We start from the raw sequence: 246,731 nt of genomic DNA, 5'->3' as shown, positions 1-246,731 counted from the left end.
TGCATTGGAACTCTACTTTGACGAAAGCGGCACAAAGCATGAGTGTGCTGTATCATTGTAATTGTTTCATACTCTTGAGAAAGGAACAGAGACTGCTTGAATACTTGAAGGTCTTTACAGAGGCCCCGAAGTGGGCCAGGTGACGCCTTGGAGCTTGGGAGAATGAAGTTTCCTGATGGGTCCTGTGGAGGAAAGTAGTGGGAACCCCACTCAGCAGCCCCACACAGCAGCTCAGGAATGAGGAGCTCCATGGCAATGACCACAAGGGGCCCTTTGCTAGAAATAATAAACGGGGCCATTATTTCTTTGGTGAACACACTTCAAGTTGCTCATCAGCAGTGAGTTATCACTGTAAACATACAATGAGCGGCGTTATCCTAAGTGCATTATTTCCCATTTTTCATTATTGCATTTGAGAATGCATTGTTTGAATTGCTCAGCCCATCAAACTGGATTGTAAACGAGGTGTGTGTGTGTGTGTGTGTGTGTGTTTAAGAAAACAATGACAGTAACTCTGACAGTGGTTCAAGCGATCGCTCACCACGATCAAAAGCAAAATATGATGACACCGGAAACATAAAACATGTGAAAACATTACTCTGCTATTGTTACACCTGGTGTCCGATGTTTGATTTCAGCAACACATCATCAGCCCAATTAATTTAATCTGGGTTTTCTTGGTTTCGCGGCCATGTTTCTGTTTTCTTAGATTTGTTTGGGCTCTGTGGTTGGTTTACAGAGCTGGGAGCATGAGGAGTTCTTGCTTAACTTTAGGTTTATACATATTTCAGTAACAATAAGATAAATATAACTTCAGTCAACACTGTGGGTCTGGAAGTTTTCTTGTTTTGCTTTGAGAGGATCCATGTCGTGCTCAAAATTTAACTTCAGTTCTGCTGACAGAATATCTGAGCCGGAAAACACCTTAAAGACCGTACTCACTGGTCTTGGGGTCAGGAGTTCTAGGTTTAAGAATTAGTCATTCTTCCCTTCTGAGATTCGTTTGCCTTATATGCAAAATGGGATAAGATGACTAGTTCATGGGGGAGGTAAAGTCAAAATAAGATAATTGTTGGTGACAGGGCTGTGGAGCCAGCTGCCACATCACAAGAGCATTAGACTGAATATTCATGGAGATGAGGGGTGGGTCCCGGAGGCACCAGCTCTGGTCACTGGCCAGATTTTGCTCCAAGTGCTCCACGTATATCTGAGCCCACGTAATCTTCAGCACACCCTCATCACATCCCCATTTTCCAGGGAAGAAAGCCGAGGCACAGATGAGTGAAGTGACTTTGTTCACCAACTCTCTAGGTATGGCCAGAGCATTGGGGCCTGAAAGCCCTCTTCTCTTTACCTCCTTCTTTCTTGTAACAGATATTTATTAGAACCCTACTATGTGACAGCCCCTCTTCTTCAAGGGGAAGACACCAAGGTAAACAAGTAAGGCAGCTTCATAGCCCTGGAGGAGTCCACAGCCCAGACATTAAACCAAGACACGCCCAGTTAATGATTTCCCGAGGAACGAACAGGGCTCTGAGGGGGAAATGCAGATATAGAGGACCTTGAGCCTGGGGGGAGGAGGAGTTTGCTAGATGGGTAGTGGAAGAGGGACCCAAACAGTCATGTGCAAAAGTCCTGAGGTGGGAAGAAAGGGACCCATGTGTGTGCTGGGAATCTTCGTCATCGTAAAGATGGCAATTTATTCTCCAAACCAACCCCTCGCTCCAAACCAAAGCTCGACAGAGTTTTTGTGCAACTTGATGAGCTGCTCCCGAGGCCAAGGGCCAGATCTAAACCACGACAGTTTTGACAAAGCAGGGAGGGAGGAGTTGAGCACTTGCTCAACCAGATACCATGATGTACCTTGAAGCTCTGACAATGGACGCTGCTATGGGGATGGATTATCAGACCTCAGCCCAGCAAGAGACCCCCTGTATGGAAACTTAGTGTCTGACAGGTGGAACTACAGATCAATGCGGGGGAAGACACAAACTGTTCAGAAAGTGTTGCCGGACTGTACGAATTGAAAACAGGTATGCAGACAAAAATGTGTACGGGAATGTTCACAGGGTCACCGTTTGTAATGACAAAGAAGTGGAAACAACCCAAGTGTCCATCAACTGTTGAATGGATAGGCAAAATGTGACACATTCGTGCAATGGAATATTGGCATAAAAAGGAGTGAAATTCTGATTCGTGTTATAACCTGGATGAACCTGGTGAAATGCTAAGTGAAAAAGCCAGGTGCAAAAGGCTATGTATTGCATAATGCAGTTTGTGTGAAAGGCCACGAACAGGCACATTCATCCAGCTGGAAAGCAGATAAGTGGCTGACATGGAGGGTGGGGGAGGGAAGTGGGATGGACTGTTTAATGGGTACATGGTTTCCTTTTGGGCTCATGAGCAACAACGTGGAACACGACATATTGAATATGCTACGGGCCACTCAGTGGTACACTTACACACAACATAACCATTTTAGATGTAATTTTATGTTATAAGATTAGATTCCTAACACACACACACACACACACACACACACACGCACACACCTCTTTTGGGTAAACCCATCAAGAAACTTCAAAACTTTTAGAGGATAATATCATTACTTTATCATTCATAATCACCTCAGAAAAGTTAAGAGTTTGGGGCCACTGGGTGGTTCAGTCGGTTGAGCGTCCAACTCTTGATATTGGCTCAGGTCATGGTCCCAGGGTCATGAGATCGAGCCCCATGTTGGGCTCCATGCTGAGTATGGAGCCTGGTTAAGATTCTCTCTCCCTCTGCTCTTCTCCCGTACTCTCTCTCTCTCACCCCACCCCTCCCACAAGCGCATGCGCTCTCAAATTTTAAAAAAAGTTAAAGGTTTTTTAAATACACATGCACAGCACTAACCGTCAAGAAAAATATGGATAAATTTGACTACATTAAAATGCAAATCATACAGGAAAGATACCATAACACATTAATGGACAAACCAGAGGTTGGGAGATGTTTACAATCTAGATCACTAACAGAAGGTCGGTACCCAGAATATATAAAGAAGTCTTGCAAATAAACAGGAAAAGACAAATACCCTTCCATCTTCACAGCTGACTCAAGTCCTGCATGAAATGCCAGTGGGTCAGGGTCCCTGTGCGTCTCCTTCACGGCACTTAGCATAAGTGTATGGAATAATCTGTTGTTTAGCAGCATGCCCCGTTAAGTCAACGGCCACATCGACCCTGCCATGGGACATACCCAGCACGTGCCTGGCACACAAGAGACTTGTGAGCAAAATGTATTGACTGGATGGAGAAAGGTGTGCATAGATGGATAAAGAACACGTAATGAGGTTCTAGACGCTGAGCTAGCCTTCACCCTCTCACCTACCCCCGTCTTAACAAGGTCCCTCCTTCCTCAGATTCTCCCTGTCCAAAACCCAGAAGTGAGATGGCCCCAGCAGGCAAGAGTTTGGAATGTGAATCCAGAAGGTTTTTGGCAGAGAAAATTGTCTTGAGGTCTTGGGGGTTGGGGGTAAGTGAAATATCAACAAGGGTGGGTTTCGGAGGAGGAGCAAGGTCCCCAGAGTTTGATGAGCCCTTCCCACAGTGCATAGTCTCACAGAGGACAGGGCAAGCAAGCTCCCCGTGCAGGAGGGCACCAGGCGATCAGCCCTCTGGGGCTGGAGTCAGAGCAGGGAGGCTTGGAGGGGAAGACCAGGATTCCCAGTTTCTCCTTCCCCGAGAAGGAAGCCTTTGGAGGGTCTGCAGGGAGGGAGGGTGGTATGATGGAGATGGTGTTTGAGGGACCACTCCCACCCCCGGCCTTACAGTCACCTCTGAAAAACAAAGTTACCAGGGAAGGATATAGAGAAGGAAGGGAAGAAGGAAAGGAAGGAGAAAGTGAAAGCCAGGAAGGAATGAGGAAGGAAGGGAAGGGAAGGAGGGAGGGAGAAGGGAGGAAGGAAGGGAGGGAGGGAGGGAGAGGAAGAGAGAAAGGAGGAAGGAAGGACTTTCTGACTTGGGACTGGCATCAGATAATTGCTTTCTTCCAGCTTGACGATAAATAAGCTGCAAGGAATTGACAGGCCCAGGAGATGGGAGGCTGAGTTGGCTCCTTAGAGGCCCATCAACCTCGCTGTCCTTATTGAACCAAGGAGATGCTGTTAAAAATCATCATTCCCACCGAGGGATATACCCTGTCTTTTCTCTTGGTTTTGTATTTGGAAGTCATTTGTTTTCCAATGATATTAAATTCTTCCTCTGACATATATGTGTGTGTGTGTGTGTATTTATATATATGTATATGTATGTGTATGTGTATATGTATGTGTATGTGTATATATGTGTGTGTGTGTGTGTGTGTGTATAATTTTAAGAGGCAGAAACAAGGAGAAAGACAACTATTTCAATGCTCTATTTTTTTTTTAACAAAGTACATACATAAAATAAAAACACAACTTAAAATAAACTAGCATACTGGGTCTTCAGGAGTGCAAATGCTATCTTCGGGGCTTTAGAAATCTTTAGAAATCAAATTGCAGTAGAACAAGCCCGGAGTCAGTCGTCAGTCGAGCTCAGGTTCTGTTCCTACAATTCCACAAGCTGTGTGACCTTGAGGGAGAAATATCACTCAAATGGGATACTTATCTCTGTCTCCCAGGGATTTTGTAAAGGTTCAAGATGAGATAACGTGTGTTTTTGCAAAGGGGGCCGTAAGCACAATCAGGCACGCAGTCAATGGGCACTGTTATCGATTATGGGAAGAGATTCTTTGAATTCCTCAGTCACTAACCCCTGCAGGAATGGGTCTCCCTCCCCCTCCCCTCCTCCTCTCCTGTCTGTTCCTCACGGCCTTCTCCTCACCCCGCTGGTCTCTACCCAGCACAACTTGCCTCTCTGACCCCACACCTACCACTCTTCCCTGCACCCATGTTCCAGCCACACTCTCCATCCCTCCAACAGGTCAACCACAATCCGAATCTGGGCCTTTCTTTGGGCTTCCTGTTCCAGAGAACAGGGCGGGGGGGGGGCGGGGGGAGGGGGAAGGGTCCTGGGGTGCTCCCCCACCCCTGCCAAAGTCACTTCTCTACTTACTGTAAACATGTACTTCTTAGATTTTTTTTTTTAAATTAAAAACAAGCAAAAATCCTTCCTAGACTAAGAAGATGTATTAGAATCTGCGGGTCCTGGTTTATGATCTATGAGGCTGTCAAGAAAACATGTGCAGGGAGCCAGTTCTCTTTTTCTGCGTTGGAGAGCTGTTGGGAAGTTCCTGCTCAGAAGCGCTGTGCCTGGGTCCGCACGTCCTCGGTAAGACAGCATCACCTTCCCCCTCCACATCTCCGCTTTCTGTCTTACCAGCTGCGGTGCCCGAGGCTCACATACCTGGCTCCCTGGAGGGGCCCCACCGGAGAGCCCTGTGCTACCCCAATCCTGGGGGCAGAAGTCACGGCGTGGGGGAAGCCAGAGCCGCCAGCGGTAGGTCCGGTAAAGAGGGGAAGTCCTGAATTCCAGCAAAGCTGGGCCCCCGTCTTGGTTTGATGATGACTAGCTGGGGTTTCAGGCAAGACGCTGCCTTTTCCAGAAACTCAGTCTCTCTGTTTGTGTAACAGGGACTCCCTCCTCACAGGATCCGATGAGCTGAGGTGTGCGAGGCGCTTGGCTGTGTGTGATAGCTTTGATGATTATCAGGACAGGGAGGAATGAGCCTCAAAGCGGTAGAAAGTCAGGAATTGGAAGAGGCAATTGGGTAGATGTGGGGTGGAGGGGTGGTGGACGCACATTCTGGGACCATCTCAAATTGTAACTATGGGCACTAACAAACAGGTGGCACCCCAGAATCCAGTCCTGTGTCTCTCTTTGCACAGAAGTGGGGAGGGGCAGCTTCCATTTTGACTACTCCCCGTGGCAGCTGGTCTCTCCTCACACTATACTCGGCACGTGCTGGGGTCCGGGACAAAACTGACTGCTGCCTCGACCACAGATCGTTTCTAAAGCATGTCAACATTTTTGTCCACTTAGAGTTGACTCTGACTTTTTTCTCTCTGTCAAATGGGCACATGTCATTTAAAATACTTACTATGCACCTACTGTATGCCAGCCCCTACACCTGGGATATGGGTTCACACACCTGTGTACGGTGGGTGGGCAATCTGCACGTTGACAGCATTTGACCTCTTTCTGAAGCCTTGGGTTGTCTCCTTTCTGGGACGGCGGGGCACTGCCTGAGCCCCTGCTAGGTCCCCAGCTTTGTGCCATAAGCTCGGCAAGTAGCATTTCATGCATATTTTCTGACTGTCTCCTTCCGTCTTGAAGAGCACTAGTTTGATGGTATATTGGCTTCAGAGCCCTGCCTGGAAGAGATCTTGCTGCCATCTTGCAGCAAGTCCCTTCCTTGGGGCTCTGATGTTCCATCTGTATAGTGACCCAGAAAGTGGCGGGATCTCCCCAGGCCCCCCCTGCTCCAGCTTCCTGCCTACGGGGCATCTATGAGCCTGTGCAATGTCTTCTCTGAGTCTGCCAAGCACCATTACTAGTTACGCGATCTTAAGCCAGTGAGGTATCACCTCTGAATGCCTTTGATGCCACATCTGCAAAATGAGAATGCTACTTTACTGAAGAGTTTAGAAGATATGCGAGCCGAAACCCTCATCATCACCCGCATGACCATAATCATCATTATTATCCGCAGCACCCTCATCAGCACACTGCCACCACCGTCATTGTCATCATTATCCAGCCCCACTGGATAGTGGTCAGCGTGGCTGGGGTGGGGAAAACTGCCCAGAACAGGATAGACAGGCACTTAAATTCAAGTCCCTGCCCCAATCTTTTCTTCCTAAGGTAAGGGGATTGGGCTTAATCGTTGGGGCGAGAGATGCACCCTGTGGCCAAAGACTAGCTCCTCTTCTTGTCCCTCGAGATTTCCCACCAAATTCTTCCAACTTCGGGTTTCAGGAAAGAGTTCATCAGGTCATCGGTGTCTGGCCCCGCCCTCTAAGGCTGTCAGGTTGATCTGAACAACAGAAAAAGGGTTAGAGCAACGCAAACCCAGGCCCACAAGATTTGCAGGTGCGATTTCGTACAAATGTAACAGCATCGTTGGCCTCCCCTTCCCTGAGAAGGGTAGAAGCCAACAGGAGAAGTGGGGGAGGGGGAGGGGGCGGAAGGAAGAGGATGTGGGAGGGGGTGCAGGGAGGGGAGGCCAAGACAAGATCTCTAGAAGCAACGAAGCAACGCCCCTCTGCCAGGTTCACTTACTGAGGAAACAGACTGGGTGTGTGGTCAAGTCTATCTCACTAAAACTGGAAGAAAAAAAACTAAGTGTGTGTCAGGAGAGCAGTTATACGTGTTTTTGATGTGTGTGAGTGTGTGTGTCTGTGTCTTTGTGGCTGTGCGTGTGCTTGAGTGTGTGTCTGTGCGTGTGCAGGTATGTTTGAATGTGGCTGCGTGTCCGTGTATTTGTGCACCCAGACAGTGCTGGTACATATTGGGGTGCAAGTAATATTCGAGGATTGAACGAATATGTACGAGAGAGCATGTGTGCGTTCCTGAGTGAGCACAGTTAAGCACGTTACGTGGCTGCACGTGCGTTCCTGCGTGTCCATCGCAGTGTGTCTATTTGTGCCTTGTGGTGGGAGTGAAGCATAGACGTATACTGGTGTCTGAATGTGTGCTGTCTTCACATATGGGTGTGTAGGTGCGTGTGAAGTGTGAGTGATCAAGGGCGCCTATGTACTCAGTCGGTTAGGTGTCTGACCCTTGACTTCGGCTCAGGTCGTGATCTCACAGGTTCATGCGGCTGTACGACTGAGCATGAGGGAGTGGGTGTTTGTGCGCCTTCGTGAGCCTGTCTGCGAGGGTTCGTGAGCGCGCCTCTTGGTGTGTGCTGTGAGTGCATGCACGTGTGTGTGCTGTGAGAGTGGGCGCCTGGGCACCTGCGCCTGGGTGAGCCTGCTGGTCGGGGTTTCTTGTCCCTTTCCTAAGCCAGGAAATGCCTGTGGTTTTATGATCCATCAGTTCGCCTTTCACACCTGCTGGAGCCAGAAGGGCCCCTGACAGCCTCTCACCCACTCAGTTATTTCTGCTTCCTTTGTGAGAAGCAGAAAGGGCACATTTGCAAGAGTTCAGCCGAAGCTGGTCCCCAGGCCCCAGCACTGAGGGTGTGGAGGAGACACCGCAGCTCTGGGCCCAGGGAGGGAGCCCGTTGTACCCTTCTCTCACGATGCTCTCAGATCCCCGGCTGGATGACAGGGCAAGGCCCCTTCCCGGGCAGGTGAGCCTCAACACGGCAGCGGGAGTGAGCAGGACAGGAGATGAGGAGGCAGACAACCTGGGTTCAAGTCCTGATCCCACCCTCCGGTGAAGTGGGAGGCTTTGGACAAGTAGCTGAAACTCTCTGCGATTTCACTTCCTCGGTGGCAAAATGGGGTGCCTGGTAACAAGGGTGATCCCTGCTGATTTCGGTAGGTCTGAACTGAGACACTGCCGAGGCTGTCCGTGTGCCCTTCACCCCGGCCGGGACACCCATCTCCAGCCCCTGTGAATATTGGCTTCTCAGGTCCCGGGTCCTGGCTTCTCGACCTCAGCCAAGCAGATGTCGTTCGCCTGGGAGGCTGAGTCCCTCCTCCAGAGCGCCCGGCAACCTGTGACTACTGACTCCAATGAGCTCTAGAAAGTTCACCTTCTTGTCTCAAGATGGAGGGAGCTCCATGATATGACCCACACTCTCGAGCTCCCATTGGATGAGGTTAAGCCGATCACCAGCCGAGACCACAGCCTTCCTTAGCTTTCTTTCCTAGCTTCCACCCTGTATCCTGCAGCCCCTTTCCCCCAGAACATACCCCGCCCCCCAAGCTGCTTTCCCAAGGAGTCCCTCCAATGCCCTGCTTCTGGGGAACCTTGTAGAAAGCAGTTTTACCAAATTCATCTTATTTTATACACATGAGAACACCATGAGCTGGGGTATGAGTTAGCTATTATCACCCCGTTTTAAGATAAGACGATGGAAGTTAGTGGAGGGGGAAAAATGAAATATGTGATTTATATATTATAAGTGTTATTATATTATATATAAAAGCAAAATTTTTAGAGTTGAGTTGTCAGCTTGGGCCTCTCAGACAACAGCCAATCGGCTGCTTTATCCCATTTTCCCCATCCTTCTTGCTTCTGGGGATCAAAGGGAACGTGAAAGCTCACCTGGGACACTTAGCCTGTGCCTGACTCCCCCTCCCCCAACACATGTTCTTTTCAGCCAAATGTTCAGCTGCACTTGAATGCTCCTCACTGACAGAGGGCTCACTCCCTCCAAAGTTGTGCCTTCAACTTTTGGACGGTGCAATTGTCCAGTTGCCATTGGGCAAATACTTTTTAAGGGCCTACTGTGTGCCAGGCATGATGCTCGGCACTGAGGATGCAGCAAGCACCTGCCTTCAGGGAGCTTACAGACTATCGGGAGACAGAACCAAGGACGAACAACCACAGAAATAGAAACTACAACCAGGAACGGAGGTGTGGGAGACAGGTCAGGGGGCCCTAGAGGGCTTTGCATGGGGGAAGGCTAGACTCCTGTAGGGAGGCCGGGGGGTGGGAGGGAGGCTTTTCTGAGGGTGTAATCACTACACGGGCTTCTGAAGGATGAGTAAAAGGTAACAAGGGGCTGAGAGAGGGAAGGGTGTTCAAGAAGGAGGGAACAGCATGTGCGAAGCCTTGAGGCGGGCAGGAGAGAAGGGCACACAGCCGGCGCTGAACGCAAGCTGATGAGGCCGGTCAGAAGCAGGCAAGAGGTTGGGATAAGGCTGAGAAGTAGGGTGGGGCTCAAACTCATTGTGTCCCCAAGAGCAGTAGAGGCTGATGGTTTCAGGCAGGGGCCTCCTCCTCTGCATCTTCAGAGTCTTGCTTTCCAACTCGTCTTCTGACAAAGTGACTCGTCTCCAAATGCTTGCAACATCCCTCTCCCACGGGGTTCCTCCGCGTGCTTCGGCAGGCCCCCTGCATGCTCTCCAGTGACTCAGGGTGCAGGCATTTCAGGACCTCAAAGAGGCACACCTAGAAACATCTGCTGTCCCCACAAGTTGCACCAATGGCCAGCGTCTCGTCCACAGCCTGCAGGTGACCAGGGAGGCACCGGGCTGCGGGAACAGAAAGGAGAGTGAGTGGGAGTCAAGAGAACCCACCTCGGCGGCCTGGGGCCCCCTTCTGGGGCAGCTGGCCTGCCTCCCCGCCCCCACCTTCCACATACCCACACTTCCCACCTGGGTTTCAGTTCACCTGCCATGAGTTGGGCCACCCGCCCGGCCCTGCTCTGGGGTGTCTTGTTCTCTGAGCAGGGGGAGGGGGATGGGGCTGTGGAGGCTGCAGGGGAAGGAGGTTTTTTGGAAGCAAATGGGTCTGTGGAGCACCCCCCCCACCCTTGCTTTCTCTTGGTCCCCACTTCCTGCCCTGCCTCTGCCCAGCTGTAGAATGCAGACTCCTGAGCCACAGAGAGTGAGTCCACCTACGTCTGCAGCGGAGGTCTGTCACAGCAAGGTGTGGAAGCAGAATACTGGCTCCCCAAAGCATCCACATCTGAACCACATCCCCCAAACCTGAATATGTTACGTGACGTGGCAGTGGGAAACCAAAGCCGTGGGCGGAATTAAGGTGTCTAGTCAGCTGACCTTAAAAATAAAATGGGGCACCTGGGTGGCTTTGTCGGTTAAGCGTCCAAGTTCAGCTCAGGTCATGCTCTCACAGCATGTCGGTTCAGCTGACAGCTGACAGCCTGGAGCCTGGAACCTGCTTCAGATTCTGTGTCTCCCTCTCTCTCTGCCCCTCCCCTGCTCATGCTCTGTCTCTCAGAAATAAATGAACATTTAAAAAAGTAATAAATAGGGGCGCCTGGGTGGCTTAGTCGGTTGGGCGTCCGACTTTCGCTTGGGTCATGATCTCGCGGTTCGTGGGTTCGGGCCCCGCGTCGGGCTCTGTGCTGACTGCCAGCTCAGAGCCTGGAGCCTGTTTCAGTCTGTGACTCCCTCTCTCTCTGACCCTCCCCTGCTCACGCTGTCTCTCTTTCTCTCTCCTAGAAATAAATAAAAACATTAAAAAAAAATTTTTTTAAGTAATAAATAAATAATAAAATGTGAAGATCTGGGTTATCGGGGCGAGCCCAGGACAAGAGTCTTTAACAGTGAAAGATGGAGGGAGAAGAATCTAGGAAGGAGCTGGAGGCTGGAGGCACATGATGCCAGCACTCAGTCAGGCCCTGACGGCATCGAGGACGATGGCACCACAAACAGCCTCTGGAACCAGAAAAGGCCAGGAAGCAGGAGCTCCTCTGGGAGCCTCCAGAAAGGAACACAGCCCTGCTGACGCCCTGATTTGAGGCCAATGCAACTGCATCAGGCTTCTGACTTCAGAATTATGAGATCATAAAAGCATGTGTTTTAAGTCATGAGGTGTTGGGTGATTGTCACAGCAGCGAGTAGCAAACTACCACACTGGGTCCTGGCAATTCTGGTGCATGGTCTGGAGAGTGGTGGGCTGGGCTGGAGGAATGGGACTCGCTCCAGTCCAGGCAGAGGCCGGCTTGGGGGAAGAGGGCTCCGGTTCTGAAGAGATACCACTCAGGGCGCAGATGGACACGGGCACTTCCCAAGAATACGCACTACCTATTACGTCCACACCAGTTAAAGCTGGGAGGTATCGACCATGGCAGTGCCCTGTAGATTCGTGGGACACAGTGATGAAGAAGCGAGGGACCCAGCTTTTGAGGAACCGATGGGCCGGAGGAGAGACAGATGCGTGACCAAACTGGGAATCGAGAAACCATTAAGACCCAGAATAACGAAGTCCCAATGGCAGAATATCCGGCGGTGGTGTTAGAGGTGCTGTGGTCACGAGGGAGGTCCCTTGAGACAGGACAAGCTGGAGTCGTGGCCTTAAGTGACCCAGACAGACTGCTTCCTTCCCAGGGCTTGGATTCCCCATGTGAAAGTGGACCCCTCCCCCTTCCTGTCCTCTTCCTGGTGCCCTGAATTGCAGAAGGCAGGTGAGACTGAGTTGGTTCATCCGCAAACATGTCTAAGCACCTACGGCATGCTCACCTCCAATTATTCCTCCAGCACCCTAGAGCATTTCTGTGAACTAAGCTAGACACAGCACAAATATCTTGTGATTGCACTTCCGTGAGGAACTCAGAACTGTCAAGTTCAAAGAGACGGAGGGGAGAGTAGTGGGAATTGGGGATGATAGGAGGAGGAAATGGGGAGTGATTACTCAATGGGTACAGAGTGTTGTTTTGTGATGACGAAAATGTTCTGGAGATGGATGGCCAAGATGGTTACACAAGAGTGTGAATGTACATGTAATGCCACAGAAATGTACACAAAAATGGTTATAGTGGTAGATTTTCTGTTATATATATTTTACCACAGTAAACATTAAAACATTTTAATGTTTATTTCTTTTTGAGAGAGACAGAGACAGAGTGTGGGGCCGAGGCAGAGAGAGATGGGGAGACACAATCCAAAGCAGACTCCAGGCTCTGAGTTGTCAGCACAGAGCCTGACGCGGGGCTCGAACCCACAAACTATGAGATCATGACCTGAGCTGAAGTCCAACGCCAAACCGACTGAGCCACCCAGGCGCCCCTCCACAGTAAATATTCCTTAAAACCCTCTAAAGTGTAGATGATTGGTCCCATTTTACAGATGAGGAAACAGGCTCGAAGAGATGAGTTGACTTGCCCAACGTCACGGTGGCCAGAGAAAAGCAGAGTTGGGATTTGAACCCAGGTCTGACTCTAAATCCAGAGCCCTATTCTCCCAGTGTCTTCGCTTCATTCTTTCCAAAGGTCCTTCACGAGCATCTGTTCTGGGGGAGACCTGCTTTTTCTCCACAGAAAAGTGGAGGAATGGCTAGAAAAATGAGGCCGCGGTGGTCTCAGAGGAGCATTTGCAAGGAAATGAGGAACAGGCACTCAGCTCTGAGGTCGGGCAGGGGCCCAAAGAGGGAGGCTGAGGCCTGGCTGTCTTACTCCCACCCCCACAACTTGACTGCTTCTCCGAGTGTCCCTTGACAGTCCTCATTTTCCATGGCAACGGTGGGAGCAGCTGGCCCTGGAGACCAGCGAGCCTGAAGCTATAGACACTCTTCCACCGTTTGCAGCAACGGCCCTGAGAGAGCACTCAGCATCCCCGGGAGACCTACTGCCAGAGGGAGGAGGCAGGACGGGGCTCAAGTGGCCACCCAGAGTTACGGCAAGCCTGCAGAAGGTTCCAGAACCAGCACCCTCCAGGACCCACTTCTCAGCTGGGCTGTCACCCTCCATCCAAGGGAGATGCCCCAGACTCAGAGGATGGCACAGAGACCCTGCCGGATGGACATGTGCCACCCTGCTCCAGAAGAGCCTAGAAAATTGAGGGGCAGGTGGGTGGGGAACAGACCTACCTCCTGCAAGCGGGACAGAAGGCAGAGGAGCCAGGGAGCGTCAGGGCTGGTGCAGGAAGGGGGGCGCCACTGGACTAGTTCTCTCCTGTGGCTTAACAAATTATACCAACACTGAGTGGCTTAAAATAACAAATGTTAATGATCTCCCGGTTTCTGGGCGCGGCTTAGGTGGGGTGCCTCGGGCTCAGCAGTCTCCTGAGGCTGGCATCCAGCTGCAGTTTCCACGGAAGTCTTCCTGGAAGGGGAGGACCCATTTGGAAGCTCACTCAGGTGGTTGGAAAGATTCAGTAGCTCAGGAGCTGTGGACCGAGGGGCTTAGCTCCTCCCTGCTTGTTGCTGGGGGGCTCCCTGAGCTCCCCAGCCTTGTGGGTCCCTCCACGGAGCAACTCCCCATGAGGCAACTGGTTTCCCTTAGCGGAAGAAGGGAGAGAGTGAGGGAGAGCCCTTCAGATGGAAGGCGCAGTTGTTTGGAATCGGACGCACACCATGACAGGGGCCTTGCGCACCTTCAGGGGGACTGGTGCGCCCTCCTCTCCCCGTGCACGGCCATCCCAGGCACGTGGGTCAGTGTGGTCTCTCCTCGCGAGGCAAGCCCAGGACCACCGGGCAGAGAATTCTGGGCTTCCAGGGCGTGGGTCCAGGAAGAGGATGATACAAGCTCTAAGAAGATATGTCCTGTGGGCCCAGGACTCCTCACCGCACGAGAAGACACGGCCGGAGGAAGACCAAGGGTAACTGGGAATGCGCCTGGGGTTCGAGAGCAGCACCACGGGGCTCTCCCACCTTCTCGAAGGGCACTTACAGCAGTCCGTCCACATCACACGCTCCTACTGCCACGACTTCCAAATTCCACACTGCATCCACATTTCCACTTTCCACAGCATTCCCAGCCAGCCCGGCTGCCGCTGTCCCCAAGCCCTGCCCCTCCCCCACCCTCAGAGCTCCGGTTCCTCGACTTCCTGCATCTGCACAAGTGACAGAACGACATTCAAACACCCATGTGATGCCTAGATTGGTGAAAAAGACTGACAGAAGAGGAGGCTCCGGACCACGCTGGCCATACGAGCTTTACTTCTACATTACCGTTGATGTCTGTGCCCAAAAGGAAAGGATTCTGGATAGAAAACAATGATATAACCGTAAGATTACCAAAAAAAAAAAATTTTTTTTAAATAGATACCTTTTCTGTATAATTCTGCATATGTCCTTCCGGTTGTTTGAATTTGTATTGCAGAGTTTACACAGACAAAAATATGTCACGTTATAAAGTCACGAAGCAAACACCTGCACTTCAGCCACCTGTGCCGGACCCCAGGAGTGACCAATGCTGTCAGAGGGCCCGGGGTCCTGCCCCTGGCCTCCCTGCAGCTGTAACCACCACCTAAAATTGTGCTTCCGATTCTCTCACTTTTCAAGAATAGTTTGACCACAGATATATCTGCCCCTAAACAACGTACTCGCTGGTTGTGCTAGATGTTGAAGCTTTCATACCCACAGTATGGTGGTGTCTGCCTTCTGTGATTTGTCTCTTTCCCTCGATACTATGTTTCTAAGGTTCATCCACGTTCTTGTTTCCAGGTGTGATTCCTTCCCATTCACGGCTCATTATGGGAACAGAAACTGGAGACATAAATCGTGATCTATTCTTCTGGATTTTTTTTTCCTTCTTGAAATGTGACTGATAAATCCTCTCTTGGGAAGGGCTGTGAGTAGGTGCTTCCCTCTTTGTTTGGGGTTGAACTTAGGTTGATCCCAGATTTTCTTTTTTAATTTTAATATTAGTGGTTTGTGAGACTCAGAGCCTGGAGTCCACAGGTCTTCAGCATCCCCATCATTTATCCTGTGAGAATAGGTTCTCACTATTTCCTGAAGGGTTCTGGTTCTAGAAAGTTCTTTCTTGGGTTGAAGGAGAATCTGCCTCCCTATGGCTTTCTCCCATTGGTCCTGAATCCTCTCTGCTGCCCCGAGGCTGTGGAATGTCTGCACCTTCTGCACCGGGACAGCCATATAGGAGAGAGCAAAAGTTCTCTCCCACCCCCATCCCCTCTCTCTCCCCAAGCTCCACCAAACCCTACACCCTCTCCTCACACAAGACCGGATTTCCAGTTCTATACCCATCTGATTGCTATCGTACACCCGCTCCAATCTTATTTAGACATAATCCAATGTTCTCAGGTCTGTGGAAATGGATAACGTCCAACTAACAGTTAATCTTCAATGCTGAGAGCTGGAAACCTTCCACCTGCTTACACAGGAATCCCAGCCCCAAAGAGCGTGATAGAATCACCCGTGAGTCAGCTCTGGCTGCTGCTTCCTGTCACGGCCACGGTCAGGGCTCTCGCGGCTAGAAAGTGAGGGATGCTGATGGCGTCACTGCTGCTGACTGAGCAGGAGACGTCTGCCACCGCCGTCCCGCTGCCTCCTGTAACACTGACACTTACGCTCGCAGACCTCGCGGAGCCACCGCGGCTTGTCATGTGACTGCAGGAGAAGGCTCCCTTCTCTCGGGGGCCACGCACTGCCTGGGACCCCCACGGCAAGGCTGTGTTAGAGTTTGGTGAGGGAGGTCCTGTGGCTCCCACGAGGACCTCCAGGCTGAAGGCGGGTCCTGACAGCGGCCACCATGCCCTACGTCCCCCTTCCCGGCCTTGTGGCTGACGGCACTATTCCACACCAAATCCCTTGCCTTCTGGAAGAAACCCTCGAGTGCCTTGCCAGCTGGTCCCTCTCTCCCTCCTCCTCCACCCTACTCTGCCACCACACAACTGTTGGTGTCTGAGCCTTGACCGTGGCCACGAGCCTCCTCCCAGGAGGCCACGGGCCTCAGCCTTCCTGTAAATCAGAGGGTATAAATAGCACGAGGCTGGAGGGAGCACGTGCACAGAGGTGTCAGAAGCTCAGCTTTAATCCACTAGGACCGCTGGGACTCAGGGCTGATGGTGTCGCTGTCCTATCCCCTGCTCGTAACCAGATGAGCCTACATTTTTGGGTAAATGAAGACAAGAGGCGAAAAGACAGTTTTCTGAAAGTTCCGTTTGTTTAATATGAGCCCCTAAGAGTTTTCCATCTGCTTCTGACGAAGAGAGATTAGTATTGACTTGAAAAGAGTCAATCCGAGGGACGCTTGGGTGGCTCAGTCAGTTGAGCGTCCGACTCTTGATTTCAGCTCAGGTCGTGATCTTGAAGTTTGTGAGTCCGAGCCCCACCTCTGCGCTGGTGGTGCAGAGCCTGCTTGGGATTCTCTCCCTCTCTCTCTGCCCCTCCCCCACTCTCTCTGCCTATCTCAAAATAAATAAACTTAAAAAAAATAAAATAAAATCATCAATGCAAGAAGTGAGGGCTATGTACTCGGCCCCGGGTGGGGGAAGTACCGAAGAAATTCATATTCTAGGTGAAGAAATGCAGTGTTTTGCCAGCTCTCTTTTTGTGGTTCTTACAGTCTCTGCCTTGAAGTCCCTTCTTTATGTAAGAGACTTAACTCATATGTACCTATGAGCCCCTGGAAGGCACAATCTGTGTTTGAGTCTCTGTATCTCTTCCAGGATCCAGCCCGGGGCTTGGCTCGTAATAAACACATAATCATAGGAATCAAGAATGTTGGAGAAGGAAAAAACATCTGGGACCCGCTGTGTCACCTGCCTTCAATGGCTCCTCATTAACAGTGGGATAAATTGTAAGCCCTCAGCTAGACGTTCATGACTTTTGGATCCTGGGGTCCCAGCCCACCTCTCTATCTTCACGTTCCATCACACAGCTCCATGGTCCCAGTTCTCCAGTCCCCAGTCGCACAGGAGGAGTCAGGGCATCAACTGGGGTCCATTTGTAGAAACAGAATCACTAGGAGGGATAGAGAATGGGGATGTATGACAGGGAGTGGACTTTATGCAATTATAGGAGCATCACAGCCACAGGAACGGTTTATGCACAGCTGTGGCCTCTGCATCTGGTGCCGGGTCTGAGGCCAGCAGGGCAGGCAATGGAGAAGGAAAATGGCCAGGAGGTGGGGAGAGCCAGGGCACGCTGAAGCCCCTGAGAACAAACTAGAACCCACACTGGTTTCTCACTGCATCCACGTCTCTAGCTTCCATCCTGGGATCGACCTGCTGGAGCAGGTGGAGATTCTGTTGACAAAATGGGCCCAAGAGGTGAAGGAACTGAAGAAGAAGAGCCAGCAAGAGCCAGAGCACACGCAAGCTGTTGCCACGTCTCTCTCCCCTTCCCTCGGCAACCCCCCCAGCCCACCCCCCCGCACAGACACAAGAGCCAGCAGATCTATCCGAACACAGATTAGATGGGCCTCCATTGATGGTCTGAGCATAAACACGATACGGCTGCATTCGCTTCTACTTTCCAAACCTCATGTGGCTTTTTCTCATGGCCAAGCCCAACCCAGAGGAAATTCCAGAAGACGTACTTCCAGCTCAGCTAAATTTGACCAGCCACATACTTTCCCAGTCGGTTTCCTTTGCCTAGAATGTGCTTCCCCATTCTCCTCCTGAATAACTCCTACTCATCCGTCAGGGCTCCGTACAAATAACTCTTCATCCTTCAAGTGTCTCTTATCATCCCCGAGCGGCCACATTCAGCCCCTCCTTGTGCGTCCGCCACCTGTCAGTACCAGCCTCCATTAGACCCTTAACCCATCAGTTACAGAGAGCTGTTCTTGCATGTGAGCCTGGATCTGTGTCATCTCCACGACCCAAGGGACTAGATAATACTAAGGGAACCTCAGTCAATCTTCACACCAATCCTCTGAGGCAAAATGTTTTTATTGTCTCCATGTTACAGCCCCGGAAACAGACTCCAGAAGGAACGGTCGCCTGCTCAGTGCTGCATAGACCACAAGGGGCAGAGGCAGGACTCGATTATCTGACTCCAGAGCCAAAATTCTTAATCACCAAGCAACTATTGAGGTAGAAAACATTACAAGTATGGTGAGAGCGGGGTGACGAACTGCCCCACTTTGCCCGGAACCAAGGTGGGTTTCTGGAGTGCAGGGCTTTCCACTGAAAACCAGGTGGTCGCGGGCAAACAAGGATGAATTGGTCACTCTAGGAGACAGTGCTCTGGCTGTTCAGAGGTGAGAGAGGAAATCCTTGGCGAGGGGGCACCCTGAAGCACTGAGCTTGTGTTACCCCCAAGAGCAGAACAAGCAGGGAGTTTTTGGATTGGCTTTGTTATCCAAATGCTTCCTTTCTCAGGAACTCAGCCCTCTTGGTTGTTTGGAAAGCAATTTCGGGCCTTTATAGTTCTATGTTTGCTGGTTGTGTATGGACTGCAATTGGGAGATGTGGGTAAAGGGTAGCAGGAAATATGTCTCCTTTCCTGCAAAATCCACCAAGAACTCATGAACAGCAAGTCAAAACAGATTCACGGAGTCTGCAGGGCTGGGGGCGGAGGTTACTTCCCTGGACCCTGCCCTCCAGAGATGGCTAAAAAAGAGTCAGCAGCCTCGATGAAGACGAAAGTCCAGCCTCCTAGCCATCAGCATTGGGAGGAATTGCTCAGTCCAACCCACCGGTTCAGCCCTGGGAAGGGATTTATCCGAGGTCACCAAGTTATCAGGAACAGAGCTGGAGCTAAGACTCGGGTTCCCAGGCTTCTCCTCCCAAGTGGGGAGACCACTTGGGCAGGGGACAGTGGCTTGGCACACTGCTAACTTCAGGCAGGTTGCTTCTCTGTCCCTGATGCTCATCTTCCTCATCTGCAAAACGAGGAGAGCTTCCAGGTCAAGTAAGAAGAAACTCACAGCCCTAGAACCATGCAGAGCTCTGAGAAACATCAGTGCCCTTCTCCAGCCACACCCAGGCCATGGCCTCGTGTTCTAGAACCAAAATTCTATGAACTACCAGCTGCTCAATTAAGCAAGTTTTTCCTTCTCCTTAGTGCCAGTTTTCTCCCGCAAGAAAGTGAGGTAGCTATGCGTACTCCCGGTACTAAGAACATGAACAAAGAAAGTTGTTCTGACAGCTGGCACCTCTCGGACCAGTCTTTGTTCCACGTGAAATGCCTTGATAGGCTCCTTGGAGGGACTTGCTGGGCTGGGTGTTGTATGGTGGGCACCTCTTCAGTGCGATGCACAGGCAAGGCTCTGTTGGGAGCAGCGGGCTCTTGAAAGGGAGAACAAGAAATGGGGCAAGAGGTGTGGAAAACAGAATGGAGTTTCCTCAAATTAAAAATAGAAGGGCACCTGGGTGGCTCAGTCGGTTAAGCATCTGACTCTTGGTTTCGGCCCAGGTCACCATCTCACGGTTCATGGATTTGAGGTCTTCATCCTGTTCTGTGCTGACTGCACGGAGCCTACTTGGGATTCTCTGTCTCCCTCTCTCTCTGCCCCTCCCCAGCTCATACACACATGCACTCTCACGCATTCGCTCTCTCAAAAAAACAAACATTAAAAAAACTAAAAATAGAATTACCATATGATCCAGTAATTCCATGACTGGGTATTTACCCAAAGAATACAAAAATGCTGGGGTGTCTGGGTGGCTTAGTCGATTAAGCTTCCAACTTCAGCTCAGGTCATGATATCGTGATTCATGAGTTTAAGCCCTGCTTTGGCCTCTCTGCTGTCAGCACAGAGCCCGATTCGTATCCTCTGTCTTCCTCTCTCTCTGCCCCTCCCCCCACTCACTCTCTCTCTCTCAAAAATAAATAAATAAACTTTAAAAAAAGCATACAAAAACACTAATTCGAAAAGATACATGCACCCCTATGTTTTTTGCAGCATTATTTACAATAGCCAAGCAAGACATGGAAGAAACTCAAGTGTCCATCAATAAATGAATGGATAAAGAAGATGTGAGATACAGATAGATATAGATATAGATGCAGGTATAATTGAATCTTGCCATTTACACAACATGGATGGATCTAGAGGGTATAATGCAAATTGAAATAACTTGGAGAAAGACAAATACCATATGATGTCGCTCATATGTGGAATTTAAGAAACAAAACAAGCGACACAAAGAAAAAAAGAGACAAACAATAAAACGGACTCTTAACTGTAGAGAACAAACTGATGGTTACCAGAGGGGAGGGGGTTGGGGGATGGGTGACGTAGGTGACAGGGACTAAGAGCACACTTACTGTGATGAGCCCGGAGCCGTGTATAGAATTGTTGAATCCCTATATTGTACACCTGAAACTGATATAACACTGTATGTTAATTACACTAGGCTTAAAAATTAATAAAAAAAAAAAGATGGGGTGATAAAGGAAAGGAAGGGGCAGGCAGAAGAGCCAGTATGATGGAGAGAGCCAGCACCGGGGTGGGGTGGGGTGACACCAACTTCCAGAGGGCCACTCTTCCCCAGAATTCCTAACCCTGCACCATCCCCTTCTGCATCTTCAAATCATCAGGAACATCTGCCAGTCCCACAAGTGCTTATACAAATTCTGTGTGTGTGTGTGTGTGTGTGTGTGTGTAAATCAAAGAGAGCCAAGTTTCTTGTCTAAGTCAAGGCAATGAGAAACAGAGGAGACCACACATAAAGAGGACAAAGCCAAGGATCTGAGAAGGCTTGGTTTGGCAGAGACCACCGGCTATACATGCAGAGCCACCCTCACTTCCTGGGCTCACAGCCCCCCTGCATCCCCAGCCGCCCCGCTGTTAGGTGTGGCCAAACTATGGAGCTGGGGCCAGTGCAGAGTATGGAAGGAATTAGTGCCACTTCCAAGCCTGGCCCAGAAACCCTCCCATACCAGCCCCTCCCTGCCTCCTCTTCCTGCCTTCCGGAAGGCCCCCCCCCCCCCCCCCGCCCATGTTGACAATGGCAGATCCGCCCATCAGCCTGGGCCCCACCCCCACCCCACTAACCTGGAACCTCCTAGATTTTATCAGGAGAGAAAAATAAACTTCTATTGTCTTAGGTCATTACATTCTGGGTCTAATCATTAAAGAAATTTAGCTGACACAAAGCAATAAACTCGCAGAAGGCTTCAGGCTTCCAGGGACTACAAATCAGGCTGGAGAGCCAGGGTGGAGCACACAGGACACATTCTGGCAGATCTCTGGGCCAGCCAGTGCCAACTGGTAGGTAGGTTCCGTAGCTGACATGTTTGTTAAGCATTCCACAAGGGACAGCCGTTCCGATCATGATGCTGTTCACTCGAAGAGCTTGTCTATCCCTCAAATAGATCCATCAACCCCACCTCTGGGGGGTGTTTGGGGGGTTGGGGCTTTGGGCTGTGGATGGTGTCACGAGCATGAGGAAACGGTCCAGAGAGAGCGTAACTTGAGTTTTGTTTTCTCGATACTAGGGGAAGAAATCTCCTCCACCGGGATGGGAGGAGCTGGTGTGTGTGGCAGGGAGCACCGACTGCTTGGTTCAGGAAAGAATGAAAGAAGTTGTTGCCCTCTGGGAGGCCTGAGCTGCCTCTCCACCAAGGACAGTAGACAAACCTGGTGCATCTCTAAGGTCTTGGCCTCCTTGAGAAGTCCCGAAGCGCCACAAGAGAGAAAGGAACAGAGCGTGCCCTTAATGTTTCTAGACTGGAGGATAGCACCCTTGAGATGGATAGCACCCTGCCTCTGAGACAGCCCCTGAGGGTCCTCGCGCTGCCCCGCCTGCTGCCCCTGAGGCCTGGTGTGGGGTGGACATCGAGGCTTTGAGGAGCACTGGTGGCTGAGGTTGGCACGGTGGCGATGAAGTTGCACCTCACTTTGGAAGGGTCAGGGTGGCCTGAGCCAGAAACTGGGCGACACGAGTCAGCTACAGCTGACCGACATGGAGGACCAGCACCCAAGCAGCACCATGTAGCAGGGACCACCACACCACTGGTGGCAGAAGCAAGGCACCCAGCTGCACCCCAAAGTCCCCTCCCTAAGAGGGTGGTCCACACTTCCGTTCAGAGGGGGTGCAGCTGAGCTTGAAGAACAGAGATGGGATATGATTTGCTGTCAGAGGTCGAGGAGGCCCTATTTGTCACCAGGACCTAGCAGAAGAGAGGGCCACTGGTCTCTGGTGATGGCTGGGGGACCAGGGGCAGGCTGGCTCCACCGGCCCCAGTCAAGCAGCCTTTCCTCTGTCCGGTTCTGCTCCAAGCTGAGGCTCTCAGCACCTCCTTGTGTCTCAAGGACCTCAGGGTCTGTCTGACTGTTCATGAGCAAAGCAGCCCAGGCCAGCAGGAGCTCAGGGCAGGCCTGAGCCCCCGAAACAAGCATCCTGGGCCCCAGAGCAAGGCCACCGAGCAGGTGACAGGAGCCGGGGCAGGGGAGGCAGAGCAGCAGTGGAAGGACATGAGTTTCTCTGTTCTGTGAAGCCTCAAATGACTTATTAAAGGAATGCCTTGGAATGGGGGAGAGAGGCATGTGTGCAAACAGCATTGCCAAGACAACCCGGGGCTCAAATGTCCACCAGGTCCTCTCTCCTTGCAGATGAGCTCATTTCTCCCCATGAAGGGGACAAGCAGCAGCACAAAAAGATGCTGGGGGAGACCCCCCGAGTGCTGCACAAAGAAGATTAGAATGGAAAACTGGCACCTCCGGGGCTCGGGGTTCTAGGTCTCCCTCCAGGAAGGCACAGCCAACATTCCTGGGAAACTTGGCTCCCAAGCCCCATAGGCCTTCTGCTGTTGGAAGAACACAGGCTCTGGAGTCAGGCCAGCCAGGAGTTGAGGCCCAGCTCGTCCATTTACTAGCATGGCTTGGGCGAAGCACGTCGCCTCTCTGAGTCTCAGTGTCCACGTCTATAAAATGGGGGTTCTAATACTTACCCGGTAAGGCTGTTATGGGGAATCAGCAGAACTAGACTATGAGAGCAATCTGCCATAATCACCCTCACTGTGACTTAAAGAGTGAGCATTTGCTCTGCTCTGGGCCCTTTCCCCGAACTCTCTCATTCCATCCTCTCTGTGACGCCTCCTGACAGATGAGACAGCCAGAGCCCAGAGAGGCCGAGTGATCTTCCCCAGCTTTAAAAAGTTGCTCAGCTTTAATGTGGCTGTGCCTGTCTGACTCCAGCATCCAGGCTCTGGGTGGTCTGTTCCCATACTTCGAACATAAAGCTGGTTGTCATCGGTGCTCAGAGTGAGGCTGAAATCTACAGCAGCAGCGTGAATAAAGGAAGCATCATTCTGAGAAAGATTTTTGGGAGGGGCAGGATGTGAGCTGAAATTTTCTAAGAAAAAGTGGGGTGGGAACAGGAGGAAAGGGGTGGGGAGCAGAGGAGGCAGTGCCAGGCTGCCGCTGCTGGAGCAAAGGTGAGAGAGTAGAGACTCGGGGCAGACGGCGAGGGACAGGCTAGACCATGTGACTGCAGCTGAGGCCTCCAGCCCGAGAACCTAGTGGGGGCGTCACAACTGAAGCCTTTTCCTTACAGAAAGGAGTGGTCGTTTTCCTCTGGGACAAATCCATCAGGCTACAAGCCTCATGAGAACAAGGATTAGGTCAATGGTCTCCCCTGCTACAGCCTCAGTGTCCGGCCTGTTGCCAGGACCATGTGGGCATCACAGAAACATTTGCTGAATGAACTAGAAGGGGAAAGGTACGTATTCTCATCCATCTCTTATTTTAGCAAAACTGCACCTGGGTGGCCTTACGATCCTCTCTCTGCCCCCACCCCCTCCCCACAAAGGAGGTGGACTGTAATGGGGAGGAGAGAGACACGGATGCAACTCAGCCCTGCTGATTAGATTCAAGAGGACAGAAGCCAGGGCCATCTCCTCTTCCCCACCCCTGTTCACCAGGATATTGCCGGGACTCAATTCTCCCGTCTTTCAAGCCTTACAATCAGAGCCCCTGACTGCCTCTTGTTTAGACTCTTTTCCCAAGGAAGTCTGTATATTGAACAGCCTTGGAAGATGGACTTTTCTCTGAATCAAAGGGCAGGCATGCTTACTGCCCTTTACAAAAGTTTCAGTTTCTCCAAGCTCAGGGACTATCTCTTGTATTACCACCCACTGCCTGTGAGGCATCCAGATGGACCCGTCCATGCCATTCCCTGAGTAGAATTGCCTCTTAAAATATAGGACACCCGCTTACATTTGAATGTCAGAAGAACACTGAATACTTTTTAAATATAAGTGTGTCCGTTGCAGTATTTGAGACATACACAGAAAAGCATGCATTGTTTCTCTCTTTTGAAAAAAATTTTAAATGTTTTTATTTATTTCTGAGAGAGAGAGAGACAGCGTGAGCAGGGGAGGGTCAGAGAGAGAGGGAGACACAGAATCTGACACAGGCTCCAGGCTCTGAGCTGGCTGTCAGCACAGAGCCCGACGCGGGGGCTCGAACCCATGAACCATGAGATCATGACCTGAGCCGAAGTCAGACGCTTAACTGACTGAGCCTCCCAGGTGCCTCTCATTGTTTCTCTGAAATTCAACTTTAACTGGGTGCCCTATGTGTTTATTCTCTAAGCTGTGCAACCCTACCCCCCACGGGATTTAGGGGAAAAAGGAACTGGTACAAATATCCTGATGCATGTACTGTGAGTAATGAAGTCCTTCGTCTCTGACCCTAGGAGTCCCGTGTTTTCTGTCAGCATCCAAATTAGGTAGCAAGTAGGGCAAAATGTCACATCCCTTCCCAGCTCTTGATGCGTATCCCCAGGCTAAGCTTAGGATCTGGTATAGAGTTAGCAGCCCAAAATATCTGTGGGATGAATGGTTGTCAATCCTGTAGGAATTGCTACTGAGTACTCAGAATTCCTCAGGGATTCAGAATGGGTTCCTGATGGCTGGTGCATGCTTTACATTTCACTAACTTGTTGTTACCATGGTTACTGTATCCACGTAGGGCTTTGCGCTCCCAGAGAGCATTTTCACGCATTATCTTATTCCATTTTCCAATGACTCGCTGAAATATGCATGATTATTCTTACTTTAGGAACTAGAAAACTGAAGTTTGGGGTCAAGAAGTCTATTGCACAAGTTCACACAGCTAGTAAGCATCATAGCCAGGATCACCCAACCAGAGAGCATGAAGACCTGCTATGTGGCTGGCACGGGGCTAAGCTCATTACATACTTCATCTAGTCTAGGTCTTGTAACTTCCTTATGATGTGGGCTTAGTTAACCCAAAAAATCTTGTAACTCATCCAGATTCACACTCTGGGGAAGGGGCAGATTTAAAAGGGCAGCTACTTCTGCTTAATGCTAAAGCCTGAGCGAAAGGGAGTGTCCCAAAGTGTGTTTCCCGAAACATTACTTTCAACAAAAAAAGAAAAGGAAATCCTATGATGAAAGACATCTGAGAACCAGCCGTAGCTCATTTCTGCCTCTTAGATTTAGTCTTCAGTATGTTAAAGGCTCTGACGAGTCCTATAACAGAAAAACCTGCTACATTTTACTTGACCTGGAATTTTCTGAAAATACCTGATTGCGACATTTCTTTCTCATTTTTAAAGAGTGCCTGAGTGACTCAGTCAATTGAGCATCCGACTTTGGCTCAGGTCATGATCTCACAGTTTGTGGGTCTGAGCCCCACTTCGGGCTCTGTACTGACAGTCAGCTCAGAGCCTGGAGCCTGTTTCAGATTCTATATCTCCCTCTCTCTCTCTGACCCTCCCCTGCTCATGCTGTCTCTCTCTCTCAGAAATAAATAAAACATTAAAAATTAAAAAAAAATTAATTTAGTGGGGGGCACCTTCGAGGCTCAGCTGGTTAAGCATCCGACTCTTGATTTTGGCTCGGATCATGATCTCTTGGTTGGTGAGTCCAAGGCCCACATCTGACTCTGTGCTGACAGTGTTGAGCCTGCTTGGGATTCTCTCTCTCCCTGTCTCCCTGCCCCACCTTCACTTTCACTCTCACTCTCTCTCTCTCTCACTCTATCTCAAAATATTTTTTTAAAAATCCAACTTTAAAATGTACATTAAAAAAAAGACTTTTCGGGAAATGTTGGAATCTCAAGAATTTGGAAGCATAATGTTGCTTAAAATTCACCCTTTGCCTTATTTTCAGCGGAATGAAGCCTTCATTTTTGGCTCATGAAATGGAAAGTGGCAGCATCAGGACCACTCAGCTGCACAATTTCAAGGACTGTACTAGCATGGAGTCTGGGGACGCAGCATTTTTGGTACCTCACAAAGTCTGAGAACAGTGCCTCTTAGAATTGTGTAAGGTAGCAGCCCTGGCAGCATTTCTCATCAAAAAGAGGTGTCCTATTTTTAAAATGTTTATTTATTTACTTTTGAGAGAGAGAGAGAGAAAGAGAGAGAATGAAAATCCCAAGCAAGTTCCACGCTGTCAGCACAAAGCCTGATGCAGTGCTCAATTCCACTAACCGTGAGATCATGACCTGAGCCAAAATCAAGAGTTGGACACATTAACTGACCGAGCCACCCAGGTGTCCCCCAAAGAGGTGTTCTTAGGGGCGCCTGGGTGGCTCAGTTGGTTGGGCGTCCGACTTCAGCTCAGGTCATGATCTCACAGTTTGTGAGTTTAAGCCGCGTGTGAGGCTCTATGCTGACAGCTCGGAGCCTGGAGCCTGCTTTGGATTCTGTGTGTGTGTCTCTCTCTCTGCCCCCCTCCCCTGCTCATGCTCTGTCTGTCCCTTTCTCAAAAATAAATAAACATGAGAGAGAGAGAGAGAGAGAGAGAGAGAGAGAGAGAGAGAGAGAGAGAGGTGTTCTTATAGAGCGTCCTTATCTCCCAGGCCTTTGGTATGGTTCCCATAATGCTGTGCGGGGGGAATTTCTGATTGCAGGGAACCAGAGCACATGCAGCTGAGGCTGAACTCCCCCCCACGCCATGTAAAAGGGGAAGGAGCATCATCTTGCCTCTCCAACCAGAACCAGCCACAGGGAGCAAAAGAAGTGGCATTGACTGACTTCAACGTGCAGGGGACACGCAGGTCCTGATGCTTTACCTCCTCTCTGGGCAGCCCTCCCCGCCTCTGAAGTCCCCATCGCCAGAGTCACCCTTTTGGCCCATGCATGATGGTTTCCAGGACTCAAGCCTCCTAGGAAAATGTAATTACCCCCAAAAGAAAGACCCTCTAGGTCATGTTGTCCCTGAAACCCCAAGGGCAACATTAAGATATGGCCCAAAGAACTAATACACGGGATGTTTACAGATAATGCAAGAAAAAGCCTTTCCATGCTTGCCTAAGTTTGAGCAACTCTGCATCCCACAGATGCTCTGTGGAAAGTCATCGAGCACATGACAGTGCTCAAGTCCTAAGAGAGAGAGAGACTTTGACCAATTTGAACACAAAACAGCTATTTATAGCCACCGAGGATGGGAAATACTGGACATCGGAGATGTGGCCAACAGTCCATTAACAACCAGGCTCACAGGAACAGGCCAGGGGAGCAGGGAGAAAGCTCTGGCAAGTGCATAGCCATGTGCACAGCCATGACTCAGATGTCACACAGCCCCGGGTTCCCGTCTTGCTCCACAACTTAGGACCATGCAGCCTTGGGCAACAACCGAACCTCCCAGGCTGAGTTCATCCGTCAAGTAGGAATGAGAAAACTTCCCACGGCAGATGGTTTTGTAAAGGGGACATGAGATAATGCGCATGGCAAGTGCTTGATGAATGGTTGTGGCCATTATTGTTGTTGCTGTGTTTGTTTTTTAGTGTTTGTGGACATGGAAGGGAGAGGTAGATAACAAGAAGGGGAAGGAATCCTGGAAGGGGAGGAGGGAGAAGGTCAAACACACAGCTCACTGCCTTTGTTATGTGTCTTCCAACAGCGGGGCTGGAAGAGCTTTCTCTTGCTCATAAAATTAAGACAACTCTAGTCCGGAGAGACGAAGAGACTGCCCCCCTCCCCCATCACACCACCAGTTAGTCTCAAGCCAAGAATTCATTCATCCCTCAGCTATTTACTGAGCACCTACTCTATGTGTGGAAGCAATTTGCATAATCCAAGAAACAAATACAGCCCACGCCAGAAATCTCATGCTTGGAATTTCCCTTAAAGAAACTTTTGCCAAATGTTTTGAAGATAAATCTATTTTTTAAAGGAGCATAAGAAAATACACATGCATCTATTCACTAGAGCACAAGAAACACAGTAAGGCTAAACCAGCGCTGATGGGATTGGTTATCTGCAGGTCATAGGTGAGGGCAGGGTGGAAAGAAGAGGGAACGGAAACAGGATGGAAGAGGTAAGGGTGAGTGACATTTCTCTGAGTCTACTTTTGTGCAGTTCTGCCTCGTAGGGCCATGGTAACGTTCCGTGACTCCCCAAACTAAGTGACTAGATAGAAGCAACCAGAATGCAGGGGGAGCCCCCACGTGGTGTGCCAACAGTAACAGCTGAACCTAACAGTAAGACGTGTGAACAACGCCGCCACCCTGGAAGCCACCTGGACGAATAGAATGAACTTCCGCCACTTTGGAAAACAACGATTCTGACCGGATACAGACAAACCGTCTGCGAGATGAAACGCAAAGAACTGTGCATCAAGGTTGTATTTCAGTTAGTAAATCTACTTTTCACAGCAGTGTGGGTTAGCCATTCTGAAACTGCTTTATGAATATACTGGGACTGAGCGAGTGAAGCGATGCCTTGTGGGGCCAGGCTTCACGCTATTGGAGGAAAGAGTTGGAAACACGTAGAGAAGAAAGGTTGGAATGAATTTTGTGGTATTGGGTTGCAATCAGAGGCATCAGTATATATGTGCATATATATATATTTGCATCTTATTAAGGTATCTCCCCACAAGACACTTACTAATAACAAATGATAAATAGTAATTTTATGGAGGAGAAGCATGACAAGACGTCTCCTGACTCAAGTGACCCAAGTTGACATCACCAGTAATAGGGACATGATGAACTTTCTGATATGAGGCACTGAGAAGACCGAGGATCCCTCCCACAATAGTCTCGTCAAAAAAACCCCCACAATTTAATCATGACAGAACATCAGATAAACACACATGGAGGTACGCACTACAAAATCACTGGCTAAACCTCTGCAAAGGTGTCAAGGTCATGAAAGACAAAGACTGAGGTGTTTTCACGGAGTGGAGGAGGCCAAGGAGGCATGACAACTGAATGTCACATGGGATCCTGGGTTGGATCCTATTAGAGAAAGGACATCGACGGGAAAACTGTGGGTTGTATTGCGTGTGTGGTGTTAGTTTCCTAACCCGGGTAATTGGACTATGACCCTGTAAGGGGGCAACATTAGGGGAAGTCGTGAAGAGCGGACTAATTTTTGGCACCTTTTCTGTAAGTCTACACTTAGTTCAGAAGAAACTGTTTTTTGAAAGATCAAGAAGAATGTTCTTTGCAGCCTTAGTTGCAGCAGTGAAAAGCCATAAACGAGAGAGGCCATCAGTAAGCAGTGTTTATCGATGTGCATAAAGTCTCCCCAGCCGCCGCCATCCCCCGGATAGAATCACAAGAAATTAACAATGGAAGAGAAATTGTTGAAGAGAAAGAGACTTGGTCTTCATCCTGCTGCCGTCTGCACTGTTTGCATTTTCTAATCAGAGTTTTTAAATATGATTTCAGCATTGATTGTCTGAAGATAGGATTATAGGCCATGTTAATTTTCTTCTTTATATTTCTTTGTATATTTGCGTTTGTAGATATGCAAGTATATATATTCTTTGTATATATATGGATATACATGACTTCTCTAGTTTTGATGGAGCATTTAATATACTTCTTAGCATCTCAATTATGCTTTAAAACATAATTTCTTCGGCAGCTACGCTAGAGATTGCAACATACATTGACAATTAATCTAAATTGGCTTTCAAATAACACAGGGCGGTGAAGTTACCCTACAATGCTGGAATTCAGAGACACCCCCCCCACCCCCCCGCCTTCCCTGTCTTGTCCACACACCTGAGGAGACAATATTCCTCTGCTTTAATCTTCCCACAGCCAGGTGCCAGGAAATTAGAGGCCACCCCTCTAGCTTGAACCCCCCTCTAATTATTCAAACCAGTCAGTCATAAGCTGTTTGCTCTGGGCCCATGGAACCCCCAATGAAGGCCATGGCCACAGCATGGCTTTAGCTTGCCTTCTTCCTCCTGACCAGCCTGGGGTCCCTCCCAAGGGGACCTGTATGCCATGTGCTCTGTGCCTTCTGTCTCTAGCACCTGAGAGTCTAAAAAACGTTGCTCTTTTGTCTTCTCCTGTGTCTCTTGTGGCCACACCTGGCTGACCCCATAGAAGATGACAGAACACCTTCTCTGACCTTCTGTCTTTATACAGATCCAAGTTCCCGCTTGCATCACTACTCTTCTCTCTGAAGGACTTCCTGTACCATTTCTTGCAAAGCAGCTCTCCTGGCCACAAATTCCCTGGTTTTGCCAGTCTGAGAAAACTTTTGTATCTCTTTCCCTTCCAAAGGATAATTTCGCTGTGGACAGGACTCTAGGTGGGGGGCGGGGGGAGTGTCTGTTTTCTTTCAACATCGTAACTATTTCATGCCCCCTCTTCTCACTTGCATGGTTTCTGACAAGAAGTCTGATGTAATTCCCATCCTTGTCGCCCTGTAGGTAAGGTGTTTTTTGTTCCTGGCCTCTTCCAAGATTTTCCAATATCTTTGGGTTTCTGCTGTCATGTTTTTGTTTATTTGTTTCCTCATTATTGTTGTTGTTAGGTTTTTTGTTGTTGTAGTTTTCTGGGGTTTTTTTTGTTTTTGTTTTGGGGAGTTTTGGAGGCATTTATCTGCTTAATGTTCTCCGAGCTTCCTGGATCTGTGGTTTGGAGTCTGCCATTAACTGAGAAAATTCTCAGCCACTGCTACTTGCGAATTTTCTTCCGTTCCTTCTTCTCTTTTCCTCCTTCTGTGTTCCCAGGACACCTGTGTTACACCTTTTGTAATTGTCCCATAACGTTTGACATCTTCCTGTTCTGTTTCCATTCTCTTTACCTTCTGATTTCAGTTTGGGATGTTTCCACTGACCTGTCTTTGAGCTCACGGATTCTTTCCTTGCCTGTGTCTAGTCTACTACTGAGACCATCAAAGGCATTCTTCCTTTTGGTTACAGTGTTTTTGATTTCTAGCATTTTCTTATGATTCTTCTTTAGAGTTTCTATCTGTGCTGTTGCCCATCTATTTTTGTAGGTTGTACATTTTTTTTCACTAGGGCTCTGAACATCTTATTCATAGTTATTTCACCTTTATTTGATAATTCTAAAATCTGTATTGTATCATCATATCTGAGTGTTCTTCTGATGCTTACTTTTTTTCTTTTTTTTTCCCCCCCTTTCACATGTCTTGTAACTTTTTGTTGAAGGCTGGCTATGATGTAACTGGTACTAGAAACTGAACGAATCAGGCTTTTAGTGTGAAGTTCTATGTCAGGCTGGCTAGGAACAGGGCTGTATTTGATGTTTGTTGAACCTGTAGGTGCCAGAGGCTTTGGGGTTTTTTACTAGCTCCTTGCTCTTTTCTCTCCAGTTGTCTTTGATTTTCTTTAAGAAGACTTTCTTTTTCTTTTCTTTTTTAAAGATTTTATTTTTAAGTAATCTCTACACCCAGTGTGGGGCTCGAACCCACAATTCCAAGATCAAACATCACATGCTCTACTGAGTGAACCAGCCAGGCGTCCCACCTAAGAGAAAAGTCTTTCTTAAATAGCATGTTTGTCTTATAGCTTCCTAAGCTACGATCCACTGGGGCCGTACCTGCTGATGGGTCAGTAAGGTGCTGGGGAGGGGAAGCAGTCTATAGTCTTATAGGATTGAATTGCATTTGCTTTTTGTTTTGCTTTGTTTTGTGTCAGCGGCTCTGAGTTCCTGCTGAGGGACTGTGACCTTCAGATTTCAAGGCTGCCCCTACCCTTCCCGTGTGAGACCGGAAGGGGAAGGCTGGAAGAGGCTGGAGTTGTCTAATTGCCCTTTGCCCAGATCAGATAAGACTCTGGTAAAGCAGTTTTCCTTGGGCGCAGGACTTAGTCACAGACAATCATTTGGATGGATTTCAGAGTGGTTACCCTTCTGCTGCCTCTGCTAGATGCATGAGGGGTTTTCTCCCCAGTCTCCCCTGGAAGCCCCTGGTGGGATCCCGGAGATAAAAGCCACAAATATGTGGGGACTGGAAGACTGGGTCTCAGGACGCCTGGGTGGCTCAGTCAGTTGAGCATCCAACTCGTGCTCTCGGCCCAGGTCATGATCTCACAGTTCATGAGTTCAAGCCCCGTGTCGGGTTCTGTGCTGACAGCACAGAGCCTGCTTGGGATTCTGTTTCTCCCTCTGTCTCTCTGCACCTCCCTCCCAAAATAAATAAATAAACTTAAAAAATATATTTTTAAAAAAGACTGGGCCCCTAGGAGTTTTTAACTTTCCACTTAGTTTACACTGTGCATCTAGCCATCAACCAGTTACCATCAGAAGTATTCCAGCTCTAGCATCCGCAGTGGTTTCTGGTCCCCTAAGAGGCTAATCTGTGTGTGATTATCTGTATGCCTTGTCTCTCCAACCTTCAGGGTTTGCCCTGTGACCTCAGCTCCCTGATGTTTCTGAGATTTGCAGTTTCTTCCAGCTTTTTCTGATTGCGAGGAGGGAAGGGACGCCTTCTGGGCTGTTCACGTGTTGGAATTGGAATGGAAGACTGTGTGTGTGCACATGTAATGGTTTTAAACACTTAGCAAATGTCATCCTAAACATTTCTGGTTATTGCTATTAGCAAGCTGACAGACTCCTGCCCTTGAGGCACTTAAAATTTGGAGAGCGAGGCAGGGAGCCGCTGTCATTAATTTGGGAAGATTCTCAGCCACTATTACCTCCAAAATGTCTTCTGCTCCTTCCGCTGTTTCTCCTCCTTCTGGGATTCACATGACACGGGTGTTGCCACTCAATTGTCCCACTGTTTTTGATATTGTGTTCCCTCTTTTAATTCTTTTTTCTCTCTGCATTTCAGTTTGGGGCGTAAATATCGGCACCAGGAAGTGAACGATCGCAATGGTGAGGAGGGCTGAGTAGCACCCCATGGAGCTCTAGGGGGGACCCTGGCCTAGCCACGCCTGTCCTGCTGCAGGGCCCGTCCAGCCAGGTCTGAAGGGTGTCTGTGCAGGGGAGAGGCAGGAGGGGCGGCCTTGAGGAGGGGGCAGGCCCACTGCCTTGTCCCCCACCCCCACTCATTCTCACCTTCCGCTTGCTTGGTCCGTTCTACCGCATCCACCTGGATTGCTGATTTGGGGGAAGTTTTCCCAGCGGTGCTGCCTTCCATCCGGAGCCTGTGCTGCACTTGGAGAGTGGGGGCTGACAGTGCTCCTCCTCTCTCCTCTGAATAAAGCTGCACTGGGGAGGGTAGATTAGTGATTCCAGGAGAAGAAACCTACCAGGAGAGCTCTGGTCCCTGGTAAGGCAAGAGAAGGTCAGAGCCAGCATCCTGTTTATTGCTGTACGTCCTTGTATGTGTCAGTCACTTTTCCTTGACAACATATCCTGTGAGATAAGCATTATTATTCCCATTTTACAGGCGAGAAAACTGAGGCTCAAAGGGGTGCTTAGTTGCCCAGTCTCCGGGCCACTAGAAAGATGCGGGACTGGGATTCAAACCCAAGTGTCCTGACTTCAGGTCTAAGCTCCCTCCCCTCCACCCCCCACAAAGGCCCAAACATAACCAGTGTGAGAAAGCCGTGCTGTCTGTGGCCTCAGCCGTTGGTATCTGTCCCCAGATATATAGGCAGATGCTGGGGGAGATTTAACAGCTGGCCTCTCGGAAATTTGGCTTGGAGCCTCCATTGTCTCAGCATTTTGTAATCTGGCCTGGGCAGGGGGCTAGGGGTGGAGGCCACTTTTCGTGGGAACTGAGGCGAGCAGGGAGTGTGAGGCAAAGGGCTAGGACCCAGGCCAAGAAAGCAGAAGAAAGCGGAGGCTTGGCCAAGGCTCTGGGCCCTCAGGAGCGCCCAGCTGAATGGGGGCCAGATGCTCCCCGGGAAAGCTGCCGGCCACTCCTTGCCTGCAGAGAGGAAACACAAAGAGCAAACTGAGTGACAATCCAGAGGGCAAAGCGCTGCCATCCAGGGGAACACAGGGACCTCTGGCCACCCAAGAAAGCAGCCCACAATCCCTTATGAAGGAGCCGAGAAGCTCCCTGGAGGAGAGGGCCCCAGGGTGCCGAGACTCACGAGTTGACCACGAGTTGGTCAGGGCGAGAAGGGAGCGTGGCCCTTCTGTGGAGGGAACAGCAGGTAAGAGGAGCCTGTTGGTAAGAACACGTGGGACCCATTGGGGACGTTCACTTTCAAGCAGTTTGGTGTCTCCTGAGTGTCACATGTGACATACAGTGTAGCAAGAAGTAAGGTTGGGGGTATGGAAAGAGCTCACGTATGAAATATTGCATGAGACACACACACACACACACACACACAAATATATGTATAAAACTGTTTATCTGAAAATTCAAAATTTTTAAAAATATTTTAAAATCTATTTATTCTTGAGAAAGAGGCAGAGTGCAAGCAGGGAGGGGCAGAGAGAGAGAGGGAGACACAGAACTGAAGGAGGCTCCAGGCTCTGGGCTGTCAGCACAGAGCCCGACGCAGGGCTTGGACTCGTGAACTGTGAGATCATGACCTGAGCCGAAGTCGGACGCTGAACCAACTGAGCCACCCAGGCGCCCCTGAAAATTCAAATTTAATGGGACATTCTGTATTTTTATTTGCTAAATCTGGCATCTCTGGCCTTGCGGGGGGTGGGGGAAGCATTTGGACTTGATTCCTAGGTGATGGGGAGCCATCAGACGCCCTTGAGGAGGGATGGCGCGATGAGCTTGGCATTCTAACAGGAGGCTGGCAGCATGCGGCCTGAAGGGGACCAGACTGAAGGCGAGGACGCCAGCTAAGAGAGAAGCTGTAGGGAGGAAGAGGGGGTAGGCAGATGGGGATCCATCAGAGGTTAAGTCAGTGGGCCTTGGTGATCAGCCGAGTGTGGAACCTGAGAAAATAGGGCAGTCAAGGTTGACATCCACATTTCAGGGCAACTGGAGAGATGGTGGTGACCTTTCCTGAGCTGGCAGCGTAAACGGAGGGGCACATTTGGGAGGAGCTTTGGACATGCGGGGCCCCGAGTGGCCTGAGGGTCCTTCTAGAAGAAGTGTCCAGGAGATCACTGGAGTTGGGGGTCTGGAATTCAGGTGAGGGGGCCGGAGGTTGGCATAGACCAGCTTTTGGAGTGAAACCAGTGAGGCTATAGGAAGGGAGAAGCATGCTCAGGGAGCCGGTGCAAGGTGGGAAGAGAGGGAGACTGAGGCTGGAACCCTGGGAAATGTAACAGGTCCGAGGACATGGAAGGAAGGGAAGCTGGCAAATTAGACCCAGAGGCCAAGGCCAGGTGAGCGGAGAAACACAGGATGGGTCTTCAGGACACTGTGTGGCCTCGGTGCTAAGGCAGGAGAGAGTCGGAAAGAACCAGCTGGAAAGTGTGACGTGCTTACCGATGCGTCCGGTGTTTGGCTACCAGAGACCTGACGAGCAATATTTCAGCGAGGGGTGTGGGGAGAAGCTCAGTGTGGGGGCTCAGGAGAGAGGGGGAAGCAGAGAACTCTTTCCTGAACTTCGGCTCACAGCCAACTTGGACGTGTGGGTTGGCCGCAGCCATGATGGCCTATCCCCGCTCAGCGCCCCCTAAACCCACAGTGAAGGAACAAAGCGGGTACCACCCGCCCATAATGGCAAAGCAGCCGGGACAGAAGGCGCTAGCAGAGAAAAAGCTTTCAACAACACTTTGGAAGATGGGAGGCTACCCAAGAAGCAGCAAGTGCATTGAGACTATGGTCTAAAGTGCCCGCGTGACAGAGCCAGTGTGTTCCGAACAACCCGAGAGGCCCGGGTCCTGGAGAGACCAGGTGTGGTTGGAAGCTCCGGACACAGAGCCGTTGTTCCCAGGCTTCACGGGTGGCGGTAGCCGTGGGCACAAAAGCATCTGCTCCTCCTTGGGGGATATGAACCATCAAGACTCACAAATATCAGGCACAGCGGAGCATAAGACTGAAAGCAGGGATTAAGGGGTATGCGTCCCGAACAATGAGCCTTCCAGTGCTTTCTTTCCTCCCGCCCTGCTCCCAGAATGCCAAGGACCAGGAGTGTGGCCACCATGCCCTACCCTAAGCAAGAGATTGGAAGACCCGTCTCTTAAGTGACTAAGTCCCCAAACAATGGGCATCTATTCATGACGATGTCTGGACACCAGGATGCCCTCAGGACCAGGCGACGGAGCGCGGGGTCTGAACGCGGGCAGCTGCAGCAGCAAGAGTGGGGGAGCCTGGGGACATCTGGGAAGCACACCCTGCAAGTGGGTAACAGGGGCAGGATGACTTCTAGAGACAGAGAGAGAGAGAGACAGAGGGAGAGACTTCTGAGGACAGAGGGTCCATTTCCCAGCACAGAAAGCATCTTCACAGGCAGGATGCTCGGGGGACAGCCCAAAAAAGAATTCTTCAGAGACGAGGGGTGTGTTCCAACCCTGGGGGCAGAGGTGAGAGCAGAGGATGGAGCTAAGTTGCCCTGAGGGCCCCCAAGGAGAACTGAACTTGGCCGAGAAGCCTGACTCCTGGAGGCTGGCTGAGAGAGGGTGTCCTTCATCTTGGGGAGCCAGCTGGTGGGGGGGGGGTCAGAGCCAGGAGCGGTCGGGGAGACAAGAGGTGGTGACAGGGCAACAGAGAGTAAGGACGGCCATGCCCTCCCAGGGTCATCTCGCAGGACGACTGTGCCTGAATCAGGAAGCCTCTTCTGCTGTAAATGATGCAGAACCCAGAGTGGCCTCAGCAAAACCCGCTCACGTCATGTACATGTGTCATGTACACCTCTGGCCTCGGCATGAGTGGATTCGGGGCTCAAACAATATCCCCAGAGTCGCTGGCCTCCACCTGCTTTACCAGGGTTGGCTCCTTTCTCCAGCTCCCTGAGGCGACCCCTAGCCGCCCCGGTGACCTCAACACCAAGTCCAGCGGGAGGGACGGAGCTCTTCCCCCTTAGCTCAAATCAGAGCCCTGGGATAGAGCCCGGTTGGTCCTGATTGGCCTGACTTAGGTCAAGGGTCCATCCCTGAACTGATCATCGTGGCCGGAATCACCACAGCACTGATGGGTCTAGCCCGGATCATGTGCTCCGCCCCCAAGATGGGAAATGGAGTTTGTTTCTATGAAGCCCATCAGCTGGGGCACAAAGTCCCCCAAAGGCAAATCAGGGATTTCTTGCCCCCAGAAGACAGAGGGCGCTGAGCAGCAAAAGCAACTGATGTTGCTCTGTCACCGGGTCCTCATTCTGGGAACCCCCGATAGAGGCACTCAAGACATGCTTGTGATGAATGGCTGAGTGAATGGATAGACAGACGGATGGACAAAGGCATCTTTCCAGCTTCCAGGGAGAAGAAAGTATTTCCCCGTCTGTACCCCCCTCTCTACTTACCCTTACACTAGCCTGGCACAAAATCATCTTTGTCTTGTGTTCTGCAGTATCCACAGCGTCCAGCGTGGGGCTTGGCATGGAGTAAGGGCTCGGAGCACATTGAGCTCAGAGGAGCCTCGGTTTTCCCATCTGTGGCCAGTGGGTGCAGCTCGGGGCATCCAGTGGCCATGGCAACGGGCACAATGGCTCCATGAACACAAACACTGACTGTGGACGTCTCTAGTCCCAGCAGAAGCAGCCTCCCACATTGGTCACCCTCCCTGCAGGAAGATCCAGGCCTGGCATGGAAGAGGTTAATTGCCCTCCTAAACTAGAGGAAGGCTTTCCAGCTGCACCCCACCCCCTCTCCGGCTTGCCAGATCCAGAATCTAATTTTCCAAAGGCTGGAGGCCTAATCCATTTAGCAGAAGTCATGGGGAAGGGAAGTGAAGGGTTAGCGTTGGCCCCCGGAGATCGGGGTTTGGAATACGTTCAAGTCCTGGCTGGAAAACTACTGGGAGATGAATCCAGCCCTACAGAAAGAAGGGCATTGTCATGGCCGGAGCTTATCAGAGACAGAAGAGGCAGACCTGCCTCGGAGGTGGTGAGCCTTCCATCACTGGAAGCATTCAAGGAGACATAGGTCACACACTTCGAGGGGATGTTTAGGGAGGATTAGAATGAGTACTTACTTCTATTCCCGGATTCTTGGGATTCCAATCCAGGCCACAGTGACAGGACATCTTCTGGGTACTGGCCACCATCCAAGGGGCCGTGTATACACGCTGGCTCCCTTCATTCTCCCAACAACCAACCTCCCAGCAGGGAGGGAGTGATCTACGGCCCCATTTTTCTTTTTCTTATTTTTTAAGTTTATTTTGAGAGAGAGTGAGTTGGGGGGAGGGGCTGGAGAGAGAGAGAGAGGAGAGAATCCCAAACAGACTGCATGGTCAGTGCCGCGCCTAATGTGGGATTCAAACCCACAAACTGTGAGATCACAACCTAAGCTGAAATCAAGAGTTTGACAATCAACCGACTGAGCCACCCAGGCGCCCCACAGCCCCATTTTTCCAAGTTGTTTGCTCCAGGTCACTTCTTGAAAGATGGCCCCAGTGACAGGCAGCATTGACTAGAATGGAAGCCCAGGTGCCAGGCCGAGCCCCTTACTGACACTCATTCACTGAATCGTCACACCGATTGTGTTCTCCATTTTACAGATGAGGAAACTGAGGCATGGAGAGATTAAGTAATTTGCCCCAGGTCAGAAAATCAGCAGGCAGCAACATCTGGAGGCGAGCTCTGGTCTGAGCTCTGACCAACACCGAAGTCCCAGTTGTAAACTCGTTTTCAAATTCTGTCTGTTGTTCTTTCCTTCCCCCGAGGCTCCCTGCTGGGGAAGCGCAGGCTGCTGGCACAGCGCCCTCCCGCTGGCTTCCTCTTCCAGAAGAACCAGGACAGGGGAAGTGGGGCAGCCGTAGCTATTCTTACCATCTCTCCCCACCCCCTGAATTTCACCATGGAAGGAGGGTCTGTCCCGCAGAGAGAGGGGCTCACAACCCCAGGGGACAAATACAGAGTGGCAGCATGGTCCTGGGTTGGTCCTGTAGGGAGCAAAGCTCCCCTTCCTCTGGGACATCATGGAGAAGGAGGGTCTGAATATGTGCTGAGCACCTACTGTGTGCCAGGCCCAGAGCACATTCCATCTATTCTCTCATTCACTTCCGACATGGACTTGAAATACTTACCTGACGAAATTAACCTGGGAGGCCCAAAGATCGCCCCGGCCTGCGGGATGCTGATACTGCCACTTCTCAGTCTCTTGCCCCCAGCCCCTTCCCTCTACAGCCCCCAAGGATTCCACTGTCAATCCAGTCCCTGAGGTTACCCCGCCCTGACCCTGGTATGAAATTTGGGAGCACCCTAGCGCCACCTTCTGGCTAGTTCTGGAAGAACAAGGAGCCAGGCCCAGGCATCCCGCAGCCCCATAGCAGACAGGCGGCGGGCTGGTTGATTTCCTCTCTGTCTTGTTGCAGAAAAGATCTGGGGCAACTTCCAAGGATGCATAATGTGCCACCAGAGCAGAAAATAAGGGTGTGGGAAAAGAAGAAAGAAACAAAGATGGGAACACGGAGGAGGCAGGAATGAAGTTAAAATACAGACCATAAGGATCTCCTGTTCTGGAAACAAGATCACAGGCTCAGAAAATTTGGAAGGTGGCTTTTGTCATCTCCTGAAGGCACAGAGAAATGCAGGAAGCATCCGCGAGCCACTGCTGAGTGGGAACTGACCTTTGTTCTTATCCCATTAGTGTACAAGTTCTTTACACCAGGGTACAGTGTGTGATTTCATGCACAGAACACACACACACACACACACACACACACACACACCTTTCCAGAAATCCTGTTGGGACGCACAGGGGAGAGAGACCCTTATAACGTAGATTTGAAAAGTGATTCGAGTATACATTTTGAAAACAAGGAGAGGTACAGTACACAAAATAAGGTATTCACGTGAAGAAGATCCAGGTACATACTTGAAAAGACAGTATTCTTGACCGAATAACAAAGGGAGAATAGTTTTGAGGGAATACGCATTAAAGATATTTCTGTTCAGTGAGTTTTTATCTTTGGGGAGACATGGCAGGAAGCCCTTTTGCTATGAGAGGGCTGGGTTCCCCCATGCCATACTCACGGTGGCCGCACCATGGCTCTGAGCTTCCTAGCAGGTGACACGAAAGGAAATCGTAGCTGCTTACACAACCCCAAAGCCTATGAATGAAGACAAACCAATTGCTCAGGAGAAGCATGACTTTGGTGCTAAGTGGGAGTGAGTCGCTCTCTGGCTGGGTGAGGGGTTTCAGGGGAAGAAGACTGAGTGAAGTAGAGTGATGTTCTCTGTGATGGCTTTTCCCCAAGCACCACTGGGTGAAACATCATACTCCATCCAGTCCGGGTTTTAATCGTGGCTCTGTACTTATCAGCTGAGGAACATGGGACACTTCGGCTCATCTGTCTGGATCTCAGTGTCCCCCACTGTGGACTGGCGCCGGTGGCAGGGCCAGCCCCCCGGCGGTGCTGCCAGAGCTTTGTGAGATAAGGCACTAAGAATACTCAGCACACGCTACTGTCGAAGACGGTCTGGTAGTTCCTTAAATACCACCATATGACCCAGCGATTCCACTCGTAGGGGGTACCCCAAAGGATACGAATGTTCACAGTAGCATTATTCACAATGAGAAATAACCCAAGGGTCGCCCAGCAGATAGATACATAGACAAAATGTGGGGTGTGCCTCTACAAGGGGGTAATGTTCAGCCTTAATTAAAGTGGAATAAAAATTTGACACGTGACAATATGAATGAACCTTGGAGTCATCATGCTAAGTGCTGTAAACCAGACACAAAAGGATAAAGGCCGTGTGATTCCACGTCTAGGAGGTCCCCAGAATCGGCAAATTCATTGAGACAGAAGGTAGAATAGAGCTTATCAGGGGTGGAGGGGGAGAGAGAAATGGGGAGTTAACATTGCAGGGGTACAGAGTTTCTGTTTGAGATGATGAAAAGCTCTGGAAGTGCATACTGGTGATGGCTCGACAGCATTGTGAGTATACTTAACGCCCCTGAATTGTACACTTAAAAATGACTAAAATGGGGGGCGCCTGGGTGGCTTAGTCAGTTGAGCGTCCGACTTTCGCTTGGGTCATGATCTCGCGGTTCGTGGGTTCGAGCCCCGCGTCGGGCTCTGTGCTGACTGCCAGCTCAGAGCCTGGAGCCTGTTTCAGAGTCTGTGTCTCCCTCTCTCTCTGACCCTCCCCTGCTCACGCTGTCTCTCTCTCTCTCTCTCTCTCTCCTAGAAATAAATGAAACATTTAAAAAAAAATGACTAAAATGGTAAACTTAAAACATGGTTTAAGTGAAAAAAAATATTGTCTTATTTACAAAAAAAAAGAATATTTAGCACAGAGCCTGGCATGTAATAAACCCTCACAACCTGTCTTGATTCCTTATTATTAGACGGGGAGCCAAGTCTCCTTGACCGCTCAGGCCATCTCCCACTAGGGGGAGCATGAGCTCCTTGCAAAGACCTCATGAGGCCCAAAGGGAAGGGTCTAGAATCTGAGGCCTAGCCAACCAGAAAAGTGATGTTTTCAAGATGGGTGGGCTGGAGTGGGAGGTGGAGGGGACAGGAGCCTGACACCGGGGACTAGGTCACCTGGCTTGAAGTCCCAGCGCCGCCACTGCCTTGCAAGCCCCCTCCCCTCTGCAGGCCTCAGTTTCCCTCAGTTACATTGGTAACCTGCATTTTCCTGGTCTATAAAATTGGAGGTGGGGTTCACCAGAGCACGCTTATCAACTTTTAACGTGTGTGTGAATCACCTGGCAATCTTTTTAAAAGGCAGATTCCAAATCACTGAGTCTGGGGTGGGGCCCAGGAAACTGCATTTCTAACAAGCTTGTGGGTGGTGCCCAGGCTGCTGGCTCTTGAATTTATCTCTGAGACCTGTCAACTCTGATGACAGTTTTTTTTTTTTAAGATTTTATTTTTAACTAATCTCTACACCCAACGTGGAGCTCAAACTCACAACCCCAAGACCCAGAGTTGCAAGCTCTTCCATCTGAGCCAGGCACCCTGACTGGTTTGGTTTTTTTGTTTGTTTGTTTTGTTTTTTGAGTTGAGTTGAGCAGGTAAGACTTGCTGGTGTTCCAAACCCTTCTGCAGAAGTGGCTGTTTCTGTGTTCATTCACTCCTTCCCTCCTTCTTTCATTCAGCAAGCACTTTTTGGGCCCAGTCCTGCACTTGAGAAACCCGTGGACACAAGAACGAAATATTACGGCCCCATGTGACCTGTGCTGGGGAGAAGGAAGCCCAGGGTGGGGGTTGTGGGAATATCAGAGAGGCTCCTGGCCACACATGGGTGGGAGCAGAGTGAAGGTTTCCCAAACGAGAAGATTCTTCACCTACTCTTAAAGAACGGACAAGTCAGCTCCAGACAAAGGGGATGGTGGGGGAGGGAAAGGCTGTTCCAGGCAGAAGAAGTGGCATGTGCAAAGGCCCAGAGAAGAGAGAGCCAGGCTTACTGAGGTAATGTGTGCACCGAGGGGCCACACACAGATACACAAAGCAAACACGCAAACACACAACCACGCCAGCCAGTGCACACACTGTAAGGTGTAGATGAGTGTAAAAGGCAGTTACCTAAAAGAGATGAGAATTACTTTTTTTTCAAGTCAGGTCTATACTCAACATGGGGCTTAGACCCCAAGATCAAGGGTTGACAGCCCACCAGGCATCCCGAGATGAGAGCTCTTATTCAGGGAACCTTCATGAGCTCTGAGTGGAGTGGGTTGTTGTGGGATGGTTTCCATGGCAACTCTCCGCTTTCCTCCCCAAGGATGCTTCCAAGGGCTCCTTCGACTCCATGGCCAAGGCTCTCTCAGCTGGAGAGGGAGAGGGAATCTGCTTCACCCACTAGTTCCCACCCTTGCTCTGGATCTTCAGGCCCTGGAGAACCTGACCCCAGTGAGTGTCTGCTCACACACAAGTCCCACTCTTACCCTGAGCTTTTCAGCTCCAGCCCCTGCCTGCTCCCCTTCATCTTTGGGAAGCAGTTCTTGCTCCCCCCCTTTAAAGGTGATTGAAGCTGAGAGAAAGGCAGACATTTCCTGAGGTTTGAATTCTTTCCACCTGGGGGGGGGGTGCGTGTGAAGGGGGGGTGCAGTCTACCAAAGGTCAAGGTCTTGGACACCCCTTGTCGGGCCTCCACCCAAAGGCCAGAGCATTCACTCAACCATCCCATCCACTCATACCAACTGAGCATCCACTCTGTGCTTGGACCCCTGCCAGACACCAGGGATGCAAACCCAGGCCCACAAGCTCACAATTTACTGGGAAGATTGACTTGGAATAAAAAAGTAAGTGAACATCAAGGTCAAAGCTTTGAGTATCATGGGCAAGTGCCCCTCCCCCCCGCCCCCCCCCCAACTTCTGGCTCCACTGGGGAGATGGAGAAGGCTGCGAGTCCTGAGGGAGGAGATCTGAGGACCCAGGCCTGGGAGGGACTGAAAACCCCACTGCTGGGGCACCTGGGTGGCTCAGTCGGTTGACATTCAACTTTGGCTTAGGTCATGATCTCACCGTTTGTGAGTTTGAGCCCCACATTAAGCTTGCCACTGTCAGTGCAGATCCCGCTTTGGATCCTCTGTCCCCCTTTCTCTATGCTCTTTCCCCACTCATGCTTCTCCTCTCTCAAAAATAAACATTTAAAAAATAATAAAAAAAAGAAAACCCCATTGCTCTGGAATAAATGCTTGCGTTCCCCCTTGCTCTCTCTTGGATCAACCCACTCTGGGGAAGCCAGCTCCATACTCAAGCAGCTCTATGGAGAAGCCTGCATGATACTAAACTGAGCCCTCCTGCCAACAGCCTGCACCAACTTAAGTTTTCACTAATTTTTATCTTATTCTATCAATGACTGAAAGAAGGGTTGTGGAGTAAGTGAGCCATCTCAGAAGCAGATGGGCCCCAGACTACTGCCTGGCTGATACTTGATTGCATACTCATGTGAGACCCCAAGCCAGATTTCCAGGCTAAGCTGCTCCCAAATTCCTGACCCACAGGAACCATGGAATCCTGGGTCTTTTGTTGTTTTAAGTCACAAGGTTTTGGGATAATTTGTTACACAGCCACAGCACAGATAGCTAATAGACAGGGATTGACCAAAAACATAAAGAGAAGCAAAGATATTACAAAATAATGGGAGCCAGATTTCTCACCATTGGAAAAAGAAATTTCAAATACAGAAAGGGAGAATTTTGGAATGAACCTTGTGGTGTTGGATAGAAATTAGACCTCTGTGTCGTCCATATCTATACATAGATGTTGGATAGATATAGACATGAGTGTGTGTGTAAGGATGTGCATATATACATGTATAAACACACATAGACTCCCCACTCTGTCCACTCAGAAGACCTCGGAACAGTGACTCTCCAAGGGTGGTGGGCACACTTAGTGGGTTTTTAGATATCGTTCTCCACTAAAAGGAATCAAATTTCCTTAGGAAAATGACTGATTTCAGGGCAGAGAAAATACAAGATGAACTTGAAATATCATATTGCACCCAAAAATAAGCAAGTGCGCAAAGAATGGGGGAGCAAACCAAAAGGAGCACCCCCTGGACACATCTGAAAATATTTGAGCATCAAAATATTGACAGTAATAAACCAATATTGGTCATATTGATAGAAGCCACTGAATAAAGCAGGAATCCATGAGTCTTCACTGATAGCAATAAGTAAGTGAATAAATAGAAGGTTTGATAAAGAGTTGGATATTTATATATTTCAAAGAACTCCCCCACAAAATCCTCAGGAACTTCAAATGGGAAAAGAGTAATTTTACAGTGCAGAAGCCTGGCAGACACCATCCTAACCAAGCTATCAGAAATGAGACAAACAAGAATCCTGAGCCACCTAAAAGAATGCAGTTAATGGAATGCAGCATCACCCTGTGATGTTCCTGTAGGTATTTGAAGTTTTTACTAATTTTTTACCTGCCTGTGCTATCAATTACTGAAAGAGGGGAGGGATTGTGGATTTGTCTACTTCTCCTTTCAGTTTTCTTGAGTTTTGTTTTATATATTTTGAGGCTACTTTATTAGTTGCATACAAGTTTAGAATTTTTCTATCTACTTAATAAATTAGACTTTTTTCCCCATTGTGAATAGCTCTCTTAATCTTTAGCATTGATTTTTTTCACTGTAAACTCTACTTTTGCTGACATTAAGGTAACTACACTAGTTTACTTTTGGTATTTTATGTTACAACTTTTCCCATCCTTTTACTCTCTTCATTTCTGTATTCTTATATTGGACATGTCTATTTTATAAGCAGCTTATGATTGGGCTTTATTCATTTTTTTTATCCAATGTGTTCATGCTTATCTTTCAATTGAAGTATTTAATCTGCTTACATTTAATATAGTTGCTGGCATATTTGGCTTTAGGTCTCCCATCTTCCTGTTTGTTTTCTGTTTGTTCCACTTCTTCTCTGTTATTTTTCCCTTTTTCTTGCTCTCTCTTGCCAACCTGAAACTACATACTCAGCAAAAAATTACCCTTTGAAAATGAAAGCAAGACAGAGGTATTCCAGGCAAATAAAAACTGTAGTAATTCATCGCCAGCTCACCCCATCAAAGGAATTAGGAAAAGATGGCTTTCAGGCAGGAGAAAATGGATCCCAGACGGAAACTTGGAGATGCAGGAAGAAATGAAGGCCAAAGGAGAGAGAAAATATGTGATTAATCTAAACAAATATTGTCTGTATAAAACAATAATAATATCCTCTTGTGGAGTTTGAATATATAAAGAATTAAAATACCAGATGGCACCAGATGACAGTAGCATATAAGTCAGGAGGGGGTAAATGGAGTTTTAAGTGGCCTAAGTTTCCTGCATTTTCCCTCAAGTGGTAAGAGTACTAATTTATACTAGACTTTAATAAGTCAAAGATATGTATTGTCCTCTCTAGGGTAAGCACTAAAAGAATGGAAAGCCAGCAAGCTAATAAAGAGATAACATGTATTAATAAAAAAAATACCAAATCCATCCAGAGTTAGGTGAGAAAGGAGAGAAAGATACATCTTTTTTTAACTGAAAAGTAAAGTAACATAGACAAGAAAATCCAGAGGTAATAAAAATGCTCTTGGATTGGGTGGGGAGCACATCGTGTTCACTTCAACCTGATTCACGTGCTTTACATTTATCAGGTAATTATTGTTTTGTCTCTATGGTTAAGAAAAATAAATTTAAAAAAGCAACTGTCAGAACACTAGGCACATATGATACGATCTCATTTGTACATGTATACACAGAAAAAATAAAAGAAACAGAAAACAAGTAGGACAAACAGAAATCTATACACGTATCTTTTCTGTAGAGGAAAATCTGGAAGCTTATTTGCCAAAATGCAATCAGCGAGTGTCTGTAGGGGTGGGTGCTTGGATGCTGGGAGGAAACTGGAATTTGCACATGTTTTTCTCAGTACGCATATATTACTTAAATAATTACAAACAATCTGAAAATAGATTTCCGTTCTGAAAAATGAATTTTTAAAATGTAACGAGAATAGGACCTGGTGTGCTTTGCAGCCGGGAAAGAACAATTATAATGCCGGTTCCTTCCGACCGGTGGTTGGTACCTGGAGTTGAGTGACCGACCTCCTGTCGTGACCCGCCTCACCCACACGGTGGCGCTGCGGCGCAGGCTCAGCGGCTCCCGGCAGGGGCGGAAGCGGTGATGGGAGGGAGTGGGGTGACATCGCGGTGGGGAGGGGGCGGCGCATCTTCATGAACAGATTTATTTCTTCAGCATCCCGCCGACAGCCTTACCAGGTGGCATCCGGTGCGCTCGCACGCAACAAGTCAATCGCCCCCGTAGGTGGCTCAGGAGCATTCCAGCGCCAGCTGCCAGGCCATTATCCACGCCGCCTTGCCACCCAACCCACCTCGCTGCCTGGTGTTAAAGGCCCTCGTGTATCCCAGTGACCAGATTGGATTCCCAGAGCATGCCTGTGGGGCTCTCACAGGGCTTGTTAAATCATCCTTGGGGCCTATCTCCGACGTAGTGAGTTCTAGGTCCCTGGAGGTGTGCAAGCCCTACTGACCCACGTCACCTGTCAAGGGAGGTTCCAGAGGTGGAGGGGGATCTTGCCTTGGAAGAGATGATCCTGGGTCTCTCTGAGCTCAGACGGGATGTCTCGGATGTCTGTCTCTGAATTCTCCCACATGTAAATCTGAGCATGTCACTGCCTGCTGAAGACACTCCATGGCTCCCCATTGCCCTCAGGAGAAAGCCCCAACTCCTAAGCCTGACTCCTGAGGTTCTTTACCACCACCATATCCCCCAAACCACTGCCACTTGGAGATGCCCCATGTCCACTATGCTGAATTTTTTCATTCCCTCCCCCCACCCCCACCCCCCGCCCCGCATGCTCTCTCACCTCTGAGCCTTCAGTGTGCTGTTCCCATTCACTCAAATACTTTTCCACCCCCATTTTTTCTTGTCTAACTCTGACTCATCATCCTTTGGACCTCCCCCTAGAAGCCCCTCAGATCCCAAATGGCTCAGGTTTCTCTCTCCAAACACTACACTTGACTCTAATTATACGTATTGTTTGCCTTCCCTCCTGGATGGTGGGCCCCTTGAGGGCAGAAGACTGTTTACCTAGGTCGTCGTTGCTCTCCCAAGGTCAGGATGGCATCTGCTAGCTGCCGCCTAAATCACTGTTCCTTGAATGTTCGTGAGCACGCATGGAATGGTGGGGGGCCCTTCCTTTTGAGGTGCCTGACAGTGCTGCAAAGTCACTCTGTGGGCTGTGGGTGGGTCGGAGGTGGGAGGGACGGAGCACAGTTGCAACAGCCCATTTAGAGGAATCGCTGGGCTCCCCTGGGGCTCCTGCTGCCTGGCAGACAAACCGCAGCGGCTGGAGGCTCCCAGGGCCCCTCCCCAGCACGCAGAGGGTTGCTGGACACAGGCTGGCCTCAAGCTGCACCAAAGAAAGAGGTGGGTGAGTGGCTCAGCTCCACCCAGCTCTCCCAGCATCCTCCCTGCACATGCGGTCCCTCCCAGACCCCGATGTCCGGCCCATGCACCACACCGATGTCGGACATCCCCCCTGAACGCCCTCAGCACCCTAAGCTCATCTGAATTCATCACCCTTCTCCAGATCGTTTCTCTGGCTGGTTCCTCACTCCCCAAGCCACGCCCCACCGCTCACCCATCCCGGAAGCCTGGTCTCTAATCAAGGACCCCGCCAGCTGCTTTGCTGATCTCTCCAGGTCTTGCGAGGACAGCACTCCTTCCCCATCTGGCCCTCACCCCTCCCGCACTCTACATTTCAGCCAGACTTTCTTACTTTCAGTTCCCCAAATAAGCTGACTGCTCTCTCCCTTTGACCTTGCGCTGACCCCTCAGCCTAGACACCCCCTTTCTCCCTCGCAAACGTGTCTGTGTCTCTCGGGTTCCTGCTTAGACACCCCTTCCTCCAGGAAGCCCTCCCAGATCCTGTGTCCTTCCTTAGGGCTCCCATGGTTACCTGGGCTTTCCTGTCTCTGCCCGGGTCGCACTGTGTTGCCCCACCTGGTGGTCAGCGCTGTGTCCCCAGCTCACTTGGCTGCTCAGTGCGACGGGACACAGCGGCTCCTCCTTATGGAAATCCCTTCTTCCCTTGGCTCCCGGGTCCCCACTCTGTGGGCCCTCTCTTGCTCGCTGGCTGCTCCTTCTCAGTTCTCTTGACAAGCTCTTCCTCGTCTCCTTGCCTGCTGGTGTTAGCACGTCCAGGACTGGGTGCCCAGCCCCACTCTGTCTCCACCTCCTCTCGCCCTTGATGCTGGCATCCAGGCACGGGGCTTTCAATCCCACCTGTATGCTGACAGCTCCCGAGCGTCTGTCTCCACCCTTGGACCTGCTCCGCGCCTCTCACTAAGCAAGTTCAGTCAAGCTCCCCGTTCACACTCCCTTCCCGCAGCCCACTCCTCTTCTGTAGCCCCACCCCCACCAGGAAGCCCTAAACCTTCCCCGTTCTTACATCCCACATCCTGTCTATCAGGAAGGCTCACAGCCACCTTCCAAACACACCTGAGTCGCCCCCTCTCACTGCCTCCACCCAAACACCTGGTCCAGTATCTCTTGTTGGGTCAAGTTCAGCGGCCTCCTGACCCATCTCCCCGCTTCAGCCCTGGCCCCTTTTGGTCTATTCCCAACCCAGACGCCAACCTGTAAGTCAGGTCGTCCCCTCCCCCACCCCCCAGAGCTTCCCTAGGCCCCTTTCTCACTCAGAGGAACAGTCAAACCCTTCCCTGCCAAGGAGAACTTCGGGAGATGATCTGCTCTCACACCACCTCAGTGCTTTTCCCTGAACACCTCCACCTTTGGGCCTTCACACTGGCTGTTTCCTCTGCCTTTGATACCTGCCCCCCATCCCCTCCCCCACCCCTGCCATTTCTGCACAGCTGCTCCTTCGCTGCTGTCAGATCTCTGCTCAGGGAGCAGACTTGACTCCCAGGAATTCCTAGCGCCTTCACTCTGCCTTGTCACCACTCAACATATCATGTGTTTATTATGTCTCTTCCGCTAGAATGTAAACCGGGGGTGACGGGAATATTTTCTCCTGTGTTCCCTGTTATAGTCTCAGGACCTGTGCAGACACAGGGGACTTCCCTCGAGGTGGCATTCACCTCCACCGTCCGAGTGCTCAAGCCACCGTTAGTGTTCAGCAAACACTGAATGAGTGGATGCGTGGATGGATGGGGGAGGGAAGGACGGAAGGAGGGATGCATAGGTGAATGGGGGGTTGGGGGAGGGAGAGACCAATGGATCAATGGCTGAGTGGATGGGAGGGAGAAGGGACAGATGGACAAGTGAGTGGATGGTTGGGTGGAGGGAGGGAGGGAGGGAGGGAGGGATGGACTGACGGAAGGCTGAGTAGGCGGATGGGTAGAGGAATGGTGGGTGGGTCAATGGAAAGATGGCGGGATAGAAGGATCGGTCGGTGCATGGATGGGTAGGTAGACGGGGGATGGATCAAGGTGTTGACGGGCAGGTGTTGTCCAGGGCCCGACTCTGTGAGAGGCGGCAGGTCTGTCCACCTGGACCCTAGAGTTATTTAGGAGCGCTCGAGATGCCGAGGTTCCGGCCCTGACTGGCCGCTGGAGGACTCCCTAGGCTCCAGAGGATTTGTAACGCTTATTCCCAGCACCCAGGGGTACATGCTCCAGGATGCCACAGTGATCCAGATTTTAAGTTCTCACGCCTTTTGACACAGCACTTCTGCTTCTGAGAACCTCTCCCACAGAAATGCTAGCACTGGTGTACAGAGACGGTGTGTGCCGAGAGGGTGATGGCGGACCGGCCTGCTTGCCCTCCGTGGAGCTGGTGAAGGGTGGCGTGGCCCACCACACCGTGCTCGGTGGCCAGCACCAGAGTCAAAAAGGATGCATCCCTGTGCTGAGAAAGGAAGATTTGGAGTTGAGTTGCTAGGTGACAATGAACAATCACATAAGATGAGCTATGTGTGGTATGAGTAAACACATAGTGTGTGTGTGTGTGTGTGTGTGTGTGTGTGTATACACGCGCTTAGGAGCTTAGGAAAGAGGTTGGGCTCACACTCACCCACCTCCTGACCAAGGTCCCCACTGGGTACCCGGTGGAATCTGAAGGGAAATTTCCTTATTAGTCTCTATACTTAATTAACTTTTCTTTTAACAATAAGCTTGTATTCCATTGGACACACGTTTTTAAAGAAATTGTCCTATTGTGCATTTTAGTACTTGATCTGAACACACATTTTCTAGCTTCTGATCATTTGATGGCAGCTGGGGTGGGTGGGAATGTGGGTGGATGCATTAGGGGTGAGTTCACCCAGGGCAATGGGTGTGGGATCTCTAACCAAGCTATGACCAAACCAACCTCAAAAGCCTTACCCTGGCATTCAAGGCTCACTTCCACCCAACTTTTGAGCATAGTTTCCCAGTATCCTCAAACATATATAGCAGGGGTCAGCAAAATACTGGTTGGCTGGCCAAATCCAGCCCATCACTTGTTTTGGTATAGTCTGTGGGCTAAGAATGCTTTTACATTTTAAAGCTGGGGCCCCTGGCTGGCTCAGTCGGTTAAGTGTCCGACTTCAGCTCAGGTCATCATCTCACAGTTTGTGAGTTCGAGCCCTGCGTCGGGCTCTGTGCTGAAGGCTCAGAGCCTGGAGTCTGCTTCAGATTCTGTGTCTTCCTCTCTGTCTGCCCCTCCCCTGCTCACACTCTCTGTCTCTCTCGCTAAAAAATAAATAAACATTAAAAAACTTTTAAAAAAAAATAAATGTCTGGGAAATAATCAAAAGAAGAATACTATTCCATGACACAAAATTATGTGACATCCAAATTTCATTGTCAACAAAGTGTTGTTGGAACACAGCCACACATACTCATTTATATCTCGTGTATGGCTGCTCTGAGCTCCGACAGGAGGCTGAGAAAATACAACAGAAACTGCCTGGCCTGCAAAACCCCAAATATTTACTATTTGGCCCTTTGCAGAAGAAGTTTGCTGATTCCTGATATCTTCTGTCCCAACCAAATTGGATCCAGCACCTTACACATTCTCTCTCTCTCTGCCACCTCCCCATGGCTAACTAGCCATCCTAAAAGATCATTTCAAACCCACCTGTGACAAGGATCTGCTGCACCCCACTCTGGCTGATGCCCAGATATGCCTCTCCCCTCCCCGCCTACCCACGGGGGTCCTGCTTCATCCCTGGGTCTCCAGCGCTTGACACGGTCTCTGGCTAAAGTTTGCCAACTTGCACGAACTGCCATCAGTGCAGTGTGGGTAAAATGTTTCCAGGCTTCTTGGGTTATTTTCCCCTGACTCACCACAAAACCAGAAAACTACCAGGAAGCATGGGGGTGGGAGTGGGGGATGAGGGTCAGGTGGAGTGCAGAGCTGAGCTCGTGGGGGGGGGGGGTCTGAAGATCACAGGGGCTTCCGCCGGGGCAGAGCCGCTATCCTTGACCATGGAGGGACCACTGTGGAGCAGGAGGGCATAGTATGACTCCATTGAGTGGGCACCTCGCTTTGGAGTCAGAGGGAGTCAATTGCCTGATAGAGAGTGAGTTCCCCATACCGGGAGGTAAGCGAGCCGAGGTTGGATCAAGAATATTATGGAGGAGACTCCTGTCCTCTCAGGGGGCTCTACTGGATCAGCCTCCAACTTGGGGCTCTGGGAGATCTGGGTTCTCTCAGGGCAATGACCAGGCGCTTTGGTGCCAGGCACGGAGCCAGGGTCTGGGGGTCTGGGGAGAAGGCAGAGAGCATGGCCTTGCCGGCTCGCCCCTCGCTTCCTGCTCAACCCCGCTGGCCGCATGCAGCGTGTGCCAACGCCTCCGGCGCGTTCTGCGTGGGGCCTGAGGCAGGGCCCTGGGACCCAGCAGCCAGTGTCCCCAAGCCACCCCACCATTCATCACAACATCAGCGTCACAGAACTTCTGGGACCCTGACCCCCCATCCCCATCCTCTCCGCCCTGGAAGCCCCCCAGCTCTGGGCGTGTGTTTAGAGCCTGCCTTCTTCCGGGAAAGGGCTGAGGTTCTTTAATGAGAATTCAGCCTCACATGTGTGCAGCCTGAAAAACCCACAGCACATTGTGGTCCAGCTTCCAGGGCCACGGAGCCTGCTGTGGCCACCGGGGGCAAGTCACTGAGCCTTCCCATCAGGGCCACAAAGGACTCAGATTTCTAATCCGGCTCCACTTGGGGCCTTGCTCCTTCCACTTCTCAGCTGTGGGAGCTTGGGGAGCCCGAAGTGCTCCCCAGGACGTGGTCAGGGTTCTCTGAGAGCACACGGAAACTCACAAGGGCCCCGTGTACACAGGGAGCCGCTGTCACCAGGAAGAGGCCTGCCCCTCCTTGCCCTGTGGAGCTGATGACAGGGCTGGTCTGTAATGTGCCCTCTTCCCTGCTAGCTGGCTCATGACTCGTGAAAAGATGCCAACCCTCAGTTTTGGGGCCTTTAAATGAGCCACAAAAGCAGAGCCGCCCTTCTCCTTAAGCACTGGAGATAGTCAAGGGCGGTTACTTGGATGTAATGTGGAACCACCAAAGGCTGGCCCCGTCCCATCTCTGAGCCTCCCGGCCACCCCCACCCAGGCACACCCCAGGACGCACCGCCGGGTGCTACAGGGGGGCCGGTGGGGCTTCCTACCAGGCAGACACGCCCTCAGGCCTCTGTTCTGCCTCGGCTCTGAGACTTGGTGTCGCCTCTCAGTGTTCCCATCTGTGAAATGGGGCTCAGAAAACCTTTCTTGGAAAGTTGAGGAGGGAGATGCATAGAGAATGCCAGGTTCACAGTACATGCCCCCCTGTAAAAAACCCTCTTGTTTCCCTCCTGGGGCCCAGCTTTCTAAGGAGAAGGGAGCACCAGTCCAACCAGATAAGCATTAAGGTCCTGGAAGACACACGCAGGAGTCTGGATGTGAGATCCTCTGGCTCTCAGTGAGAGTTCCCTGATTGTTCGCTTCTAAATCAAGACCAGAGACAGTGGCGAAAAATAACAACCATAGCTAATGCTTGGTTCTTCCACAAATATTTCATCCCACGCATATTTATTGGGGGGTCCACTGCACTGGGCACTGTTCCAAGTGCTGGTGGTACAGCGTGGAGTTTGCGTGGAAGCCAGGGCCAGCAGACGATACACAAATAAATACATAACATAATGTCACACGGTATGCTAAGCGCCGGGAAGAAAACTCAGGTGCGGGGGAGGGCAGGGGTGCCTACAGAGTGATGAGGAAGGGGTGCGGCATGATATGTTAGAGAAGGTGGTCAGGGAGACCAGGGACCTTAATGAAGAGGGGGTGAGGCTCTGGGCCAATCTCGGTCCAGGCCTCCTGGTGAGACAGAGCTATGGAGGTCTGTTAGAAAAGCCAGTCCAGTGAGAGAGGGAGGGGGCTGGGAGGAGGGAGGGGAGAGGGAGACGGGGAAGGAGGGGAGAATGAGGAGGGAGAGAGTAGAGGAGGAGGGAAGAGTGTTCCAAGTTCTGTCTGCATTAATTCAGTTCTCCGCCAGCCTTCCAGGGACCTCCTTATCCTACAAAGTCCCCTTCCGATTCTACAAAGTCCCCTCCGGATCCTACAATGTCCCCTCCTGATCCTACAATTACAGATGAGGAAATAGAAGTGCGGAGGAGTGGAGTCACTCGCCGGTAAATGGGGAGCTGGGATTGCAACCCGCTCAGCTTAGCTGTCCTTGCCCTGGAAACCCAGCGAGGATGTTCCAGGGAGGACTCGTCATCACCCACGTCTGTTCGTGGTGTAGAGACGGGCTAAGCAGGGTCAGCTCAGAGACCCAGGAGGAGCTGGACACGGTGAGCTCCCCCCGGACTCCGTTTAGGCTTCGATAGCAGGACTTGGCTGGAAAACCAGAGCTCAGGACCGAAGAGAACCGGAAAGCCCTCTCGATCCAGAATGTTGGACGAGGTACGCAGTCATGTTGCCTGCCCTTCCTCCTTGCATCTGCCTGGCAAACTCCTCTTCATCCCTCACAGTCCAGTTGGGCTGACCCTCCTCTGCAAAAGCTTTCCTGACTCCGCTGACCAGGTGGCTCCCTGTACGTACATTCTTCCAGCTTTCAGATCCCTGGGTTTTAATTCTTCTTTTAGGCTTCTGGCTCCTGGCTCAGTCCAGCCTAGGGCGTGGCCAGGGCAGAGACAGTGAATGGGGCCCATAGCGCATCATCCCCATGCCAGCCTGCTGGCCTCATCCTCTGCAGCAGGAAAGGCAAGGAACCAGCTGGACACCAGGTGCCCACTGCCGGGCTCCCCTTCCTCCTGCCCCTTCTTGCTGACGTCCCTCCATAGAGCCAGAACTCGGGGCCAGCTGCCATCAGGGACTACTTAGTTCCCTTTCGCTATACAGAGCGACAGGTTACATCTGGAGCCAGGCCATGCTGTGTGCTGGTGCACTGGGCTGTGTCCGGAGCTTTAGCTCCCAGGTCTGGCCCGTCTGGCCCCACGCTTCAGCCTGCAGTGGCTCTCACACTCCCCTGGCCACAAGGCCCTCCATGAAGTGGCCTCTATGCCCTTTCTCTCGCCTGGGACCGTTCCCCTGACTGTCCACCCAGACCCAGCCACCCCGGCCATTGCTCTGCCCCTTCAGCTTGCCATGCTTACTCCTATCTCAGGGTCTTTCAGTAGCTTTGCCCCTGCTAGTTGCTTCCCCCCTCCCCACAACATGCTGGCCAGGTCACTGCTCAGAGGAGGCCCCCTCCGAGGGGTCTCCCTGACCACCTGGTTGCAAGTCCCATAGTGTTCTGTTCTGCTCTGTCTCGTGGCCCTGTTTAACTCTCTGATGAGCACTCCTCTCTGACCCCGTATGCATTTCCCCCGGCAGGAATGTAAATGCCACCTGAGCCCCAGCCCCCAACACAGAGCCAGGCACAAAATTGGCCCCCCGGAACTGTTGGGGGACTGAGTCAAAGAACCAGACGGGGCTCGAATGGCCTCTGTCGCCACTTTGGGAATGCGCACATGCTGGCACTTTTCGACCCAGAAATTTCACACCTGGGGCTTTACCCCGGGGAGGTCATGAGACACATGTGCAGAGTATGTTCCAGATTCTCCTCACGGTGTTGTTCGTCACATCCTGAGTGACTGGCAACAGCCTCGGTGTCCGTCAGGAGAGCAATGGCTCAAAGCAGGCACAGCCAGAGGGTGGGACATTGCATGTGGTCCAAACAGGAGGAGGCAGATCTGTCTGCACTGTTGTGTCACCAAGGGAAGGACATGGAGCTCAGAGCTCATGACACGTTTATGGAAAGGAATGCCCGAGCTCAGAGCTCTGGCCGCACTGAAACATCTCTAATTTGTCAACACAGAGAAACGGATTGGAAAGGCGGGAGCCATCAGTCTAAACCCAACCCTCATCTCGACCCATGAGAAAGCACTTGCCAGGGAGGGAAGGGCCTGCCTGGGGCACAGCCAGACCTGAGCCCGGGTCCCCTTCCCACTGAGCCCCACCTTCTGCTCTCAGCGGGTCCTGGGGCACAGCCCGCTGAGGGGCGCAGTCCACCCAGAGACCCTCACGGCAAGGCTCGGCTTTCTTGACTATACAATTGGCTCATGTTCTCCCCCACCCGCTATGGCCCCCATATAGGCTGTCAGAATGATAAAGGTTTGGATAGGAATGTGCCTTACCTGGGGCACCTGGGTGGCTCAGTCGGTTAAGCTGTGGACTTCAGCTTCAGACCTTGCGGTTCGTGAGTTCAAGCCCCCATCAGGCTCTGTGCAAACAGCTCAGAGCTTGGAGCCTGCTTCAGATTCTGTGTCTCCCCCTCTCTCTGCCCCTCCCCTGCTCATGCTCTGTTTCTCAGTTTCTCAAAAATAAATAAATGTTAAAAAAACAAAAAGAAGAAGAAGACTGAGCATCACCCTTTACTGAGTATTTCAGGACTTTAGGACTTCAGTACTCAGTACTTTAGGACAGGCCTGGTCCTGTCCTCAAGCTCAGACCACTGTGTGAGGCAGCGCTATGAGTAACCCCATTCTACCCGTGAGACTGTCATGGGTGCTAGCTCGCATCAGCCAGTTAGTAAGCAGCAGAGTCTGGATATAAGCCCAGGGGTCTACTGCAGCTCCCCCTCGCTCTAGAGAGCAATCACAGATGCATATGTGCAAAAGGGACCCCAGAACCTCCAGAAGCTTCGGGGCCCCAGAGAGCTGACAGGAGAGCTGAACCTGAGCTCACCTGCTGGCTTGTGGTCCCAGGGTCTGGCCCCTTACACCTGGATCCCTCTCCACACCACGGCCCGCCCCCCACACCCTCTGGGTCGGAGAGCCAGGGAGCTGGGTGCCTGCTGCTGCCTGGGTAGGGCTGGGCCTCCCTCTAATTAAGGCAGCGGGAGGTGGGAAGCGGGATCTCTGGCGGCCGAGGGCAGAGGTACAGGGTGACCCCGAGGCTGGGCCGGTGACCATGTCAGCAGCAACTGGCCGCCCTGTGAGTAGCTGGACAGCACGAGGCGGCTGGGGGGACCCAGCCAGTTACCCTCCTCCCTGCCACCCTTGACTGGTCCCTCTGGCCAGCCTCCCAGCTCATCTCCCTGCCCCCTGCCTCCTTCCTCTTGATGTCCCCTCTGCCTCAGGACCAGAGCCATGTCTCTAAAAAGCTAGTCATCAAGGCACGGCTTGTCATGTTCTCACAGTGCTGTGGGCAGAGAGCTTTCCCTTCCTCCCTTCCTTCCTTCCTCCCTTCCTCCCTTCCTTCTTCCCTCCCTCCCTCTCTCTTTGACTTTCCTTTCCTTCCTTCCTTCCTCCCTCCCTCCCCCCTTCCTTCCTTCCTTCCTTCCTTCCATGTATGGTAACATTCTTCTGCTCTAAGTGCAGACCATCATGAAGATTGGGAAGGCACTGCTGGCGGGACTACCCAGCATTCCTCGGAAAGGCGGCCATTCTCTAGAATGCCTTGAGGCTGCCTGATGCCAGCTGAACGGAGCCGAGCCGAGGCTCTGAGGCTGTCATGACCTGTCCTCACTCCAGCCGCCCCAGCCCATCCCCCGACATTCTTTCAGACGCCTCATTCCCATTGCATGCTACCTTCCTGCTTCCATTCCCTCTGCCTGGGATGCCCTCACCTTCCCCTGCACAGCCCCTCTGTCCAGTTCACACACCTCCTCACCCAGGCAGCCTTCTCTGATTGGGCCAAAATGACGCACTTCTCCCGCCAGCCTACGGCCTCGGTCTGCATGCTGGGTCTAAGGCAGATTGAACGAATACTGCACCCTCGTCTTCCCGTGGCCCCCCAGCACCAGGGCTGTAACCTCCCCGGGGTGGTTACTTGCCCCATCTAAGCTGCACTGTCCCGTTTCAGGACAGCCAGAGTGTCTGCCAGGGGGATCGCTGAGCCGTGCGTGAGACGACGTGGGGAAATGCCCGGAACAGAGCCCAGCTCTGGTGGCTGCTGCCAGTGCGGTGCCTGGCGTAGAGCTGGTCCTGCTACAGGGCCTGGAGGCCCTTCTATGGGGCAACCTGGAATGTGGCTCCCACAGACCACCCTCAGGGGCAGGCCTGACCCTCCCCCACTTCCCTCCTCGGCTCCCTCTCTCTGCACTACCTCCCCTCAGCCACTGCTCCAACCACCCGGAACTTACGTGGGGGCACCAAATGCCCCATGAACCCTCTCTGCTCAAGGTTTCTGCACAGGCCACTCTCTCTCTCCACCTGGCATGCGGCTCCCTCCTTCACCTGACTAACTCCTACCATCCTTAGCCACCCATTCCTCCAGGAAGCCTGCCCTGACTACCTCCCACAGGCAGGGGAGGCTTCCCAGCTCCATGTTTTTGCAGCACTTCCCCCACGCACCGCATCGCAATGACCTGCTTACCTGCGAGCTCCGTGAGGTGAGACCCTGCGCCTTGTTTCCCTGCTATAAACCCGGCACCTGGCCTGGTGTCTGGCGTGGAGTAGATGCTCAGAAAAAAGTTAATGACTAACTGAATGGATGGATGAGTCAGTCCCGCACCCCCCACACTGCAGGAAATGTCTGCAGAACAGATTTGAGTGGGAGGTTCCAAGCAGGGCCCAGGAGGGAGCCCCTGGGGTTTGGGCGCTGGGCGGTGCACAGAGCAGACCCACCATCCCCTCCCACGGGTGGGTCAGCCTGACCCCCTCTCCACAGACCCTGGGCCGCCCCCCCCCACCCCTCCAGCCAGCTTCCAGATGCTAAGTCCCAGTTCAGGCTTCCCTCCTAGCTCTTCTGTCTACACAGCCGGGCCAGATCCGCGCAGCCAGCAGCCGGCAGCCAGGCCAGTCTTCCCGGAGTCCTCCTATTTTAGAAATCTCGCAGCCTCGCCTTGGTCCTTCTAATGTTTCCAGCCCGGCTGCGGGGGGAGGAAAAAGAGGTTACTGCTACTTTAAATGTACTGTATGAAGGCGAGGGCTGGAGAGGGGCCTGCTTGCAAGAATACCCAGTCATCTAGTTGGAAAAACCGCCAGATGGAATACAAAAGGAGAAACCCAGACGCTCATGGAGACAGCCTTGGTTCATAAATCAGGTGGGGCCAGGGGCTGGGGGCCCATTCGCCATGGAGCCCGATTCCCTCCTGGACCCAGACGACTCCTACGGTAAGAAGGCTCCGGCCCCTGCAAAGTGGCGGAGTTGGGGATTCAACAGCGCTGCTCGGCACTTTTCTCTGCTCCCTGCGGGAATCCGAGTTGATGGGGGAGGCCGGCGGGCTGCTGGGCACAGTCTGATCTTGGGGCCTGCGGGTGGGCGCGGGTGCCCAGGTTAGGGGGCACGGGGCTGAAGCGTTCCCCAGGGCAGAGCCGTGGGCAGCCCCCTCAGATCCGGACATTAGCAGGCTTTGGGGAGGGACAGGGAGTTTGGGCTGCTTCTGCTGAGCTCTTGGCTAAGAAGGAAAGGGAGGAAGTTCGCAGCCCCCTGCCCGGCTGCCCCGCTCTGGTCCCCAAGCCTGCCGGGTGCTGTGGGGAATTTAATTAGTAAGATCCTGCAGATAAATACAGACGGACCAGGCTTCAGGAACGTACCCTGTAATTAAAGCCGGGCTGAAAGCGCGCCCGGCTTTACAGGGCCCCAGGGGCTACCACCGGGGAGCTGTCCTCACCCCTTACCCCTCACCCCTGCTGCAGCCTCCAGGGTGGATGGAAGCCCTGGGCAGATCGTTGGGGGGCAGCTGGCAGGGACGGAGCCCTTGCTGAGAGCCTCGGAAGGCTTGTGGGACACAGAATGGCTTGGCCGGGACAGGTTCTGAGGCTTGGAGTCCCAGGGGCGCAGGTAACCCAGCCCCCTACTCCCAGCCCCGCCAGGCTGTGGCGCCTTGGCTGGCACGCCAGTGTGCTCTGGCTGTCTCGGGGCGGCGTGCACGTGAGGAAAGCAGCAGGGCAGGGGTGTCTGAGGGGCTGTAGCGGGGGGGGGCAGCAGGTTTTAGGGTTCAGTGGGAGAAGGCCCTGTGGGCTGAGAGGGGTGCAGTTGAGAAGCGGCCTCACTCCAGCTTGGATAAGCCTTTTGGGGGCCCGGGTCCCCCTGGGACCACAGTTCCTGCTAAGAATACTGAGTTCTCCCTCCGGACCCCACTCCCGCCCCCACCCCGGCCGGGCCTGGCCTCCAGTACGCACTCAAGGCCAAATATCCTTCCTCCTGCAGCAGCTCAGCTCTTTCCAGGGAGAGGGGCCTTCTGCCATGTTCGGAGCTGCCATCGTCCAGGGAGCTCGGCGAGGCCCAGCCCCCTGGCACGTTTAGGCAGGCCGGTGGCCAGTGGACGCACACTGAGTGGCCCCAGGGTGCCAAGCTCTGTGTCAGGGTCAGGGATTCAGAAATGAAGAGCTCAAGCTTGAGAAATAGTTTGTGCTTAGTGAATGGAGGGGAGAAAGAGAGAGGGGGGAAGAGGGAGGGAGGAAAGAGAGAAGAGGGAGGGAGGGAGGGAAACAGAGAGGCCTCCGTCCTGGAAAAGCTCCCAGCCTCGAATGGGAGACAGACAAATAAGGCCAGGTTCAGTGATGAGCTCCCCAGGGGAGGCTGGGGGGGCAGACAGTCAGAGACACGTGATAGGCTTACCTGCCCCAGACGTGCTCACCTGAAGCTTGGGCACGCAGCCAGGCCTGGGTGTTACTCCATGGAGAGCACAGATCTCTCTCTGGGGGACCGACCCATGGCCAAGCAAGGCCCCAAATCCCCCAGGACTCCATCTCCCTGCCTGACCCCGATGTGCTGCTTCCTGGGTTTGCTGGCAGCAGCCTCTGGACAGGGCAAGGCTGGCACCCTGGGAACGGAGACTGCTCGTACCCTAATTGAAGGGCCCCAGGCGCAGGCAGCACCTTGTCTTCACCTGCCGTGGGAGCCAGTTGCTGGTCTTCTGGAAGCTGGTCAGGCAGCAAGGTGCCTAGGAGCCCAGAAGAAGAGGAAAAGGGACAGAGGGAGCCTCGGGAAGGGGACAGGCAGGTATGGAGCAGAGCCCAGACTCTCCTGGGGGAGGTGTGGTCCCAGGTCCAGCCGAGAGGGGTCTGGCTCCAGCTTGCCTGGGAGGTCCAGAGCTGAAGGGCTCTCTTGGGCCAGGCCAGCAAAGGAAAACTGCGGCCTCAGAGTCTCTTCCTCTCTGAGCCTCTGCTTCTATGCTCATTCATTTAACAAAAGCTACTTTCAGGTCCTGTACTAAGTTTGGGGGTTGGAAACACAAGTCACACCTTGTCTCTGCTGTCGTGACATTTCCAGGCTAGTCTGGGAGAGAAGAAAGCACTCTGATGGGGGAGGCCAAGGCACATGGGACTCCTAACCCCACACAAGGAGTCCATGGAGGCTTCCTGGAGGAGCTGGCTCCTCCACTAAAGAAGTTGGTGACTCTCTCCTCCATGAAACCTTTCTCTACCTGGCTCCTGGGATAGGCCACTCTCCAGATTTTCTCCCTCCTATGTCTCAGTCTCTTCTTCCGGCTCCTTCTCTTAGATCCTTCCTTATTCCTGCTGCCCACGTGGTCCCTTGACCAAGGTCTGCTGCTTCTGCCTCCCTGCATGGTCTGATGCTTTCTCCCTCACCCACTCACTCTCATACTGATCTGAACTTCCTCACATTCACTGATTAGTTATCAGCCCCAGGGCCTTTGAACATGTTGTTTCCTATGCTCAGAACACTCTTCCTGTCATTCTTCACTAAGCTAACATCTCCCCCTTCTCATGTTCCCAATTGAAAAGCTACCTCCTCAGAGAAGCTTTCCCTTGACCATGTTCCTCTAACCCATCAAATGAGCCCTCTCTTTTCGTTTCTCTTTTCCTTTATAGGGCCTGTTTCTATTTGTACTGTATGTTATTCTGTGTGTGTGTGTGTGTGTGTGTGTGTGTGTGTGTGTGTGTGTAATATTCTAAATCTGACTCTACATGTCCCCCAGTCTCTAAGCCCTGTGACAGCTGTTATCCCCAGAGCATAGCTCTCTGCCTGGCGTGTAGTAAGCATCCAGCCAATACTTGTTGAATGACTGAGTGAACAAATTCAACTGGCCCAGGCCAAGAGGTGAGGAAAGGCATTCCAGGCAGATGGAAGAGCAGATGCAAAGGCATGGAGGCTGGAGAAGCTTCTGAGGTTTCTGCAACATTTCCAATGAGCGCGGAGCTTTGGGTCAGGGTTGACAGGCTGAGCTCCTTAGAGGACTCGGGAATTTCGGTGGGTACAGGGTGGGGAGGGGTGCAGCTGGAAGGGGAGCTCTGGGCCCCCCTCCATGCTTCAAGCCAAGCGAGACTCCCTTCCATCTGGTGGGTATCCCGAGCTTTGATTCCATTCACCTGGTGCTCAAGGGCTGAAAGGCACTTGGCCACATCCCCAACCACTGACACGAGTGATCTGGAGGCCCGAGCCATGCCGAGGGGGTTTTAGCAGACAGGGCTGCACAGTGCCCTACTGGGTGGTCCTGAGGTGAGACACCTTTGGAGCAAGGCCAGTGGGGGCTGACAGAGGAGTGGCAAGGATTTCTTTGCACAGCAGTGAGAAGCAGGAAGGCAAGAAGCAGCCCTTTGTGGATGGGCCTCAGTTTCCCCGTGTGTGAATCAGGGCCAGAGTCCGACAGGATCTGACTGACCCCCACTGGCGTGGGCCCCTCGGCTACATGGAAAGTCCAGCTCAGACAAAAGTCCAGCTTCTTCCCATCTTTCCAATTGCTGAGGAAGGAAACAGGAGGGAGGCCTGACCATGGGCAGAGCAGGAAGCAAGCCTCAGAGTGTAGAACATTCTTTCTTCGGATTCTCACAGAGCTGCCACTGCCCCACTTTGCAGATGTGCGGGTGTGGCCTCCCCACCACGCACTGACACACACCTCGGTGCCTCCCCAGCAAGGGCGTGTTCTTACTGCCCAGTCATGAGCCTGACTCCCATTTAAAACCATTGAGGGCAAGGGCTGTCTCTTTCTTTGCTACTGTATTCACTGTATGAATGAATGAGTGAATGATTGAGTGAATGAATGAATGAACGAACAAGTGAATGAGTGCCTGGCACCAGCTGCACCCTGCCCCTGACTTGCTCTTGACCCCTCCTCCCCATCTCTGGGCTGGTCTCCTTAGCTGTCATTCGCACCCCACACCCCTGAATGTTCTGACCATCTAAGGTTCTAAATCCGACTCAGCACTTGGCGCTCTCCCCACTCCCTGTGGCCTGAGCCTCATCCTGGCCCCCTTTGCCGTCAGGTGGCCTGGACCAGGTCCCTGCTCCTTGCTCAGCCTCAACTTCTTTGTCTGACAAATGGGCACACTCAGCTGTGCCCCGCCCACCTCCTTGGCTGTCTCTGGGCTCCAGAGGAGTGACGAGGTCAAATCTCACAAGACTGGACACCTGTGGGGTGGGGGGTGGTGGTGTCTGTGATTCATAGAGGGAGTTCAGCTTATACGGACAACCCGGATCAATACTCTGGAAGGCACTGGTTGCTTTGGAAATCCTGGAACCTTGTTTCTTCCTGACGATAACCAGCAAGGACATCTTCCCCAGCTGGGGGCCGCCGTAGGGGGTGAATGGAGGTGATTTTATAAACTCCCCAGTGCTGTAGGTACAAAACCCAGTCCTACTGTGTGAGTACCTTGCCCAGATGGTCCTTTATGCACTTTGTCTGCTTGTGTCCTCACAACAAACCCACTGGGTTACTGTTAGCTCCATTTTCCAGATGAGAAAACTGAGGCTCCGGGATGTAAAGTGATGGCCAAGATCATACAGGGAGTCAGTGATTTGAACCCAGGCTACTCCAGAGCCTGGAGCACTCCGAGAGCTGTGTCACTGAGCCAAGACTGCCACCAGGGAGGCCCCTCCGTTCCCCCTGGGGAAAATCCTACGTCCTGGGGGCAGGGTTGCTGAAACAGCTCTGGGGACCAGCCTGAGGTGGCAGGAGCCACGAGGGAAGGTGATGTCAGCTCAGCTGGGAATGGGGAGCAGCAGCAGCTGTGATGGAACAGGGTCAGTCTAAAGAGAGGGCTATTTTGGGCTGGGAGCTGCCAGGGGTCTGATGTCACCACTCCCTGGCCCTTCCCATGAGCAGAGGAACCGGAGGGGACATCAAACAGGTTTGCCTCAGCTGGTGACAAATAGACAATCACCATAAAATAACGGCTCTCTGCCAGGCCATGTGCCTCACATTCATCACCTCGCTTCCCCTATCCACCTCCCTGGGAGGTTGGGGTCATCATTCTCGTGTTAGAGACGAGCAAACAAGTTCAGAGAGGCTGAGTGACTCAGCTGGGGTCACACAGCTAGTGAATGGCAGAGCTGAGAGTCACGTAGCGGGCACGTGTTCTGAACCAGTGCCCACCGGGCCCTTCTCTGAGGCCGTGTCTATGTGGGTGGATCACTGGGGGAAGGGTACCTTTCAGGCCCGGCCTACCTCTCAGGGACAAGAGCCTGGGGCCTCCCCCCTCCCCTGCTCTGCCGCTCAGCTAACTCAGCAGGTCCTGGGCAAAGACCTGGGCCCTTAGCAGGCTTTGGATTCCCTGTCCGTGAAACTGAAGTAATGGTACCAGCCTGGCCTACCTGGGGTGTGGAAAGGGGGCCAAACCCAGATTCCTTCCATCCTGTTCTGGGGCTCTGGCCTGGGCTTGCTGGCAACCTAAGGAACAGAAGCCCCACGCCTACCCAAGGCCTTTTCACAGGCGAAGGAAGGAGGCCAGACAGGCAGTGGGGACCCATTTACTGAGCACTTAGTATGTGCCAGCTGTGTGCTGTTTCCCACATGCAGGCCTTGAGTCCTCGCAGAGGAAGGAACAGCCCCCACTGCTCAGATGAGACAATGGAGGCTTAGAAGGGCCCAAAGCCACAAGTGCTAGTAGGCGCACTCGTAATTCAAACCCAGGATTCCAAGACTATTTTTTTTTTATTTCCTTCTGGGAGAGAGAAAGAGAGAGAAAGAGAAGAGAGAGAGCAAGGAGGGGAGGGGCAGAGACAGAGGGGGACAGAGCATCCGAAGCGGGCTCTGTGCTGATAGCAGAGAGCCCGATGCGGGACTCGAACTCACCAACTGTGGGATAGTGACCTGAGCTGAAGTCAGATGGATGCTTAGCAACTGAGCCACCCAGGCGCCCCCAAGACTACTGTGCTTTTGTCCACCACTCTGGGCTGCTCCCTGGGTACTCTGGCCCCCAATCCAAAACCCTTCCGGGGCCCGGGAAAGTCCCGCTGGCCAGTCATGTCTGGGTATCTGACCTTCCCCAGCTGGGCAGGTGGACAAGGGGTGGAGTGCACGTGCGTGAGCGCGCGCGCACACACACACACACACACATATATGCCTTCTTGTCCCACGGGACTCTGGGGGCATCCATGCCTGAGCAGCCCTACAAGAAGGCCAGGCAGTGGGGCCCAGGGAGGGGACACAGAGGGCAGCCCCTGCGTCTGGATCTGGGCCAGGCAGAGCCAGGAGAAAACTCAAGAGATAGGAGCTGGCGTCCCCCCAGGGAGAGAGGCTCATGGTGGGAGAAGGTGGGAGGCGCTCATTTGGGAGCTCTTACTGTTTAGAAAGCACAGACGTTTTCTGACGTCCTCCCCACCCGCTCCGGGTGGGCTCCCTCCTCAGCTGCCCTCGGCAAGCACAGCACAGACCCAGGCTTCCATCCTGGGCCCCTTGGCTCTCTGAGCCTCGACCTCCTCACCAGAGGGGTGGGGACAGTAGGAGCGAGGACCACGCCAACATGCCATTCCTTCTTACGTTGTCCTGGACCGCCACTACCTCGGGCTTGTGGCTGTGGTGGAATTTCCTTCTGGAGACTCCATGTGCCCGGGCTGCTGACACCACCCCAGGCCTCCAGAAGCTAGGGGTGTGCCCCTCCCAGCTGGGATGCCTCCCAGGAGGTCACTTCCAGAAGCCCAAGGAGGCTGGAGCAAGCAGAAAATGGCCCCAGCTGTGAGGAGACCAGGGGAGAGGACCTTTGGGGGGCCCTCCTGTCCATCCGCCATTCCACAATCAGAAGATGGGGGCCCAAGAGAGAAAGAACCAGAACCACTCGGTCCATTCTACTTCCTCCATGGTCCTGAGACTTGCCTTAGCTCCAGCTCCCAGTCCCTGCCTCAGGCCAGCACCAACCCCCCCCGACTCCTAGAAAGGCTGCCTCACCCCCTCTGGATCTCCCCATCTCAACCCATGCCCCAAACTCATCTTCTAGGTGTAGTCAAGGGGACCACTCACCGGCATCTTAAAGTGCACAGGGCACCCACCACAACAGATAAGGTGTAAACTCCTTCACGCGGCCTCCAGGCAGCCCACAGCCTGACCCCAGGCTGGTGTAACTACCCTCATCTGCAGCCACACCCCTTATTTCTCCCCACCCCATCGGCATGAATTAATCTCCACCCTGAATGTGCTGTTCTTCTCTTCCTCCCTCACTTTGCACTTGCTGTGCCGCCTGCCTGGACCACTCTTCCATCACATGCTCTCCCCACTACTTCTTCCTCAGCCTGACCACTCCTGCTCATCCTGGGTCTCAGCTCTGACGTCACCTCCTCCAGGAAGCCGTCTCTGACTACCTTGTTTGAGCCCATGGGCACCCTGGGCCTCCTGCTATCCCACCACCCACTGATGAGTACAGTCCATTGGCTTCCCTGCCTCTCTCCATCTCTGGACTGTGAGCTGTTCCACAAGCCAGACCGGAAATTCGGAGGCTGAAGGGGGTGGGGTGAAGAAAGAGGTCAGGATAACTTGGCCTCTGGCCTGGGTGGAAGGGACGTTGGTGTCCACACTAAGCGGGGGACATGGGCGGAAGAGCAGATTCTGGGTGGGAGGCAGAGTGATGTCCCGGGCTTGCTGTGTCTAAAAAGCCTACAGGGCCATCGGGGAGTTTTCTAGAGAGGAGTCTATGACAGTTCTTCCAGACCAGAACTGTGGAGGGGCCCCAGCTCCAGGGTGCAGGACAGAAGCATCTAGGGTTTCCCAGCTGTCTAAGTACCACTCCCTTCCCTGGGTTTTTTGAAGCTTTCACTCAACTGCCCAGCCAAGGTCCTGCCACCTCCCCCAGGAAGCCAGCCCTGATCAGCCTGGCTATGGCTGCTCTGATTTCTCCTTGACTCTACCCTCTTGGCCATTACCTCATGTAGTCTTAAAGCATCTCATGAGTATGCCTTGGAAGTCTTTGAGGTGGGGCCACATCCCTCTGTCTCTTGAAGCCTCCACATTGTCCTGAACAAGGACCCCTCCCCTCTGCTCCCCCAACACACACACACACACACACACACACACACACACACGCACACACACACGGAAAATAGCCTTGTAGCCCAGGAATGCTGCCCCTCCCTGGACATAGTTGGTTCCCAGCTCTGGGATTCTAGGGAAAACCAAACAGAAGCCTAGAGCGGCTTTGGGTCAGGCTGACTCAGGCCAGCAGAGGGGAAGTGGCGGGCGGAGGGAGGGGCTCATTTCTGTCCAATCCAGAAGCATGTTCTGGATGGCTGGATCCTCATAACCCCCCGGCCAGAGGCACTCTAGCCAGTGTCCTACATCTTGGCGTGCTTCTGTGTGTGTGCGTGCGTGCGCGCGCATCTGTGAGTAAGACAGAGTACCGTAAGTGGGTCTCCATCTTGGCTGGCATGTCTGTAAAAGCCCACGAGTGAACTTGTGAGCCCGTGAGGGTCCTACATGCCCCCCCACCCGAGTTTCCACTGACTCTGCACCAGAATGAGTGGGTCTGGCCTCCAGAAAAGCCCGCTTAAGGCTCCACAGTTCCGGCAATGGCAGCTGGGGGTGCCTGTCCTCCAGCCCCCACCCCCCTCTCTGCCCCGGACTCTCTCTCTCCCTTGACCCAAATCTCAGATAAAGGGCCTCACTTGCCTTTGCTAATGATGGGGTAGAAGGTGGCTGCTAGGAGCCGTGGTGGGGGTGGGAGGGGAACCGTTACGTGAGGCTGAAACACTAGGTAGACAGAGAGGTCAGCAAGGAGGGTGCGTGGGTGGGCTCTGGCCTCCCAAAGCCGAAGAGGCGGGTTGCATTCAGAGCTTCATTAAGGAGCCCCTGGGAGCTGGCCCAGGCCTGTCCCCGGTTTCCCTCCAGGTAACCTCAAGAGTTGGGGATGGGGACGGGTAGAGAGGTGAGGCCCATCCTTGACCCAATGGACATGCAAACTCCATGGCCCGGGAGGGTGCCTAGAGGCCAGGGTGCCTGGGAGGGTGCCTGCTTGTGAGATCCTTTAACCTTTCCTTTCACCAGCTCTGTGGTGGCAGAGTAGGGGTGGCTGTGTGCTCTCTTTTGGGGCTCTCCTCCAGAATGAGCCTCGGATAGCTTGGAGGGGATGGACAGGGCCTCCCTCAATCTCTCTCTCTTGCTCTGTTTCTCTGTCTCATTCTGTCTCTCGCTGTCTCTTTCCATTTCTCTGTCTCTCACTGTCCCTCTGTCTCTTTCTGTCTCTCTGCCCTTGACAGTGATTCTAAGGTGCAGCCACTGGAATTGGAAGAAGAGGGTGATGGAGACTGGGAGGCCCATGTTTGCTCGCTCTATCTATCTATCTATCTATCTATCTATCTATCTATCTATATCTACCTATCTATCTATCAATCATCTATCTGCCTATCTATCATCTATCTGCCTAATATCTATCTATCATTGCAGTGGAAGTACAATGTTATATCGGTTTCAGGTGTATAACACAGTGATTCAACAATTACATACATTACAAAATGTACTTTTGTAAGTGTCCTTACCATGTGTCACCAAACAAAATAATGACAACATATTGACTGTATCCCCCATGCTGTGCTTTTCAGACCTGTGACTTATTTATTTTATACCTGGAAGTCTGCACCTCTAGATCCCCTTCACCTGTCTGGCCCATCCCTGCCCCCCCACCAACCACCAGTTTGTTCTCTGTGTTTAAGAGTCTGTTTCTGTGCTGTTCTCCCCAGAATCCCTAAGCCCCCTAACCCACACGTCTGCTCAACATAGTGCCCCTCCCCTGCACGAGTTCAGCTAAGCCTGAGTGGTTGCCCACCTGTGGGAGGTCACAGGCCCAGCGGGAGACGCAGAGCCCGGGAAGGGACAGGGAAGCTGAGAGCGGAGGCGAAGGCCAGTCGTGCTCTGGGGCTGGCCACTCACCCAGGCCTGCTCGGCCTCTGGTTTCCAGCTCTGTGGCTTCAGAGGCCTCCGTTCCCCAAAGTCCCCGGCAGCCCCGGGCAAGCTCAGCTGCTAGGGAGAAGCAGGAAGGCAACCAACCCTCCTTCTCTGCGCCCCAAGAGATTGGCCAGGGAGGGCAGCGCATCTTGACGAGATAAACCAGCCAGACAGGGAACAAGGACAGGGACGGGAGGCCGCACAGCACATGGAACTCTCTCTGGAAAACCCGTTTTACGAAGGAGGCAGCTGAGGCACAGAAAAGGTTAGTGATTAATGTCTGGTCAAACTACTTAGGAATTGGCCGAGTCGGGATTCGAACCCTGGTCCACCAACTCCAAAGCCCGCAGGGGTCCCACCGTGTGCCAACACCAAGTGCCCCGTGTGCCCAGCATTCCAGGGAGAGGCAGGAGGGGCTGTCTCCACCTGAGGGTACCAAGCAGTCAGAGGTGGCTTCTGGGAGGGGCGGCTGGCGCTGGCAGCAGGGGAGAGGCCCCCACATGTAGAGGGGGTGGAAAGAAATGAGATTTAGGTAAGTGGAGGGCAGGGGGGGGGTGTCGTGTGCCTCTCAGCAGGAGAAACAGCAGAAGCTAAGGGACTAAGGTGGGAATAAGCTTCTGGAGAGTCTAGCCTGAAGCCTGGGAGTGACTGCCCAGAGGGCTGGCTGGGGAGGGATGTAGACGTGGGGGTGGGGGAGCTTTACCCTCAGGCAGGGCCTCCAACCTTGCCACTATGGACACTGAGGGCCAGATAACTCTGTCCAGCAGGCTGTCCTGCACACTGGAGGGTGTTTAGTAGTGTCCTTGGGCTCTACCCACTAGATGCCCCTCCCCCAGCCCAAGTGGTGACAACCAAAAATGTCCCCAGCCATTGAGAAATGATCCCTGCGGGATAAAATCGCCCCTGCTTAAGAACCAGTGTTCCAGAGGGGCGCCTGGGTGGCTTAGTCAGTTAAGCGTCCGACTTTCGCTTAGGTCATGATCTCACGGTTACTGGGTTCGAGCCCCGCGTCGGGCTCTGTGCTGACTGCCAGCTCAGAGCCTGGAGCCTGTTTCAGTCTGTGACTCCCTCTCTCTCTGACCNTCGAGCCCCGCGTCGGGCTCTGTGCTGACTGCCAGCTCAGAGCCTGGAGCCTGTTTCAGTCTGTGACTCCCTCTCTCTCTGACCCCCCCCTGCTCCGCTGTCTCCCCCTCTCTCCTAGAAAAAAATAAAACAATAAAAAAAAAAAAAAAAAAGAACCAGTGTTCCAGAGTAAGCAGGAGCCCTGGGAGGGGCAGGGTCCAAAATGTAGCCAGCAATTACGGGCACCCCTGGTCCCTGCCCCTCAGTGCCCACCCCACCCCGCATCCTGCAGCTCATCCTGAGGCTGAGTGAGTGTAGACGCTAATGCAGATGCCCAGCTGAGCGGTGGAACAAAAAGGCCTGTGTTTGGGGCTGGAACCTCCCCCTCCCCCACCACAGCACGGGGGCGGGGTGGGGGGGTGGGGGGAGAGCCAAGAGGGGCTGCAAGGCTGGGGCAGGGGCTTGTCAGAGCCCAGCGTTGGGTAGAAAGGACAAGAAGGGGGTGGGCAAGCTAACCTTCTGCTTGACTTCCTGTTCACAAACAGAGGCCCTAAAATCAGAGCATCCCAGCCAATCTGCACGGAGCTTCCAGCTCACTCCGACCCGGTGGCCCTGGGGGTGAAGGGGTCAAGGGCTGCATTCCAGGCTGGGGGCCAGACCAAGGTGGGCAGAGCCGGCAGCCCAAAGGCCCTCTTCCCTTCCCAGCGCGAGCTATGTCTCAGAGGGAAACAGGGCTCCGTGGAGGTGTCAGGGAAGGTGGGGGGGGGAGGGTGACAAGGGGAAGGAAAGCCCCACTTTCACAGTCCTCCCCCTCCCCCAAATGAGTGTGCAGCCAGATAAGCTTCTGAAATGTGCATCTACTCTCCCCATGTTCCTGACTCCCCGCGACCCCCAGGACCAGCCCACAGCCCTTGGACAGCCTGTCAAGGAGGCTTGCCTCATGCCACCCGCCATGCACCCTCCAAGTGTACGCTTCGGCCATGTCGGTGACTGAGACCCCCCCCCCCAGCCTCTCTTCTGAGCCAGGAACGCCCGCCTCCTCCCACCTGCAATGTCCCCGAACTGGGCTAACTCCTACACACGCGTCAGGGCCCTTTGGTGACCAATGCCTCCAGGAGGCCTTCCCAGCTCCCGTGATTGGCAGTGCCGATCACTCCGGGATGCAGCTCTTTGTGTGTAAAGTCTCCATCCTGGGACCGCACCCCCTGCAGCCTCAGGCCCACAACAGAAAGCTGAGCATTTTAGAAGGAAGGAGAAGAGGAGGGATTAAAAAAACAAACAAACATGTTTTTAGAGAAGGGAGAAGACAAGAGAGAGAACACACATAGGAGGAGGCTAGCCTCTCCTTGTGGCCACCAGTTTCCTGTGCCCCCGCGCCTGAACAGGTCGTCCCCCCAGAGGCAGGGCCTTGGGCACAACCTGGCCTTGCTGCCACGCCCCTCCTGGGTTTGGCCCTTGATGCCCCTAACAAGGCAGGACCGGTGCTCAGGGGGTGGGGAGTCCCAGGGAGGGACTCAGCTGACCACCTGCACCGCAGGCACTGCCAGCCATCAGGAGAGCCCAGATTCCTTAATCCTCAGAACCCCAAGAGTCAACAGACTGTCCAGGCCAGTGGTTTTTCAACTGTTGGAAGAGTCCCGGGGGTCCCAAGAAGATGCCAAAAGGTTGTGACGCAAGAGAGACCCCCCTGTGCCCTGAACACGGCTCTGCCCAGAGCAGCTTGCCTTCATCTGATGTAAACACTGGGCTTGCCCGTAATTTTTCATTTGAAACGAGGGTTCTGTAGCTCCATCAGTTTAAAAAGAACTCACCTCCTCAAGTAGATGGGAAGGCCGAGGTCCAGGGAGGAATGGAATGGCACAGCAGGAAGACCTCCTGGCCCTTCCTTTTTAAAAAACTTTTTTTTAATGTTTATTTATTTTTGAGAGAGAGAGAGAGACAGGGTGTAAGCGGGGGAGGGGCAGAGAGACACAGAATCCGAAGCAGGCTCGAGGCTCTGAGCTGTGAGCAAAGAGCCCAATGGGGGCTCAGACCCACGAACCGTGAGATCACGGCCTGGGCCCCAGCAGGCCACATAACTGACCTTGCCCCCCAGGCGCCCCTCCTGCCTCGCCTTCTGGAACACACACCTGCCTGCTGAAAGCATAAATGTGATTAAATGAACAGGAATCTGAATGCAGGTTTTGTCTGGTGACACCGAATGACGGCAAATGACACTTGGTTTCTGGGGTGAGGGGTGTGGATGGGAAAGAGAAACTGTTCCAGAGCCGAAGGGAAGAGCCGCGCTGGGGTTCAGTTACACTTTACCAAAATGTTTCCAAAGCTGTTCAAAGACACTGCCCACACTTCCTGGCTTCAGCCAGAGTATCAGGAGATAGAGGAGAATCAGAACTCCTCCATTTACTCACTTGACCTTGGGCAACTTAGCCTCCTTTTGAGACTCAGTTTCTTCCTCAAGAAAATGGGACTAACAACATTCCCATACCAGAGTTGCTGTGAGGGGTGCATGAGAACACAGGGTGACAGTTCCTGGTGGGCTCAGGATCCTGCCTTGTATATGAACTCCAGGGAGTTCACAATCTAAGGATCAAACCTCAGTGATGCCCCTTACTAATTGTGTGACTTGAGGCAAGTTTCTTAACCTCTCTGCCTCAGCTTTCACATCTGTAAAATGGGGATAATAGCCGCACGCACCTGCCTGATGGGAGGTAATGAGTTAACGTGTACCTAGAACAGGGCCACTTGAGTGTTGGTTATCAATCTTTGATTTCAGATAACAGCAGAGACTAGGCCTTGCAGAGGAGAGAGCCCAGAGTGGGCTAAAACAATGAATGAGGAAATGAACGAATGCGAGAAAAACTAGGGTTCTCCCAGGGACTGCCTTGTGGCGCTCACCTGTGAGAGGTGTCTTCCAGCTAATGCTCTTGGCTGGGACCTCCCTGCCACTCAGCTCCCTGCGGCCCAACCTCTCCCTGCAGTTTTCTGCAAACACAGAAGTAGGATTCCATTTCGCCCCCAGATGACTTGGGGTGATAAGGAAGTAACTTCAGCCTCTTTGAATTGAATCTTCTCTCCAGAACGTGTAACAAACCTCGAAATTGGAATTGCCCTGGAGCTGATTATTCTGGGAGGGCACCTCCTGGCATTAAAACTAAATTAGATCAAGGTACCTCTGTTATTAGCAAAATAATTCCCTGCGATTACAGAACACAGCCATGAATCCTGATGGCAGATGAACTTCAGGTGACTTACTTGAGACAAATAACTGTGCAGAAATCACAGGCTCATCTAATCGCTTCTCTGTAGCGTTGCAGGCAGGTAATTATGCTAATGGTTATAAGAAATCACCTTTTGTGGTCTGGGATTGGGAGGGCTTGAGACAGAATGTGTGTGGCGGATATTACCTGCTTCGAGCGGGAGAGGCCAGGCGCCATGCCTGGTTCTAAAATGGGCCATTTCTGGGGAGCTGGTTTGGTCCCTTGTCAGCTGCGGGGTGAAACCTGTTATGCAGTCACAATGGCAGTGGCTTCATGATTCGTCTCTTCTCGGATCACCTTAATATGGGAATTGAATTTGTCTAAGTTCCACTGTTGAGCATGGCAATTCCAAGAAGCGAATTAAACTATAAGAGCTTAGGATCTATGAGTCAGTTCCATTCAACAGATGTGTATTTGTGCCCACTGGATGCCTGGCACTGATCTGGGCACGCTCGGTGGGGGAGGCTGTGCCCACATTTGAGGCTGTGAATGGTGCTCTCTGAACATGGTCTCTTGTCCCCTTAGCCACTTGACAGAGACGGTGTCATCCCCATTTTAGAGACAAGGAAATGGAGGCTCAGAGATGTGAGATGACTTGCCCAAGGGCTACTGCTACTAATTTGTGGGAGATGATCATTTCCATTCTCCCAGAGAAATCTGGGAGGCCTCCTGGAGGAGTGGACATGGGGAGGGCATTGTAGGGAAGCAGAGGAAATAGTGGGGTGAAAACTCAGAAGCAGGAGATTAAAGGGCAGTGTTTCAAGGATGGAAGATGGGGCTGGAAGAGTGGCTGAGGATCGGACAACAGAGATCTCAAGTGACAATCGAGGGTTCAGATAATGGGAGGGATAGAGTGGAATTTGAGCAGTACCTGGGCTGCAGTTTGGGGGCACCACTAGCAGACTGCTGGCTAGAATAGGGTCAGAAGGTGATGCAGGAAATAATGGATAATTTTTTGGTATAAGTATGTCCCCAATGTTGCATAAGACAGACTTACACTAAAAAATTATTCGTCGTTTATATGAAATTCACACTTAATTGGGCATCTTGGGTTTCATCTGGCAATCATAGCCCAGCTGGGCTCTGGGAGCCAGCTGTTTCCTCCGCCTGATAGGACTTTCCCTTATGGGCACACCTCCCGGCCAACTCCTATCCACTCTTCGAAGCCCCGTATTCCTTACTACTGCTGTGGTAACATTTATCATGCACTATGGTCATTAATTTCTTACGTCATTCTAACATCTAATATCTGTCCCTCCTCTGAGTAGCCAGCGTCACTTGCAGCTGCATAGAAAACAAAAGTTAAGGTCATGCCTCACTCCATTTCCCGACCCCATCCCCACCCCACATTGCCTCCAATTTCTGCTTTGTCTCCAGATGAGCCCACCCTGCCCCTCCTGAGGCCTTGCCTGCTGCCATGAACATTACTCACCTCCCCCGTATCCTGGGTCATTCCCACCAGCAGGACATACAGTGAGTGTCTCCTGTGCTCCCCAGCCCAGGTTGGGTTTTCTGGGACGCAGGCTGCTTATCACGGGCTGTTCCGGGGTTCAGCAACTGTAGACAGTAAGGGCAAAGGAAGTTGAGCTGTTCTGTAGTCATGGCACTGACCTCCGCCCACCCTGCGTGGGGTCCAGGAAGGGCCTGGAGCAGGGACAGCCCTTCAGAGTTGTCCTGAACTCTGATCTGGGTTTCATATGACAGCATCCACCCCTCCCCCACCTCAGAACATTCCTAGCCCCTGGGTGAGGCCTTGAGGTCCCTGCATGCCTCCTTTTCCTACCTCCTCTCTCACAGCTGCTTGCTTGGAATTCCCTGAGCATGCTGGGCAGCCTCACACTGCCATGCTTTTGCCTGGGCTGTTGCCTCTTCGCCTGGCTGATGTCTCCTAAGACACGCTTAGAGGTCATCTGCTTAAAAGCCATTCCTGGGGGCGCCTGGGTGGCTCAGTTGGTTCAGGGCATGCTCTCACAGTTTGCAGGTTCGAGCCCTGCGTCGGGCTCTGTGCTGACAGCTCAGAGCCTGGAGCCTGCTTCAGATTCTGTGTGTCTCTCTCCCTGCCCCTCCCTGGCTTGTGGTCTGTCTCTCAAACATAAATAAAATGTTAAAAGCCTTTCCTAGAGCCACCACCACTCAGGCCCATCAGTCCAGCCCACAGCACCAGGGCCCCCGCGGCCACCCACCCTCCTCCGTCATGGGTGGGCACTCTGGGGGCTCCCCACATGTGGGTCCCCGGGTCCCTGCACAGGGGAGTTGATCTGTGCACAGTGGTGGTGTTGACTTCTCCTGACCCTGACCTGGGCACTTGGGGAATTCATGGAGGGCAGGGTGGAAGGAAAGGTTCCAGGCTGACTAAACTGGGCAGGGCTGTGGCCCTCGGAAGAGGGCCACCCTGGGAACCAGAGCCATCCTCCGCTCTGGCATCGCGGACCGTTTGTTCACTCAGTGCCCGACTCCAGCTGCATTCTCCTGTGGCGGTTAGTTCTCCAACCCACAGAGCTGGAGGTGAGGTTTGCACATCCCTGCTGTGGATCCTCTGTGACCTTCACTGCTCCACACGCACATCCAAGCTTTCCTTTGTTGCCTCCTCTCCCTCCATTCAGGGCATCCCTGCCCCGGGTTCCCGTGGGCCTGGGTCCTCATCATATGATGCCTCCGTTGTTGTTGTTTTGAATCTCACTACCATGATCAGGTGAGATAAAGTCAGAGAAGTGCCCTTCCGTTTCCAACAGGGAGGCCATTGGTGACCTCCCCGAGGAGCACTGGGAGGGCAGACCTTAAGCCGGGCAGCATTCTGCCTTGCGTGGCCATTTGCATAGGACGAAGTGCCAACAGTAGCTACTGCCTGTGTCATCAGGATAATATGACATTGTCCAGTGTGATCTGGATCAAAGAGGATTGGCTCATTAGTTCAGAAAATCTCATCTGAACCCATGAGGCACACAGCGCTGTTCTTTTTCAGTGACCACATAGCCCCGTGGACTCTGTATCTGTTTGCTTGTACAACACATAATGCTGGCCAATTCATCTTCCGGAGTATGGACCATAAGCAATTTGCCATCCTGTATGTCGCCTTGATGGAACCTCCTGACAAGTGGACATATGCGGATTTTGCATATATAGTGCCGATGATGCATTTGGTAAAGCGCCGGAGACGCATCCCTGGGGAGGGTGCCGCGGGCTCTGTCGCCCCTACAGATGGAAGCTGGCAAGGGAAAGACAGGTCCAGATTGAGATCCCTGGGCTATGCGTGAGAACAGATTGGAGGGGGCCAGAGTGGACGTGGGGAGACAGTCGCTGGTTCTGAAATGCCACGCAGCCCCTCACCCAGGGGTATGACAAAGGACAGGAGGAAACAGCGCCAGGAGCACTAACTTGGGGCACACTTCTGACCCTCCCACCTCCTGGGCCAACTTCCAGGTGCTTGCTTTTGTGCAGAGTTGGACGACACTCCCCGGCATTTCCCCCCCGCCCCTACTTTCATGGTAAGCCAACTGGGTCCCTTCCACCTGCCCCCGCAAACATCTTCCACTTGGCCAATATTCATGTAATTGCTACCTGTTCCCAAAATGAGGTCATGCATGTTGCCTCTATTATCTCACCGAATCTTCACGAGAACCCTTCGCAATAAGCCCTAATCACATCCTAGCTGTGCAGACCCAGAAACCGAGACTCAGAGGAGCCTGGATGTGAACCCAGGTGTCTCTGACCCCATCGGTCACATTGCCTTCCAGGAACACTCAGTGAAGACCAAGCAGTCAGTCTGTATAGTGGGATTGCTTTCTTTTTGAGAGTTTGGCATGACCCTTTCTTGTTTCTGAGTATTTGGGTGCACTCACCCCCTTTATTCATTCAGGTGGCCTTTCTGAGGCGAGGTCTTCTGCAGGTGACAAGGTTCGTGACCTGGAGGGGCGCCCAGTCTGCTCAGGGAGGAGACAGATCCATAACCAGGTGCAGCAATCTGCCATATGACAGACCTGGACAGGGGTGGGTGGGTGCTATGAGAACCCCGTGCCTGGGAGAGTGGATGAGGGCCTCCGTGGGGCTTTCCGTGGGCTGAAATGCCAGTGCTGGGCGGTAACAGAGGCGGGGGGCGTGGACACTTTAGGAAGAGTAAACAGTTTATGCAAAGGCGCGAAGGCATGACAGAGGTTGAGGGGCTGGGGGCGCTCCAGTGCGTGGGCTGGGGAAGTGTCGGCTGGCTGGCTGGCTGGGGCCAGGGTTTGAAGCATCCTGGGGGAGTCTGAGGAGCAGGCTAGTCATGTTCTCCAGTTTTACTGAGCACTTCACCATGAGTCATGCTTTGTGCCGAGTGCTTCACAGACATGATGGCCTTATTATTTAAATCAGGAAACTGGAGTTCAGAGCAGGACTGCATTTTATGTGGATTTTATATTTTGTACCACCCTGCTTGCTCTGTACCTTAAAAAAAAAAGGGGGCTATAAAGAGGGGCACCTGAGTGGCTCAGTGGGTTTAGTGTCTGGCTCTTGATCTCAGCTCAGGTCATGATCTCACAGTTTGTGAGATCAAGCCCTGCATCAGGCTCTGCGCTGATGGTGCAGAGCCTGTTTGGGATTCGCTCTCTCTCCGTCTCTCCCTGCCCCTCCCTTGTTCTATCTCTCTCTCTCTCTCCCTCTCAATAAAGAAACTTCAAAAAAATTTTAAAAGGTTAAAAAAAAAAGGTTATGAAGACTAAAACAAACACTTGGGTACCTTGACTCAGGTCAAGAAATAAAACCTCCACCAGTATCGATGAAGCCCCTTTCTGCCATCCTTCACATCTCCCTCTCCCTGCCCTGAGGCAAGCACTTCACTAAATGGTGTATTTATCATTCCTCTGAATCTCTTCACACTTTTACCAAACTTGTGCGTTCCTAGCAATATGTGGTATTGTTTCATTTCTCATGTCTTAAAAATCTCTAGGAATGATGTCATCCGATGGGATCTTCAGCGACATGCTCCCCATCCCCCAACCCAGGATTCGTAAGGAACCTCCATTCGTTTTCGCTACTGTATAGAACGTTACTGACCGGTCCACCCCTTTGTTTATGCCTTCTTCTGCTGATGGACACTGAGGCTACTGCCGATTCTTCATGAGGATTAAACACTGTGGTGATGAGCAAGCCCCCAGGTTTATCCCAGAAGCCAAGTTCTCCGGGTCACTGGGGTATATTAGGCATCTTCCAGATGCTGTCAAATTGTTTTCCAGGGTGGTGCTCCCCATTTCCCGTTCCCCCAGCAGTGTGTGAGAGTTTCCTGCGTGCAACATCTTCATCAGCACTCTCCCTTCCTACCTCTTTGCTTTCTGCGGATCTCAGAGGTGTGCAGTGCCACTCCCCTGGGGTCTTGTTTGGCATTTCCCTGATTAAGAGGGAGGCTCTCTGCAAACGCATATGTTTCCTGGCCACCCATGGGTTCCCTTCTTTGAATCGCCTTTTCCTATGTCTTGCTCCACTTTCTCTTGTTTCTTTTGAGAATTGATTTGTAGAAGATCTTGGTAGGGTTCCGATACTGTGTTCCAAATATCTTCTTTCGATACACAGGAATTTGATACTTTAATCAAGCGTATCAGTCTTTTCCTTGATGGTTTGCGCTTTTGGAGTCTTTAAGAAATCCCTATGGGGCGCCTGGGTGGCTCAGTTGGTTAAGCGTCTGACTTCAGCTCAGGTCACGAACTCACAGTTCATGGGTTCAATCCCCATGTCAGGCTCTGTGCTGACAGCTAGCTCAGAGCCTGGAGCCTGTCTTCAGATTCTGTGACTCCCTCTCTCTCTGACCCTCCCCTGCTCACACTGTCTCTGTCTCTCTCTCAAAAATAAATAAAACATTAAAAATTAAAAAAAAGAAAGAAATCCCTATCTCACAGGTTCTTTGTGTTTAAGTCTTGAATCCACCTGAAATTGGTTTTCTTAACACATGGTGTGAGGTAAGAACTCCACCTCATTTTTCCCCCACATGGGCATCCAATCTCTCTGAAGAGTTCACACTTTTCCCAGGGACCTGTGACACCATTTTTGCCACATATCAAGTGTCCATACATGTGTGGGTCTATTTGTGCAGCTCCATTCTAGTGCACTGGCCTATTCATCTATCCTTGGGCTACTATCCCTTAGCACCTCCTTAGCTCTGAGCACCTCCTCCTTGGAATTAGAAGAGCTAGCGATTTCCTGGGAGCAAATCTACATCTTCCTCTTCTTTGCATTGCTCTATCCCTCATTACATAAACATGCCCATCAGGCCTTTTTTTTTTGCAAAGACTTTCTCACATGCTATCTCCTGGGCTTCTAAGACTCTCTTATGCAGAAAGGAAACTGAGGCAGGAAGGTGAGAAGACTTGCCAAGGTCACACAACCAGAAGATGTTGGATTAGGGGTTTTGTGGGATTTGGAAGCCACCCTGTCCATCCACCCCATATTGCCCAGGTTCAAAAGACTTCTACTTGACCCTCTGGCTCCTCTCAGACAGGATTTTCTTTCTTCCTTCTTTCAACAGGCAGCTCCTGAGTCATGTGAGGGTGCCAGCTTCTGTCGGTGTTGGGGCTCAGATCTCATTTCTGGGGGGTCTTCCCAGTGCTGGAGGGAGTAGGTAGTAGGGTGGGACCCTTCCCATAAAACGTTCATAAAGGTGGACATTTTATGGGAAGTCGGCTGAAGCCTGGGAGGAAGGCCGGTGGAGTTTCAGAGTCAATTTAGAGAGCCCCACGCAGGGCGTGCACTTGGGGCCCAGGGCTGCCTTCAGAGAGACGCCGGCTTCCCGGGGGAACTAGAGGCGTCCCCTCACCCCTCCCGCCCTCCCGCCTCGAGAGGCAGGAATGTGAAGGATCAGCTTTCAGCAGAGCTGCGGCTGCCTTTCCGGGGAGCTCCCCGAGCGGCCGAATTAACTGGTTCTGTCTGTCCAACTGGGAGAACAGCTCCAGCTAAAAATAGCGCCCTGCCCCGCGCTGCTGGCCCGCAGCCGCGACAGTCCAAGGAACCCGGGGAGCCCCGGACGCCGCCCCCCGGGCCTGGCCCAGTCCCACCCCCGAGGCCGCGGCGGAAGCCACGGGCACAGCGCCGCCCCCGCGCGGGCCGCGGAGGGTGGAAGGCCCGCGCGCCGAGGAGCGGCCTTGGCCGTGCGGGATGGGAGCCGGTGGCGGGGCCTCCCGCGCGCTCGCCTGGGCCTCCCTGCCCCTGCTGGGGCCTCAGGCCGGCGCGCTCTGTGAGCACACGCTCTGCTGCCGAGGTAAGGCGGGCGGCCGCGGGCGTGCCCCCGCCCTTCCCGGGCACCGGGCCGGGGCCTCTTCTCCTTCCCCACCCCAGGTCCGCGGCGGGGGTGGGGGGTGGGAGGGGGTGGGGGGGGCGGGCGAGGGAGAACCCGGGCCTCGGCGCCAGGCTCCGGGAGCGAAGCCAGAAGCCAGGCGCTCTCTTGCAAACTCACCTGTAGTTTGAAAAAGTCGCAGACTGGCCACCACGTCTGAGAAGCGTTCCAACGCCTCTTTGGCCTCAGTCTTCCTATTTGGAAAATGGAACAATAAAATCGTCAAGCTTTAGTGTTTGTTGTGACCCCAGTGGAAGTTGGGGAGCCCGTTGCAGTGGATTGTAAGCATTCTGGAGCAGTCTGCCCGAATCCAGATGGGGTTCTCGAGAGTTTATACGGCGGGAGGGCTAGAAGCGTCTTCCCTGTGACGTTCCCTCTCCCTGCCATCCGGCCCCAGAGCTCTGCACTGCGCATCAGCCCGCGAGGCAAGCTCCCCGCGAAGTGTAAGGGGCCAGAGGACGCGCGAAAATCCTTGTGGGAGAGGGGAGTGTTGAGTAGAAGAGGGGTGGGCCAAGCAGAGTCCGGGTGCACTCCTCAGACCCGAACCCCCACAGCCCCCGGGCTGAAGCTGGGATTTTGTCTTTGACATCCTGGGGGCTGGGGAAGGAGCGCAGCCCGGCCGCACCGAGGGCCTGGGCGGGCTGGCCGAGACGGCTCACCCTGGACCGGGCTGGGTCCGGGCAGGGGAGGGGGGCAGGTGGCCCGCCCTGGATCCCGGGTCTGAGAGCGGTCAGGGGGCGTGTGCCGGGAGCCGAGGGGATCGGACTTGCTCAGTCTGGCAGTCCGGCCGGGGCGGGGTGGTAGTAGTGGGGTCGATTGGCCAAACAGGTGCGCCCCCGCCCCGCCCCTCCCCGCCCCCGCTCGGTCCAGGCCTGGCGGGCGGAGCTGCAAGTGGCGGGGCCTGCGATTGGCCGGGGCCGGGCCGGCCGGGTGGCCGGGGGAGCCCGGGAGCCCGAGCACCGCCGCACAGGCGGAGGCGCGGAGCCAGGCGGAGGCGCGGAGCCGGCCGGAGCGCGCTCCTGCTCGGCCCGCCGCCGGCTTGGGCCGCTCCGCCTGGCTGGCGCTACGGAAACTTTCCTCCGGCCTCGCGACCCCGCGACCCCGCCACCTCGTGACCCTGGCCCCGTGCGGCTGCGGCTCCGGAGCCTTTAGGATGGCAGCTCCCAGCGGCCCGGCGGGCGCGTAGAGGTAAGCGCGAGGGCCCCCGCGCGGGTATGAGGGGGACGCGGGGCTTGCAAGCGTCCCAGAGGGACTTGGGGTCGGAGAGGATCTGGGGACCCTAATGGGAAGTATGGGGGGGGCACCAGACTGAAGAGGAGGCTGCGACTTTGCTTTACTTAACCCTCTTCTACCCTATAGTCCTCCTGTGCCGCAAAAGGACTTTGGCGAGGTGCGATGACCCTTTCAACTTCCCTGTGCGCCCTGCCTTGGTCACTGGGTTCTGGGGAGAGACCGCGGGGGGTGTGACACGGATGGCACCCGGCCAGGGGACCTGCAGCCGGCGCGTTTAGGGTGGGGGGGTTGTCCTCCAGCCTCCCAACCCCCAGTGCTTACAGTGGTCTCCCCAGACTTTGGACCCTCCTCAGCTCACCCTGGGGGTTGGTAATTGAACAGCCACTCCTCTCATCCCAGAGCCAGGCACCCCCGGGGCACCCAAGTTTTAGGTGTTGTTTTGTTCAACCGGTAGCCACTCCTCAGCGTTCAGGGGGCGGGGTCATTGAAGAGAGGTCTCTCTCTGGTTTCCTGGGCTGCCCTGAGCGGTGAGCTAGCAGAGTAGGAGCAGGGACCAAACCCGTCTAGGTTCCAGATCCCAGCCTAGTGGGAATGGTTGGGCTTTCTGGTTTCCAGACGCTCCATTCTTTTGAGCTGCCTGGCTTGAGTCATATGGAAACTGAGCCCCTCTCCACCTGCCCCCCTCACCTGCCCCCCCCCCCGCTATTTAGGGGTGAAATTAATTTTGATTTGAATTTAATTTTAATTGAAGGTGGTTGAGTAGGTAGCCTATCACCTATGTGCACCGTCTTCTTTAACATGACTTCCCTCAGAGTCAAAGCTAAGCACCCTTCTGTGTTTTGCTGACCTAAGACAGTACAGCCAAGAGTTAAACACCAAACCAAATACTAGCTCTGAGGCCCAGAGAACTTGGGTGCAAACCCCAGCTGCTCACTAGCTGTGTGTCCTTGGGAAGGTTTCCTAACCTCTCTGAGCGCAGAGATCTCACCCCAGGGGGTATATAGTGAGGCTTTTGAAAGGGAGGGCATGGAAAACATCTGGCTCACAGGACAGCAGCCTTGGGCTCCAGTCTGTATCCTGGAGCTTAGGCCCTCTTGCTGCCTGAGCGACCCAGCCCAGATTCCCAGTTTGCCTCAGTTTCCCCTCCTCTCAAAAGTTGGTGTGAACCAGCCTTTCTTTAACCAGCCCTTTCGAGAAAAGGACACAGATGCACACATCCTCCAAGGCATACAATTGCGGTGTGTTTGTAGGCCTCAGATTTCAGGCAGCCCATCCATCCCCCTCCTTACCATATACTACTCCAAAGGCATCAGCCTTTCTGCCTTCCGTTGACCTCTCCCCATCTCTGTCAGATTTGTGGAGGTCAGGGCTGCACACATCAGGGCCATGCAAACGCACGAATTAACCAGCATTACGGGGAGAGGGACCGGCCCGTAGAAGCTGGCTGGAAGTCACCTTCAAGAACACTAGGCCACGCTCTCTCCTTCATTCCCTGGCGCTGCACCTCCACTTGATAAACCTCTAGCCTTTTTAGCTGGGATCCTCTGGTGACAGCCCATGAGGCAGCTGGTCTCATGATTGGGCAACTGCAGTCTGTTAAAAAACTCTTCCTGTGTGGAGCGGAAGTCTGTGTCCCTGTTACTTTTACCCACTGGTTCTGGTACAACCCTTCGGGCATCTCTTACTGGCTCAGTTATTCACTGCGGTACCCAGGTGCCTGCTGTTCTGTTCTTCCCGTAGGCATTCGACACACTGAGCTGAGTTTGGCAACGACTGTAGCACCATTTAGTGAGTGCTTATGATATGCTGGGTCCTGCGCGGAGGGCTTCACACATATTATTTCCTTGGGACGTATTATTACCCTTAGGACAGTACCCGAGGCTGATTTCTTTTATCTTCATTTCACATGTGAAGAAACAGGTTCAGAGAGGTCTCGAGATTTACCCAAGGTCAGATGACCGCTAAGGAACCCAGCTGCATCCCAAACCCAGCATCTGCCTCTAGAACCCTCACTTCTAATCGTTATTTTTGTCCCATGCTGGCCCATGTCACGTGTGTCCATGAGCATGTACGTCTGTGTGCGTTCACCCGGGTCTCTGATATGTGCTTGATCACAACACCTGGGACACCTGTTAAAATGCAGATTTCTCATCTCTGCTCCACACCTCGGAATGTGTACTTTCAAAAACTCCCCGGGTATGGGGACACCTGCTTGGTTCAGTCAGTTAAGCACCTGACTCGTGATTTCGGCTCAGGTCATGATCTCACGGTTCATGAGATTGAGCTCCATATTGGGCTCAGCTCGGTGTGGAGCCTGCTTGGGATGCTCTCTCTTTCTCTCTCTCTCTCTGTCCCTCCCCGACGTGCCTGCACGGTTTCTCTTTTTCTCTCTCTCAAAATGAATACATAACATTCCGGAAAAAAAAGAACCCCCTGGGGCCCTTCTCATGCACGCCACAGTCTGGGAACCGTAGCTCTAAGGTGTGCTTAGGAACAGAATGTGGGATGTGGGTTCCAGGCGATCTAAGTGCAAGCCTTGGGTCCACTCTCTTCAGCTAGTTAGTTTCCCTTTCTGGGGCTTTCTCTCCATTATAGAGCATGCTGGGTGTTATACCCACTGGGGGGCTGATTGCCATCTGTGGAGGTATCCTGGGTGGATGTGAGGCATTCGGGGGAGGCCCCCGGAAGCCAGAGGTGAGCCTCTGCTGCCACATCTGGACATGTGCGGCAGCAAGCCTGTGGTTCCCAGGAGGCCCTGCGCCCTGTGCCCCCTCCTCTCAAGGCCTGTGACCTCTGCTTTCTAGAAAGATTAGTGTACCTTTGGTGAGGAGGATCTTGTGCTCAGAGTTCTTGGCCGGGACAGAGAGGACCCAGGAGAAGTGAGCAGGGCCCCCCACGCTCCTTCCTCCTCTGTGGCCCCATGATGACCTCCGTCCTTCCAGACAAGGGGTCTCGTGCCTAAACTTCCTGGGGAGGGGAGCGGGTGTGTCTGCTATGTGCGCATCTATGCTGTAAATCCGGTAGAAACCCATCCCTTCCCCCCCGCAGGGCTGTCCTGCAGGCTCCTGGGTACTCTGGGGTAGCATCTGCCTGAAGGCTGGCTGGGCTGGGCTGGCTTCCGGGAGGCGTGAGGGTAAAGGAATCACTTGCCTGGGCCTCCCAGCAGGGTCCCATTCCTGACCTCCTACCTTATTCTGTTTGATCCTGCTGAAAGCACAGAATTATTACACACCCATTTTATGGAGGAGGTCACTGAGTCCAGGAAGCTGCCGTGACATGTCTGAAGCTCTCACGTCTGCGTGCATGGGGAAGATGGCAAGGTCAGAACTCGAACTCATGTCCCTCGACCATAAGCACAGGGCTTTTTTTTTTTTTTGCACTGTATCCAATACCTCCTGCTCTACTGCCCCATCTGGTCGTGGCTTTGCTGCTAGAACCCTCCTGGAAGCTTGAAGACCTGGGTTCCGTCTGGACCGCCACTGGGCTGCGTGATCCTGGGCAGGGCCGCTCACCTCTTATGATTGATTTTCGTGTTCTTGTCTGCAAAGATGGGGGGTGTTTAGTGAGATCTGAGGTTCCTTCCGACCTCCGCATTCACAGGTGACTCTTTGTTTTCTTCGTTTCTAAAGAGGGGGTTCCGTGATGGGCACAGGGCATGGACGAATCGTTGGGGTGGGCTGGAGGGCAATGTGCCGCCCTGACTTGCTGTGGGACCAGTCAGCAGGCCGTGTGGGCTTGTGTCCAGGGGGCTCAGGGAGCTGAGCGGTGCGGACGCGGGCAGCGGGAGGGTGCCCAGGGCAGGGCCAGGTTGCTCCCCTCTGGAATTAGCAATCTGCACTCTGAACACTGCAGGGGGGTGATGGTGGGGTTGGCCGGGCTAGTGGGAGGGAGCCGAGAGGGAGCAGTGGGGGTGGGGGAGTCTGAGACCAACCCAGCGCTATCCCAGCTGAGCCCCGTCTCTGCCCGTGATAGCCTTGGCAGAGAGGCCCCGAGGTCCCTGTCTCCCTCCCGGGCCACCCTATGTCTCTCCCCTGGGCGTCCCCAGCATTCCCTGAGCCCAGCCCCTCCCAGCTGGGGTCTGTGCCAGCTGGGCTATAGCCTCTCCCTGGAGCAGAGCAGCTGGCCAAGGGGGTCCCGTTCCCTGTTCTCCGAGCCCGGGGCAAGCCCCTGGCAGCCCTGCTTCCTAAAAGCTGGGGCTTGTTAACCTCCCTCCACCAGCCTCCTGCCCTCCGCTTCCCTCTGGGGGCGACACACCCACGTCGGGATTGAACCCTCGCTCCCTGCCCCTTATCCTGGTGCTGCTCCTCTGTGTCCCCTCTGCTCTTCAGGCTGCCTGTTTCCCGTCTCTGCCCGTGACTCCTGGATGCCCTTCTCTCTTCGCCACTGCTTCACTGCCCAGATTCTTCCTGCCCCTCTGGGTCCGGCACAAATGTCACCTCCGCTTGGTCTCATCCTTCCACGAAGGGTGAACCGTCCCCTGTGCGGTCCTGGCTTGTAGCTCCTATTGACTGCCTTGCTTTACACTTTGCCATCAGCTTGCCCATCTCCCCAGATGGGCTCTGAGATCCTTGAGAAAAGGCCGGGGCCTTGCTTTTCATCTCTGTGCCCACGGAGCGGGCGGGGCCCGGCAGGGGCCTTCCTTGGGCTGGTAAACGCTCATACAGCCTTGTGGGGTTGGACCTGCTTGTCAGATGATGCGCTTGGTTTTTCTGTTCCTGGCTCAGAGCATTTTGCCGGCACCCCGCTTCCCAGTGCAAACAGCGGGGGGCGGGGAGGGGGTACCCTGTCAATGTGTGTTCCCTGCCTGCAGCCGAGGGTGGACAGAGAGAGGCCTTTGCTTTTTGGAAAGACTTCCCTGACTCCTTTGGATTGGTCTTGATCTGTTTATTTTTTAAAAAGTCTATTCTGCTTTGTGGCATCAAAGACAGAAAAGCCTGGAAGAGGGTCTGAAAAGGGCGCATCATCCCCACCCCCCTCTCGCCCCCATCTGCAGGCTGAACTTCAGATCTCAGATGTACATCGACAAGATGCACCTGACTGGGTAGAATTCCCAAGAGCTTGTAAAGTACTTAGGAAGAGTCTGTGGGGTCACTGGGATTGTGTTGGGGGCTCTCAGACAGAAGCAGAGGCACCCAGGGAGTCACGTGACTTTTCTAGGGCTATACAGCTACTTGGCATCAGAACCTGCAGGGAAACTTGTCTGTCCCTGAGTTCGGGGGTTGCTGGGCCAGGGCAAGGCTGAGTGTACCAAAGGCTCCCCATTTGGAATGAGGCTTTTTTTTCTTTGAACCTCTTGCATTGGGGTCATTTTCTCTGCTGGTGTCCTTTGATGAGAGTGAACTTAGGCAGTGGCAGGTGGCCGAGGTGGGACCTGGGAGAGCAAGCAATGTCCTGATGGACTTAGTCAACAGCCACCCAGGTGGGCCGGTGCCGGGGTCGGAGTTCTGCGTCCTGAAGAGGGAAGCTCCGTCTCCCTGTAGGTCACAGTGGCTGAGAACCTGTTAAAGGACCATTTCGGGGGCGCCTGGGTGGTTTGGCGCGTGAAGCCTCTGACGTTGGCTCGGGTCATGATCTCAGGCTCTGTGAGTTTGAGCACCGCATCAGGCTTATGGCTGACGGTGGGGAGCCCGCTTCAGATTCTTTATCCCCCCTCTCTCTCTGCCCCTCCCTCCCTCAAAAAATAAGTTTACCGGCCTCTGCCCCTGCCTCTGCCCCCAGACTGAGCATCTTAGCGCAGGTTCCTCGAGGCTGACCCCTCTGGGTGACCCTGTCTTGCTGTCACTGGCGGGAGAACATGTGACAATGGAGTCCATCAGGAAATGGCTGTCTGACAGGGATGGCAAGGACCCAGCCAGATGTAATGGAAGGCCACCCTGGCTGGGGAAGGGACCTCAGAGCCTTTCCCGGCAGAGGGAAAGCCATCAGAGCTGGCGCTGTTTCCGGGAGGAGCCGATTCCCAAAAGGCTCTGCCAGCCCCCTGATCGGGATCTGCAGGGTGTGCGAGGGGTTTGTTTTTCGGCCAGGATGTGGGGAGTTAAAAATAGACCTCCTAATCCCTAGGGTTCGTGTCACACTTGAGGCTGTGCAGAGCCCTTTGGCTCCATTATCTCACTTGAGTGGTTCGGCAGCCGTTGACGTAAGTGGAGGTCACGCCGCCCGCGTTGTATATGGGCACGTGGGGGCGTGGGCCCAATGACTCGCGGGAGCCTGGACCCGAAATGTGGTGGCGGAACCCAGGGCTGTTCCCTCCGTCTGCGTCCTTCATTCGTAAGGAGCCCGATTAAAGTCCAAAAGTCAGCAGGCTCCAAAAGGGCAGAGGGGTGGTCAAAACAATAGGTGCAGATTATTAAGGAAAATGGCCAGGGCGGGGAGAAGACGCGGACAGACCAAGGCCCCGAGGGGCAAAGGCTGAAGAGCGGGGGATACAGGATCAGAGGGTGTAAGCAGCTGGGGCAGGGCTGTGGGGGGAGGCGGGGCCGTGATGGGAGTGAAAAAGACCCCTGGGACCTCAGAATGAACACCTTGAATGGCATAATAGGGAGGGTGAATAGGGAGCCATTGAAGCTTCCAGAGCCCGGCAGTTACCCGCCTTATCAACAGTGCAGTGCAGCGGTGTGCCCCTGGCTTTGCTACAGGTCTCATTTGATGGTATGTGGCAGGGCACATTTCACAGAAACCCTGGGGAGACTCCCTGGCTGTCCCCACCTCTCCTGGAACCAGGCATCTCCAGAGAGAGAGACTCCCATTTGCCGCTGCTCGGGTTCTGCGAGGAGCCAGCTCTGGGGCGAAGTCTGGATCTGGGTTTCTCGGCTTTGCCTAGCTCGAATCCAGGTTCTTTCTGATTGTCCTCACCGTGGTGGGAGGAATGAGGAGGAGGAGATGGTGTCTGAAGCCCTGGGATCTGGGAGAAGGCTCTTCGGCTCTCCTGGCCTGATGCGCTGGAAGTGGTTACAGTTTGCCCTGGCTCCTCCGGCGCTGTGTTCCTGGCCCCTGACGAGCTTGCCGACCACAGGATTGGTTTTCCTCTCCTGCCCGCCCCACCCCTCCATTCGGACCCCTCACCCCCACCCCCTAGTCAGGCCCAGCTGCTCCTGGCAGCCTGCGCCATTCACTCCAGCCACAGTGGCCTCTCCTCTCACACACCGTAATGCCCTCTAACCGGAACCTTCGTTAGCTCTTGGCTCCTTCCCCAGCTGGGCCACAGGCCCCTGGCTGGCAGGATGGGAGTTACACCACATCTGAGCTGAACAGATCACTGGAAACCTATAATCTGCCCATTTTAGGGTTGGTCAGACAGAGGCCTGGGTTTGCTTTAAAGGAGTTCATGGCAGGGGTGCCTGGGTGGCTCAGTCGGTTAAGCGTCCAACTTCAGCTCAGGTCATGATCTCAAGGGTTGTGAGTTCGAGGCCCCCCCGCCCCCACCCCAAGACGGGCTTTTTGCTGACAGCTCAGAGCCTGGAGCCTGTTTCAGATTCTGTGTCTCCCTCCTCTCTCTCTGTCCCTCCCCTGCTCATGCTCTGGCTCTCTCTCAAAAACAAATAAACATTAAAAAAAAAAAAAGAAGAAGTTCATGGCTGAGATGTGACTCGAACCCAGATCTCCTGCTCCATCCTGGTCTTTGGCTGCAACACCACCCTGCGTTCCAAAGCCGCTTTGATTTTTCAGCTCCAAGAGCAGGGATTCCCAGCTCTGTGTGAATCCCAGTTTGGAGCCTTGGCTCCTCCCGGGGCTGGGAGGCGGTGGTGCCAAGCCTGCGGGTTCCCAGAGAGGGCTCTTGGCGTTGGTGTTGGCTTAGTCACAGGGATGAGATCACTGCTCACCTCTGGATGGGGGAGGATGCCAAGGTTTGGGAACTTTCACTCTGAGCCACTTGTCAATTGTGTGTGTGTGTGTGTGTGTGTGTGTGTGTGTGTGTGTGTGCGTTACCTCACTTACGTTTCAAAACAACTCAGTGACGTAGGTGTCACTATTATCCTCATTTGACTATCGAGAAAGAGTGTGTTAGTTGGGACTCTGTACCTGGCCTGTGGGCTGCAGACATGGGAAGGCTCCTGGGCCATGAGAGCGCCTGGGCTGGGCCATCTCACATTCCCAAGAGAGTAGCTCTGTGTCAAGAAAGAGCTGGAACCAGGAGCCAGAAGCTGGTGTTAGTGTTTGTTCTGTGCAAGATGCAGGACCTGTCTGGGCTGTAATAATAATTCCCAGCAGCCCACACCGTCTGAGTACTCCCCTGGGCCAGGCACTGGGCTCAGGACTTTCCAATATTATTAGCACACCTGGTTCTCACAACAGACTTATGGGGTCCTGTTATTATTTCCATTTTGCAGATGAGGAAACTGAGGCCCAGAGAGGAGGAGTGACTTGCCGAAGGTCACCTAGCAGGGAAGGGGCAGAACTAGAGTTTGAATGAAAGTCTTTTCTACCCCACACTGTGCTTCTCTGCCCTCCAGCTGCCGTGAAAGTATACATACAGAGAAATTAGGTGTGGTTAAGCTGGCGAGGAGCCGGAAGGGGGTGAATGTGGAGTCCTTCTCTAGTCTGACATCATCCGCCACTAACAGTGGCCTTGAGTAGCCAGAGAGGGAGCAGAGGCGAGCAGGTATGGCTGCATCCAGCTTGGTGAGGGAAAGGTACATTAAAAGCCAGACCACCAGTTGTGGGCTTGTTTCTCTCCACCCCTGTAGCTATTGACTTTTTTGATGTTGATGTTAATTCCTTTCCCCTCCTTCCCCAATTTCCCTTTGAGTGGAGTGACCAATGGGGTGTTGATTTGGATTTGGAACCGGAGTCTGTTGCTGGGTGCTGAGTCCTGGACTTGGGGTGGGAGGCGGGGGGGAGAATTACGCAGCTTGTTCCCGTCCCAGAAGGGCCTGGCATTGCAGAGAGGCCAAGGGTGGGGAGTGGTCGGGGGCCCACGAAACTGGAGTCCTAGCTGGTTCGCCTGCTGGCGGTGTGACGTGGACAAAGTGACCCCTCTTCTCAGATCCTCAGTATTCTCCTCTGTAAATTGGGAACAGCAACAATATCTATCTCCTGGGGTGGTTGTTGGGTTAAAATCAGGCGTGGAGCTGAGAGCACAGTACAGCGTGTGCACATTATACACACTCAATAAATGCTAGTGTTTCGTTATTACGTACATTCTTCACACTCTTTTTACTGAGGGCCTTCTCAGTCTGCTTCATGTTGATCTTGGGATACTCTGACCAATGCTCCTTTCCAGAACTTTCTGCATCTGGTGAAGGCAGTTCTGGGCATATAGAAACCTGAATTAAAGAGACTATATGAATTGCTTGTTTATTTGTCATGTAAAGACACACAGCGACTCAAATTGCCCGAACAAAACGGTTTTCGAATATGGGTTTTTAAGTGAGCTGCATTGATGAATAGAGACAGGGGATAATAGAGGAAAAGATTTCTTTAAGGTGCTTGACGTTTATATTTTGCATTCACATTCCACCAGAGCTTGCTTCTGCTGTTTAAATCACCGGGATGAGGGTTTGCTGAAATAGACCTGCTGGGTGAAGGTGAAGGGGGCTCAAACCAGTGTGAGTTTCTGCTTCTCCGTCCCTCGCGAGAACCTCTGGGGTCCAGTTTTAGGGAGAAAGTGTGCCCCGTCTTTGGAGAAGCCACAGGTGGGTGTGTGGGGAGGGTGAGAAGTCAGGGAGGCTTCCTGGAGGAAGGGAGGCTCGAGGGGGCCCCAGAAGGACCACTACCCAGGCTTCTGCAAACAGGATGCCAAATCTCTTCTCCCAAGCTTGTCTGCTTCTCTGTGGCGGCCCTGCAGCCAGGTCAGCTGGGGCGGGGTGGGGGGAGTGGGAGAGGACAGGCCAGGCAGGCAAGACACTTGGGCGGGAGGGAAGTGTCCACTCCTGCCTTGGTTTCCCCACTTAGACCTGCACATCCCTTTATTTGGGGCATGCCTTTGGAGAGGGAGCAGAGGCCTGGGGATGAAGATGCCGGGTTTGAAATGAGACCTGAGTGTGTCACGTCCACGGCGCGCTCTCAGACGAGTCATTTCCCTGCCTGTGCCTCAGTGTTCTCGATAGTCAAATGAGGATAATAGTGACACCTACGTCACTGAGTTGTTTTGAGGCGTAAGTGAGGTAATGCATGCAAAGTGCTTATCACAGAGCTGGCACGGGGTAAGTGCCTGTCATTATAAACCACTGCCTGCCTCTGCGGTTGTTTTTAGCTCAGGACACACCTCTCCGCCCTCCCCTCTCCCCTCCACCAGAGCTCCTGTTGTTGACATCCTCCTCACCAACTAGTGCAGGGATTTTAAGTATTTATATCCTTGCTGGAATTTCTCTTTGCATTGTCTAGTTAATTACCTAATTGAATGAAGGCAAACAATTTCACTTCCTTTCCCGCGCAAGGGCAGGAAGTGGTCTGGTGCCGTCTTTACTGCGATGGAGATGATTATCGGAATATTTGATGGTAATGATGCCTCCCTCCCTTGAGCGGTGTGCTCCCCCTTAGGATGGCTCCATGGGTCCCATAATCAAGCAGCAGCCACGTGCTTGCGAAACATAAATCTTGGGGAGGACGCGGATGGACTCGGCCACATGTTTCTATCGGGGCCAATTTGTGTTTTGGCACCTTCTTGCCCATTCCCAGAGGGAGGGTTGGAAAAACTCCCTTTCAATATTTAGAGCGAATGACCTCTGTATATATCTGGGGTGTTCCGGCCGGTGGAGTATAAATCAAAAGCCAAGGCATAGGGACAGAACTTCAACATGGCAGGAATAATTGGCTCTTCTCACACCTTGCTGGTGCTGGTGGCATTGGGTTCTGCCCTGTCCCTCACAGTGCAGTGGTCAGGGGCACGAGTTCCGTAACTGATGTGCTGGAGGCTTCAAATCCCCGTCCACTGCTCAGGAGCGACGTGAAGGGGGGTAGCCACTTAACTGGTCCTTGGCTCTGAAGGGAGAGACACACTAGAACCCGCTTCATAGGAGCGTTGTGAGAATTGCACCTCGCACCGTGCCGCACCCGGTAACTGCTCATACGAGCCAGCCACCATTTAGTCAAGGACCTCCAAACACCCTCGCTGTGTTCCTTACCCCAAGACCCTCCCTGCCTCCCCTTTCCAGCTTTCCCTCCTTCTCCCCAGATAACCGTTAAGGCAAATAGCTGGACCCAGCATGCCCAGGGCTCTCCCCATACCCCCGGACTCCTGCTTGGACAGTCTCCTCTACTATGGGATGTCCCCTCCCTGCCTGTGCCCCTCCTTTCTCCTTTAGAATTTATCTTAAGCTCCATGCCTCCATGAATTTTTTTCTATAGTGCCCCCAACTGGTCCCCTTTAAATACCTTATTACACCCACCTTATGTCTGCAGTCACCATTGGCCCCACTGTGTTCCATGGACTATCACTCTGGGGAGGTACTGGGCAGAACGAGTTTTGGGAAAAGCTGCATGCTTTATGAGCATTTGTACAGTACCAATCCACAGTAGCAACTTGGAAGGCTCTGAGAAGGTCTGCAGGGAAGAAACCAGCTGAACTTTGTCTACCCCAGGACTCTCCAAGCCTCTAACCATGAGCATTTTTCTTCTTGGGACACCTATTGATAAGGCTTTGTCTTGGAGATGTGGTGCTGTAGATATCCGTGTGACAATTCGGTGCTATTTTGCGTTCGAGGAAACCAAGTGATGGGTCTCAGAAAAACCTGTTTGCCCCTACATTACCTCCCGGATCAATCAATAGGTCCTTTACGTGGGTATCCAGGGCCAGGTGGCAAGGAGAGGCTGCTAGTGTCAGCAAAGGACTTGCTGTCAAAAAGCCCCTGTTAAGGGGATGAGATGGACACATGACACAGAGGGAGATGAACTGCCAAATCACATATCCCTGGGCTGGTGTATAATGGGACCCCTGGCCCCATCTGTGTCCCGCTCAAGGAAGGCCAGGAAAGTCAAATGTCCTCTGTGGACATAGCACTGTCCCCAGGGCCCGGGACCCTGGAGCTCGCCCACCCACCTCCCATCCAGAGTCCCATGGATTTCTGAAACACTTCATTTGTCCTGCATGGGCGCAGCCGAGGAAGTGGAGAGAAGGCAGAAGGGAAGAGAACAGCCTTCTGTTTGTCAGTGCACAGCCTCCCCTTCCTTTCTGGGGGAACATGCTCTCTTTTTGATTCCTCTTTTATTATCTGAAATTCTCTGGGGAGCAATTACCTGACGGTGGGAATTATCTGCTGTCTTTATTCGAACGCCTGTCTGCCTGAGTTCCTTCTTGGAGTAATTGATTTGGGTAATTCGGAGCTGTTGAATGTTGTTTTAGGGGAGGCTGGTGTAGAGGCAGGGGGATGCCCACGAAGGCATTTTCACAGGCGCTGGTGGCCAGTAGCTGCCGGTGATGGTGACGCTGGGGGTGGGGCAGTGCCTGCAGAGAATGTATTTCCTACCTTTGAATCTGCCCCCTCTGTATTGGAGATGCATGGGCTGCTCGGAGCTCCTCTGACTGTGGGAGGCTGGGGCAGGTTTCTTGCATGGAAACGAGGAGCCCATGGGCAGGTGTCAGGTCTCATGGGTCTGGTCACTGCTCACCACAGGCAGTTCAGTGCTGGGCATTGGCGCTGACCTGGCCCTGACCTTGGCCCTCACCCTCTGGCCTCCTTGAAGGTGAGGGAGGCTGCAGCGACTCCCTCCTGGGAGAGCCTTTAGGGAGGGCAGCTGCTGTGAAGCAGCCTGACCTTTCCCGGGGCAGACAGAGGTGCTGGCTCTGGACCCCTGGGTGCCCGAGGGATGGCAGGCAGGAAGGGAGGGCTTCGGCATGGTGGGGAGCCCCGATGAGATGGGGGATTTACTGCTCAGTGGATAGAAGGTGGTGTGGGGGACTTCCTCCCAGAAGTGCCCCCCCCCCCCTTCCCCTGCAAATGCCCAGAAAAGACCTGGTTTCAAATGAGTGAATGGTCTGGATGCAGGAGGAAAAGCTCAGACCAGAAGGTTCCTTGGGTCCCTCTCATCTGGGGCTTGTATGGAGGAGGCAGCCCCGTGCAGGGGCTTCAAGGGAATCTCTTCTTCTGCCCCACCCCTGTCCCTCCCTCACCCAAGGGGAAGGAAGCTCCAGACCCAGAGGCGGTGGTCATTACCACCACCCTCCCCGGGGAAGGCCTGGACCCTGTTCCCCCTTACCCCGTCTTCAGCCGGCATTTCCACCCCCATTCTGCTGACCCGGAAATCAAGGCCCAGGGTGATCGGTCCAAGTTCCCACGGTGAGTCAGGAGCAGGGCTAGGCCCTGACTCCCAGACCAGGACCTCTGGAGGCTGAAGTGGGGGGTCGGAGCTCATCAGCTACGCAGTGGCAGAGTGGGGAGCCCTCAGTGGGGTGAGGGACCTCTCTGGTTGCGTCACGGCTCTGAGCTGGAGTTAGTGCTGTGCCTGGTTACTTGAGTCAGGCTAACCACTACTGCACTGGGGAGCTCCCGAACGGCAAGACCTGTCTGTCACCTTGGGATCACCCTCAGGGCCCAGCTCCAGGCTCATACAGGGATCAGCCAGGGCTCTTTCAGGTACAAGAAACAAAGTCCCCACCCACCCCCCACAAACTGGCCAAAGTTAGAGGGATTTTGTGAACTTGCATATTTAAGAACTCAAGGAAGCCCAGTGAATCCTTCTTTTTAATTTTTAATGTTTTTTAAATTTATTTCTGAGAGAGAGAGAGAGAGAGACAGTGTGAGCAGGGGAGGGTCAGAGAGAGAGAAACACAGAATCCAAAACAGGCTCCAGGCTCTGAGCTGGCTGTCAGCACAGAACCCAACGCGGGGCTCGAACCCACAAACTGTGAGATCATGACCTGAGCCGAAGCTGGACGTTTAACCGACTGAGCCACCCAGGCGCCCCAAAAGCCCGGTGAATCCTAACTAAATGAATTAGGATATCCTTTCTGTGCTACTTCTCCCCCATTCTCCAGTCCTAAGCTCTGTTTCTCCACTGAATTAGAGTGGGAGGGGGGAATCCCCAAGAAAAATTGGGGTGCCAGCCCTGGAAGAAGCCCTGTTGCAAAAACAACAGAACCATAAATACAATGTACATGTCATGCGTGGTTTGTAAATTCAATGGAGTTTTGTAGACACTTTTTTTTTTCCAGAGAAGGACTTTTCACTGGAGACACAATATCCACGCAGTGTACACATCATCTCCTACAAGCAAAACAATGCAAACCCTGGGCATTGAGAAGATCTGAAGCCACATCCTGGCCTGGCAGGAGAGAGAGTACCTTAATCAGCAAGCGATAGGCACCCAGGTCCTGGGGATGGGGGTGGGCGTGGCACGGGCTGCTGTGCTGCGCGGCCTCTTTGCCATCCCTTGTCTGGTCTGAGTTTTGGTGTTATGGAAGCACTTTCAAGGATTGAAAACAATTGGGTCGAACCTAAATAATTTTGAACGACTCCCCCAAACGTTATAAGGTCAAATTTATGTGCTTAGAAGCCCTTTCTGGCCAGATATAATATTACCCTATAAAACTGACAGATAAATTATAATGGGATTGAACGTGATGAAGTAGTGATTGTTGGGCAGTGCGGCTTCTGACACTGTGAGGCTCCAGGGAGGCCTTCTTGTCCTTGGACTCTGACAATGGTGAGCTATATAGCTCTTGCCTGGAGGGGCACGTATTTATTGAGTGCTTACCATGTGCTGGGTATTGTTTCAGTGCAGGTTGAGAACTGGTATATGATTTTGGGAACTCCTGTCAAACCACTTCTGATGCCTGAAATTCTACCATTAGTGATTGATTCCTTTGGGTTAAACGTTGTACTTTTTAGCTTAGGTGTTAGGTACTAAGGAGATACCAAATAGGGATCTTATTATCGCTATGCCCTTCCTGGGTTAGAAGTTATTATTTGGAAATGTGGAAGCAGAGGAGTTAAACAGGGGATCAGGATACAACATAGGGCTGGGGGCGGAAGTCAAGGTTTGCACATTGTGCATCATCGTGCCTACCCCGCCCTGAGTGCTAAACTTAGCAACAGTCAAAAATTTTAGTCATCAAATCACTTTTAGCGGTCATTGTTTTCTAAGTTTGGATCCTAAGGGCAGAACAAGAACTAAAGGTTCTTCCCAGCTCTGGCCCCTGCTGCAGGCTTCCAGATCCTTCCGCTCAGATGGGCGGCTCCTATTCCCGCCGTCTGGGCCAGCTGCCGGGGGAAGTTGCTAGAGCCACCCTCTCACTCTTCCCAGCTAGAAGTACAGCTGTCTGCTTCTACCTGGTCGCATTCTGGCCTCTAGGAGCCCCTTCCCCCATGAAAATATCCTCCACTGACTGGTCAGCAAACACTGACCCTTCCCCTCCCCCATAGAGGGGTCAAACGGATGTGTGGGCTCTCGAGTCCAGCTGGGTTCAGGACTAGGCTGGGCCAGCTGGGTGACTGAGCCACTCTTTTCTGGCTTTCCCATCTGTAAAATGGGATAACAGCACTAGCTGCAAGGGTTTTGGGAGAGGTCAGTGAGGTCGATGATGCATGTCAGGTCCCAGGTTCAAGGCCTGGCCTGTAAAAAGAACTCAGTACGTGGCATCTTTGATGATGATAATGTCGCTATTGCTCAGAGCCTTCCCAGGGCCGGACCATCTCTCCAGCCACCTGCCTCTCGCCTTCCTGCACGCCACACCCTCTGGGCCCCTCACTGATGCCCTCTGATCCCACCTGGGTGTGCTCCTCTTTTTACCTGCCAGCTCTCATCTGGGACTCTGTTCACCCCCGGGTGTCAATGACTCCTGAACCTGGACTACTCCCATTCGGATTGTAAATCTCTCATAATCCTCTTTCCTGAGTTCCAGATGGAGAAGTGATTCTTACCAGATGCTCTAAAGGCACATCAACCATCCAAGGGGGAAGTCTTTTTTCTTTCTGCCAGAACCACTTCCTCCTGCCCTAACCATGCCTCCACCTCCCGACTTCCCTCTTTCTCAGGTAAGGCTGCACTGGCCAGCCTGAGGCCAAGGAATCCCAGCCTGGTGGTTTCCCTCCCTTCCCTCCTTCCTCCTTCGTGCCAGACTACTAGGTCCCCTTGGCACTGGCTCCTGCCTCTGCTGTCACCGCCCCATCGTCTCCTGGGAATTACCGGGCATGTCTGGTGGCCTGCTTCCCGGCCCCTCCCCGCCCCCCCCGCCACTCCGCCTCCAGGGGAGTTTTCTAAACCCTGGCCTGACCAGTCCCCCCTCTGTTCAGGGGTCTTGAGAGGCTCCCTGTTTTCCCCAAGGTCTGGCCTGGATTTTTGAGGTCGATTTTTTAGGGACCTCCAAACTCTGGTAGGAGCCTCTGTGTCCACAGTGCCTTTCTCTGAACCCCAGAGCCCGGCCAGCTGAACGCTCCACAGTCAGCCACCTGCCCTGTGGCCATGACTGTGTTCTCAAGGTCTCCCTAGCTGGAATGCTGTCCTCAGCCTCGTACCTACCTGTTGAGATCCCGTCTTTGTCTAATCAGATTCACCAAGTCGGAAAGGGATGCAGAGCCCCATGCAGTCCAGCCCCCTGCCTCCGACCGGGCTATCTGTGCTTCTTATTCTCCCTTGGGGGACATCCCGTTCATAGAGTCTATAGTATTTGCAGCTTGATGGATTGGGGCTCAGCCTGGAAATCCCTGGGGTCTGTAAGAGAAGGGCCTGATCTGGCTAGGAGGACCAGCTCTCCAGAGAGACTGGGTGCCTGTGGAAATGCACGGCTCAAAAGGGGCCAGAATGGGGACCCCCCCCCAATACCTAGCACAGACTCAGCTGTCCTTCCTACAATCCAGGATCTGAAAGTTCCCCAGGGTTAGTTAGTTAGATGCCTCGGGCCTAGTGACGGCGAGCCCTGCCCCGGCCTGTGTGAGGGGGTCTCTGCTTCCTCATCTCTGTTGGGAGGAGACATTTCTACTTCTCAGGGCCAGGGCTGCCGGCAGATTGAGCAATGGTGTGGGTGAAAGAAAAACAGAGGTGGGCAAACTAATAATTAACAGATGTCAATTGTTAATAGCTTAAAAACACCCGGGGGGGGGGGGCAGGGAAGGAAAGCACATGGTCACTTGGGCCCTTAGAAGGGATTGATTCACGGCCCGCTGTGACAGGGTTTGGCTGAGAGAATGACAGGTACCATGGGGTGGGTGGGGAGGGGGAGGCGGATATAAGGGCCATTGCAGAGGCTGCTGGACCTTGACTTGCTTTGATCACTGGGAGTTTTCTTGGGGGTGAGGACAGTGTGTCTGCTGAGTTAAAGGGCAAGATCAGAGGGGCACTTGGGGAGCACGTGAGTCTGTACGTGGTCCAGGCTGCTGACCCGACTCCTGCTTGGCTGCTGGGTGCTGCTAACTGGCCTCACTCCTGTTTGCTGTCCTATATTCTGCTCTTTACTCAGTAGCCAACGAGGGTGTGCAGCTTAAGTTTCCTGGCCATTGGTCCATGTTGCTCCCGGTTCCCACTGCTCTTAGAACCTCAGCTAGCCTGGCCTTGGCCCTGAGGTCCTGCCGGGACTGCCCGGCTCCCCTCTGCTCTCGGTCCTTCTTGGTTTTCATCCACACCTGCTCCCCTTGATTCCTTCCACACCTGTGAGTCCCATCCTCCCGTGGACCTTGCCTGGGCTGCTCCTTGGCCTGGACCCCTCTCCTCCCCGGAACGTCCCGGCTTCAGCTCTCACCTTGGGAACATGTGTCTGATAGAGGGAGACCCCTCTTGATTTTTCCTTTATAGCATATGTCACAGGTTTGTTTGTTTTTTTAAGTTTGTTTATTTATTTTGAGAAAGAGAGAGAGTACGAGCAAGACAGGGGCAGAGAGAGAAGGAGAGAGAGAATCCCAAGCAGGGATTCTCCACACCGAGTGTGGAGCCTGATGCAGGGCTCGAACCCACGAACCGTGAGATCATGACCTGAGCCAAAACCAAGAGTCGGATGCTTAATGGACTGAGCCACCCAGGCGCCCCTGCGTGTGTCACAGTTTTATATGTACATGTACGTGTGTGTGTTTATAGTTCTTTAATGACTGTTTTTGTGCATTTTCACGGGACCGAAAGCCATGAGGGCAGAGAGCCTCCCCCGTCTGACTTTTCACCCTTAGCACCTGTCACAGTTTCTGGTTTGTTTCTGGTCATTAGGAAGCATTTGTCAGATAACTGCATGAACGAGTGTGTGAAGGCCCCTAAAAGAGGTCAACCCTCAGCTACCACGGCCAGCTGCCTTGCTTTGCCCAGGGCCGAGGGGGTCCTAGGACATGGGACTTGCGATTTTAAAACGGAGACAGTGGAGCGCCTGGGAGCCTCAGTCAGTTAAGAGTCATGACCTTCAGCTCAGGTCATGACCTCATGGTTCGTGGGTTCCAGCTCCGTGTCGGGCTCTGTGCTGACAGCTTAGGGCCAGGAGCCTGTGTGGGATTCTGTCTTGTCTCTCTCTTGCTCTCTCTCAAAAATAAACATTAGAAAATATTTTTTAAAAAAACAAAAACAAAAATACCCATTGAACCTTGAAAAACCCAGTCCTCCAGGGATGGACAATTGGGCCGGATGCAAGGTGCTCAGCTCATCCCATTTTCTCTGAAACTGTCTTGGTTTTTGTTTTTTTTTTAATTTTTAAAAATGTTTATTTATTTACTTATTTTTTAATTTTTTTAAAAAATATTTTTATTTATTTCTAGGAGAGAGAGAGAGAGAGAGAGACAGCACGAGCAGGGGAGGGTCAAGAGAGAGGGAGATATAGACTCTGAAATAGGCTCCAGGCTCCGAGCTGGCAGTCAGCACAGAGCCCGATGCGGGGCTCGAACCCACGAACTGCGAGATCATGACCTAAGCGAAAGTCGGACGCTCAACCGACTAAGCCACCCAGGCGCCCCTGTTTATTTATTTTTAAGAAAGAGAGAGAGAGGCAAAGAGAGATGGAAAGAGACAGAGACAGAATCCCAAGCTGTCAGCTCAGAGCCCAATGTGGGGCTCGAACCCACGAACCGTGAGATCGTGACCTGAGCCGAAGTCGGACGCTTAACTGATTAAGCCACCCAGGCGCCCCTGGTTCAGATGCCTTTTGATGTTAGAAGGAATCTAGGGCTGGTAGACATGTTCCTGAGGACTGGGGGTGCCCAGGGGTGTGTGCGTGGGTATGTGGGGTTCATGGGTTGCCACCCCCCACCTGGCTGCGTGTGCCCAATCTGAGCCTTGTGCCCTCCCTGTTGGGTGAATGGTCAGCTCTTCTCTCCCCCAGCTGCCGGGTGAGATTGGCTTGCCATGCCCAAGGTCAAGTCCAGATGGTCAAGCCAGGGTCCTTGCTCCGAAGCAGCAGGGCTGGCCCCTGCATACATTAGTTCGCTCGTGCTGCCATAAACATGACCGCAGACTGGGTGGCTTAGACAATGGACATTTATTTTGTCACAGTTCTGGAATCTGGAAGTCCACGATCAAGATGGCCGCAGCGTTGGCTCCAATAAGGCCGCTCTCTTCCGCTTGTAGATGGCCGCCCTCGTTCAGCCTCTCCGCGTGGTTGTCCTCTGTGCACGGGGCACCCTGATGTCCGTTTTGTGAGTCCAGTTTCCTCTTGTAAGGAGACCAGTCAGATGAGACTAAGCCCCCTCCCCCCACCCCATGGCTCTATTGTACCTTAATCACCTCTTTAAAGACCTTGTTTCCAAATAGGTTTCATTGGGAGGTACTGGGGGTTGGAAAGGTCACCATGTGAATTCTAAGGAACACCTTTCAGCCCTAGGCCTGAGTGACACTGCCCTCTCCCCCCCTCTCCCCTCCAGCGATGACACTTGGACAGCGGAGCTTGGCTGGGGGCAAGAGGCCTCTTCTTCTTGGGGGCTGGGGATCCCCAAGTGTAGGCTTTAAGCTTTTGGGGTTTGTATTGTCTTCACCTCCGTTAATGTTTAGCTCCTTCATTTGCTTCTACATTTTCATCTTCCTTCAAGAGAGATGCTAGCCCCCTGTCCCCTCACCTGCCCTGGGCCCAGCCCGGTTGGCTTTGTCTGGACCATAGTCCCCAGCTGCGGCCTGACAGCCTGAGGACGCCTTGGGCTCCCTCCCGGTGCAACCAAACCATGGCTCACCTGTCCCTCTCTAGTCCTCTCGTCACCTCCTGGCCCTGGCTCAGGGGCCCCGTGGTCCCTGACCGGCTCCTCCAGGTGGCGTCCATGGCCCCCTGCCTGTGTGACACAGGTTGTCCAGAGTAGAAGCTGCTCTTGCTCCTGCTAGGCTCCCCCCGCCCCAGGCAAGGTTAGCAGCGGCCCACGGTGGGAATCACAGCAGTTCGTGGAAAGGCGCCTGAGCCGCAGGCTGGGGTGCTGAGAAGAAAGCTGGCGTAGACTGCCTACAGCCAGATCTAGTCTGTACCGCTGACTGGGGGCCTTGAACCAGTCAGGTCACTCCTCTGAGCCTCAGTGTGCTCATCTGTAAAATGGGGAGGTAATAACTACCTTCTGGGACTGCTGAGAAAGTGAAACGACAGGAACTTATTCCAAGCATTTAGCGTGGTGCCAGGTAGGCACTAAGTGCTCTGTAAGTGCTGAGTTCCGTTATTATTGGGTGTGTTCCTTGTGGCAGGACCCGGCCAGGAACTGGGATGGGGATGTGGTGGTTTTAGAGACGAGCATGCATCTATAAAAGGCCTTCCTGGGCAACTCTGAGGCTAATTATCCCCTGCCCCCATCAAGGGCATGGTCAGGGGGCCAAAGGAGCGGGGGACCCTGCTTTGCCACCCAGCCCCTCTGTGATGGGGCTGTGGCCCTCATCTCCTTTAGGCTAGCTATACCTCTTTGTCGTGATAAGGAGGAACCCTTACAGGCTGTGGCCCTTTCCTGGGTCCTCTCCCTCGTGACTGCCCAGCATGCATACAACACCCCTAGGAGACAGGCACTGTCATTATTCTCTGTCCCATTTGCAGAGGAGAAAACAGAGAGGTGAAGTCATTTGCCCGAAGTCACACAGCCGATGGCTGCCTTCAGAATGGCTGGTCTCTGGGTCCCAGGTGGTGCTGAAGTTTGGGGGTGGGCTCTGGGGCTGTTGGGGCTGACGGGATGGCAGGATCAAGGGGAAATTTTTTGCCTTTTTTATTCTCTTTAAATTATGGCTGCTCTGAATTTGCAACTGTTGCTCCCCAAGGCTGCCAGGGGGAGGGAGGCTAGACGGATCCGGGCCAGCAGCCCTGTTTGTTATGACCTGTATGGCATTTGGTTTTAAATGTGAATTCGTTGCCTACATTTAAGTCCGAAGATTTGTTTGTGGTTTTGTTTTTGAGAGAGAGACAGAGACAGAGAGAGAGACAGAGAGAGAGAGCCTGAGCCGAGGAGAGGGGCAGAGGGAGGGAGAGAGAGAGAGAGAGAGAGAGAGAGAGAGAGAGAGGATCTTAAGTGGGCTCCACACTGAGTGTGGAGGCTTGATGTGGGGCTTGATCCCACAACCCTGGGATCATGACCTGATGAAATCAAGAGTCGGATGCTCAACCAACTGAGCCACCCAGGTGCCCCAGATCAGAAGGTTTTTATGTTAAGGGACACCTGGGTGGCTCAGTCGGTTGGGCTACCGACTTCGGCTCAGGTCATGATCTCACGGTTCATGGGTTCGAGCCCCGCATCGGGCTCTGTGCTGACAGCTAGCTCAGAGCCTGGAGCCTGCTGCAGATTCTGTGTCTCCCTCTCTCTCTGACCCTCCCCTGCTGCCTCTCTCTCTCTCTCTCCCTCTCAAAAACAAATAAAACATAAAAAAAAAAAAAAGGTTTTTACGTTAAGATCTCGTAGCTGCTCTTGACACTGGCTCAATGGCCGTCCTGGGCCTCCAACAGCACCCCTGCGGGCTGGGGTGTGCTCACCCCATTTAGCCTGGCTGGGCCTGCTTCACTCCCTGGACTGTGCTGGCATTTGCGTTCCCGATCCCCGGGCTGGGTGAGCCGCAGAGCTGGGGCCCGCACGGGCGAGGGCCCAGGAGCCCCTCTGAAGAGCTCAGTGCTGCTAAGGGCAGGCAGAATCGTCATTCAGGGTAAAATGAGTGGCCTCAGAGAGATGTTTGGACAGAGCGGGGGGCTGTTAGCAACGGTACTGTGTTCAGTAGGGCATCCACGTGCTCGACATACGAGTTCTTGCCCTGTGCCAGGCCCTGGCCAACCCTGGCAGCTCTAAGGAGATATTTAGGGCACAGACTGTCCTCAGAGAGTCTGCATTTCAGGGGGTGAGGGCGCCTGGAGCATGCCGTCAGGGAGGATGATGTTTGAACAGTGAAGGTAGAGACTTTTAGTCAGAGAAGATGGTGTGAGCAGAGGTTTAGGGCTGGGACCTCGAAGGGCTCCCCAGCGTGGCCCCACCTTTCGGCGCCTCCGCATGTGAGAACGGGCTGGGACTTAGGACTTGCCCAAGACTGAGGAAAACGCAGGGAGACTCCCCCAGGAGCCGCACGGACTTTGCGGGGAAAGGTCTGTGTATGTTTCACTTCCAGAGGCTTTCACTCTGTTCTTCTTCCGTTTTTTCAAATGGATTTTGTTTTTTAGAGCCATTTTAGGCTCACAGCAAAACTGAGTGGGAAGGTGCAGAGATTTCCCATAAAGTCTCTGCACCCCGCTGCTCACAGGCTCCTGTACCATCAATATCAACAGCATTATATTTTTAATATATAAAATCAGCATACTCCATGACTTAAAACCAAATCATTAGAGGTTATAAAATGAAAACAATCTCTCCCCTTTCTTGCCCTGCACTCCACAAACACACACGCTCCCTAGTGTAACCACTGTTTATTTTTTTGAAGAATATGCAAGAACCTGTTTCCGTGCATGCTTCCACGAGCCCGTCCGTCCTGGGGACCGCCCCACACGCCCGACATCCTTACCACCAGTACTCACTTCTCGGCCTCATGCTGCCGAATGGCCACACGGGATTCCGTTTTCAGAAGGGACCATAATTTATTCAGCCAGGCCCCCAGTGATGGACATGGATGCTGTAAACAGGGTTTTTTTTTTCCTGCTGCAAACAGGTGCATAAACATTCTTGTACATCTGTTCTTACATGCTTGTGAGCGTTTACCTGAGGGACAGGATGTAGAAGGAGAATATATGAATTTAAAATGGACATTATAGGATCTTCACTTTTGATACGTGTTGCCGAGTTGGCCTCCACAAAGGTTGGGGCGGGCAAAACTGCTGCCTCCCTTGGGTGACAGTGGGTATGCCCATGGTCGTCCTGGGCATCAAGAGCTGGGGGACAGTCTGGGCGTGTGGCTTGGGGCAGGACCCAGCCAGGAGCTGGGATGGGGGCCTTTGGAGGGTGCCTTTCTCAGGCCTCTTTCCTGCTCTCGTGTATACCGACGTATCCATACAACATCTATGATTCTGTTTAACAATTTTTTTTTAATGTTTTATTTATTTCTAGGAGAGAGAGAGAGAGACAGCGTGAGCAGGGGAGGGTCAGAGAGAGAGGGAGTCACAGACTCTGAAATAGGCTCCAGGCTCTGAGCTGGCAGTCAGCACAGAGACTGACGCGGGGCTCGAACCCACGAACCGCTAGATCATGACCCAAGCGAAAGTCAGATGCTTAACCGACTAAGCCACCCAGGTGCCCCTCTGTTTAACAATTTAAAAAAATCACTCATCATTTTGCAACTTGCTTTCTGCACTCAGATGGTTTCGGAAGGTGTTCCTAGTCAGGATGTGGACCTCCGTCCACCTCCCCATCTCCGTCTGCTGCACCGAGCTTTCTGCAGGCTGTGGGGCTCAGGTGCCCGCGTCGCTCTGTCTGGCGGAAGCACGTTTACTAGGGAAGTGCTTATTGTCGGGAACAGTACTGCTCTTATTTCTGTCGTGAGCTTGGAGCAGAAGTCGTGGTTTTTGCCTTGGCTTTGGAAATGGGTCTGGATTCTTCTTGAGCGACCTGTGGGTCCAGTGCATCTGCTGACTTTGTTTCTCCAGCCCAGGGCCCCTCTCTGCTCGGAGTTGCCACAGAGTCAACTCCCAGCACCCCTTAGCCGTCCTGGTTGACTGGTCTGGTGGGCGCCCGTTCCGATGATCCCGAGGAGGCTGCCCCCTGCCTGCCTGTGAACAGACCTGCCTCTGATGGAAGGTTGGCAGGAGCCATGGGCTCGCTCATTCATCTGCCAGCACGATTTTCCTCGTTTGTGCTCTTGGAAGAGCACCTGTGGGGTGTCTGGGTCTGGCTGACAGCATGGTAAGTAGGGGAAATGAAGAAAAAGACTCACTGAGCCCCTTACCCACAGACAGTGCCGGTGGCCATCACTGGCAGCTTCTGCTAAGCACTAGGAGGTACTGGAAGACTTCTGACTCCACAGAGGGTGGGTACTCAGGGAAGGCTTCCTGGAGGAGGTGCGACTGGGACCAATGGGGTTTGGAGACAAGTCTCTGAGGGAGGCCGTGGGCCGGGACAGGAAAGGGAGGGAGGGGGCCTTAAAATCCACCTGTAGAGAGAGGCTCTCTGGCCACCTGTAGTCACAGGAGGGACCAAGCAGGGGATGAAAAGCTGCTAATGGGGAGATTGGGAGCCAGACAGACTGGTCTCAAACCCTGGCTCTGTTGGTGTTCAGCTGTGCCGTCTTGGGCCAGTCACTTAACCTCTCTGAGCCTCAGTTACCATGTCTATGGAATGGGATAATAATAGTATCTTGCTCACAGGGCCGGCTGGAGGATTGCCTGACTTCCTGCCCGGACAGTCGCTGGCACAGCCCTGCATGGCAGGGGCTGCCTCGCAGGTGGCTCGGTCTTCCCGGGTGTGAGCTAACGACTGGCATTGGCAGTGGGGTCTGGGTGAGGCCAGAGACACTTCCCTCGTGGAGTCCACACAACTCAGGGATGGATTTGTGCTTGTGAAGGCCACAGAGGTGACAGGTCGACTCCCTTTCCCTCGGGGGTTCCGCCACCACTGGGGAGCACTATTCGGGGGCCCTGTCTGCAAAAAGCAATCCATTCGTGGACAGTGGATAGGTCAGGGGTCTTTGGGGCCAAGACCCAGGTTAAAAGGCAGCCCTGGGGGGATCCCAGGAGGAGGAGAGCCCTGCCCACTGGTGACAGAGTGTGGGGAGGGTTGACCGTCTGCCCCTGGGCTTGGCGCTACCCTCAGAAAATGTGGCCAGAGATGATTTCTGAGCAGCCTTTGGGCGCGTCCTCACGGCGCCCTTTCTTCCCCGGTAATTAATGGTGCTTTTATCCTCTCTGAGAGGGTGGTGGTGGGGAGTGGGGTGGCTGGGCAGGCGCCGGGCAGGCAGTGTGTGCCCACTCCAGCCTTCCTTGGCGATTTATCGCCTGTCAGCCCTGCTCTTTCGGGACATAAAACAAGTTTCCTGGGAGGCAGCCAGGGGCCTTGAGGCCCTGAGCCGGGCTGTCTGGGGCACAGCATCTCCAAGGGGCCTCCGAGAAGCCGTCCCCACCCAGGCGCTTTGGGATGAGCTCGAACAGCCAGGCTGTGGGCAGCGGCCACATCCCCCGCGATGGCGCCGAGGCAGGTGGGTGGCGATGGAGCTCCGAGAAGCTCAGCGACATGCCAGGCGGCACACAGCTGGACTCTGGGTTCTGGGACGAACCCCAGTGTCTTCCCCTTCCACCCCCACCTCTAAGCCCGACTTCCTTAACCAGGTCCTTAAGCAGGAGTCTCTGGGTGGAACCCAAGAAGGTGGATTGGAAGAAAAAAAATAATCCCACCTTTATTTTCTCTGACCTCTGATTCCAGCTACAGATTCTAATTCTTTCAATTACAGATGTAGGTGAAAAACCCCAGTGACATTGGCTGGTCTATGATCTTGTAGAAATCTTAGAAATCACAGACGTTCTCACATCATAGTATAGCTTTATGGGAGTCTTGAAATAATGCATTTGTTCATGCTCCAAAAGGGCGGTAGTTATTAGAACTGGGTCTTCTTATATAAAGCGTTAATAAAAAAACACATATGTTGTTCTAAATTTTTAAAAATAGTATTCTGATAGCGGTATTTTAGTGTAATTGGTCTCCTTTGTAATCCTTGGTATTTTATTTTATGCATTTGAAAACATTTTTCCAAGGCACCTGGGTGGCTGTCGGCTAAGCATCTGACTTTGGCTCAGGTCACCATCTCCCGGTTTGTGGGTTCGAGCCCTGCGTCGGGCTGTGTGCTGACAGCACAGAGCCCACTTTGGATCTTCTGTCCTCCCCCCCCCACCCCTCCCCTGCTCGCTCTCGCTCTCTCTCTCTCTCAATAAACTTAAGCAAACAAACAAAAAACCCAAGAACATTTTTCTAAGAAGGGAGGCTTAGACGTTGCTAGAGGCCATGGGGTCCATGGCTCCCCGATAAAGGTCAAGGACTTGTGGGCTGGGCACTCAGGCCACTCTTGCCTCCCCTTACTCACAGGGTCAAGGTGTCAAGTAGACTATATCTGCACTGAACCAGCTGTATGCAGGGCTCGAGGGGAGGAGCTTCTAGTGGGAGAAGACCCACCTCCCAGGAGCTCCTAGGTTTGTTGGGGGTTGGGTTGAGGGGACAAGACCCCCCTCCAAAGCGGGGGAGCAGACACTTCTGCTGTAGGGTCCTGATCCTGGGACGGCTTCATGCAGACAGTGGCATTGGACTTGGGCCTTGAGAATTTTGGAGTAAGAGGCAAGGGGAAAGCATGTCAGACAAAGGGAGCAGTGTGAGCGAAGGCATGGGGACCAGAAAGCTGGGGCACAGGTGGTGAGTGTGGAGGAGGTGGAGGGAGAGAGGGCAGAGGGGGGTGGGGGGAGCCCTGAATGCTAGTACAAAGCCTGCACCCTGCGCCATAGGCCAGGGGACCGCGGTGAGTGTTTTGCAGCCAAGTGACGTGACCAGGACCGTCCCTCTGGCTGCCGGGTGGAGGGGAGACTGGAGAGGATGAGGCAGGGGGCGGGGTGGCCATCAAGGAGACTGGGCAGTCTTCCCGTGGGGGACATGGAGGCCTACGCTGAGCCTAAGCAGAGGGACCTCAGGGAGACCCAAAAGGGCACTGTCCCAGCTGTGGACAGGTCGGAGGGGAGGGCCTTCGGGCCTCAGGCACTGGAGTCTGACCACTAGCACTGGAATCCTGCTTCTGTCGGCTGTTGGCTGCGTGGCCCGAGCATGTGGATTACGGCCTCCAGGGTTCACGCCCTCCTCCGAGACACATGATGGTAACGGCGCCCACCGGCAGGGCAGCGTGGGCGTGACGTGGCCCCATGTGTCTCAGGCTCAGCACGGTGCCTGGCACAGAGTAAGTGGGGGACGTGCCGCAGCCGTGACAGGTTTTATCCCTGGTGATGAAACAGATGGTCCTGGGGACCCACTGGCCAGGAGGGGCAGCAGGGAGAAGACAGGGTGGTCTGAGGTCTCAGATCTGCAGTGAGCACCCACCCCGGCTCCTGCCCCGCGCCACCCCCCCCCCCCCCCCCCCCCCCCCCGAACTCCAGTGGCCCTGGGTGCTCTGTCTTCCCCTCATCCCAAGGGCTAGGGCATGGCTGTCTCCTCCCTGAATTCACAGCCCCACCCAGCCTTCCCTGTGCAAGNCCCCCCCCCCCCCCCCCCCCCCCCCCCCCCCCCCGCCATGGGCCCTGGGTGCTCTGTCTTCCCCTCATCCCAAGGGCTAGGGCATGGCTGTCTCCTCCCTGAATTCACAGCCCCACCCAGCCTTCCCTGTGCAAGGCCTCCTCTGGCCCCTGAGTGTAGCCCCAGGAAGGCTTGAGCAAAAACTTGGTCTTCCAACACCTCTGACCATATCTGGCCCAGTTCTTCCCCTCCAGGAGTTCCTAGTGTGGAGAATGAGAGGGGGGCCCAGGGAGGGGGCGTTAGGGGGCTCCTCTTTGATTCCAAGTCCCGGAAAGCGCCTAGACCAGCGTCCTGGGTCCAGGAGCCCTAGCCGAGCAGGAAGCCCGGGACAAGGCGGGCGAGGGCCGATGGCCGGGTCTTCAAAGTGCACCTTCCCGCCCTTGTCCCCGGACCCTCACTGGGCACTCCCCTGCACCATGTGCCTCCCTGCCTCTCCGGGGCGAGGGGCTCCAGCTTTGACTCTGCTGAGTGATTGTGCCGCCCCGGGCAGTGGGAGCCCACTGACGCTGGAGATTAAATTTACCATGTTTTGTAGAGCATGCAGAAGCATATTTGGGGGGTTTAATCTTCTTAATAAATCGCCCTCAGATTGTACACTATTAAACCCCTGGAAAATTCATGAGCACGCTGGGAATAGAGACCTCATCGGGAAGGTTTGACATGAACAACACAATAAACGCAGCTTCTAAATTGGGTCAGGGAAGCCTCCAAGGCCCAGAGAGAGGACATTCCCTCTCGCTTGGCCTTCCCCAGGCCTATAAATTAATCATGCACACAAAGGGGGCCTTGTCCTCTCTCGTCAGAGCCCGGGGTTGTGTCTGTGCCCACTGACCCACCCCTGCTCCCACCTCAGCTGCAAACAGAGCTCCTGGTGAGGCATTTCAGCCCCTGTGCTTTGTTACTCCTGTCTCCAAAGCAAGGTGGGTATACATTTCAGCAAGAGAGATGTAGGTTAGATAGGGGAAGAACTTCCTGGCTGACCGCAGGGTGGTGTGAAATCCCGGAACGGGCTGCTCGGGGAACTCTTTTCTTTAGGGCTTTTAAGATCTGGCAGGCTCTGTCTCCCTTTGGCACTCAGGGGGCCACTGCCCCGTGACGACAGTGACCAGAACAGACATCGCCTTAGGGTCTGGTCTCAGGAGGCCAGGCTGGAAAGTGCCTCTTTCTGGGCCATCTTGGGGGCGTTTATCACCTGCCTGGCCTAAGAGGCCCGGCTGATCGGATACAGAGCCAGCACCCTCCGGGCCCAGACTCGCACCCTGGTCTAACACAGGGCATTTGGGGAACGGAAGTCAAGTTAAATGTCTCTCTGTGGTTTCCAGGCTGCTGTTAAACCTCAGTGGGCCCCCTCCCTTTCCTCCTGTCCTCTGCCTCTTAGAATCTGACTCAAAGGCCTGGCCCAGATGCCACCTCTTCTGTGAAGCCTTCCTTGATCTCCGCCTGCCCTGCCAAGTCAGAATCAGTTCCTTCCTTCCTTATACTGCCTCTGCCTTGGGCCCAATGGGAGTTCATGTATCCAGACTATCAGCTCCCTGAGGACAGGGGCTGTGTGAGCCCTCACAGGACTGTGCTAGCACTTACATGGGTTTTCAAATGCCCGCTTCTGGGAAGTGTCTCTTATGCACCCCAGAGTGGGGGCTGAAAGGCCTGGCCTCCCGATGCTGTGGGAATCCTGGGCCCTTGAACCAGGAGCAGAGTGGGGACGGAAGGGCAGGCACAGGCTGACCCTGCCTTCATCCACGTGGTTGTGACATTTCACAAGTCTTTATTCTTTCTCCTCGGAGTCTGCTTCAAGCCCTCTGATTCCGCAGGTCTTTGGAGGGAAGTGAGATCGGCCCTCCATTGTGCACCACAGCCCCAGATGTCCCCTTGAACATGGAAACCAGCCCTATCCTAGCACAAGCCTGGGCAGGTGCGGCCTCTGTGAGCATTTTGGAAGGGGTGACGTGTAGGTCTGAGGCTTGGCGGGCAGGCGGTGGGGGTGAAGTTCACTGTCGGCACCAGAGAAAGGAGGGCAGCCCTGGTGTGGGGGGAGGGAGAGAAGCCTTTCTCTGGGGAGAGAGCCTTCGGGAGGGGTTCCTGGGCAGCCCACTAGACCTTAAGGGATGGGGGTGTGTCCTGGCAGAATAGGGTAAGGCAGTGGACAGCCCAGTGGGTAGGGGAGCCCTTTCTGGGGCTGCCTCTGACCCCAGTCCCAGCCCCCCAGCCCCGCTAGGCTAGAAAGAAGCTATTTCTCCACCCTGCCCTCGCCTCATGTCCGGGCTGCTGCCTGCTGCCTTGGACCTCAGAGGCACCTTCAGAGCCTCCCTGGCCAACATCAGGCATTGGCTGAGCCTCGGGGCCTCAAGTGCGTCAGGGGCTGTGTGCATGTGTGTGTGTGTGTGTGTGTGTGTGTGTGTGTGTGTGAGTGTCAGGGAAGCTGGTGGCCCCGACTTGGTGTGGAGCTGGCCCCACATGGGCAGTCAGTGCCTCAGGAGGTCAGCAGGTGGAGAAAGAGAATCTGGGATCTGTGAGGTCAAGAAGGCCTTCAGGCTATTCATTGGATGGCGCTAATTCAGTACCTAAAAATAATCCCGGACTCCCCACTGCACTTCAGAATTTTCCAAGCTCTTTCAGACCTGCAAACTCATTTCAGCCTCCACCAGCCTGGGAAGAAGTGAGTGCCATCCTTATATGACCATGGCTGGGTGGTGGGGAGGATAGATTTCTGGAGCAAATTTGGGAAGACCCGGCAGCCAGCTGGTGGTAGGAGCCCCGGGCTCTGTGGCCCCAGGTCCTGTGCGTAGCCTCCTGTGGACCTGCTCGGACACGGAGTGAGGGAGGCATGGCCCAGCCCGCAGGGCAGAGGCCATCGGGACGGAAGGTTGGGTGGTGGAGGAACAGATACAGTGGAGAAGTGAGGAGGTCTGATGGTGGTGGCGGCATCAGCGGGGACTTGGGAAAGGAAGGATTCCCAAAAGCAGAGAGCGTGGGGCATGGGGGTGGACGCCGTCCAAACACAGGGCGCCGGAGGGTGAAGACAGACAGTAGCAAGCAGATTCAGGCCCAGCTGCGTGCCCAGCGCCCCAGCCTGAGCGGCCCCTGAAGGCCCGGCAGGCACTCTGAGCAGGGAGTCACATTCAAAGGAGCTGCTGCAGAGGACGCTGGGGACAGTCCCAGGCCCAGCAGTCTTTGGAGGGGGGGGCAAATGGTGGCTGCACCCCAGCAATCCCTTCTCCGTCTTCATTCTCCTGGCCACACCTCTTGCTGCAACCCACTTTTATCCTCTTTTTAGAATAAAGAAGAGAGAAACTTGCCTCTTAGGATGGCAAGTGACTGAGGATAGGAAAACAACCCGAGAAAGAGAAGTGGTTGCCAGGGAAACTATAAAGTAGAAGCAGAAACTTTCAGGACAGCAGACCTAGTGGCTGAGGGCAGTGGGTGTAGGGGGGACCCAGCCCAGGCCGGTCTGGAATGTTCTCTGTTCGATGCCCCACAGCCAGGTGGTCGGTGCTGGGATCCGTGCGCCCCGGGGTAGGAGGGCCGCCTGGTTGCTCCCAAACCTCGGGGTGAGGTGGCCAGTGCCAGAGTGAGGTAAGCAGCCTATGAGCCGAGGAGGAGCCCGGGTCTTCTGTCCAGATCCCTGCACAGACCGGAGCCACCAGCCACGTTCAGCCTGGAGTCGCACAGAGGCTCCCTGCAGGTCTCTGCATGATGTCTTATTTCACTGTTGTAACGTGCAAACATGACTCGGCCCCAGACCGGACAGTTTACCAGGCGGCTTTCTGCATGTTGCCTCATGCAAGCCCTGTGATCGTCCGGGTAGGGCAGTGTTCACAGTCTGCAGAGTGGGGAGATGAGGCCCAGAGAGGTTAAGGGGTTTGCCCGAAGTCACCCAACTGAGCATTCCCAGGGATGGGAGCACAACCCCTAACGTGCTGAGCTCGCCCTGCATCCCTGCCACTTTTGAGGTGTTTTCTTTTTTTTTTGAGTGTGTAGTTCCGTCTCAGCTGTGTGCTCCCTGTAGCCTCCAGACCTTTCTCATCTCTTACTCTAGTAGCACTTCCTCTGGGGCATTGCTGTTTGCTTCCTGTACAAACCTAGGGGAGTTGCTTCTCCCTGAGGCTTGATCTTCCCATCTGTAAAATGGGCATAATAGTAACGTTGGCCTCTAAAATTTGCTATGAGTGAGACCACCCAAGTCAAGGGCTTGGCGCATTGCCTGGCACAGAGGATACCCTCATAAATCTCTACTGGCTGCACCTGAACCTGGTGAGCACCCAGTGGGGTGAGCAGGGCTGGGGTGCAATTTCCTGTATGTCAGAGAAGTTTCTTCATCTGTGAAACGGGTCTGATGGGTTCCTGCCTTTCTTGGGGAGTTGGAGGGGTAGACGAAGATCATGTTTGGGGGTGGAAACCGTCGAGGCTGGTCAGGGAAAGCACTAGAATCTGCAGCCCAGCCTTAAAACTGGCTGCTAAGGCCCCATTGGCACTGGACACGTGAGCCTATGTGGTCTCGGCCAGGCTTCCCGCAGGGAAGGGGGGAGGGGACTTGGGACCTGCCCAGGTAGTCCTGAGTGCGCCGCTCAGACCTGCTTGAGGTTTGGGTCTGAAAGGAGCTTTTGGACTCCCACGTGGCCTCGCGGGCCTGCTCCCGAGTTGGAGCCGAGCCTCAGATTTCTCTGGGGAGAGGCCAGTGAGCCAAATGTATTATGAACTGGCAGAAAGGCAGCACACTGCGTGTGAAAGATAATGGGGGAAATTTATCGGATGGGCTATAAATCACAGAATGAAAGCACCGAAACCTGTGGGGAAGAAAATTAATAAGTCCTGAGCTATGACTTGTTTGGGGGTGGGGCCCGAGGGCATTTGGCCCCAGGTTGCTTCATGGCGCTCAGAAGCCCAGAGGTCTGGGGACATTCCCCCCGCCCCCCACCCCAGAACTTTTAAGTGGAAGGTGCTTTCCCAAATTGAGGACTGGGACGCCCTGCCCCCTTGATAGGCAGCAGTCACGTGACGGCCCTGGGCTGGGCACTGGGGTTGCGACGTGTCCCCATCCTCCGGGAGGGCCGCGTGCCAGGGGAGGCAAACGTGAGATGAAGCACCGAGAAATAGATGTCACTGCACAGTGAGAAGGGCTCCCTGGAGGCAATGTACAGAGGGCCCGGAGGAGATGGTGCGGGCAGGCCTTTGGGGGGAGGCAGTGAGGCTGGGGGGGCAAGGGGGTGGTTTCTCTGGAAAGGAAGAGCGAGGGGGGTGGGCCAGGTGGCTCAGGAGGGTGCAGGTGGGGAGATAAACTGGAAGGAGTGTCCAAAGGCGAGCCAGGCCGGGGTGGCTGGCACCGGGGGCTGTTGTAAAATGCTCTCTTCGGCGGCTTTGTGGAGAATCGACTTGAGGAGGATTTGGGAGGGCTTGTCAGGGGCTGTGGGCGTCCCCAGAGCTGGAGCTGGTGGTCACCTGGATTTGAGTCACAACAGCGGAGCTGGAGAGAGGTGGACAGACTCAAGCTGGTCTTTGGAGCGAGCAATAGCCTGCTTCGCAGGGGGGCTCAGAGTCTAGGAAGGGTGCCCTGTGTCCTCGGGGTGGAAACGGCGGGAGCAAAGACACGAAGGAGAGAAGGGGTGGGGAGGCGGGCCGCTGGGGACCGACGTGGCCGAGCAGTGGGTACGTGTAGGCTGTGGCAGAGGCGAGATCGGGAACGGGCGCCGCGCCCAGGGACACCACCTTGGCTGGGAGTAGAAGCCAAGTGCCCACCTTCACTGCTCCGTGGCGCCCTTTTGCAATCAAAATTACCCCAGGACACGTGAGGGGAGACCACTTGTGGCAGCAGCCGATCGCCATCAGGAGCGAGGCCATCTGAGACGGAGTCCCGCATCTGCCACCGCCACCTTCCCGCGCCTGTAAAATGGGAGAGGCTGTTGTCACACGGACTCACTGGATTAATGCTACCTGGCAGAGAGTAAGCTCTGCATTGGGGTTACAACTGTGTCCTGGGTGACCTCAGGCAAGGCTCTGCCCTCTCTGGGCCTTGGCTTCTCCTGGCGGGTTCTGCAAACACTTGGGGTGAAGGCTCTCGTTAACCTCTGCGGGGCCGGCAAGTGTCCGGCTCCGGAGGGCGGCCAGAGTGCAGCAGCGAGCCAGCGGAGTCGCCTCGGATGGGCCCGTGGCCCTCCCAGCCCTGTAAAGGGACACCGGGCCTACTGGAGCCGGAAGGGGATATTTTAATCAGCCCAGGCCCTGGCCAGGTCGCAGGGCACACAGACCAGGACAAAGGGGGCCAGTCAGGGCTGCGGCCCGGCCTGAGCTGACCTGCTGGGCCCCAGAATCTAGACAGGCTTTGCGGGGACCTGGGGAGGGAAGCGGAAGCCGGGGGCTTCTCTGAGGGATGAGGACTGTGGGCAAAGCTTGTTGTTCTCCATCCCGAGCCTCAGTTTGCCCGACTGTACCGTACAGTTCCAAGAAAGGGACAGGAGATAGGTTGCAGTTTAGAAAAGGCTTGTGACACTGTGGAGGGCTGGAGTTCTAGAACCCTCCGAGCCGGGGACCTGAGAGAGAGCCGAAGGGGGCCTGTGTGGCCAGGGTGGGCTCACTCCTTGCTTGGCGCAAAATGCAGACTCCTGGGCCCTTCCCAGGCTGGCTACACCACTCGCCCCCGCGGGCCTGGGCAGCTGCGTGTTAACCCGCTCTCCAGCGAATACAGAAGTCCCTCAAATCTGAGACGGGGCCCGTTGGGGAGGGGACATGTGGGCCCAAGTGGGAAGACAGGTCTGCGTGTGCACGGGAGCCTGTGGAAGCGGCTGGTTGGGAGGCAGGGGCGATAGGAGGACACAAGACAGAGGAGGTCCGAGAAAGCAGGTCTAGAAAATTCTGAAGCCACCTTGCCGCTTCCCGGGGCAGAGGCTACGGGGGAAGAGGAGAGGGCTGTGGGTCAGGCAGGCTGGACAGGGGCCCTTGTAACCCAGGCTGCCTGATGCGGTCAGTCCCCCTCCTCCCAGGGCCTTCTGGGCTTTCTAGTAAAGGTCAGCCAGAGGTCAGCGCCCCCCCCCCCCCCCCCCCCCCCCCGCAAACCTAGGCATTTTAGCCAGGAGGGATGTGGGGGTGGGGCTGCTCAAACCCAGCCCTCCTACTAGCTCCTCCTTACTGTGCCTGGAATAGCTTCATCTGCTACTGGGAACTGAGAGAGGACCTGGTAACATCTGAGTGACCTTGGGCAAGTCCCAAACCCTCTGAGCCTTGGGTCAAGGGTGGGCTGACCACTAGATCACTAAAGGCCTTCTACAATTCCTAGCTGTGGGAAGGCGCTGTCACTTTTAGACTTTCTGAGGACAGAGGGCCAATTTGATAGTGAGCTCCCCATTGTCAGAGGTATGCCAGATGAGACTGGGTGAATTTTGCTTCCTTTTAGGCCTTTGCCCGTGCGTGGTCCTGGACCATCCCCCCTTCACACACCATCTGTCTGTCTATGTTAATCATTAGTCACCAGGAGGGCCCCACCTGGTGAGAGGGGCAAGTCCCAGCCAAGGGGACTGCTGATTTCCAGGATGACCCTGAACTTGTTTTCCTTGGCCCCAAACTTTGAGCTACTTCCTGTTTGAGCAGGCACAGAAATTCTAGGGCCCCAGCCCTTCCTCCTCCTCCTGGTGGAATTTCCAGACAAAATGCTGTTCCCAGGGTGGGGGCAGGGCCGGCATTGTCCCCGCTCTCTAGAACTGAGGGGTGCCGGTCACAGAAGCTGCACTTAATTCTCACCTGTGTGGCCTTGAGATGCCAGCTTTGGGCCGGGTGGGATCCCCAGGAAAAGCCAGTAAGCGTGAGAACCGTGGCTCTAGCCCAGCCTGCCCCTCCTCTGACACCTGCTGTGGTTCCCATTTATGTTCCAGAAGGGGCACAGAGACTCTGAGGGTCAGTGCCAAGGGCTCCCCCAGGCCAGCCCCATTTTACAGGAGGGGAAACGAGGTGGGGGGGACTCTAAATGGGAGGGAGCTTGCTCAGAGGCACACAGCAGGGTAAAGGCACCTATTCATCCGTTCGTTTATTCCGTGCAAGCTCCTGGTCAGAGTCAGGACTTAGAGCCTGGCCTTCTGATCAGCTCCAGGCTGCCGCTTAAAAGTAAACTCTGCAGCCTGCTGTCCACATGTCACAAGGAAGAAAGGCAGGCCCAGAGAGGTGAAGTGACTGACCCCTGGTACCACAGCTGCCCTTGTTGAGAAAAGAATGGGGGCTTTGAGCCCGGCTCCCTCTAGTCGCTTCATTCACCGAGTATTTACTGAACACTGTTTTGTGCACTGGAGACGTGGCCATGGCAGGACTAAACAAAGCCCCTGCCCTCATTACAGTTTGGGGGAAGAAAAACAATTAGTGAACAAGCAAATACACAGATAAGATAGTTTTAGGATGCAGTAAGTTGAAGAAAATCAAACAGGACAATAGGAAAGGGTGTAGGAATTGAGACAGAGGCACTTGAGATAAGGCGGCTACATAGGCCTCTGAAGGTGTGATATTTGAGCTGAGGCCTGAATGACAGGAAGGAACTGGCCATCTGAAGTTCTAGGGTTAGTGTGTGAGGCAAAAGGAACAGCACATGCAAAGGCCCTGAGGCAGGACCACATTTGGCATGCTCAGGGATTGGAAAGACACCTAGCCAAGTCTACAACCGTCTTAGCCAGTGGCTCCCCAATAATGCTGTGAGAAAACTCCTTTAAGAATATAGATTCCTTGGCCCTACCACCAAGATGTGGATTCAGTGGTGCTGGGAGTGGGGCCCCCAAATCTGTTTCTGAAGGCTCCAGTGTAGTTCATGGGCATCTAGCCTGTCCCCTCACCTGCAGGCTTGCCTTATAAAGCCAGGCCTTCCCTAAAAGTTGCAGAATGGGGATCAGAGAGGGCTATGACTTATCAAAGTCAGGCAGCCACACAGCGGCAGAGCTAGGCCTAGAGCCCTGATCCTCTGCCTCCCTGATCAAGGTTCTTTCCTTACCATTTCACTTCTCCCCTTACATGGGTGCTGCCTGCACCTCGCTGCCCCTTGGATCTACCTCCATCTCTTCTGCCTGACCCCACCCCTCGCATACCCCATACAGCCTGCTCCTGAGTCCGCACCTCATCCTCTGCTCCAGCCTCACAATTCTACATGATGCCCCCAGCATATGCCTTGCTGGTTTCTACCTCAGGGCCTTTGCTCATGCTGTCTCCCCTTCCAAGAATACAGTCCTCTGCTCTCTACCCAGTCAAATCCCACTCAGCCTTCTGGTTCAATGCCAATGGCTCTTTTTTCAAGCAGTCTTCCAGAACTTCTCCCTCCTCTGATTCCTTAGTGCTGACTGACTCCAAATCAGATGGGGTCACCCATTTTTCCCAAACGCTGCCACCATCTCTCTTAGTAAGCCTTACTGAGAATTTGCTCTGAGCTGGTAACTATGCTGACCAGCTCTGGCTGTCCTGATCTCGAAGAGCCCAGATTTATGAGAAAAGATACAAGCCCGATGGACAGATGTTGACCAGTTTATACACAAGGTTTTCTTCTTTAAAACTAATTTTAAAAAAATGTGTATTTGTATTTGCGGGGGAGGGGCACAGAGAGAGAGAGAGAGAGAGAAAGAGAGAGAGAATCCTAAGCAGGCTCTGTACTCTCAGCGCAGAGCCCAATGTGGGACTTGATCCCACAAACCGTGAGATCATGACCTGAGCTGAAATCAAGAGTTGGATGCTCTGGGGTGCCTGGGTGGCTCAGTGGGTTAAGCGTCCGACTTCGGCTCAGGTCATGATCTCACGGTTTGTGGGTTTGAGACCTGGATTGGGCTCTGTGCTGACAGCTTAGAGCCTGGAGCTGCTTCGGATTCTGTGTCTCCCTCTCTCTGCCCCTCCCCTGCTCGTGCTCTGTCTCTCTCTGTCTCTCAAAATAAAGAAAGAAATGTTAAAGAATATTTGTTTTGAATAATAAAATAAAATATTTTTATCACGGGCGCTTGAGTGGCTCAGTTGGTAAGTGTCCGACTTCAGCTCAGGTCATGATCTCACAGTTCATGGGTTCAAGCCCTGCGTCGGGCTCTGTGCTGCCAGCTTGGAGCCTGGAGCCCACTTCGGATTCTATGTCTCCTTCTCTCTCTGCCCCTCCCCCACTTGCTCTCTCTTTCTCTGTCTCAAGAACAAATAAACAATCATAAATTTAAAAAAATGTTGGATGCTCACCGACCGAGCCACCAGGCGCCCCCCCATACACAAGGTTTTGATTCGTGATGATATTTGACCTCTACAACCTCACAAGCTTAGAAGTATCATTAAGCCCATTCTATAGTCGAGGAACCGAAGGCACTACTCCGGGGTCACACACCCAAGACGTGCTGGTTCCTCACCCCAAATCCCACACTCTCTCAGCACCCCGCCCGGATGGGAGCCTCCTAGAAGCTGGCTACTGGACCAGCTCATCTGTCCTCCTCAGTGGGATCTGTAAGGACTGAGTGAGGCCCCTCCCGGCTGGGACCCAGGCCCGTGCCAGCCGCGACGTGGTTCACAGATGACCAGGCAGGCCTGCCTGGGAAAGGAGAGGGCTCCCCGACCTCACACTGGGACCATATGCCACCCCCTCTGGTCACCCAATGGGCGCGGAGCTGTCCAGGTCCATCAAATGGAAAGGGAGGGAGAAGCCAGGGGCCCACCTGGAGCTTGGCAGCCTTTCTGGGTCAGGGCAGGGAGAGGAAGTACACGGAGAGAGTTGCTCCAGGCCTGGCCATCTGGGTTGAAATGCTGGCTGCTAGGGTGGGGGCGAGGAAGGAGGGCGGGGGCTGGGCCCCGGAGAGTGGATCCCAGCCTTCCCAGCCCGGAGATTGGAGCCCTGAGCTTGGGGGGCAGCCGGTCGGGAGCGGAAGCCCCATACACCTGTGGGCAGGAGGCAGCAGGCATCCTGGGAGGGGCAGCCCGAGGGCCTGGAGGGGAAAGGGGGTCTTGGCAGTTCTGTTTAAGCCCCAAGCGGGCCTTACCCCCCAGCCCCCACGTGTGACATTGGGCAAGTCACAACCTCTCTTGGCCTCCCTTCTCCCTCTGCGGGGAGTGACATTGCCGCACCCTGACTGCTTGATGCTGGCGGGTGAGGGGCAGTCAGACCCGCCACAATTGGGGATTTGATGCCAGATCCCGGCTGGTGATGAACTAGGCCGCGTCCCCTGTGAGGCCTCGGTTTCTCGGGCTCTGTCATCTACTCTGCAGGTCCTTCTAGCTCTGCCATCCCAGGATTTTATGACAGGTTGTTGACACTTACGGAGGAAATATATATCCTCTGGGCCTCTGGAGGGAACACATAGGTGCTGGTTTGAGACTGGAAGAAATCTCTAGATCCTGATGGAATCCTGTGGAGGTGGGCTGGGCTGAGATGTCTGATCGCTAACGCGTGGGAATCCGAGGCCCAGAGATGTCTAGAGGCTTCCTTTGAGTCACACAGCACCCAAAGAAACACAGTGACCCTGCCGACTGGCCTTCTGCCCTGTTAGAGGTCTGGTGTCTCCCAAGGGCTCACCCTCCCTTTATCTAGAAAACGCACTCCCCACGGGTCTGCACCCACATTTGGCCAGTCCCCCAGGGCCACCTGTGTTGAGAGGGGGCAGAGCCATCCATGTCTGGGGTCAGCGGGGTCCTGAATGGGGAACGATGTTACTAGGTTTGTTGGTGGCTTCAGGGAATGTGTCTGGGGGGCTGCGGAGCTGCTGGACACCTGCTGGGCCCCGAGCGTGACCTCACGGGCGTTGTTTCCTCCTTCCACCGCTTGGGGGGACCCCTTGTTCCACAGCGTCCTGATGAAGATCTTACTCCTGGTCCAGCCTGGATGCACAGTAGACGCAGGAGGCAGTCATGGCTTCCCAGACAGGCCACCTTTCCAGCAGAGGCTCATGACCTTAACTGTTAGTGCCCCCTACAGCACCCCCACCCCCACCCCTGCCCGGGGCTTCAGCCCCTCGAAGCCTGAGGCTGGCCCGGAGGCGGATGCATGCGGAGCTGCCTGGCCAGGACTTCCCCTGGTCACTGCTGCCTACCCTCGTCCAGACAGGAAACCTGACAGGTCTGAGCCCCCTAGACACCCATTGTGTGGGCCCTGGCGCGGGCTCCAGTGCTTCCCCTGTCAGGACTTGCAACGGTCTTCGCCTCCTCCCGTTCCTTGTCAAAGTTGGCTTTTATGAAAAGTTCCAGGCCGTTGACCTTCCTCCGTCTCTGGGTTAAGTCCTGCTTGACCTTAAGAACTTTGCTTTTTCCATCTTGCCTCGGTTCCAATCCTGACTCCTTAGCACAAGCTGTGTGACGTCAGGGAACTTACTTACCCTCTCTGTGCCAGCAATATTTTCTGTAAAATGAAGGCGGTAGCCACCTGCCTCAAGATGTTTGTGAAATTTAAGGAGATAATGTGCACGGAATGCCACAGACAGGTTTGACCCACAGTAAATGCTGACTACTGTTTATTAGTATTAAATCTAAACTTCATCCTCAGACAAACCTTTCCAGACCGAACTCGTAACCCTCCTCTGCGGAAAGTCTTGGACTTTTGTGGTCCTCTTCGGGCGTGAGCATCACTCCACCCTGGGTGGAATCTAATGTTAGATGGCTGCTGCTTCTTGCTCTTGTTTTCCTCCTGCACAGAATGGCCCCTCAATAAATGCCAGGCCCTTCTGCCTTATGCTCACCTCTGTCCTAACACTAGAGGAAAATTGTCCTTTATGGGCAGTGTAAGCCTTTTCAGGGGTAATTCTGACAATATGCATTTTTGTTCCTCCTGCGCTGATTTTATTTTTTTATTAAAAAAGTTTTTTTTTAAAAACAATGTTTGTTTGTGAGAGAGAAACAGAGAGGGTGAGCAAGGGAGGGGGAGAGAGAGAGGGAGACACAGAATTCAAAGCGGGCTCCTGACTCTGAGCTGTCAGCCCACACGGGGCTGGAACTCACGAACCGCAAGATCATGACCTGAGCTGAAGTCTGATGCTTAACTGACTGAGCCATCCAGGCGCCCCCTCCCTCACCGACTTGAAACCTAACAGTGGGATGGGGAGACTGCACTGGGCTGGCCCCCTCCCCTGCCTCTGGTGCCTCTCCTGACCTGGCCCCTGCCTGGCCTGTGCTTTACCTGGACTCCTAGTCCAGCTCTATGGTCACCCACTGCCCTGCCTCTTCCCCGCAGGGTGAAATTCTTCTCCTGACACCCAGATGCTGATGGTTCTGTACCCAGAGAGAAATTCTTTGGACCCATCTTTTCCTGATCTTTTCCTGTGTCCTCATTATACAACCCAAGTGATGGGGTGTAGTGGGCGTAGGGAAGGTCTCTTCATTGGGGCTCAGATGGCTTTAATGGGGTGATGTTTGAGCTGGGTCCTAAGGGGTGAGGAAGAGCTCACCAGATGCAGAGGGAAGTGCTTCACTGCAGCTATCTGATCAACAATGCCGAGGGAGGCTGCCAGGAAGCAGCAGGGGTCTTTGGGAAGCAGATAGATAAGAGGCTGGTGTGGTACTAGGGGATGTGGCTGCTTTGCAACTGAGCTCTGTCCTTTTCAGTACTCTGTGAGTTTACCTTTGGAGGCTTTTGAGGACCGGTGAGGGGGATGGGGGGTTGGAGCTGATTTAGCCAGCCCCTGTCCCCCACCCGCCTGCACTTACTAAACATGCGGGTTCCCAGGCCCCATCTAGAACCGCAGAATCAAGTGTTTCGGGGGAACCCAGAAATATACATGTTTGGTGAATTGGGGGTGCTTTGGAAGCTCAGGGGTGTGAAGGCTGCAGCCTTGATCCCGACCCCAAACAGCAGGTTGAGGAGGTGGGAGCTGGGCCTATTCAGGAGGCCTTCTGCGGTCAGGGCAGGGGTGGAGAAGAGACCACTGACAGACTGCAGGCTCTGCGGTGGGGGGGCCCCTGGCTCACCGATCAGCAGGGCCTGGGGAGCCTGTGCCGGCCAGGGCAATCACAGAGGGCTTCCCCTTGGAGGTGAACGTTGCAGGAAATGGTGGTAGGGAGGGCATTTTCAAGTGCCCCTCCTCTTGTCGAGGTGGCCTCCAGAAAGGGGGCTGCTCACATTTAAAGGGAGGAGGCCACAGGGGCAGCGAAAGGGGGTGGGGGGCTTGCTCCACAGCAGGATTGATTCCAGATGCTCTGCTGGGGTGTGCAGGCAGCTGCCTTTTGTCTGCTTGCTGCCCTGGGGGTCCCAGAACAGGAGGGAGGGGCAGGGAGCCCCGGCCCCCCTTGTCTTCAACCTCTTCCCCTGTCCCCTGCCTACTCAGTCCCCCAGCTGGGTCCTACTCCAGACCCTCCTTTGAGCAGAGATGGTCAAAGGCCAGGAACTCAGAAGCTTCTTCCTCTTCTATAGCTGACCCTCTTCCCTCCACAAGGTAGATAGGTGGGGGTGGGGGCCCATAGCTTCTTCCTGCAGGTAGGGAAACTGAGGCACAGGGGACTTGAGAAGCCCAAGTATAAGCAGAGAGACTGTTTACAGATGAGGTCCTGTGCTCTTGGCCACTTTCCCCCTCCCTCTACACACAGACACACACACAGACATACACAGACACACAGACACAGACACACAGACACACACACACAGACACACACACACACACACACACACACACACACACACACACACCTAAATCTGCCGGCTGGGGAGGCCAGGCTAAGACCACTTGCTTCAGCCACTGAGAGTCTACTGGCAGGGAACCTGTCGTCCCCTGATTGATCAGGGCATTCCTGCTTTAGGAAGGAAACCGGGCCAGATGAACTTGAAGCTCTGGGAACAGGGCTGTTGCCCTCACCTTGAGCTGGACTTCCTGGGAGCCCTCCAGCCCCCAAAACTGGAGGGCCTGGCTGCGGAGGTGATTCTTTTGAGTGCCAAGGTGTGGGTAGGTGTCTGTGGGAGCCCCATCTGAGTGGGGAGGCTGGGCCAGAGGAAGATGCATGCTAAGATGGCTCACAGCTTGCCTCTGAACCGAGGGACTGGGTACAGCTTTCCCTGGGGCCTCTGCTCTTGCAGAAGAGGCTCCTGGGACGTGTTCGCTACTGAGAATGAGCTAGACCAGTGCTTAATCCAAAGGACGTTAACGGTATCCTTGCAGGCGCTTCTGGTCCTCCATCTGCCCCAGGGACTGGCCAGCGCTCTGCAGAGAGGGGCCGGAAGGGTTCTACAGGCGACCCAGATGGGGTTTGGAGGGGCAGTACCCCTCCTGCCCCTCCCCCCAGATCCCCGGGATGGCGCCTGGCTTCCAGCTGTGATCCAGGCTCCTCCTGACCTGGGGGCCCTCCCCCTGGCTGAGGGAGCTTGAGAGGGGGCTCCTTTTGCGAGGTGCAAAACCCGGCCTGGATTTCTGCCGAGACTGCCCCGCCCCCTCCAGGGCCACGCCTTTCCAGCTGTTCTGGAGACCGTCTGGCCGGCCTCCCGCACCCGTGTGTGACGCCCTAAGGCTACATGTTGGGGGCCCCGGGCTAAGGCCACTTGCCTCTGCCCCTTTCTGTGCGACGGAGACAAGTCTGCCCTCCCGGGCAGGGACTCAGGTTCCCCTCAAGGGAAGGGAGCTCTGGCAGGTGCTTGAATAATGTACAAGCCAAATCCAGCTCCAGGGACTAGTTAGGGGAGAGACCGAGCCAGCCACGGGGCAGGATGGTCAGGGAAGGCTAGAGAATCTGGGTCCCGGAAGTAGGAAGTAGGGCCTTGGGGCCAGGCAGACCCTTTTGGGAGTAGGGCAAAGAGGAGTGAGGAGGGGGCGTAGGTGAAGCTGGAGAGTGGTTTGTTTCAGGCCAAACGGTTGGAGCTTCAAATACCAAGGAAGGTTGTTTGGACTCGGGGAGCCACGGAAAGTTCTTGAGTTGGGGAGTGACTTGGAGGAGTTTTGCAGCACAAGGCAGTAGCAGAAGCCGGCACCTCTCTCTCCGGGAGCTTCGGGATTCTTCTGCGGGCTTTCCAGAGCTGCTGTGAACGCTCAGCGGGAAGAAGATCTCACAGCGTCTGGGGTGGTGCAATTGGGCGGATGGTCTAGATCACAGGGGGCAAAAATGTTGAGATTTGGCAAAGCCTGCGAGATACACGAGTGTTCGGTATGCGCCCTCTGCTTTTTGTGCGCTTGAGAGCGAGGTACACCACAATTGTAATTATACACAAATAGCATGCGTATCAAACGGGACCATTTTTAAACTGTAAAGAATAGGCAAGTTCTCTGCGTGAAAGCGGTGTCTTTTCAATCCAGCGAGGGCGGGCCTGGAGCTCGCCGCGCGCTGTGTTTGTGGACCCACACTCCCGCCCTGTGAGCTTGGGGCAGAAACGCGCCCTGAAGCCTCAGTCAGTCTCATTAGGACCCTAATCGAAGGTGACCGGTTTCGCCGCGCCGGAGCCTGCCTGGCCGCCCGGCGTGCGTCCTGTCCGGTGTCCGGGAGCGCGCGCACGCGGGTGTGCACCGTCTACACCCGCGGGCGAGCTGGTGCGCCCGGTGCGTCGCGAGGTCCGGCAACTGTTCTCAGGCGCGAGGGGCGCGGGCAGTGACCCTCCAGGGGGCCTGCCTGGGGTCCCGGGGCACTCCGGGCCGCCTCGCCCCACCGATTCCAGGCCGGGATTTCTCCTGCACTGACTTTCCGGGCCGGTGCCAGCCCGGCCTCCCTCCCGGTCCCCGGCCCCCGCCGCGGGGCCGGCTGCTCGGGGAGGGCGGGGGCGGGAGGAGGAGTTTGAGCGACTTTGTGGGGCAGCCGTGGCCTCGGCGGCGCCCGCACCCGCGCGCGGAGAAGGCAGGGACGCCCGCCGGGCGGGCCGGAGCGGGCGATGGGGCCCTGGTGAGCGCGCCCAGGCCCGGCCCGGTGCCCGGCGGGCGGCAGCATGTCCGCGGGCGGCAGCGCCAGGAAGAGCACCGGGAGGCCCTCCTACTACTACCGGCTGCTGCGGCGGCCCCGGCTGCAGCGACAGAGGAGCCGCTCCCGCAGCCGGACCCGGCCCGCCAGGGGTAGGCGCCACCCCGATCCCTGACCCTTGGGTCCCCTCTACCGCCGCTTCACCACCTGCTGCGCGGAATGCCAGGGACCCCGGATCCTCCTTCAGTCTATCCGCCGGGTCCCCCCATCGCCCTTTCTGGCTGCCTCTTACCGTGTCCGCCTGATCCCCACCCCCTCTCCCCTCACCTCAACCCTCTCCCTCATCCGCCACCGTCCTGGGGAATCCGAAGATCCAGCCTCTCCCCTTGCGCCTTGGGGAGAGAAAGGGGAACTTGCAATCCGGGATTCCGTTTCTAAGATTGCACCCCCTGCACCACTGTGCCTCAGTTTACTCAGCAGCCTGGCAATGAAGTAATTTTGAGTGGATCTTGGCTTTTCCTTACCTTGCCTTGAGGACTTCAGCCTCTCAGCCTGGGGCGTGCAGGGCACCCATCTCAGCCCCCCCCCCCATCTCTCTCCGGGGACTTCACGGGCTTCTCGCCCTCTTGGATGGAGGGACCGGTGGCTGGGCTTCAGAGGGTCCTCTCCCAGGAGTCCTTGACGCCAAACGAGCTGGGGCATTTTGATTCCGCCTGGGACCCCTTGGTGGGCCCACCTCCTTGGAAAAGTTTCTCTCTTTCAAGCCGGGAGGAAGGACGGGGGGGGGGGGGGGGGGGGGGGGGGGGGGGGGGGAGGGGGAGGATGGGAACAGCATTTTCTTTTTTCCAGTAACAGGATCCCCAGTTGCAAGCGCCTGTGACCCGGAAGGCTGCCCGGTGGGGGCACAGTTCCCTCCGAGGCTGGGTGCCAGGTTGGGTGCGATGGAGCTTAGGGACGGGACTCCCTGGAAAGAGGAGGACTTCGAAGGAGCCCTGGGGAGGCCAAAGTCCTGGTCAATGGCGAGGGAGAGAGAGAGAGAGAGCGCGAGCGAGCGCAAGTGAGAGAGCAGACAGTTGGTAGCGCCCAGCAGGGACTTGGGTTATCTTGGGAAATGGGAAGACTAGTCTGGAAAGCTGGACCCCTGCTGAGTTTGATCAGGCCTCCTGGGTTTGAGCAAATCCGTGCTTGGAATCCAGCAGACCTGAGGTCAAATCCCCGTGCCCCTGGGTGCTGGCTTGAGTCCTGTAGTGTTGCCGCTGAACCTCAGTTTTACCATCAGCTTGAGGGTAAATCAGGCAGCACATGTTCCTTTGCTCACCCCCCTCCCACCCGCCCCAGAATAGGGAAGACTTTTCCCACAGTCAGGGCTGAATAACAACGTACAAGGCTTCCTCAGGAAGTTGTGAGTTCCTGAAGAGTAGTGAGTAGTGAGTTCCCCATGCGCGGATGGGTTCAAGCTGAGACCGGGAGTGTGCACAGGTGTGTGCTGGGAGTTCGGTCCTCCTGGGCCCCTCGCCTTCCTTGAAGTGGCCTCTGGCTACCCCGCCCCCATCCAGGCTTGGCCTGAGAGACCAGGGATCTGGGTTTAAGCACTGAGACTTTGGGCAAGTCACTTCTCTTTTCTGTGCCTCAGTTTCTTGAGCTGTGAAGAGGGCTGGCAGGACTACAGGGCTCAGTGAGGAAATGGGTTCTTGCGGTGAGAAATGGGCGTGTACGAATGCCCAGTAAGGCTCAGGCCGCCCTGAGGCCTCCCCCCTCCCCTCTCCTTGCAGATGCCCGGGGTGACCTCCTCTGCTCCTCAGTGCCCTTCTGTCCCTGACTGCAGAGGCACAGAGAGAAAGGGAAGTCCCCCTCTGCTCAGCTGACTGGGCAGGAGGCCATGTGCCCAGGGGTCACCTGAGCCCCCGCTTCCAAGCCCCACCTGTGCAGGAGCCCCTGCTTTGTGTCCCAGCCTTGGAGAAGCTCAAAGCCTGCAGGGAGTGGGGTGGAGACTGGATTGAACAGAAATTCCATCTGGGGAAATCAGGGAGCACTTCACAGAGGAAGTGACATTTGGACAGAGTGTCACAAGGTGGATAGAATTTCCCTCAGCAGAGGCCGTGGTGGAGTCAGATGTGTGCTCAAACCCCAGCTCTGCACAAAACTATCCGTTGGCCAGTTACCTCTCTAAGCCTCGGGGGCCCTGTCTGGTAAACAGGTGTAGTGACAGAAGGGTCATTTAAGAATGAGAGCAAATGCACAGGAAGCTAGAAGCCTGTGCTGCCTGCGACTTGGGCGAGTTGGCATTCTTACTCTGGACAGAGAAGCCGCCTAGGCACGATGACAGGGAAGGAAAATGTCTTGGGTTTTGTGGACAGAGTTCGTTCTAGGGTGGGGGAGGGGAGAGTTGGGAGCAGTAGTTTGGGCCAGAGAAAGGGCCTTGAGTGATGGGGAGTCATGGATGGGGATGAGAGCGGGCTGGCAGGGGGAGTTGGAGGCTGGAGGCCCCTTGGCCACCTAAAGCAGCCACTGACCTCGTTCCACTAAATCCCCAGATCCTTGCCTCGGCCCCCAGGGCCACCCCTCCTCCTGAGGCCAGCGCCCAAACTTAGGTGGTAACTCATGTCCGGAGAGCCCCCCGGTGGCCTTGAGCCAGTCCCCCATTTACATGGCACTTGGTCCCATAGTGGGGACATCAGACCCCTGCGGTGGTGTCCAGCGCCCCAGCCCCCATCACCCACACCCGTTGCCCCACACCCATTCTGGCCTCTGCCACTAGCAAGGAAGGACGATGACTGAGAACCCAGGGGGTGTGTGTGTTTGTTCAGAAACAGCCAAGTGCAGGAGAGCGGTGGCTGGCAGCAGGGGTCTGCAGCTGGCCGGGGCTCTGAAAGGGTTGGGGCCAGGTTGCCACCTCTGGGAAGCCCCCTGCCCACAGTCCCCCTGCCTGCTGCAGTGGTGGTGGGGCCTCACTGTGGTCTGGAGAGCAGGACTCTGTCCTTGGCACGGCTGCATGTGTGGGACCGTGTCCACAGCACCCCTGCCCCCCGCTTTGAGCAAAGGGGGCCACTAAGCAGAGCTCTTCCTTCTCTGGACCCTGATTCCCCATCCGAGGAATGGGCAGAGTGAGGCCTGGGGTTGACAATGGCCTGAGGCAGGTGGAAACAGTGCCTTCTGGATGGTAAGGGTCATCTGGCCGTTTTCCACTGTGCTCTGTGACCCTGAGTCCACTCAAAGGCTAAGGTATGGCTCTTGGATATGAGAGGGTCTTGTCCCCAGTGGAGTGTCATCAGCCCGGTGCCTTCCCACCTACCTTCCCCAAGGTCAAGGAAAGTGTTGTCTGTCTGTCTGACTTGTCTCCCCCAAGGCTCTGGGGGGAAATGCAAGCTTCCCTCTCGCTCTGGATAAAGTATGGCCCTTCTGCCCAACTGGCACACATGCCTTGAGCACCTGCTTCCAGCCCGGGCACTGGGGGGCACCTGGGGGTGAATGGCACGTGCTCCCAGCCCTCACCGAGCCCCCAGGTGGTTGAGGAGCCTGGCTTGTTGAGGTGCCCTGGGGCCCAGAGCCCTTTTGAGGGTAGTGGGAGACAGGCTCTATTCCCGGCTCAGCAACAAGCTGGTTGCATGACTCTGGGTACCTCCCAGGGCCTCAGTTTCCCCCTCTGTCAGGTAGGGCTAATCCTGCCCTTGCTGCCTGACACGTCAGGAGACCTGAAATGCCCATACCTGTACTCATGGGAGGTTTCAACACTTTTCTTCATGTTTTTGTCTGAGTTTTTCCCGGGGTCCAGCCACATGCCAGACCCTGCCCAGGCGCTAGGGACTTGGTGGATGTTTTCTCCTGAGCTGGGCAGCCCCTTCCCCACGTCTGCACAAACCCCGTTTGCATGGCCTTGTATCTCGGCTGCTGTGTGATCCCTCCTCGCAGCCTCCTGAGGTGATATCAGCAGCTGATAACCCACCCCCTGGGTTCTGGATGAGGACCCTGAGGCCCAGAGGCACCTTCATAGAACTAGGTGTGGAGCCCAGGGCTGTGGCCCCCAGGAAGATGGTGACATAGTTGAGGAGGGTGCTGGTGTGACACAGCCACCTCCCCGTTGGGAGTGATGGGCTAGGGAAGGGACCACGTGCCACCCCGGGGAAGGGCAGGGGCCGGAACCGCTCCATGGGGCCCCTGGCCTCACTGAGACCTGCCGAGTGCCCCGCGGGCTGGCCAGCTTGGGAACAGCTCTGAGCCTGGGGGCTGGTTGTGTCTTTTGTCCCCTCACTCCTCCATCTTGGCTCCCCAAGGGCCCAAGGCCCAACTCTCTGGCCCAAATGCAACCTCTGTCATTGTACATTTATCCTTTCCTGCCTCCTCTCTTCATTTGTGCCTGCTGAGACATGATCCCTCTTTTGGGGCTTGACCCCAGCTTCTCCAGGCCCTCCTCACCCTTACATACCCCAGGAGCTGGGAGGCTCACTTCATATCACAGCATGTAATAAAGTTAAAACGGCTTTTGTTTATTGCATGCTTTCTTAGTGCCCGGCAGGGATCTTAATTTTGTACTTGCCTTATCTCATTTAACGGTCATAACAACCCTGTGAGACGGATCCTGGCATTATCCTCATACTATGGGGGAGGAGACTGCAGTCCAAAGAGTGGGGAGCCTTGTCCGTCATCACACGGCTCAGGAATGGTGGAGCCCAGCTCTGCAAGACTCCAGATTCCGAGCTTACAAATGCAGCACCTTGCTGTTCTGTGTGCAGGCAGATCTTTCTGAGGTCAGGCCTTGGCTTTGATGAGGCCTCCTTCTTCCATCTGATTTGTACAATGACTCCACCAAGTGTTCTTGGCCATCATCTCCCCAAATCCTGGCCATGACTCTCGAGGGGGGCAAGGGAGTGATCCTGCTGGCATCCGTTGGGGGTCGGTCTTCCTGATTGGCCCCTCCTCCCGCCCACCTGCCTGGGACCACTCAGGTGATCCCCTGGGCCCAGCCTCACCCGCTGCCCCCACCCCTGTATCCTCACTCACATTCTGCCAACCACATGCTTTCCCTTGCAAGGTCACAGGTCAAACAGCCCCAGCCCTGTTTCTTCAGCACATCTCTTTGTGCTAAGGGCCCAGGGTCCCCTTGTGAGACCCCTGAAGATGCCAGGCCCTGTGCCAAGACCTGTGTCTGATCATCTTATATCTTATTTGGACCCCCACCCCCACCCCCACCCCCCTGCTAACCCTCCTAGGAGGTAGGGGACCTTCTTGTCACTTCCCTTTGCCCGGTGAGGGAACTGGGTTGCCATGTGAAGTAAGTGACCATGAGAGGCAAGGTTGGAATAGAGGCCACTAGCCTCCAAAGCCTCTCACGCTCAGGATCGCGCCCAGGAGCCCAGCGCTCTTTCCCGTGGCTGGTGGGATGTGGAGAACATGGGCGTGCTGTCTCCAGCTCAGCGGGTCAGCCTCGTGGCTCTGTCTTTTCTTACTGAAACCTGGTGGTATGAGGGGCCGGAGCCTGCTTTGCTCAGCTGCTGATGGAGGTTGGAGGGCCCCCAGCAGCTCCGGCACCGGGGGACTAACTGTTCCCCTTGATGGCTGGGGAAACCAAGACCCACAGAGCCAAGGCCGCTTGCTCAAGGTTAAGTAAAGAAGTTAATGGGAGATCTGGAATTCTGACCCTTGCGTTCTATTCCTGCGTTGGTTTCGCCTGTTGCTTTTCCTAAGGTTAGCCCAGATAGGGAAACTGAGGCAGCAGGGCTCCTCGTTGGGTCTTCTTAGGGGAGAGGATAGGGGTTGAACTCGTGTGTAACTCGACATAAATGCGCTCACATCTCAGACCACATACATGTTTTGCTTTAGAAATGACATGAAGCCTTTTGACTGTTTTTAAAAGAAAAGCGACGGCTGTGATATTTCCCCTGCACCTTCCTCTGGAGGCCACTTGGTTTAAATGTCAGGAAAGGGAGAGTATTTCCTGGTCAGGAACATTCAGAGCTCACCGGGAGCTCAAGTTTTGTTTTCTGTTGACTGGGAATTCGGGCAGTCTGTCCCCAGCTCCCCACCCCCACCCCACTGTTATTGGGAAGGTTGTAGCTGACAGTTGCTGGGAGGAGGGATTTGAGAATGAGCAGGCGAGATGCCACGCGGAGTGGCAGGGTGGTTATCGCGCGGAGTGGCAGGGTGGCTATTTTTAGCCATCCCGATCCAGCAGAGGCATTTCAGCGTTTGTTCAATATTTAATTATCCATCTGAAATTGGCCCACGTGGCCTTGAGTTTGGAAGCGGCTCTCTGTGCTGTGATTTCCTCTGACTGCATAAATAAGGAAGCGAGGGGAATCTCAATAGCCCTCCAAATAATGATGATTAAAAAAAAAAAAAAAAAAAGCCCAGTAGCCCTGATACTCAGCAAAGACTGGCTCGTTCTGCAGTCTAGACAGACCCACCTGTACGTTAGCAGGAAAGACGAGCCCGCTGAGGACACCCATCTCGCCCTTGGAAATGTAGCCGTGTGGGTCTATCCACCCCAGACTCCACAGCTGCCTGGTTTTTTATTTGGGCTGGGCTTTCCCTCCTTTGCCAGGTTCCTGTGTTGACTTTGACAGCTGCTGGGTGCCCGAGAGGTGGTTTGGGGATTTTGCTTTTAGAAGTCTTGTTAGCTTTTATTTCCCTCCTCTCTTCTCCCTGACAGACAGGAGAGCACTTTCGGCATCTGGGCCGTGTTCTTTCTTTTTTCTTGGCCCTTGGAGGTGATGAGTTGACATGGCTGTGAAATGAAAAAGGCAGAGTGCAGGGACGAAAATGTGGGGGGCTGTGAGAGGCTCCATCCCCTCCCCTAAGCCCCTGGCTGAGGAGGGAAGAGGGAGCGGGCGAGGGAGCAGAGCATGGAAGGGAGAGGACAGAGGAGAGGGAGGGGCCAGAGATGGAGATGGTCTCCTTCTGGGCATCCCTCTTGGAGTGGGGGGTTTGTAGAGCTTGGAAACCAGTAAATTGGTTAGGGATAGTCTGAGGAAAAAGACAGTTTCTTACCCATTTATATTTCTATTCTGGGGACTGAGTTTGGTTTAGGTGTGGGAGCCCTGACTGCATACCACAAATGCTGTGTGACCTCAGACGAGTCACTAAATGTCTCTGGGCACAGAAGCACTCCTAGCAAACAGGCGTGACCTGGCATAGTATGATTATAGGGCGGGTGAATTGTCACGATCTGTTCATCCAAAGCCTGAGGGGTTAATTGCACCTTTATTAGGGCTGATCTAGAAATAAAATGTGATGCCTGTGGGGATTGGAGACATCCAGATGGTTCCTTGGCATCCCTTCCCCCAGAGGCTGCTACAAGTGTCACTTGTACTTGTTCAGAGCAGCAGAGCTTTAGTGAGCCACCTACTGTTTGCAAACCCAGTGCCAGGGGCTGGCGTGGAGGATGCAGCCAGTCCCCACCCTCAGGAAGCTGAGTGTGGGGGAAGGTATTCTGTAGTCAGGTTAGCAGATGACGTGAATGGAAGGATAGGCAGGGCCTTGAATGGTGAGCCAAGAGGTTGCAACTCCCCCTCGCAAGCCACAGAAAATCTAAGGAAAGATTTTAAAAATAATGGTAATTGTAATGCCGATTTCTAGGGTGTCAGGGGCTCCAATAAGTCCTTTAATTGCTTCAATTCATTGAATCCTCATTCTCTCACTTTCTCTGATCTGTTGCCTTTGGCAGATGAGAAAACTGAGGCTATGATTGGGTAGGTTACCTGCTCTGTATGACCTAGCTGCTGAGTAGCAGAGTCCAGAATGTTTAACCCTCACTATACTTCCCAGAACTGTGGTTTAGGAGTATGAGTTTTAGGAGCCAGCAATCGAGATTGGTGTGGGTCAGCGAGAAGGTGCGGAGAGAGTGCGTATCAGTGAACACAGGTGGCCGTGTCAGCTGTCCAGGACCAGGAGGCCATGGATCTGAGCTGGGAGAGGGAGAGAAGGACCAGACCATTTGGGAGAGTTGGGGAGGAGGTCATTCACGCTTCCTTTGGATCCAGAGGGAAGCCAGTGGGTGTGGGGCTCGGGAAGCAGAGGGCAGGTTGAGACAAACTGACAAGGTTGGAGGAGGGGGTACAGGGGATGCCATCCCCATCTGAGGGCTAGTGTTGGGCACATGGGCCACATTTGCTCCCTGAACGACAGCAAAATAAGAAGAGCAAGGCCAGCGCAGTGAGTCTCCCATGGCGTCCATTTCCAGGGAATCCATTTTAGTCACGTTTCTTTATTCTGAGATGATGGGTTTGGGACTCTTTTTGGGGTTAGAAGATCCCTTTTATGAGCGGCAAGATGGTGATAATTTTTTTCAATGTTTTACTTTTGAGAGAGTGCAAGGGGGGAAGGGCAGAGAGAGGGGGACAGAGGATCCAAAGCGGGCTCCTTGCTGACAGTACAGAGCCCGATGTGGGGCTTGAACTCACGAACCGAGAGATGGTGACCTGAGCCAAAGTTGGATGCTCAACCGGCTGAGACACCCAGGCGCCCCAAGATGGTGCTAGTTGTTTGAACATTGTATTTAGCAAGACAAGAGGTTAGAGGTCATGTTGTTGCTGTTCCCTTATTATGCTATGGTGGTGTTTTTATTCATGAAAATTGAACTGGGTCCTGAAATCCCAAATCGATGGGAGCCTGGCACTCAGGAGAGCAAGAAAGTGATGGGAGGAGGCCTTTGGAAAGACCTAGGGGAGTTTGGAGCTCTTGGGGTGGGTTGGGAGCTGGCAGAGCTGTGGGCACAACTGAGAAGCCTACTCTGGCTTTTGATACCCAGACAGAGGGCAGGGAGTAGGGTGCCGAACTGGACCATTGGAGAAGTTCAGTGGCCGCCGAGGTCCAGGAGAAAGGTTGAGTTTCCCGAACTGTCTCTGTGGTCACAGATCTACTGGTGTCTGGGAGCCTGATTGGACTTAAAGATTTAACAGCAAGCAGGTTGGAACCCAAGGTCTTCCCCCCGTGGTTCTCCCAGGATGGAGCCCTGAGCTCCAGAGGATCTAGGCTGTGGCTCCCGGTCCCACCCACACAGACAGCGCTGGTGCTGGGGGCCTGGGCAGCCCCTCCTGGGGACTTACGGACAGTCCCGTGGGGAGACCCTGGGAGCTAACCCTCTCTCCTCTTTTCTGAAAAGTATAATGTTTACGTTGCTGTTTCTCTTTCCCCACTGCAACTCTCAGCATTACAAAAGCTATAAGTAACCATTTTGGATGAGAAGTGACAAAATCCACTTTATTCCCAGCACCCAGTGATAAGCTCTGGGAGCACGTGGGGGTTATTTCCAGATCCCCCCCCCCCCGCCCCGTTCTTGAATTTTTAAAACATTGTAAACTCTTTGAAATTATAGAAAGTATAGAAAACCAAATTGCAGACACCCATGCATTCACTTCTCAGATGTAACAAATGTTAACATTTCCGTATTTGCTTCTCTTTCCTTCTCGTTCCTTTCTCTCTTACCTAGAAATAGAACGATTCAGGTTCAGCGGGGTCAGCACAGTATACAGCCCACAGGCCAAACCCAGCCCGCCACCTGTTTCTGTGTGACCTGTGAGTGAAGAATAGCTTTTACATTTTTTGATGGTTGAAACAAAAATCAAAAGAGGAATAATGTTTTATAATGTGAAAATTATATGAAGTTCAAATTTCTGGGGCGCCTGAGTGGCTTGGTCGGTTAAGCGTCTGACCCTTGATTTCAGCTCAGGTCGTGATCTCACAGTTCATAGGTTTGAGCCCCATGTCTGACAGTGCAGAGCCTCCTTGGGATGCTCTCTCTCCCTCCGCTGCCCCTCCCCCATTTGCATGCTCTTTCTCTCTCTCTCTCAAAATAGATAAACTTTAATTTTTTTAAATTAAAAATATTAAAAAAGAAGAAATTCAAATTTCTGTGTTCATAAGTAAAGTTTATTAGAACACAGCCATGCTTATTATCATTTACATATTGTCTGTGCCTATTTTCTTATTTAAAAAAATTTTTTTTAATGTTTATTTATTTTTGAGAGAGAGACAGACAGACAGAATGGGAGCAGGGTAGGGACTGAGAGAGAGACACACACAGAATCCGGAGCAGGCTCCAGGCTCTGAATTAGCACAGAGCCCGACACAGGGCTCAAACCCACAAATCGTGAGATCGTGACCTGAGCCGAAGTTGGATGCTTAACGACTGAGCCACCCAGGTGCCCCTGTGGCTGTTTTCATGTCACTTTGCAGAGTTGAGTCATTGAGAGAAGTCGTTGCTCTCTGATCCTTTATGGGAAAAATTTCCTGACCTATGGGGTGTGGCTAAAGCGCCCCGTCCTCTCCCCAGGGATGACGAAGGCAGTGTGTGTCTGGCCAACCTGCGCTTTTATGCTTTTACTGCGTATGCAAATGCTTCCGAAGGTGTAATATGGCATTATTTTAAAGAACAAATGTGGAGAAACTGCGACCAGCAGAGACAGCAGACCCGCGTCTGCACCCCGGGACCTCCTTACTTTCCAGGCACAGAAGGTGAGGAGCTCTGCCTGCCCTGGGATAGGCCCCGAGGCTGCAGAGCATCGAGGACATGACTCTGCAGACCGAAGTTCCTCGAAAGCCTCAGAAAGCAAAGGAGGAAAGAGATTCAGGGACAAGACAAACCTTTAGGCAGCTCACGAGTCCTCAGAGTGACCAGGAGCTCCGGAGTTGTCTGGAAGGCTGGGAAATCCTTGAACGTGAGGTGCCTGTTAGGATGCGGAACAGGAAGCATATATACGCTGTCAAAAGCGATTGTTAAGAGACTCGTGTTGAGGGTCCTCAAGAAGAGCTGGTGACAGTGTCTACAAGATGCGGAGAAGTTTGCAGGACTTATCCTGGACCGTCCATGAGGCCGGCCGGGGGGCGGACCCCACACTGTGCTTTCGGAAAGGCCCCTTCATGAGGTCCCAGGATGTAACTGAGAGGAACGCCGTCTCCTTGGCTCTTCCCTCCACCTCATGCGTACCAGCAGCCTGACCCCCCCACGTCCCCTGCGGGGAGCTGCTGGGTGGGGACGGGTACCCTGGACATGCCCCTCTCCCTGCACTCCCACCCCCAGCAACAGTGCGCAACGTTGCCTGACTTTGAGCCACGTCTCGAACTTGAAGACTACTTGAACTCTGATCCCGGTTCCACTGGAGACACAACAGACTGTTACAGTTCCATGGTCTCCAGACTCCTTCCCTTCCCCACACCCACTGTCATGGAAGCAAAATGTGATACGCAGCGAGGCCTCCCTCTTCTCTTTCTGCTTCCTGCTGGGGCTGTGATGGGACCTGGAGATGTAGAGAGAGGCCAAGGGCAGGGAGGAAACTCAGCTTCCTGGCTGATTGAGGCGCGTTGTCCTGTCACTCATCTGTGCTCATGATGGAGGCTCATTTCCCATCGTGCGGCAAAACCCTTAGGTTCAGAGATTATGGGGCCTCAATCCCCGCTTCTGCGTTCCTAGCCATGTGGTCAGGGTTCTGAACCTGTTTCTTCCTGGTAAAGCTGGAGTTGCAGTTTCCTACTCTGGGAATCAGTTTTAGGATAAAAAATAATATATATGGGATAGTCACCATCCCCAGATCTGTTTCTCCACATTTCCTAATGGTCCATTTTTTATTACTACAGATATCCAATTGTTCTAGTGCTATCTGTTGAAAAAAACTATCTTTCACGCCATCAATTTACTTTTGCACTTTTCCCCCCAAAATCAATTGACCATATATGTGTTGTCCTATTTCTGCATGCTCTTCTGTTCCATTGATCTATGTCCTTTTGCTAATACCACGCGGTGTTGATTACTTTAGCTATATTTCAAGACCATAAACTATGTCTTGAAACCAAGTAATAGAAGTCTCCCAGCCTGTTTCTTCTTCTTCTAGATTGTTTGGCTATTCTAGGTCCTTTGCCTTGCCATCTAAATTTAAAATTGAGCTTGTCAGTGTCTTCAGAAAGCCCGCTAGGATTTTAATGGGGATCTCATTGAATCTATAGATCAATTTGGGAGAAATGTCATCTTACCAACACTGAGTCTTCCCTATCGTCAAACATGGTATATCTCTCCATTTATTTAGGTCTTTTTAAAAAAGTCTCCCAGTGATATATTTTTAGTTATTAGTCTTGTACTTCTTTTATTAAATTTATTCCTAAGTATTTTTGATGGTCTTTGTTAATTACCAGGAAGGATGGAGATGTTAGCCTACTTGCACACTAGCAGCTTAGCTTGGTAGTTTCATGGATGCTGGGAGAAGATATGAGACCCATGGGTCAGAGACAAAGGACTCTGTGCATAGCGGGTGGCATGAGCTTCATGTTTACATTGGTCCCCTTTTCCCCCAAGTTCCTAGGGCAGTCACAGATGGCCTGTTCTAGAACATAGGATGATCGCTCTGTTGTTTTTCCAAATTACAGCATCATGTCCCTTACAGGATCTGATATACAATCCAGAGGGTCAGCTGTTGCTCAGGCTAAAAATTATACAAAGAACTGAAATTCAGTTTGCTTTAACATTAAACCATTAAATTAGAAACTTGGAGATAATTTAAAATTTGGATTCCAAGTTGTCATGTACCGAAAGGTAAAGAGAGTTTTAAAGTTATATGTAAAAATCAATATATACACACTTAAAGCTTTATGCCATTTTAATTTGTCAGAATAAGTAAAGGCTGTTATATCTAGAGCTGTGTTCTAATTTAACAATACAATTTTTAAACAAAGGTGTAAAACATTAAGTCCTGAGGTCGAATTTTAGGGAAAAAATACATAGCTTATATTTTCTGGATGAAATGAAAGATAGGATGAATTTAATAATACATCTGAATACTTTAGGTTTAGATAATCATGGTTCCCTCTAGAGTGCTATCATTAAAACGTATATGCCCTCGAGAAGTATGATTGATGTAAATAGTATCAATACTGAGGATAAATACACAGGGTGCTGAGTACAGAAAGATGAAATGTTCTCCAGGCAACGGATGTAAAAACATCTCTAAGTTATATTGCAGAATAACCAGCAAAGGTACCCTACCCCCTTGTGGTTTCCAGGTATATGTGGTTATCATGTAAGTCATTTGATAACAAGTACATGGTGGAGAAAGACACAAGTTTACATCACATACGGTGATGAATATTTCTAGAAGGAAACTTGTCTCCTTTTTTAAAAGCGGCTGTACATTTGAAGAACAAGAGATGAGAGACCTTGAGTGTCCCCTGTCTTAAATCGGCCAGCAATCTGACAGCATTATCCCTCTATCTTTAATGTAATTACAGCAAATTGGGCTCTTCCCAGTGGCTCTGTTGGTTTCCGGTTGCTCCTGTAACAATGACCATAAATTCGGTATCTTAACACAACACAGATTTATTATCTTACGGTTCTGGAGGTCAGAAGTCTGAAACCAGTGTCCCTGGGCTGGAATCGAGGTGGTGGCAGGACACTATTCTTCCTGGAGGCTCTAGGGCAGAGCCAGTCTCCTTGCCTTTTCCAGCTTCTAGAAGCTGCCCGCTGGAAGTCTTTGACCCATCCCCCGCCCGCCAGCCTCTGCTTCCTTTATCGCAGCGCCAGCACTGCCTTCTCTGACCTTCCTATCTTCTTCTTGTTGGGATAACATTGGGCCCTGGAGGTAATCCAAGGTAAACTCTCCATCTCAGGATCCTTGACTTAATCACATCTGCAGAGTCGCTTTGACCACACACGTGACATGTTCACAGATCCTAGGGATCAAGATGTGGGCTCTTAGGGGCCCATTATTCTGTCTACCGCAGGTGGGTAAGGTTTAGCAACCTCTAAGGAACACCTGTCCTTCTCCCAAAGGCAGATGACCAAAGGCTGAAACTGGAAAGAGTGTGCAGTGGGAGGCACTCTTTATTTAGCTGTTAGAAGCAGATAATAATAAGGGACGGATGTTCTTCATTAACACACACAAAGATAGACACAGAGGCATCATAGTTGGACTGCTGTGTCTGGAAAGTTCTAACAATGTGAAGATTCCATGGCCTGTTGCCATGGTGATTTTACCTTTGGCTCTTCCTGCTGTTTACCTGGCCACTCCCGCAGTGGAGGGCGGGGAAGGGGGGTGGGGGCCAGGCTTTGGGCACTCTGGGATGGGGAGCTGTGTGCCCCCACCACTTTTTTCCTAAGTCTGCTTTTTGGACTCTCCTAATCCACTTTCTGTAACTGGTCATTTGGGCTGCCGTTACTGATTTATTTGTTTCCTTTTCTGACTTCGTTTTTCTCTTCCTTTCCTATGTGTTTAGGGGGCACAATTCGTACTGAATCATTATTCCACCCGTGTATATTTTAATTTTACTGTTAGTGTTTGGAAATCTGAATTATTCTTCATTAAGCAAATGGTACGGTCATCTGTTCCTACCCATAGTGCATCCCATTCTTCAGAGAGAACCTCTGATGATAATGTTTTGAGTACTGTTTATGGGTTTTTTTTTCCTATATGAATATATACACACACATACAAAGAGAAGGTAAAACACCGCATTACATTAATCACATAGCAAATGTACTTGCGCCTCCATTGTTGAGGGTAAGCCTTGGCTGTGATTTTTATATTTCTGTGCCTCTTACCTCTACATCACTGGCTACTCTCTACTTAGGTGACACTGGATACCAATATATTTCTGCAGTTAGTTTCTTGAGCTGGAAAATCTCAATTATTTACACACAGCTATGATTCCATATATTTTAAATAGGCTATTTATTAACTTTCCATTTTGAAATGATCACAGCTCTAGAGGCAGTTGTGGAAAGAGTACAGAACGGTTTCTGTGTACCCTTCACCTGGTTTCCCCTGATAGTTACATCTCACATGACTATCATACACTATCCTTTAGCATCAATGCCCTCTAGTCAGAACCCCCCTGGGAGCACACCTCTAGTTAGGCAAGTTGGATTTATTTTTTAACGTGGCAGCGAGGGACAACACGCACCACTGGGACCGACAGGGCGTCTCAGTCCGAATATGGTAGGGAAAAAACCTGCTGTAGGATTTGGGCTTTGATTGGGTGCTTTTGGGGAAGTCTAAGGAAGCGGGGTTCGCTCTAGCACGGCTGCTGCCAGAAAGCGGGGCACTTCTGTGAAAGGTTATCTCAAAATTTATCTTTGGGGGGGGGAAGCAAGCATGACTATAATGAAGCTGTCATTGTAAAGAAGCAGCAGTCCGTCATTTTGGCCGACATAGGAGGGTGTTTGCTGTTTTGCGGGTGGCACGGTGACCCGGCTTTTGTCAGTTGCTTAGACAAAATTATGAAGTGGCCTCGTTTTGTCTCACTTTATCATGGTAACCTTGTCTCAGGCGGGGACCCTGTAAGATTGTTTATGTCCAGAAAGAGAAAAACGCGGCGTAGCTGTGAATGTCAGGTCAGCTTCTGGATGTCAGCAGCTGTTTCCATCCACTCTTTTCCTCCCTTCTGGAACTTGGTACCGTGTGTGTATAATTCTGTGCCATTTTTATCACATGTATGCACATTGGTGTAACCACCACCACAATCAAGACACAAGACTATTCCGTCACCACGAAGATCTCTGGAGCTGCCTTTTATAGCCATACCCATCTGCTCACCCCCCACCGTTCCTAACTACTATTCAACTGTCCATCTCTAGAACTTTGCCACTTTAAGAATGTCGTATAAATGGAATCAGACACTACGTGGCGTTTTGATACTGACTTTCCCCCCAAACATAATGCCCTTGAGATCCACCCGAGTTGTGGAAATCTATCAGTGTGTTCTTTTTTCACTGTTGTGCAATATTTCATGGTATATGTGTTTGTTTCATACTGATGCCACACAGATTACAATTTAGCACTTGGGGTGCCTGGCTGGCTCAGTCAGAAGAGCTCACGACTCTTGATCTCTGGATGGTGAGTTTGAGCTCCATGTTAGGTATAGAGATTACTAAAAAACAAAAACAAAAAAAACTTTAAAAAATTTAGCAGCTTAAACAAACACAGATCTACCATCTTATGGTTCTATAGGTCGGAAGTCTACCATGGGTCCTACAGGACTAAAATCGAGATGTTAGCAGGTTGGGTTCCTTTCAAAAAATCCATTTCCTTGGCTGAATTCAGTTCCATGTGGTTGTAGGACCGAGGTCCCGGGTTTCCTGCCAGCTGACAACAGAAGAGTGTTCCCAGCTGCTAGATATTTCTTGGCTTGTGATTCCTTCTTCCATCGTTCCTCTTGAGCTCAGAATGTCTCTTGCTTCTTCATCATTGCATGTCTCTGACTCATTCTCCTGCCTTCCTCTTCCGCATTTAAGACTGTTTCCCCCTGGCTAATTCATGATAAACTCCCATCTCCTTAACATCAATCACGTCTGCAAAGTCCCCATTTAAGGTAACATACTCCCAGGATCTGGGAATTAGGAAGAAGAGTGGATTTCTTTGGGGAGCCATCATTCAGCCTCATAAATTGTGGATGGACCACAGTTTAACCATTTAGCCTACTGAAGGGTGCTTTGTTGTTTCATTTTTTGGCTATTACAAATGTTATGAACATTCTTGTGAAAAAAACAAAAAAACATGTAAGTGGATTCCATTGTTTCCTTCGGCAACGTACCTTTTTTTCACTCAACGTCATATTTCTGGGCAGGCTTCCTGTTGATCTTACACAACTGGATCCTTTGTAGTGCCATTGTGTGTCCTGTGAACAGGGTCCCTGGATCTGTACCCTTTTCCTTGCTGTATAGTATTCTGCCAAATGATTGCCCCAGGCTGTGGTCATCCATTCCCCTCTTGGGGGACACTTAGGTTGCTCCCAACATTTTGCTACTACAAACAGTGCTGCAGGAGACATCTCCATGCAAATCTCCGTGTGCAAGGATGAAGCATCATTCTAGACTGGACACATAGGGGGGGAATTCTGGTCCTCGGGCGTGCGTGTGTTGGTTTCCATTAGCTCTAATCTAATTGTCCTCCAGACCCTTTCCACTCCACCAACGGTGATGAAGGAGCCCTCCCCATCCCTGTCAACATCGGGTCACTGTTCTTTTTGCCTATCTGAAAGGTGGGGAATGGTATCTGGTAGTTTTAATTTGTATTTTCCCAGCCACTGTTGAGGTCCAGCACACACACGCGCGCACACACACACACACACACACACACACACACACACACCTGTCTTGTCTCCTTTTTCTGTCCTCGCGCTTCTTTTCTCCTGACATGAGTATTAGAGGTCGCTGCCTCTGCCTGTTTTTAGGCATTAAGATCTGGGCAGTACAACCCGACAACTGAAATTTGGTGTCTTGTCTGAAATTACAGGATGTTCCTCAGGCCTCCGCGTTTCCATGGGAACAAGTAACAGTCATCCTTCATGATTAGGTGGTATCCATGGCAACCAAGCCAGCAGCATTTGAATGAAACCGATTTTATTTTATTATTTTTTTTTTGCAAACACATGAAGGTTAAAATGCATGTCTCTGGCCGGGGCTTCCGAGAAGGGGAAGACAGCCTGGCGCTTCTGGTAAAATGGAGACTTTTTTCCACCTCCTCCTGGAAAGGGCATCTGGGATCAGCTTGGCCAGTGGCCTAGTTTTGCAGGTGGGGAGCCCTGAGGTCATGTGGAGGTCACAGAGGGAGTCTGAACTGAGAGAAGACTCCTGGACCAGTGCTCCAAAGGGCTAGGGGTGCCACCTTCACGCCGCACAGTGTGAGGCCCCTTAACATCTCCGGGGTGCTGCTTGGCATGAGCCGTATTGCTTAGACCTCTGAGGACGTGAGGCCCGCGCCTCCCAGTGTCTGCCTCCCTAAGTTAGAAAACAAGTACTGCTAAATCAAAGGCCACAGGCATCTGCATGTTTGTCAAGGACTCAGACTGATCCCTTACAGGCAGAATTGGGATGGGGGAAGGCGGTCAACTTTCCATAAAGAAAGATTTGGCGTTTTGTCTTTGCTCTGGTTGTGGTGGTGGAGAATAGTCACTGCCCTGACCCCCTCCTGACTCACTGGATTGATGATAAATCATGAGCTCAGAGACGGAGAGGGGTTTGCCTGGAGTCACACAGCAGAGGCCAGGTTGAATCCTGTCTCCTAGGGCCAGCCTTGTGTGCCTCCCCACCGCCCACACTCCAGGCACCCTCAGCCTTCTCTGAGGTGCTTGGTGTAGGTTGTTGGGGGGACAGTTTAAGGGACTTTGGCATGTATTCTTACTTCCTGCCTGCAGGAAATTTAGAGGAAGTCGTTTTTGCCTCACAGAACCTCCTTTTCCTCATCTGGAAGGTGGAGCTCACTATAGCTGTCTAAAGTGTCATGTGGGAATTCTATCTTAATGGGTCCAGAACTTGCCTTCTCAGTGGAGGCAATACTGCCCCAAGTAGGTGAATAAAGTTGGTTCTCAGAAGGGAACGGGCAAAACACACACACACACATGCACACGCACACAGACACACACACACAAACAAAAAAAACTCTCTCTTTTTACTGTATTAAAGGCCAACATATGTACAGTACATAAAGGTAGCTACTGTATATGTGGTATTAAAAGTTTCATGGGGGGAACTAAAAAAATGTCTAGAAAGACCCCTCGGGGGACACGATAAGCAATAGAAGGTAAAGAAATGCTGGTTCAGCGATCCACGAACTTATAGTTAGCGTTTCAAGCCGCTGGCAGGCTTGGGAAAGCCCTTTGGGGTGTCAGATGGGGAGAGAGCCTGGCCCGGCCCAGGCCCTGCCCCTGGAGACGTCCGACGTGACACAGCTTCCTTCCTGGCCTGCTTCCCCCACCCTTCTGTTAAGGAGCTGCCTCCACTCCCCGAGCAGAGCAGAAGAGCAGAGACGGGTCTCAAGCAGCTGGGATCCCACCAGGTGGACCAGTCAGGGCCCGGCAGGAAGCAGATGGCACTTAGCGCTGGGAGCTAGGATGATGGGAGGCGTGGGCGGGTGTGTGGAACTTGACAAGGAGTGTGGTACCCCAGAGCCAGTGACAATGGGGGGGGGGTATGATCTACCGAGGCTGAGGGAGGGGAGGTGTGGGAGCGCTCAGGGGGCAGGGTCATCTTGATAGGAGCCCGGACGGTCAGTGGAGGGAGGCAGCCAGTGTGGACGACTCTTCCTCCCCCGATGTCCCTCCAGGGCTCTCTACCGCTGGCCTAACCTCATGGAAGCTGGGGGGCCCTGGAAGCTCAGCTGGTGAGGTCTACACAGCTCAGCCCCTTGGAGCAGAAGGCAGGGTGGAGAAAGTGGAGGACGGGGAGCTGGGGCCGGTGGAAGTTGCCTGGAAAGGTAGGAAGGTCCCCTGTCGCTTTCCTCTGGAGGGCAGGGCCTCTGGGCATGCAGGGGAGGCTGAAAAGTCAGGGAGAAGGACCTGGCCGCTCTGCGCAGGAGGGGGAGGGGACTGTGCCCCATCCTGCAGCTCCTGATACATTTCTGTGTTCTCATGTGGGTGGGGCACGGCCGGGGCTTCTGAATTGAAGTCTAAGGCTATTTGGGGAGCACCCGAGAGAGCCTTTGCTCTAGTCCTGCTGAGTTAGGGGCTAATGAGCAAGTTCCTTTCCTCTGCCATCAGCTTCCTCATCTGCACATTGGGTGGTTGGATCAAGCAACCCCGAGGACCCCCCGGTTCAGACCCAGTAGTCAAGAGGCGTGTTCTGCACAGGTTGTAGGGAATATCAGGCTTGGTGTCAGGGGAGAGGCAGCCTTGCTGGGCTTCTCTCGCCCTCCCAGCTGACTCCTGTGTGTCCCACCCGGAGCCATGGTGGCCTGCCTGCCCAGGAAGGGTGGTGGTGGAGCTGTGTGTGTGTGTGTGTGTGTGTGTGTGTGTGTGTGTGTTGGGGGAGGGAGGGGAAGTTCCTGAAGGGCTTCTGGATGCTGAGCGCTGTGCCTCATACACGGGTAGGACCCAGTAGTCATGGTGGACACCCAGGTGGAGGTGTTGGGGGGTGTGAGGAGGGAGGTGAAGGTAGACTGAGGAGCACAAAGAGATTTCCTAGAGAAACCTCCAAACGAGTGGGTGTCTCCTAGATTGTGACTAACAGGGACCGCGGAGGAGGAGGGAAGAAGGTTCTCAAAGGAAGCAACGCAAGGGAAGCACCTAAGAGATCTCAGCCCCTGGGCTGGGGAGAGGCTGAGTAGTGGAAGATTTTCCAGAAGAGGTGACCCAGAGCTAGTGCCCACTGGGGCCTGGTATCACCCTCGCCGTAGGTCTGCCTGGTAGTTACGCCTGCACCCATCCCCGCAGGTGGCCCCATTCCCCCGGGCCCGGGGGCATTGCCTGCTGGCCGTTGGCCAGGGCTCAGTACTGGAGCCTATCCTGCAGGGTGGGGTGACGGGCTCCATTCTGTCCTTGCACACTTCTGGCTATGTGGAGGGAACGGACTGGAAAGTGTAGGCATTGCCATTCTGCCTTCTGGGACAGCTTGCTCCCCGTCATCCATCCTGCGGATGTGCACACGTCCACCCGTCCTCATGTGTGTGTCCCTGGGGACGAGTCTGCACGGGTCCACATTGAAGTGTCCGCGTAGATGTGGACGTGCACTTGCATTTGCAGAGCATGCATCCCTGTGTGTGCGCGTTCCCCAGGGAAGTCTCTGCGCTGTCCTTTTTCTTCCTTTCAAGCCAACAGGACTTTCCCGAGCAGCCCCCACGTGCCGGGCTCCACACAGGGTACTGGGGGGTGTGGAGGTGCCGCCAGCTTGGCCATGGGCGTTAGGAATTCCACAGCCAAGCAGAGAGAGAGAGAGAGAGAGAGAGAGAGAGAGAGAGACACGCACTGTGTGCCAAGCGAGAGCGTGGGTAGGAGGCTTGGCCTGGCTGCTGCTAGAGGAGCCAGAAGCGGGCTGAGAGCTGGAGGGGTGGGGTGTGCGGAGAGCTGACCCAGGGGTCTCCCCCGGGGCCTGCGGGATGGGACAGCCCGACTGGAGCACCGGCCCAGGGTGTGGGGGAGCCAGCCAGGGGAGCGGCCGGTGGCGCTGAACTGCACCGGCGTGCTCAGGTCACTGCTGTAAGTTGTAATGAGCTGTCACTATTTAAAAATCAAAACATTTCATATATTAAAAAAATTTTTTTTAATGTTTATTTATTTTTGAGTCAGAGAGAGACAGAGCTTGAGGTGGGGAGGGGCAGAGAGAGAGGGAGTCACAGAATCCAAAGCCCGGCTCCAGGCTCCAGGCTCTGAGCTGTCAGCACAGAGCCCAATGCTGGGCTTGAACCCATGAACGGTGAGATCATGACCTGAGCCGAAGTCGGACGCTTAACCAACTGAGCCATACAGACGCCCCTAAAACATTTCATATTTTAAAGGGCTCCGATTTCCAGCTTTTCTTGAGCTGTGGGAAGCCGTGGCTACCCTGACGCCGCCCCCCCCCCCCCTGGAGTCCCCCCCCCCCCCCCCCCCCCCCCCCCCCCCGCTGCCCGCCCATGGCTACACTGAAATACCCAGCTGCCTGCTACACTTGATCCCAGAACCTGCCAGCCCTTGTGTTCCCATCAAGTTTAAGGCCTCTGGAAAAAAAGATCCAATTTGGAAGCCAGAGATCACAGATCCTCATGTTTAAAGGGGCTGCTTCTATACCTCCAGTAACAGGAAGCTTATTATGTCACAAGATAGATGACTCAAAGTGAAGATTTGGGGAGACCTTTTTTTAAAGAAAACATTGGGATATATAAAATGAAATTTGCATTTTCATCATTTTTAAGTGTCCAATTTAATGGCATGAAATACATTTACAGTGTCGTGTGACCATCACCACTACCCGTTTCTCGCCCTTTTCCATCACTCCAAACAGAAACTCCTATCATGAAGCAATACCTCCCCATTCTGCCCGTCCCCAGCTCCTAGGTCACCTCCGACCTACTTTCCATCTCTGTGAATCTGCCGATTCTAGGTGTTTCTCTTAAGTGGACCCATACAACATTTCTGTCTGGCTTTCATAGCTCAGCACGTTTTCAAGGTTCACCCCCACTGCAGCACGGACGAGAGCTTCTGTTGGTTTTTATGAGGGAACAGCATTCGTTTGTCTGGATGCGTCACATCGAATGTGCGAACGGCCATCCATTCACCTGTGGATGGACCCTTGGGCTGTTTCTACCTCTGGGCTGTTATGAATAGCACTGCTATGCACATTTGCATACAAGTCGGTGTCTGTGTCCGCATCCCTGTTTTCAGTTATTCAGGGTGTAGACCCAGGAGTAGAATTGCTGGATCATGGGGGTAACCCAGCCCTTAACTTTCCGGGGGAACAATCAAACCATTTTCCACAGTGGCTGTACCATTGTAGGGGGGCCAGTTGCCTGTTGTCCCTGCCAGGATGGGAATGACGGGAAGGCCCGACCGAGTGGCCCCCATTGTCCGTCCTCACCCTGTCTCTCCCTCTGTTGACAGAGTCGCCCCAGGAAAGGCCAGGCTCCCGGCGCAGTCTGCCCGGCAGCCTCTCAGAGAAGAGCCCCAGCATGGAGCCCTCGGCCACCACGCCGTTCCGGGTCACGGTAACTATCTCTGCGTCACCATCGCCACCTGGCCTGGGGTGCCGCTCTGCGACCCCGCGGGCGCCCTTCCTGGAGCCTCACGGACCGGGAGAGAATCCAACCTCCCTTGTTCTAGGTATCCGATCGCTCAGCTGCTCCCCTCTCTGTGGCTCACAGCCTGGGGGCCACATGGGGGTCCCGTCCCTGAGGGAGGGGGAAAACAGAGGACAGACAACCCTGCAGCCACGGGGTCCAGAGCAACCCGGCCGGGGAAGGGAGAGTCCAGTGTGAGGCCAGATAAACACCCTCGTGTGGGCACACGCACGCCACGCTCCCGTGACTCTTAGATGCACGATTTTTATTTTTACATTTTAATATCTCTCACGTTGCAGTCTGTGGCCTGTCATAATTTAATTGCTGCGTTTTTTTCTTTCATGGAGATGCATAAAATAATGCTGCATCTTGAAATTGATGAGGTCTTAGAATTGACAAAGCACCATGTATATACGTTAGCTATTGATTTCAGTGGCCTCGCCAGCACACACCTTTTTGTAACAAACCCAAACAGCTTTACGGAGACGGAAGGCAGGGGCCCTTATCCTGACTGTGCCCCGCTGTGGCCTTGCCGAGCATGCACAGTGCTGTATGTCACCGTGCGCCCCTCTGTCCAGTGCTCTGTCAGCCACAGAGAAGTATAGACAGGGAGAAGCAGTAAACACCGTCTCTTCCCCTGGGAGCTCATGGTCGATAGCGGAAATGGATGGATGCTTGATCATGACTTCATCCACTCCTTCATTCAGCAGCTTTTATGGTGCGCCCACTGTGTGCCAGGCACCACTATTGGGACCAGGGATGGGGCTGAGTGGGTGGAGCTGGCCAACAGAGCCCCAGGCAGACCCTCTCATGGTCGAGCTAGGTGCTATGAAGAAAGGCAGGCTGTGATAGAGGACACCAGGAGGGCTTCCTTGAGGCGGTGTGGTCGAGAGGTGATATCTGCGCCAAGGCCCAAGGGATAAGGAGCCAGCCCTAGGGTGTCAAGGGAAAGAGGGTGGTGGGTGGAGGGAGCAGAGAGGGCACAGCCCTGGCTGTCACCATGCAATGTGATTTGGGGGCTCCAGGTGAGCTAGGGGTAACTCGCTGTTCCCTGTGCGTCAGAAAGGGTATCCTCCTGGGGGCTGAGTTGGTCTCCGAGGGTAGACAGGGACAGTGAGAGAGGGAGTTCCAGGTAGGGGGAACAGCAGCTGCAAAGGCACAGAGGCACGCTAGAAACTGATGTGTTTGTGGAACGGCGAAGTTCATGGTGGGGCTGGAGTTGAGAGGTATGGAGGACAGGGTATGGGGTATGGCTGGGAAGCTAGGCTGAGTCTGGGTCAGATGACCTTCAAAAGCCAGGCTAAGGGGGTGGGGCTTTCCTCAGGGCAACTGACCCTCCCACTTGACTGTGTCATAAGAATGCTTGCAAAACAGCTTCTTAGGCCCCCTCAGGATCTCCGTGCAGTGGGCCAGGGGCAGGGCCGGGGTTTCTGCTTTTAAAGAGCTCCCCGAAGCCTCTGAATTAGCCTAGGGCAGCGAGGAGGAAAGGGAACCTGTGCTGAGCTGGATTCACAGTCACTCCCCGGGGTGTGGTGGGGGCCGCTGGGAGATGGTCTCCAGCCTGCACTGAGGGCAAGGACGCTGACACCTGGGTGACCCTGACTCCAATCAGTCAACTGGAGCCCAGGTCAAGTCCTGCCTTCCCCCGGCCCTTGGGGCCACAGCTGCTGGGGCTGAGCCTTCAGGGGCCTTAGGGAACAAAGACTAATAATAACGTAGCCACCCGCACTGTGCTTCCGGTCTTACATACGTGATCCTTTTTAATCCTCAAGACAGCCCTGAAGCTGAAACTTCGATCACCCCATTTCACAGATGAGAAAACTGAGGCTCAGAGAAGGGAAGTCACTCAGCCAGGCTCCACCAGCTACTAAACGGTAGAGCCAAGATTGAGACGCAGCCTCTCTGACATGAGTGTACTCCCGGCTGTGAGGAAGGGAGCCGTGGCCCCCATGCCCTCCCAGAACCTGTTTCCCCTTACCTGTGCCCCCTTTTTTTTTTCTGCTCCGATAGATGTATCATCACACCTTGAAGTTGCTATCACTGTAGCTCTTTAATCGCCGGGTAGCTTTGGCATCCTTCTTGTAGCTATGTCTTTGCTCCATTAACCACGTGTGGGTCAGAGCCAGCCCCAGGCTTCTGAACCCCCAGGCGCTGGGACTCACATCCTGCCTGCACGAGCGGGATCTGCAAGGTTCACAGTGTATTCACTTGTCGTTTTACCTGCTTCTCACAGCAACCCGGAGGGGAGGGACCATTAGTGTCCCATTTCACAGATGAGGGAACTGAGGCTGAGAGACGTGACAGAGTTTGCCTGGTGTCATGCGGCTCCTGAGTGATGGACATTCACATTTTGTGTCCTTCCCTGGGCACCTTGGTCCTTTTCCGTGTGGAGCAGTTAAGGAAAGGGTGTGAGTTTCTATATTGGGCTGTGCTTGGAGCTCAGAGGTGCTAGAGAGCTCAGAGATAGGGATCTGCGTTCAAATCCTGACTCTTCCGTGATCTCTGTGACCTCAGCCTCTCTGAGCCTCGTGTCCTTATCGGTAACGTGTGGAATGTCCACCCTCCCTTGAAGGACTGTGGTGGACCTTCGTGAGTCCTGGCACGTCGCAGCCCACGTCTGACCCAGGGTAGACAGACACTCAGTACAGAAAATCCAGAATTATCCTTGGAATCGTATTTCCCTTTTTGGCTTCAAAACAGTACAGATCTGGGGAGGGTTGGGGTGGAGAGCAGAGGACAGGGCATTGGGGGGAAGGTGGGAGGTGAGCCTGCCTTGGGTGTTGGGGACAGACCCTGGGTAAGACCAGAAGCACACCCTCTTCTCCTGCCCCAGCCTACACTTGCTCACACACGCTGCCACAGGCCACGCCCTCCGGCGCCTGGCTGACTGCCGCTGTGCACAGCCCCCCGAGGGGACCCGGGGAACATGGTTTTGCCTAGGGGATGCACGGGAGACAGCACAGGATATACCTGAATAACTGGTGTCTTCGCTGCCATTTGAAACTCCGGTGACAGGATGTCACCCCCTCTCACAGAAGTGCCCTTTTGCGACCATGTAGTTTAATGGAGAATCAACATGCTGTGTTCTATCCGATTCATTCTGTGTGCCTCACCCGGGAAGACTAAAGCCTGAAAGGGGCTGGGCTTGTCCAAGGTCACCACTCAGCTAAGAGCACTTCTGGGTCCGGGCTGTTTGTACCCATACGTGGTCCTAACCTTTTGTGATTTGGACTGGGATTGTAGCCACCTCACAGTGCGTCAGGGGCTCGGTGCAAGTCCTGCCTCTGTGTCTTGGAGATCATGTGACCCTGGAGGACCCTCAGTTTACCCTTCTCTAAAATGAGGCGTGTGGACTTTGTAAGGTGACATGTGGTTTGGGCATATAGTGGGTGCTTAAATATTTTGATGCAGTAACGAAAAGAACGAACTGAAAAGTCAGCAGACTCAGGGCTGAGCTGCAGATGAGCTTTGTGACCTGGGCAAGATAGGGAGCGTTTGCCCATCTCTTAGGACTTCCTTTTATCTACAGGTGGAGTTGGGGGTGAGGGGTGGGTCACTAGGATCTCACGGTGCTAGCAGGCTGGGGTGTGCCCTAGACGAGTGTAAGATGGGGAAGGGAGCCAGAAGCAGGTGACCCAGTGGACCACCTTCTGCCCGTCTCTGGCCCTCAGCTCGCTGGCTCCACAGAGACGTTGAGGCCGCGATTCAAACCCAGATCTGTCTTCTCTGCACCCGCAGGGAATCCTGGAAGGAAGAGAGGGACAGAGAGAGGGAAGGCAGGCAGCCAGCTGGGGCCCCGTATCTGCACACACTCACTGTCAGACTGGGTCCGGGGCTCCTCATGGACCCGTCTCCCTTCCCAAAGCCCAGGCATCCTTAGCACAGCAGCAAGTCCCCCCTTCTCACCGGCCACTCGTGTGAAGAATTCATGGTTCGATTCGGCGGGAAGGCGATGGTGACAGTTAGCGGTCTCCCCGCGGGTCTCCTCAGCCCGCCACCTCCCCCAGGTCCAACCTCCCCTGGTGTCGGCTGGGTCCTCCCTGTCTGCCTCCTCTGCCCCGCCCCCTCCCATCGACCTTGAGGGCAGCTGGCAGGGCTGGGGTGTGGGAGGTGGCAGAGGCTCTGGGAAACTTGACAGCCAATTGATTCCTCCTCGGGAAGTTGAAAGTGGAGAATCGTGTTTGAAGGTTTAGCTGAAATTAGGTCTCAGGGCTATTTTTTGCAAGATGGAGAAGGAGACGTGTCAGGGAGGGGAAGTCCCAGGGGGGTGGCGGAAGCTGCGGATAGACTCAGTCGCGGGTTGATTGCAGATGCTTCTGGAAGGGGGTCTTAATTCCTTTCAGGCATCTACTTCCGCTGGCTGCTCGTTTGTGCCCGCCCTGGGTGGTGTGACGGAGGTGTGGCTGGGGTGCTGCGGGAACCCAGAACAAGGGCGGCTACCGTCGGCTGGTAACGGTAGGGAAGAATTCCTAGAGGAGGCATCTTTGGGGCTGAGTTTTGAGGGATGTGTAGGAGTTTGTCAGGAACAAAGGGAGAAGAGTATTCCGGCTGGGGGACACGAGAGTGAATCAGAGCAAGCCAGCCGCCCTGTGTGATTGGAGGGTTGATGCGCCGGAGACATGAAGGAGGGGGCACTGGAGAGGCAAGTGAGTGGCTGAAGGCTCTGGACTTTCCCCTGTGGGACACGGGAGTCACAGGCGAGGCCCGGTGGGAGTGGAGCCGGCAGGTGCAGACTTGCAGCCCTGCACCCCCCCCTCCCCACTCCTGCGGCCTCCCTGCGCCCTCCTCATGTTCAGCTGTCTTTTCCCATCATGCACACGGGACCAGGCACGTGAACATGAACACACAGACCTGTGGGGACCCCTTCCACACCGCCGTGGAAGCTGTTGGAAATGATCACGAACCCTTTTCCATACAGAGGAAGGCCTGGAGCTCAGAGAGGGGAGGCTCCTTTCCCAGAGTCAAGCAGCCTGTGTGGGCCGGGGCCAGGAGTTGAGCCCAGGTGTCTCTGTGTCCGCACCGCCCTTCAGTGCTGCTCATACCTGCTGCCTCCGGCCGTCTTCTTCCCTGCAGTTGAGTCCTTCTGCTCACCTCCATCAGGTTTCCTGGGAGGGAATGCGCATCTCTGGGTCCGAAGGTCCCCGGAGGCCTCTGATGGCTCCTGCCCACTGAGCCCACATTGCCACCTCCTGGTCTGCCTCTCTGCCCCCATTCGCGCCCGGGGCGGTGGACGAAAGGCTGGTCAGGCTCGTAGCCCAGATGGGCCGCCGCTGTCACTGCACATAATGGCGAAACTAAGGCCCAGAGAGGGGAGGCTTGCCTGGAATTCTCGTCGAGGGTTCCCTCCGCCACCCCAGGCTGCTTTGGGCCCATCTCAACGCACATGTACACGGGACACATCTGTGTCTGTGGCCCCCAAACCGGTGTGGGGGTGTCAGCCATGCGGCCATGGTTGGGTGCGATGGGGCAGTAGTACTGGGCCCTGGATCGGGGTCCCACAGCTGGGGTCCCACAGCTCCTCACGATACCCTGCTCAGTTGAGCCCTGGGAGCTGGAGTCTCCCAGGCCAGTGTCTGGAAAGTGCTCTGCAGATGAGAGGGCGGTGGAGAGAGCCTAATTGTCATTAAACGGTTCCAACCCAAAAGGAAAGTTACTATCATTTTGTTCTGTGTCCGCTTTCTGTGGGGAGAGGCTCCCTTCCTGCGGTGGGAATGTCATCACGGGACCACCCAGGGGCAAGAGCGGGCCAGGGCAGCGAGGGTAGACCAGGACGCTCTTTGAGGCAGAGATATGGGGTGAGGGGCTATTCGGAGCCTCCTGAACTTGAGGTCAGACGTGGGTGTGAAGGCGGGCTGTGGTATTTGGTAGGGTTGGAGAGCTGCCTGCCCCATTAATAAACGATGGTATCACAGGTGTCTGAGCCTCTCTTTCCCCATCTGTAAATGGGCACAGGAGCCCCTTACTCACAGAGGGGCTGTGAGGTCCCAGCGTCTGGCATTCAGTCAATGTTCATTCTCTGTTCCCTATTCTGGTGGGTGGGGCTCACTCCTGGCAGACACCTTCCCACAGAGTCCCAGGTAATCAGACAGACCCCTCCCTTATCATCATCTGCTGCCCCAGAGCTTCTAGGGCTCAGCCCTGGCACCAGGAAGTGGAGGCGGGCAAAGTGATACGTAAGGGACCAAAGTTCCCAGGTGGTGAGTACAGACAGAGGGAGCTGGAGGTGTCTGCGCAGGGCCGTTTCCCGCCAGTTGGGGGCAGCAGAGGGCAACGAGTGGCCGCCTGGGCAGCCACTCCCAGAGGAGAATGGAAGCCCCTGGGGTTTGTGTGACACCCCGCCCCACAGGGGTACAGGGGCCCGGCTGAGCTAAACAGGCCGCAGAGCTCACCACTGAGAGGAGGAAATAACTCAAATCAAGGAGCACCTCTGGGCAGCTGGGCCTGGCGCTGGTGGCTGAGCAGACTGGGCCCCGGTCTGCTAGAGAGCTGGGGGGCCCCTGAAAGAGGGCCCTAATGAGGGACGTCAGAATGGGGCAAGGCCTGGGGCCAAAACAGCCTTCCGGCAGCAGGAAGGGCCCAGACTGAGGTCGGCCAGCCTGGGGGCCACCAGGCAGCATCGCGGCCCTGTCGCCATCATGAGGCTGGCTAGCAGACGCACTCTGGAGGTCATCCTTTGACGGCTCACGGGCGGCTTGTTCCATCCTCACTAGTACTTCGAAAGGGAGCCGGGCAGTGTTCTGGCAGAGGTGGGGAGGTTGTCAGAGCTTGGGCCGAAAGTCCTGCCGATGGGTGTTCGAATCCCAGCTCTGCGGTGGTACAGTGTTAAAGTTCCTGCAGATCCTGGCCCACAGTACCAGCTCAGCCTCTGCCAACTGGTGGTATTCTTCTCTCCCTTTTATCAATGAGAGTGCTGAGGCCCAGAGAGGGAAGGTGCGTTGTCCCAGGTCACACAGCCAACTGGGGACAGAGCTGGCGTTTGAACCTGGGCCTCCCCATTTCCCCGCGTCGTCTTGTCTTGCCCCTGCCTCCAGCTAGCCTGGCCCCCAAGGGTCAAAAGGTATCTGTTCAGGGCAGAAGGAAATGGCTTCCTTCGTGCCACCCCACCCTGTGGCCCCTGCAGGCCCTCTTCTTGGGGGGGAGGGGCAGGGCTCAGATGCCTTCACTTCCCTACCCCTCATGGGAAAGTAAAGCAATTGCCTCTGTCACATCAAGTGGCATTTGGGTTGGATTATAGACATAATTATATCTGAGTCTTCAGGTGGGAATTGTTTCCAAAGCCAGGAGGCCCTCTTTGGAGGTGGCTGCAATGACATCTGTTTCCGATACATTGGGATGAGTTACTTTTCCTGTGGAATTGCTTAAAGAATGCCTAAAACAAGCCACAGTTGTTATTGCCCTGCTCCAGCACCTTAGATGGTCTCCAGCTCCCCAGCCGCCACCCCCCAGGCCGGTCCCAGCCTCAATGCCTTCCTTCTGACAGGCTGGTCCTGTCCACAGGCCATTTCCCTGCTTTGAGAGCCCCTTCCCTCCTCCGCGCGCCCGCACTCCAGCAGGCATCCCCTCCCCTAAGCTTCAGAGCTCAGACTGTGACTTAACCATCTACCAGACTGTGACTTTCTCAAGGGCAGCAACTGTTTCTGATTTATCTGAACCCTGGGCATTGAGATGGGGCCTCATGTGTGGGGGACACCTGCATGGGCTTATGCAGGGAAGATGTGTGAGAGAGACAGAGGGAGAGAATGAATCCGGTGAGTGAGTGCAGGGTAGGGAGGAGATGGGTAGGGAGCAGAGGTCCCTTCTGAGAGCCCCACTGGATGTCTCTGGGGCCAGGTGGACACCCATCTTGGGAAGAGTGGTCAGGACAGGTGACCCAGACCACCACAGAGCCCTGGCAAGGACACCAGCTCCTTGTTGTGAAATTGACCTTGACTCCACCCCATGGGTTCCCATGATCCCCTGGGGGCAGGACTCCCAGGTAAGCCAAGCCTGCAGATGGTAAATCACCCACGAGAAGAAATAGCCTATAAAATCCTCTCCCAAAATGGTGCGTTTTGTATCCTGTAGTGAAAAGGGCTTTAAAAAGCATTGCTCACTCAGGTGGATTTACGAGGCTGCCACTGGCTCTCACCTCTCCCTCCCACTAATGTTTACTCGTCCCTGGGGCTGTGGCACCCTGGGGTCTTGATGCTCCTTGGTGGCTCTTGGTCCAGGGAGAAAAAGCCACCTCTTCCCTGCCTTGCTGCTGCAGGTTTACTCCAGGCTAACTGCCACCCAGGCGGTGGGCAGGGGGAGAAACTGACTTCCCAGGAGACTCCTGTGGCCCAGCACAGAGTCAGAGTCCCCGCCATTCACACCCTTCCTTCCTGAAAGCCGTGGTCTCCAGAAGATTCCCCCCATTGGTGATTACCTGCAGATGGGTCGCCAGGGAGGGGAAAGATGGCATGCCCACACCAGAAAGGATTTAGACCTCAGCTAGACCAGTCCCCTCACTGTACAGGTGGGGAAAGTGAGTCACAGAGAGGCTAAGGCACTTGCTTAGAGCCTTGCCGTGTGATGATGGAATTATGGGAGATCTTGGCCTCTAGCACAGACTACCTGGATTGACCCCAGCTTGGCCACTTCCTGGCTGTGTGGCCCTGTGAACATTGCTCGATCTCGCTGGGCCTCCATTGTCTCATCTGCACATTGGGCTGTGACAAGGAATCAAGGAAAGTCATGTGAATCTCTAATACAGTGCCCGAAGCTTAGGGCTGAATAAATACCTGGCTTACTCTTACTAGCGTGTTGGAACGGTCCTCATTATTAGTAATAGCCGAGCTGGGTTCTTGGACTCCGATTTTGCGACTCTGAACATGGTTTCCTTGCCACTCTGCCAGGCGGCCTCTGCTGAGGGTGTTCCCTCATGCAAGAGTGCACAGAGCACAGGACAGGGAATAAGCCCTGAAGTCAATGAGTCACCCTGGGAAGACTGGCCTGGTGCTGGGACCTCCCACCAGGGCCTGGAGCGGGGAAGTGGGAGAAAGTAGAGATCTTGCTGCAGGGGTGAGGCCCCCAACAGAGTCAGCTTCCCTGTGGCCACACAGCCTTTGGTGCTGGACTCCTTCCCCCCTCCCCAGCCCCCTGCCCTGGGGTCAGGGCTGGCCAAGGGTTTAAACAGCTGATGAAGTGTTTGTGGCTGTCCAGACCTCTGGGACCGGCATATTATGCTAAGGCAAGTGTCGGCTAGCCAAGGGATTTATGGGGCAGTGAGTCACTCCCTGGCTGCCCTGGGTTATCACATCCCTTCCTGAGATCTGAGAAATGTGTGTGTGGTTTCTGTTCACTGATGCTACTCCATCCTGGGCCCTGGCATGTAGCAAGAGGGCCTCTCTGATGTCTTCATTTACCCCCTCCTACCTGCACGTGCTCACCTTCTTCCCAACTGGGTGCTCCCTTCGTCCTTCCTCCCAGGCTTCTTTTGGGGCCCCTTGACCCGGGTGTGCTCTCCACTGATAGGGGAGGGGTTATGCCCCATGTTATCAGCCTGGGCTCTGGTGGCTGTGTGTAACTTGGAGGTCACAGGTCCCTCTGACCAGACTTAGGGCTTCCGTACCTCTGCACCGTGACCTGTGCTGGGATCCTGCCTGGAATGCCTGTATGTGGCCTCCTTGCCCCAGATAACTCAGCAAGACCACCCATTGCCTCACTTTCAGTGTTTCTGTTATGCTCCCAAAAGCTGTCTCCTCCAGCAGACCCGCCCAGATTGACCACAAGTGGAATTCCTTTGAAAACCTCCCAGAGCAGAGGGGCACGCATGGGTGGCTCAGTTGATGGAGCGTCTGGATTCTTAATTTTGGCTCAGGTCATGATCTCATGGTTCATTAGATTGAGCCCTGCATTGGGCTCTGTGCTGATAGTGCTGAGCCTGCTTGGGATGCCTTCTGTTTCTCTCTCTCTGCCTCTCCTCAGTTTGTGCATGCACATGCGTGTATGTTTGTAGGCACGGGCATTCTCTCTCTCAACATAAATAAACACTTAAAAAAAAAACTTCCCAGAACATATTCTCAGCCTTTCTCCTTTTTTTCATATCATAAATACTTGTTCATTAGTTCAGGAAATATTTAGGAATAACTGTCATGTGTCCTGCATTGGGGACCCAGGCCAGCATGGGCCCCACAATCCTGTGAGGGAGGGAGGCATGGAATCAATACATGCGTAATTACAACTGTGGTAAGTCTGCAGAGGGACCTGGCCAACTCTGAGGGCATCTGGTAGGTACCTGAGGACAGATTAATAGGAGAGACTAAAGGGGGTGCAGGGTCCACTGGGCAAAGGGGGTTTCCATTCTAGGCAGTGGGAACAGCCTATGCCAAGGCCCTGTGGCAGGAGGGGCTGGCAATTCTGAAAGTCCCATTGAAGCCACTGGGGTTGGAGCCCAGGGGATGGATCATAAAGGGCTTTGGGGGCTTTGCCAAGGGGCTGGGCTTTTACCCCCAAAGCCCTGGGAGCTATGGAAAGGGGTGGAGCCTGTCAGTGCAAGATATGATCCGCTTTTTCAAGGACCATTCTGGATGGCCTTGGAAAATGGACAGGGGAACAGAGGCAAGCCTGAAGAGAGCAAAGCAGAGAGTAGGCCTCTGGGGGTGTCCAGGAAGGGTCAGGTTCACCTCTCCAGCTGCGCTGTGGAATCCTTGAGGGCAGAAATCCCATCCCTTCCAGGACTCCACACATGGGGAGAAACCAAAGAAGATATGGGTTCTACAGTTTGCTTTGATAAATTTCCGCTCTCTCTTTCCTTCCAGCTAATGGCTGAGGTGGCCCTTGGTGGTCAAAGTCCAAGCCATAAAACCCAAGACAATGACCGTGATGATGATAGTAGCTAACATTTCCTGAGTGCTGGGAAATGGGCTAAATTCTTTACATGCACGAACTCACTGACTTGTCACAACAACCTGGAGGTGGCTACTGTTGTCCTCATTCTACAGAAACTGAAACAGACTCGGATGGTTAGGTCACTGGCCCAGGGCCTGTAATCATTAAGTGGTAGAACCCTTTGCTGCCATGCCTCTTGGGGGCAGGGATGAAACGTATTTGCCTTTTCCCCAGGGATCCCTAGAGAGTGCAGTAACGCTGGGACCTAGGTGGAGTTTTAGGTGTGATGACAGCAGAAGGAGAGTTGTTCGGGGCAGGGGTCTCCAGCCCTGGAGAGGGGACAGGGCCACCTGCCAGGCTGTAAGACTCCGAGAAACACATGTTCAGGGAGCTGTGAAGGCGAAATTTCAGGGTGCGAGAGAAGCAAATAGGATGTCCTGAGATTCTGGTGCAAAGTGAGGTCCTGCACTCACATCAGGGGGATTATGGTAGCAGCAGCATTTTCCTCCCCTTTGACCCAAGCTCTGGGCTTATTTGTGGTTATGAATATGAGTCCACGTGGGCTGTTGTGTTCGGCCTGCGTGTCATTCTGTGTGTGCCTGGTGACAGCTGAGTACGTACGTATACTTGTGAGTTTGTTTCGGCGTATTTGTATCTTTATTTGCACGTTTCACTACTGTATGGGTGTTTTGTATGTGTGTTGGCCAGTGTGCACATTTGTTGATGTGTGTCTATCTGTGTGTAGTAGTGGAGAGGAGACTTGTGTGTTTACACATGCATTTCCTTGTGGGCACGCCCCCCCTTACGCATTTGTACGCATCATGTCTTTGAATTTGTGTGCACTTCTGGGTGTGTGTATTTCTCCGTGTGAACCTGTTTAAGTGTGGTTTTCTGGCAGTATTTTAATGCAAGAGCGACCCTTCTGTGCCAAGACGCAGCCGCCTGCCGGCTCTCTTGAATTGGTTCTTTCTGTGTGGCCCAAGTAGCCTCATGGCCTTGTCTGGGTAAGCTGGGGTGTGGAGGCCTTACCTTCAGAGGAGCACTAGACGATTGCAGAGGGTAATGAGGGCATAGGGTGGCCTGTGAGTAGGTGGCTACCAGGAAGCCACCAACTTAATCCTGGCTTAAAGTGCCTCCCCTCTTTCACCTGTCACAATGTCGGACATGCCACCATTAGTGAGTCATTCCCCAGCTGGGACCCTCTTTGTTGGAACATACTTCCCAGGGGAGGAAGCCAGGAAAGGTTGGCAGCCTGCAGAGAGCAGAGCCCCCGGAACAGGGAAGGAGGAACTGTGTATCTGAAGGACTGAGGGAAAGCCCGAGAAGTCCCTGGTCCTGTGAGTGCCAGGCCGGGGGGGAGCCCAGCTGTGGATGGCAGCTGCTCTCGCTTGAGCTGTTTAGAATCTCCAGGTATCAGTGCTGGAAGGGAGCCTGGTGATCACCCAACCCAGCCCTTATAACACAGAAGGGAAGACCGAGGCCTGGAAAGAGGAGATGTGGGGAGCCTGAGAGGTTCTTGAAGGGTGGAGTGTTGGTACAGCAAAGAGCACTGGGTGGGGAGCTGGGGCACCGAGGCTCTGCTGTGTTTCTGCTACGGCCAGTATGCCCAGCAGATCTCCTCTTCTGGGGCCGAGAGAGGTGGAACCATCTAGATGGATGGGGTCTTCCACTCCCGTTCCTGTTTTCCGGTGTGATTTTGGCTTTCGCGTGAAGCCGCAGAGGGACGCTGAGACACACCTGTTAAAACAGCTTCCTTCCTCGAAGGCTGTCTGTGCGGGTGCAGGCCTTGGAGATGGTCACTGGGGAGGAGTGGGGCCGAGGGAGAGCCTGCTGGATTCTGCCTCCATCCTGAGTGCTGTCTCAGTGGGAGTCAAAGGCTGGTCAGGCGCACCCCCTGGGCTGTTTGTTAGATGGGGAGAAGGCCCTGAAGGCAGGATCCAGGATGCAGGACCAAACAGATGATGGAGCTGGGAGATGGGGCTTCCCCTTGACAAGAGTGCCCACTGCGTGCTCAACACGGTACCCGGTGCTTCACACTAGGGTCCCAAGACAGCTCAGAGATCAGTGGTGACATGCCGCCTCTGGGCCCCCACTTGGTGGTGCCGGAATGCAAACCTGGGGTCCCCGAGGTGCTGCCTAGGTGACTTGGGAGGCTGGGCCTGGGCAAGTGTCCCCTCCCTGAGCCACCAGGCCCTCACTTATGACAGTGCTTTGCTCAGGGAGAAAGCACACTTCCCTTCTCTCCTCTGGTCTGGCCTGTGGTCCCTGGAGCCTGAGGCTGAGCCATTTGGTGTACACGTGCGGGCACATATGTAGAGGGCCCCCACCCTGCCCGCCCTGCCCACCCCAGGGGGTAGAACCCCCAGCGTGGCCGCCTGATAGCTCAGCCACTCTCAGTGAGGGGCTTAACTTCTCTGAACTTCTGTTCCCCGACCTGAAAACCCAAAACATTCTGAAATCGGAAGCACACATCCTCCCGGACTCCCCATAACAAGCCCATCGTCCTGGGCCTCCTGGGCCTGGGGAGGCGTTCAGTGAGTGCCAAGGGCAGTGACGCGGTGGGTCAGGAGCTCAGTAACTGGTAATCTGTCCTCGTCGGCCCTGCTTGGAATTGACTGAAGTGGCTGAATGAACACATCATGTGTCCGGAATTCTTGGGGGCCCTTAAGAAAGTTTCTCAGAATATCCTAAGGAAGGGATAAGGAGGGCTCAGATGTCGGGATGGTGGCTGGACAGGCGTTGTGGGGGGGCTGCCGAGAACTCGGGTCCTTGCAGCCAGAGACCCCACGGCCTCTATCCTCCACTCGGGACTGCCCTGCCTTTGAGTCAGTGACTGGATGGAGGCCCAGGGGAGCCTGTGGATCAGCTGGGATGGGCAGTGGGCTGTCCCAGAGAGGGGCAGAGGCTACACAGCTGTCCCCACCCAGTCCCCCCCAGGCAGCAGCCTCAGGTGCAAGCCCCTGGGCCTCAGTTGACCTCAGTACGGTGGCACAGCTGTCTGAGAAGCACACAGGAAAATGGCTACAGGCTGTGTTAGTCGAGGCCGAACACCCCATCTGGGGAGGCAGCGGGCTCCATCCGCACAGAGCGCACCGGCTGCTCGCTGAGCTTTAGACACCAGTCCCGGCTCCGGTTAATGAAAGCTGAGGCCTCCCCCTGAGCAGCCCCGCCCGCCCCCGGCTCACACACTTCGGGATCGCGATCGGGAGGCTCTGTGAGGCTGCTTTAGAAAACCGTGCTTGTTTCAAAGCCTTCAAAACCGCTAAACTGGAGGACACTGTAGCTCTGGGACCATTTTGCAAGGCTGTTCATTCATTCACTAGGCATGACACCAGCCCGTCCCTGCTGTGAGATAGCCTTCAGGCTCCTGCGAGAGCCCGGGCAGACTCCCTCCCGTGTGGTCATGTACCTTCTCAGGGCAAAAATTGGTGGGCGTACTACAGTCACCATCAGCAACGATAATAATGAAGCTGGCAACAGCCACCGTGTTTAGTGGCTTATTGTTTACTGTTTTACTGGTGATATCTTGCCTCTTGAACCTTCCTTCCCACAACCCTATAAAGTAGGTATCATTAGCCTATTTTACAGATGGGGACACTGAGGCTTGGAGTGGAGCAGGCCAGTAATTTGCCCACAGCTTGTCTGAATTCATATACGAATGCAGGTGATGTGAGAGGACTCCAGCTGGCCCACGGGTGTGATCAGCTGGGTGGCCTCCTGGGGAAGGCGGGGTAGAGTTGGGCCCTGGAAAGTCCACAGCTCTCTCTCTCTCTCTCTCCTCACTGCACCCCTTCACCCATTTCACAGATTGCTGCTGGGCCTTGCCTGCCATCTTCTGGCCAGGGGGGCTGTGGAGTCGGTCCTGAGCCCTGGTTTGCCTGCCCCCGCCCCCCGCTCCCCATCCTCAGCCACTGGGCTGTCAGGTCCACAGTTCTAGAAAGTGGACCTCAAGAACCCTGTTTTACTGAAAGAAGGGACATGATTTGTCCACTGCCTTTCACTAAGGTTGACTTGGGTTTAGAATAAGATTTTCTGACTTGAAGATGCTTCTTGAGTTTGGAGCTGCAGCCACCCCCAGAATCATGTCCCTGGACCTGCCCATGAAGGGACAGGAGAAAAGGCTCATCTCCCTTCATCCAGGGCTGGATAAGAAGCCGCCCTTGGCCCTCCACCCCATAAAGGAGGTCAGTAAGGAAGCTACGAGGCTGGGCGGGGTAGGGAACTGGCATCTGGGGTCTTGGATTAAGCTTGATATGTGGTTTTGGGTAAGTCCCTTCCTGTCTGCCCTTATATACAGACTTCTGGTCCCGAGTCCCCTTCCAGCCGTGGCTTTCTGGGATGATGAGCCCTTTGCTAAGTCTGCTAAATGCAGAGCCCTAAGCTGGGTCCTCAGGGGGACACAGGTCCTCCATGGTGGGCACATGTGGTATGGTGTGGTGGGGGGTTCATAGAACCTTCCCCAGTCCCCTGAAGAATCACTCTCCCAATGGACTCGAGCCTCCCGTTCTCTTATTAACTTGTACACTGCTTCCCTCCTCATAGTGTTAACGGCTATCTTGGTTACTGTGTCTAGTACACAGTAGGTTCTCAATGAATGTAAAGGAATGAATGAATGTTACAGAGAGTTTGAGACCCCAAGGTCATGGTCGGTTTGGGTGAGGGACAGTAGGCTTCAGGGAGGAGGCAGCTTGTTAGAGGAGCAGTAAGTATAGCCCTAAAGGGAGGGGTGAGGAGGAGGAGTGACACTCGCCCCACTCAACCTCCTAGAAGAAAGAACGCTTTTTTTAAAAAACAAAACAAACTCAGAAATAGGATAAAGCTGTCAGTACAGTTACAAAATGAACGACATAAATTGTGAAAAATGCTTCGCGGTTCTTCGTACCACAAGAAGTGTAAAAATTGTGAAATTGCCATCAGTGTGGAAAATAAAAACCAAGAAAAAGCACAAGCCCATGGGGGCATCGGCTTGGCAACACCTGCGAGAGAAGCAGCGCCCATCCAAGTTAGCCGGGTGTGTCTCCTCCTCCCCACCATCCCTGGCAGGAGGCCAAGGTGGGGACCACCCAACAGCAGATTCCTGCCTCCATGCTGTGTCCCCCGAGAGCCTTCTGATCCTTGGCCTGCCATCATTTGTGGGGCCCCTCCATTAGGGGTCACCCTCTGGAGGAGGCTCCCTCCTGCGGCCCCTCACACCTGTGAAATATTTGCTGAACTACAGCTGATTAGAGACCTTGGTGACACTGAGCTGCAGAGTGAGGAGGATTTGGACCCAGTGCCTGCAGGGACTGGATGCAGTGGTGTTTCAGCTAGTGCCTGGAGGATGTGCAGAGTTCTGACAAGTGACCATGGGGATAGATCTGCCTACAGAGGTGAGAGACTGAGGGAGAGGAAAGAAGGGTGGAAAGACAGGAAAAGGGAAAGCCCGAAGAGGGTGAGCAGTCCTAGTGGACAAAGCTCTGGCGTTAGGCAGCCCCGGAAGCTGTGTGTCCTCTGGCAAGACATCCTACCTCTCTGAGCGAGGTTTCTTCATTTGCAGTAAGGGGTGATGTTTCTCTGTCATTTTCTTGTTTGTGTTGGTGACATGGGATGATGTGTAGAACTAATGGCTCACCTCATCATGATGGGTGCTGGGGCCGTAGGGACGGGCAGATCGAGCCCATGTGCTATAACCCCTGCCCACCCCTCCTCCTAGGCCAGAGAGGGCTGCCAAGCCTCTCCTTTATTGATTAACTGTGGTGATCGCATTGTGGACAGCATTGACTTCCAAATGAGTTCGTATCCCATTTACTTCTGTCCTTATGTCACCTGGAATTGAGGCTGGGGTGGGTGAGATCCCCAGAACCCCTCTCAATTCCTCCATCAGGGAATTCCCACCTCCTTTGAGTTTTCCTCTCCCTCTAGCCTTCCGTGGTCCCACATCCCGGACACCCTGAGATCCCTAATCGCCCGTCACCTATAAAGGGAGGCCTGGTTCAACCTGGATGTGTTCAGCACCGTCCCCCTCCGTGTCTCTTCCGTGGGACCAGCAGCTCCTGGAGTTGGGGATGGGACTCAGCTCTGTGCTCCCGACGCAGCGCGGCCTGGTAGATGGACAAGTGAAACGGCCTGAATGGGGGCCCTGGCTGGGGCTGGCCCTGCGCCTCCTAGGAACGGACCCCTCCCCACCGTGGGTCATGAGTGGCCCTCTAGCGAAGGCTGCCCGGCCTTCCCTCTCACGTGGCTGCAGATCTTGAAGCATGCACTGGGGATGCTCCGCGAACCCTTCAGCCTCTGCCCGCGGCCTGAGCTAGGTGCTAGGGACCCTGTCCTTGAGGTGGTTGTCCCTGCTGGAGCACCCCTGCTGCGACCACGGCTGCAGGCAAGGGGCTTCACCCCGAGGGTCAGTGAAAGTCGCCTGCTGGAGGGAAGGCAGCCAGGTTAGGGGTCCAGGTGGCCAGGGTACTACCAGGCACCGGCCCCGGAGGACTGATCACACGCCAACTCTCAGAACCTTAGTTTTCCTCCTCTGTTAAGACCTGGGGCTGAGAACCCCGACCTCGCGGGTGGGGGACCGCACCGTGTCAAGCCGGGACGGGGTGCGGGCGGGTGGACTCCTCCAGGTGGGTGGGGGAGTGACCTCGTTCCGGGCAGAGGTGAGGGGGCCGCCCCTTCGCAGCCCCGCCCCCTCGCCTCCGGCTCCCCTCGCCCCCGCGTCCGGGGGGCTCGGGCGGCCTCGGCCGCGGCCGGCGCGGCTCGGCTCGGCGTCGCCATGGCAACAGCGGCTTAGGGGGCGGGGGCGACGTGGCGGGCTGGGCCGGGCGGCGCGGGGTGGGCTGGGCCGCGCTGCGCGGGCCGGGCCGTCGGCGCTCGGTCGGCGGGCGGGCGGCGCGGGCCGCGAGCAGCTGGGGCCGAGCCCGAGCCCGCGCCCGCCCTCGGCCGCGCGGCCGCCCGAGCCAGGGCGCGGGTCCCGCGCGGGTCCCGGGCCCGCCGCCGCCGCCGCCGCGCTAACCCCGCCTCCCCTTCCCCCTCTTGTCGCCCCGCGCGCAGGGCTTCCTCAGCCGCCGCCTCAAGGGCTCCATCAAGCGCACCAAGAGCCAGCCCAAGCTGGACCGCAACCACAGCTTCCGCCACATCCTGCCGGGGTTCCGGAGCGCCGCCGCCGCCACCGCCGCCGCCGCCGCGGACAATGAGAGGTGAGCCCGCCGCCGCCAGCGCCCGGCCCGGCCTCCGCGCGCCGCCGCCCCGGGATGCGCCCCGGAGGGCGCGGGGACAAAGCGCGAGCCGCGGCTGGGGCGCGCTGGAAGCGGGAGGGCACCGCACGCCGCCCCCCGGCAACTTGTGGGGCCACCTCGGACGGGGAGTCACGGCGGGAGGACCTTCCTCTCTCCCCGCGGGGCGAGGAGGAGGTGCCCGCGGCCCCGGGCGAGGCTGGGCGGGAAGTGCCCTCGCCGAGAAGTCCTGCCTCGCCTCGCCGAGGTGGGCATTGTTTCCCGGGCGGTGCAGTGCCCGGCGCTGGGGAGCGAAGTGGCGCCTCCACCCCCAGGACCCATCCCCCTGCCTCTGGAGCCCCCGGGTGTCCGATACAAAAGGCATTTTCGGCTGGGTTTTGCCGAGACTCAGTGGTGAGGGTAAGGGTGAACATCTGGAGGGGAGGAGCTGGGGGCTGGGCTGCTTAGGGGGCACATCTGCTCTAAGTAGGGCGCGTGCTCCGCTGGGGGCTGGGGTGAGCAGAGGGGGCAGTGCCGGGGCTCTGCGCCCAGGGGCATTGCCTGAGGCTAGGGAAGAAGGGCCTTATCCTCTCCGGTCTGGGCAGCTGCTCGCCTCCCTCACCTCTCCACTCCCAGGGGTGTCTCCTGTTCCCTGTTTCCTTTTCCTGGGCAAGCCTGGAGCAGGTGTGGAAATTCCAGGGGGAGGTGGCTTGTGGGGCAGAGTAGGAGAGGGAGGAGGAGGAGGTTCAGCCCGCTCCCAGTCGCCAGCCCCAGAGCAGGCTTCAGCGCGCAAGGGCAAGCCACCCTGTCCGCGTTCGGGGACGCTGGGCAGGCAGGGTCTCTCGGGGCCCAGGTCCCCCTCCTTGAGTGGTACCAGCCACGGCACCACTTGGGCACAGGCACAGTGATGGATTCCGGTGCCAGTTAGAACATGTCCCTGCGCAGCTAGCGGGGTTGAAAGAACAGGCAGGCACCAAGGAGCCTTTTCAGCATTCAGCCCCGACATCTCAGGCCCTTGGCATCTGCCTTCACAGGGCTGTGCCCCTGTGTATGATTGGCAAGTTGGCACTCCCTGTAGGGGAGGCACAGGTAGAATAAAAATGTCTCTCTCCTTCCCGTTGGCTCCAGCAGGCAGAGGAGTACAAGTTAGAGCCCAACTCCTGCCCAGGGTTGAGTGGCTGTTTTCACTGACACCGGGCATCTTCCTGGAGAGTACCCCTCCCACCCCCGGGAGAATCGCTAGACCTTTAATTTCCATTAGGCCAGAGGTGCTCTCCAGTGTATCCCCACCGCTGCCTGCCGCTGCTTTCCTGCCCCAGCTGCCAAGCCCAGCCTGAGGCAGGACCCTCAGCCTCTCTCTGATGGCCGTGGTGCCCCAGGGGACCAGGCGTGCCCCGGCAGGAGGATGTGGCCAGGCCGGAGCTCCGCGCTGGGTGCAGCCACTGCGTCTTTGAAAATCTCGCTTCCCATCTTTGTTATTGTCTGGGCGGCAGGCCGCCCGGTTTGCTGCCTTCCTCCCTCCGCCAGCCCCTGCCTCCGGCTTTCTTCCCCAGGAACATGCCCTTCTCTGCGCTTTCCTTGGCGGGGGTCAGGACCCTCTGCACCCGCATGCGGGGGCTTGTGTACGTACCCGTCTTGTGTGCATGTGTTGCTTGTCCGGGGAGCCGGAGAGACCACAGGCGTCCCGGCCTCCGAGTGTGTCTGCCCTCCCGGGAGCAGACAGCGTGCATGCCGTGTTTACCTCCCTCCAGCGGGAAGCCTGCACCAAGACGCCGGCCAGTGCTGGCCGGCCACCCGGCCTTCTGGTTGGAGGTCACGGCATGGCCTGGGTGGCCTCGAGCAGGTCGTGCCCGTCTTGGACTCAGGTCGGGTTACCCTCGCCACAGGCCGGAGGGGCAAGGAGTGGGGGTGCCGGGAGTGAAACTATAAGCCCATTGCTAGAAACGGTGCGAACAGTAGCAGTTGGAGCAGAATGTCACTGGCAGTGGCGTGGGATTGTCTTATTAATTTTCTATAAACAAAATCTGGCTTGGTGGCTTCTCTGGCACAGGAAGGGAGCCCAGATTTCTCATGGACAGGCAGAGAGACTGAGTTTGAAATCCCTCGACCCAGCCTTGGAGCTGAAACAGGCTTTGTCAGGACTGGGCTCTCCTGCTTTGCTGCTTTGCTTAGAAATAATAGATCTCTCAGCCGCTTCGGGGATGGATGGGGCAGGTACTTCTCTGGGGCAGCCCCTGCAGTCCTGTTTGGAGTTGACCGAGTTAAACCAACTATGGTGCGCCCCCCCCCCCAAAGAAAATGTTCACGGTCAAACGTGGGTGAGTGGAGAAGAGCCTCCCTCTACTCCGACGTGGTATGGTCGTGCTGTTGAAGGCTGGGAAGACAGAACGGGCTGCCTGTGGCTTGGCTTCACAGTGAGGAGGGGGGTGGGACCCTGGCTCCCTGGGACCCCCACAGGGCTGCCATGCTTCCGGCTGGGGAGGGGTAAGCACAGGCTGGGTGAGGGGATAGGAATGGGAGGGAGGGTGAGAGCTTCTAAGGTAGCAGGTGTGAGCCCCGGTCCCCACGGCTTCCCCTTTCAAGAAGCAGCACGGGGCACTCTGGGGCAGCCACTTGGGTTCAGACTTTGGCTGACGCTGTCTGCTTTAGGGACACCGGAGCGGCTTTGTTGCGTGCCGTCTGCTGTGCTCTGCAAACCGCTGTGTTGTGGAGGTTATTTTTTGCGCTGGAATTCTCTTCTCTGGAGGCTGGAAACCAGTTGGTTCGGTGCGGGGATCCCTGGGAAAGGAGTCTGGCTCAGGTGTGGGGACACTGAGCCTGGCCGGCTGGGGGAGAGGGCTGATGCCTGGTTGTGCGGCTGGGCTCAGGCCAGCCAGGGCTTGGTGGGCCCTGAGGGTCTCGTGATCCACAGGACAGCGTGAGCCTGTGTACTTATATTCCTGAGACAGCCAGAGGGAGGTTTCTAGCTGGTCTCCAAAATCCCTGGCCCCCTTAGACACTCATTTCTTCTCCGGAGGCTTTGGAAGTATGCGCCAAGGACGGGATCATTTCTCCTGGGTAGCAGACACGAATGCTGCTCCGGGGGTTTCCAGGTGAAAGGTGTGCTGGCAGAAGCACTTTTGTTTTGCAGGCTGGAAATGTGGCCACTTCATTTACAAGGCTGTCTTCATGTTGGGAAAAGCCATGCAGGATGTGGTGTTTCTGTCTTCCTGGAAGATAATTTCCAAGTCACTCGTTTATTAACGTTCTAGAGTAGCTAGGAGGGTCAGCCGGCAATATTACAGTTTCTCCCTGCTGCTGTTTCTGGGTGACTCCGGCCCCCCATAGGCGCTGAAAGCACGCCCACTCTGGCTCCCAGCCCTATAGTTACTCTGAAGTGGCTGTCCCCACCCCCTTCCCATTCTTCCCAGTTGGCTCGGTGCAGAGCTGATCGTGTAAACGTGGGCACGCCAGGTGCAGGGATGCGAGGCTGCTGTGCGCAGAGTTAAGAGATTGATGACCCCTCCTCGGAAATATGCGTGTTGCCTGGAGTTCCCACACCTGAAAGTTACTAATGGTGGGAGTCCAGGCAGAGTAAGGCTAGGGAGAAAGATCCTTGGAAATGGGGGTGGGGGCTTTCAAGAACCCACAACTGGCTCTAAGGAGGCAAGGATCAGTCCTGCCCTTTTGGGTAAGGCAGTTTTTGGAGAGGGGAGTGGAAGCTTAATGAGAAAGAGGGAAAATAGAAGATAGGATCTGTTTTCCGGCGTTAGTTGTTGACAGTAGGTGCAGGAGGGGCTGGGCATCAAGGCTTGGTGTTCCTTGCCTCCCTCCCTCCCCTCCCGTAGCCAGGGAGCGCCTGGTCCTCTGCCTTCCCTTGGGTGACGTCGAGATGATTGTGCAGTTTAGACAGTTTCCGGGAATAATGGGAAGTGTGTGATCTTTGGCTTTAAAGCCAGGCATTCTTGGGGCAAGTCGCATAACCTTTCTGAGCCTCGGTTTGCACATCTGCAGAATGGGCCTCATGGTGATAGTGTCCTTGGAAACATTAATGTTGCTATATTCAGCATGCGTTTAATAGAAAGTGTCCTGTTCAGTGCTGTTTCCTTAGCAACTAACACCAGGTCTTGCACATTTCTTAAATGTTTCTAGAATTTTATTAAATACATAATAACATGGGAAAGAGGCTAGACTAGCATCTGGTAGGTTTTCAGTAAGGAGTAGTTAACATTGGTGGGGGAAAAGTTACCTCATTTTGTTAAGCCTCAGTTTTCTCATCTGCAATGTGGGAAGAATAACGAACAATCATGCTGTGTTCTGAGGTTCAAGAGAGATATTGGATGTTGCTGTCTCTTGAAGGATAAAAAGGGCTGTACAGAGGATCATTGTTACCTTGAACGCAAGAAATAGCCAGGCAGGGTATCCTTTGTTCCTGTCTATACCCGAGAAAGCACACTTCTCCTCTATGTGTTCTAAAAGTCTATTTTAAAAGTCCGCTGTTTCAACTTACATTTGGGCTGTACTTGTTTTTAATCACTTACGTATTTAGGTAATGTCTAGTATTTATTAAAAATGGTGCTGATATTTAAATCCTTGAATATTTATTTTTGCTCACATCTCTGATTGTTTCTATAGGATAAAGTCTTAGAAATGGCATTACTAGGTCAAGGAATATTAACGGTGTGAGGTTTTTGCTAAAAATGTCCCCCCACTGAAAAGCCCATAGTAATTTACACTCCTCCAGTGGTGTGGAGAGTGCCCACCTGTTTCCTCACACCCACAAACACATTGGGTATCATGTCAGAATAACCTTTGTCATTCAAATAGGCAGAAAAATGCCATTTCTTTGTTATTGCGTTCCTTTGCTTGTTAGGGATTGAATGTTGTTTTCCTGAGTTTGATGGCCAGTAGTGCCGCTGCTTTGGAGTCTTGTCTCCTCCTGTCCCTTGCCTCCTGAGCATTCTGACAAGCCCCTTGCAGGATTCTTGGTTGCCCCGTTGGGCTTCCCTCAGCTCGGAGAGGCCCCATGTAGGTGGATCTTTGTTAAATGGGCTTTTGCTTTCCAAGAGATGTGGCAGGAAACTCATTAATTACCTGCAAGGAAGATGCTCCCAGCCCTCCTCTCCCTTCCCCTTCCCTCCTCTCCATAAGGAACTCAGATTTAATTCTTAATCCGATAATTATCATAAGGTGGCCTGGCATTTACACAGCATTTTGAGAGGTCTTCTGCCCTGCAAGGTAGGTAGGCAGTGACGGGGCTGTCAGATTCACGGAAACTGAGGCATGCAGTCAAAGGCACAGAGGTGGGACCATCAGAGAAGCCAGCCCGGTGACTAGGTCCCGAGCTGCCTGCAACATTGTACTTGGAGCTCTGCGGTCACCTTTGCGGGGGGAGGGTGGGGGTGGCAGGGCTGACCAAGGCCCCGCACATAAGCACGTGATTCTGAGCCCCATCTCCAGAGAGGGAGGGGAAAGCCGTAGAACACGACCCCGGACGTAGGGAAGAACCCATTTATTTTTTGCTTTCTCATTTTTATCGCCCTCCTTTTAGATCTGTGGCTCCCTTGTGTGTCTTCCAGAGATCCGAGCCGGGCAATATTTTTAGGAACAGTGGAAATTAGCTAGTGAGAATGTGATCAGCCCCAGGCTGGGGTGCCACAGGCTGGCAAAGCGTTTCTTTGCACAAGCACGTAGGCATGTGTTCCTCTGTGCGTGCGTGTTTTTGTATGTCTTGCAAGGATGCAGCTGCCCTTGTGAAGGTGTGCGCCCATTGTATGTCAGTGTCCTCGCACACATCTGCATTTGACGTGACTAGTCACATATAAGGCGTTTAGAACAGTGCCTGGCGCTTCATATTAGGTTGGACCATCTGAAGTGGCTGTTTTTGTAGGTCGAACATGCGCATATGGTCCAACCTAAGAAGTACTCGGTAAGCACCGACTGCCATCATCGTTGTCTGTTTTCTTATGTGTACGTGTCTACTGCTGTGTGCATGTGAGTTCATACACACTGTGTGATGCTGTGTATAGCGTGTGGTATGTGTGAGCTCTCACATGCGCAGATCTGTGTGCGGTTTCTGTCTGGGTGTGTGGCCAGTGACCTGGTCACTTTTGTGAGCCAGCTGCCCACGTGCTCGGGGAGAACCTCAGGGCTCTGCATATACCTGGCTGCCAGGAGAGCTGTCCTCCTCATCTCCTGGTGCCTTTAGGTGCCAGCAGAGCCCAGGCCTGGGGTGCCGTGGGGCCTATCGCATTCTCCACAAGTAACCCTGCCCATTGCTAGGCCCCCATGCGTGAGGAGATGCAAATCAACTCCTTAATGGAATTCCTGTGCAAAATATTACTTGAACCAGAAAGTTAATTACCAGGCTGTAATTAATGGCTATTTCAGAAGACCACAGAAGAGAGCTGGAGATCATAGGGAGACTGAAAAGGCAAGAAGGAAAACTCTCAGTGCCCCCAGCTGGCTTGGGGACCCCTTCCCAGGTAGCAGGGCACACTTGGCCTCTTCCCTGCTCTGACCCGCCAGCCCACTGCCCTGTGGTGCCTGGCTGTGGGTGAGTGAAGGAGTGCCCCTGTAGGAAGAGATGGTCTTCTGGCCATCAGTCCGTCCATCCGTGAGGGGCGGCCTGGGCCTCATTCCCAGCCTGGGGGGTGGCCTGTTGTGAGTAGCTGTGCAGGGCCACCCCAGCCCCCAGCCCTCTGAACCCTCTGCACGACCAGGGAACATTGCCCAGGCCTGAGCTATGGGAGGGACTGTCATGGGCCAGTCTGCCTTGAAGAAGTAACCTCTTCTTTGCTATCCCAGGGCCTTTGGGCTGCTCCCTGCAGCCCTCCACCCCCACCCCTTCCAAGAACTTAAGAGCCTGAGGCAGCTTCCTGCAGCGCCTAGTCTCTGCCAGGGGCTAGCTGCGTCCTCTCTCTGCTCCCTCTCTGCTCACCCGTGGAGTCCTCTGTGATCCCCCACCTGCCTACCTCAGAGGACCAGCTGAAAGCTCAGGGGAGATTGTTGTGATGGAAATGATGTGGGAGATCCCCCTCCTAGCTGGGAGTGCCAGGACGGGTGGCCTGTGTCACCTTCCCCTCCTGAGACAGAGGGGATCTCTGTCCTCGTGGGCACATGTGGGCATAGCTTGTGGGTGGATGCCTAGCGCATACCACAGGGCACAGCCTTGGCCACCTGCCGTGTCCTGTCTATAGGCTACACCTGGGCACGCACACGTAAGGAAAGCCACCAGCTATGCCCCAGAGGTCCCCTCTGAGCGGACTGGCGAAGGAGACAGAGAGGCAGGATGGCATGGGGTGTGTTTTTTGGTAAAAAATATCACCCCCAGGTGCTCTGTGTCAGTCCAGCGAATACTGTGTAAGCTTTGGTTGTCTAAGAGGGGAGGGGCCAGAGGGCAGCCTCAAAGCCCTACCCCTAAAAAGTTCTCCCAAAGGCAGCCCGAGCAGGGCTTTGCCTCCTCCACCCCTTTGTACCTTGACTGCCAGTGGCCAGCCCAGAGCAGACAGAGTGCAGGAGATGTGGGCACTCGGCTCCCAGGCCTGGTTCTATTGCTTACTAGGTGTGATCAGCCTCAGAGAAGCCACTGGAGCGCCCTCAGCCTGTCTCACAAGTGGGGCTGGTGAGGTGAGAGTTGGCCCAGATAGGTGGGTTTCACACTTCTTTGCGTCAGATGCCTTTGTGGGGTCAGTTACTCCTTGTCACGGTGACTCCCCCTCCTCCCTTCTCTGGTGGGCAGCCCCGGTGGGGAGTCGCGGGGCTCTTCTCCGGCTCCTATCCCCACTGGCTCGGGCCACCTCCCGGGTAACCTTGCACTGTCACCTGCCTGTTGCCCTGACCCTTTCCACACTCTCAAGGCCCTTGTTTGCAGGCCCAGCTTAACCGAAAAGAGCACATTGGGCAGAGATAGAGATGCCACCCCAGCAGCGCAGGCCCTAATTTGATGCGACGTTGTCGTGGGGAGTTTTCATACCGAGGGCAGCGAATTAGTGCAGCGGCTCCCTGTGCCCACCGACTGAGGGGAAGTTAATTTCATGCCCTGTCTTTTTGACATTTGTAATCAAAGCTTTGTGTCGCAGCCACAGACTGTTAGCACGGGAAGGATGTGTGAGGCCCGATGCTGGTCTCTGGCTGGGGAGGGGATTGATGACAGATTGCCCACAGCCCCGCCCCTCTGCTCCTTATTCCCCTCCCTGCCTCCTTCCTTCTTTTCCAACTTCCCCAGATTTCATCAGGACACTCGGCCCCAGAATTGGCTCTGATCGAAACCCCGCTTGTGTCTTAGAAGCTGGGGGCCTGGCTCCTGACCAGCCCACCCTGGGGAGGACCCGAATGCAGAGCAGTTGCCTGAGACCCCTGGTAAAATGCGGATTCTTGGGCCTTCTCCGGTACCTCTCATTATTAGACTCTGGTGGAGGAATAACATTTCACAAAGCTTGAGAACCACTGCCCAAAGTTTGTTTCTTTTGCAGAGGGCCAGGGTTGGTGCCCCAGCTGCGTGCCAGCGACTTGCCTGGACACTGCCCATGCTCTGTTCTTATTGATTCCTCGTCGTGAGAGGGTTTTTGTTTCCCACTTCATAGATATAGAAATAGAAACTCCAAGAGCGTGAACGTGACTGGTCCAGACTCACTCACTGGGGGCCCTCAAGTCCTGGCTCCCTGATCCATGCCTCCCCTCCCCCCATTATCATGCAGGGCCTTTCTTTTTAAGCTTGTGATGCCCTCTGAAAGAAGCCTTCCCTCCTAGAGGAGTGCCAGTAGTTCCCTCGTGTGCTTGCACCCGGGCTCCCCTCCAAAAAGCTCTTGCACACCAGTGCCCCCAGTCTCCCCAGGGGGCTTGGAGCAGTGAGGGCATGTGTGACTGTGATCTGCATTTACAGGTGAGGCGGGCAAGGCCCAGAGAGGTGAAGGGGCAGAGCTGGAGTTGGAATGTGTCTTCTAACTCTGGGCCCAGGGCTCAGCCCACCTGTGCCACCAAGGCCAGCTTTCCAGTTACAAGTGGGGAAACTGAGGTTCAGAGAGGTGTAGTCACTTACCAGGATCAAGCGAGTGGCAGCGATGCAGTTCAAGCCCACGTCCACTGAGTCAAAGCCCGCAGAACAAGACGAGGCAAGCTGGACCGGGTACCTTTGGTCGCCATCCGGGAGCGGGAGGCTTTGAGCACGGCCTAGAAGGTCTCTGCTCAGGGTTGCGATGGCTGTCCATGCAGAGGCCAGGCCCTGTGGGGTGGGCTACACTCCTAACCCAGGAAGCCAGGTGCCTGCCAGAGGGTGTGGGAGAAGGAGGGGGAGGGGGGAGGGCAGGGGGAGTCTGGGCCTGGGGGGCACGGAGCTGGAATTTGAACCCGGGACTGCCGTAAAGCCTCATCTCCTGTGCTGCCAGGAACTGAGGAGGTCAATGGTATGTGTGCCGAGTCCGTCACCCAGAGCTGGTCCAAGGTCCGGCTCCACCCACGGCTTCTCTCAGCCTCACTTTCCCCGTCTCAACAAAACAAAAACAAAAACTAATGTCTCAGTGCGTAGGATTCTGGGACTCCTGGAAAGAAGCAGCTAGTACAGGGTAGCACGCCATCCTTCCGGGCTTTGCTGTGCTGCCTTAAGGTCCCGGAGCCCCTGGGGGGTCGGGGAGTGGAAGCCGCGTGGGACGAGGTGCCGTTCGTCTGTGCTCTCTTCCTGGCAAGCTTCCCTCGGTGCTGTGCTGCCCTGAGTGGTCACTCACGATGGGCCCGCCTCCTCGCCTGGTGCCTGCATTTTCTCATCTCATCCTTCCAACGGCGCCGTGAACGATAGGCGCTAGTACTGTCCTCACTTTACGGAAAGGAGAATTGAGGCGCAGAGAGCCCGAGTAGCTTTCCCACGTCATGCTGCTCCTAAGTGGCAAAGCTGGGATTCAAACCCAGGCTGTCTGACTTTATAAAGCCCCGCCACCCACCACTACTCTGCACCGTCTCTGCTCACACGCTCCGTTTTACAGGCTGCACGCCCGTCAGTAACGCCAGTCACCTACCTGCCATTGGCGAAGCGTCGTGCCTCGTGCCAGGCGTGGCGTGGCGTGTGTACATCACCTCTAATCCTCCTGACTCCCCCCGTTTTATCTGCCTCCCATTTTATGGGTGACGAAACTGGCCTCAGAGGGGTAGTCACTTACTGGGCCTTACCCTTGCGATGGGTTTAGAATCCAGCCCGGGTCCTTTCTCGCGCAGCAGCTGGTACAGCGGGCACATCCTGCGGGCCGGACGGCACTCGGCACTTCCCCCACAACAGCCTGTGGGCTGCATGCCGTTGTGATCCCACGTTTACAGCCAGGAGACAGGAATCACACAGCTAGAACAGCAGAGCCAGGATGTGAACCCACGTGGTCTGGCTCTCGAGTCTGTGCTCTTACCTGCTGCCCAGTATTGCCCTTCTCCCTATTCTACAGATGAGGAAACTGAGGCTCTGACAGGTAGAAGCCACTTGCCCTGAGTGAGACAGCAAGTAATGGCAGAGATGGGATTTTCACCTAGACCTTTTTATTGTCTCCCACCTGAGGAACGTGACAGCCCGTGGGGGCTGCAGGGGTGTGTCAGGGCCCCCTGGGGCTCTGCAGGAGGCTGAAACAGGTGCTGAGGTCTGAGGTGGCGGTGGCGTGGAGGCAGGCCTGCGTTCTGGCCTCAGTGGGGGTGGGGAGGTTCTCCAGAAGGTGAGGGTAGTGCCGGCTTGGTGACTGCCCCCTGCATTTGTACTTCATCAGCGATTATACGTGTCTGGTTCCGTGGGCCTCTCAGGGTTCTGGGCTCCCATATTCTTTTCCTCTTGGCAGAGCTGATGAGCTGTGGCTGCATTTAGGTCTATTGATTTGTAACGCTGGGTGAGGTCGGGCAGGTGGAAGAGGTCATAGGCAGGCTAACTAGCCTTGCACAGCACCAGCTCTTCCTCCCTGGGTCAGCACGCTGAGGTGACTTTCACGATCGCTCAGGAGGGCGAAGGGGAAGCAGAGCGGTGGTGGCTGGCAGGGGCATCCCAGCCAACCTTCATTCCGGACCTCTGGGGGGCCGCCGAGGGGGCCGCGCTCCCAACTGATGAGGCCTGTGCGGACCTGAGAAGGTGCTGGGCCCAGCTGCCCGGCCTCAGGGGTGCCCCGCTGCCAGAGGTGGGCTTCTCCGGGTGCCCTAGAGTGGGAGGCCCACGCTTCCAATGGTGGCTGTTGATACAGATGATGGAAACCTGGGCTAAGGGGTTTCAGAGTCCAGGGGTGATGGCCCTGGCAGGGGTCTTAGCGAGCAGTCTGGCCAGAGGTTCTCAAACTCGGTTCCTGGAGGTGAGACTAGGTGTTTTCCTCCACAGCGGTTGTGCACATCTCTCTGGGGGACTCACTCTCTGATCCAGGATCTCGAAGGCCCCAGGAGGTCCTGCAGTAAAGAACTCAGTTTCATCTCCATTAACCCAGGGCTGCCTTTCCGCACCCTGCACCCCAGGGGCATCTGTGGAGCGATAGTGTTCCGCTGAACTTTCTTTGGTAAATGCTAATTTGAGATGTTACCTCTCCTTAGAAACGTGCTTTTGAGAGGGATCTTTGGAAGTATTCCAGGCCTGTAGGAGCTATAGGAGTAAGCTTTGAATGATGGCACTGCTAGCCCAGCAGGTGGCACGGGGTATGTTTTTTGGGGAAAAAAAAATCATCCCTGGGATTTGAAACCCATTCCTCGGAGCAGCTGCCAACACTCCTATGTGTGGGATGGGCCTGGTTCTGGTCGGAGTTTCCTGAGGGCCTGGGGTGTGAGGATTTATTTCCTCTTTTGCAGGATGGACGGCCTCCTTCTTGGTCCCGGCAGCTCGGGCTCTGGGCGTCCCCATCCCCCTCTGGACTCCTGCAGAAGGCAGCAGCCGGGCAGAGGCTGCCCACTGATTTGCATAATTGCACCGTCCCCTGAATAATTAATAAAGCTCTGTCCTTGCTGGGAGCAAAGACTGCACCGTTATGGATGGGCTTGCCATGGGTGGGTTTGCCGGAGCTCTTCCAGGGGGCCCACGGTTCCCGGACTCCGTGGCTTTTCCTGGCATGGAGTCCCCCTAGAGAGAGGAGAGGGCATGGGGTTGTGGGGGAGGGTAGGGGTACGTCGTGATGCCTGTAGCATCGTGATGGGCGGGGCTGGAAATGCATTCGCTCCTTTCTTCCAGGATCTGCAAACAGGGTCTCAAGCACACAAATGATTTGGAAGTCTGTATTCTCTTGCTTTCTGTGGTCCCACAAACTCTTCTCTGAAATGTGATCAACTGTTGTAGAGACTTAGCTGTCTTCCCAGGTAGGCTGGAGGAGCCACTGCTGACCCAGAGGCTCAGGGCCGTGGTGGTGAACTTGCAGGCAGGAGCAGGGGACAAGGAGGCTTTGCTGCTTGAGGCCTTTCTTCGTCATCGGTCCCTCCAAGCTCCTGGGCCTGTTAAGGTCAGGAGTCGTTTGAGAGTGACTTGTATTTGAGGTTTTTAAGTCCCTTTTTATGTAGTTTGACAGAAATGAATTTTCCCTCTGCAGATGTGGTCTTGCCTCTTTGCCATGCTAGAAAGGGAGGTTGAGGGCTGGGTCTGCTCCTGACCTGTAGTTGACATTGGGGAAGGTCCCATAGTCTCTGCAGGCCAGGGGTGTCCTTGAAAGGCCTTGGTCTCCGCCCAGTCTCCTGTAATCATTGTCCACATCTTCTGCAGGAGTGTTTCCCAAACTGGTTTCCACGGAACGCCACAGTCTTGTAGATGTTAATGAGCACCCAACTCCCCAAGGGATGAGGGGATCCACAGTTGAAACAGGCCAGGGAGACATCCAGTGAACCAAAGCCAGTGAGTTTCTTCAGTGCTCTAGCCCTGGAGCCTTTAATATGCCGAGTGTACGAGAGGGTACGTAGAATGTCTGCTTCCTGTCAACACGGACTATTCCGGGGTCCATTTGCACACGTCCAGTCATGGGCAGATGCCCGTGCCGTTGCTGGCAGGCCAGCTCTTGGAAGCCTCCCCCTTTGTTGAGCTTCCTCACCCAATGCTTATGTGACACTGTCTCGTTAGCATTTGGCCCTCATACCAGCTAGGGAGGTGGCGGGGAATATCCCATTTTACAGACAAGGAAACTGAGACGCAGAGGGTGATTATCTTACCCCAAGACACGTAGAGGGTGATAAAGTGTGCATTTAAAGCCCCATCTGCTAGGTGGACCTTTAGTTTTCTCCTTTGGCCACAGAGAAACCATTTGATCCGTATAAAGGTCAGTATGCTGGTTGGCATTGGTCCTTGGGACACTGGGGACCTGGTCCTCTGGTAGCCCCCCTCCTGGCTTGGTTGGAGTAAGTTTCTGGGAGTGGGAGGTGGGAGGTAAGCTGAGACCCTGTTTTATGGTATCCCCGCCGTGGGGCCTGTGATGGGCGCCAGATGCAGACTCGGGCATAAAACTACCAGCTGTCCCACTCATCAGACCATTCCTACCTCTTTTCTTCTGCCTTCCCTTTTTATAGGGCGGGGATTATAGAAGTGCCCGGGAGCTAGGTTGGGCTAGCTGCTTGTCCCGGGCTGCTGGTGCTGGCTGAGGGGCCGCGAAGGGCAGGGGTGTCTAGCCTCCCTCTCTTCCTTCAGGTCTCTCTGGGGGCCACTGCCCAGGCCTGGTGGACGGCTAGGGGCAGCCTGGGGCGAAACTGGTTACAGCCGCTCAGCCCACAGGCCGACTGAGGCCCAAGTGTGACTCCGGGACCTAGGCCAACTGGTTTATGTATCAGGAGTCTCCTGGGGTCACACTGCGCAAGGGACTGCGTTGTCCCCGGGGCACATCCACCTTGTTCCATAGAGAGCAGACGGCCACAAGGACGCCCCGATGAACTGAATCTCGCTCTGCTGACACCCGGACCTGGGTGCGGAGCCGGCTCCCTGTCCCCCTGTGTGATTAGGAAAAGTCACCTAATCTGTGAAACTTGGTCTCCCCATCTTTAAAATGGACGTGGGAATGGTGCCTGCTTCCGGGTGTTCTGAAGTCACAGGGCATCATGTACGTCACACAATTTTATCGTCTCTTGGGCGCGCGCACTCACATTCGCACACTCCGTGCTTCTGAGCTTCTAGGAGAGACCCTGGCGGCCTGCCGGCAGCTGCGGCCCAGCCTTGCTGGGGTCCGCCCCGTCGTATAGCAGGAGACAGCGGGAGACAGCCAGGGGAAGATGTTCGTGTGGACATTTCTCCCACTTAGAAAATCAATATTCTGTGGTCTGCCTAATTGTTCCGTTGCTGCTAAGTGAGTCATTATGGAGGGAAAATAGCAAATGCATTGTGAGATTAATGGGAGAAAATAGTTGGCAAATGACTTTGGTTTGCTTCCGAAACTCTGAGAAGGTGTTACTATGAGAAATCTGGAGAGCCCTAGAGGCGGAGTCTCACGGAGCGGCTATTAGCTTTATGAGGCTCCCAAGGTGGTGGGTGGTCCCAGAGGGTCCCTTTAGGGCAGGGCACTGACTGCAGTGATGTAGGGGCTGGGATCAGGAGCTCCTGGGGGTCAGGTCTGGAGTTTGTGGTGGGACAGGGAGCCCCAGTGGCCTGGCCCCAGGGCGAGGGGATAGTGTTCCTTCCGCTGCATTCCAGGCCAGGCTGCGTGAAACTGTCCCACAGGCAAAGACCGAATTGCCGCTGTGGCATGTGTCCCCAGGGCAGTGGGAGCCTGGGCCCAGGAGGTGTGATCTGGTGGATGGGCTGGGGACAGCCTCCCCAGGGAGCGAGGAGTGAGCTGAGGAGGTGAGGGGAGACAAGCGCCCGCCTGATTCTGAGACCCGCTGAGGTATCGAGAGCTCTCCCTCTAGCTGTGGCTTCTCCCCTCTCTGGAAGGGTCTCGTGCCTCTGAGGGGTGGTCAGGGTGCGGTGCCAGGCTGTCAGGCTGCAGAGGACCCTAGGGCTCCCGGGCCTCGCCGCACCCCTCAGAACATTGGGGGGACAGAGCAGGGTGGGCTGCTGAGCCCCAGAGGGGACGGGAACTCGGCCTCTGATGCTTGCCCACGGCTGTTGGCTGAGAGCCCACTTGCAGCCCAAACTCAAATGAGATGGACTCCCCCCTGCCCCTCTCCAAATATAAACCACAGCCCCCCTGGCAGACGCTGAGTGTTTGTTTGGTCTGGTTGAAGAGCCCCAGCTCAGGGCCCTTTGCCCTGCTCAGACTCCACTTCCAGAAGGTTTCTGCTTAGTTCTTCAGATAAACAGCTGGGCACCTCCTGTGGGGTCCCAGGCAGATCCCAGGCTGCCCTGAGGGTATGGAGGGGGCCAGCCCTGTGTGGGTCCAGCACCCCAGGGTGCCGCTACAGGAGTTATCAGTGGCATCCCCGAGTGTGTGCACTGAGCTCTTGTTCTGCTTCTCAGGGAGCCAGTCCCCTTCTCAGAAAACCAGGCAAGCCAGACCTACTCATGAGGGTGTTTCAGAGTCCCAGAACAGCTCGGACTCCGGCTGCCAAATCTTGAGTTTCCCTATAGGCAGTCCCCATTCTTCCTCGGTGGCAGATTCAGGCTAAGCGGAGCCCAGGCAGACGTGATATAGAAGGAGCCTGATCAATCGCTTCTCGGCCTTTTGGCTAAGATCAAGTGTAGAAGGAGCCTGATCAAGCCTTGTCCCACACACTTTTCTTACCCCTGGGCCATGGCTGGATTCCAGCCTAACATCCCTTCATTCCCACCCCCACTTGGGCACTCTGGGTTCCTGCTTTTTTTCAGGTTTTTTGCTGTTTGCAGGCAGACAATGGACTGTCCCCTGAACTTGGGTCCGTGGTTCCCACCAGTGACCATGACCATCCTGGGCAACCTGGGCTACAAGCCCAGTGACTGGTCACCACACCCTTCCCATTGGTCATTCCTGCTTCTCTCCCTCCTAAGTCAAGGTGGCCACTTAGCTGTTGTCGAGTTCCTTAGGTAACTCTGTAGCCTCTAATCATTAGTGGTGGGACTCTGTGTCCTTGGCAGGAAGAGAGTCAGTGAAGGCGCATCTCATACAGCACCTTGCCCTGTGCCCAGGCCCTCAGAAAGACAGCCCCCTCGCTTCCGGTACGCCCCCAGCTTTGTCTTTCTGCCCTGAAGAAACACCTTGCACCGTCGAGGCGCTCCCAGGGGAAGCCGTAGTGCTCTCATGGCACGGACCTCCCCGTTGGCCTGGGGGCCAGGGTTTTCCATTGACTGGTGGGACTCGGGTGAAAGAATTCTGGAGTCCAAGTGGCCACATGTAGAGGGCTAGCTTGCTGAGCCTGCCTGCATGTTAGGGCGGATACAGACAGGATGGCGATGCCCTGTGCTCTTTTTATGCAGTCACATTTGAAGCCACTCATTGCACTAGTGGAAACACTTTTCTAAGCAAGAGGAAATACGGTGTCCTTTCTGGCACAGTTGTACAGAAAACTAGTTAATAGGCTTCCTGCCGCCACCCCTGGCACGGCCGGGTGCTGATTACAGGTCTGCAGACCTGCCTCTGGGTAGATTCACTTACGTTTCACACACTTATTTATTTGGCTCTCAGCCATTTACCTTAATATGTTTCACTATGGACAACATGCTTCTCGGTACCTGGGCATTCGGAACTGAACGTCAGGTTCCCTTCCCAGGCATGGCCCCCCGCCCCCCGTTCCCTGGAGTTACTCTGCTGCTGTGTCACATCCTGCTGGGTGGCAGCTACATACTGGCCACAGAGGGAGGCCCAAGGGGGACTCCAGGCAGGGGCCTGCCTTCCTTGTTCCATTCTCCTCTCAGCTCCCCCTCCTCCACCACCTTTCTGTGTCCTGCCTCCCTCCGGTCCCTCCAGCTGCCTGCCCCCCAGAGGAGGGGCCACTTGTCATCCTGGGCCTCCTACAACATGAACTTGGGTTGTTGGAACTCCTGGCCCAGGAGCCTCAGGCCCCCAGCCAGGGTCCTTGTTCGGGCTGTGTTGTGACAAGGGACTTGTTTCCGACACATGACGTCTGCCCATTCTCTCTGTCTTGATGGCCTTTCCTGCTGGTAGCCCCTCACAGGGGGGCCCCTGACATTTTGTGTTGAGGCTTTGGAAGGGCCAGGCCCTCGATGGGGAGCCCCCCGGCTGGCCAAGCTGGTGGCCCAAAAGAGACCCACGGGTTCTAAATCACTCTGCCTGCGAAGGCAGAATCTCTGGGCTGCCCTGGCAACAGCTCCGCGCCAGCCTGTCGTGTGGCCGCTGACAGCCCTGGCTCCTGACTGGCTGTGCTCGCCCGCGCCCTCCCCTGCTCGCTCACTCATTAGCAGCGGCGGCAGCTCTCTCCCTGCATCCTTTAGGCAGATGGTGCAAAGGAAGTGCAGGGCTGGGGTCCTGGGACTCTGCCTGTGGGCTTGCACGCTCCCGTGCACGGGTGGGGTCACCTTCGAGATTTCATCAACAACATCGGCCTTGGTTGGGTGCCGTTCGAGCCCGGGCCGCAAGGAGACAAAGCCCCAGTTCCAGGTCTTAACAAGCCTCTTGGGAGTCCCCAGGCTGTCATCCTGGCTGCACCCGCACTCCCCCGAGCCTCCCTGCCCCACTGGCCCCTGTTTATTCATGTGACTCATGCAGACAGACTTACTCTGTAGGTGGATGCCTGGATTCAAACCCCAGCTCCCCCCTCATCAACTCTGACTTCAGGGAACTTGCTTAACTCTGTAAAATGGGGATAAGGGCAACACCTGTCTCGAAGGGGTGGACGAGGAATAAACAAGATCTGTAGCTGCGTGTTTCTCTGAGCACCTTGAGGCAGGCGTGGTATCACTCGAGACGTGTTAGCCGCGCCAGGCGGTGGGTTTCCCTGTGTCCTGTGCTCCCTGTCGGAATGCCTCCCCCCTTCCCCTGCTCTTCCCGCTTCCACTCTACCCGCCTGTCTGGTCCTGGCTTCTGCTTCAGGCTGGTCCCCGCCCCCTGCCCCAGTCTCAGGCAGATTTTACTCTGCGCGTTTGTGCTGCCTGAGTTCTGCGCTTTGTTATTATTGGGGCTACTCTGCATGTGGAGCCTCCTGAGGGCGCTGGCTCGGGTCTCTTGAACTGTCCTTGTCATGCCCTTCTGAAGAGAGCGACGCAGAGTCTGTCTCCCTCACAGTCCTCCAGAACCTCGGGGTGAACTTGGAGCTGCTCCCTCCAAGAGAGCACGTGACCAGGCGTATTCCTAGGGCTTTAGCGTGAGAAGTCAGAGGTCCTGTCACAGCCGGCGAGGCCGAGGCCAGGAGTGGGGAAAGAGCAGCCCCAGGGTCACAAGGAGCTGGCGGCCCCACCTGACTTCTCTCCACACGTCTCTGCTTCGGGGCGGGCAGGAGTTGGGCCTGCCTAGAAGGAATCTGGGAGGGCTTCACAGAAGTGACAGACACTGAGGTTTGAAAGAGGAGCAGCTCATCAGTTAGCAAAGGGGGGAGAAGGGCCGGTAGGCAGACGGACCCCGTGAGCACGTGCCGCGGCGCTCAGAGGTTAGAACCTTCCTGTCCCCTTGGGGGGTGAGGCGCTCTGGCAGGTGAGACAAGGCTGGGAGCTTAGGGACTGGAAGGTAAGGAGGTGCAGAGACAGAGCTGTGGGCTGCACAGGGGCTGGGCCCTGGCCTCTGTGTATGGGGTTGGCTTAGGAGGAGGATGGTCCCGAGGGTGAACGCCTGCTGGGTGCCAGGTGCTTTGTCTCTTAAATGTTCTCTGCCACCTGAGAGCTGGGGAAACCCAGTGCCCAGAGGTCTGGTGACGGGACCCAGGCTCCACAGGCTAGTAAGCGGCACAGGCAGCATAGGAACTGGGCCTCTGGGCTCTCCAGCCTCTGGTGCCAGCTGCCTGCCAGGAGTGGGGGCAGCACCGCCTCCAGGGGCGGGCCAAGGAGTCTTACGATTTTAACTACTCCCCAGCCAGGTGTGGGAGCCACTGGGAGAGTGTACGTAAAAGGTGGGGCACGTGGTCTGGTCCACAGAGATGCTATGGCACTATTAGTTGCCCAGCACACACAGTGGACAGATGTGCTTAGCCAAGCACCTTACTGTGGGCACCTTCAGAGACTTGGGTTGCTAAGCGAGCCTGGCCACTCTTCTTTACATGAGGCCTGTTGGGAAATAAGTTGAGAGCCTGATAGCCTATAGCTGGGCATCCCCAAACCTGGCCTTTGCTGTCCAGAAGCCAAGAGGTGGGGCTCTTATAAGACCTGGTCCCTCACCCCCTCAATGGGGACCCCAGGACCCCCTGTCAGTCTCCCAGCATGCTGATCCTTGCTTCCTGGAAGTGCCCAGGCTCTGACAGTTGTCCATGCGCCCCATTGAGGGGCAGACCTCCTATACATTCTGGACCGCTGGCACCTTGCACGCAGCCTGGCCTAGCACAGGGGCCCAGTTAACTCTTACGGCATAAATGATAGCTACATTGAGCACCTACTGCATGCCCGGTGCTACACCAGGCGCTGGAATAATTAACTATGGTGTGGCACTTCATGACTCACGAAGCTCCTCTGGGTGCTATTAGGAGGTCGATTGTCTCAGATCAGGTATTCATTTTCCAAATGAGGCAACCGAAGCTCAGAAGAGGCAAGTAGCCCGAGGTCACAGCAGTAGCCAGTGAGGGGCAGGGCCAGGCCAAGCCCACTCCCCTGTTCTCTGGGGGCTGTTGGCCTCAACGGAGCACCGGCACTGGCACTGTGGGCCAGAGCTGGTGCTGCCAACCGGCCTGGGAGCCAGGCCCCCCGAGACTCCGGGTCCCAGGAGCAGGGCCCCTCCCGTTCTCCTCGCTGCACCCAGCAGGGACACAGGCCCCTCTGTCACTGCCGAGGACCTGGCTGTCGGGGACAGTGACTGTGTTTGGGGTAAGTCAGAGGCAGGAGAACAAAGAGAACCCTTCCTGCCAATGTGACTCTGACCTTGGAAGCCCAGAAAAAGGGAAGAGTTGGCTGCAGGCTTCAAAGGAGGGCAGGCCTCCTGCAGGCGGGCATTGAGGAAGCCTTCGCTTTGTCAGTTCTTGCTGCTGGATTTCTCCTTTTCAGGTTAACGGAAGTCCTGGGATCGGGGTCCATGGGCTGGCCTGGAATCCTGCCACTTTTACAGAAGGCGGGAGGTGCCAGGATCACGGCTCTGTTTTGACGGGGCTCTAGAAGACACAGCTTACTGGTGTGAGAATCGGGACACAGCCCCCAAGGCTGACCCCCTGCCCCATTCCATATGTGTCCGGCCGGGGGAGGGGGGACCCCAGGAGTGCTTGGGGTCTTGCAGGGAGGTAGACAGCAGTCAGAAGATCCCAGGCACGGGACGCATTGCATCTTTGTTCATTATTTCCCAAACCGTGAGCGGGTCCCTCACGGTTTGGTGCTACGTGTGTCCCTGGAGAGATGTGCTGAGGGTCCTGACCTGTCCTGCCAGCCGGGACAGGAACCACTGGCTGAGGCCGTCCACAGATGCGGGGGGCACTGTGACAACCTGGGGAGTGTGTGCCCTGCTAAGGGGGGACAGCAACCCCTGCACCATGTCACCGGGTCTTTGGAGTTCTAAGAGGAGCCAGAAATCTAGAGTGTTTTGGGTGACATTTTAAAATTTCACATCTTTAAATGCTGGCAATTGATTCAAAACTTAAAAATGTCAGACGCTATGTGGGCTAACAAAACATGAATGTTGACCAAATACAGCCCGTACTCCTCAGTTAGAGACCTTTATCTTAGCGTTGGATGGAGCCCAGGTGAGCAGAGGGGAGTAGGCAGGGCCTCCTGGAGAAGGGGCCACCTGGGCAGGGGTGTGGCTGCGTGAATCTGCAGGAGGGGTTGCAGGACAGTCTGGGACCGGAGTGGAAGGGACCAGGGTGGCAGGAAGGGTGGTGTCACGTCCGACGGTGGAAGCCACGCACGCCTTGGGAGGGACTAAGCCTGGTCAGTGTGACACGCTGCCCTGGAGGAGCAGACAAGAGGCAGGCCAGGCCCAGGCCACCCCGAGCTGCCGCAACTGTGTCTCCTGTCCCCAGCCAGGTGTTTCCGCCCGGCACTGTCGCTGTGAACGAGAGCCTTGGGTCGGGGAAGAGCATGGGAAAAAAAGGGCATAGGTATTTAAGAGAAAGCCCTGAACATAATGGTTTGCAGAAAGGTATAACTCCACAGCTCTGGGTGGGCAGTCCGTCTGTCTGTGTGTCCGTGTGTGCATATGACCTACCCTTGCCCTTTGCATTTGCTCTCCTGCTGGCTGTGTAGCTCCTTCAGGCACAGGAAGTTCTAAGCCCTCAGAAGGGGGCTCACTCTTCCCCCCACCCCTGCAGGGGTCCTGCATTCTTCAAAGGGTTTGAACTGCTCTGGCCAAAGCCTGTCTGGGTGTCTTCCTGTCCAGGCGGCAGGCGTAACTTTTGTTTCTCGGCCCTGTCTGCCACTCCCTCCATAATCCGTATTTTAATTTCTCTCTGAACGATCACCTGCAGAGGGTCCTGGCAATTTGTCTAGCAAACTTGCATTGAGGCCTGCTGTGTGCAGGGCCTCGGGCCGGAGACACATAGGTGATTGAAGGCGGGGGGCTTGATGTGGCCGGGAACTGATGGGATGGACGGGCGACCCATGGACAGTGGCAGGGCCCGGCCCCAGCGTCTGTGTGAAGCAGAGAGGGGCAGGGCCACCAGGGAGGAGGCGAGGTGACTCTGTGATCCCTAAGTGCCTGTGTCCGAGGCCAGGGGCTCCTGGCCGCCTTCCCTGCCCTCCTCCTCCTCCTCCTCCTGTTCTCGCTCTTTCCTCAGTGCGCAGGGGGCGCTGGTTGCAGCTGGCCTGGGGGGGCCGGGGCGGCCCAGGCAGAAGAACAAAACGCAGAGAGGCACCTTCTGGAAGGAACAGGTGTCAGTGCTTGCCAGATTCCTCACCAGATGCCCTCCCATTCACTTAATGTTACTTTACTTTTCAGTCTTTTTTTCAGCGTAAAGGTAATTCAGAAGATAAGCCAGAGTACCAATTTCCAGCCATATGGGGGATGTAGAGCACAAAGTGACCTCTCTCCCTCTACGCCGCTGTTCCCACAGAACCTCCCCACCCCACGAAAGCCACTGAGTTTTTGGGGCAAATAAACACTTGTCTGCGTCTAGGTGCTTGAGAACATGTTGTCTAGCATAAGCCTTCTTCCCTGGCCTGTAGAGAGGGGAGGAGGGGAAAGCTGGCTGTTCTGGCCCAGAGCCCCTGGTTGGAGGGGGCGTGTCACCACAAACCCCCCTCTGTCCCCACGTTCACATCATCCAGCCCCACAGCTCTGGGGGCGGGGTGGCTCTTCAGGTGGCACCATGGTGGGGTCCCCAGACTCTGGCTGTGAGAGAGGGAATGAGACAGGGCTTTCACGCAGACAGGACTCCCCGGGGGACGCTCAGGATCAAGTCATTCCTGTTTTCACTCACCTGTGCCCAGCCCTGGGGACAGGGACAGGACTCAGCTGCGCTCCCCACGAGCCCTGGAGAAGCTCCCAGCCTGGGGTCGGGGAGGTGTACGCAGCCTTCCTGAGACCGTCTCTAGCTGGGTCTGTCGCTTGGCTCCTTCCTCTGGGCCCAGGTAGGCCACCAGGTAGAGGCTCTGAGCCTGGCCCTAAGGGACTTTTGGGGGCTGGGGGCTGGCCAGGCCCAGGGAGGAATACTTGCCTGGGCTCAGGGAAGCTTCTGGAGGAGGTGGAATAACCTAAGATTTGAAAGAGCTTTCCTCAGTCCTGGTCCATCATTTGACAGGGCTCTAAGCACCTCCCTTGCAACAAGTGAGAGACGGGGCGGGGGCGGGGAGGGTATCTGTGCGGTGCTGTTTCGTGTGGAGTCTCCTGTTTTCCCCAGTGAGGCTCTGGGTGGGGGAAAGGCAGGTCGCACAGAGGAGACCCGTCTGCTTGGGCCGGAGGGTCCTGTCGCTGTTCCAGGATGTGGAGCGGGGCACTGGGCACTGGGTCGTCTGTGAGACGGGTGTGGAGGCCTGCCTGGCAGTGTCGGGGTGGTGGGGGTGCTGCTGGTGAGGAGGACAGGGACAAGAAGCGTGAAGCGAGGACTCACTTTGTGCCGGGGTCCTGCATCCACCCCTAGGTCTCCACTGCAGGCTTTGTCCCCTTCGGTGCCGTCCCCCCCGTACGGCCCGCCCCTCCGACTGGATGCCAGGCTCCTTCCTGTTGTCCCTGCGTACCTCCTGCCTGCCTCGCCGATTTTACCTCCTCGCCCCATCTCTGTCCCCTGAGCCTCCAGTCCCCCAGCCCGGGAGCTCTGCATCTTCAGTCACTGCCCAGATGGCTGTGACCTGCTCCCTCACTTCACCCAGCCGTGGGGTCAGGCAGCCGCCGGCTCCCCCTGTAGCCTGGACCCCACCCTGTGTTATTTCCTCGCACCTGGATTCGCCTGATACTATCATGCAGGTGTTTGTGTACTTGTCCCACACTAGACTGGAAGCCGGTGAGGGGGGGGGGGAGACAGGAAGTTGATGTCTTATTCCTGGCGTGTCTGCAGCCCCTAGAACAGGGGCTGCCACAAGGTTGGGCGATAAACAAATCAACGTATTTCATTTACTCTTACCCCATGAGGTGGGCTCGTTGCTGTGCTTTTACAGGCAAGGAAGGTGAAGCTCACGGTCACACGGCTGCCACATGACAAAGCCAGGAATCGAGCCAGGTGTCCTGGAGCCCAGTGTCATGTCTTAGGCAGCGGGAGCTCCCGCGTCCCCAGCATCCATGCAGGCCTGCCCCCCGGGAGAGGACAGGAGTGTGAGGGACCAAGAGCTGCGGGAGGGACTGCGCCCCAAGAAGAGACGAGGGTGGGATGCAAGAGGGAGCGAGAAAAACCGGTGCGAGGGGGCCTGAAAGGGCCAGAGGACCGGCCAGGAAGCCTCTGCAGGGCCATCCCTGAAGGGAGTGGCCCCGGGCTCCCAGAGGCGCCCGGCCCTGGCTCTGCTTCCTGGCACGAGCCGTCCCCCAGAGGAGGAGCTCAGGCCTGGCCCGCCTTCCCAGGGCAGAGAAACACATGGTGAGAGAGACTCCAGCCTTGCTGTTTGCGTTGTTGTCACGTCTTCTCAATCAGCCTATTTCTGGGAGCAATGACTTCATCTCCTGTGATTCTCGACACAACCATTGTCAGGCATCCGTGGAAAGACTGGGCCTGGCACCGTCGTGCTCCCCTGATGAGCCAGGTTAGGAGAGCCGGTCGGTCGGCAGGCCCTAACCTGACCTGGGTGGGGGTTTGCGGTCAGGTCAGCCTCCGAGGGACCCTCCTGCCACTGGTCACCCTCACTGACCCTCACTGGGGAGCCCAGTGCAGTAAATTCCAGCTGGTCAGCACCCACACTGTGTTGTGGGCGGGCACACCCAGGCTCTGCCCTCTAGGGTTCCTGCTGGTTGGTGGAGGCAGACCCTGCAGTAGAAAGGCTGCATGGGACAGAGAAGGTCGTGGGGACCCCACCAGGGCTCAAGGAAGGCTCCACGGAGATGTTTGGGCCGCAGGGGGAAGGTGAAGGCTGGTGGAAGATCTTCCTGCAGAGAGTGGGAGAAGGGCTTGCTGGTGGGCCTGGTGTCCAGGTGTCGTGGGCCACCGTAGCTGTATGTTGGGCTGGGCAGTGGCAGGGGTCTGAGTGGAAGATGGTGGGAAGGAGGCAGGGTTTAGACTTGATCCTGTAGCTGGAAAGATTTTCTGAGGGGCTGGGGCCTGGTCAGATTCACAGCTCCGTGGTTGTGTGTGAGGGTGGGTGTGAGAGGGAGGAGGGGGAGGAAGCTGGCGGCTGTTTCCCCTGTACCCTCCCTTCCCCCACACTGCCTAGAACTCCAGTCCCCACCCCTGGAATACTGATGGACTAGGAACTGGAAATGGTGGGAAGTCAGAATTTAGGGTGGTCCCCGAAAAATCTTTTGGCTGGCCCTGAGCAGTTCTGGAAGCCCCCAGAGCTTCAGTCGCAGAAAGCACATCCTTACCCTGCGTTTATGCCTGGAGGTAGGGGAACGACCCCTGGCAGGCTGTGGTGCCAGAACACTCCTGCCCACCCCCAACTCCCTACCTGGGGGTTCCCTGGGCCATTAATAGCTCGGGCCTCTGCTGTAGGTCAGACTGCCTGGCATCAAGTCTCATCTGCCCTACTTCACTGCTGTGTGGCCTTGAGCAGGTTGCTTGCCCTGTCTGAGCTTTAGTGTTCCGTGTCTGTTAATGCGGACAGTAATTGCACCTACTTCCCAAGATATTTGTGAGGATTATTTGTCTTTAAAGGGGGTAGCGGCCCAGTCTGCCTCAGCTGTTGGCAGAGGTGGCCATAGGGGTAGGGGCATGGGTGAGGGTCATTATCTTCACCATCCTTATCAAGGCTCCCTTAGGTTTCCCAGGGCCACGTGTGGGGTGTGGGGAGGGGGTGACAAGAGAGCCTGGTTGAAGGAGCAAAGAAGTCTGGGTGCCCGTCACCACCACTGTCAGCCTCAGGCGAGTCACTCATCTGTTCCAGACTCAATTTCCTTGGCCGAGGGAGGAGTGAGGAAAGGATTGGTGGTGGTCGGAGCCAGCAGTGGGCGGGGAAGGGCTGACATACCTGTTAGGGCTTCTCTTCGTTTCCCCAGTAGAGGCAGCTAACTGCCTGCCCCTGGAGCAGGCCGAGGGGGGCCGAGTTCTCCTGCCTTTGGTGTTATTCTTCCCCAGACAATGGATGCGATGGCCCTCGTCCCTGGGCCATCGCTCTTCTTCCTTTGTCTGCCCTCTCTGTTCCAGCTGTTAAGTATTTTCCTTTTGGTAAGGAAACTGTGTAGCAAACACGTCCTGAGCATCTTTCGTCTGCTTGGGTCTTATTGGGCCCGGGGGATACCGGGGTGGTTACTGACCCAGCTGTTAATGGGGAGGAAGACTGATGAATTGTCTTGTGTTTAAAGATCTGAATGTAGAAGCAGTAAGCCTAGGGCAAGAGGCCCTGGGTCCCCGGCTCCTCTGCTGTCTGCCGTAGGACAGGTAAGACCTTTCTGAGCCTCAGTATCTTCAGCTCCAAACCCAGGTCCGTCTCTGAAGATCCCTCCCCATTTAAAGGCTCTGGGATCAGTTTTGGATTATTAACTTCGCGTGTCCTCTCCAGGTAGCGGCCTGTACTAGGGGCACTGTGAGCGCAAACTCTCCAGGTAGCGGCCTGTGCTAGAGGCACTGTGAGCGCAGACTCTCCAGGTAGCGGCCTGTGCTGGGGACACTGTGAACGCAGACTCTCCAGGTAGCGGCCCGTGCTGGGGGAGAGGGGGGGCACTGTGAGCACAGACTCCCTAGGTAGCGGCCTGTGCTCGGGGCACTGTGAGCGCAAAGCCAGCAGAGCAGACTCCGGAGCTAGTAGGCCAAACCAAGCTGAATCGAGTTCTGCAACCTGCTACTTACGTGTCTTTGGACAAAATCCTTCCCCAAATTTCTTTGAGACTTGGTTTTTTTTGTTGTTGTCAATGGGCATTATGGCATGCCTGATACCATAGGCCCCAGTTCATAAGGAACTCACCAGAAATATTAAAGCTGCTAAATACCTCTCCTCACCAGGAACACCCTTTCAACACCCCTCTCCTCTTCCAAGCTCTGCGTGCTCATTGGCAAAGCTCTCTGGCCTGACTTGCTGGGGGCCTGGGGAGGGGGATGGGGGGGCCAGGGAAGAGGCTGCGGAGGCAGTAACTGGCAGCCCCCCTGGCCTGCATCTGACTGAGGAGCTCCCCCCACCCACTGCAAACAATTCTCCCTCCAGGCAGAGCCCCTGGGGTCAGATGGGCAGGGGTTCAAATGGTTTAAAACCTCCTCAATTTGAATACATACTAGTTTGGAGTTCTGTCTTGCTTTATGAAGAAAATGTTTGCTAATGAAATTAATAGTGTAAACAAGATTGGGGGAGGGCGGGCAGCCAGAGGAGAGGGGTTGTTTAAACACACTTCAAAGAACACCCTTTTCCGGCATCTAAGCTGCTCCATTTGCATACGTAATGATCGTGCTAATTATAGGTGGCCTCCTCTGTTAACAACAAGTTTGCCTGGTTGTGCTACATTATTGTAATCACTCAGTCAGAATTCTCTGGCATGCTCTTCACTGACGATAACAATAACAATAATAATAATGCCTGTCATTTTTTTGTCCCTTGCTGGGTGCCAGGCATCTTCCCAGTCATTTGATAGTGATCACGGCCTCTCACCTTCACAACAGCTTTTTGTGCCAAAGCGTCTTACTTTCTGTGTGTACTTTCCGAAGGGACTGAGGTACAGAGAGGGTAGGTAACTTCCCTGGGCCCACACAGCCAAGAGCTGGCAGTTGGCGAAATGACCCGAGGTCTCACTGACTCACCCTCTTTCCACTGCGTGCGGCACTGCTTCTCTGCGGAGACTGGACACACGTGCTCACTTTTTCTCTCGAAGCTTTCCCTTATGTGGTCCGCTCAGAAACTCTCTTTTGGGGCTCCTGGGTGGCTCAGTCAGTTAAGTGTCTTGACTTCAGCTCAGGTCATGATCTTGGAGTTTGTGGGTTTGAGCCCTGCGTCGGGGTCTGTGCTGACAGCTCAGAGCTTGGAGCCTGCGTCGGATTCTGTCTCGCTGGCTCTCTGCCCCTCCCCCAGTCACGCTCTGTCTCTCTGTCTCTCTCAAAAGTAAGCATAAAAAAAAGAAAGAAGGAAACTCCCTTTTGGCTGAAGAGGAAGCTGAGACCCTAACAGGGAATCGAGGGCAGCACAGGTGAGAGCAGGGCCCTTCATGTCTCGGGATGAAACCAGTCCTGGCTCATCCACCGTCTTTCCCATCGCAGAGGGGAGCAGCCCCTCCCGTCCTTCCCTGAGAGAGTCCCGCCTCCAGGGGAGGGTGTCTCTTGTCTCTCCCGCTCCAGCAGTGCTGGGCTTGGCCTCACAGCCAAAGAAAATTATAAGGCATCAAACAGGTAGGAGGGCACCAAGCACATCATAAATCGCTGTACACTTGTCATCATATAATCAGAGGTGGCACACAGGTGGCTCGTGGCCACACGTAGCCTGCGGGCAGGTTTCATTGGGTCTGAGAGGGCGCAAAGGTGTTTTGGTGTCTTTTTAAAAAATTGGTTACCAGTACGTGATTCAACACCCATAAAACATTCTCCTGAAAAATCTGGATTTCTGGCTTTCCCTGAATGAACAGATGTGGTGGCCTTGGGCTTATGAGACGGGCCACTGCAGGTCCCCCGGAAGGCCTTCGAGTTGGCTTAGCCTGCCTGAGCTCTTCCCGCGACCCTGGGAAGTGTGTGTCTTGGGGCGGGGGCGGGAGGGCACGGTAATGTTCCCTTTCTGCAGACTGAGCCTGGGGACCAAGGGGACCCCTGGGCCCCTCCACAAGCCTGGTGTTGGTGAGGCCAAGACTTAAACTTCGTCCTCACTGCCCACCTGGTGTCGTTTTCTCTCTACCTCACTGCCCACCAGACATGTCTGAGCCCCGCTGGCCACCATGGAAGGAATGGAACCTTTCACAGGCCTAATGACTCAAAAATAACCGACAGTGAGCCTGGGGAGCTGTTCCTGTCTCCCCTTCTCCCTTTCCAGCCTCCCTGAGGCCGGAGGGGACACGGGAAACCTATTCATTTAAACTCAATTATTTTCTCGAAGACAGAACGGAACTGAATTGGGTCAACGGCTGTATTTGCTGTGCTCAGCTATTTCCCCTGCAACACCATCACCCACCGGGCGTGTTGCTGGGCTCTGTGCCGCCAGGCTCACCAATTATAACTCCATATCGATGGCCGTTCCCCAGCATGCCTGGCTCTGGAGGAGAGGAACACCCTGTACGCATTCACCCCCGACAGGCGACCGGAGCAGGGGCTGGAGTATGCGGTCACCACCGCCAGGGTCCTCCAGGGCCCAGGCTGCAGGCATGGGGCAGTTAATGTCCAGCACCCACCCGCAGCAGAGGTGCTTCTGACAGTGGGGTTTCTACAGACACGGAAACTAAGCCCCACGGAAGTTAGGTGCTTGTTGGAGAGGCAGGCCTTGGAGGCGGGTGTGCCGGGACCTGACTACGCAGGGTTTGGAGTAGAGAGCTCACTGCTGTGTGCGTCCCCCTCATCTGTAAACGGGGCATGAGTACCTGACACGCCTCCCGGGGCCAGGCTGTGGCACTGGGGACGTGACCTGGTATGTGGACCGTTAACCTACCCGTCCACACTCATTCCCTCGTGCCGTGCGCCGGGTACAGGGCTTGGTAGTGGACCCAGATCGCAGGAAGTAGATGGGCTGCGACCCCCTCTCCCTGAAACCTTTCCCGGTTCCCTGCACCTGAGCCGCAGGTGCTGTTCCTCCAGTCATTACAGACAGGTGCCCTGTTGGGCCAGGCCCGCGTCGGAGTCTCTCGCAGCTGCCTCTCTGGGCCTGCAGGCCGAGTGTGCCTTCGTTTGGCACTGGAGTCTGTCTGTGTCCCTCCTGCGCTGGACTGCCAGCTTCCTGGGGGGAGAGATGGCATGTCTTGTTCCTTTGCTTGTATACTGACGTCACACGCTTTCTAGCTGTGTGACCTTGGGCTGGCGGGCCTGTCTTCTCATCTGTAAAATGGGACAGGGATGCCTCCCTTTGACACATGTCCTGGGAGAGAGGCTTGTAGTGTCAGCCCCTGGCAGCTCTGTACTAAGGTACCCGTAACAGACTCTCGGAAAACACTGGGAGGAAATCAGATCAGATGCTTCCGTCCACCCTCTTGGAGCCGGGGATCCTGGCATGGGCTGTGAGTGCGGTCTTGTTGCAGAGTTGCTGTCTCCTTACGTGGAGAATTGTGGGCAGGGCGGGGTCCACAGGCCTCCCCTGGCCTCCATCTGCTCTGCGGCCGAGCGCTGGGTCTTTCCCAGGCTCAGGCTGCTCTGGCCTCACAGGGCAGTACCTCCAGTTGCCCAGTGGCCAGGCTGGCATGAATTAGTACTAGCCAGCCGCCGCTGGCCTCCAGGAAGGCAACCAGGTCGCTGTGCCTGGTGTTGGACTCTGTGGGTGGAGCAGGACCCCTCTTCCCCACCCCCACGATACTGTTGCCGGTGGTAGGGGTGTGCCGGGGCGTAAGGGCACCGTTCTGGGAGGTTTGAATTCCTTGACCTTTTAGGGAATTGGTGAAATTAGAAGGCCCGTCTGTGAACTCGGGGATTGGGGCTGGTGTAGACATGGTGTGGTCATGGCCCTGAGGGCACAGCCCTGTTGTCGTGAGGGTGGGGACAGGACTTGGGGACTGGGCAGTGAGTGACCTAGTCAGAGAAGCGAGGCTCTGGTGGGAGCACAGTGAATGGGATGTGGGCCTTTGGGGGCCGGGCTTAGGGGTGCCCACTGGCCGACCCCAGCCTACTGCATGATAGGGTCTAGCAGCCAGTCTTATAACTGTAGCCATCCCTCCCCCTTGCCCCTTGGTAGCGTTCAGTCCCCGGAACACCATGCTGAGTGTTGCCCAGCACTTCGCACGGTGACAGCCAAGGAAGAAATGCTGACTGTCTTATTGCAAGTTCGAGTAAATTTACTTTCTGTTTTCCCAAGGGGGCTCCACCCAGGTGGGAATTAACACCCCCACCCCAAATACTTTGATGGGAGCATTGCATTTTCTGAGTGAACATGTGTCACCATCACTGGGAGGGAAAGGGTCCAGGATTCTCTGCCAGCGGAAGTCGGCACCACAAGGCACACTGGTCGGGGACCTGGCGGATGGGGTCAGTGGGGGAAGGGGTGGCCAAGGTAGGGGGTCTGGCTGGCCTAATGGGAGGTGTGTGAGCAGGTGGAGAGGAGGGAGGGAGTTGGGAGGCTGTGGGCTGACACTATACGTTAACCTGCCCTCCCCACCTCCCGTGCAAAACAAGGTGAGTAGGGAGCACAGAGAGAGGGACCTCGAACGGAGGCTCTGGAATGGTGAGCACTGGCATCTTAGACCAGAGATGTCTAGAGCATCTGAGAGATCTTAGACCCCAGAGCAGTCTGGGGGCCAGACTGCTGAGCGGCCTGGAATCCCAGCTCCCACCACTAACGAGCTGTGTGATCTTGGGGAGCTTTTCCAACCTCTCTGTGTTTTGGCTTCATTTTCATAAAACGAAGCTGTGGCTACCCACGGCTTATGGCTCTCTGGAAGATTAATCCAGATACTGTGTGTGAAACGTCTAGCACTGGGCCTGGCACACAGAGCAGGTGCCAGGACGCCTTGGTTTGTTGGTGATAATAAAACCACATAAGCATAGTGCTCACATGCATTAACAGCTGTGGTGCATTGAAACTGCTGTCCAGATTGGCCCTTGGTCTAATACCAAGTTTGTTTCTCACCTTTAGCAAAATAGGGCAGCTGTCTCTTCAGCAGCCCTTGTCCATGAACAGCCAGTCCCTGGGGCTGACTCTCCTGTGCCCACCTCTGTCCCACAGACACCTCCTCGAGCAGTGAGGGACATCAGCACCCTCCTCTAGTTGAGCCAGTTCTGGACAGGTCACAAAGGGCCTCCGTCGTCCGCACGGCCTCTGGAAAGCAGAGAGCCGTGACCACAAGAAGGGTCCTCCCTCCTGGGTTGTGAGCATTGGTGAAAGTGCTCCTTGACAGTCTTGAGGTGGCTCTTGCACACCAGGAAAGGAGAAGCTCCTTGAGGGAGGAGGGATCCGGAGTCCTCCGGCAGCCTAGCCCAGTTGGTGAGACATGTTCAGATCTAAAAGATGATGCCACATCTGGGCTCTGAGCTGGGAGGAGACGGGCCTGCAGTGTGTACGTGTCCATCACACATTTATTTGAGTCCCAGGACTTGAAAAACCAGAGCTGAATGGACCCCAAGGAGGGGGCCCGACAGGGCGGACTGCGGGATCTGGGGCAGGTCAGGAATTCAGGAAGAGGGAGGGGGAGATTTTGAACTTCCTGTGCCTGGGGACCCTGGGAAAGGCTTCCCAGAGGCGGGGGCAATTAAGATAGGTCTGGAAAGTTGAATGAAAATGGGAAATAGGGGCTGGATAGGAGCCGTGGGAGCCTAGGTGTGCCTGGAGGAAGGGTAGGGCATGCCTGGGGCAGAGTGGAAAAGGCCAGCCCCAGGACTGGTTGCTGGCAGGGAGGGAGGAGTGGTGCGGCGGGCAGGGAGGACCTGATGATTAGGAAGGCCGGCTCGCTGGGGGTGCTCAAACCGGGGGTGTCTGGATCCTGGCAGCCTCTGAAATCGCCCAAGTCACTGTGTGCTCTCTGCTTTTACGTATTCCAGTTGACTCTGAAAGGAGCTTACAAGAGGTTATGCAGTCCTCTGAGCTGAGGCTAGAAGGGTATGGAGGAAGCAGCTTTATCAAGGTCAAGCGGCTGGTGAGTGTGGGAGCCTGATGGGATTCTGACCCCAAATACAGGCTTATTTCTTATTTTTATTTTTTTAATTGAAGTATAGTTGGCATTCAATATCATATTGGTTTCAGGTGTAAAACATAGTGATTTGACAATGTTATGAAAAGGCTTATTTCTTTTAGCTTTTGACCCCCTTCTGTGACAGCTGTTGAAGCCGCTGTCATAGCAGCCTATTTTTTATAACAAAATATTAGAACCAGGTGGACCAAGCCCCAGGATGGCCTCTCCCGCCTGGGGGAAATCTGGGAAGGCCTCGATGAGGAAGGGCCTTTGGAACTGGAGAGGGAAGCAGAGGCCAGGATGGGGAACGGGTTGTCTGCGGTGAGGCACGTCTACTTTCCGATGAAGCTGGGCCAACTCGTGCAAGTGACCGAGTTTCTCTGGACTTGATTTCTTCATCAGTAAAGTGGTCACATCAGGGGCCTTGCCTGTGTGAGCCAGATTGGGCCCAAGCAGGAGGTCCTGTCCAGGGCCTGCACCCCAGAGAGGGAGCTTGGGAGAGGTTGTCTGTCCCTCCTTCCCGTAGCCTCAGCTGCTCTGGGAGCCAGACGAGCTGCTTCTGCCCGAATATGGCCTCTCTGTGACTACAGCCTCCCCTCTCTCCTATTTTGAAATTTTCACGAAGACTTTGGAGAGACTTAGCCGAAAGCTGTGAGCTTAAGGAAGGGGCTCACGGCCTAGGAGCCCTCTGGGCTCGGGGTGTGGGCAGACGCAGATGTGAGGCGGGGTGGGGGGACATGCCGCAGGCCTCCTTGGCCCACCGGTGACCAGAATCACCTGTGGGAGCTGAGCCCAGGTGGGGGCTTGCTGTGGCGCCACAGTCACACCTCCTCCGAAGCCTTTGGGGCTGAGCCTGGCGCCTCAGACTGTTTGCTGAGGGACTGGAGCTGCCGGAACCACCCGGGACTCCACTGGGGCTTGTGCTGCCACTGGATCTATACAGAAGCCATAGGGTGGCAGGACCCCAGGCTGGGGCTTTCTTCCCCCTCTGGTCTCTTTCCATATGTACGTGGAGGGATTGGAGCCCCCCCCCCCCCCCCGGGCCCCCAGTGGAGGCCTCTGGGTGGCTGGGAGAGGAGTTATTCCCTGGGTGTGGTATATGGCCTTTCCAAGTGGAATGGAAAAGGGGGTGACTGGGGGTGCCCTTCCCAGAGGGATTTGCGCGCTTCAGTGAGAGCCAGGTGAGGGTGGCTTGAGGATGAACGTCCAGGCCAGCGGGTGGGGTGGCGCTCGCCCCGCGGGTCTGCCCGGGCCTCGGACCTTGCTCACCTCACCGAGTGTCTCCTCCCACCAAGCAGTTAATCCTACACCTGCCCTGCCGGTGCCACTCCGGATACGGGTGCCTTCCTACGGGAGAGGAGCCGGGTGGGAGAGGGAACTTGGAACCGAGGACTGGGTTCAAGCAAGGCCAGCCTCCTCCCCGCCCTTCTGCGTGGGCGACTTGGGTAGGCAAATCCCCGGCCCTGCCTGCGCCCCCGCCTTTGTTCACACTTTAAAAATGTTTGAATGGAAGTGCGTGGTGGGAGGGGATTGGGGGGGCCGGGCTGCTGCTCGGAGCCGAGCCGGGAAGCTGGGTGTGGCCTCCGTGGTGGAGGGGGCGGCCGGAGCCTCGCGGCAGCTGGTGGCCCCGCCCGGCCCCTGCCGCTGGGGCCCGGGCGGGGCGGGGCTTGCGGCTCCCAGTGGGCGGGCCCCGGGGCCGGCTGCTTCCGGCCGGGGAGTGGGGCGTGGCGCCGCCGGTCGGAATGCGCCCGGAGCCGCTGGCGGAGAGGCGCTTGGGGGCGCCCCGCGAGTCGCCCCGCAAGTTACCCCGCAGGGCTTGCAGAGCTGTGGCTGGCCTGCTGCGGACCAGCCGGAAGGATGCTGAAAGATACGCATTCAGCACACACCCATCCGATGTGTTCCGGACTTACCGGGGTGAACAGGTCCCTGTTCTCACAGACCTGACATTTCTGACGGTGGAAGAAAGAGGGTGAAACACACTGATTTCACATCAGCGCTAAGAGGAAAAATGAAATTGGGTGATAACTTCGGGGTGGGGGTGAAGTTACTCCTTTAGCCGAGGCCTCTCCTAGGAAACGTGATAGGAGATTTGATATGAGACCGGAATGAGGCGAAACCAGCCTTGCCTAGAGCCAGAGCTGCTCAGAGGGAATAGCAGGTGCAAAGGCCCAGAGGCGGGACTGGGGCAGGATAGGGCATTGGGCGGAGTGAGCACCTTATGGGAGGAGCCTGCAAAGGATCTCTCCGGCTGAGGCTCCTCCAGCTTCCTGGACCCAGAGCTTGGTGCCAGGTCTGCACCCTGCCCAGGTGCTCAGGAAGACTTGCCTGTGGCTGGAAGCAACTGTTGGTTTTCTGGAGTCTTTCTAGATATCTTGTACCTGGAGGTTGTGCCATGTGGTTACACGTATGGAAGACTGTAATTTTCCACTTGTTCCCTGGAGAGCCCGGAAATCTCTAGATGTTGTCACCGCTGGTCTTTTTAAGTAATTTTTGAAATTTCAACTTGGAAGACAGATTCAGCATTGTGCTTTGCGGGAAGGGGAAGCACGCCTGGGCACACCTCTTAGATGCTGGCCCGAGCTGAGAGGTCGCCTGATCCGGCCGGGAGAGGCACCCACCTGCATACCATTTTCAGGAATGGGCCTCTGTGGCCTCGGACTCCTTGGTGACAACCTTGGCAGGATTCTGGGCCGGGCCAGAGCACCTGCTCTGTGGAGACCCGGCCATCCTCGAAAACCAGATCTGGCTCCCAGGCCCCTAGTGTTCAGACCGGGGGCCTCTGAGCGGCCTGCACTTCCACTGCCAAGGTCTGTGGCGGGCTCAGTGGGAGGAAGGGGGCACAGGACACTTCCTCTCGGGTGGCTGGGTGTGGATTTGGCTGGAGGGTGTGCGGCTCTTTCTCCAAAGAGGCCCAGCCCTGGGACCCCACTCGCCCTCAGGCCAGGCTCTCCTGGGTGCTCTGGGGAGGTCCGCGCTGGCCCTTGGGGACTGAATGGGAGAGCCCCTCGGGGGCTTGGGAGGAGTGAGGGTGGGGCTCGGCTTGCTAGGCTGGCTCCTCTCTCCTGGGAATCAGGCCCTCTTCTGAGGGAACTTCAAGTCTTTGCGGCAGGGTAGAGAGAGGCCCAGGAACCCAGGCCCAAGGAGGCCAAAACAGTCTAGGCTGTGGGGTGCCTGGAAGGTGATCTAGGCCTAGGGAGCTGGCAGGGTTGGTGAGGTGGGCTTGGACCCCCAGCTGCCCAGCCAGGGGCCGGTGAGGACCCTCGGGCTGCTGTTGGCTTAGCCTGGGGCTCCTCGCACAGGTGAGGAAAAGGGCAAAGCACTGCCTCTTAGAGACAGATTTAATAATCCCAGCCTGTCTCTCTGGCGGTTAGTATTGCAGGAGAGAAGCTTTACTCCTAAAACTTTTATTGATCCAGACACTAATAAAAAGTAAAGGGTTTTTTTGGAGCAAGGTTGTTGTTTTTTTTCCCTTCTTTTTTCCTACTAGAGCAAAGAACATCAGAGCCCTAAAACACAAATCTGTTTTCCTTCTTCTCCCTAGATTTGGAAGGGTGGGGGTTTGGCCTTGTTCAGATTTCCTCTTCAAGAAGCCTTCCCTGCTAACCCTAACTGCACAGGCCTGTAGTCATCCCTCTGTTTTCCGGCAGTTAACCAAAGCTGCCATTTGTATATCATGTTCTGTCTCCGAGAAGGGCTAGGGCGGGCGTGGGGGGGAGTTGTAGAAGCCTGAGACCCCTCGGGCAGGGAGAGGCATCCGCCCTAGGAGATGGAAAAGCCTTGATTTCTGGCCTTGGTGGGTTTGGTTCTTTTGGCGCCTTGTTCTTCATTTCACAAATGCGTACCGAGCTCTTACGCCATGCCAGAGCCTCTCAGTAGGCAGAAATATGAGACCATGGCCGTGCGGGGCTTACCTTCTGTCAGGAGGGACAGATGATCATAAATGAGTGGAGAAACAAAGTCATTCCAGCTTGGGTGAGGTTGCCCTGCTGAAACGTAAGTCAGGGATTTTTGTCGGCTTTGTTCAGCACCTGGATTCCTAGTGCCTAAAATAGTGCCTGGCACATAGTTTGCGCTAAATAAATATTTGCTGGCTGAATGAGCAGAACGCTATGAAGGAAACAAGTGTTTCAGCGGGAGCACTGGGGGCGGGGCAGGACCTGTGATAGACGGGCCCTCCGGGAATAACTGAGTTCCAGGAGCAGCCTTTCCCAGACAGGGGTGGAACAAGAACTCCCACCAAGGGAGCAGCGAGGACAAAGTCCCCAAGGCGGGAAAGCAGAGGTTGCAAGTGGGGGGTTGGGTGTGATGGGTGAGGTCAGAGGGAGGCACCTGCCTCCACCTGGGGAGGAGCGTGGGTTTATTCGGAGAGCTGAAGGGAGTACTGGGAGGGTTTCTAGCCCAGGCGTTAAATAATCCGATTTGCGATTTGCGAGATTTGCGATTTGCGTTTCTAAATCATCCCTCTGGCTCCCTGGTAGGGAGTAGGGGCCCGGGGAGGGGAGTGGAGGGGGGGGCAGTGAGGCTCCCGGCTGGGGCCAGTAAGGGAGACTTTAGACGTGGTAGCAATAGGATTTGCTGATGGATTGGATTCTGAAGGCCAGGGAAAGGGAAGGTTCCTGGCTTTTGAGGCTCTCAAGACTCCACTTTGGACATTTCCGGCTGGAGCTTCTAGAGGTGTCCAAGAGATCTCAGCCCAGCATGCAGATGTGTGAGTCTGGAGCACAGGGGAGGGAGGGGAAGGCTGGGGGTAGGAGCCTAGAGGGGCCTTGGGCACACTAGGGTGCATGAAAGCAAGGGAGCAGATGACATGGCCAAAGCAAAGCACTCTCCCAAAGAATGGGGCCCCAAGGGAGAGCCTGAGCAGTTCCAGCCCCTGGAGGAAAGGGCGTGAGGTAGCAGGAAAGGAGACAGGAACCCCTGGCGTGGCAGGGAGGCCCTGGTGACCCGGGTTTCAGGGAGGGGGTGGGCTGCCCCCCCGTCAGTAAGGAGAGGGTCCTGGGGGCAGGACAGGTGTGTTGGAGAGAACAGGAGCCAGCGGTGTCAGGGAAGGGCAGGAAGAACCGCCCTGTCCCTGGGAAGCAGGGGAGGATCAGCTGGTGACTCAGACTTTGTTGCTGGTGTTTACCAGTGGCTTGTGCTCCCATCTGAATCCTATCAGCAGAATCCTTGGAGGCTGATGCAGAGGGCTGGAGGGGCCCCCCAAAATGCTCTTTAACAGCTCTCTGGGCTCGTCCTTCTCCCTCTCTCTGCAGGGCTCCCTAACTGCCCTGTAGTGGCCTATTTTCTCTAGCTTGTGGGACCGCCAGGCCCTTTTCTTCTGCCTCTGCCTTCCCGGTCTCTTTCTGGGTACAAGGGCTCTAGAGAACATTGTGGAGCTGGGTTTACTTAGAGGGTCTTTTCACCTTTCCCAGAGCACGGCTAGAGCTATTTATACTGCTGGCTTTGCTCTGGAAGGCTTCTTTGTGGTTTGGCTTCCAGAGAAGTTCGAGATCTTTTTCAGGGCACTTTGGTGACCAAAACCTTGACCTCCCCCAAGGTTTGACTGGCTGTGTGAGGAGTTCAGAATGTGTTTGGCTTGAGAGAGGGACAGTGTAGGGTTGGGGAAAACCCAATTTCTTTTTTTTTTTTTCTTTTTTCCTTTTTTTTTTAAGACAGAGGGTGAGCCCGGGAGGGGCAGAGAGAGAGGGAGACACAGAATCCAAAGCAGACTCCAAGCTGTCAGCATAGGGCCCGACACAGGGCTCGAACTCACAAACGGTGAGATCATGACCTGAGCCGAAGTCAGCCAACTGAGCCACCCAGGCGCCCCAGGACAACCCAAGTTCTAATGGTCCTCAGGTGGGTTCTCAGTATATGTTGAATGAACCAACTACACTCAGATACTTGTGTCCTTGGGCTCCTAGATTGGTTTGTTAAATGCTTCTTCTGCATCTGGTTAATTAGTGTTTTCACATCTGTTACCTGCAGGGGATAGAGTATTTCCTGGGTTTACATCTGAAGAAACTGAGGCCCAGAAAAGTGAAAGGTCTTGCCCAGAGGTTATAGTTACTAAGTAACATCACCAGAATTGCATCCCAGGCCTGCAGCACCCCTACCTTCCCCCTGCCAAGTGAGACCACCCTTACTGACTAACCCTGTGGGTGAGGAGGTGGTGGTGGGGTGGAGGGCACCGGGTCTCTCGCTGCCCCTCACGAATGGTGGTCATCTGCTCTGCCAGGGCTGTAGGACAGTCCTCCTGACCGCCTGTTTCCTCTGGTACCCGCCCGTATCCTCCCATCCTTTAGCATAGGCGAGCCTTGAGACCAGTCAAGACTTGGGGAGCCAAGGGAGCCCCCAGCTTCTGGGAGGCTGTTTGGGTAGCAGGTGTGGGGTGGCTTGTGTGGCTGGTGCCGAACCCTCATAGGAAATCAAGCTTGGCTGCATAACACCCCATAGGAGGCACCTGAGGAGGAGCCTGCCCCTCACTGGGGCGTGTGGGGAGCCTGAGACCTAGGGAAGGCAGGGGTGGGGCCAGGCTCCCCCTGGAAGGATGATGACAAGGCCTCCTGCTCCCTCCCAACAGGCTAGGTGGCTTTGCTCTCTGGCTTCCCTCCTCCTACCCAGCAGACCCCAGCTACCCTGTGCAGCACAGAGGCCGGCTGTTTCCAGGTTTCTAAGGATTTGGGCCCCTGCCCACCCTTTCCCAGTCTCCCCCACCCTTTCCCAGTCTCCAGGGCTTCCTGGCCTGGATGCTTCTGGGGGAGGGTGGGCATCTGGGAAGCGCTACGAGGTGGGCTTGTGTGGTAGCCACTGAACATTCGAGTTGGACCGCTGCCCTACCTTTTGAACAGGAGGAAACTGAGGACCTGAGAAAGAAGTGACTTGCCCCAGGGTCACTACCCAAGAAGGCTTTTCCCACTTTGCGCCTCCCAGCATATCCTGGGCAGCTCCTTCAAACTAGCTAATCTAGCTGCTCTTTATCAAGTGCTCACTGTGAGCCGGGCCTTGTTCTGTAATCCGTCAAGTCCTCGTAGCAGCCGTGTTGCGAGGTTAAGTGCTGTTCTTGCCCATTTGACAGAGGGAGAAACAGAGAGGTGACTTGTCCACAAACAGCCAGGCTGTAAGGGACATGGCCCAGATTTGAACTGTCTGTCTTCAGAGCCCGTGTTCTCGGCCAGCAGCCTACCCAGCTTCAAAGTGATTGATTGCCAGACTTCCCAGAAACAGAAACAGAAAGGTAATCTTTGAAGGACCTGGTCCTTTCAGAGTTAATCTTGAGGATACTGCCTGGCCTTGGCCTTTCTGACTGAAAGGCTGAACAGCACCTACAGTGTGCCCAGCCCCTCCAGGTGCCGGGAAATGGCTCGCCTTTCTTAGAGGGCTTGTTAGACCAGGTACCAAGGCCCAGGCAGTGAGGTCTCTCCTTTCCTCTCCCCTGCCCACTCTTGTTCTAGCAGCTGGGCAAGCCCTGCCCACCCTTGGAGCCTAGGGGCCTTAAGAGAGCCCCCAGCCCCACAGCCCTGCCTCCATTCTCATGGCCAGTGGAAGGGCCTTAGCCTGCTTACCTGAACCCTGGGCTCGGCAGGACAGTTCTCCTCACCTGTCCCTCCCTCTTGTCCATACAGCCTTTCCGGAAAGGAACGAGGGCCTGAGTGTCAAGTGCCCCACACGTACAGGGCTACAGACCTGCCTCTTTACCCTCCTTGACCTCCCCCTCTCTCCTCTTCCTGTATCTCACCCTTAACCAGCATTTGTCTGTCTCCTGCCATGCTGTGTCCAGGCATGATTTCCAGTCTTTTCATCTGTAAGACAGGGCGGGGGGGGCGGGGGGGGCGGGGGGGGAGGAGGCCAATACAACTGGCCTCACAGGGTTCTGAGGCCCAGACCGAAAGCCCAGTAGTTGGGCACCTGCAGCAAGTGAGTCCCCATCTACCCCGTACATTTTACTCAAGAAGGAAAGATGCTTGTGGGTGTGGAGTAGGTGGGGCCTAAGGGTCGGGATGCGGAAAGCAGGCCTCCCTCCGAGGGGCGAGGGGCGCAGGCGGGAGCAGGAAGCCCGGCTTTGCCTGAGCCCCCCCCCCCCCCACTTTGCTGCAGCTTCCTCGATGGGGTCCCGGCATGTGTGTCTTTCGGTTATCAGTGAGGAATCCTGGGACAGTGCTGTGAAGTGTAAAGTGCTATATCCAGCACATAGTGAGTGCCTAAAAATTGTGGCTGTGGCGTCTGCTCTTAATTCTTCAGAGGTAACTGTGTTTGGGAGTTTTAGGGGTTTTCAGGTGAAATTTGGATATTTAGTATTGTGCATTTTGTCTAGATCTTTCTGAGAAGCCCATGGCCTGTGTTCTAGTCATGACTTTGGGGGAGTTTTTTGGTTTTTGTTGTCTAGTTTCCTGTACCGAAAAAGGGATCTGTGCCTTTAAGTCCCCAGCAGCCCCGACTGGGACACTGGCCCTTTAAAAGCACATTACAGAGAGTTGGAACTTAGCCTTTGTTTAACTAGCAGTGATTAGTCCCAGCGGACAGGGCTGGAGTGGTATGTCTAGGACCAGAGCGCGGTTGGACTGGCTGGGCCCGGTGGAGGATGGCGGGCAGGCCAGTGGCTGGCCCAGGCCCTCGGTTTCCCCCCGCTCAGCCGTCCTGGTGATCCTGGTGGCCTTGCTGAGCGATGGTGAGTGGCCCGATTGTTCCCGATCGGCCTGAGCGGCGGAGGTTGGAATGTGGGAAGCTGCCAGCTCTAGGGCCCCTGACCAGTGTCCTGGGCCCAGGGAGACCCACGTGGGATAGGTAGGAGCAGGCTGGGCAGAGAGGGGATGTCACAGGTAGCAATCTTGGGGACTCCGTTGTTCTCCAGCGATGGTGTCTCTGTAGACATGTGCCGCCGCCCGGAATGTGGAAACAGATTAGCCCTGCCAGAAAGCGAAAAACTGAGAAGTGTTGCTGCTGGTTTTAGTTTTTAAAAAGAGGAAATCTAGTGTCCGGTGCTTCTTCCCGCGGCCAAGTCGTGACGGCCTAACCCCTTTGAGAACCGGGAAATGCTAGGAATGGCCGAAAAGTTTTCTGAGCGGAGGATGTTGGCCTTTGCTCAGAGTCGCCCAACCCTGGGCTGGGCTGGGTGGGGCCGCGCTGGGGTTTGGGGGTCATGTCAACTCCACCCCAGCCCCCCAACCCTGGACCCTCCCCCCCCAACCCCCGCCCGCTTGTGTCTGTTGCCTGATCCATGGGCCTGCAGGCTCGGGGAGGTAGAAGACCAGGAAGGCTGTTCTGGGCCTGGGGTGTGTTCGGCTTACATATGTGAACAGCAGTTAGGAGCCGGGGCGCTGTGATGTTGCAGCCTTTCCTGGGGAAGCACCTCTGTCTCCAGAGAAGGCAGGGATTCAGCTTGTTATAAACTGGCTGGCGGAGAGATTGCAAGGGATAAAGGAGCCAGCGCTGTGAAGTGCTAAGCACAGTGCCTGACTTGTTACAAGGCTCCATGTCCCTTGGGCCCAGCCACCTTCACTGTCACCACAGGGGGCTGGTGGTGGATCCGACCCCTACCAGCAATGTGTCCTTCTCACCATTTTCCAGATGGGGGAGACCATCTCCCAAGGGTCACATGGGAGGTGACAAAAGCAGGGCTCAGTGTACAGTTCTGGTGACCCTGGATTTCTTGAAGTTCCTTGAAAGTTGGTGCATGTGATCATGTGATTTCTGTAGTTTTGTGAAAGCCTGAGGCTTTGACAAGTTGAAGATAATTTGGGGCAGGAGCCCAAATTGCCAGACCTCCAGCCCTGCCCTGGCACCTGTGAACTGTGACCTTGGGCAAGCTTCTGGACCTCTCTGAGCCTCCACTTCCCAGAGAATGAGGGGGTGGGTGGTGTGCATGGAGCACACCCTGGAGGGAGGTGTGGGGTTTGCTGGTGCACGTGTCATGGCGGTGGTGGTCTTTGAGCCAGGATCGATGGATAAAGAGAACTTAGCTGCCGGGAGCATCCCAAGCACTGGTGGGCAGCCCCACGCTACTAGGTTGAGAGCTACCTTGGAAGCTGTATTTGAACGTGTGTGGCAGGGGCGCCTGGGGGACTCAGTTGGTTAAGTGTCTGACTCTTGATCTCAGTTCGGGTCATGATCTCAGGATTGTGAGTTCAAGCCCTGCGTTGGGCTCCATGTTGGACATGAAGCCTATGGAAAAATATGAATAAAAGTATATGGCGTTACCAGTTGGAATCCCATCCGCCGAATGGTAAATGCCATATTGGGCTAGTTTATCCTAGAGTCAGCCTTTGTGGGTGGGGAAGATGGTGGGCTCTCGTAGTCTGGATGTTGTCTGGCCTTGGGGAGCCCGGTGAAGTCTCGAGGTGGCTGGGCTTGCAGGAGCGGCAGAGCCCGCATTTAGACCCTCCGCCTGCCTCCCGCACTTCCCAGGGAGGGACGTCACGGGTGAGGCGGGCACCGTCGAGCCACGGACGGCTCTGGTGCGTGGCTCTGGTGCGTGGCCGCTAGAAGCAGGAGGAACTCAGCAGCTACAGCCCAGGCTTCTTTGACATCTCGAGTTCCTGCCTTTGTCGGTGGCCTGAGAGCCTGTGACTCACCGACAGCCACCCTCTCCTGCTGTGTTGCTGCTGTTGAATGATCCTGGCTGTCTCCTGCTGGTGCCAGTCTGGCAAGCAGAGCTCTGATGTCCTGCCACTGGGACACCCCGATACTAGGCTTTGGGAGGAATAGGGTGCCAGGGTCCCAAGACCCCCCATGTGCCCCAGCGTTGGCATACTGGAGGTACTCGGTAGCTTTATACTGGGGCACTGGATTAACTCAAACCGCGGGTGGGGGCCGTAAGCATAATGAACCAATGACTGGGTCTGGCGGGAGGTGAGGGCAGCCCATGTGTCTGGTGAAGAAGCAGAGGCACAGGAGAGGCCAATCTGAGATCTATGCTCCCATGGGCCACTACCTATTCTCATTGTTGACTGTTGTCTCCACGAGGCCACAAAGCCCCTCTGTCCCACATAGTGGCTGGAGTTGAAGAGACAGCTGGGCCGGAGACCAGAACTGGGGCTGGTCCCCTCGGGTGATCGTGTTTGTTCCAGAGGTGTCTGTCCTTCCCTCCTCACATGGGGACTTGGAGGTGCCTGCTTCAGATGACAGCTGCTCTTGGGGTGGTAGGTGGAGTGGCTAAGGTTCTTTGCGGTCACGTGGCATTGAGGCTTTCTGAGAACTCACGTCCACGGAGGGCCAGGCAGGCCCTGCGTGCTGGGTGGGGTGCGCCCAGGGAGATGCCAGGAGCGTAAGTACCGCAGGGGCTTGAAGGGGCAGAGTGCCAAGGGAAGGGCAGGGGCGGGAAGGGGAGAACCAGGACTGACCATACCTGCACGTCAGAGGTGGTGTCATCCCCGTTTTACAGATGAAACAGCCAAGCGTATGCGTTAATTAATTTGACCAAAGTCGCGGAGCTTTGTGTTCACATGTGTTGATTTTTAAGGAAGGAGCCCTCACTGCATTAGACCGGTCATCAGCCAGCGTGGTGCCAGGGGCTGGAGCTGTGTTGACAAATGGCTGGTTCTAGGTTGAGGCAGGAAGCTTGGTGCCCGGGAATGGGGAAAGGCCAATCCCCATGTCTCCTGGTCACCCTAACCTGAACAGCCTGCACAGAACAGAAGGCCACAGTGCATGGCTTTTGGTCAGTAGGGGGAGGGGATGAGAGGGGAGAAGATGCTGCCTGTGCCCTCCTCCCCAACCCCCACCCTCACATTCCTTGGAGGGGCCAGCTGAGCCTAGGAGGGCTTCCTGGAGGTGGAGAGCTGAGAGGAATTAGATAAGCCAGAAGGGAAGTGGCTTCCTTGGGGGATGGAAGTCCTTGGTTTTCAGCTCATTTGTTTTTAATTTCATCATCTTTCCCCGCTTGGGTCATGAGTCCCCAAGGCCGGAGGCAGCTGTTGGAGGTATTTATGGTTGCTGCTTGGGGCAGGGGGCAGGAGGGGGGGTAGTTGGGGAACCAGTCAGAAACCAGTCCCACACTCGGTTGTGTGATCTACAGACGGGGGATGGGTGTGCTCACGTGTGTGAGGAGGAGACACACTGAGGGTACACTGAAGGCACACACTGAGCTCACAGGGAGGGAACACCCCCGCCAGGGCCTGGAACCATTCTCGAGAGCTAAGTGGAGAAGGCAGGAAGGGCGCTTGGGCACAGGGCCAGCCTGTGTGCAGCGAGGTCCAGTCCCGTCCTCTGGGGCCTGTCGTGTCCGCACGTGAGGCTAGGGTCAGAGCTTCGGGCGCTGTGCTCTGGGGGCTGGGAGTGGAGGCTTTCCTCGGGGAGGAGGAGGGAGGCCTAGGGTTTGGGGGTGTCACCCTCAATCTTCCTGCACACCCAGGCTAGGCTCTGGGCAGTCTCTCCGGGGGACCAGGAGCAGAAGCAGGAGGGGCGCTTGGCCCCCAACTCACTTTCAATTTGCCCGGATCTCATCCTATTCAATGAGTGTTCCTTCTTTTAAAATTCAGGACACTTCGCTGTTCTACTGAGGTTTATGAATGTTTAAAAACTGCTTTGCGGTCCCCAAAGTAATTTGACAAGTCTGACAGCTATTGATTAAAATCCCGAAATTATTCAGGCTGCAGGATGACTTGGGGGGATTAGATGGAAAGTTTTTTGTTTCTTCTCACTCTGCACGCCCCTTGCCCCCTCCCCCCCCAGAAAGAAAATAAGATGTGCGGAGGTAAATGCGTTCCCGAATGTTTTTTGAAAACTCCATTAAGCTGCAGAATCACACTGGAAACGGTGGCGGTGGGGGTGGGGGGTGGTCAGGACACTGAGGGGACCAGAACCAGTACCCCTCACATCCCTGGTCTCTTCCCAAGCACCGTGACCACAAGTCACCTGCAGGCAGCAGTGTGAGATGTGGCTCTGAGGCTACTGTGGGGGGTGGGGCGGTGGCGGTGGGAGGAGTTGTAGTATTTAGTATCTGGTCCCTTGTGTTCTTCTGGGAGTTGATAGGTTGGGGCTTTTGCGGGCCTCTTGGAAGCAGGTGGGGAGCTGTCGCCTGGAAAGAGGAGGGAGCTTGTTCAGAGCTGTGTGGCAAGTCTGCAGGTCCAAGGGAAAGGGGGGCCCCAAGGTCACAGACAGTTTAAGGGTGGCCCAGGACAGGAGCCCAGGCCTGGCCCAGCGTCACATCACATAGGTACCAGGACTGTCCAGCTGAGGGCGATGTGGCTGTTAGGATCCGAGCTCTCACTTCTGGACCCTGTGACCCACCATGCCACTCTGCATTCCCAGACTGTTTCCTCTGGTGTCTTCAGGCTTCCTTTGTCAAGTCCTTGGGTTAACTGGGGTGTGCATGGGAAAGGTCACCCCGTGAGCTGGGGCTCTATGGGCCTGTTTGAGTTCCAGCTCCCCCTTTCCGCCGGGGCAATGCTGCTTTTTGTGCAGGGCCATGCTGGGGAATGGCCATCCCCTTGGAATCCCTGGGCATGTAGTAGGTGCTTAGTACACAATTGTTAAGTGCACCAGCTGCGGTGTTGATCGGTAAATCCACACCTCTGGTGCACGTGATAGGAGCCGGACCTTGGGGCGCACTGTGGCCACAGCATGTGATGAGCCGATGGCAGGGCGTGGAGCCTCCTTTGGTCGCCCAGCCCCGCTATGTGGCCGCGCAGCCCTGCTATGTGAGGGGAGGCACAGGCCACAGGGGTAGGGTGAAGGCTGGGGACCGGGCACCGGCGAGCCCCAGGCTCAGTGTGTGCCTGCAGATAGGGTCACACCACATCCAGTGACTGCCTGGACCTGGCCCCCCTTGCCTGGGCTGAGAGAGGCCAGGCCTTCAGGCCCTGTCATCCCAGGAAGGCTTCCTAGGCAGGGCGGGCCGCCTGCCTGCCTGCCTTTTAAGGACAGGCTCTGTCTCCCCTGGGCCATGGGAGCCACCAGGCAGCTGCATTCTTCTCCCCTCCCCCGGGACCCCAGCTGGGCCCGAGCGAACACTGGCCTTCTCAGCAGTGAGTTCCCAGGCCTGGAGCGAGATGACTCTGCTGGGTGCTCCTGGCGAGGTGCTGCCCTGTTGGGGTCCTCCCACCTCCCCCCCCGCCCCCGACTGTGCTCCAGCACCGGTCTCCTTCCGTCGTGGGCAGAGGCTTCCAGCACAGTTCCCCTGCACCGCCTGGCACGTTCTGACCTGACTCCGGAGTTTACAGGTCCTGCCAGCCCTCTGATGGGCACCTCCTCCATTGAGACCAACTTTGTCCAGGATTTTTACCCCTTCCAGGCCTGGTCGTGGCCATGGGCAGTGGACCACACAACCATGAGTGGGACATTAGTTCAGGGAACGCTGTGCTCAGGGGTCACAGGCAGAGGGGCTAAAGTGGCCCCCTCAGCAGGCTCTCCTGACCACGCCTTCCTTTCATTCAGGAAATGAGGGCATTTTTGTTTTGTTTTGAGGCATCCCAGAGCATTTGGGGAGATATAGTTTGTCCCTGTTTTGCAGATGGGGAAAACTGAGGCATGGAGAAAGTGAGGGACTTGATTGGTCAGAGGAAAGGAGCAGAGAATGACCTGGGGAGTCCTTATCACCCCAAATGTCAGCAGCATCACCCACCCCGGAAGCTTCGGCCTGGCTCACAGCTGCACCCCTGTTCCTACAGTGGTGTCTGGTGCTGCGGCAAGTGTGTAGAGCAGACGGAAGGCCCGGAACTGTCATGAGTGACTGGCATTTACCCCTGCTTTCTGGAGCCTCTCCCCTGAACTATCTTTTTTTTTTTTTTTATGTTTATTTTTGAAAGAGAGAGGCAGAGTGAGAAGGGGAGGGTCAGAGAGAGAGAGAGAGAGAGAGAGAGAGAGAATCTGAAGCAGGCTCCAGGCTCTGAGAGAGAGAGAGAGAGAGAGAGAGAGAGAGAGAGAGAGAGAGAGAATCTGAAGCAGGCTCCAGGCTCTGAGCTATCAGCACAGAGCCCGATCCGGGGCTCAAACTCATGAACCTCGAGATCATGACCTGAGCCGAAGTCGGACATATAACCCATTAAATCACCCAGGCGCCCCTCCCCTGCACTCTTACTTGATCCTTATAACAGCCCTGTAAGGAAGGTATGTCACTCTCCCCACTTACAGATGGGGAAACTGAGGCCTGGAGAGTTGAATGACTTACAAATGATTAAGGCTGAGTGGTTTTGAAGGAATGAGCCTCGATTTGCTCCTGCAGCTGGGCACTGTTGACACCAGGCCCTTCTGCCCTCCTCCCTGTGCCCAGCTGTGGGAGGGGAGGGTATGTGTGAGTCTGCCCCCGGGGCTCACTCCACTGCCTGCCTGTGTGCCTGGCCTGTTCCCCAGCAGTCCTCTGGCAGGGCAGGCATCCCCTTCGCAGCATATCTAAAGGGGCTCTCAGCTCCTGCTTGCACCCTCCTACAGACAGGGTGCTCACTCCTCTAAGACCAAACCAGCCTGACCCATTTGGGGTCAGCTGTGCCTGAGCAGAGACTGGCTTCTTTTGGTCACAGCTTTGTTCTCTGGGGCACACAGGGCAGCTCTCTCTGCCCTTTTGAGGCTTGGAAGGAGGTTCTGAACCTCTCGTTTTCCAGGCTATCCACCTTCTCAGCTCACCCCACCCGCAGTAGCAGGGAACATCCTCCCTGTGTCAGATAGGGCGCTTTAATTATCACAGGATTTTGGTTTTTGGGTCTCCTCCCTCCTTGAAATAATGGGGAATTTGCTAAACTTCTGTGTTAGTAACCTTTGAAGAGAAAGAAAGGCTGGAGTTGAAAAACAGCTCGTGGGCTGGCTGGAAGGCTATCAGATAAGGCTGCCGGGACAATGTCGTCTTGTTCCTGCTCCCCAGCCCTCACAATGAGCTGCTGTGGGCCCGGCCGTATCTCCCACAGTGGCTCCTCCGCATGTTTCCTGGGCAGGGGCTGCGGGCTGGCGGGGAATGAGTGGGTCTTGGTGAGCAGCCCTGCAGTCCTCCGGGCCTTTGGCTGCTTGCGGCCTGAGGGGTGATGGGAAAGTGATGCCGGAGGCGCCGCGGGAGCCCTCCTTACACTCTGCCGAACGGGGCTCCACCTCATCCGGCCGCTTGCCACCCATGCCATCTTGGGTGAGTCACCCCGCCTCTCTGGGGTGCCGTACCTGAGTCCCGCCGGTTGTCCTGACAGCTGAGGAGACGGGTGGGAACGTGGTGTGGCAGGGGGCTCGGCCGCACGGTGGTGGTGGTGGCAGCGTTCGGGCTGGGCTGTGACGACTGAGAAACAAGGATTTCGTCAGGCAGGCAGAGGGGTGCGGGGAGAGGTGCTAGGGCTTCAGGAAACGACTGGCAAAGGCCCCAAGGGGGAAGGCGTTTGTTGCGGGTCAGGGACCAGCTGCAGAAGAGTCTAGGTCACTGTCTGGGTGTGGTGTGAGGGCCGTTTCAGGGAGGGCTTGGCACCAGGTGGAAGCACCATGACCTGATTCTCTTTAGGCTGTGAGGGCACAGCGGAGTGGGGGAGTGACACCATGTTGGGCAGAGGGGCCTGTCTGGCTGAGTGGCACTGCTGCGGAGGTGCTGGAGGTGGCCCGTGGGGAGGCCCTTCCGCCAGCCCCTGGCCCCTTCCTTGACAGGCCCTGGCCAGGACAGTTCTCTGGAGCAGAGGAGTCCCGGGCAGGTCCCCCTACCCTGTGGCTATGGCCGTGGCCATCCCATCTATGAAACCATCCCCTTGCCAGGAAGTATGAGGATCCTGTGCCATGGAGGTGAAGGCCTGGGCAGCCGGCCTTGGTTGGGGAGGGGATACAGGGCCTCTAGTCCCGTGGGTCTGTTTAGAGACTCAATTGTGTCTAGGACTCAGGGATGTCTCAGGGGGATGGGACACTGTTGGCGGGGGCGGGGGTGCAGCTATGGAGGGCACAGTGACCCCCAGCCTTGGGAGACATGGAGGGAGCTCCCCGTACCTGGACAAAGCCAGAGCAGGGGCGTTTCTCAGAGATGCTGTGTGAGGCCTGGGGTGCCGCTCTTGGGGACTGGCCTTGAGCAGGCAGCTGCCCTGATGACCACAGCTTGGGTTGTCTTTGTCTCTGGGGAGGATTGTCCTCATCCCAGCCGACTCCTCCCTCTTCCCGGAGCTTAGCTGACCTTGGCTGCTGGGACGCTGGGACTTCGGTCTGGGAACTCGAGGGCCCTGAACCTTGGTGCTGAGCCAGACCCGGCCCTATCCACTGGGAGCCCCCTGCCAGGCAGAAAGACGGTCACAACAGACCTTCCCAGCATACCCTGATGACTTCCAGGCTCTGGGACCATGTACAAGGTTGCTGTCTTCCAGGAGCCCAAAAGGGCTTCGTGGAGGAGGGTGCGCTGATGCTGAGAGTTGAAGGTTAAATAGGATAGGGGGATGGCATGTGCCTGGAGGCCTGCCTGAGGGAGTCGGGAAGAGCAGCCCAGGGTGAGGTGGAGCAGGCAGGTGGACCCCGGCTAGCGGGGCTGGCATTGAATCGCATGCAGTCCTGACCAGAACCCCCTCTTCTGGACTCCAAGGCCCGGAGAGCTGCCTCTCCCTGAAAATCCTCTTTACAGCACCTTTTAAGCGTATGCTTGTTACCATTGATTTCTGTTTGAAATAACACCTTTCTCTTCCAGATAAAGAGGTGGCCCCAGGGGGTTGAGGTGTGGAGAGGGGGGCTGCCCTCTCAAGCAGGCTCGTTTCTCCCCTGTAAAGTGGGGGTGAGCTCAGTATCTGTCTCTCGGCCTTGTGAGGATTCAGCCTTGTGAGGATTCAGCGAAGGGATATGTGTGACGTGTCCTGGGGGCACAGCCCAGGGGTGGGCACTGCCCAGGGGTGCCAGCTCTGCCCTGGGGAGGAGGGCCGGGTGCATGGAGCCCACGGTCCGGACTGAGATCTGGTTCTGCTGTCGCCAGCCTCTGGGAGCCCAGTGTAGTCACACGGCATCCCTGGCAGGGTTGTGGTGAGAATGAGCTCGCTCCTGGGCTGCAGACGTGTGAAGGCCTTTGGCCCTGCTTCGTGCGGTGGCTCTGGTCTCTGGGGACCACAGGAGGTCACAGATCTGAGCACCGGAGGAGGCCATGCAGAGGGAGCGTCGGGCCTGCTCTCTTACACTAGCCAAGGAGTGGCAGGAAGGGACCTCATCGGGCCCCGGACCCCCACCTACACAAGACAGCCGTGGGCAGAGCTCCCTGACCAGCCAGGGGCCTAGGACACATCAGGTAACTGCTGCTCCCTGAGCCCCTTACCTTTCTGGAAAATGGGTAGGTGAAAATTCCTGGTAAAAAGGATGTGAAAGTAAGCAGTTGGGCGCCCTGCGCAGAGTGAAGGCCTGTGGGTGGAGCACCTCTTTCCTGGGAGTAGAGTGGGGCCAAGGCAGCGGCCAGCACCTGGTCGCCTCCTTTTACCGAGCTTCCTAGGGAGGGAGACTGTGCCCACTTGCTGCCTCCTTGGAGCCCGGTCAGTCTGCGGTGCCCTCCACCCTCCCTCCTTGCCTTACTGAACTTTTTGCCCAGCCTGGGAAGGCAGAAGCTGCAGGTGAGCAAGATGCTGGCCTAGCAGTGCTGACATGAGGCAATGGAATGGTGCAGTGAAGGTCTGCTTTGAGTAATCGATGGGGTGGTCTGGTATGGGAGTATTTGGGGGGTCCTGCGGGCCTGGGTCAGGGCTGGCTTCCCGGAGGAGCTGCTTCTTAGGCTGTTCGGTGATCCTTCTGGGTTGAGGAAGTGACCAAGGGACCATTTTCCCTTCCTGAGCCCCGGTCATCTTATCAGTCCCCACCAGGAGCACACTCACCACTGCCAGGACATTTCACCCAACAGGGTCACAGCATACAGCTCCCTCTGGGCCTCATGTGCCCCTTTGGGGAAGTGAGGGGGAACAGGTGGACTCCAGGCTGAGCGGGAAGGATGTGTGTCTGCATGGGAATTGGGGTGCAGGCCCACTGGCCCTGCCCCCACCCCAAAGGGCAGCGTTTAGAGCCCGGCCCTCTCCTGTCCAGAAGCAGCCCACCACGGGCACCTGGGTGGCTCAGTTGGTTAAGCGTCTGACTTCAGCTCAGGTCATGATCTCACAGTTCGTGGGTTTGAGCCCCACATCGGGCTCTGTGCTGACAGCTCAGAGCCTGGAGCCTGCTTCACATTCTGTGTCTCCCTCTCTCTCTCTGATCCTCCCCTGCTCGCTCGCTCACGCTCTCTCTCTCTCTCTCTCTCTCTCTCAGAAATTAAAAACAAAACAAAACAAAAAAAACCTATCAGAAATAGCTCTCCAGACCTTGGAGTAGCTGCCCCACTCCTCCTCCCAGTGAGCTTGGGTGCAGGGGCTCAGCCTCTGTTCCAGGTCCCCCAGCCTGGAGAAGCCCACAGGAGGTCGGGAGGGTCACAGCTGCCCAGCTACAGCCAGGATGCCTTTACTGTGAGTTTCCCCACAGCCCTCTGTTCAGCCAGGAACGCTCCCAGGGAGGCCTGGGCCAGCTGGGGCGTGTTCATGGAACAGGGTGGTAAGGAAGGAAGAGGAGGGCTGTGCAGCAGTAGGCTCCAGGCTCTGGCTGCTTTGGGGTCTGGGCTGGGCCTGCTGGGTTCCTGGGCTGTAAACCCAGAGCCACCTTGGCTCTCCCGGGGCAGAGTCATCTACTGAACCATGCCCTCTTTCCTCTCCCCAGCCACCTTGTTCAGGCAGGAGGGGACCCTGGCCCCTAGCACCAGCTCCTCCCTCTGCACTTCCTGAGTCCCTACTCCCCCCTCCCAGCCTCCTTACCTGGCGGTGGTTTCCAGGCTGGGCCAGGAAACAGCCTGACCCTGGCCTGCCAGCTGGGGTTTAAGCCCTGGATAACAAACCTAGGGGGCTGTGGGTCCCAGCCCTTCTGAGGTGGGATGACTTCTAGCATCGGGGGGGCAGGGTGTCTCTGGCACTGAGGTACGAAGCCATGTCCTGGGAGGGAGGCGTGGAGTTGCCCTGTGGGGGGCGGCCCGAGGTGGAATCTTGCAGCTGAGGGGACCATGAGCCCACCTCCAGCCTAGGTCAGTGCTGTGATGGGGTGGAGAACGGGCCTCTGGAGCAGGGCCTGGGGAGCTCTGTCAGCACCCTGCACTGAGTGGGGCGGTGGCCACAGTGCCTGTTCGCGAAAGCCACCCCCCCAAAGAGGGCAGTGGCGAAGCAGAGGCAGGGTCGCTGTGCACGCTGGTGGGCTGGGGCCTCCCCAGGTTCTACACATGAGTGTAGGGAGTTGGCCTGGCTCCACCCTGACCTCAGCCTGCCTCGCGGCCCCTCTCTGGTCTGTCCACTCCCCTCAGATCTCGGGAGTCCTACCTGATGCGTCCGTCCAGCTTGAGGGACCCGAGCCTTACCCTGGGCAAGCGTTATCATAGGCGTGGGGAGCAGTTGCAGGGGCCCAACTGGGTCTGTTGGGTCAGGCTGTGGGGTCCCTAGGGGCTGGGGTCCCAGTTCTGCCTCTGACTCCCGTGCAGTGCCTCACACAGAACTCCACCTTAGAGAGGGCTGTTGCCACGGACACCTTGAGTCTGGGGTGTGGAGGGTGGCCTCTCGCAGCCTGTGGGGGGCTCTGGGCAGGACCTGTCCAGCTCATCTCTGAGTTCCTGAGCCCCCGCACAGTGGGGCCTCAGCTTCCCCCTCAACTCCAGTGGTCACCACGATACGGGCTTCAGGGTGTATGCCCCGCGGGAGGTGTTCGCGCTCCTGCCAGACCTCCCTGACCTGAGGTCAGGGTCTTGGTGAGACAGGGAGAGAATGGTGGCTTGAGCTCTGAGCCATGGGAGGCCAGGAGCGGAGAGGCAGAGGGTGTTGGGGTAGGGGGTGTGGGTGGGGCAGGTGCAAGGGTTTGGGCTGTGGACGGGGTAGGGGCAAGGCCTGCCCAGCTTCTGTGCCAGGAAGGGCTTAGCGGGCCAGCTGGTCCTCAGGCCGCAGCTATTGGGGGGGGGCTTCGGTGGGGCACTGCTGTGTGCTCTTGGCTCTGGAGGGGATGTTCACCTCTCGGAAGGACTCTAGCAGGCACTGACGCGGGTGCCATCTGCGGTGCCTTCCATGTGATGTGCTGAGGAAACAGGCTCAGAGAGGGGAACAGCAAGCGAGCATGGGCCCAGGTCCGAGGCCAGGTCTGCCAGAGCCCGTCCTGGGCTCCTTTTGGGCACCAGAAGGAGTCAGCCACCTCTGCTCTTTGTGCCTGTGTCAGCCCGCTGGCCCTGGCCTGGGCCCCCAAGCTCCGGTCCATGGACCCTGTCTGAGTCTCAGTGTCTCAGGTACCGTGAAGAGACTGCGGTATTTTTTCCCGTTTGAGCCCCAGGTGCCCCGCTGGAAGGTGGGAGCGGCACACGTCCCTGCGGCCCTCCTGCCCTGAGTGGAACTGGTGGGCGGAGCGGGATGATGTGTGAGAGAGCCCTGTCGACAGTGACTTTCTAGACAAATGGGTGACTACTTTGGTCTTGGAGGGAGACCAGGGCCAAGGAGAGGGGTAGAGAAGGTCGCTTGGGTCCCGTGGGTCTCCAAGGCCAAGACCCTGCCGTGCACTCGGTGCTGACATTCGGCTCCCGAGTGGTGGCCCGACCCCCGGCATCCGCTCCCTTCGGCTGAGCCACGCTCCCAGAGCCCGCCCGTGGGGAAGAGGGCCTGCCAGGTGACTGGGGCTCCAGCGCTGTAGTGCCCCCTTCCTGGGCGGAGTGGCAGCCTCCCGGCTGGGAGGTCTGGACAAGCCGCCGGGGGAAGGGGAAGGGAGGGGAGCAGCAGGCTGGGCCTGACCCAGGAACCGCCCACCCCCAGGTCCCATCTGATGCCCAGGCTGAAGGAGTCTCGCTCGCACGAGTCCCTGCTCAGCCCCAGCAGCGCGGTAGAGGCGCTGGACCTCAGCATGGAGGAGGAGGTGGTCATCAAGCCGGTGCACAGCAGCATCCTGGGCCAGGACTACTGCTTCGAGGTGGGTCCCACCGCAGGGCCGGGTCGGGACACTGGTGGCCGCTCTGTGGCCTCGGTGAGGGCCAGGCTCTCCGGGGCAAGGCCGGAATCCACTCACAGCGTGCGGCTCCTGAGACCAGGTGGAGCTGGGAAATGGGGGGCTTCGTCCTGCTCCATGGGCTCCTTGTCCACAGGCCGGCACTGTCTTCCGTGTGCAAGGGCCCAGTGGGCAAAGGGAGCAAAAGCCCATATAGAATTGTTTAAGCCCCAGAGCCTGCTCACTCCTACTAAAAACCCTCCAATGCACTGTGGGGTAAGAGAGAGTACCCCCTCTTTGTGGGCCCATCTCTCCTTCTGCATAATGAGAGCCAGAACTTTTCCTGCCCTCGCTTTCTGTGACCCAAGTTTGAGGGCAGGGGGACAGCCACCCAACCAGTGCCAGGGCCCCTCACTGTGGATGGAGAATCTGAGGCCCACAGTGGGCAGGGTCATGTCAGCAGCCACACAAAAGCCCGAGGCCAAACCAGGACCACGGTAACTAATGTTGCAGGTGCTCCTGGGAGTTCCTGATTGCTCCTCCAGTTATTCATATTCTCTTCCCACCTCTTTTTCTGAGAAGCTTCCCACCCCCAGCAGTCTTGCATAAGTAGGGGAGCTCTCTGATAGAGGAATGCATTCTCCTGGGAATGAAAGTCAGCTACTCAGGGACAACCTCCAGGGCGCCCCTGGTCCTGGAGAAAGGATGGAGTGATGCCTGGCACCTGTCCCACACCCTGTGCCCGCCGGCTGCCATTTCTGGTTCAGGACACCTGGACCAGCCGGGCTCTGACTTTTGCCTGGGGCAGGCCGAGGATGATGCCTGCCTGCTGGTCCACAGCAGGGCTTGCCGGGTAAGGAGTCTGGTTTCCCCCTGCAGAGCCCCCGCATGGTGCTGGGGACAGCAGGGACAGGGTGCGAGCAACTCTGGTCGGTCTCCCCCACCTGGAGGAGACTGAGGATGAGCAGGAGTCCAGGGAGGAGGCTAAGGGTTTCGGACAGGAGGACCCCAGAGCCCAGCACATCTAGAGAGCACAATTTTTATTTCCCCAATGTTGCCCCCAAAATGTTGTTTCTGTGACCCTTGTTTTTGTCAATGTCACTTGGCAAAAGAGAACTGTCAGAGGTGTCAGCTGAGGACTGAGGGGATCCTTTGTGCCTGTCCCCTCGGTGCCTGTGGCTTTACCTGGAGCAGGGAAGTTCAGGTTAAGCATTGCCCTCTGCCTCGGGCCGGGGCCCCACACCTCCTCTCCCCATCTCCGGGAGAGTGAGGTTGGAGCCAGAAAGATGCTCTCCAGTGGGTGGGGCCCTGAGGCAGGGGTCGGGAGTGGGGGCCAGCCACCAGTGGGCACAGGGCTGAGTTGTCCTGCTGTTGACCTGCTCTAGGAACTTGGGTCACCTGCAAATGTGGTCGTCGGGAACTTTGTTCTGCCTCCACCCTGTGGCTGTGGCTCAGACCTGGCAGCCGTAGTCTGCCCCTGCCTGCCCCCCAGGGCCCAGAGGTCTTCTGTCATACCAGCCTTACTGTGTTCCCCTCCCTGTGACACTGCCCTGCCTGTCGCCCGCAGGTGACCACGTCATCAGGAAGCAAGTGCTTTTCCTGCCGATCGGCAGCCGAGCGGGATAAGTGGATGGAGAACCTTCGGCGAGCAGTACACCCCAACAAGGTGAGCCTGTGTCCCTGGTCCCCAGAGTACGGTGGACTGAGGCTGGGCCCGGGGCAAACACAGACCCGGACATGAGAGGAGAGGCAGGAGCTCCGCTGTGGGCCGTGGCGGGGGTGGAGGCAGCACCCGGGTGAGCAGTGGTGCTGGGCTCTGAAGGAAGAGCTCTGGGTGGCCAGGCTGACTTGGGCCGCATGCTGAAGAGGCCGGGCCAGAGAACTGAGCATTGGGCTATTGGGGACATGGGTGCTGGTGTCCTGCTGCCTGAAATTCATGCCCCCCTCTCCCTAGGCTGATTCCCTACTCACCCGGCTCCAGCTTAGACATTTGTCTTCTTCAGGGGAGCACCACTGACCTAAGCGGGCGGGCCCCCAAACTGCCCCCATCAGGTTCACGGATCCCCCCTATAATCCTCTGGTTCCACGCTGCCTTCGGGGCCTGGGCTGAGCCCTGGTCACCGTGACCTCACTAAGGAAGGGGCCTTAGCAGTGGTCACCTCCTAAGTGACTTTACAGACCAGCAAACTACAGAAGAGCTGGAAAATGGCACAGTCACCCACTACGTGCCAGGCATTGTGCCAACCTCTTACTTGATCGGTCCCTCCGTTTCATTCCCATTCACAGAAAAGGGAACCGAGGCTTAGGTGAAGTCATGTGCCCAAGGTCAGTGGGTTAGTACAAGGCAGAGCAGGGATCCAGCCCCTTGTCCGCCAGGCTCCAGAGCTGTCCCTGCCTTGCCCTGATTCTGTGTCGGGCCAGGGCCCCTCCTGTGTCTGAAAGCTCTCCCTGCCCCTCCCCCCGGTGACGAGGCCCCTTGGTGTGCGTGCAGGACAACAGCCGGCGTGTGGAGCACATCCTGAAGCTGTGGGTGATCGAGGCCAAGGACCTGCCGGCCAAGAAGAAGTACCTGTGCGAGCTGTGCCTGGACGACGTGCTCTATGCCCGCACCACGGGCAAGCTCAAGACGGACAACGTCTTCTGGGGTGAGCACTTCGAGTTCCACAACCTGCCGCCTCTGCGCACCGTCACCGTGCACCTGTACCGGGAGACCGACAAGAAGAAGAAGAAGGAGCGCAACAGTTACCTGGGCCTGGTGAGCCTGCCTGCCGCCTCGGTGGCTGGGCGGCAGTTCGTGGAGAAGTGGTACCCAGTGGTGACGCCCAACCCCAAGGGCGGCAAGGGCCCCGGGCCCATGATCCGCATCAAGGCGCGCTACCAGACCATCACCATCCTGCCCATGGAGATGTACAAGGAGTTTGCCGAGCACATCACCAACCACTACCTGGGGCTCTGTGCGGCCCTCGAGCCCATCCTCAGCGCCAAGACCAAGGAGGAGATGGCGTCGGCCCTGGTGCACATCCTGCAGAGCACGGGCAAGGTGAAGGTGCGTGTGTGGGCACAGGCGGGTCCCCCACACTGCGTGGCCCCGCGTGAAGGCCTGGGATGCGCGCTAGGTTCCCTGCCGCTTCCCATGTCCGCGTCCGTGATTTCAGCTCTAACAGAAGCACCCGTCACGGCCAGGTGGGCTCCCTGAACCCAAGAGTTGTGTCACAGATGGGGGGGGAGGGGGGGTTCGTGTTCCCCCTCGTGGTTGGAGCTGATTACTGATACACATACAAAGCCGATGGATGGGGCTGTGGCTTATAGAGGAAGTGGGTTTAAGAACACCCCTCCCCCCCACCCCCCCTGCCGCTGGGGACCCAGGCACATGACTCCATCAAGGTCCCAAGTCTGTGGGCCTCTTCAGGCCTCCAGAGCCCTGTGCCTATCGGACTCTTACTGTCCCTCAAGGAAAGGCACTCCCTGAGTGTGCTCCCCATGAGGGGAGGGAGCCCTCAGAGTCCTCCTCTCGCCCCCAGCCTTCAGGCCTGACCAGGTTGGACTGGCTCTGCAAATGCTGTCCTTAATTTCCTGGTCAGAGTTGGGGGTTGCTGGGAAACTGAGGGAACTGAGGGAGCCCCTTCTGCTGCTGTGTCTATTCCTTCAACCTGGCCCCCAAGGGCTGGGCTGGCCGGGAAAGCCGACTCCCGTGTGCAGTGACCTCTGTTCTCGGGGCTCACAGCGCTTTGTGGAGGGAGTTGGAAGCCAGGCACCAGCCACCTCAGTGAGCTTGGCGGATCAGAAGGCAGAAGGACAGAAAGTAACTTGTGTGCTCGGACCTTGTGCTTATGAGCCCCCTATCTGAACACGTGGGAACCAAGGGCACGTTCTCGGTGAGAAGCAGAGCGCCTGACAAGTGCCCCGCAGTCCCAAGGTGAAGCTTGTGTGAGTGGGCATCTCAGCACCTTCCTGCCCACTCCCTGAGCTCTGCTCTCATGGGCTGTGGCTTTTCAGAGTCTCCGTCCTTGGACCCCCAGGCCTTCTCCCCACCATCCCCCCTCCTTTCAATGTGGCAGGGAGGCAGATCCGCCCCTGGTACCTGTGTGGGCTTGGGCAGGTCACTCTCCTGTTCCGTGCCTGTTTCCCCTCGTTGGGTTTTAGCTCTAAAGAGAGCTCCTCTTCATCCCAGCCTGGGCCTGGCGCCCACCGCAGGCATTCAGAAGCCTGGAGCCGCCAGGCCCCATGCAGTGCTTAGCTCTGCTCTGTGTGCTCAGAGAATGGGGCCCTCTGGGTCACACCTCAGGCTGTGTGGTTCCCAGAGAGGCAGTGGCCACTCCCTCCCCCCGGTCCCCACCCTTCCTCCATTGGCCAGTAGGCCTCCTGGGCCTAGAACTCAGTTCTGTAGCCTAAGGTCTGCTTTCGATTTCAAAGAGCCCAAAGTCGTGCGTGATGGAGTGAGGAGCTTCCAGAGCCCCAGAAACCCTGGCCCACGCAGGCCTCCTCACGTCACCTCATCACCGCCCCCCACCCCAGGTCTCTGACTCCCTGCCTATCTTCTTTCCCTCCCCCAGGTCCCAGGGTTGGCTGAGGGCATGAGGAGGCAGGGGCTCCCAAGAGAGGCAGGGTCACTACCCACCTCTCCAGAGTCAGGAGGGCGCGTGTGGGCTCAGGCTCCTCCCAGGGTCTGCCTGTGACACTGCGTATGAGACCCATAGGCTCACCAGCTTCACAGCTGCCTCCCGGGAAGTCTGGGACCCACAGCAGTGAGGGGCGCCTCCCCACCCAAGCTGAGGGCCATGTTCTTGCCATCTGGGCTGGGCCCTGGCACACTGCCTTCCAGGGCGTCTGGGCAATCCCTGCCGTGGGGCTGCACAGAACAAGGTTTCTAGGGTGGGAGACCCCATTAGAGTAATGGGCGGGTGGGTAGTGGCAGCTGCTTGTATGATGGAGCGAGGGCGGGCCGTCTGTCCTCCTTAGCGCTGTCGGTGATGGGAAGGGAGACCTGGCCAGGCCCGGTCAGGGCTGAACAGGGTTGGAGCCCAGCGGGCCTGACCATGGTACAGTTGGCTCATGGCTCTGCGTGCTATTGCCCAGGCCTGCCTCCCCGATCCCTAGATCCAGCTCTCTCCAACTGTAGGCATCTCCCCTGCACAGGCTGCCTGTGCGCACCCCCCAGCAGCCCCCCAGAGTGGGCACCAGCAGCGTGGTGGGGAGCGGGTCTGGGATCTTGGGGTCCTACTTGTAGGCCTGCTCATGTCTGCTCTTCTCACCTCCTGCCCCCCCAGGACTTCCTCACGGACTTGATGATGTCAGAGGTGGACCGCTGCGGGGACAACGAGCACCTTATCTTCCGGGAGAACACGCTGGCCACCAAGGCCATTGAGGAGTACCTCAAGCTGGTGGGCCAGAAGTACCTGCAGGATGCGCTAGGTAGGGGGGGCGGGGCATAGGGCCGGCAGGTGGGCAGAGCGTGGGCCGTGCCTGCCAGGCCCTCACTCCTTCTCCCTGCCCTCCTGGCCCCAGGTGAGTTCATCAAAGCACTGTATGAGTCGGACGAGAACTGCGAAGTGGACCCAAGCAAGTGCTCGGCCGCCGACCTCCCCGAGCACCAGGGCAACCTCAAGATGTGCTGCGAGCTAGCCTTCTGCAAGATCATCAACTCCTACTGGTCAGTGCCGCCCGGGCCCCACCCCTGGGTCCTTGCGCTCCTGTATCCTGGGCGCCACACTAGCAAGCGCATGCTCGGCAGGGCGTACGGCTCCATCTTCCCCAACTTGTAAACGACAGAGCAGAGGTTTCACAAGGAGAGCACAGTGACAGCTGCGACCTCACGTAGCTTCCAACTGGTGGCTCTGCCTGGCCCGGTGGCGTCTTGATGGGCTGCCAGGCCCCCTCCTGGTCCTTTGTGGGCTTGCCGATGTAAGGGGGTGTCCCAGAATATTTGCAGGATGCGGCGTTGAGAACCTGGACACGGCAGTGTGTCTCCACGCTTCTTAGCGGGTGCCCTCTGTGTGCCAGGCACCGCCGTAGGTGCTGGGGTGGCAGCACTAGGAACGGGGCCTTGGCCCCTCTCAGATACCCACGTGGGGCAGGTGGACAGCTTCACATGAGATCTCTCAGCCGTACTCAGGGGGGCCACCCGCCCGCCGCTGCTGTACCTCACTCGTCTCTTTGGCAGGGTCTCCCTCACCCCACACCTCCACCTCCACACACCCCTTCCCTTCCTGCTTTAAGGCCTTGTGCCTGCTGCCCTGTGGGCGCCCGTCTTCATGGTCTCAGATGGGTTGTCTCACGCCTCCCGGCACCCTCTGTCACAGTCCTGATCCCGTCAGAGTGAGATTGTGTCTGTGTCCAAATCCATTTCCTGCACATACCTGCAGCACCCTGGGGGCAGACAGATCCACCGGCTCAGGGCTGGACACGGAGGGGCTCGAGAATGGTTTGCTGCTCCCGAAAAACAGGCAGAGCTAGGCCTCCTAGGTGAGCAGTAGACTTGGGAAGGGGACAGAGGGAATAGCCGGAGCCCATAGAGTGGATGTCCTTCTGCCAGGTTCCTCTGCCCCCTGGCTGCACAAGGTGCTCACCTAGGTCCCGCCTGGCCCCTCGGGCTCGACCAGAAATGACCCCTGGGCCTGGGGATAGAGCTACAGCCTTGAACTCTGGGAACATACTTCTCATCATTGGCTGTGCTGTGCTTTCGCCCTGTACCTGCCCAGGTCCCAGGGCAAACTGGGCTCGGGACACAGGGAAACAGATCCACAGGTTTTCCACTTCCTCTTTCTGATATTGGTTAGAGGCCTGGAGGCACCTTTTTGTCCTGGAGAAGGCCATCGATGGGTGTCATCACTCAGCACCTGCCCTCTGCCCAGTCTTGTGCCAGGCACTTTGAGGGTCAGGGCTTAAGCTCGTGTCCTCTGCTCCTCTGTCACTGTGTCTCCAGCACACTCTTGTTTCACTGCAGGGAGCCTGCTGAGCGGGTGCTGGGCTTGTTGGGCAAAAGCCTTTGGAGTTGATCAAGGCTTCCTGTGGCCTTGAGATGGTCCTGTGAACTTGGCAGGGCTGGTCTTGTTCTCAGTGTGAGGATGAGGGGACTGAAGTTCAGAGAGGGCCAGGCACTGGCTCAGAGCAGCCTGGGCCAGTGACAGAGGCAGGCATAGACTGCCGGGGCCCGGCCTGCTCCAGGGCAGGAGGCATGTCTGGCAGGGTGAAAAGCTAGGAAAACCACTTATGGATTGGTCAGTGGGGCCTGGCTGCAGCAGGCTGGGAATGCCCGGCAGAGAGAGGCCCCTGTCCACCCTCGCTGTGCTCCCCACCCCCCCGGGGAGGTCACTTCCTCCATTTCCCTTCCCATCTAGAAAGCGGGAGCTACGTTCTCATCCTGTGATTGGCCTGTTCCCATCTTGATCACTAGGAGCTCTGCTGAAAACGTCTGGCTCCTATAATGTTCAAGCAAAGGGAGTGAGCCTCAGCGGCCAGTGATAGCATCCACGGGACAGCCGTCTGTTCCGGTTGTGTTTTCTTCACTGTCCCCTAGAGCCTCATGTCGGGCGTTTGGGGCAGAGGTCAGAGCCCCGGGGCAGGCCCAGGGGCAGGCCCAGGAGCTGGCTGTTGCCATTGGACCTGGTTGGGACAGAGACCGGGCTCCTCTGTGCCTGCGCCCGTCCCCTCTCGGCCCATTTGTGGAGAGCCCATGGCCTTGCCTGGAGCCCCGTGTCCCTGCTCCCTGGGCCAGGCACCCCCTTTGCCCTCGCTGCCACACTGGTCCTGTGCTCGCTGGCTCATGGGCTGTCCCTGTGGAGGGAAGTGGACCCAGGGCTCCACCAGACCCAGGGCCAGGTCCCGGCTCTGCGCTCTCCTGCCCTAGCCCCCTGCCCGATGACCGGCCACTTCCTCTGTCCCTCCAGTGTCTTCCCCCGGGAGCTGAAAGAGGTGTTTGCCTCATGGCGACAGGAGTGCAGCAGCCGCGGCCGGCCCGACATCAGCGAGCGGCTCATCAGCGCCTCCCTGTTTCTGCGCTTCCTCTGCCCCGCCATCATGTCACCCTCACTCTTCAACCTGCTGCAGGAGTACCCCGATGACCGCACGGCCCGCACCCTCACCCTCATCGCCAAGGTTACCCAGAACCTGGCCAACTTCGCCAAGTGAGTGCCGTGAGCCTGGGCGGCCAGGGTCCGGGCATGGGCACCCACTGGAGCCCTGGGGACAGGCCGTGGGTGTGTCCTCCCTGGTGTCGGGCCACACGGCAGGCCCTGCTTCTGTCCCTGTCCTCCTCAGTTCTTCCCTTCCCCTTCTTTCAAGATAAGATTTCCATATCCCATCCTCCCCCGACAAAAAGTACATGGCATTTGGGTAGGTTTCCTTAATTTTCAAAGGTGAGAAGAGATATTTTTTCCTTCTGCTTTTTTGAACTAACATTTTATCATAAGGATTATCCCGTGTACTTAACATTCATAAGCCTCATTTTGCAATGAATGACTAATATGCCTTCAAGGGAGAATGGCCCATATTTCCTTAACCCGCCCTGCGTGGTTGGGCTCTCAGGTTGTTTCAGACCGTCCTTGTTTGATGCTGGGAAGGATGTCTTTGCTTATAAAGCGCTTCAGTGTTCTCGACTGTACCCTAGAGCGAGTGGGTGGAAGCGGAAGGGCTCATTCACAGTGTGGACAGAGCCGTGCTGCAAGCCTTCTCTGTGCTGGGCTCTGAGTCACATCTGGTCCCAGCCTCCTGGACCCCCACTTGAGCTGGGAGCGAGTGCAGGAAGCAGCAGAGCAGCGATAGAGAAGCCGGCCTCCCGGGAGGGCCCCAAGCCTGTCCTCCCAGGAGACGTGCCCCCTGCTGCGTGTCAGGATGGGGGAGGTGGGGAGGCGTTCACCTGCTTGGAGAGAGGCAGCAGGAACAAAGGTGGGGCAGGCCCCGGGAGGCTTGTGTCCTGGCTTGATGAGGCACCGTGGCCTTCCTGGGTCACGCCAGGCCTTGGGGGTGGGGGTGGGGGGGCAGGGTGAGACCCAAGAGGACAGCAGGACCTCGAAGTTCAGGTGGGGCAGTCGGTCCCCCAGAGGGAGAATGGCCCTCTGTTCCGGGTGCTGAACTGGTCAGCTTGACAGCATGGGGAGGGGGGGCTGGAGGGAGCACAGCGGGCACGGAGAGACAGGGCGGAGGGCACAGCTGTGGTTCCCGCTGTGGAAGTATCGGGGGGCAGGGAGTGGCTGCAATGTTAGGGGTGATTGGAAGGTAAAGTCAGCAGGCCTAGCCAGTTGGGGAGGAAGAGGGAGAAGCTGGCAGCCCGCAGGCTTCTGGCTGAGCTCCCTGGGGGACAGCGGTATCCCTACTTGGGAAGCCCGGGAGCGGGGCATGGGTGTGAGGTGACAGCGCTGACGTCCTACGCGGCCAGGCAGAGAACAGGGGAGGTGCCCGTGGATGTACCTGCCTGAAAGCTCAGCAGAGAGACCCACCAAGTGTGCATTAAAAGTCATCTGCACACCAAGCCATTGAAACTTGGAGGAAAGGGAGAAGGAGATTGATCAGCAGTGAATGGGGAATGAGATCCACCAAACATTCTAGGTCCTGTGAGCAACGGGACTCTGGCCTTAGCCAGGAACGAGAGCCCCAAGCCCAAGCAGATTTGTTGGCTTGGGGGAGTGAGTGGTGTGTGGGGCAGCCGCAGTGGGGGGGGGGGCGGAGGGCAGTGCCTCAGAGCGGGGATCTCCTGGCCAGGGCCCCAGGACACTTACAAGGCCGTTCCCTATCCAGGTTTGGCAGCAAGGAGGAGTACATGTCGTTCATGAACCAGTTCCTGGAGCACGAGTGGACCAACATGCAGCGCTTCCTGCTGGAGATCTCCAACCCCGAGACCGTGTCCAACACGGCCGGCTTCGAGGGCTACATCGACCTGGGCCGCGAGCTCTCCAGCCTGCACTCGCTGCTCTGGGAGGCCGTCAGCCAGCTGGAGCAGGTGCCTGGCCCCACGGGCGCGGGGGGGCGGGGCCAGGCCGAGGGGGCGCAGGGCTCGAGGCCGCCCTTCCTCACGGACTAACCGTGGGGCTTAAAGTGTTTGCCTGCCTGGGTGCCAGGCCCCGTCAGCATTGCCTGGAGCGGCCCCGGGCCCCATTTCCTTAATGGGCAGTGTCCCGTTCAGTCGCCAGCACCAGCCGCGGGGGCCCACTCTGCCCACCGGGGCTTCAGCTGTCCACACTCAGCACTGAGTGCGCGAAGGTGTGCTCCCTACCCGTGGGACACGTGATCCCTTGTAGCTGCTTCTCTGAAAACGTCCTCAACCTAGGTTTTAAGGCCACTGATGTGAACAAGAGAGACGCTGAAGGTGCCACGCCTCCACACGTCAGGCAGGAAGCGTTAGGCCCTTCCCGAATTGCCCTGGACCCGGAGTTGAAAATCAGACATGTCTGACCCTGCTGCAGCCGGCCACCTGGCCTGCGCCCTCTGTGGCCCAGGGTTCCACAGTCACCCCTGCAGCCCCAGCCCACACCACAGACGGGTCCTGGGCAGCAGGGCCAGTGCCGTCCGGATCCACGTCGACATTATCTATTGCTTCCCAGGGCTCAAAGAGATCCCTTGACAAACATGGTTACTGCCTCACCAGGGTGGAAGGCTGCCTTGCTCCTGTCCCCTTCCCTAGAGGTGACCACTCAGGGCACTCCGGTGTGCAGTTTTCTAGATCTCTCTGCACGTGTGTTAAGTATACATGCAGCCACAGAGTTCTTTCCATTTGTGTTAAAGTGAGAACTTTTGTGAGCACTGCAGAGTGCGTTTCTCACTCACGTTCTCGTCATCTTTCCGCGTCACTACGGACCGCGCCGCCGCTGTGGCCTCTTTGACAGCCGCGGGCTGTCCCACATCGGAGTACACATTTCACCAGCCCCTGTTGCCGACACTCGGGTCAATGCCAGCGTCGTGCTGCTGCTGCAGCCATGTCTGCTCGCTCATCCCCACTCCCCTTTGGCTGCAAGAGACACAGGAGGGGAAACGGCAGCGAGGCCAAGGCCCTCTCTTTCTCCACTGCTGCCAACACCAGTCACCCTAACTGCCACCCCCTTCGGAGCGCCATGCCGGCCTCCGACACCCACATCTGCACACACAGGCGGGGAGCCCGGGGGAGGGCAGCCGCCGTCACCGCTGACGGCAGTGCAGCCAGAATCTGAGATCGAGGTGTTTGCCTTTCAAGTCTGTGCTCCGTTGACTGCATGAGTTTTCACACTTTCTTTTTGCATAAGAAGCCAGTGCATAAGCAGAGAGCCATCCCAGAAGCCGCTCCGATAGGGAAGTACTGCTGCAGGAAATTCTGGGGTTCCTCGTGGGCTCCCCTCTCCGGGGCATGGAGATGGAATGTTCTCAGGTGGAGGGCGTAGGCCAGGTCGCCATTTCTCCCTTTAGGCCTCTCACACCACTGCCCCCACCCCTCCAGAAGTATCTGGGGGTCTTGGGAAAAATATTCATTTGCAGATTCCTGGGCTTCCAAGCCCCTTCCCAGCTTGGCTGGGTCTGACAGGTGGGGAGGGCAGGGCCTGCCTTTCCAAGTGGCTCCTCAGTAGTGTTGAGCCACAGCAGCTGCAGTGCACTTGGCCTCCCCAAGTGGCTCCCACAGTCACACTTGCCTCTTGCTGTGTATTTGCAGAACATCGTATCCAAACTGGGCCCTCTGCCTCGAATCCTGAGGGACGTCCATACAGCTCTGAGTACCCCAGGCAGTGGGCCGCTCACAGGGACCAACGACTTGGCCTCCACTCCTGGCTCTGGCAGTAGCAGCATCTCGGCCGGGCTGCAGAAGATGGTGATCGAGAATGATCTCTCTGGGTAAGAGAAGCCAGGCCTGCCGGGTGCTGTTGGGCGCACGTGTAGACAAGGTACAAACTGCCTGCAGTCGCGGGTGGGAAGGAGGATGTCTACGCAAACACTTATAAAATAAGCTGCGTGAGACTTTAAATGTGTCACGTAGGCTGTAGGCAGAACCTCCATTTGGGAAACATCAGGGAAGTCTTCGTGGAGGAGGTGATGTTGTAGTTTTGGGCTTTTTAGGAAAAGTAACATTTCCATTGGTGGAAAAGGCATTCTGCGTAGAGGAACTAACACAAACAAAGGCTTGGAGAAAGACGATACGTTCTGTTGAAGAATAATTGCTGGGCCCAAATGCCTCTAGATTACCCAGGTGTGTGTTAAAAATACCTCTTCTGGTATTTCCTGGGTCTGAATCAGAATCTCCAGGAGGGGCACTCAAGTGCATGTGTTTTCAGCAGGGGTCTGGGTCACTGCAAGGCTTAGAGGCTGGGCGCACCGGGAACGGGAAGAGGCGTTGAGGCCTCGCCTTCAGGTTCAGGACAGGGAGGCCAAATGTTCTCGGATGTTAACGTCAGAATGAGGACATTCCTCTGAAAGACCTGGCATATATAGTGAACCATTGGTGCCCCCACACACTCCCCTCCCAGGGGGCATCTTGGCCCAGCTCATAAGGCTGGCACGGCAGAGTTGGGTCTTGTTCTGAAGGGGCAGCAGCAGCAGGCCGGGAAGCAGGCGAGGACGTGGAGATCAAGTCTAGGGTGTGTTGTGCACAGGACTGGAGGCCCTTCCCAGTTCCCTCGGAGCCCTGGGGGTCCATTCGCACAGCCTGCCAAGTGAAGGAAGGAAGGCCAGGTGGAAGAGACACCCCTTGGTTAAGAGGTGGCCAGGCATGTGGGTTCTGAGGAGACCTGACTGCGTGTCCTGAGGCCGGTCTGAGTTTCTCTGGCTCCTTGCCTGCCCCTGTCAGCCCTGACCGGCTGCAGCCGGCCCCACCCAAGTTCCATCGGTTGGGACTTGGCACTTCCTCTCCATCCCAGGCTCCCCTTTGTTGAAACCCCTGCCTGCTCAGAGCCTGTCTACCTCCCACAGCCTTCCCTCCAGAGCCCACCTGACCCACCACATGGTGCCTTCTAAGGAGTGGGCTTCCGGGGAGGGGCCAGGGAGAGGCTGGAAGACTGGGGGTGGGTACGGCCCGCCTCTGCAGGTGCCGACCCTCCCTGCCTGAGTCACACCTTTGGATCCTCCTCTGATTCCTTGTTTTTGCCAGGAACACCAGCCCCCGCCTGCCAGTCAGACAAAGGTGGCAGCAGGAGGTGGGGCGGGGCAGGGGGAGGCTTCAGTAGGTCCCCACTCTGGTTATCAGTCTGGTGAGGAACGAGAGGGGAAGAGACAGCTGGAGCCCCTGTGGCTTTGAAGTCAGAGTTCTTAGTGCAGGACCCTTGGATAGCAGAGAGCCCCTGCGTTGTGGGTCAGGGTTTAGCTAAGAGGAATTTTCCAGAATAGTCTAGGCCCCGGCACCTTGTCCCGAGATGCAGCTGAGCCAGGAACAGGCATACGAGGCAGCCCGGCCTGGACCTAGCAGCACTGGCCCCTAGAGCAGAGGTTCTGCGCAGGAACAGCCATCCCGGCCACCCGGTCCCCGTGGGGGCTTCTGCTGGGGTCGGCTGCCAGGGCGGTGGTTTGGTTTGCAGCCGGGCCACTGGTCCCCAGTCTCTCCCACTTTGACAGCCCGCGTGCCTCCTCTCCCCCGCCCTGTATTCCCTCCCCCCTAGCCCTGGCTCAGGCTGCCGGGCCCCGGCAGGTTGGCGGGGTGCTCGGTTTGGACCCGCCTTGGCCACATTCACAGTTCTTCTCTTCCCCCTTCTTTCCCTGTGTGTGCTTGTCTCCCTGCAGTCTGATAGATTTCACCCGGTTACCGTCTCCAACCCCCGAAAACAAGGACTTGTTTTTTGTCACAAGGTCCTCCGGGGTCCAGCCCTCACCTGCCCGCAGCTCGAGTTACTCGGAAGCCAACGAGCCCGACCTTCAGATGGCCAATGGTGGCAAGAGCCTGTCTATGGCAGATCTCCAAGACGCCCGCACGCTGGACGGGGAGGCGGGCTCCCCGGCGGGCCCCGACGCCCTCACCGCCGATGGGCAGGCGGCGGCATCGCAGCTGGTGGCCGGGTGGCCGGCCCGGGCGGCCCCGGCGAGCCTGGCAGGGCTGGCCACGGTGCGGCGGGCAGGCCAGACACCGACCACGCCGGGCACCTCCGAGGGCGCCCCCGGCCGGCCCCAGCTGTTGGCGCCGCTCTCCTTCCAGAACCCCGTGTACCAGATGGCAGCGGGCCTGCCACTTTCACCCCGCGGCCTCGGTGACTCGGGCTCTGAGGGCCACAGCTCCCTGAGCTCCCACAGCAACAGCGAGGAGTTGGCAGCGGCTGCCAAGCTGGGAAGTTTCGGCGGTGCCGCCGAGGAGCTGGCGCGGCGGCCCGGGGAGCTGGCGCGCCGGCAGATGTCACTGACTGAGAAGGGCGGGCAGCCCACGGTGCCGCGGCAGAACAGCGCCGGCCCCCAGCGCAGGATCGACCAGCCACCCCCACCGCCCCCGCCGCCGCCCCCCGCGCCCCGAGGCCGGACGCCTCCCACCCTGCTGAGCACCCTGCAGTACCCGCGGCCCTCCAGTGGGCCCCTGGCGTCCGCCTCGCCCGACTGGGCTGGCCCCGGGGCCCGGCTCCGGCAGCCGTCGTCCTCGTCCAAGGGGGACAGCCCGGAGCTGAAGCCCCGCGCTGCACACAAGCAGGTCAGTGCTGTCATCCCAGGGCCATCGTCCCCCGTGTCGTGCTGCTCCTCCTGGTCATCTCACCTGTGCCCGGCTGCCATCATCCCATGCTAAACGCTGCCACACGCGGCCCCATCCCACCGGCCGGCCACACACCACCTCCCCTCCCCTGGGGATCACTGGTCCCCGTCCAGGTCCTTGAATCAGGGACAGTATGGCCTTAGGATGTCCTGAGGGCAGCTGGGGTCAGGGAGAGAAAAGAGGGAGGGGTCTGTCCATCTGTAGCTGCAGGCCTGATAAAGCCCTGCCAGGTCCACTGGACCCCCCAGTGCCCCCCTCCACCTTCCCCCCCCGCCCCCGCCTTCGTATCAGCTGGCTGCCAGGGCTCAGCTGCTGGGCCGAGTGGTTGTTCATGTCACCCTGGGGCCACACGCAGTATGTGGGACAGACGTGTTCTGGGTTAAATGCCTGCCTGCCTACCTGGCCGAGCTCACTTGCTCTCACCTGGGCGGCAGGGAGGGGCGCTCAGGCCACCTGGGCCCTTGACTCCCCTCAGGCTGCCATCCAGGAATGGGAGTTCCTGCGGTGGGGGCGGCATCAGAAGGGGCCTGGACAGCTGGACGCCCTCTGCCCCCGCCATGCCTCTGAGCCACTTGTCCCCGTGACTCACCTCGTGACACCACCCCCCCCCCCCCCCCCCCCCCCCCCCCCCCCCCCCCCCCCCCCCCCGCCTCCCTTCAGCCCCTCACAGCTGTGTTTCATTGTAGGGCCCTTCACCCGTGAGCCCCAATGCCCTGGACCGCACGGCCGCTTGGCTCTTGACCATGAACGCGCAGTTGTTAGAAGACGAGGGCCTGGGCCCAGACCCCCCCCACAGGGATAGGCTAAGGAGTAAGGAGGAGCTCAGCCAAGCAGAAAAGGTAAAGCCGGACCCTGGCAGCTTGGGGCAGGGCGGGGCTGCCTGCCCGACGACATTCTCTCCCCTTGAACCCCAAATGAGGGGAGCCGCTCCTTCCTGTGTACAGCCGGTCCTCCCTCAACCCCCGGTCCCCCGTGAGAACGGCAGCCAGAGGAATCTGGCAGTAGAAGCGGCAAGGATTTAGCTCAGAGCTGAGGATTCCTGGACAGGCTGCACGAGACACACTGGAAGTTGTTCTGAATCCAGACTCCCAGGACCTGGTCCTCAGACCTCCAGGAGGCCCCTTTCCCGCGTGATCGGGCCGCTGGGTTTCTGAGCAACCAGGACTTGAGGGCTGTGGGATGCCAAAGAGGCACATGGAGACCGTCATGGGGTACTTCGTGCATTAGGCAGCAGAGAGGTGGGGTTCCCGAGGCAGCGGGAGGGCTGCTCCCAGCCAGGGCCCCCACTCAGTTTGCGCCCAGCCAGGGCCTGAGAGAGAGAGAGCCAGCGTGCAGGGGTGGGGCCAGGCTGCTACTGAGGCTTTCCTCCCCTCCAAGGAGAAACAGTGGTTCTCAGATACCCAGAGTCCAGCCCACCGCACACATCTCGCCCTTGGCGGGGGCGGTGAGAGGGACTTCTGTCCTCCCAAAGCCTCCCTGTTGTTACCGCACCTGCCTCGGGTCCCTGCAGACCCAGGTGAACGCAGACCCCTTGCAAGGCCACCCCAGAACGGCAGCCACACCCTCCGCCTCCCCAGGTGCCCTCGCCTCTGAGCCCCAGGAAAGCTGTAGTCTCTCTCAGACAATTCCACGGAGGTCAGGGTGGCAAGTCTCCCTCCTCATGGCCTCAGGCGAGGTTCATGTTCATGCTGCATTCCGCCACCTTCCACCATCCCCTTAGTCCACTGCATCCACCTGCTTTCACCATAATTATGTGAAGGGGACAAGGGGACGTGGGGCACAGTGCTCCAAGAGCCAGCGTTTGGCCCTCCTTGCTGGCCACCCTTCACCCGGGCTCCCTGCATGACCCGGGCTGGGCTCTGCACGTCTCTGAGGCTCCAGGTCCCACTTGTGAATTGCAGGGACCGCCTGGACCATTGCAGGGATCAGGCTGCGGTTGGACTGTCCCCTTTCCTTGCTCCTCCGTGGCTGAATGAGCCCGTCTCTCTCACCCTTCCGCTACTAACCTTTACAGTCAAATCCAGGAGGCCTTGCTCCCTTGAGCTCCCTGGAGACCTGCTGCTGCCTCTGGCAGGGAGGGCCCTCCCCACCCCTCTCTGGCCAGCTCAGCAAGACTTGGGATGGGGCTGGGGTCGTTTCCCCGGGAGCCGGGCTCTCATGGAGCCAGCTTTGCTATAGGAGCCTTGCTTTGGGTGGATGCTGGTCTCTCACCAGTCTCTAGGTCTGCCGCCTCCTAACCTCTGGGTGGTCCTTTGCTGAGGTGAATGAGGCCTCCGTTGTCTGGGTCTCCAGGAGAGGCTCTTCCTGCCTCCGCCAACCCCCATACTGTCACGGCACCCTGGCCCCAGCCCCTTGATTCCAGAGGGGGTCAGCCCCACCTGCCTGGAACCTCTCACTTCCCCACGCCACTGCCCTCGCCTCAGTGTCAGACAGAGGCTGGCAGGCTCGGACCTTACCCCACTGGTCAGTCACTCTCCATGTGACTGGGCCCCCTGCCTTCTGGGCCTCAGTTTCCCCTCCTGTAGAGCCCCTGTCTCTCAGGGTGCTGTCAGCTCTTGATATATCCAAGAGTGATTTTAACGTTTGTTTATTATATTAAAAACGAAAGCCAAAAACCTCAGGGCCCTAGTTAAACCGTTACCTCTGAGGTCTGCGTGTGAGTCTTCACACCCTCACCGCTCCAAGGCCTGGCTGCAGGGGTGGGAAGTGGAAGCGGAGAGAGCCCCGGGCGGGGACAGGCTTGGAGTGTCGCCGCCACCGCTCTGGCTGGGCCCCCTCCCGCCGGCGCCCCCGCCTGGGCTCACGAGGCTGTGCTCTCCGTCCTGGGTGCTGTGCGCCTGGCGCGCCGCCCCCGCCCCCCGCAGGACCTGGCGGTGCTGCAGGACAAGCTGCGGATCTCCACCAAGAAGCTGGAGGAGTACGAGACCCTGTTCAAGTGCCAGGAGGAGACGACGCAGAAGCTGGTGCTGGAGTACCAGGCGCGGCTGGAGGAGGGCGAGGAGCGGCTGCGGCGGCAGCAGGAGGACAAGGACATCCAGATGAAGGGCATCATCAGCAGGTGGGCGCCGCCGGCTCCTGCTCTGGGCCCGTTCTGGTCCCCCCGGAGAGGGGAAGGGCCGATCAGCTGCGGGACGGCCAGGGGTGGAAGGGGGAGAGCGTCCCAGGCAGTGGGGATGGCGTGGCACACGCGCGGCGTCAGGGGCAGCCTGGAGTGCGCGGAGCCGTACCCAGCACGGGGCGCGTTGACGGCAGAACGCAGAGCTGGGCGTGAGACGCAGGGCCTGTGGCCCTGTGAGGACTCCTGTTTCCTTGGTCAGGGGACTTAGGATGGGAGGCTCCAGGGAACACGGTGAGGACCCACTTCTGGGCGGAAAATGTCAGTTACATTCGGTGGGGGAAGGTGTGGGGGGAGGAGGGGAGGGGGAAGGCAAGTACCCCCAGGTTTCTACCAAAAGCCTCTGGGTATGTTGGTGCAGTCGCTGAGACGAGGGCCTGGGGAGAGGGAGCAGTTGGGGTGTCCCAGCCCTTCCGGGTTAGGCTGACTGTGGGTTGTCCGGGAACGTTTTCCAGAGAACCATTGGCTTTGATGCTGACCCTCATCTTTATTGGTGGCTTAGGTGACATCGTGTGTTGATTTTCTCTCTCTCATTCTCTGTATCTGTACACCCTCGTGCATGTCTGTAGGCAGGGAGTACAGTGAAGGTGTAGCATCCTGGCCATCCCACAGCATCCCGATCATGAAGTTCACTTCTTTATGACAGTAATAGAAGGTAGAAGAGGAAACGGTGTGGATTTTTATAGCCTGTTTGTTTCCATGGCATTAGAGTCTGTCATCTGGACAGATTTAGCAGGTGTGCCGTGCCCAGAAGTTTTCCCACCTGGCCTCATGTTTTGTCCACTCCAGAGACCCTTTCCAGATTCTTCCTATTTAGACTACCTGTTTCTCTGCTTCTAATTACTGTTTGTTTCACTTACCTGTGGGCTTGTTCATTGTAAGATGGTTAGCATGAGCAGAGACCCTGCAGCCAGAGTGACTGGAAATCCACTGTTCCCTTGACCGGCAGCTCTGTTCTTGGTTCACGTTGCGTGTGTGGTTCCAAGAATGGAAAAATGCTTCTCAAACAAACCACCCCTTCCTCGTTGTATCTGTTCTCTGAGGAGTGTGTGGTCTCTGAAACCAGTGGCTTACTTAGCACGTTTTTTAAAAAAATTTTTAAGTGTTTATTTATTTTTGACAGAGAGAGAGAGAGAGAGAGAGAGAGTGAGTGAGCTCTCACCAGCGGGGGAGGGATAGAGAGAGGGAGACACAGAATCCGAAGCTGGCTCCAGGGTCTGAGCTGTCAGCACAGAACCTGATGCAGGGCTCGAACTCACAAGTGGTGAGATCATGACCTGAGCCGAAGTCGGACGCTTAATTGACTGAGCCACCCAGGCGCCCTTTACTTAGCATATTTATTTCTACTAACCATCCCAGAAATGTCAAATTAGATCCATTTGGTTACTAGCATTGTTTAACTCTATGTTCTTACTAGTTTTTCTGTCTACTTGTTTACCATTCAGGCACTTATTAAGGAAAGGATATTGAATTTTCTAATCATAATTGTGGATTTGTATATTTCTTTTTTCAATTGTTTTTACTTTATGTACACTGAAATTCTGCATCCACATCTAGGATTGTTACATGCTGGTGGTGAACTGACCTCTTTATTATTATTATAACGTCACCTTCTTTATCCCTCAAGTTCTTTGTTCTGAAATCTACTTTGTTTGATGTTAATTACAGGTGTCTCAACTTTATTTTGATTAATATTAGCCAGGTATATCCTATTTTATCCTTCTACTTTTAACCTATTGCTGTCTTTCTGTATAAATGAGTTTCTTTTATAGACACCTTATTGGTTCTTGCATTTTATCTAATCTGATAGTTTCTGCCTTTTAATTGGAGTGTTTAGACCATTTACATTTAATGTAATTATCAACATAATTATGTATAAATCTCTTATCTTGCTACTGTTTTCTATTTGTACCATATGTTTTGTTTCCTTTTTCCTGCACCCTTTTGGATTGAGCATTTTTTATTATTGCATTTTATCGCTTATTGTCTTACTAGCTATGTCTCTGTTGTCGCTTTAGGGCAAGAGTTGGAACCTTCCATTAAGGGGTCAGATAATAAATATTTTAGGCTTTGCAGGCCATATGGCCTCTGTAAGTATTCAACTGTGCTGTTTTACCAGAACTACGTGTGTGGTGTGGCTATTTACAAAAACAGGCAGTGGACCCAGGTGGGCCCTCATGCTCAAGCTATGATAGTAGCAATTCTGTCATTATTTTTGTTCCTTTGTACTTAAGCTTTTTCTCTGGCTGTTTTTAAGATTTTTTTTCTTTATCACTGATCACCAATAATTTGATTATGATGGTCCCTGGCATGGTTTTCTTCATGTTTCTTGAGTTTGAGCTTTTGGATCTGTGCGTATACCATCCTGTTTTCCCAGTATCTCTCCTGGGAATCCCACATACATACGTTAGGCTGCTTTATATCGTCCCACACTGCACTGATGCCCTGATGTTCCCTGTTTTCACTTGTCTTTCCTATTGTGTCTTAGATCATTTCTGTTACTGTGTCTGCAAGGCTACTAATCGTTTCTTCTTCAATGTCTAATCTGCTATTAATCCTATCCAGTATTTTTTCATTTCATTTCAGATACTGTGCTTTTCACCCTCAGACTTTCAGCTTGGTTTGAATTCTATTTCTCTTCTCATCATGCTCATGCTTTCCTCTATTTCCTCAGCCATGTGGAATGTATTTACAGTAGTGTCAGTGGCTACTAATTCTGTCATCCATGACATTTCTGAGTCTGTTTCTCTCGATTAATTTTCTTCCTGGTTATCTGTTATGTTTTCCTACTTCTCTGTATGTTTGGTGATTTTTGGCTGGATGCCAGACATTGTGACTTTTACATAGGTGTGGAATATTTTGTGTTCTTTTAAATGTTTTCGGGCTTTGTTCTGGGACACAATGAGGTTATTTGGAATTAGTTTTATTCTTTTGAGGCTTACGTTTAAGCTTGGTTGGGTTGGGTCTGGACAGCCTTTAATCTAGCCTAATCTGGCTCCATATTGAGGCAGTTTCCTTCTGGGAATTCTGCTTTATGCCCCCATGTTAGCACATACTTCTACCCTGCCAGGTAGGAGTATGAACTCTCCCTGCGGCTGTATTATTCTCCTGTTCCAACGGTTCCCGCCCTGGCCTGGCTGTATTCTCGCAGGCACGCAGAGCAGTCCTCTGCCAAAGACTCCAGGGGAGCCCTCAGGGGACGTGTGGAGCTCTCCCTGTATCTTCCCCTTCTTGGGCATGGCCTCCCTGGGTCTCCTCGACTCCATGAGTTTACGTCCCTTCTTTTTTGTTTGGCCTGGACACTCCAGGCAGCGAGTGGGGCTCAGCTCACGTGTTCCCTTCCCTTAGGAGACACTGTCAGTTCTGTGTCTGGAAACCACTTTTTCATAGATTTCATTCGGTTTTCTAGTTTATTGTTGTCATTGTTTGGTGGCAGAAGGGTAAATCCAGTCCCTGTTATTCCACCAGCTGGAGGCACAAGTCTCTCCCCTAGAGTAATTTCCCTTCTGACTGACACCATCTGATGCCCGTCTTCTCCCTATTCCTCCCTTCCCCCATCTTACAGGCTTTTCTCAATGTCCGATCTTCCTGTGACAAGGCACCCCCCTTGTTACGGCCCCTCACCCCTTCCTCCTGGTCAGTGCTCCCCAACTACGGACCCCACTGACTTCTCACAGCAGCCCTGCAGGTACCTGCACACAGGTTGACCTCTGTGTGCACCTTCTGTAACAGGGGCTCAGTGCCCACCCAGGGGTTAGAGGACTGTTCTGCTGGCCTGGAGAAGTTGGGCTGGTAGAGATGGAGATGAAGCCTTGGGAGTAGGTGAGCTTGTCTGAAAAGAGTGGAGAGCAAGATAGGAACCTGGGGCAGACCCCTGTGGACACCCAGTGTGCTGGGAGCAGGCAGCCTTGGGGCTGGGAGGCAGACCCAGAGAGCGTGGGGTCCGGAAGCTAAAGGAAGAGCATCGGAAGGTGGGCGTGATCCGTAGTGACTGACAGGTGTGTGAGGGACCGGCAAGGTGGGGCCAGAACGGGTTTCAGGGAGGCGGGCGGCTGGCAGCACACACACATGCCTTAGTTCTGAGCCTCTGCAGACCCTCTTCCTCCGGTCTTAACCTGCTCTCACCCTCATTCAGACTCGCTTGTCCCTCAGGCGTCCAGTATGTGCACCCACCCTCCAGCACAGTCACCTACTTCCTGTTCTCCGTTCCCATGGCCTGTAGGCTGCCGCGTGCCTGTCTGTCCCTGCTGCTTTGTGAACTTTTTGAGTGATGGAGATCTGTACTTTTTCATCTCGCTACTTTGAGTGCCTGGCACATCTTGGCCTAGCCTTGGTGAATACCGAGTGGGTGGAGAAAGCCCCAGGGCTCTTCGGGGCTTTCATCTTCCCACCTGTGCCATGGGTCTTACGACATCACCCCACCTGCCTTGCTCTGGGAGGCGGCAAGGATCTGACCCCCACCCCCACCCACCTTGGCTCCTGGAAGAACATCAGGGTTTCTGGGGGATTGGGAACAGAGTCTGGAGTAGGGAAAGTGTAAGGAAGGAGTAGACCCAGCTCACGTCAGTTCTTGGAGGCCAGCCAGAGGGGCTCTCCTACGATGTCCCCGCTGTGCAGGTGTGATGGCTTCTGCCCACGGGGCCCCACACCCACCTCTTCACCCGCTCCCTCAAGTGCCAGCTTGACTGTCCTTACGTGTGGTCACAGGTTAATGTCTGTGGAGGAGGAGCTGAAGAAGGACCACGCCGAGATGCAAGCAGCTGTGGACTCCAAACAGAAGATCATTGATGCCCAGGTGGGTTCCGGCCCTCTGGTCAGCCATAGGTGTTAAAGGAGCTGGGCTGGGCTGGGGGTTACTTTGAGATCTCTACAGCCTCATTCATTTGCCCACTATGAAAGCTGAGGAGGAATAGGAGACCAGGATCTCTGATCTGAGAAGTCAGACTTGAAGGCCTCAGTGGACCACAAGCTCACTAGGACAGACTGTGAAAGTGGTGGGGCAACTCCTTCCCTACTGGGACAACTTGGTGGGTACTGCCTTTCACCAAGGGTACTGAGCAAGGAGTGGAAGCAATCGGGAGCTGCGTGGGGATGTCTTCAGGTGACATTAGGCTGGGCAGATGGAGGGGGGACTCTTGTTCGGAGCTGTGGCTCCCCTGCTGCACTGAGAGAGGCGGCACAGAAGAGACCGCGGCCACCATTCTCCTTCGCTGTGCTGTTTTCCTCTCGCTCACCTGGGAACAGGGCCAGACCTCGCTCAGACTGTAAACAGCACGGGCCAACCAGGAGCCGTGACCTCCGCGTCACACTCACACGCACACAAGCCAAGGCACACACCCTTAGGGCTCGAGGGGCTGACGGGTGACCACCAGGGCTAATGTTTGGGTGAGCAGCAGTGGTGTGAGAGACGTCCGAAGGCGGCTCCAGGAGGTCTCTGTTGGTGAGGTCGAGGCCACCTCCCGGCCTCCTCCTCGGCGCACCCGCAGCCCCACGCCCGACCTTTCCCGCCCCTCGCACAGTGTTCCCCTGGTCCTCCCCTTGTCCCCGCCAGCACCTCTGGGGGACGCACGTAGCCCTGGGGAGAACCCTGCCCCGGTACGGCCCCCCCTTTGGCCCGAGGGCCCCTCCCGCGGCCCCAACGCATGCCCTGTTTGCCCCCAGGAGAAGCGTATCGCCTCACTGGACGCCGCCAACGCCCGCCTCATGAGCGCCCTGACGCAGCTGAAAGAGAGGTACAGCATGCAAGCCCGTAACGGCGTCTCCCCCACCAACCCCACCAAATTGCAGATTACCGAGAACGGCGAGTTCCGAAACAGCAGCCATTGCTAACCTGCCCGAGGAGGGAGGACTGTGGTGGCCCAGAGCAGGCCGCGGCCTGGGGCCTGGGGAGGAGCGCCCCACAGTCGCAGCCCCGCACACAGGGGCGGGGGGGGGGGCCCAGGCCTCCTCCCCTTCCCTCCGCCTGCGGTCCAGGAGGTGCCGCAGACAGAGCCTGGACAGACGGACGCAGCGTGGGCCCGCTCCCCTCTCTTGTGGCCCGAGAAGCGAGTTTGGTGCAGGCCACAGGGACTGCACGCTGGGGGGGAGCGGCCTGGGGGGAGCAGGGGACCTACCAAAGGACGTCTCCGTCGGTTACTGAATTTGGTGTGTGTCACCTTTCTTTCTTGACCTGGCCAAGTGCATGTTGTACCCCTTCCCCCCTCTTCAGGGAGGGGGTGCCCGCTAGGTAGGGGATTGGAGAGCTGGGGGCCCTGGCCCCTGCCCTGGGGGACCTGTCCCTCAGTTCCCAGGGGCGGACAGGCTGGTCGGCAGGCAGGGAGAGGGTGGGGAGGATGGAGCTGCCGGAGTTGCTGTCCCGCAGGGCTCCCCCCTGAGCACCTGCTACTGCATGCTGCCCATCCGGGCACCCGCCTGGCCGTGAGGGACCGAGGATTCACCCCTGCACCTGTCCCCAGACTCCCTGCCTCTTCACCTCCCCCTTCCCCCTTGCCAACTGTCCTTACTTATTTTGCCAGACCCCCTGTGATGATCCTGGCTCGCTCTTTTGGGCCCTGGTATCTGCAGGGAGGACCCGGAGCCTCCCTCAGTCACCCAGGCTGACATTCTGGGGCTCCCCAAAGCCAAAGACCTGGGCCGAGTCGGCCCAAGGGCACTGTGCCTGCCGCCTGCCCTGCCCCCGGGCCGGGGTGCCATGCCCCATGGGTAGCGCCCAGCCGGTGCTCGCCCTGAGAGGAAGGCTGATCTTTCCCAAGTGATGGTTGAAAGAAGTTCTAAGGCCAGCAGGCCCTGAGAAGATGGATAACTGTGATTTTTTTTCCTTTCACAGTATGCATTAGAAACAAAAGCCCGCTTGCTCGCTTGCTGGAACACAGGGGCCTTTTAAATTGAGCGTGCTCACTGCATGGGAAATAGCGGCCCTGGAGGATGTTAGACTTGCTCCCTCTCCAAGACAGCAGCGGCCTGCGCCAGGCCCCGTGTGTGCGGCCGGCCTCCTCCTCACCCTCCCCGGGCGCCCCGGCCAAAGACCTGGGCGCTGCACACAGGAGAGGGGCACATCCCACAGCCGGGGCCGGTTTTCCTCAGCTCTAGGCTGTCCTGGGGCTTCTCAGCCCTCCCTGCCCCCCACCCCTTGCGGGACTCAGGCGGGCAGGAGCTCGGGCCAATCTCAGTCCCTCCCACCCCCAGCCCCAGGGCATCTCCGGCAAGAGCTGGGCATCTGCCCTGGCAGAGCCCGGGCTGGCGAGCCCCGGGCCACCCCCTCTGCCGTGGCCTCAGGAAGCTGAGACCCTGGGGAAGAGCCCCGAGCCCTTCCTGCCACAGCCAGGGGTCACCATAGGGCCCGCCAGGTCGAGGGCGGGAAGGGTGGCCTGGACCGCACTGCGCCCCATCCTGGCCTCTGGGCAGGGGCTCTTAGGTGAAACCTGCAGCCAGTTAGGCCAGAGACGTGCCCGTGAGGAGAGGGCGGGCCCCTAAGGGTCGCAGACCTCAGGAAGGAAGGCCGTGGGGGCTGTGGCCCTGCCCCCACTCGAGGCCACACAGGCAGGGCCTGGCCCCGGTGATGTCCTCTGGTTCGGTCTCATCCCCCCCCCCCCCCCNAGGCAGGGCCTGGCCCCGGTGATGTCCTCTGGTTCGCTCTCATCCCCCCCCCCCCCACTGCCTGGTGAGCCCTCCCCCCGCCCCTACCCCACCGATGCCTCGATGCCTCACAGAGCAACCTCGGACTGAGCGCCTCTTAGCAATACGGGGAGGTTCCCAGGGCCCGGACGGCAGGGCACAGGAGGCCAGCGCGCGGTGCTGGCGGCCCTTGGTGTGGGTTGTGAGCTCTCAGGCCGAGAGCCTTATTTACTTAGTGCAAAAACTGTAAAAGTGTACAGACTCTTCACAGATTTTTATCTGAATTGCAAGTCTGACAATTTTTGTAAATGTTCTCGGTGTTCGACTGTAATGTAACTATTTCACCTAATGGTTGTACATAGTCCTTTAGTCCTGGTGCTGCCAAGGGCCGCCCGGGACCGCTGCTCTCCGACGGTTTGTATTTTATTTTTTAATCTAGAGAACAGTATTGGGCAGGCGAGGGGGCTTGGGACTCGGGGTCGGGGACTCCCCCACCGGTGGCATGTACCCGTCGGCTTTGCAGCGGGCTGTCTGGGTGGGGTGCTAGGGACATGCGCCCGGTCCAG

General features: G+C 55.3%; 1 protein-coding gene across 12 annotated transcripts; it reads left to right on the top strand.

Moving 5' to 3' along the window:
• Positions 1–80,768: 80,768 nt before the first annotated feature.
• On the top strand, positions 80,769–246,140 carry LOC120233414 (DAB2 interacting protein). Of its 12 annotated transcripts, none has more exons than XM_039234634.1 (17): positions 126,263–126,495; positions 148,610–148,713; positions 166,663–166,808; positions 220,654–220,807; positions 222,390–222,488; positions 223,314–223,868; positions 226,090–226,234; positions 226,328–226,472; positions 228,709–228,945; positions 230,555–230,756; positions 232,434–232,612; positions 234,488–235,376; positions 236,123–236,275; positions 238,301–238,494; positions 243,259–243,346; positions 244,213–244,283; positions 245,378–246,140. In XM_039234634.1, exons 1-17 carry the CDS (start codon positions 126,372–126,374, stop codon positions 245,385–245,387), a joined length of 3,495 nt encoding a protein of 1,164 aa, XP_039090565.1. In that variant the 5' UTR covers positions 126,263–126,371; the 3' UTR covers positions 245,388–246,140. The 12 variants fall into 12 exon arrangements, with proteins under 12 accessions (XP_039090574.1, XP_039090565.1, XP_039090564.1 ...); XM_039234642.1 differs by lacking the exon at positions 126,263–126,495 and adding exons at positions 145,065–145,095; positions 145,363–145,512 and having other exon boundaries at positions 244,213–246,140; XM_039234643.1 differs by lacking the exon at positions 126,263–126,495 and adding an exon at positions 80,769–80,813 and having other exon boundaries at positions 244,213–246,140.
• Positions 246,141–246,731: the final 591 nt, after the last annotated feature.

This window comes from Hyaena hyaena, unplaced genomic scaffold (assembly GCF_003009895.1).
Source record: "Hyaena hyaena isolate Hyena2069 unplaced genomic scaffold, ASM300989v1 scaffold_90, whole genome shotgun sequence".
Classification (NCBI taxonomy): Eukaryota; Metazoa; Chordata; class Mammalia; order Carnivora; family Hyaenidae; genus Hyaena; species Hyaena hyaena.
This window is presented reverse-complemented; position numbering and strand designations above follow the sequence as displayed.

Excerpts from the sequence above, each read along its gene's own strand:
- LOC120233414 (XM_039234632.1), top strand. The coding sequence starts at position 126,372 with ATGTCCGCGGGCGGCAGCGCCAGGAAGAGCACCGGGAGGCCCTCCTAC. Across the intron at positions 220,808-222,389 it reads GCCAGGACTACTGCTTCGAG|GTGACCACGTCATCAGGAAG; the intron begins GTGGGTCCCACC and ends TGTCGCCCGCAG. Across the intron at positions 226,473-228,708 it reads AAGATCATCAACTCCTACTG|TGTCTTCCCCCGGGAGCTGA; the intron begins GTCAGTGCCGCC and ends CTGTCCCTCCAG.